General features: G+C 39.9%; 4 protein-coding genes across 11 annotated transcripts; 2 read left to right on the top strand and 2 right to left on the bottom strand.

Annotated features, from left to right (window-relative positions):
* The first annotated feature begins 48,612 nt into the window (after positions 1 to 48,612).
* Positions 48,613 to 158,176, top strand: SLC24A2 (solute carrier family 24 member 2). 4 transcript variants are annotated; one of them, XM_051643185.1, is made up of 11 exons: positions 48,613 to 48,671; positions 50,490 to 51,567; positions 110,419 to 110,448; positions 111,504 to 111,612; positions 125,756 to 125,806; positions 131,135 to 131,230; positions 132,890 to 132,978; positions 147,449 to 147,577; positions 152,997 to 153,086; positions 153,534 to 153,700; positions 155,552 to 158,176. In XM_051643185.1, the coding sequence occupies exons 2-11, from the start codon at positions 50,632 to 50,634 to the stop codon at positions 155,799 to 155,801; spliced, it is 1,947 nt and encodes a 648-aa protein (XP_051499145.1). In that variant the 5' UTR covers positions 48,613 to 48,671; positions 50,490 to 50,631; the 3' UTR covers positions 155,802 to 158,176. The 4 variants fall into 4 exon arrangements, with proteins under 4 accessions (XP_051499145.1, XP_051499147.1, XP_051499148.1 ...); XM_051643186.1 differs by lacking the exon at positions 48,613 to 48,671 and adding an exon at positions 48,863 to 48,899; XM_051643187.1 differs by lacking the exon at positions 110,419 to 110,448.
* A 13,636-nt stretch (positions 158,177 to 171,812) lies between these two features.
* Positions 171,813 to 197,042, bottom strand: ACER2 (alkaline ceramidase 2). Of its 2 annotated transcripts, none has more exons than XM_051643419.1 (6): positions 196,377 to 196,484; positions 186,550 to 186,664; positions 185,555 to 185,696; positions 183,276 to 183,413; positions 176,321 to 176,458; positions 171,813 to 175,628 (listed from the first exon to the last, which is right to left on the bottom strand). In XM_051643419.1, exons 1-6 carry the CDS (start codon positions 196,482 to 196,484, stop codon positions 175,442 to 175,444), a joined length of 828 nt encoding a protein of 275 aa, XP_051499379.1. In that variant the 3' UTR covers positions 171,813 to 175,441. The 2 variants fall into 2 exon arrangements, with proteins under 2 accessions (XP_051499379.1, XP_051499380.1); XM_051643420.1 differs by lacking the exon at positions 196,377 to 196,484 and adding an exon at positions 196,941 to 197,042 and having other exon boundaries at positions 171,814 to 175,628.
* A 130-nt stretch (positions 197,043 to 197,172) lies between these two features.
* On the top strand, positions 197,173 to 202,093 carry RPS6 (ribosomal protein S6). Its single transcript, XM_051643421.1, has 6 exons — positions 197,173 to 197,272; positions 198,072 to 198,203; positions 199,124 to 199,334; positions 199,683 to 199,829; positions 201,019 to 201,176; positions 201,957 to 202,093. The coding sequence occupies exons 1-6, from the start codon at positions 197,267 to 197,269 to the stop codon at positions 202,050 to 202,052; spliced, it is 750 nt and encodes a 249-aa protein (XP_051499381.1). The 5' UTR covers positions 197,173 to 197,266; the 3' UTR covers positions 202,053 to 202,093.
* Positions 202,094 to 210,933: 8,840 nt separating this feature from the next.
* On the bottom strand, positions 210,934 to 285,185 carry DENND4C (DENN domain containing 4C). Of its 4 annotated transcripts, none has more exons than XM_051643047.1 (34): positions 285,033 to 285,185; positions 271,750 to 271,890; positions 261,123 to 261,450; positions 255,838 to 256,090; positions 254,883 to 254,952; positions 253,549 to 253,718; positions 251,762 to 252,003; positions 250,868 to 250,934; positions 249,445 to 249,503; positions 247,898 to 248,042; positions 247,370 to 247,545; positions 243,967 to 244,067; positions 242,543 to 242,761; positions 241,417 to 241,562; positions 240,585 to 240,620; positions 240,326 to 240,456; positions 239,351 to 239,483; positions 238,685 to 238,891; positions 237,875 to 238,003; positions 236,971 to 237,115; positions 236,497 to 236,643; positions 234,140 to 234,265; positions 233,257 to 233,397; positions 231,050 to 232,191; positions 229,343 to 229,523; positions 227,597 to 227,706; positions 225,091 to 225,266; positions 223,881 to 224,063; positions 221,263 to 221,452; positions 220,183 to 220,428; positions 218,654 to 218,771; positions 217,382 to 217,535; positions 216,272 to 216,336; positions 210,934 to 215,629 (listed from the first exon to the last, which is right to left on the bottom strand). In XM_051643047.1, the coding sequence occupies exons 3-34, from the start codon at positions 261,431 to 261,433 to the stop codon at positions 215,493 to 215,495; spliced, it is 5,856 nt and encodes a 1,951-aa protein (XP_051499007.1). In that variant the 5' UTR covers positions 261,434 to 261,450; positions 271,750 to 271,890; positions 285,033 to 285,185; the 3' UTR covers positions 210,934 to 215,492. The 4 variants fall into 4 exon arrangements, with proteins under 4 accessions (XP_051499007.1, XP_051499009.1, XP_051499010.1 ...); XM_051643049.1 differs by having other exon boundaries at positions 236,596 to 236,643; XM_051643050.1 differs by lacking the exon at positions 236,497 to 236,643.
* Positions 285,186 to 288,358: the final 3,173 nt, after the last annotated feature.

The raw sequence follows: 288,358 nt of genomic DNA, 5'->3' as shown, positions 1-288,358 counted from the left end.
GGATTTTGTGGCCAGAGGATTTGCTGCCTGTGGACTTTGATTATGCAGCTTTGGAAGACCCTGGTGCCAGGGGAGGTGGCTGTTCCTGAAGCAGCCTGTGACTCTGTGGGAAGCCCAGGCTGGAGCAGCTCCAGACCTCGTGGGAAGGACTCATGAAGGAGAGGTTTCTGGAGGACTCTCTCCCATGGGAGGGACCCTGTGGGGAAGCAGGGAAGGACTGTAAGGAATCCTTCTTCCTGAGGAGGAAGGAGCAGCAGGAACCACCAGCCTGTGAACTGACTCTAAACCGAATCCCCTGTCCCCCTGTGCCACTGGGGGGAAGGAGGGAGAGAAACTGGGAACAAAGTGATTTGGGCCCGGGAAGAAGGGATGGGTGGGGTAACATATGCAAGCCCTGCTCTGTGTGCTGTCTGTGTCCTGTGTGTGTTTGATAAGTGTGAAATTAAATTATTATTTTTCCCCAAGTTGAGTCTGTTTTGCCCAGGACCTTAATCAGTGAAGAATCCTCCTTGTCCTTTGTCTCAGTCCATGAGCTTTGTCCTTCTCATCCCAGAGTGTGTGTGTGGGGGCTGGCAGAATTGAGTGAGCAGCCATGGGGCTGTTCCTTTGTTGTCATGTTGGGCTCAAACCATGACAGAAGTAAAGGACTAGGAGGAATAAAAAAACAGATTAGGGGAGGTGTGAGGAGTATGTTAGACACTGGTCTAGGTTATGTTTTTGCACATACTAGTCCCCTGATCTCTCCTTCCTGTGATTCCATGTGTAGCTGTGATCACCGGTTCTAGCTACATGTTGGCCCTGGTCCATGTTTTTTTCCTCTTGATAGACTTTTTAGAAACTGGTTAAGGCAATTACAAGGACTATACAATAATGTATGAAGATTTCCCTTGTAACAAAGATGATCAAAGCCACCTGACTGCGGTGCAGCTTTGCTGCAGTGGTAATCCAGGGCTGCCACAGCCTTTTGTGAGCACTTGTTCTTACTCAGTCTTTAATTAAGTGTATTATTGAAAAGCAAGGTGAGGCAAACAGAGTGGGAGCACGTATAACTTCAGGGCTGTTCTGTCCCCAGATCCACACTGTTGGAGGAATAGCTCTGATATTCCCATGCAGTGACTCCTCCAGTGATGCACTTAGCTAACTAAGGACCACCTCAAGGATGAAGGTCCCCTGGGCCTGTATTTGCATAAGGTTCCTCTGCACATGTTCTGTCTGACTGTTAATGTGAGACCAGATCAATTCCCATCTCCCCCAGCACAGACACTGGCTGTGATAGCATACAAGCAGTCCTTTAATTGTAGCAAATTATGTTTCTGCATTGATTCATCAGGATAATGCTGATTATATCTCAGACCTAAACAGGGTTTTCCACCTATGTGTTGCAAAGTACCTAACCACAAAAGACAGTGATCACCATCTGACAAAGAAAACTTAGGCAAAGAAGGATGACATGACCTATATCTCTGTCAGTGAAGGTGACCATATGTCATGCATCATAACTAGACTAAAGACATAGCACCCTGGTACAGCCCTGCTCACTTTGGATGGAGTTAGCTGCTCCAGTATGTGCTTGGGTGTAGTGCACATTGGACACTGCAGGTCCGATTACAAGTCAGCTGGAAACTGATGGAAAAACTTCCCGTTGATTTCCAGGGCTTTTGAACAAGCCATAGCAGGCAAGGGTGAGAATGAATTTTGTGCACGTGCAGCTCTAACTTGTTTCTTCAGGAAGGGCAGTATTGTATTAGAGAGTGTAGCTTGTCTCTGACAGATAGCATCAGCACTGCAGCAATGTTTATTTTTCTATGTCAATATAAATCTTATTGTCCCATTTAGAGAATTAAGTGGGCACTGCCTGATGACTGATTTAAATCCTACAATTTTCCATCACTTCTTTATCACATGGAGAACAGGAGTGAACACATTTTATTGCATTTCCCCATAGGGCCTGCTGAAAACAATCAGTTGATTTAAGCTTTGCCTTGAAATCTTTCTCCAGGGCTTATAGACATGAAATAACTCATCTTTGTGGGACATTTTCTCTTGAGAAAACACTTCTAATGCTCTCATTCAATGGTAACAAATGGCCACTGAATTTAACTAAAAAAAATAAATATGCATTTTCACTCTAGTCAATTGACCACCTACATCCGTCAAAGTGTGAGAGAGTTCCTGGGTGCTGTTAGACTGTTACAGTATTCCTGTTACACCTGTATGTGTACAAAACAGTAGCAGAGACAACTGAGAGCATAAAATGTCTGCTATTGCTTTTTCTGTGCTTGTGAAAGAGACAAGTAGCTGTGCAATGTCTGTACTTATAGCACAATTTAACGACTGAAAAAGGAGGGTTTTTTTTCCACTGTCACCGATAAGGTATAATTAACTTGTGTTACTCACTGCAGGAAGCTATGACACACTTTAGAGTACACACTTTAGTAGGATTGCAGAAGGATTAAAGGTTTCAATGAATAATGAGAAAGTCTCTAATTTCAGAAGATAGAATATGCATGCATATATGTGTTAAGAGAGGGAGAGAAATCCCCTTGATTTCATTGATAAAATTCAGGAGAAAGTGTTACGCATGAACAGGTTGTGTTCCAAAGGGATTTCTCTCTGCCTCCAGAACAGCCACTGCCACCTAAAAATAGTATACAGAAGATTGAACATATGTTGTAGTCCTCTGAATTACGTTTAACGTAAGAAATAAAAAAATTGTGGTCCTGATAAAACATATTTTTTTTAAAAAGGTGCCATGAATATTTCCTTATTTAACACTATAACTGTGCTAATTATGGGCTAAATTAAACAGGCTTAGCTTGCAGTTGACTCAGATAAGCTCCTTACAGAAAATCACAATGCAGATATGACAAGTGAGATAGAATCACAACCCAATCAACACAAGTCTCTAGAAAGAAGATGGCTTTGCATGCAGTGAAGGGGTAAGTGACATGCAGTTCCACAGACTGATATAGTTAAAGAAGAAATTGAGGCAGAGGAGACTGAAGAAGGAGAGGAAGGTATAGAATCATAGAATGGTTGGAGTTGGAAGGAACCTTGAAGATCATCTAGTTTCAACCCCCCTGTATGGGCAGGGACACCTCCCACTAGAATGGGCTGCTCAGAGCCCCATCCAACCTGCCCCTAAACATCTCCAGGGATGGACCCCCCACAACATCTCTGGGCAGCCTGCTCCAGGGTCTCACTACCTTCACACTGAAGAATTTCCTCCTGGTCTCTAACCTAAATCTCTCTTCTTTCAGTATAAAACTGTTACCCCTGGTCCTCTCACTACAAGTCCCTCCCCAGCTTTCCTGTAGGCCCCCTTCAGGTACCGGAAGGCCACTGTGAGGTCCCCCTGGAGCCTTCACTTTTTCAGACTGAACAACCCCAACTCCCTCAGCCTGTCCTCATAAGAGAGGTGCTCCAGCCCTTGGGTCATTTTCATGGCCCTTTTCTGGACATGTTCCAACAGGTCCACATCTGTCTTGTGCTGGGGGCACCAGAGCTGGATGCAGTATTCCAGGTAAGGTCTCACCAGGGCAGAGTAGAGGGGCAGAATCACCTCTCTCCCTCTGCTGGCTACACTTCTTTTGATACAGCCCAGGAGGGAGCTGGCCTTCTGGACTGCAACTACACCTTGGTAGCTCATGTCCAGCTTTTGATCCACTAGTACCCCCAGGTCCTTTTCCACAGGGCTGCTCTCAAGTGTGACCCCCCCAGCCTGTATTCGTACCTTGGGTTACCTCGGCCTTGTTGAACTTCATGAGGTCCACCTGGGCCCACTTCTCTAGCTTGTCCAGGTCCCTCTGGATGGCATCCCATCTTTCTGGCATATTTACTGCACCACCCAGCTTGGTGTCATCCACAAACTTGCTGAGGGTGCTCTCAATGCATTAATATAATTATCGATATAATTAATGAAGATATTAAACAACACTGGTCCCAGTGATCTTCCCAGAGGTGAGGATGGTGCAGGTGCCACTGCAACAAGAATAGCTTATAATGGTGTGTGCAATGAGGCAGAGAATGAGTGGATGTGTGATGATCCAAGCAAGGGACACCCAAGAGCTGTGTTGTACCTGAGTGTTATACAATGACCCAAAGGTCAAAGTTATGAAGAAGATTCTTTTCCAGCACCACTTCTTTCCCTTCACACCCACCATAATACTCTTGCCATTGCCATACCTGGGTGCCAGACATAAGGCTGTACTCATACATACTCCTCACTCACTTTAATTGTTTCTGAAACAAAAGCTTTTGGTAGCTTAGATTTCTCCCCTCCTCTTTCCTCCTTTCAAATCACAGCCTTTAGGTAGAGGTATAGTTCTGCAAAAATGCAAAAATGAGGAAATAGCCATACTCTCTGTACATAGTCTCTTTCATCTCAGTTTTACTCACTTCTATTTATCATTCTGGAGTTCAGAAGCTCCAGCTGGGGGTCTTATTTCTGATTCCTGTGAGCTTTACTTGGTATGTGGGGCTGTACATGAGTAATGTCTTCAGGATTAAACCTTTGAAGGTGAAGCTTCTTTGCCTCAGATGGCATAAACAAGACAAAACAAGCATACCAGAAGCATACCTAGATATTTTCATTTCCTCTTGTCATGTATAGGATATAAAGATATCCTGGCACCAGACCTAGAGCATCAGGCCTGTACCGTGGAAATGTCTGCCGGTGTACTTGGATCTACAAACAGATTTGTTAGAGACAGCTGTGTAATCCTTTGCTATTCAAGGTGGGACAAAGCTTTGCTCCTGTTTCAAAAGTCTCAGGAAAACATCTTGTAAGTGATCTCTACCAGTCAGGATAAAGTTTCTGGAGGAATTCTGTTCACCATTTCTTAGTTTTGAAGATTTATGGAGCGTACATGGGTTAGTCAATATTACTGCTTGTTTAAAATTGTGCCTAGGATGCAGTGACAGCTAAGAACCTTCCTGTTAGGAGGAATTGCCCAGACATACAAGCCTATTTAGAACACATCCTTCTCATATACCACCACCAATTGATTTAACCCTTTGTGCTTTGCTGCCAATGTAAAATGAAATATATATTTTACCCTCTCTAAAATATTTATTATCAAGCATCAGACACTGTGCGTTACTCCCTGTATATCAAATCATTACTACACAGCTTGCAAAGATAACATAATTATCTGGGCTTCCCGAAAGAGACACACAGATTTCCTAAGAATGTAATTACTACCAAATTCTCTTGTTTGTGTCTTTAATGTATTAAAAAAATCATCCCCAAGAAGATCATGGGCAGCCAGTCAACACATTGAAGATCAATAGTAGCACTTCACACGAAAATCATGAACTGATAAGGATGTTACAGCTTCAAGTTACAGCTGTCTCCATGTTAAAGTTTTTACTAAAAGCTCTGTGTCTGCAGTGAGCAGTGATGTTTATCTAAGGGTGGCTGAACATCTAAAGAGAGTGCGGGTGGCTTGATTTGGGACGAGAAGAAGGGTATATCGGTTCTTTTTTTTTTAATGGCTGTTTCCTTTTTTACCCTCAGCTCTTGTGAAGGAATACCTCTAGACACACTGTATTCCCTGTTGCAGTTAATTGAATCCCTTTGTTGCTGATGGTATATTACATGGCTGGCTATATGTTACAAATGTAATTTCTGAGGTCTTGGAAGAGCAGTGCCATTACTGCTAAACAGAAACTGTAGTCAATTACTATTTTCACACGTGTTTTCAGCTTGCCACTAACAAAGATCAAGAACACAAAATACAAATTCACAGTTGGACAGTAACTAGAAAACAGCTGGAGGGCTTTGGGGACTGTTCCTTCTGCCTTAAAATTAAGAGTGGAAGTGAGGAAAGAAGTGTAAATTGTCTTTTAAATAAAGCACAAATATTTCTAATCCTGTATTTATAGTATGGGCTGCATAACCAGATTTATTACAACTGGTCCTGCATGATGTATCTTGCTACATAATTTTCAAGACACCAGGAAAGTTGGTGCGTGATTAGGTAGTTTATAAATGACTTAATCTGTGCCAGTTTTGGGCTACCAGCTAAGCAGTTCAGTGCAATATTATCCACACAAGGCCCTAGCTAGGTAGGATATCTATCATGTACTGTGAACATCAACCCAAAAGCTGGATGGAGATGGAATGTAAAAATGCCATGTATTAGCCTGCACCCATTGAAGCTGACGGGCTTTTTGCCATAAGTTCAAGGGAACCAGAAAATGCCATTCAGTATAAGATTAATATCTCTCTCTTCAGTGCCTTTGAGAGTTAAGACAAGCACTTAGTGCAATTAGAAAACATAATCTCATTTTACATTCATACCAGGTTCCCCTAGTTATTATCTGCTGCCTTGGAAGCCGGATGTGTATTTCACAGCCGCCTGGAAATGTAGGCCTTTGCTAAACATCTTTTCAATGGGAAATTTGCAATGCAGAGGTTTAAACTTAGACCAGAAAACCAAGGCAAATTAATTGATTGGAAAACTATTTCTGGTCCCAGCAACTTTACTGAAATTAACTGTTTCCACATGGCTTTCCTAGGTGCAAGGCTCTCAGTCAGTAGCTGTGACCTGGAAGTGGTGAATAGACGCGACATCCCAGCTAGGTGTATTTGAGTTGCCTAGGAGCAGAGAAGGATGGTCAAGTGACTAGGGCATTAGTGAGGACTCTCCACCTGCTCTCTGCTTGGTCAAAACCTTACTTGCAAAAATTGTCACCAGAGCCCAGCTCTGCATTTCAGTGGGACACACAGGTCAAATTTCTCTGATCTGAGCTTCAGTACCTCCAGCTCCCTCATGTAACACAGGTTGGTATGGAGTTTTGCTGTTACTCTGCTTATGCACTGAACTTCAAGAGAGATTTTTGGATATTAGGATGAGGCACCAATGGCTGAATTCAGAGAATGCTAGGGAAAGTGCTGAAGTGCTAGTAACAAGGAACAGAGCAAAGGTCCCTCACCTTCAGACACACCAGTCATGATTTTGTTTCAGTATAGTCACAGCTGAAAAGTAATAATAAGAGAAAATGTTTCAGTTGTGTTTTACAATTTAGCCCAAACAGTGTCTTAGCTCCTTTTCCTTCAAAATATAGAAAATTTATATCTTTATTAAAATGTTCACATTTCATCTTTGAATGAGTCTGTGGGTAATCAAATGCCTTGATTTGATCAGCCAAGTGCCTATTTAACTGTCTTCAGATGTCTCAGTAAAACACTAATACATTTTCCCAGAGAATCATATAACAAGATTGGTTATTGCATTCCCATATTAATCAAAAACATTATCCTGAATCCCGCAAAAAGCTTTTCTTGGGAATGTTCATGGTAGCTGCTAGCCTTACATCCTTCTTTAAACTGCTCTCTTCCCCATCCATGCGATTACTGTTGAGTAAAATGTGGCCCACACCCAGCTTTGTATCTGGTATAATCTGGACTTTGGACTGCAGGGAAGCTGGGATATTCATTTGTTGCCTGCAATGACAATCAGGGCTTTCTGTAAATTATTATGAATGATGGTCAAAGTTTTGAAACCTTACCAGAGTTCAGGAGGTGTAGGGTCACCCTGGGAATTCAGCTGGGGCTCATATTGTGAGACGACTCAAGGCCTTTTAAATATCATCAAGGCCTTCTTCAGCCCATCCCTTAATCTTTACTCACTAAATGAGCAATTAAAAGCCTGTTACTGGGTGCTGCAGGGGACTGAACAAGAACTGAAGAGGAACTTAAAATTTAAATGAAAACAAACTGTCACTGGATTGTGGAGGAGTAGCAGGAGCTCAACATGGCCGAGAGTTATAGGGAGAAAGAGGGGAGGTCCAGCTCCACCTTGGAGACTGCTGAGAAAGAATATTTGTGTGTGTGTATGTGCTGATAATTGACTCTACTCTGCAGCTGCTGCAGACAGATTTTCAAGTTTGTGCAAGCTGGCGCCTCTGTCGGAAAACAGAAGCACTTTGGTAACAATTGTCTCAGCTTCTGCTGCTCCCAGGCTTTTTCTCTGAACCTGCTTATGCGGAGTTTGCAGAAGGCAATTATCTTGTTTGACTGTTCCCTCTTTGCACCTTAAAGGTCTGCACATTTGTTTTAGTACTTTTCAAATGAGATAACTAAATTTGGAAGAGACACGTCGATATCTGAGGAGAAAGAGGCTGAAATAAGGTTGACTGATATGTATGTACAGTTGATGTGTAAACATGATATGTGCCTAACAATGCTATGCGCCAAAGTTATTGGAGCTGTTGTGGTCCCATTCAAAAAGAGGAACACACTTAAAAAAACAGCAACAAAAAAAACCAAACAACAACAACGACAAAAACCCACAACCAAACAAAAAAACCCATCATACTGGGATTTCAATGGAATTTGTCAGACTAGAAAAACTGCTCAATGTCTTTCTTAAGGTCCGTACTAAATCACATTGAGGCACAGTAGAGAAAATAAATACTGACAGGTAGCTAACAAGAAGAAATTATTGTTTGGTGTTGGCTATACTATGAAAATCTCCTATCTGTTATTAAAAACACGTCATAGAACTTTTCAATATTATGCTGGAAAGAAAAATCCTACCTCTACTTGTGTAGTATCATTTCATGTTCCTATAACTGCAGCCCTCAGGTGCAGTTAGTAATTTTCTTCCAGAAGTGATCAAAGACTTTCACATAGAACACAATATTTTCCTTTTAGAATCAGAATCTTAGAATGGTTTGGGTTGGAAGGGACTTTAAGGATCATCTAGTACCAACCGCTCTTCCGTGAGAAGGAACACCTGCCACTAGACAAGGTTGCTCAAAGCCACATCCGACATTGAACGCTTTGAAGAAAGGGATATCCACAACTTCTCTGGACAAGCTGTGCTAATGTCTCACCACCCTCACAGTTTTTTTCAGTGGTGAGAAGTCACTGCAGGTTATGGAAAATTAACTACACTTTCAGAACTAACAACACTCCAGTTTAATTTTGCTGCAGAGATCTGTTTTTGAGCTTGAGTCTCCCTTTCTTCCACTTTTCTCAACTTCAAGAGTGTAAATTAAATGCAGATACCTATTCGTTTACGCAGTACTAAAGTTATCAAGTCAGAATGAGTGTAAAAATTATGCAAGCAGACTTCCTACTGCTGTATATCTGGTTTTGGAAGAAACATCTGTAAAACAGAGTGGTGTACAGTCAAGCAAGTTTGTACTTCTCAGTATACAATACATGTATTTGCTCTGTGGCAAGGCTTTACCAAACATTTTTATTTTGTTTGTATACTTTGTGCAAGGGCAGAAAGGTGTAGTGAATTTTGCTGCTATTAGCATGGATCAAAATATCCAGGAATGCTTTAATCACTTTTTTCTCTCTCAGACCTTACTTTGACCATGTCAGCTCTCTTTCTTCACCATCTCTCATATAACTTCCTATTCCCATGTGACTCTCCCTCCTTTGTCTAGTTCTCAGTCAAGCATAACATGGCCATCTGGTTTTATCTGTGCCATAAACAATGGTACCAGGCTCCGCTAAATGATGTTCTGCCAATGCCGGTCAGCATTCCCTGTGTCCTTAGTAGGTTTCAAGTTGTGGCCCACCTTTCTACCCATATTTCAATACTGTGTTTATTTGGGGTTAAAATCTGTGAATTAGTGGGAATGGGGGGGGGGGGGCAGGGGGGAGAGGAGGAGGTCATTCTATGTCCAAAGAGAATCAACACTGTCTCTGAAAATATCCATGTCTGTTTCCCAGACTGACTATCTAGGACATTGCACTAAATCATCTGCAATGACAAAAAAGGAAACAGGAAAAAGTAATTAAATCAGAAAAAGGAAACTTTTCTGGGAGCTGCTGTCCAATGAACCTAGCCAAAGAGAGAAAATGGTAAGCTTAAGTTTCAGGACAGTGAAAAAGGACAAAGCTAACAGAACTCCATTCCCTTCAGTAAACAAGTATTCCTTTAATGGTGAATGCACCTCATATTTCCTTTCTAAGTACTGCTCTATTTTGAAGCACTTCCAAATGTCCATGATGTCAAGAAGAAGAAGAATATGCCTACAAACACAGGAAGTAGTGGAAATACACTGGGTTCAATATTTCTTCCTCAGCTCCTAGCAAACCTTAATACTGAGATGTATTAGGTAGTTATTGAAGAACATGAGAATTTTCTGGTCTGGTGTTTATCATAGCTGTGAGTGTAATGACAGACTCACAGGATGGGTTGATTGAGACACTCAGGTTTCAATCCATGTGGAATTCTGGGTTCTGCCTTTGGATACCAGCTGGATGATATATTTGCTTCTGCAGGTGGCAATAAAATGCTTCAATTTCCAGCACTAAGCCAAGGGGATTTTCAAGAGCAACTTCTGAAGTTAAACAGTTCATGTCTGCAGGAGCTAACTGGTTTACTCCAATGAGTTCAAAGGAATTTTGCTGAGGAGCTGTTTAATCCACTGAAGGTACAATGTAATACATCTGCACTCATTAGGGAAGATTCAGAGAGTATGAGGGAAAAAAGCCAACGTTGCACTAGTATGCAAAACTGGTTTTAGAGTCTAGCATAAAATGATGAAAAATCTCAGGCAGGACTCTTGGCAATAATTAATTTCTATTTTGTGCAATTACTGAGGGCAATAACATGTTTTTACGGAAAGTAGGTATTATCTGGCAAACCTGAAAATCTGGATGAGAATGCACTCTTGGTTCCAAAAATAAGCCTGCTCTAATGCATACACAAGATCATGTAAACTTAAATAAAATTTACCAAAATAGAACTATGCCAAATTAATGCAGTATGTTACATAGATTTTTAAAAAATATATTAATATATTTTAAAAATATGTGCCAATGTTTTTTCATTTGTCATTCTTCTCATGGATAAGAATGCAAAAAGCATCACTTATAAATTTTGGATATCATACCAACATAAAGTTGGCTATCATTAAGCCAATTCCTTGCAACTGTTGTTTCTTACTCCTTCCTTTTTGCAGAAATACATCACTCTTCAGTTGTAGATTAGTTAGGTTTTTGGTCTCCACAGCTCTAACAGGAAGGCAGTTCCCAGAGATTTGTTTCTCTGATTATTAGCACTATTGTAATTCCCAGGGGACATGTGGGAAATGATGGGCTTACCGCATCTTTTTCCTCTGAGCGAAAATTATTCTTCGGAAAGAACTCTCCTGCTCTCTCTCAGATTATGTACAGACCAGCTACAGCCCTCTCAGTCTTGCTCTGATATGCGTGCCTTGCTCTGATGCTCTTGCTTAGAACTGTTTGAGCCCTCTTCTCTGAACCTTTCCCAATGTGAGTTCCCCTCAGCAGACCCAGATTGTGTACAGAATTCTAGATAAGGTTTGATCAATGCTTAACACTCTGAGGTATGTCTCATGGACAACAGATGCTGCAACAAAGCAAACACACAAAGGAGCAACATAATTTATTGTAGAAGTATGGAGTGAATGTCAGAGGACTTAAGGGGGTTTTGACAGGCAATGAAGTCATGCAGTGCTGAGGCTCAGGGAGCAGGCAGAGGCTCTAAATGCAGGAGCAGGAGGAGAGGCTAGTCTGGTGAGAGCAGAAGGTACCACCAGCTGGTGTAGCTCTTTTTTGGAATGCTTCAAGGGTAGATTTACCTTGACTAGGTTAGGGCTCAGGGCCTACAGATTATCATTGTCCTTGTCTTTACGTAGTACTACAGTCTTCATCTCAGATAAAAGTAAATTTGGAAAGCATAGTATGTGTGTGTGTGTATATATAGAGAGACAAAGAGAGTGGAAGGCTTTGCAATCCCCTTCTTTGCTCCCACCTTTTGCTTTCGACTCTATTGCACTGAGTTTTTTATCAACAGAGGTGATGGCTGCTTCATAGCATGGAGCAATATTGGTATAAGGCATATTGATAGTGGTAATAACAAGAGTGCTGCTTTAAGTGGGGGTTTCATTCATTCAGTATTGATGGAAAATCCCTCTCTGGGTATACCATATATGCTTAACATCAAAACCTGCCCCTGTCTCCATCCCTCTTCCAGCTTTCACAGTACCTTTCTTTTTTTTCACCCTGCCTGCTCTGTTTCATCCTAACTTTTCTTCCCTCTCTTCTTTACGGAAGATGGAGTCACATTCAAATGCTTCTGTGTTCCTCTGCTTGGAATGAATTGCAGTATCCTTTTTCATTGCAATTCATTCCAAGTAGAGGAGCACAGAAACATTTGATACTAATCTCCCAAATTCTTGATTTGTAAGAAGCTTTTCAAATTAGACAAAGCAAATTCATCTGTCCTCAGGTACAATTACCAGCTGCAGGAGTAAGACCAATTTTCATAAACTGTTGCAGCAGCAATGTGCCTTCAGGGTTTTGAAGAAAAGTGTTCTGCACATAAATTATTAGGTAAACAGGAAAGCTAGCTCACAGGTTTTTTGTGTCAGGCTGAGAGTACAGTCATGTTGCAGGGCACAGAGAGGAAAAGAAATGGCCTGGAGGTTAAAAGAGCCATCTTTGAGCCATCTTTTGAACTGATCTGTTTAGAAAACTCAGTCAGAGAAGAGACAGCTTACTTCTTCCCCTGCTCCATCAGTGTGTATCCCAAGCAGTTGCCAGGTATGGAGGGCAGGACAGATCATGACAGGCAAGCCAGCTGGTTGGTAAGCTAAACTGCCCAACAGACAAGTGCTGTACCCGTGCACCTGGATAACAGGAAAATATTGGCCAGTAGGAAAATAAAATAAGATTATTTCATGCATTAAGGGACTACACAATTTTTGAGGCTCTTGTTCCATTTTTTTCTAGCATTACTGTCACATCAACATGCTGACCAAAACTCCTTGCTAGATTTTGTCAGAAAGGTAATCTTGGTAAAAGCACAACTTCAGAATTTTTGGCTCATGTAGCTAACATTTCTTATGTCAGATTATCTGGTAAAACTCAGAATTTAACACATCATCCAGTGAAAAACTTCCCCACAAACAAATTATAAACCTATCTGTCCTTGCTGTTTAAAAAAAAAAAAAAAATTCTGGTTGTGTTGATTTTGATTTCCCAAATGATTTTTCAATGTATTAGCATGTTGTCCCCAGTGACTTCTTCCAATCAAGCACAGGAGACTTCGTCCTCACTCCTCGAAAATGCTGAAAAGAATTTAAATAGTTACACACTTTTAAAAAATATCTAAATGTCATCTGTTTGCTGATGGCATTCTTCCTCAGAAATTTAATTTTTAAAAAGAACCTTTGCTGAAAAAGAGAAAATTATGCAATATATGTCAAACTCAAATTCAGCTTTGGCTGGTATTTTTTCCTTTTGCTAGCACTATTAAGGAAATAAACACTTAACACTTCAGTACAATGATAGGTCTTCTTATGAGAATGCAACTTTCCAACATAGAACATGAACATAAATGGCTTGCTGGATCAGGCTGGAGAAGCTCAATTCTCATTTAGTTCTGAGCATTTCATAGCCCTTAGCTATCTATCCTGCCTTTTGAATGTCTACATGAATGTTGGAGTTGCCCTGTTATGAAATTGCAGATTGAGGAACCTGACATGAAACAGAAAAGGTCCAGTTAAGAAAAGCTACTGGATTTTTAGGAAAAACAATGTTAACTCAGCAAATGGCATCTTTGATCCTCAAGGTTAACAGAAAAAATTACTTCTTACCGGGCTTAGAGGCATTTCAGATGCATAAAATATACAGGTTCATGAGCTTTGTTTTTCATGAGGTGGTCATACACCCCCATTACTGCTAGATGGCCCAGGCTCCTTGAAAGAAAGCAATTACCAAAATGGCAAGACTTCGGAGGGATTATAAATATGATGGGTATTTCTAGATTTATTTGCTTTAGGTAATGCTCATCCCTCAGGACAGAACAGTGATAGGGATGCTGTCCAAAGCAATACACAACAATAGTTGTCTCTGCCTTATAACATTATGCTTCCCCAAGCACCAGGACTGTCATCCCTGCTTTTAAAGCTCTTACCTCTCCCTTTCCTCCTATGGCAGGAATGCTCCAGCTTTTCTTTCCAGAGCCAACAGGCTTCAACATTTCTCTTACTGCTAAGAAGCCTCAAGTGGCCTGATTTCTTAAGTGGTCTGATTTTCTACTACCCAGAGGTATATTTCTGTTAGAGGAGACAGTATCTTCAGTTTTTAATCAATCCTATAAATGTCTCCTTCACTTTCTAGTTTCCTCTATTAGTCACACTGAATACAGCTCACACTGTACCTTCCTCAGCAAATGCTAACTCAAATTCAAGGGGGAAAACCGTGTTTCAGAAGCACAGCTCAGGTATTACAGACAGCTCAGTCAGGGATGGAATAGTTTGGGGGTTTTTGTCTACAAATCTGTTTGAAAACTTCCAGCGTGATAAAATATGGAAATCTCTCAATCCGATTTCAAACAACAGTGACTGGTGAGGTGCCACAGCTCTCATTCTATCACTGTCAGTGAGGCGCATCACTACAGTGGAGTGTGGGAGAATCTGGACTTTTATTAGTTCTTACCATCAGCCTTCTGTTTTCCCAAGTTTTTGGTATGACTGTTCATCCTTACAATTTATCCATGGCTGGTTAGTTTTATTTTTTTTTATATTACAGAGAAGGATGCTATTCTAACATGTCCTTTTAGGTTTTACATTGAGGTTATTAAACAGCTCACAGAAACAATTCTGCTAATATATAGTCACTGAGCAATTTGCAATGTCATAGAATTTTAGGAAGAAACTGGTAAGTGTCTAGAAATATTATTTAGACTGTATTCATTAAAGTGGTTTCCATGTTTCACAATTGCAATGCTAGCTGTTAAATATCACACATTTTACAGCTTTTTTTTTGCTTTTTTTTTTCTTTCCCCCCTCCCCCTCCCAGTATATGGCAAAAATAAAAAACCCACAAAAAATTGTGACGGGGATTGAGATGAACTATGTTTTAGAAGGAAATGGCAAGCTAAGGAGATTGGCAACAGTGTCGTGCATCTTTTTGTTTCTAGATTTTAATCCACTCCATAGAAATTGCTGTGTTTTGATGCCTATAATATTATCTGTATGAAAGCTGTTTGAGCTCAGTCCCGTTCACAGTGGAAAAATATGTTCGTCATGAAACCCTAGTACAAGCTATTCTACTTGGCACCGTCTTTGCTAGTTTCAGGAGATTGAACAGACCTTGAATGGACTTAGTTATTCTCCCAACACCAGCACCAAAGTGAATTAAAACTGTGGAAACAAAGTCATTGTTCTATTTGCATTTTATGCATAAATTAAATGAAACTCTGTGCCTATAAATTCAGTAGCTTTTGTAAACACACTGAAAATACACACAAATGGGAAGAAAATGTGATTTTTATTTTATGCTTTTGCAGAGGCCCAATCTACATTCGTTATTCAGAAATAAGATTTAGTACTATCAATAGGAGTAATGGGAGAAGAATTTCGAGGAGCCCTGAGTTAATAAAATTATTTTCAATGTATCTGTTTCTGTAGCTTTCCTTCTACATGATTTATAATATATATAATAAATTAAAAAATATATAATAAATATAGAATATATATTATTATATATAATATATCATTTCACTTAATTGCCTAAGGCAACTTTTATGTACCAGATAATTAATAACGGAAGGTTTGGAATAACTCAGTGGTTAAGCCTCCAGTTTGGGAGTCAAGAAACCTAAGGCTGACTGTTTGTGGTATGACAAACTTCCTGTGAGATGCTGGACAAAGCAGTTATGGTAGGATTAATGCTGCACATTTTATGTGTTTGAAAGTTAAATGTCTATTAAGCTTGACTTCTCTTGACTCAATTTTAAATGGAGAGAGAGTGAAAAGCAGCTTCAGAGGGAAATCCCTTCTACAGTACAAATGCTTTCTATCATTAGGATGAATTGCCACCTGAAAATGCCAGTGTCACTTTTACTGAAGTAGGACAACCCTAATTTTTGAACAGCTGATACGAAGTGAATCCTACCTTTAGTTCTGCCTGAGACTGTCCCAGCTGAGAATAAGAGCACACTGATGGCATGCGTGTGTGCTAAGAAGCATGGCAAATACATACGAAGGGTAAATGTATGGCAGGCTGAGACTGATCACCTGAGTTCAAAAAGGCTGGACAAAGTGATGCATACATGGACAACAGAAAACGCTGTCCAATAACTATCTGTGGGATGTAATTATTCCTAATGCTGTCGAAATCCTAGCTTCCATGGTAGTGCATGCAAGTGCTTTCTCGAAACTGGACTCTAAACCACACGCTTTATGGTCCACGCCACTGCTTTTTTCAAACAGAAATCAGCATACACATGCTTAGTATGCCTTGATGAAGTAAATTAGTGAAGTAAAACCTTCCATGAAATAAATAAAACCCCTAAAATAAATAAGTGAAGTAACTAGGTAAGTTTATGGGACAAGATTATGTAACTGCACTGTGTGAGTTTTGGGAGCTTAAGGTATTGGAGGTGTTGTGCAGTCCAGCAGCTGCCTGACATCCACATTGTTTGCACGTTGAAAGCAGCAGAAGTGACACGAGATCTTGCTGCGTTTCTTGCTCCTGAACTTCTAGAAAGCAGAGCAAGTATCACTGGTTTTCAAAGGAAACCTTAGTGATTGCCACAGCAGCGAGTCTAGTTTACACAGATGAGGTACCGTCCTCTGCTGGTAAAAGGATGAAATATTTGCTTGGCTTTCATAAGACAGTGTAATGAAGAGACTGGAAACAGTGGGAACCTTGTCTCCCCCACTTCTGATTCTATATATACATAATCTCATGGCTGAGGTCAGTGAAAAGACTAGCTTTACACAGCTGATTTTAGAAAGAAAATGCAAGCCACAATGGATTGGGGGGAAAAGGTGAAATCCAAATGCAAGGATGCAGGAGAATGTAACAGTTTTCACAGTTTTAACTAATTTCAGTGCTGGTCTGGGAAGAGCATCTATGTCCGTTCGGGGTGTCTTTGGTAGCCAGAAACTAGCAACACCAATTAGTGAGAATTATATTGGAAGAACCTGATGTGCGTGAAGCTTGGACATCACAAATTATCTGGTTACTTTATGCAAGCAGACTTGCTCTAAAACAGCTTCAGGCCACCTTGGCACTGTACAAGGGTCCAAGAAGAAAAATGCAAGTGTCTTGAAGACAAAGAACTAAGAATCCTCTCAGAACACAATCCCTTTAACTGAAATGCATGCAAATATTTCAGCTATTTTAAGAGCAATATGAATAGATCATTCTTTATATTTTGACAACTCACCCTCACAGAAATACTGCTATTCCTTGCTCTCTACATTTTTATTTTTGAAGAAAAAGTTTCCTTCCTTATTTCTTTTTATAAAAGAAAAAATATTGTTATCCAGAGAAACTGGAAGCAAAATTTTTCTGACCTTGCTTTACAATTTACTGTCCCTCCTGCTTGTTCTGGCAAATGCATACTCTACTAAACAAAGTGTTTCTCTAGTGGTCTGATTCTTTAAGACAAAGAAAAATAGCTGGGAGAAAGGGCATTCAGCTATATGTCTCCCTTTCTTAAAAATGCAGTCCTTTTTTACATCCAAAATATTGATCTTAAATTCACATCTGTAAATGATACTGCAAAAGCTAAGGGAATGTGATGTGTCATTCTGTGTTTTCTCTGTGGTACAGGTATTTATGTCTAGAACATTTATCATGCTAAAATAGTTTATTCATAAGATGTAACAAATGTGAAGATCCATATGTCTATTTCTTACACTGCTGTTCCCTCTGATCCTGAATTTTTCCTCTTGATTCTAGCCCTTTGCTGATATTTCAAATGCATAATTGTCTGCCAATAGAAAGTGATACTCTGGATTGTTTACTCTAGATAGATATATATGTACATCAACAATTACTCCCCAGGATGGGAAAAAGAGGCCTTCTATAGGTCTCCATCCCTACTTTTGTCTCTATTTAAAATAAGGAAGTTTGACAAGGTAGCAAGTACTTTCAGTTTTGACATAGTTTCCTTCCATCAGTGTTCTGAAGGTTGTCTTAAAGTTGTTGGAGTGGTATCCAAACAGCTTCACCCTGTATGCTGTACACAGAGCCAGAGGGAAAAAACATTGACCACCTCCAAATCATACTAATTTTTCACAATAAGAAGTCTACAAGAACTGTCTTAACCTACAGCAGATGAGAACCAGGTGCCTACGCACTTCCCTTCTCCTTGAAACCTCAGCTATATCTCCCAGCAAGGGCCTGGAAACTCTGGATTTTTTAAAGCATGTGTCAGATTTTCCATCTGCCATTCTGTGGTTTGACCTTTCTTCCTTATCATTCCCTTGTTCTTGCTGCACCTCTGCAGCCCGTGCTTTACCTTGTCATAGAGCAATACTGAACATTTTTAAATGTCATGCAGCTCAACACAATGTACGTGTTGAGAAATAAACAAAAGAAAAGAGAAAAAAGGACAGGTCACTAGATTCTGGAAATATAAAATGCCTTGGCTGCTCCCTTGTAGGAACATGTTCCTCCTATTTCTGAAGATTATGGAAACTTCACGCTTACCAGCTCCCTGAAAAACCACAGAAAATAAAGATTGAAGTAGTGCATTTTATTGTAACATTGAGATTGGATCCTGGAAAGCAGGTCCCAGGATTTGCTGGATGCTTCTTTGAATGTTATTGATTATAAAGGGGCTTTTGGATAAGAGTGCAGGACTAGCTTATGAGCTGGTACTGACTTGATTTTTTTTAAGGAGATCATAAGTATCACAGGAAAATTGAAATTATCAAAATATGGGGCAATGTCTGGTGAGATTAAATTGTCTGGGAATCTGGAAACCTGAGTTCAAGTTCCTATTCTGTGTATTTCTCAAGTCAGTTTTTGTGAAATCTTGTCATTTTCTCTCAGACTCACTGTGGAAAATGGCAACAAAATTATTATAGTCGTTAATAACTTTGGAACATATATTGAAAAGTGGATTGGGCATGCTGCAAAGCACAGTAAAGTAAAAAAGAGGCTCTCTATCTCCTTGCATGCAAAGCATTTCTGTTTTTGTTGCACTGGTTCAGCGTATATATTACATATACATATATAAATATATTTTAAAGATCTAGTATTATTCCATATATGGGAAAAAGAGGGAAATTTTATTCCTTGAATATCCGGGTGAGTTATTCAGCATGTTTCATCGCCTGCCTTACTGTATTGCTTTAGAAGAGAGGCCCAAAGAGTTTTCTGACATGAAGTGTTTTTATGAAACATAGGGGATAAGCTAGATCAATAGCTCATAAAGTAGCTTTTCTATTCCTAAACACAGTGAAAATCTTAATATTTGTTTGTGCTGGACCAAATTTTATTTGGAAGGAGAAAGTGAGAAACATCTGGAAATGATGGATAGTGGGAGTTTTCATCACTGTGTCAGTGACAAACTGCTTCTTCTGAAGGTGTTGCATGAAAATAGGTGGTGACAAAAGTGGAATGGAGACAGAAGAGGAGGCTGAAATAAAGCTTTAGCTTTTGCCTTAGTGGATCAGTTGTGTTCTAAGCATTAATTTTGAGCTCCCTTTTATGTGTCCCTGCAGTAAAATAAAACCTGGGTGGGCAAAACTCTTCCCCCATTGAGGAGACTGTATAGCCTCTTAAGGTTTTATGGGACTTAATATTCTATTCCCCTTTTACAGAGTGGCATTTTAGCTCTCCTCCCACACAGGCAGAACACATTCAGTCTCTAAATCTTCCTCCCTCACCTTTGAAAATTTATAGGGGCTTTCAGGCAGGCTTGCCTGAATGCCATTGACCTCTGTGGCCTATGTTATTGACCAGAACAGAGAATCTTCTGCTCACGTAATATATGCCTCTTTATACCTCTGAAAGAGGAGGAAATTACTCTTAGAATAACCAGAACCACAATAAAACCTGAAGCTAGTTTCCCAGCTTCCCTTGCATTGCTGGGCTTTGCAAGAAAGTAACATAAGGGATCAACTCACTTACAAAGGACCTCTTTGAACTCCCTGATTAGACAGTCATTATTTTCCTGATTATCTGCTTAAATAATAACACTATGGTAGTGTGGGCTACTTGTGTATTACAAGTGAATAATGCTCTTGAAGATGAAGCAGTATCGTAAAAACCATTGTAGGCAGTAGTAAAGTGCAGATCAACAAAAAACATCTTTTGCGAGGTAAGATCTGCTGCAGAGGTTTTCTAGAAGAAGTTTGAGACAGATGAAGTCCTACATGTGCTAGTACCTCTTCAGAACCACCAGTTAAAATGCTACTTGATGGCTTCCATCTTGCCTTTCCCAAGAATTTGTGTACACCCCTCAGACCTGTCATCACCTGGTGTCTTCAAGAAGAAGCAACTCTCAATTGGCTTCAGTTTTCATTCCGGATGTCAGTACTGCTGAGAACAAAAGACAACACAGATATGCATAGTGAAATACAGTATGGGTGTTCTAAGCAATCAACATGAAAGGATGGACATAAGTTACCCAGAAATAGATTGCTCATAAGTCATTGTAGGAAAAAATTACTTTTAAGAATTTATTTGCTTGCATAAAAGAAAGCTTGTTAGATGAGTGCCTTGATACCAAAGTAAAATTTGAAAGAATGAGAATAATAATTAAAAGGTATGTAAAAGTGAAAAAAGAATATTGTACCACTGAAATCATGCAAAGGTTTGTACTGTCATATCAAAATAAAAAGGATGAAGGCCAAGAACTGTTTTAGAGTGAAGCTGCTGAATCATTATTATAATGGCAACAGTTTTCAAGTAATGTGAAATACAGATATTTTAATATCTTATTAACATGTAGGGTGTATTTGTGGGCAGAGATATGTGTACCTGTATTTCTGTACCTTTGTGTATGTACATAAATGTCTGCTACCATTTTCATTTAAATCCAAAATATATCTTAAATCTCTGGTTTTAGAATACCTTTAAACTGGTGGGAGAGAGTCAGGTCTTGTTTTTCAGTATCTTCAGGGATGCCTCAATTTAAGTATAGGTAGAGGAACCTTAATTTTTTCTCTTTATGTGTAAAATGTAGATACTGACAGAATGAAAATGGATATGGGAGAGAGTAGTGAAATTACTATTTAAGAAACAGTACTTATGTTTTAACAACATCAATTTTCAATTACTGTCAAGCTCCAGCTGACAGCAAAATGGGAAATTTCAATGAAAATTTACCATATTTTTGTTCTTTTTTTGAATTTCAAAATTGAAAGCAGTATTAGTAGCCATGTCAGCAATAAAGAAAATGTGGTGGTTTGGGTCCGGCTGCATGAACATCTTACTTGATATTCAGGAAATGACAGTGACAGACACAATGGGTGCAATGTGTTTTACGTCCTTCGTAGTTGTGGGCTTCTGGTTGTAATTGCATGAAGGGATTGTGCAGCGGCCTGCAACTTTTCTTCTGTCCCCTTCCTTTTCCCTGGAGAAGCCATTGCCCATCAGAGTTTATAACAGCCCTGTCTCCAGCCACCCTGACTGGCCCCTGCTGCTGAATCACACATCTCCTGTGAAAGCCCATTTTATGTGTATTTGTGTTAGCCTTGACACTTTCCCTGCAGACATCTGAAGAGAGTTATCTGAAGAGAGTTATCTGAAGGTGCTCTGGCAGATGGGGTCTGGTGGCCTTCTGACATTTGGATGGCTCACAACAGGAAGGTATTTTCAAGTGCTCTAAGGTAACAGAAGCTTTTTACCTTTTCTCAGGCAGAGATAAGGGGAGAGCCACACACAAAACTAACGGGTGATTCAAGACAAGCACAACCTTAAGTGAATAACAAGTGTGGCCCTTAACTTGATTACAGCTGCTCTAATCAGCAGAACTGTTAACCTTTGCACTTTAGTCTAGCTTGGTCTGCATACCTCTGGGCAGCGCAGACCTGCTTTATGAGACTTTCCAAAAGCAGCACCTTGTAATCAGTGTGCCAACACCTCTCTGGCTGCGTGGGAGGAGACAGCACAGCTGTGCCAGCAGCAGCTCCAGGCCTCAGCACCCAGACATTCTGGTGGCAGGCTGGCTGGAGGCTGGTACCTCTGCCTTGCTCAGTTCTCAGGCAGCAAGCATAGCACTGGAGAGTCTTAGCTGGCATTGACAGCTCAGCTTCATATCCTGCCTTCTCCTTTTGTCCAGAATAGCCTGCTCTGGTGTCAACTGTCTCGCAGAGCCAGTAAGAGCAATATGGGACTTCCATGTGATTTCTTACATCTTCCTTGTGCGACACAGTGCTTCCTGATGCACTGAGAAACATGAATAACACAGAGAACACACCTTTTTTGTCTTTAGTATGCCTCCTCTGTGCTATCCAGATCAAGGTTGATAACCACCTTGCACTGGGAAAGGAAGCCAGTAAAATTCTACCTTATCCCAAAGCTATTTGTGCTAGTGAGCAACTGGGCCTTACCTGTCTTTCAGTGATCACTGTGTATGTGTGCTACATGTTAGCGTCAGTCTTGGTGAAACAACAGCACCAACAAATCTGTAAGGCTAATTCCTTGGTTCACAGTGCAGCTAATTTCTTAAACCCCAGCCAGCAACTCTGAAGGTTCATCCTGCCATTCACAGACCCCTGGAGACTTTGTTTGTGTCTTAGACAAGCAGAATCACATTTCAAGAGCCTCTTGAAGACAAAGATAAGGGCTTTTATTATACAAAAGTCATAGAGGAAGACAGCATGGAGAGAGGAGGAGAGTTTTGAAGTGCTCATAATGAACTTTTTTCAATGTCTTACTCTGGTTATCTTTTGCCAGGTGCTGAGTGAAAAGTTCCAAACTGCATTGCCTTTTATATCAGTCAGGATGTACATTTATTTGGCTGTATACTCTCAGACAACATAAATGCTCCTTCTCCCTCCTTCCTCCTCCCCCCTTAAATGTGCTGAGTCTTCTGTAAACACTGGAGAAGAGATGAAGCAGGAAAGTCACACAGCACAATTGCACTGATACGTGGACTCCTTTTGACATTCCTTTTATCCAGAGCTTGAGGAATAAGTCTCTTAATGCCATTCACTATGAATCAAAAAGAGTGAAATATATGTCTAGCCTGTGCTGATAGTACCTTTATATGGAGTGGTCCTATATTCTTAAAATGTGGTGGTGCTATATTCTTAAAAATCACTGCTCTACACAGATAGCTACTGAATTAAACACACAAATCACAATACTGTATTACTTATCAGTTAGATTGAACATATTTATGTAGGTAATGGAATGAAGGCCAGAGTTCTCACACCTTGCAGGTTTGGCTGCCAATGTGTATTTTATTGTTGTATAAACATTACATGGTTTATTAATTCTACCATGTTTCTGTGTAATTAAGACAAATGCATTTTGGAGTTAGGAAATCTGATCCTGGACATAAAGGATTAACTTGCAGTTTCAAAGCTTCAACTGCATAATTTTTCCCTTTACCCGCACAGCTTGTAAAATTAATCTTTCCATTTCCAGGCCAGCAGCCAATCACAAATGTTACAAACACTGGCAGAAGTACCACCTTCTGTTTCTCCCCACACAGTGTGTGCTTTCTGTTACCTACTTGTGCTCCTCTGGCCACACTAGAGCTCACAGCTCTTTGGCAGCATGGTGTCCTTCAAATAAACATAAATCATTAAAGGGAATTCAGTGAAAAAGATTGTAAGACAAAGGTACAGAGGAATATCAGTTTTCCACTCACATTGCTGTTCTTTTTGATGCTGTATTTGCTTGGCTTGTCTAGTTTTTATCTGTATTCCCAGTGATGTTAGTTGCCTGTTTTCTTCCACACTGTCTCAAATCTTGTAGTTAAGAGTCAGGTCCACTCATTCAAGCCTTTAATGTCTTATTTCAAACACATGCTCTTACCAGCTCTCTGAGCTCAAATATTTCCTTTCTGAGTGGCAGCTCTTGGTGGAATGTTTTGCATAATCCTGCAGGGAACAGTTCAATAGGAAACTAGTATTGTCTAGTGTTGAATGTTTCTCAAGGGGGAGAAAAGAAGGAGAGTTTTGCTATTTGGATGTTTTTACAACAGCCTTCCTTAAAGTTCCCAGGTTTGCACATATGAATGTAGGAATGAGATCCTTCCCTTGCAGCAGGCAATGGGGCAGGGATGGCACTTAGCTATATAGTACAGCATTTGCACATTGACAATATTAAGCAGGTTCCTGAAGAGAAAAGTAAGATGTACAAAGTGCCTTGGGTTACAGTGCTGAACAATTACTCTTTTCCCTATATGGTAGAGATCTACTTTTCCAGAACAGACTATTGTTGGTTTAACTGATGCTTCTTTCACTAAATAAAAGAAAACAAATAAATAAATGTTAATGAAACTACTCCAGTAGTTTCAGTTTTCAAAATGTTACATTGCTAGGTGATTTGTTACTTCCCAAGAAGACAAAGAGCCATCTTTGCAAAGGACTTGCACTTACAGGGTAACGGTTTCAATCTGTGTACGGAGAAGCTTATCTCAGAACCATGGTGATCCATTTAAAGCTGAAAATGTGCTATGACAAGAAAGAAACTTTGAACTCAACTGTATATCAAATAAGTAACTTCTGTGTGCTTCACTGTGAGTAATAATCTTCTGTTGGATGTGGTGTGCCTATATGTATAAAGTATGTGCATAAAGTAGCTTTATAAGAGTGACAGCACCCCAAACAATAGTTTTCTTGTGTGTTTTAGCTTTATATTTCAGCATATAAATAATTGTAAGAATCCACCTGTATTCTGCGTTCCTCTTAGACTTATTCATGAATTGGAGGCTTTAAGACACTTTTGTATCTTTCACATTTTAACTTTCCTGAAGTTGTGGGTTAATATCTGGAGTATTGGATTGTCATGTTCCTTTTTTTTTTTTTTTTTTTTTTTTTTGTCCTTAGCCAACCAAGCCGCTCTATAGAGGAATGGGTTACATTTGTTTCATGCAGTTCATTCATTCAGTCACAATGCTGTTGAAATTTCTCATTTGGTCTAGTCCCCCAGCTCAAAAAAGGGTACAGAAGAGCTAGAAAAGTAAAACAAAGTGTAGCAAGGGTAGTCCTGGGTATTATGTTTTTCACATGTGGAAAATTATTTGCTCAGGTGCTTCACTCCATAAAGGGAATGAAAAGACAATATAAAAGAAAACTAACATCATGTGTGGATGAAGAAGGAGCTTGTTTAATGTAATTTCTAATAAAGCAACAGCAACATCAAATAGAAAGAGGAACTAAGGGCTTCAAAGTGAACAGGATAGAATCAGACTGGAACTCCTTGACTCAGACTACAATGGACATTAAAGCTGAAGTACAGAGGGCTACAAATTGCCAGTGCACCCCATCAAGTTCAGAGATCAGTAAGCCCCAAATCTGTGGAGTAGGAGTAACAATCAGGAAAAGCAGCAGGACATGCTTGCTTTGTTATAGTCTTCCTGAGACATCTGCTATTGGTTACACTTGGAAATAGAATCACAAATCAGATAGAGCTTTGATCTGATGCAATATGACCATTCTTACTTTCCTTATGGTCCCCACATGCTGCTAGAGCATCTGGCCAGCTTGATATCTGTTTGCTGCAACTTGACAAGCCAGGAGAAATCCAGCTAATACATTGTTTTCATTACTGGGGCTACCAGGCTTTACATACAGACCAATGCAATGCCTTTAGTGCAGACTACTGCAAGGCAGTATGTCTCTTGTTTTCAGAGAAGAAATGTTTAAGGGAAGGGACAGTGTTCTGTGCAGACTCTCATCTGTGCAGACATCACCATGCTGCCATTCTGCCATCAAAGGAGACAGGCACAGCTGGGCAGTCTGTACACATTGTGGGTGCTGTGTACAGGATGACCCAAGTTCATAATTGGTTTTCACTGTTAACTAAGGCAAATAAGCGACCCCCAAGCTGTTGGGAGTACCTTAAACAATAGAGAAGGATTGAAACCGCCGAGAAGATATGGTCCTGAGTTTGCATTTAATACACATTACTTCCACGTGGGACTATTGAGGTAGCTTTCTGTTTTTACATCTTAGCCCAAGCAGAGGGTAGATAATGAACAACCAGTAACAGAATTCACTGCTGAATAACTGGATTTTTCAAAAATCTGTCTCCAAGCCAATTCAGCATGTGAAACTTCAAAGGCCAGTTATATTTTCTATGAGTAAGTCCATTAAAAAAAACCCAACAACCAAAACTTGCATCATCAGCTACAGCATACACACACAAAAAGATATTTGTGAAACCGCTTTGAAGTATAAGCCCCATTTAAAATACGTTCTCTGAGTGCAAGTGTATATGCCCAGTTAATATTAGGGGGAGCCCCAGGTGAAAAAGCCCCTGGGGCTGTGGTGCGGGGACCTGGAGCGGGGATCCCTGCGGTCCCTGTTGGGTCTGTGCCTGCTCTGCCCACGGGGTGGTGGTAAAAGGCTGCGGAAAGGGCTGGACTCCGCTGCCTGCGGGCACCCGTGCCTCCGCACGAGAGGAGCTCACCAGGAGAAAACCTCTAAGGCTTTTTTTAAATCCTGAAGGGTCGGTACATCTTTCCAGCCTGCAGTAACACTCTTAATCTGCTTATCTCCCTGGTAACTGAAGGAGCTTGATGTCTACATTAGCGGTCTGCTCTGTGCTCCGTAAAAACCCTGTGGTGGACACTTTCCAGACACATCCACGCCTGTAGCAACCTTCTTCAACAAAGTGAAGCTACAAAATTGCCAGCACAGACGGCATTTCCAGCTCGGCATGGCCTTCATCCTCATGCTCTCTCCCAAAGCAGCAGCGCAGTCTTCCCTTCTTGTGAGAGGAAATAGACGGTTCTTTGGTCATGCCAGGGGCTGTGCAAGCTGCCATCCTGCTGTCACAGAAGACAGACACAGCTGGGTAGTCTGCACACATACAGAAAGCAGTGTTTGAAGTGCTGTCTGGCAGAGGAGCATACTGTCTCCCTTTTCTACAGTGTAAAGGATTAGATGAAGTATATTGTGGGATACATAATAAAAAAAATCATACAACTGAACAGTTTAGAGCTTCCAGGCCTAAAAAATGGAATATGAACAAAGGTTTCCTTGAAGTTTGAGAAGGTTAGAGGGAGAATTACCTACATCTAGCTCAGACTGCACAAAGATGATGTCACCTGTACTTCTCTTGTCATCATGGGAATTTCTCAGCAATATTAACCAAAACCTTAAGCTTTAAAGATGTATAACATATACTTCCACTTTCTCCTTCCTCACCTGTTTCCTGAATTTTCATCATCCTGGATTCTTCATATCTTCCTGGGAATATAAGCTTTCATACTACCCCAAGAAATACATTTGGTAGGAATGGAGTAGGAATAACATGTTGGCAATAGATGCACACAGCCTTATGCAAATGTGGCAAGCCAAAAAAAATGCACATCAACAATACTGCATTTCCCTCTAAAAGTTACTATTTATCCCAATAAGTAATGTTAGAAGCACTCAACATGTAAATGTACAAACCCAGCAAGAAAGGACAGTGAATGTGTGGTCAACATTTATGTCACAGCTATATTTTCTTATGAGACACAAAATACTTTCATTAAAGTTTCTGGGGAACCTACTGTGGACTTTGTGCCTGAAATTTTTCAGGTTTAGCTGAAGACTTTCACAAGGCCCCAGTTTAGTCACTGTCCCAAGATACAGGGTAGCTGAATGCTGATCACAATTTTTGTTAGCAGCCTGAATTTTTTTGCTGGCTTGTAGCTGGTAATTTATTTGACAAAGAACCACTTTTAAGTTACCACAACTATGAGTTCAGCTGAGCCCAGAGGTCAGATTTTTTTTTCTGCATTTACTCAAGGTATCTCAGTACTGTAACTTTATCAACTAAGGTGCATGTTTTCTAACAGCTACCTTGGTGCAAGACTGGCCATCACCCTGAGCAGGAGTACAAGGACAAAACTGAACCCTACAACTGCTAAATATCAGAAAACTGAAGAAGCAAGGCCGCTGTGAGCTGGACCAGATGTTAAAGTTCGTGAATAAGAAGTTGGTTCTAGACCAAGAGCACTCTCTTCCTTGTGTACTCAGATTGTTATTTATATCCCTGGGATAAAATGACTTCCCATGTGGTAACTGACACTTCCAGATCAATAGCACAGACTGAGTCACTGCCATCTGAAAGCGGTAGGGTCTGTGCTGTTGGAGAGAACAGGCTACGTCCTTGTTAACACCTCAGGAAGTGCAATCCCATCTGGTACTGTTTAGCTAAATCTTTATGGGAAAGAAGATGCCTTCTGGAGTTTGTCCTTTTGAAACAAGAGTGAGGAAACACTGAAAATAATTTGTCTAGCATTTTCAGTTTTATCTTCTTGTTGATTAAGGAGAATTTTTTCTTCTGTGAGGCTGTTGAAGGACTGAGGTATCTCCAGTGCTTCAGCCTGAAAAAGGTATGAGTGGGGACAGGGTGACAGAAACCACACCATTGTGGGTGATGTGAAATGCAGTATCTACATCTATCAAAAGAATCCATGAAACAGGAGGCATAAAACTGAAACCTCACTTTGCATCTTTTTCACCTGTCTTGTGAATAAAGCTGTGGAGGTCACAGCCACAAGATGTTCCTAATGGCCTTCAGGGGAGACTGCACAAGCACATTGAAAGCAAACTCCTCAAATGGGAAGGAAAAAGAAGGCATGTCTAGCTAAGCCCTTGAGCATGAAAACATTGCAGTCTGGGAGAGAATACTGGGAAAACTGCCTTGAGCTGATGCTTCCTTGGGCAGTCCCCTTCAGCTGCTGGACTCGATGAATCTCTGATGTTTCGTGTTGCAGTGAAACATGGTGGTTGTTTTGTTCCTGTGTCATGGGGGTATCCACTTTGGGCCATCTTTGGAGACTTCTCTGGCAATTTTGTTTTGCCTCTTAAGCAAATATGTGTGTTTATTAATCCTACTATATCCTATGAGCCACTTATATTTATTGCCATCAGTGAAGTGCAGGAGCATTTTGTAAGGTTTCTGAAGCTTGAATGAGTGACACAAAACTGAGATAAAATAGAATGATGATTCATCAGGCAAACCTAAGGTGCTGAATAAGATATAGGAGATGGAGTCTCTGTAGCATTCATAATAGTTTAAAAGCTTAGATGAGTGTGTGCCACCTGCAATCACATCTTTGCAGTATTACTTATTAACAATGTTCATTAAAAAGTAATTGTCAAAATTTAAAGCGTCATGTTACCTACTAGTGGAAGAGAATGAGGCCTTCTGAGTTCAGCTGATAAGCACTGCAAACTGCGCTTTCTGACAGTACTGAACTGGCAAACTTAGAAGAGGTACAGTCTGTGTAATTCAACTTTCCACCTGCAAATACTTTACCCACTTGTATTTCTACATGGAGTTTGTGAATCAGTTGAGGAGGAAATATGCTAAAAATTCACTGCATTTTCCTGCATATCTTTAACCTTATGATTTTGGAAGGTCTTTGTGTATTTTGGATTGCTACCTTGAACCTGTGTACAGCGATCACATTGCCAGATGTCATCCCGCTGTACTGCACCTGTTCTATTTCCTGCATAGTGCAAGGCTGTCTTTCTTAGTAAAAAATGTTGTAAATCTGTGTGCTGTTAGATATAAAGGCTTCAAGAGAGTTGAGCTGGTCTGACCTTGTTCTTTAGATAGCACTGGCATGAGTTCATTCTGCACTGAATATACAGGTCCTACAGGAGTCAGAATCTCAGAGTAATCTGTCGTGGGCTCCAATGCCTTACCATTTTCCTTTCAGTAACTGACTCATCTACTGGTTAAGTGTCTTTCTACAACTCAGTGTGGCTGTGTTGGAGAGCAGAGCTTCATTTTCTCTTGTCCTGGTGCTCAGAAGCAAGTGGCCCAGGCCTTGTTGAGAAAGTAGGATGCTTTTTCACAGACAGGGCTCACATCAGGTTAAACTCAGTCTTTTTCATCTATTTCATTGCATCAATTGCCTATAGCATCCTACATCTTCCACCTTGTTTGGTCTGCTAGGGGTATTTTGCTCTGTCATTTCCAGTGAGCCAGCCCATAGTAAGTTAGAGTAAAAAAATGGTGCCCAGGAGGCAAAAAATTATATAAGTCATGTATTGGTTTCGCAGGTGAGGTATTGACTGTATTATCACTGGAGAACTGATAAGCTAGAAGCAGCCTCTTGTCACAGTGCTTGTGCAATCTTCAGCCTGCACAGGTATGCTACTGAAACAAAGCAAATCATATAGCAGCTTCTGTTCCCTTCATAAAAATGAGCATGGTTTTAGCCTAATTCACTTTCATGCACACTGAGTAAAAAGAAGATGTATGGGCAGGACCACCATCAATTGATTAATTAGTTAACTTTTTAATCAAGACATGAGTAAACAGATGATGATATGTGTTGAAGGCTGATCACTTTTGTCAGAAATGGTCCACACAAAGAACTCATTGGCACAAAGGAGATGAGTTCTAGGCTGCTGTACTAATTGCCTCCCAGGACTCGCTGATACACTTAGGAGTTCCAGCTTCATCCATTACCTCAGCTATGTGAATGCAAGATGCTTCTTGAGTGAGAAAGTAAGCAGCTAAATATACAGCCCTGGCAAGAAATAATTGCTTCTCCAGTTCTCTCCTGCATATTCCCAGAGGCTATTCCAAGAAAGTAGATCAACCCCATTTTTAGCTCAGTCTTAAATTATTGAACATATCGTATACCAGGCCACCAAACTACAGAAAAAGTGGTTAAGAAACAGACTTGTGTATATAAAAGAACATGCTTTTATGAAAAGGAGAAAGTACTTTCTCTTTTCCATATGTGTGTAAGACAGGTATGTTATTACTTTAAAAATAAAAGCATTTTCATCTTATGAAGATACATTTCTGAGTAAGGGAAAAGTAATTAGAGGGATGGCAAATGCCATGAAAGTCAATTTCCTTTTTATAAGTTCTCTCTTTTTATCCTAAGAAGCTGTTCTAGAATGTAACATTAACACATGCAGTACATGAAAATGCTTACAACTCCAACTCTAATGCCTCTCACACTAGATTTATGCCTGCACTGCACCTCTAAGGTGTGATTGCTCTTCACAGAAATATCTGTCTGACTTGGAAAGCAGTAAACATATGGCAGAGCAAGATGAATTCAGTGGAGAATCTGGACTGGAGGACTGTGACAGATGGCTATAGGCTGTGTCGTGAAGACAGGCAGGGGAGAAGAGGTGGAGAAGTCACACTCTGTGTTAAGGAACATCTTGGATGTATAGAAACCAACTCTGGTAATTGTGCTAGCCCTATTGAATGCCTCTGGGTCAAAATGAGAGGGGTCGTCTCCAGGGGTGACCCTACCGTAGGCCTCTGTTACCAACCCCCAAACCAAGATGACGTGACCAATGAAGAAATACTTGGGTCACTCAGGCAGGCTTCAGGTCAACAAAACCTGGTCCTTGTGGGAGACTTTATCTACCCAGACATTTGCTGGAAGAACAACATTGCAGCTCACCTGACATCCATCGGGTTCCTGAAACATGTAGAAGACTGCTTCCTCACAAAAATGCTGGATGTGCCACCCAGGAATGAGGCACAGCTGGACTTACTACTCACTAACCAAGAAAACCAGTTCTGTAATATCTCAGTTAACGACAGACCTGGGCTAGCATGTTTTACTGAGGGTTTTCTGCTAATAAACAGCATGTAATTCTTGCAGTTCAGTGTGTGAACAATAATTTCTGTAGCTGGTCTTCTTTGCTTAGAGATAAACCTGCTCACACTGGCATCTTTGGGAATGGCATCTTATCTTAGAATCATAGAATCATTAAGGTTAGAACGGACCTTAAAGATCATCAAATTCCAACTCCCCTGCCATGAGCAGGGAACCCTACTACTAGACCAGATTGCACAGAACCTGGTCTGACTTGGTCTTAAAAACCTCCAGGGATGGGACATCAACAACCTCCATGGACAATTCATTCCAGTTCCTCACCACCCTTATAGTGAAGAATTCCTTCTTAATATTTAACCTACATCTTCCCTCTCTCAGTTTAAAACCATTACCCTTGTCCTATCACTGTCTTCTCTGATGAAAAGCCCCTCCCCAGCTTTCCTGTAGGCCCCTTTCAAGTACTGGAAGGTGCTATAAGGTCTCCCTGCAGCCTTCTCTTCTCTAGGCTGAACAGCCCCAACTCTCTCAGCCTGTCTTCATAGCAGAGGAGCTCCAGGCCTTTGATCATCTTGGTGGCCCTTCTCTGGACCCTCTCCAACAAGTCCACATCTTTCTTCTGCTAAGGGCACCAGAACTGTACACAGTACTCCATGTGGGATCTGACCAGAGCAGAGTAGAGGGGCAGAATCACCTCCCTGGCCCTGCTGGCCACACTTCTTTTGATGCAGCCCAGGATGTGGTTGGCTCCCTGGGCTGTGAGTGTACACTTCCACCACTTCTCCAAATATTAAGCAGAAGTCCCAGGAGAAGACTCCCAGTTCGTTGTCCATCCGTTCATAGCTTCTTAAAGCAGCTGGAAAAAAATATCTGTCTCTGCTGCTACCCATGAGCCTAGTATCAGCAGCTATTAGCAACTGCTCCATCAAGTGTGCACTGTGAAGTAGTCATTGAAATGCGCACTGCACTGGAGGTGCTTTTGTGTGCTTACAAGACATCCTGTGTCTGCAAGCCACTAGACAGATTTTGTTTCATTTATGAGTGCAGGAAGCTCTGTGGGCAACAGTACAGAAATGGTTCTCCTAAAGAGTATTTAACGCTCACAGTTCACCCTGGGTGAACTGTGTTGCAGAAAGACAAATACTGTCCCCTTCATCAGGATGAGGAGCCTTACATAACTTGTCCTTGGTCATTGCACAGATGCCTTCAAAAAAGCCCTAAATAATTCATTCATCCACTCATGTGAATAGCTTAGTACTGACATAACATGGCATTTTTGCAAGGGGTGTGGAAGTTACTGTGGGTTAATTGTCCTGGTGGTCAGGCTGGATTTTGAGCTGTCAGCAACCTTCACACTGTTTCAGACCAGCACAGCCAGCAATGAAGTAGCTGTGCTTTCTAAGATACCACTCCACTGCTTCATTGCTTTTTTTACTGCCATTGGCAGCCTAGTTCTTGGTGTTTCAATCTTTACTGGTTCCCTTCTCATAGAGGTACTACCCCCTGTGCCCCACCAGGTCCTTCCATTTTCCCCAGAGCTCCCAGAATTTTTCAAGGAATGACTTTCTTTCATTTACATATGTGTGTATGCACACTTTTTGTGATACTCATGTGGCAAAACAATGCCCAAAAATGTTCAAGGTACTAATTACAAGTTTCTTACACAAAACCCCGGTAGCTGCCACTGCTGTTCTCTCAACCTGACTCTTCATTCAAGCTGGTGAGAAATCAGATTACAGTGTTATTTACGTGCTATTTAAAAATAAGACATTCACTAGATTCATCTCTACTGCCTCATCTCGTTGAAGATGGACTCCAGCCACTGATCAGAACCTGATGGAGCAGAAGCACATACGGATTGTAATGCAGTCTATTAATGTATCATAACTAGGAAGATGCAGCAACAATAATAGCAGTAGCAATATCTAGTATGGACTAGAGTCCTATATAAAAAAAAAAAGAAAAAAATATTGAAAAAATTACCCCTGGTTCAGGCTACTATTTCTGTCTTGAATTCCTTGTTTCTTTTTGATATTTGTCGTATTAACTTAAGAATCATTATCACAATAGTATCAAACTGCAATAATAACCCCTCTTCACAGAGAGCAGTAAGAATCCAACCACTAGTAGGAGCTTTCCCAGCTGTTTTTTTGTATTTCTGAAACACTCTGGAAGGAAGACAAGCATCTCTGTGTGATGCTCCTTTTCCTCCTCATCTTTACTCTGCTGTCACTGACCCAGAGGATCCTGACCTGCAAAGCCTGCCTGTCCATTGCACTGGTGGTAGCCATACAGTCAGCAGAGCTGTTCCGAACAATAATAGAGTTAATGACTACAGACCAAAGAGCTTGTGCTGCATACCTCAGGAGAGGGGGATTCCATGTTCCTCCAGGGTAGGCACAAGGCTGAGTACCCAAGGCACTGATGGTGAAATACCATTCTAAAGAGGGCATCAAGAATAACAAGAAGCTCATTGTAATCTCTGAGGTGAAAGGCTCAGAGAAGAACCAGAAGATCTGGATCATAATCATAAGCTGTAGATAATACCCCACCACTCCAGAGCAGACATGCTGAGGTTGGGAAAGCTGCTAGCAGTTAAGCAGGAGATCACTGACATAAAATTTCAAGGCAGTGTGTGGCTACAATTGGTTAAGAGGTCAGACAAGTATGTAAGCAGACAAGTAGATGAGATGAAAAAATACTTTCTATCTTGGGCAGGTGTCTTCAGAGACAGGAGGATGAGAAAAATCTTTTAACATACTACACTGATGGGACTAAAGGGAAACCATATTCTGGTATCAAAGATATCAAAGTTAATTTTTTTTCCTGTCATTTTATTCACCTTTCTCCATCTGTCTCTGTATTGTTTTTTTGGTGGTAATAAGTCTCTCAAATCACTGTAAACAGTGGCTAATAAATTTGCATGTCCACATCCAGAGACAGTCTCAGTAAAAGTAGTGAAAGGGACTCGTTAGTGAAACCAGCAGTGCTGAAGAACTTATGCACAGAGCAAGCGTGACATTTCCTTATGCCTAAGCTCCTAGGAAAGGATTTCACTGGAAAGATAAACACATGGAAAAGTCTTTTAGAGTAACAGAGAACATATAGAAAGTGGAGAAGGACAAATGAGAGGGAAAGGACAAGGGAAAGAGAGAGGGAGAGGGCAAGGGCAAGGGAAAAGGAAAGGGACTTGTTGGCCAAGGAAATCATATCTGTTCAGGTAGGAATAAAATCAGATTGGCAAAATTCAAAGTAAATTTGAAATTTCGAAGGAAATTAAAGTTTGTAGTCATCATGCAGGAAGAAAATTACAACAAAAAAAGAGATGGGACAGCTCTCCACAATGCTGAAGTAAAGATTAAAGTGAATCTACATATGTTCCAAAATAAAAATTAGTATTTTTACTTCATTTTTTATTGAAGATGATGATGTTGAATCTGGAAACAGAACACTAATAAGGATGTGGAAAGGGAATTTATAGTCCAAGCAGCAAGTTTTGGGCTAAATACAGAGTATTTACAAAATAACTTATTGAGGTTGGTACCATGCAACAAGAAAATAGTATCAATAGTACCTGTATTTTACAAAAGGAAAATGCAGACAGAGCCACTAGGCTGTGGTTATATGATGATTAAGATAACAGTTGCACAATACCCATCAGAGGAAAGCTGAGTTGGACCAGAGGGAATGCAGGAATCCTTTTTGTTGATTAGCCAGCATATATGATTATTTTTTGTATGCCAATTTCATACTGTCTGTAGGAAGACAAAAAATAAAAAGTCTAGAATAAAACTTCAGTACAATTTAGCAGTGCAATGATTGCTATACTCCTCTCTCACTTTGTATTACAAGAAGTTATACTTTGTTCCTGCATTGCTACCCACAATGCATCACCAGGTGCCCTGGTTGGTGGTAATTTATGTACACCTGATTACTTAGCAAGACTGATCTATGTGAGGTCAAGGCTAATCTGTTCTAAAATCCAGACCTTCTGCTTTTGTTTAATATAGCCCACTGGGATTAAAATGGGATTAGGGCTCATCTGATCAGGAGAATAACCTCTGCAGATGAACTCTTCTCCAGTTCTTTTTCAAAAATCAGTAGAAGGAAACAGTGTCTTGCAGTGGCCATGAGTCCTATACATCAATATACAGAAGGCATTTATTGATTTTTTTTGTGTGTGTCCCTGTGACAGTTTTGAAACCAGATTTTGAGAATATTATTTCCTGGAGCCAGATCTAAATTTTGACTCTACGTATGGAATACATGAACACAGACTTCAGAATGGGTGGGGGGTTTCTAATCCATGTTCATGTATTTTCAATTTAATACAGAAATAAAACTAAAGTGAATTTAAATAACTGGAAACTGTCAAGATGCACATGTCACCTGTTTTATTTCCAATGCTTCTTTTAAAGCTTTTTCTTCTTTAAACACATGCAGGTGCTAATCATGCAAAACTAAGATATTTCCAGTTCATCTTGGTCTAACATCTACGTTACAGGTATCACAGAAACAAGAATGTCTTCATGATCCAAATTATATGCCCCAAACTTGAATTGTGATGAAGCCAAGCATAAAGATTGTCATAAAGACAGATTAAACTATTTAATAATACTTTTCTGTGGGTTTTTCCTAGTATTTTCAGTAAAGCCACTCTTCTGTAGTATTTTCAATCCCTAAATCATATTTTTATGTTTAAGAATAAGATAATGATGTGAGCCTAGAGAAAGATTATTTGGTCAATGTGTTCTCTTTAGCCAGATTCTATGAAATGCGAAAACAATCTAATTGTCAATTATGAGGATGATATAAAATATCACTGGTGGCACACACTGAAAAGCTCTACAGAGAGAGACTTCTGAAAGTGCTAATTTTGCACAGAGAAGCTGCTTGGCTGCTATCCTGGATTTCATCCTCCTCTAGGTAAGGTCATGCTGTGGCTAATGTAATTAGCAAGGTCAACCTCACCGGTATAAACCTGGAATGATTCTACTGAAGCACAGAACCAGAATGACTGAGAAGAAAACCTGGTAATTTGTCCTGGGCTGCAGTACTGCCCATGCTAGCAATGATACTAGGTTGTGCTGCAAGCAGACTTCAGGACTTCTCAGTTTTGGGATGAACCTTGGCCATTTCATTCCATTGATGCAGGGGATTGTGTTTTGGTTGATGTTACTTCCTAACAGCGATCTGATAATCATTCAACAACCAAGGGTAGATCCTTACCTTCTCTAGCAGTTAAGGTTTGTCTTCGGTCCTGCTTAGGTATAAGAGTGAAGAAAAACCCTCCTAAAAGACAAAAGTGTGTGCTACAGGAGTTGATTGAGTTCTTAAAAAATGTTCAGTGGAAGCAACAGAAGGTACTTTTAGTGACATGTGTAATTACATTTTCATAACCATATGGGATAAGCTCCCATATGCTTTTTACTTGAAGAGACAAAACATCAGTTGAAAATATCAAGTATCTCAATAAATGTGATATATCCCTAAATGTGTGATGATATCAGTATCAGTCCATAAAATTAAAGATTCTTAATTTTATCAGCAAGTTTGACGTTCGTATGCTTAGAGTATACAATTGTGTGAACACACGAAGATGAAAAAGCAACGTTATTGCAGTCATCAGCACATTATAATAACTTCTCATAACTCTATGAGAAGTTACTCTGCATTCTCACATTATCAGAAAGTCTGGGGTTTTTTAGGTTGGTTGGCTGGGGTTTTGTGCCTATAGTACATGCAGTGTTTTCCTTTAAGATTGCCTGTGTCACCCGTAACTATTCTGAAATTTTGGCATGGCAAATTATGTAGACATTTATTTTTCACTGGTTTTGAAAGGTCATAAGAACCTGCAAAGTTACTTTTTTCACCATGTCATTATAAAACATATTATCTACTACACAGAAATATTCACCTGCTCCATTAGACTGAATCATACAACTACTCTGGTTAGTGTGATAATGGAAAGTATAGTTACTGAAAAACAAACATGTTCACATCTTGGTGCCCAGCTATGCTTATTTTATAAAACATTATTTGCAGGCTACAGAGCTAACATATTCCAATTTCTGCCTGAATGTAATTTAATGCAATAATCCACTATTTTGAGTTCTAAGTTGCTTAGCAGAATGATTGGCTCTTGATTTATCTTAATGGCTGAAAATGGAGCTGTAATTGTTAAGGTAATTGTATTGTTCAACTTTCATAATGTCCAATCCATGCCACAGGTCCAATGGAATTTTTTGACAAATTTTCTGTTTTTTCCCTTTAAGTACATATGACTTTTTGAAGGGTTGGAAAACCCAGACTCACCTTCTTGTTATCTGTGATTCTTATGTAAGCCTAAATTTGCTTTCTTAGTCAGGAATCCAGAAAAGCATATGAGCATTGGACCTGCTTTTTAAAAGTTCAAAGCAGTAAAGACTTTAATAATCAGGAGCTGAAGATGCATTCTATGTTGAACCTTGTCTCTGAAATAATTTCCTAAATGTCATTTTCCTTTCTCTTTTCCTTCCTGTATGCTAAGTAAAACAATGCAGTTTTGTTGCTTAGAAGGAAAAAACAAACTTCTTGCTTTTCTAAGTTAGCAAATACTTTCTCCTTTTCATACTCAAATAAATAAACTTCTATTTGTAAAAGCAAGAGTTGGCACACAGCTGATATTACACAACTACTACTGAAGTGTTTCAGGTCTCATCCAACAATTCAGTTTCCAACAAAAATGTTAAAATTTGCCCTGTGTGTCAGAGATACAGGCCAAGCCAACATAAAAAATGCTGACAGTGAATATCAGGAAAAACTTGATCTCTTTACAGAACCTATGTTTTTTGACTGGGTATTGCATGATTATTCTAATATCTCAGAGAGTGCTTTACTAGAAAACAGATCATAGGCCACTACATGATTGTTTATCAAAGTTTTTCTTGCCAGATCCTATACAAGTGATGATGTCTGACAGTAGGATGCTGTATAATAGTCATAATTTCAGGTAAGTGTCAGAGAAGGTAAACTTTGTAACTGACAGACCCTGCTGAAACTAATTCAACAGGTTAGTGGAAAGTGACACAAAAATAATAAATTGACCACCTTAAGTGACGTTTCATGTTAGGCTTTGAAGATAGTTAAGAGTGTTAAATGGCAGATACCATCACGGAATCATGGTTTGTTACTACATAAGTTTTTTGTGACAGCAATTTGAAAATGGGAATATGTTAAATGGAATCTGCTTATTTGCAGTATTATGAAAATATGGGCAAAGATGCAGCCAAGAAAAAAAACTAATTTGGAGTTACATGAGCTCTCACGTTTATATTTTTATGATGGAAATTAGTGGTTGGAAACCGTAGAAGTGTCATACAGACTGACCAAAATAATCATAGACTCATAGAATGCTAGGGGTTGCAAGGCACCTCTAGAGATCTTTTGGTCCAACCCTCCCTGCCAGAGCAGGACCACCCAGGGCAGACCACACAGGAATGCATCCTAGTGGGATGCAGCCCCCCTCCTGACTTCACAGCAGCAGGATAGGTGGTGAAAGACAGGTCCCTCTGCATATGGTGGCCTCCAACATGCCACACTCCCAAGGGTCAGGCAGCTCCTTCAAACCTTCAATGAGCAACTGCACTCCTCTCTGTCTTGTACCTGTGGCCTGCACCAAGCCCTGGCTGTTTGACCTCCCCTTGATCCTCACAGCTGCCCCAGACACTGTTGATAAGGCTGTCCCAAACCTCATTAAGTACATGTAAGACGTGCTGTGCAAAACTGCCTAGCAGCGCAGCTGCAGTTTCATTAGGGAATTTCCTCCTTCCATTTCTATTTCATTCTTCATATGTGCCACAGAGCATGTGGTACTGCTGTGAACAGGGAAGCACCCTAGTAATTATCCCTCTCCAAGAACATCTGAGGTTTTTACTCCCTTCTGAGACTCATGGCACATGTGCCTTGCTTATTTTTGGGAAATGCAAATTTGCTGGAGGGCACAGAGAGACTGGCACTGAAGTATGTTCATTCATTAAGAGAAAGCATTAATTTCTGTTTCAAATAAAGTTTCAGAAAATGAACTGTAAAGAGGAGTGTAGCATGCCTACAAGAAGTGTTCCCTGTGTGCATATTTAAGCTAGGATTTTAAACTGTATTAATCAGCAGTTTAACAAAATTACTGACAGAATGTTTCTAATGTGAAAACAACTCCAATCAATAATTACACTTCCAATTTCTATTGCCAGTAAAGTCCCTTGTTCTGAAAATAACATCACAAACAGCTAACCTTTCCCTACCACTCCCTCTGGATAAAACATCAAGCTTGGATAAAACTGAATTGCATCTAGGTTGACAGGATTTCAGACACCACAGAAAACACTGGCAATTCAAGTAAATTCCATGACTGATTCATTCACTTTGAACTCTTGAACTAACTAGGCCACAGATTAAATAGAACAAAATCTATCTCCTGAGCCCTCTAGGAGGTGTTACAAATCACTCACAGAGGGAACAATTTTGCAAAAAAACCTACACAAGCCACTTCAAAGGAGCAGCCTCCATCCCGAAGGCAGCTTAAACTCAGATTTTTTTATTTGCTGTATAAACTACTACCTTGACCCAAGTGACTTTCAATCCCACATGTATACAGCATAAGCTTACTTCCCACACTTACCATTCTTCCCCAAAATATCATTTTAGTAAGGTACAGCCTTTGATAAACAATGTTTCCAGCAGTCCCAAACCTTTGCATTGGCGCATCTGTACATGGGTGCAACACAGTAAGCAGCCTGTATGCAAAGACGAAGTTTTGGAGATGTAAAACTCCATGCAAAGCCTGAAGAATCAATCGTCATCCTAACAAATGCCACACACATCTCTTATTCACCTGTTGGGCAGCTACAAGTAATGACAGACCAAGCGCTTTATGCCTAAATGCCTGTGATGAACTGCTTGATCCTGCAAGTTCTTGCTGTATATGAGTGAATGAGGTTGTGCCCTTAAAGAACAAAAGGAAGGACTTGGTCTGAAAATGTAGATTTGCAGTTTTTGACAGGAGGGATTGCCTGTCTTTCACTTCAGCTTAGACACCCAAAATCTCAGCATGCAGCCATAAGTTTCCTCAAATCGGGTAAAACTGCCACTTAACATGGTATTCTGTTTATTCACTGTTCTTCCAGGAAGGTCTGACAACAAACTAATTCCTGAAAAAAGTCATACTGCCATAGGCTGGCCTGCTTGATGTCTGCCCAGTGGACGCAAAACAACAAGCAACACTGTATTTAAACAGTTGTGTATCACCACGCTGATTTCCAGGCCTGCTCTTCTTAAAGAAATCAAAAAATTGTGTGCATAGTAAAAGACAAGAAAACTTCAAGAATGAAGTACAGCTTTAATTTCAAAATATCCTGCTGTAGAGCTGAACAAGTTCTTTCAGATTTTAGGTTGTTCGTTTCTTGCACTATGCCAGTAAGATAACCAGAACCATTTTCAGGCTAGCAAATTGTTGGCATTCACTTGCTCTGTATGTTCAGGGATAGCAGAAAAGTTGTAGCCACCCTCATTACCTGGGCCCTTCTGGAGGGCCACCACAGAAGTGGAGAGTACCACCACTTCCTTTCGTGCCTCTCTGTTGGCTCACAGGCACACTTGGCAGAGGCAGATTTCTTTCTCCTCATGCAAGCAGAGAGGTGCACTTAGCCCTGACCATTTGTGGCTCAAACTCTATATACAGCCCATATTAAGAAAAGCTTCTCTTTGTAACCTGAACAAGAGCTTGTGTGCCATAAGTCATCTGTTGGTTTTGTGAAAAGTATCACCTTTATCTTATTTTGTTGAAAGCTTGTACAGCTTGTATACAGCTTATAGGACCAGCTGTATTATCTTCACTCTCAAAAAATCTGTAAAGGTGTTCTTCTATTTTCCACTGTGATGTAGTCCCAGCTTGAACCCTCATAGGTTCCAGGGTTAGCATTGATTAGTCCCACATTCATCTCCTCAGAGTTTTTACAAGTTTAGCCAAAATGAAGGTTGTTACTTTCCAATATAAAGCTTGAAACTGTTCACTCACCTGAAGAAACATCACATAGCCAGTGTCATACCTGTTGCTGACTGATGTCATGCCTGTTTCTTAGAATTGTACTTCCACTTGCAGAAATGGTCATGGTTGTATCTGATAAAGACTTCATAAGCCACATTAATGTTCTTAGTTTTCTTTCTCTTGCTAGTGTTGAAAAACATAACTTTTGAGTACCAAGTTTGAAAGGGAACCAACCCATATTTTATACCATACTTACGGTGCTTGGTTTAGTTTTAAATGTGTGTGAGTGTGTGTTAAATCTTCTCTGATCCAGGGCATGGTGCATAACATTTACTACTAGACACAAGGAAATCATAAAAGGGCTGCTGATGTCCAGGAATTACAGTAAACAGGAAAGATCTTGACTCATTATTTACACTAAAATAAAGCTAAATGGAATATAATTTATCACAAACAATTTCAAATTATTATTTCTATTCACATGTAATTCCATGTGTCTTTAAACACAGGTAAAGAGAGAAAGAAAGTTGTAAAAGGTCAGTAACAGTCAATAAGGCAGTTCAAATCTGTCTGAAAGCAATGGAAAACCAGTTTTGAACAGCAGCTTCGCAGCTCTTTTGGCATCAAATACCCATCACTGGAGACTGCATTCAAGGTGACACTGGCCATTTGGTATTTGGAGAGAGACTTCCAAAATCTGCAGGAACTGATACTGGTGGTCCAGCTGGAGAAAGCTGCAAAAGTCAATGTCTTTTAGATCTGACAAAGAGCAGAGGTTCTCAGCTTTAAGGATCACATATCTGAAGGAAAAAAACCCAACAAAACCACAACAAAAAAAAAACCCCACACCCAGATCAAGTAATTGCATCTGTCTTCTTAAATTGGTCTTAATGTAATAAACATGTTACAGTGACCTTTAGAACAGCTACTGGCTGATGCATTTGTGTTTTTTTAATATTTAAGCCGCTTTTCAAATTACGCCTCATTTTTTTATTCCTATCTTAGCATGCACAGTAAACGACATCATAATCAAGATGGATTTTTTAAAAACCAACAACCTGGTATGGTTAATTCCTGGTCCCATTATTCTACTTTCTCTTAACCTCCACTGCAGAAATAATTCTTCATTCCTTCTTGCGAACTGCTGTGTTGGTCTGTTTTGTTCGTCTGATTTCTTTAAAAAGCTAGTGCAGCACACCAAAAAGACAGTTGCATTTAATGTGTGGTCAGAATTATCCTACAGAATACAAATTTGTTAAGCTTGGGAAATCTGGCTAGATTTTGGGATTCATTTCTGTAAAAAGTTCTTAATGAATGCAGGAAGATTACACATATTTGAATTATTTAGTTTGTGATAAGGAGTCTTCCATGTAAAAAACCTGGGTATCTTGTTTTCTGAAAGCTTCTTAAAACATCAATTTATTTTGGTTCCAGCTTTCCTTTTATGTTCTGATTCCAGAGTCTCTTATTAGTTTGAAAGGTCTGGGTTTTTTCACCTGATGGGACTAATTTTGTGGTGTTGCTTTAAACCACTCTTTTGATCTTACTCTAAAATTCAATACAGTATGACTCAGTGCTCTGACAGCTGCTAAATGCAAAGCCCAATATCTCAGCTGTTCTTTGAAAGATTTTTGTTTCTATTGCAACCACTGAAAATTTTGAAACTCCGCTGGAAGATGAAGCCTCTGGTTTATTGACCTGCGCATGACTTAGTGCATGTCATAAGCACTTTCAACAATGCTAATTGATACCACACACACAAGAACCTAGCAATGTAAAAGGGAAATTACTCCAAAGCTAGCTTCATTGGAAATGTCAAAGGGTTAACATTGGCTCCAGCCCTAAAATGTTTCTGTCATTTTTTTCCTCTTTAATTCTTCTTTCACTGCCCACAAGCTCTGTGCATAGTAGCAGACTGTAATGCTTACTTCATAAATTCTCTTTGTTTCACATCTCACTATTCGGGAAAAATTTTTACCTCATATATACATTCCATGAGTGTGGAAGAGATTATTTGAAAACTAGATTACTGCAGATATAAAGACAAATAGGTTGTAATTCATCAAGTGCAAGGAATACGAGAAGGCTGAATGTAAGGACAGATAAAGAGAAGAAAAAGTTAATTACTGTGTGACAGTATAGCAAGATAGTTTAATTAGTGAGAGAAGTATGGTCAGTGGGAAAAATTTCCTTCCAGCTCTGCCTGGGTAATGGCTTGTCAGAAACAAATTGTGTAAGAAATCTGAGTTGCAACTAATATCAAGTTTGACCTCTATCCCCAAGGCACTCATTAGTGTTGCAGGTCACAGGGAGCAGAGGGTTTCAAGCTGAGGCTCCAAGCAACATGATACCTGAAACTGCTGAGAAACTGGAAAGGATATTGGAGCTCATCCACCTTACCAACAATTGTTCCTGAGGCTGCTGACTTGCCATCTTGCATGTGTTCTTATAAATGAGGCTGGTAGGCCTCAGATTATAGCAAAATAAGCACTCCCATTGACTTCAGAGCAGCTCACTGGGGTTACATTACAGCACTCAGCTACAAGGAGCTTCAGAGGAGCAAATTATCACGTCTGAAAAAGAAAGTCGTCTGAAAGAGAAAGTCATGCTGCTTCATCCTGCTATTTTTAGGAAAGTGCAATTACCCTGTAAGTAAAAATAATCATCTGCATATAATATACCCAGATTTTAAAGTGGATTTCAATTACAATAACCCATACAGTATTTTTTCCTGTCACATCCCTGGATGTTAGGCTGTGGTGGCTCTACTCTGATAGGGACCTCTTAAGCCTAGATAAAGAGAAGGAAGATTTGTACTCTTATTGAAGAAGATTGTCATGCTGTGATGACATTCCCAGTTGCCATACGTCTAATTATTATTTGAAACATGACATTAAAAAAACCTTATCTAGTGTTCTGCAAATATGGCCAAAAAAGCCTTTGTCTTATAGAATCGTAGAGTTATTTTAGATGGAAAAGGCCCTTAAGATCATCAAGTCCAACGATTAACACAGCACTGCCAAGTCCACCACGAAGCCATGTCCCTAAGCACCTCATCTACACGTCTTTTAAACACCTTCAAGGATGGTGACTTAACCACTTCCCTCGGTAGCCTGTTCCAGTGCCTGACAACCCTGTCACTGAAGAAATTTTTCCTAACAGGCTAGGGGAAGTTCATCATTAAAGGTATACCCAATTCATATTTTCTTATCACTGTGTTCACTGGCAGCAACTGGAATCAAAAAAGCAGTTAGCTTTACCCTCCTTAATAAAGGTGCTTACAGTTTTTCTTGTAACTATGGAGAACAGAGGTAAAGACCACACATTTCTCATCTTGTATATTAAAAACCAAAACCCCCTTAAAAGCTCCCAAAGCTTTTCAAATCAAATTTGTTACAAAATGTAAGCCTGCGTTACAACTGGTCATGACATATAGTAATGGTATCAAGACTGTTTCCAAAGGCACGTGTTAGCAAGTAGAATTTAACCCAGTGCAATAGAAACGGAAATATCAGGTGCTCTTGGAGTCTTAATAGTAAGCCAATTCTCACAGCTGAAGGTAAAGCACATCTTCTGTATCTTTTACATCTGAAGCCTTAAGTCAGGTTAGCTGCTGGTGTGACAGCAAATTGCAGTAGTTACACAGTGATACTGGTCTATATGCCATTTTAATTTACAGTTTTGAGTCTAGGGAGGACTCTGTACCATTTGTATAGCTTCAGCTCTTATTTCCCAATACACAGAGTAGAGATAAGAAACATTCCTAACTACAGGCACTTGCAAGATTTACTTACCATTGAGAATTTAAAGTAGTTTCTTAATATTAAGTTTTAAGAACCTTCTTAGTGCAGGTTGCTGGAAACTTGTTACTGCAGTTAATTTAAATAAGCCTGTTTCTTTTTGCTCACTATATTCCTCAAGAATGTACTACTCAGGTAATATAAACAGTTTTTGCACCTCAGGCACTGTGATTTATATGCAGCATGTTTTCTTATTACAACAAACATGTAAATGATGTAACATAGTTTAGTGATAAAGACTGTATCAGTGTTTTAGTTTAACTCTGTGTTGTAATCTTTTTCATCCTCTTTCACTTGTTAGACATGGCAAACTGCTGAAATGATTTTTATATTTTTTTATATATGTCACCTGTTCCCAGCTGCAATTAGCATTTAAAAGCTTAACATCAATTTTGATTCAAATATGCCGCCTCTGTAGTCATGGTAACCTCCCCATCCACTTTATCTTCCAGCTTTAGAAAGCACTGCTGTGGTACTTAGAGATGTTGTCACTCAGGATTTTTCATTTGGCTCCCTTCTCCTTCCTCCTGCTGCACAGAAGACACACGCTTGATTCGACGAAGTCAAAGGTTTACAACACCGAGAGAAGAACCAAACAGAAATACTGTAAAAAACCAAAAAGTCGTACTTCATGGAGCTTCCTGGAAATAGGAAACACTGAAGAAGAGTGGCTTATGATTTCAGAGGTCTCCTCACACACAGAGCAGTAATCTACATACGAGCTATTAAAAACTACACATTCAGCATGCATAAAAATGAAGTCCTAGTCGTGTATACAGGTGTGTAAATGCAGAATCTAAGTACTTAGAAGATGTCTTTTCTCTCCTCACTTAAGAAGATAAACATTGAACCAGATGTAAACCTAAGACTGCGTCATTAAAATAATCTATTTTTTCTGTATTTAACCAGGATATGCTCTGACTTTTTGTTTTGTGAGAAAAATACGGAATTTATGTTACTGTTAGTTAGATCAATTTAAATATGCTTTTTGGTTTTTGTCATCATTATTATGCAGCATTTATGTGAGAATGTGTCGTCTGACTCAAAATGCTTAAATTACTGGTTGTGATGCCCCTCTGTGAGCCACATCATTCTCGTTACAGATTTTCTTGTCCTTTGCTTGCAATACATGTTTATTGTTGGAGAAAAACTCTTACAAGTACATATAAAGAGATGGATATTACAATTCAGATACATGGATTTTAGTTAGTAGATACTGTAATTATAGGGGATATTATAACATAACTATAGGGGATTTTCTACACATTCTCCCTGTGGTAAATTGCAAAACTCACCTGCTTCCACTTTAATTTCAGAAACCGATAAAAGTTAGGGAGCTACACACATATCCCAGCCTGCCACTGGCCATCTGTGAGGCTGTGAAAACATCCCTAGATGTCTCTTTTCAAGTGGCCACTTCTCAAAGACTGCAAGTCAACAACATAGTAGCCACAAGAAATCATATAGACATGCTTACCTTTAATCCCTGTCATCACTGTATAGCAAGCACAGGTTGGCTATCTGATGTAATCACTGTATCTGTGTCTTGCCTATGTGAATACAGACAGTACATCTGCATTTTAACTAATTCTTACCAATGTGGTAACTCTAAGGGGGGTTAGAACAATCCCCAAATATTTCTTTGCACCATCCTGAGCCTCAACAAGGCAAGTCTGGATAATCAGCAGGCACTCTCAATCAGCTGGCAGCCACTAATGAGAACCTCCCCGTGTGCAATGTGAAATGAACATAAGCCACCTGTGCAAATTCTGGCTTTGAAGGGCACTTTGTATCTGTGAGTCAGCAATGGTTCTCACTGCAAATTGTAGAAATTTTGGAAACATCTTCTGAACTTTGTATCTTTTGCATGTTTTGTTTTGGTGTATCTGGTTTTGCCATCTCATAACTCCTTAGAAGAACTTAAATGTCAAGGCAACCCAAACAGCTCAGGTGCTGCAAACTGCCCCTGTGGAGACACAAACTGACAATGCCCCCCAGGCCTACCCAGACAATCCTTAATTTTCATGTGGTACCCTAATAATAACAACTTTAGAAGATGTTTACAGTATTCACGTTTTATCGCTTTAAAAAGACTCTTAAATGTTTGTATTCTTCATGAAGCACTGAACAACAGTTCTTTTCTTTTTGCCATGTGATGAAATCAGAGTTCAAAATAAACAAGGTGGAAGTTGTAAAAATCAAAGTTATTCTTCAGCTCAAAGAGACTGAGAGTTCAGTCTTTACAGAAAACTCTGAATGTGAAAAGGTTGCCTTTGAAAGCAGAGCAGTGATACTGAGCTGTTTACTGACCTTTTTCCTAGATCACAACCCTTGTCCCACTCAACAGGTCTGAATCTCCCTCCTCCGACCTGGGCTCTGCATTTTTCAAGGTTTTCCAGACAGAGGTCTTTCCCAGCTGCCTGAGCCCATGGGGCCTATTCCTGGGGTGTTGGCCTGTCCACATTAGGTTACTTCAGTTTATCCAGGGGCTTCCCCAGGGGTTTTTCAAACAGTGGCATAGAGTCGGAGTGCAAGTCATGTTTCAAAAGGGCAGCACCTTCCTGCTGTAGTGGATCTACAGACTGTAGCACCAGGAATTAGCAATGATAGAGGTGCATTGTAACAGCTCCACTGTATTTGAATATTGAAGTAGTTCCTTAGTGCTTAAAGCACAATTTACTGGGGAAATATCTATGTTGAAATACGGAGACCAAACCAGAAAAGTTCTGGCTATGAAGTTCCTGTTTTCTAGGGTGTTCAGCACATCTTTGTTGCTCTCTGTGACAGCTTTGAAATACAGTTTGAAAAGACTTCTTTTCATGAGGAAATGATGAAGATTAGTAACTTTATAGTGGAGTCCTTACGATAAAATACAAAATGCAACATCCTGTTCTTTAACTTCCTGATTTCCCTTCAGAAAACACTTGGAATATAGGATACTTTGATCAGAAGACCACTCCTTTTCAAAATTGCCCTTCTTCTCCTCGAGGTTAGAAGCCTGGCTAGAAGAGCTGAACTTTCCCTCTGTTAATCCGCACCAGCTAAGGAAAAAACAAACAAACCAACCAAACCAAACCAAAAATCCGCGGCACCTTGGCTCTCCCACCAACCGAACCTCCCGTGCGGGCGGCAGGCGGGGACTGCAGCCGCACCAGTGACACCCTGGCTGGGCGGCCGCGGGCGGGGACGGGACGCCGCCTGCTCCGCCTGCGCGGGGCGGGGCGGGCCGGTGCGGTAAGGATCCGCGGCCGCCGCCTGCTGCAGACTGCGTGGTGCGGCGAGGCGAGGCGAGGCGAGGGGCCGTGGCGGTGCTTGTCCATGCCCGTTCCCGCAACCCTGCCGAGCGCCCGCGGGCCGGCGCGCAGCACAGCGCACCTCCGGGTGAGCGTCGCCGGGTTGCGCGGGCGGGGGTTGGTCTGCGGCGGTGCCTGGTCACCCCTCCCCGGATGCCCGCCCCTGGCAGCGGTACCCGGCTGCGGAGGGGTGCCCTGTGCCCCGAGCCTGCCAGCCGGAGCCTCCGCAGCTGGGGCTGGGGGAGTCTGCGAGGCTGCACCCGCTCCCCTCTCGGAGAGGAAGAAAAGTTTGTGCGGCGCGGAGGGGTGCGGAGCGGTGCGAACTTGGGCCGGGTTAGGCGAGGCTCTGCGGCATCTCCGCGGGGCGCTGGGGGAGATGGGGCTGCGCTCCGCGGAGGGCGTGTCGGGGGGCTGCGCTCCGCGGGAGGACGGGGTTGGCGGGGGATGCGGTGTCGGGGCGGCTCGGCTGGGCGATGCGGTGTGAGTTTCGGGGCAGACGCCGCGTCCCCCGTTTCCCATTCGCGTGATTTGTAGCGGTGAAGGGCGGTCTGCTCACCCGCGTAAACTGCGCGCAGCGGCGGTGTGCGGTCCCGCTAGCTATCCTGCTCGGTGTTGTTATAGCAGACCGGTAAGCGGGAACCCTAAGGTGGAAAATAAAATGCCTCCACTGCGGCGCCGTGTCTTGCAGATGGAGTGTGTGTCTATGACATCTTCGTAGTATGGAAGTTGTTCGTAAAAATCAGGAGAAACTGCACGTGACTTAGTAACTTTTATGTAGATAACTATGTATAATAGTTGTAAATCTGTGTTTGAGAAGACAAAGTCAATATTCTACTGATTAACAGACTGCTCAGTGTTCAGCTATTACTGCAAATGACTTGAATAAGGGGTGTAACAAAGTAATGTTGCTGTAGTAGGAGTACTAATCTTATTTAGAAAGAGTTTTATATTTTGTGTCATGTAAAATGCAACTTAAATTTATGAATACGTAACTAATTTTTACCTTGCCTAGATTCTTCAAGTTTAGTAACCAAAGTATGTGTTATTATGTAGTGGGTTTTTTTCCTCCCTTTTAGAAGTGCTGTTGGTCTAATGTGCTTAGCTCTGGCATACATGAATACCACTCATCTATTTCAGTTTCTCACAATTTCATTTGTTTCACGATCATCTCTTCTGTAAATTTAAGGATTTTTAAGACATGCATTTTTAAAATACACTTGCCACATAGGTATTTATGATGAATGAAAATTTGTCTTAGCTAGTCCAGGCTAGTGTCCTAGCTGTGTTCTCTGTGTAAACCTGAGTCAATTTTATGGGAGAATTAAAGAAAAGGTGGATGTGTTAGATCTTAATTTCAATCCTGTTCCAATGGTGTAGCGTATAACCTACACACCGATGACTCTTGTCTATGCATGCACAACATTTCAGTTAGTACCACCTTGGCTGCCTAAAGAAATGAAGAGATGTTTGTTAACACTTTTGATTGCTTTTATTCATACATTACTGCCCTTGGGATTTGGGCATTATGTGGAAAGTAATTACAGAAGGTAATAATATTTGGTGTGTCCATTAATATATTAGTCTATCCATTTTTGTACAAGATTTGGAGATAGGTTTTACCTTGCACTGGGATTTTTTTTTATTACGATTTTTTGTCAGCAGCTGAGCAGAGCAGTGGCCCAGGAATATGAGAGACATAAAGTGATCTGAGTATTATTGAAAGCTGTTACAGGGTTACTGCTGAAACAAACCAATCATTACTGTGTCTGATGGAATGTGATTGTATTACAGTTAGTAATATTCTGCTTTAAATTCTAAATTTAACCCAGTGTGCAAAATGCTTTTTAGAAGCTTCTAATGACATGCTATTTCACTGTTATTCATAATGCCTCTTTGTCCTTTTAAGATAAATGAAGAGAACACTTCCTAAGAAGAGTGAAAGTACTTGGTTCTGGGAAAGGGCTTAGGACAACTCTAACTTCAAAGCTGGAGAAAAGTATGAAGGAACAATCCATCTGACTCCCTCAGCATCTCATATAGAACACAAAATGGCTCTTCAGAAGAAAGCTGTTTCTGGGGTCTTGGAGAAGTGGTGTTTGGAGGAACTGCTGTTTAGTTGCAGACAGCAACACAATGTTAGGAAAAAACTGAGACTGATACGAATTATAGGGCTTCTTGTCAGTGTAGTGGCCATTAGTACTTTCTCTCTTTCAATTAGTGCCTTTTTCAAGATGGAACCACATAGCATGGCTTTGCCCAACAACCTAGTTAGCCAAAAGCTGGTGCATGGAAACCAAAGAACTCTGTTGGATATCACAGAACAGAATGAAAACGGCAGTCCAGACCTACACACTTACATGAAACAAGAAGCCCAGCACAACAATGCAACAGATGGTCATGCCAAAGGAGAGTACCCCGAGGACCTTTTCTCACTTGAGGAGAGAAGAAAAGGAGCAGTGATCCTCCATGTGATTGGAATGATTTACATGTTTGTAGCCTTAGCCATAGTCTGTGATGAGTTCTTTGTTCCTTCTTTGACTGTCATCACTGAAAAACTGGCCATATCTGATGATGTGGCAGGGGCGACCTTCATGGCTGCTGGTGGGTCAGCCCCAGAACTCTTCACTTCTTTAATAGGAGTGTTTATATCCCACAGCAATGTCGGCATTGGCACAATAGTAGGATCTGCTGTGTTCAATATCCTGTTTGTTATTGGAATGTGTGCTTTATTTTCTAAAGAGATCTTGAACCTTACTTGGTGGCCACTGTTTCGAGATGTGTCCTTTTACATCATTGACTTGATCTTGCTAATCATATTCTTTCTGGATAACTTCATCCTATGGTGGGAAAGCATAACGCTCCTGACAGCATATATTTGCTATGTGGCTTTCATGAAGTTCAATGTTCAAGTAGAAGAATGGGTGAAGACATTTTTAAACAGGAACAAGGTTGAGAAGGTAACAGCAGCCGATGCTGAAGAAAAGGTTGGTCATTTTTTAATTAGCATGTAATAATGTACTTTTAAGTGCTGAGCCCTTACATATCCATATTATAAGGACCCTAATATAGTATGATAAGCAATATAAAAAATTTCCATGTGTTGCTAAAAGGTCTTTCTGTTTAATCAATCCAGTAGGATTGAAAATATAAAATGTTAGGCAGCCTTCTAGTAAATCAATACCTTTTAACTCTAGGATGATTCTGATCACACAGAAAACAACAAAAAAATGCTAGCAAAAAGACACAAGCTTTTAGTCAGCATTTTGGCACAGTCGTGAGGTCTGAGATACAGCTACTATTTTTTATCCCTAAGCAGTAACAATATCCGGAGAGGATGTTGTGACAAAATTTGGCTTTATAAAGACTTCTAGTGTGCTTGCTTCCAAAAAGCAAATCACTCAGAATAGGATACATAGGTGTTTTTATACATGTTTTTCATCTATTGATTCTGATATATACAGTATTCATTTCCAATTGTAATTAGTGGCAAATACAGGAAAAAAAAAAAAATCTGGTGAAAAAAGTGACCCTACTGGCAAAGGCAAAGGTCCTCAGTTTAAATGGGGTGCTTACCCGTTCACATATTAATTTTTGGCCTAATATCTGGCCAGAAGTAGAGAAGGGAATTTATGCATGGATGGCTTGATGAGTCTTCAGGAATTACTGTCATCTTTTAAACAGCTCTCCACTTAAAGCAGGCTATGTTTAAGGGACTTACAAAGTTGAAACCATAAGTAATTAGGTATATAGCAGTATGTTAACTAGATGTTGAATACTGAAATTGAAGTGCCTAGTTTTCTATGAAAAAAGGATTGTTAATCAGTTAAGGGTTTATTATCCAGTAATTATTTGGAGTATCAGGGAACTGTTCGCTTTTTTGTTTCTTTTGCTTCATGTGAATGGTTCATAAGAGACATGATCTGCTGGTGCAAGTGTAGAGGCATACCACAGGAGGACAGAGAGATGAAGCAATAAAACTACAGAGAGGGGCTGCCTGCCTATGACTTACAGAAAACTGATGGTTCTGCCTATTTGCCGACTTTGAAGAAGAGGTTCATATTTTAGCAGCACAAACAGGTGCTTTCAGTTTTAGGACAAGCCAGAAGAGGGCCACCAAAAATAAAAACCAGAAAATTATGGGGTTTTATTTTCTAAGCAAGTTGAACACCTATACACTTGTAATCTTATGTTTTTCTTTCAGCATGCTCATCTACGTCTTTATCAAAATGCCTAACACTGATTTTATAAGAAAATGAAAAGGGTCAACGCCAACAAAGTATTTGCCACAACAAATGAAGGGCTTCTTTGACTGCATTAGTTGGTTGCTAAATAATGTAATGTTTCACAGTGCATTGTAGGTACTTTTGCAGTTTGTGGTAGAAATGTGTAATGATAGGAGGAGTCTATGGTATATGAAGCAACCTTTTAATGCACCTTCATCGGTCCATAAACTAGAGTTGTAGAAAATGTGAGACTATAACTGTTTGTTGAAAAGCAACTGCTCTGGGTTTTCATCGAGGCTATGGGGGGGGTAAAATAGCTGTGTACTGTGGTAAGGACTAAATTATTTTCAACTGAATAGAAGAACAAGTAATTTGTTAGCCACACTGAACATAGTAAGTTTAAAGTACTTTAGATGGACTTGTTTTTAAAAAGATACCTTTAGGAGCACTTATTTATTGTTTGGTGTATTAATTTTTCTTAGAGTTTTTTCATATTATACGTGCACAGAATTCAGATAGGGAATTAAAAACATTAGAAAACTGGCTATTTTCCCTACAAACACAAGCTTTGCATTGTGTGTTTCATGAAGATATTTGTCATGAATTAACTTGAAGTTAATTAAAAAGATAAAACAATGTATTAATGAATCATTGAAGAGTAGAAAGGGATGAAAGAGATGCTCTAATTTTGTTGCAATTTCACTGATATGTATTTTTTGTTTCCTGGTGAAAAATAGCTTCTGAAGGTGTCAGGATATCTATTTCTTCTAATGATCCATGCTGTAAAAACAGATTTTTGGATATTCAGATAACACATGGAAATTATCATGCATTATTAGTTATTTTACTATTCAGTTAAACAGCATTTAGCAGGATGAATGAACCGATTGTCTGATAGCAAGGCTGTTATAGATTGTTCTTTCCAAAGAACCTCACTGATTCACCCTCATTTATTTACTGTTATTAGAAAATTGTTTTGTTGCTTTTTAAATTAAAACAAACCCAAACCAACCAAAAAACAACAACAAAAAGCCAAAACAAACAAAAGACCCAACCCAGAAAAAAACACAAACAACAATCTGTGACATGTAGCCCAAGCCTTATAGAAATGCCTGAGGTTTTCAGCTTGAAAGTTAATGCCTAAATCAAAGGATTAAATGTTTTTGTAGCCTGAGTTCTGGTGCCTAGTAGGAAATGCAAAGCACATAGGTACTTATTTCCTAACCACCGAGGATTATAAATATTGCAGAAGTTAGATTCGTGGCTTTGGTGGGAAAGGATGCTTTGTTTCCACAGCATTGGATGTTAGCTTAGATTGCTTCTAGTCATTGAGTGCTATTGCACTTGTATAATACTATTGCTATATTGCACCTGTATAATGCTATATAGTGCTATTGCATCTTGTATAATCAAATTAGTAGATCAAATGCAGAATTTCTGATCTCAGTTGTTTCTGTTGGAAACTTTTTCACTTTTTTTCTTTCCATTAGGGTGGAGAATTGTTAGGCAGCTCTATGGAATCAGTGGGGTTTAGCTCCTCAATTTTATTTCAAGACTGTACCAAAAATTATTTTCTTTTCTCTAAGCTGTACTCCTGCCTATGTCTAGTTGATTCTGCTTTTGCCAGACTGGCAAGTGTTCTGCTAAAAAACACGCCTGCTGTATTTATCCTTAAGACTTTGTGTTGTAATCTGAAAGCAGCTCAACAGAGTTGAGAGCTCTAAATAAAGCATCTTAAATCTGGGTAGTCAAAGGGTTAGGTGGTTTATTAGCAAACAAGTATCAAAGATTAAAAATCTGCTAATTTTTAAACCCTCTGAGATACTAAAATATATTTTAATATTAATTTCAGTACTTTATTAGTCATCCTGAAAGGCTGAAGAGAGTTTTACAATTTTCAGGAAAGACAGTATTTCTCATGAGAAAAATGTCTCAGATACAAACTTATTTTTCTGCTTAGCTGTCATTTCATCTAGATGCATTTATTGGGTTGCTAGAATATGTATGTATCTCTAGATGACTTTTAGATTCCTTTCTTTCTTCTTCCTTCTTTCTTCTTTCTTTCTTTCTTCCCTGTTTTTGAGTAAAAGTGCTCTTTTGTACTAGAAAACTGAATATTCAAACTCAACTACTATCTCTTAAGATCTCAGTTGTTTGTATGAATGTACATGAAGACAGGGTACTCAATGTGAAATTAATTGTGCTTATAATTTTCTTTCAAAAGGTTTCAAACATACAGTCTGGGTTCCTAAAGGGTACAGACTGAGAAAATCTGTTAACTTGAATTTTGGCAGCAGTTTGGTCACACTGATGGGAATTGGCTGCAAGGTTTTGTTTGCATTTAGAGTTCAAAGGCCATTGTCAAGGTCCTGTTTGAACTGTGGGTAGTCTTGTGCCCTCTCTCACCCTCAAGGAAGCCTGATGGTAGCCTGATACTGATGAACTCCAGAGATAACTGTGACGAGGATGGAAAAAAGCAAGAGAGATGAAAAAGCAAGACAGCATGAAAAGACAGAATAAAAAGCAGATGGCCAACTTACACAATTTAGGGTGGCATATTAAATATGCTGACCAAGATGGATCTCTGACAAGTGACTCCTGTGGGCTGCCCTGAATGGGCCCTACAGTAGGTAGTGTCATCCCACCACCAGATAGGCTGGAAGGGACTTTTGGAGCTAACTTATTCAGTGCCATGAATTTTAGATTTTATGTGGTTACCCTGCAAAAAAATTATTTTTTTAGGATGTGGGAGGAAACTTTGGTATTAGCTCTGCATCTTCCTTAGCTGAGTGAACATGTTTAAAAACAAGATTAAAGTTGATTGTAAGGGCAGGAAGAGGAAGATAAAAGAAGCTGAAGTACAAAATTCTAAGAATAATACTTTTTTTGACCTTTTGCTAAGATTTCATATATTTTCTTGATAGTCTGTACTGGTGAAGGCATGTTGAATGTATTAGATCATGGTAAAATATAATGTGAAATTACATTTCAGTTTTTAAGTACTTTGTTTCTTTAATGTAGCATGGAGGTAATTGCAGAAACACTTGAATCTACTGCTCAGTAAGTAGCTGAAAACTGTTCTGTTTGGCAACTAGGACAACAGAATGTGGGTGGCACAGGGATATTGTGCAATGACATCTATTTCACTGACAGTACCATTTTAGATAAATAGCTTACGGTATATAGAAGACTTAGTTTTTCTACATTTACAGATAACTGCATTTGGAAAATCAGCTATCTTTACCAAGAGGGCATAGTTTGACATTATTGCATTTTGTTATCTTAAGAAACCTGAATAGCTTGTGTGTGATATTTTAAGATATATATTGATCTCAAGTGTTGCCACATTGTATTTCATGGAAGCATTTGCGTTCTAGACGAAAGGTTGTTAAAAGTATTTTTAGGTACTTCTCTACTTGGTGGCTGTATTAGACTGCACATGCACAGTCACTGTTTTAATGTATGATCTAATATGTGTTTTTTTAAGGAAAAACACAAATTACCTGCACATATACAGGAAAACCTGGAATCTGCTTAACGCCTGAGTTGGTAGTTGTTTTGAACTCCTGAACTGTTCCTTTTCTGGGCTCCTTGTTGATTCCACAGACATAGTAACTGCAACTCTATCTTTAGAATAGCCTGTCTTCCCTCACCACCACCAAAAGATATCTTAAAGTGTGTTTCATAGTTGAGAGGAAGGCCAGAGTCTTAACTCTACAGACATTTCACAGTTCGTCTACTTGCAAGTATGTGTGTGAATAGAGAGCTATGTATATCTGGATGTTGCACACCAGTGTATGCAGGATGGTTGCATTGTTCTAAGTACTTGTTTGTAATATGTGCATCATAACTGTCCTTGTACTATGTTTTGTTTTGATAAAAGCCTGGTTTTGTGTTCTATTTGTTTTTATAGTATCAAAAACTCTGTTACCTTAATGTTACTCAAGTAGCAGTAACTGTTAATTAATTAGCCTTGAGTATTTAGCATTGTTGATTCAGTTCAGGGCTATTAGTGACATACACAAAGGCTTATGTTTTATATATGCAACCATTAGTACAGTGAAATGGATCTGATTCTCATTTAGTGCCTCTCAGTAATTTATTGACTGCAAAACAATGAATATAATGGGTTTCACCACTGGAGTCTTTTGGTTTTGTGTGTGTATACTCTGGTAATGAGCAGAAAGTGATAGTATGGAAACAAAGTGTAGATTAAGTGCACTTAAATCATATCCGTTCACTAAGATTCATTTATTAACCCTTGGTAGTTATGCTGGGAAAAGGAAGATTAAAACTGCACCACCTTTAATTAACGGCAAGGGCACAACATACCCATGAATATGTTAAACATAAAAAGCACGTGTAATTATAAAGATACGTATTAGAAGCTGTACAAAATCAGCTGTGTTGGCAAACTTGCACCATGCAGTATTTCAGAAATGCTCCAGACAGGATTAAATTTGTTGTGCTAGGAGCTGTACACAGAGAGAAGTATGAAATCCCAAAGTCTGTAGAATTTATAAATGTTTTTCCTTCTGTAATCTCAGTCTTGGGTACTTTGGTCTGGATCCTCAACAGGATGTGGAAGCTACAGAAGACTGCAGGTACAATTTCAATCCCCAAATCAGTATACCAGTCCCCAACACAGTAGGTCTTTAGACAACTGTATGAAATCACAGTTCCTGTCCTTAGTAGCTCATGGAAGAAAAAGATAAATGCCCTTCAGAGTAGCTGGTAAGAAGAATATGATTAATCATGTATATAGTGTTATGGACACTGCAATATGCTTACTCATCTATATATAGTTGGCATACCATCAGTCTTTTCTTTCTTATCTGAGCTTTTACTGAGTTGCTGATTATTTGTTACACGTAAATGTCCAGGAGGTAATTTAAAGAAATAGTTTATTTCTCTATATGGTCTGGCAATAGATTTTTGCAGGTTTCAGTCAATGAATCCAGTAGAAGGCAGCACCTTTTATAAGAAGGCAGCATCTTTTATATAACAGGATGTAAGACAGAATAGTAGCGTTGGTGGTCTATTGTGCTTCTTGGGAAAACGGGCAGAACAGACAGTCTGGGTTTAGGTTGTTTTGTTGTCTATTTCTTGCAGTTGTATTGCTCAGTGCATGTCACTGTCACAGGCAAGCTGAAAATCGTTAAGTTAGAGCAAATGCCTTGGGGCATACTTTCGGCAAACCAATTATATCTGACAGAAAATACATTGTAATACATTACCACCTATTTCATTATTTTGCAGGCAATACCTGTAACTTAGAGGGAAATACAGTTGCTGTGTGCTGACACTGGTAGTTTGTGGGCTTACGTGTGCTCCTATCTTAAAAGAGGAAATGAAAAAATGCAATCTTGGAAAACATCCATTGCCTTGCTGGCTGTGGAGATCAGCCTTGGGGCTTGGGAGAGCAATGAGAGTTTTGAGTGTTGCTCATGTACTAGTTCTTACAGCAAGTGGAAGGTTCAGAGCTCATGTTGCCTCTGAAGCAGCTTTATCTAGTGGTCTAACTACTGCTGTGCCTCAGTCAGCAGTATCTCGCTTTGGGTAATTTTACTGCCCAGATACAATTTTATCAGGGCAGTTCAAAGAATAGTTTCTGTGTTTTGCAGTATTCCATTACTAGTCCACTGTCCTCTGCATTGTTGTAGTTGCGTTCATTTACATTAATATCCATAAATAGCAATGATCTTGGATGACTTCTTTTAAGGTGAGTGTGTGAGAACAGGCTTAAAAGTGCATGCATGATTATATTAACACTGCTATGATGTGCAACACTTAGGGGAAAAGTAGATTGGTGCAGAATAATTCCTTTTTCAAGGAAGCATAAAGATAGCAGAGAATTTGTACTGCATATTACAGAAAAAAAATAAAATAAAAAATTGAATAAATTAGGTTTTAATCCTGCTTTGACACCTCTTAACTGCTTACTGGTGAAAGTCTAGTCTAAAGTCAGTGGTAATACCAGTGACATCTATTGCATAATCAGCCTGTGTAAACTTTTCACCCTCTCACACTGCTGTAAAACAGCTCTATCGGATATACAGTTCTAGGGAAAAGACATGTCAGCTGTCACAGCCTGTGTCTGCTGACCTTCAGGGCATCGTTTGAGCCCTGTCTGGTTTTGAAGGCTTTGCCTGAGGAAGAAGGTTGAATTTTGCAAGGTTTGTAAGGCTAGAGGATGAGCACCTGTTCAGGGATTAATCAGGTGTTAATTTTATTGTTTAATTTGTGGTGCAAGCTTTTATCAAATGTTTAATTAAATCCCATTTGTTGCTACCAAGCACAATTGTCAGCTGATCGTTTAGCTAAAATTTCTGGCAATCATATATTTGAGTGGAAAAACTCCAGATTTTGGAACTCTAGAAATTGCTTTGTCCAGGGATGTGGGGGGAAAAGTTAGAAATAGTTAAAATGTGTAAGCAACTTAATAATATTTAAAGCAGTCATCTGAAGTAATCTAAAAGCATCATGCCATCCAGCAGCTATTTTTTTTCTGTATAATTTTACTGCTATTTAAATATTCCTGTTTTTCTGCTTTATTCTTAATATTCCTTGTATGTATTTGCTATACTTTGTTATAATTTAGAGTGTTTCTGAGCAGAAGCATATCCTGCTTGAAGGCTTCATCCTGGCAGGATTTTTAAATGCTGCAATGATACAAGTAATTATGAAATACTCTGTAAAGTTTGGGTTAAGAAGTGGTTATTATTTCCTTTTATACTGAAACCCATGAAAAACAGTTAAGTTCCCCAGTTCAGAATGCATTTTTGACCTATATGTATCTTTGAAGCAAGCACAGCAATGCTAGCTTCTCTCCAAAAGTCACTTGTTCTCTGCCTACTAATCCATTTCCGTAAGACTTATTAGAATATTTAAAATTTCTGAGCAGCACATTTCTTGAAGCTGTTCAGAGAAATATGTCTGTTTTCTCCTTAAATTTGGACTCCTTCCAAGCAGCAAAGCACTCCTGCTTGGGGCTGAGGACATGATGTACTGAGCTATTGGCATATTTTTTTGTACCTTAATATATCATGTTAGTAATTCCTGATATCCTGTGCCTCTGCAGGGATAGAAACAGGAGGTCTGCATCACTGGAGAGGGAGGATTTCTCACTTTCCAGTGAGGTAATCAGGACTTGAGTCTATCATGGGAATGTCCCAAGGCACTATACTACATGACATTTCATTTGGAGAAAAGGCCTTTTCTTATTCAGAGGAAAGGTCAACGCCTGGAATGCAGTAACTAAAATTCATCCCATAAGCAAGAAGCTGTGCAGTAAATTGGGACTTGAATTTAAAGTATTATTACTCTCTTAAACTTTCTACCCAGAAACCTAAGTCATCTTAAACAAAGGAGTAGAAAAGTAGGCAGACCCATTCCCTAATTATTTGCAAATATATTAGCACATACATTGGTGAATTTATTCATAATTATTTGCAAACATTAATATTCAAATTCAGTATTTTAAACTATATTAGTACTGAAATAACTTGCTGAATTATTTGGATAACTTCCTTTGTCCATTCTTTGCTTGCAAGCAATTGTATAACAGTGTTTAGAATATAATATATAGTCTATATATTCAGCCTCCAAAAAGCATGCAGTCTCTTCTGTCATATTGAGGGCCATGGGAAATAACTATTAATTTATAATCTCAGACATGAACACGTGTAAAGAAATGCAGACTCTCGAAATGTCACCGGTAGGCTCTGTAACAGGCATGGACCGAATTGCAAACTCATGCCTTAGTTTTGGATTTAAGGGTTGGGATGTGGTTCTCTCTTTCATTTAATCCTCTTAAAAACCCGTGGCTTTGAAGCCTTGAAGAGCATTTTACAGTGTGCTGTAGGAAGGTTTATTTCTGCTTACTTGATTGGATTACTGGGTGCAGGAAAAACATTGGCAGGTATATTGAAGACAAAATGGCCTTGAGGCAATGCAGAACACGTGGCATCTGAGAGAAAGGTGGTAGCTACAGCAGTGGTGAGGCTTGATGGAAACTAGCCAGCAACCAGGTACCTTGTATGAGGCTCTCATTTAGTGGCATGCTATTTTTGAAGCAACTTGGTAAGCAGTCTTGATAAGAGCCATTTTTGCCAAAGTTTTAGATGTTAGTAGATTTTCAGGTTAAGAATGCTTCCCGTAATTAACATTATTGTGCTGCCTTAAAAATATTAGGAGAAATAGTAGGGGGGAAAGGGAAATTGGACTTGAACAAACATGTAGGTGTAGATTTTTTTATAAATTCAATAATCTTTCTTTGTTTTGTTTTTTTGTGAGGGGAAGGTCTACACTGACTATAAGGTAGGAGTGAAGTTGACGGCATGTTTTGCAGTTGATTTTGATGAAAATGAAATTAAGCCTACAAGTCAGGACGTTGAGAATTATGATCTTGCTGCTTCTCTGGTCTCCCTGTGCCACTGCATTATGCCAAGCCTCTGACCTGCTCTCCTTAAGTATTAAATCACCCCTATCAAACAAACAAAATTTCTTTTGGGCTCAGAGCAAGCAAAACAGGCTTTATCAGCTTTCTGTGACCTTGGACTTACACTAGGAAAGGGCACTCAGTGTTTCAAGCCTGATCTGTCCTGTCATGTGGATAGTCTTGGATTATTGATAGATCTCAAAGCAATTGTTAGATGGTGGGCCCATAAAAGTCTAGTCTTTATGTGACAAAACCGCTTTTTTCTTCATCTCATTCTCCTGTGTCTATTTTGAAAGAAGAAAAACAACCCCACAGAAGAGCACAAAACAACAAAATTATAAAGCAGATGTATTAGCAGCCAAGAATGATATTTTGGGAAATGAAGATATATTCTGGGAAGCCAAATACTGTTAAGAGGAGTGTCCTGAGTTTGCCTTTCTAGTGATGCATAATTGAAACTAATAAAGTGAATGGGCTCATCGTCTTCTTACAGTGTAATGAAATAATAAATATATACATAAATTATATGGTTACATGGCTTTTTATAATAACAACAACATATAAAATAACATCCTAGATGTGTTTTAAATGTTGTCACTTGGACGTGAGGTATACTTTTTGTAGTCTTTCTGCCTTATTTCCTAGATGGCTGTGGTGAAGCTAAAGCTGTAAAATACTAAACAAAAATAAGTTTTTAATTGTATCTTTGGATATTATTTTGAATACTAGATTATGAGTATTATTATTATTTAAAATGTATGTGTTTGAGGTTGTTAGGATGTGAATGGCTATCTAGTGGTAGGTCTAAAAATGCAAGCTTGAATATGAAATCGGGTAACTATACTTGAAAATATGTAGAGTTTTTGATTCCTTGATTAATTCACATTGTTAGAAGGATTAACTTTTTTTATGTGAGCAGCTGAACAGAAAGTGGTTGACAGATTTCACCCCCACAAGGTTCTGTATCTGCGGCTTTCACAGTAGCTCAAATATTGCTACTTGCTTTCTTTTCTTATCCCTAGAAACCACTGCTGCCTGCATTATTTTTAAGTGTTCATCTCTTTAATGGGAAAACTGGTTATAGGTAAAGTCAGTTAATTACTTTGTGAAACACAGGAAAAAACATTGGTCTGCAATGAATTAATGCACATACAGGTACATTTTGTAATGCAATACAGTTGAAGAGTACCCTTCTTTGTAAATAAGCTGGCCTGCCTATGGAAAACTAGTGTGAAAAAAATAGACAGGCTAACTAATTTTCACATTTGGTTGATGTGATTGTTAGTGAGAAGTTCAAGACTTGGACAATTGCAGAATCCATCTCTTGGCCCCAGATTTATCCGGCTTAGCTGTGCTGCTCAACCTATGAATATAGTCTCCTCAAGTTACTTCTGTGATCAGTACAGAGAAACGGACATTTTAAAAGTGTGACGTGGATCCTTATTGTAAGGATTAATCCTCTCTTGACCAGAATTTGGGCAAAATTAATCTGCATCATCACCTACAGCAGTAGGTTGGTAAAATCTGAAAAGCCATCTCCTGGACTTTTATTGCAATAGCCTGAATATATATTGTAGTATGACCCCTTGTAACACTTGAAATGGCATCAGGTTGTGGTGAGGGTGACAACCTCATGTCATGTTGCACAGAGTCACCTTCAGGATAGGCATGATTTAAAAGAACTGTTTTTCTCTGCCATTAAGGAAAATAAAATGCTTATTTAGTGTTCATAGACTTGATGAACACCTTCATTTGCTCCTTTGGTGTTCAAGTCAGTATGTTGATATCACATGTAGTTCCAAAGAAGTGCATGTGGCAAATAAGCTATTAAGTGAGTCTTACAGTTATTTATAGAAAAGTCACTAGCACTGCAGCCACAGAAACTGTTAACATACCTGATTCCTAGCAGGTTTTTCTAGATTATCTTTCTTTATAGGATGAGGTATAATTTTAACTTTCAGAGGATTCCAGTATTGGTTAACTAATTAACCCATTCTTTAATTGTAGCCTTCAGTGTGGGTCATTGAGCATTTGCAATGAATTAATTAAATTGTATAGGGCTCATAAAATAATGAGGAAACCCTTGTTAGGATTCTGCAACTCCAACTTCCAAAGGAAAAAGAAGTGGCTAATTATGACAATTCAGATTACATTGTTCTTACTCATCTGTTTTTCACTGCCTTTGGAATTTCTTCTTCATAACTAAGGGCTAGCTGTTGTTTTCAAATATTTTACAATATAGTGAGGGAACAGAGCCTGCCGTGAGGAAGCATATGTGCACAGTCCCTTAACAAAAAGAAATCAGGTTGCAATCATGGCTCATTCAGACTTGTTGGTTGACTTTGGACAGCTAATTTCTTTCACTGTGTCTCAAACTTCTAAGATCATTAGCCTGCCTTATTCATTTGTGAAAAAAAAACAACAAACCACAAACAAACAAAACCCCCCAAAAAACTCCAAAAACACAACCCTGAATACCCTTGGATGTCACCCTAATCAAATAATTGATGCTACAACATTTGTATATAGCAAGAAGGCACTGGCATTTTACTCATGAAATGTAGAGCATGGGCTGTTTGCTCTTGCTGCAGTGTGTTCTAGCCACCACACTCTTCTGACATCTTCAATAATTTGTCAAAGAGATTTTAGCATTATCTCCTATCAGGATAAGGATAGGAGAGTAAGACATAAGGATAACAAATTGGTAATGAGAAACAGGTATGTCTTTAAAAGGCAAAATTCTTTCTGTTATTTTAAGAATTTGATGCATGTGTTATTTCATATTAACTACAGATTTTGTATTATAGATACCACTGTCCATTCACAGTGGAAAACCTGAAATCTGTTTTCTGTTTGCTGAGCACCCAAGTGAGACAGGAGTACATTATCCCAAAGTGTAGGGAGTGGGGTGCAGAGGACTGGGCAATGTCAAGCCTCAGCCAGTGCTTCCTGAACTCTTTGTGAGCCAACAGTGGTTGCAATTTATTTACCATGCCTCTTACCCCAAAGGGAGAATAAGGAAAACCAACGGATTTTGGGCAAAGAGCCATGGTTTACCCGTTTTCCTAATATCTTGGCAATTCTGTTCTGATGACTCAAGTTTGCCAGATGCTGTCAGGGGCTGAGATTTTTGGATCACTATTTTCTGAAGAGTGGGCCGAGAAACTCTGGCAATCTGTGAAAGACCACATAGCAAAGTACTTCCTGATGCTAAGAGCAGAAGAATCTGTTCTTTTGTCTCTGAACATCAGATAGGGATTGCATGTTGCAGAGAGCTAACCAGCTGTGTGGGACTGGCTTTTGGTTTTAATGGATAGATGTTTTGCATAGATTCAGAGTGGCAGAAGAACTTCATGCACTAACAGCATCCACTCTGCAGAAAATGATGACCATTAGAATGCTGCTTGGCAGCAAACATTGTGGAAAAGCGAAGAAAGATTTTCTAAATCTTTATGGCATCCTGTACTTTGCTGACTTCTTATACTGGAAGGAGATGTATTGCCCAATATAAACCTCCCTAACAAGGAAAACTTTGTGGGAAGTCTAGTGTTCCTAGGCCTGAGAAAAATGGAACTAATACCATAGGATGTGTGCTATGCTCCAAATGTAAAAAGCTTGCTTAAATTCATGAAGCTACATGGGGTGAAAATAAAGGTCAAGCAGAACAGCTTGTTTCTGTGAATGGAATTATATACAGAACACATCTGTTTATGAATTTTGCTTTTGGTCAAATGCATTTTCTGTGAAAAAATCTGCTGCTTTACTCATACTTCCAAAATATGGTGCTACTGTAAAGAAAGCTGTATGTCCACTATGTGAATTTATTCCTCATAAAATGCATAAAAGCATAACGAAGTGTTTTTCATGTGATTGAACTGTGCGGTGACTGCTGGCAGTACTTCCCTGGGCCTGTGGTGGCAGTTCTCTTGGTTTTGGCTAATTCCACTTGAGTACTGTATGTCCAAGCCAACATTAACCCTCTAAACTGCAATTTAGGGGAAAAAATTTAATTGAGATCAGAAACTAAGACTAGGTGCAATACTGTAGTTGGGCTCCTTATCGGCAGAAGCAGCTGGGATTCTGATGTTTTCCTATTTTTTCCATTAGCAAGGTTGCTAGCATCTGTTACAGCATGTATGCCAATGATACACTTAAAATGACGTAAATTTCTTTTATTATTCTGCTATCACATAAATCCCAGTCATGATATAGGAGGAGTGACTGCATTTTATCAGAGGCAGATCCAGTCAACCATCTGTGATTCAGGATTTTTTGTGACAGTCAGCCATTTCCATCACATACTTAAAAATTCATAACCTGTTGGGTTTGTTTGGTGGTTGTTTTTTCACTGTTTTACCAGTTGTTGAAGTAGAATATACAGTTCCCATATATATATATATATCTATATTTGTGATATGTAGAAAGCAAAATAGTAATTTAGTGAGTCTATTTCTTTGTCCTATGGGTCAGGAGAAAAACTGATATGCAGTTTAAGGTTTTAAGAAAACTATCTGAAGAGAGCTGAAATAACTCTACAACCTTAAAATGTTGGCAAGTCTAAGTTACTGTTAAAATTACTCTTTTAACACGCCATAGAATTAATAATGACTCCTATCTGTGGAATACAAATTAGTAGCCACAGAAGTGAGCAATGGTTTTCTATTATAGAATATACGTATTGAGAATTGCTCAGCTGTTTATAAGTAGCATGTAATTTGGGAGTCTTGAGGTTAATATTTCTGCTCTTGTTAAGAACAGAGGACAATCAAGAGAGAGGTTCTAATGTCAGCTTTCCCTCTCATGTAGGTGGTTTTGCTGAGAAGTGTGCAGATACATTTTAACTGGGTCCATGATGTGGCTTGGGTAGTCTGGCTGTTGGTCAGGATAATGGAGGAAAGTACATATTTACAGTATGCCTAGGGCATCTCTGTATAACAACAGCAGAGGGTTTCTGCTTACCAAACAGGAGAAACCAGCATAGCCAAATGTGTGTAGGTTCCTGCTGTGATGTGTTCCCATTACAGATACATTCTAGCCCTTGAGCAGAGAGATAAATACGTAAGAGAAGAACAGTCTCTTCCTCTTTTTTATGTCTGTATTTAAATCTACAGGAGAACATCTGTTTCTGAGAGGGCAGAACCGCAAAAGAATTTAAGGCTGAGAAGATTAAAACAGAGATGCTAGTCATCACACTTGCCCCAAAATAAATGTAGTGCTAAAGTAAGAGTGCTACCAGTTCTTCCACAATTTAAAACTATTTGTGTGTATTAAAGAGACACAAGAAAATCAGAAAGAGAATCTGTAGTAGTGCCATCCGGTCACCTTCTTTCTGATTGTGGAGTGAAAATGTGATTCAACATTTGATATTTGACTTAGAAACAAAAAGCATTTAAACTTAATTTTAGATTCAAATTCCCTCGAAGTTCAAATTATCAATAAAGGCTATTGTTTCAGCTCATTAGAGATAGCAGAGAGTATGCTATTTCAGCATGACTATAAAATGTGGGAGGGTGTGTTTTCCTCTAGTGATACTGACATTGAAAAAAGAGAACAATTTTATCTCTTGATAGCCGTATATGGCTTCTCACTTCAACTGAGAACTGCAGTACCCAGATGGTTTGATTAAATCAGATTTAGATTATTGTCAAAACAGTTTCTCCAGCAACTGGGATGACACTCCAGTAACAGGCCAGTCTCACTGTGGATTAGAGCTGATATGTTACAGTCTTTTTTTCCCGGGGCTTGATCTCCCCTGGGAGCAGAAGATTCTCTACAAGCGATGGCATGCATTCATATGCTTGATCCTTAGATAATGGGGCTTAAGATCCTATTCAACTTCTCAGCTGAAAAAAAAAAACCCAACAAAAAACAAACAACAAAAAAATTAATACAGGCTCTTAGCTTTTCAGGTGAATGGTTTGGAAGTCTTTTTTTTGTGTCCTGGCTGGACCTCTTTAGAGGAAGGGCAAGAAACATCCTAGTACATCTTGCTCAGTAGCAGTTGATAATGAGATAATGAAAGTTCATCTTAAGCATTTTTTTCTAGGTCTGCTTCCCATTTTCTCCACCTTGTTCGTAAAGAGGGAAGGAAAAGAAGATACGATTGTTTTTGTTTGAGACCTAAGTAGCCAAAAACTGGTGCATGTACACTGTAATTAAAATAAAGCATGGTATCACATTTCCTTCCCAGTAACTATAGTGTAAAAAGGAACATCCTTCACCTGACTACACAGATTATTAGTTATCCAGACTTTAGGCCAGGAAGTAATAAATGCTGGGAGAGATTAGTCACACACAAAAGAAGTTGATTTAAAGGCCCAGATGTATGGGCCAGATATATGTGGGATGATTTTCAGTGAATCATCGAAGTTGCAGATACAAACAAATACAGAAATCAATACATAGTTTTAACAGGCATACTACAGTCAGAAATAGCGTGGCTTTAATTTCTGGCAGTAGTAAAAAGAAATCTAGCAAGATGCACACCTGCAAAAGCATTTTACACTTACAGACCTTAAATTCTGAAAGTTAGATGCCTATGTTATATTATGTGAGCTTGAAAGACAGGACTATTATAATTTCAGGTTTTAGCTTTATTTTTTTGTTGAAGGAACTTGGTTGCATATCTTGCTTCTCTGAACTGAGAGACTGAAAGAAAGCTTTTTGAAATAAAAAGCTTTCATTAAAGTAACTCTAATTAGGTTCTGCATTTAGAATCATGCCAGGGCTGAGGCTGATGCTACCTCTGGAGATGATCTAGTCCCACCCCACCTCAGGTAGGCTTAGCTACTGCAGGTTGCTCAGGGCTATACCTGTTTGGATTTGGATGACTCTAAGGAGGGAGTCTCCACACTGCCCCTGGGAATCCTGTTCCACTCTTTGGCCACCCTCACAGGAAAAAAAAACAACCAAACAAAAGATACAAATTTCTTCCTAAGGTTAAGAAGAAATTACTGTATTTCAGTGTGTGCCATTGCTTCCTGTCCTTTCCCTGGGCCCCACTGTGAAGGGTCTTCCCCTTTACACCCTCCTAGCAGGTATTTGTATACATGTGTAAGCTTTCCCTGAGCCTTCTCTCCTACAGATTTCCCAGTCCCAACTTTCTCAGCCTCTCCTCCTGTGGCATGTTCTGGTCTGCATACTACCCTGAACACTTGGACTGGTGTCATGGTTTGACTTCAACAGGCAATTATTTTTATTTCCTATGGGCAAATTCAGGAATTGAGCTTCTTTCCTGAGGCTGGAAACTGTTGCTATTTTAGGTTATTATTTTCATATCTGTTTATTAATTTTCCCATGCGTTATCTGAGATCACCATCATCTTTATACAGGCTCCCCTCACATTTGTTTCGTATATGAAGTGAAAAGGCAGCAAGAAATTAAATCAAGCTGAGTCACATACACAGTCTCTGCATTGAGGTAGCTAATTGTTTATCAACCAAAATTTTTGTTAGTAATCTAAGTCTGGTTTTTAGCCACTTTGTAGTAAAAATGAGCAATGGGTATTTGTATGCTGTGTATGATGTCATAGATGCTCTTGTCCCAAGTCACTGTTTTAGAATTTGCAGGTTAAATTATTTCTGATGTATTTCAGCTTAAATAACTGTACAGAAAGGGAAATCTTACTCTGCACAGCACTAGGTTTGAGGGAATGACACAGAAAGTAGCTTTATCATTGGTCTCCTGTACTTCTGATGCGTATTCCAGATAACTTGGAGAAAACACGTCATAAAATGAGCATATGGAGAGGAGGTAAAAGAACTCATTAACTGATGTCCATGAGGAGCATGGTATAAGCCAAAGGAGACCATCCTGTTCTTCTGGTGCAGATGGAATGAGAATGGGAGAGAAACGGGACATTTTTCTTATGAGGCTACAAAGTAAAATATGTTTGTTGAAATCACTTTGAGATATGTCACTTTCTAGCATAAGCCCATTCCTACAGCTCAGTTTCGCTGTCTTGCACAGGACAGCCCTGTGACTTCCTCTTGCTGGAGAAATTCAGAGGAGTGCAGAGCTGCCAGAAAAGATTCAGTCTAGGAGAGCCAAAAGCAAGGTGTCCTAGAGCACCACTAATGCTAAATTCTGGAGAGTTGGTGTACTTTACAGAAATCCTTTAATCTCTCTGATATCTGTTGGTGCATGAGTCTGGCATGATGTGTCCTTGAGACTTTGAAGAAACAAGGTTAATGGGGAAAAAAACCCTACTTCTGTTTTATACATGATTATGTCTAAAACTAGGCAGCCTGATGTCAACATTTCAGAAATTTTTCTTTCTTAATTGTAGACTTAATTTTGGTAGCCATTGCTTAGCAGGGCAGATGGATTGATCGTCACAGTAGAAGCTTTGTGATCTGCCAGCAGAAACAGGCTGCAGTACTTGGTCATCTGTTTTCTGGTAAGAACTTGCCTTTTGCAGTAGACACATGTAGATTTGGCAGATTGTTTTTGTTCTTCCTTGGTTCCTCGGAATACTCTAATGTGCATGATAAAAGCAAAGCATGTAAGATTCATATATAATTATTCCAATGGAATGGAAGGAAATACGTTTTTTTTTGATAATGAATAAAGTATGAACCATGTGAAAAATATCTATACCAAATGCAAACAGTTAATATGTTGCTTCTGGAATTGTACCTTAGTACCTGGCCAGCTATAGGAGAAAACGGATGAAGAAATTTAACTGCATTCCAGGAATTACTTTAAGGAATTGCTTTTCTCACTCTAATATTTTATAGATAAGCATACCAATCTCTGCTGAACTTTTTTTCAGGCACAACATGAAGAAGAGTTGTTAGATTGCTTTAGACTGTCATTTTGAGCTGCCAACACTTACATGCTGCAGTGGAAGCCAAACACCTTCTCTATGAGCCGTCTCTGAAGTGTTAACTAGGACTAACTGAATTGATCTGTTTACCATAGTAGTGACACGTCATTGAAAACTTGGACTTCCAAGTAGCTCTCAGCAGAATTAAAATTCAGTTGTCTCCCCCATTTTTTGCTGAAGTTACTAGGAACAGACCCTGTTTCTGAACAAGTAATTTTTATTCCCCTCAGGAACAGAAAATGAGTTTATTTTCACCTTTATTTTGCCAACTGTTTCCTTCTCAACACATTTCTCCTGTGCTTCACAGATCTTTTATATTTTTCCTCTTAGAATGAAAAAACCTCACCCTTATATTTGCCTACAGTTATAGCAGCATTTTCAATTTAGAGGGCAATAAAAATGCATAAAAGGTCACGTCTGCTTACTTGCACTTAGAGTGAGGTGAGATTTGTCAAGTGTAAGACTTCTCCAGTATGGTTATTGTGATCCGACTCTATATCCCATGAAAAGAAGCAGATAGATATACAGTGGGTATCTAAGAGAGAAATTAGTGAATTGCACCCAGGAAATGCTTTTTTTCCTTTTATTATGTGCAGGAGGAAACTGTAGAACTAGATCACAGCTATACTGCTGTATTTACACAGATGGACCCTATGTCAACGACCTGAACAAAGTTGCTTTAAAATTCTTTACTCACTGTAAGGGATGAGCATTCAGTCAGTTTAAGGGCAATTTCAGAGCAAATTTGCTAGGAAAACATTTCTATTCAATTTTTTTTTTTGTTAGATTTGGTGGCTAAACAAAAATAATCAATTAATTAAACAGCCCTAGTGTCAGCAGCTCTCTTTTCACTTGCAGTCCCTTTCTTTCTAAAATAAACAAAAAGCTGAGCAGGTGTGTGAGGTGCAGCAGAGTGCTGCAGCCCACCTTTTTGAGGTCAGCTTTGTTCACTACCCCAGCAGGATTTTTTACATACAGCTGCACAAACAGTCCTCTGCAGAGTGACCAAGGTTACTAATACAGGATTGACCTCTGTTTGGGAGCCTTTGACTAGCAGCCGTGATGGGTAGGTAGGGCATGGTTTTCTCCGTAATGCGTGACAGGTATTAGGAGGGCATTGCCTTGAAGCCTTAAATCAGACTGAATTTCAGTTATTGCAAGAAACTGGTGAATATTTTCAGCATACAAATGACAGTCACAAGGATTTTAATTACCACCCCCTTCATTCTGCAGCAGAGTGCACACCACTACATCAGGAGAAGCAGAAAGGATTGAAACAATTTAATTTTAAAGAGTGACTGCCAAATGCACTGTAAATGATCAAGACGATGGAGGGGGAGTATTAAAATCAGCTGCCAGGCATGGTAGCATTGCTGTTTTCTATCTACCATTCACCAATGATGGAAAAATGTCATAAAGCTTTATAAAAGTAGAATTGGTTTCCTGGAATGTTAAACAGGATGAATGGCAGCTGCCAATTGCTCTTCTTGATCAGTTGCTTAGGAACAGGCAGTAGCTGCTCTGGTCTTCACTGAAGTAGACACAACAGTTAACTTATTTCAGGTTTTTCTACTCATAGCTTGATGCCCATGTTCTAAACATAGAAGTATTTATTATAAAACCTCTTAAGAGAGACCAACACCTAAACTTCCTTAGGAATCACAGCACACTCTCTCACCATTAGGATGTGGTACAGAGGGCAGTGAAAGCTGTGGTTTGCCAATTTCTGTTGCACCAATACTTAGTGTCCTGTAGTGGTTTCAGTTGTCTGCAGGAGCTGCTGTGGCATTGCAGTGTTCTTTGCATTCGGTAGTCAAGGGGCAATTTTAAAGCAATTGTCTAGTTCAAATGTGTGAAATTTAACTTTTTATTGCAAGGAGGTTTATCTGTGTAGGTGTCCTCACTGAATCACAATTATCTAGGCTCTCTGCATAAATTGTGATGGGTCTAAGTAGGACTGTGTGGTGGTGTTATTCAACAAGAGTGGCAGAAACATAGTGATTCTACCTGTGAAGCAGTCACACTTTGTGACTAGGCATACTTTTCTCTTTGTGAGACCAATCCCTTCTAGTGTGGTGGCTTGTACAGCCAAATGCATGTTGCTTGATGCTGACAGGCAGTGTAAAGTCATTCAGTTAATTGTGCTGTAGAAGCCTGCCCAAAAGCAGTATGGATGTTTTGTCTGTATCTCACCACAAGATAAATGTAATGGATTATGGTAATAGTGAGCTAAGACCATGTGATACCTGACTGAAAATGTTTGGGAAAAATTCATTCTTGGACAAGACCTAAATGTTGTTGGGTCATGTATTTATTTCTTTAGCAGAAGCACTCAAAATATCAGGGAATAAAGTTCTTATAAATCCAGCTGGCTATTTGATGATTCTCTGGGTAGAAGATAAAGTTTCTGTCCTCACAGCGGAGTGTTTTTTCATCCTGTATACAGTGAGGTGATGAGAAAACAGAGATTAAAAGCAATACTACAAAACCTTCGATTTGTGACCCTATCATGTATATGATAGCTCAGGCATAGAATGAAGAAATATGTATCAGCGAAGACAAGTTTATTTTGAAGGTCTGTGGGGTATCCTCCTCTCTTGGTACAAGAGAGTTTTATGTAGCAAAGGTATTTGAATCCTGAAAGCAAGAGTGAATAGACAGCGTGGGCATGGAGCCCATGCACTTCCTCAGAGTTGCATTCTGTGGAAAACAATGTGATAAATTAAGCAGAACATCCTTACATATTAACTAAATACAAATATTTCCTGGGATGCCAATTAATGTGTGGGACCGTGAATGGTTAATGTTTGCAGTTCTGAAAAGCGGGTGTTTAAGGCTGGGTGCTTAGAGAAGCAAGGCTAGACAGGGGAGCTGGGACCTCTGAGCTCACACGGACAGTCTGCAAATTGCTGTGGGAACAAATCAAAAAGACTATATTATATGCATTCCTTGGAGCAAGGAATAAATGGAGTAAAACTGTTTCTGAGTCAAAGGTACTATTTTGATCAAGTTTTACTGAAAGGTGTGCAGTCCTTCCACAGTGTCATTGCTCAAAGTCTGAGGATGCATCCCAGCCTCAGATATTTTAATCAGTACTTAAACCCAACATCATCTTATTCTAGGCAAAAAACTGTGAAACAGTGGTAAATAACAGACAGTTAATGTTAAGGAAGCTAGTCACCATAGATAATGCTTCCTCTGTCATATTAAAAGCTGAGAAAACTTAGTAATGACTTGAAGTGCCTACATGACAGCTCGAAATTCAGATCTGAATTGTTTTATTAAGCAGCAGGTATCCACATAGCTATCAGATACCTGCTGCTTAATAAAACAATTCAGCACTGTGAAGGCAGAGGAAATCACCTTTCACAGATTGTTCAATTTGGAGCAGGTCAGTGGATCTGGTGATTCAAAGCGAAGTTGTCTTTTAACAGTCATGCCCCTGTCTTTCTGTAAAAACACCATTTCTTCTAGCCATCCAGCACAAAGCAAAAACATTTGTTTTAGTATGCTTTTACTCTTTTCCTACTTTAGGCACCAGTCTTCATCTCACACAGACTTAGCATTCAGCAGCAATGTTACGTAAAAGTGATATACCCCATTTTGGAGTGGAGCTTAGTTGCACAGCTTGCAGCCACAGCTCCTGGTATCTGAAGGCTCACAAGGACAGAATTATGTAGGTTTAGCTTGGAATGGAGTTGTTACTGCCATGAGAGGTGGTTGCTTGGTCTTTAAATGGCAGACTCTATTTGGCAGCACTGTTGCCAAGAGCAGAGAGTTGTGGTCAATAGGACAGAATCTACTTGGAGGTCTGTAACTAGTGGAGTCCCTCACGGGTCGGTACTGGGACTGGTACTATTCAATATTTTCATCCATGACCTGGATGAGGGAACAGAATGTACCCTCAGCAAGTTTGCTGATGACACTAAACTGGGAGGAGTGGCTGACACACCAGAAGGCTGTGCTGCCATTCAGCGAGACCTAGACAGGCTGGAGAGCTGGGCAGGGAGAAACTTGATGAAATTCAACAAGGGCAAGTGTAGAGTCTTGCACCTGGGGAAGAACAACCCCACGTACCAGTACAGGTTGGGGGCTGACCTGCTGGAGAGCAGTGTAGGAGAAAGGGACCTGGGGGTCCTGGTAGACAGGAGGATGACCATGAGTCAGCAGTGTGCCCTTGTGGCTAAGAAGGCCAATGGCATCCTGGGCTGTATTAGAAGGCGTGTGGTTAGTAGGTCAAGGGCGGTTCTCCTCCCCCTCTATTCTGCCTTGGTGAGGCCACATCTGGAATATTGTGTCCAGTTCTGGGCCTCTCAGTTCCAGAAGGACAAGGAACTGCTTGAAAGAGTCCAGCTCTGAGCCACAAAGATGATGAAGGGAGTGGAACATCTCCCTTATGAGGAAAGGCTGAGGGAACTGGGTCTCTTTAGCTTGGAGGAGACTGAGGGGCAACCTCATTAATGTTTACAAATATGTTAAGGGTGAGGTCAGGAGGATGGAGCCAGGGTTTTTTTCAGTGATGTCCAGTGATAGGACAAGGGACAATGGGTGCAAACTGGAACATAGGAGGTTCCGTATAAACCTCAGAAAAAACTTCTTTACTGTGAGAGTGCCAGAGCACTGGAACAGGCTGCCCAGAGAGGTTGTGGAGTCTCCTTCTCTGGAGATATTCAAAACCCTCCTGGGCACATTCCTGTGTGATGTGCTCTGGGTGACCCTGCTCTGGCAAGGGGGTTGGACTAGATGATCTTTCGAGGTCCCTTCCAACCCTTAAGATTCTGTGACTCTGTAATTGGCAAGGGTGATACTTTGACAAAGTCAACCAACTGTTGAGTAACTACGAAGTCTCTCAATAGAGGAATTAAGTTTTTTATTACATTGCTGCATTAAAGTAGTTGTCACCTCATTTGGGCACTGTACTGATTTTAGGCATCAGAGAAGCCTATGATGCCTTTATATTAATGAGTTGATTTTTCTGAAGAACTTAATGTAATTCAGTCATTCTTAAGTAATATTAGCCAAGAGTGGATTTCTGAATTACAGTGTCCATTGTTAGGAAAGTTATTTAGGTAGAAATGGCTGCATCCCATCAGATGGGAATTAGGTACATAAGTTTGATTTTGAAAAGGTTTGCTGATCTTGGAAAGACCTAACATCAGTGTTCCTGAGCTCTGGGTCTACATGTGTATAAAACTCTTCTCTCTCAGTAGTGTTCAATGCTGAAGAGCTAGCTTGTTCATCAGCCTAGACATGATGTGGAAATTCAGCCATCTTCTGACATAGTGCCTGAGACACCTCCATATGGAAGACTTTCATGGGTCAACCAATAGAAACAAAAGAGGACTGGGCTTCTCACAAAATGCAATACCTCAAGGGGCTTGGAGTTCTAACTGGACACATCTTGAGCACCTGTGACTAAACTCAATGTTATGCTTGCTTCGATTATGAGTTTGATACAGAGACCTCCAGAGGCCCCTTCCAGCCCAAATGGCTCTATAACAACCTTGAAATTCAGTGTCTGCAACCAGCACGTTGGAGATCCAACTTCAGTTTGGTCTATGGGAGATGAATGCTCTCTCTCTTGACTCCCATAGAAGTATTTTAACCGCCAGGCTGCAGGCTCATACCACTGAAGGCACACTTCTGCTTCTTTGGGGAAGGTCTGCCATTGATTTGCCGCTGCCTGCTAGAGAGGACATAGATTGCACTTCATGGGCAAGGGAGAGGCAAAGGAGAGGGAAAACCAATGAGGTGAATACAAGATTGAGAGGCTAAACACATTTTTTTCCTGGGGACCCCAATGGCAGTAGCAGTGGTGGTAGAGTGGTGCCTGTAAGCTCTGAAGTGGCTTGGATACCATGGTGTGAGCACTTCTGCACTGAACTGTGGGCAGCAGCAATAGAGTGACCATTCAGCAGGCAGGAGCAATGCCTGCCCAGCTATCTCAGAGCAATATGCTGATTTTCAGGAGCCAGCCATGAGCCAGGGCACATAGAATAAAAGGTGTACCTTCTTGCCTCCTGTGGTGAGGTACCGAAACCTTCCATTGTCTGCATCCCCAGCCTCACCATACCTTCAGGTTTACATGCCTAGAATGTGCCTGCTGGCCTGAAGACTTTTCTTGCAGCTGTCCTCAAGTCTACACAGTCTCTGCTATATTTTTGCTCAGTGTATATTGGAATATAGCTCCTTAGTGTCCTGCTGAGCAAGAACTATTGAAATAATGGTAAGGAAAGATGTAGAAACTGAGGTTACTGAGAATGACATTACATTTAGTGACTGATAAGCCTGAAGAGGAAGAGCCAAACAAACAGGTTTTTTTTAAAATTCCTTTTAAATTTCAAATAGGAAGGCTCAAACAGACCTCAAACATTTCAAAATGATGTTTTCTGCTACACAGCTGCTAGCAAATTAGTTCTGTGCACGGTAATTCAGATTGATACTCCTGTATCCAGAAAAGAACAGGATGACATGTTTAACTCCAGAAGTTCATGGCTCACTTATGGGCTGTGTTTTTAACTGGTGATTTTTCAAATTAAAAAAAAAAAATTAAAAAAATCACTGTACAGATTTGTAAACAACTACTGTATGTCCAAAGTATAAGAACAATTCTTTATAAGATGGGAAAAAAAGCTGTGCTTGTATTGCATTTATTGTTATAAATTACCTAGTTTTATAATTATTACTTTTTTCCGGAGTCTTTAAATTGTCATCTGTAATTAATTAATTCAAAATTGCAAGTAAAACTTTTTCTGTTACCTGATCTTCCTGTGTACATACTTCTTATCTACAGAATATTGTAGGTGTTAGATAAAATTATTTATTCAAGGTGAAATCATTCTGCCATAATAAGACACAGAATGCTTCATGTGATTTTCCAGTTTATATTCATTGTGGTAGATTCATGCAAGTAATGAATTTGGTCCTACTGTTGAAACAATTGCCACAAAATATTCTTCTCTTAAAAAGATTATTATATTAGACAGTAGGCTGCAACAATACATCTGATTAGGTTTTGACTTATTTTATAAACAACATTCTAATTATGTATTTTAATATTGTTATGAAAAACTTGTTCTAAATGAGTCAGCTGCTCAAATTGTGTAAGCTATTTAATTTTTTAAAATTACTTTATGATTTTTTTTAAATTATGTGCTGTTTGGGACCTGGTTACCAAGGGGATTAGGTTTTAAAGAATTGAAATTAATAACATGACCTAAAAGTAAGAATTCATCAGACCCACAATAATCCATGTATTGCTAATCCACTCACAAACTGATAGTGTCTGCCCTCTTCTCAGGAAAGACTTAGTAGCCAGTCACTATAGCCAGGATTCCTAAGCCATCATTTTTTTACAGGGCCTGTTACGTACAGTCAGTGTATTCTGAGATAATATCCTGAATAATTAAAATTCTGCTGCAATTGTGAAGTCAGCAAAGTACCTTTTGATATGCTTTATTGCTCTGCATGCATTTAGCTTACGTATTAGGACTATTGAACAAAGAATCCTCTGCAGCTGCAGGGGCCCACTTGGCAGATGTGGTGGTACCATCCCATTGGGACAGGATTGCCTAGCAGCATGCAGCCCCTTGTGCCAGTGCTCCCTGTGGCACCACAGTGCACCTGCTAGATGTTGTGAGCTGCCAGGCAGGACAGAGCTCCCTGTTAACATCTCTGCTGATGCACCAAAGCAGTTTTTTCTCTAGAAATGTGAAATTCCATTTTTACCAACCACTGGAACGTGTTTTGCGTATCCTCATGGAGGGATCTCTCCCTTTTCTGCTCACTTTGCATATATTTTTAGAACTCAGGCAGTCATGCTGAAGATTACTTGAAGCCTTAGGCTTTGCTGCAGAATATTTTTGTGATCCATGTTATGACCACAGGAGTGGACGTTATTTCCTATGTGACTAAGCTGGATCTGTGCAGTGCCAGGTAGTGTTTGAAAGATCATTTTTTAAATTCAATTATTGTTTTCTTAAATTCAGATTCATCAATATGATGTTTTCATTAGTGCATTTTATATCCCTTTTGTGAAAAAGCACTAATGAACAATTTGTTCCAGTGAAGCAACATTATAGTGATTTCCATGGAATAGGAATATTAGGAGGTCACTACAGATGGGACTGAGTCAGCAAAATGTCTCTTTGCCTGATCTGGTGGGAGGTTATTAGGGAAGGAGGCAGAGCAGGCCTGATGAGAAAGCCATTGCACAATGACTGATGTAGTTGTACCTGAAGCCTATGGCAAAAGTAATGACATATGAAATCAGGATCTCTTTCTCTGCTCCTTGAAAAAGCATAATAGACATTCCACACCATTAGTTTCTACTTTGTTGGAGGTATGGACAGTGGGATTGAGTGTATCCTCAGCAAGTCTGCTGATGATACCAAGCTGTGTGGTGTGGTTGACACCCTAGAAGGAAGGGATGCCATCCAGAGGGACCTTGACAGGCTGGAGAGGTGGGCCAGTGCCAACTTCATGAAGTTCAACAAGGCCAAGTGCAGGGTCCTGCACCTGGGTTGGCACAACCCCAGGCACAAATACAGGCTGGGGGGAGAATGGCTGGAGAGCAGTCCTGAGGAGAAGGACTAGGGGGTGGTAGCTTGACATGAGCCATCAGCATGTGCTGGAGCCCAGAGAGCCAGCTGTGTCCTGGGCTGCATCAAAAGAAGTGTGGCCAGCACGGCCAGGGAGGTGATTCTGCCCCTCTACTCTGTTCTGGTCAGTTCCCACCTGGAGTACTGTGTACAGTTCTGGTGCCCTCAGCACAAGAATAATATAGACCTGTTGGAGAGGGTCCAGAGAAGGACCACCAAGATGATCAAAGGCCTGGAGCACCTCTGCTATGAAGACAGGCTGAGAGAGTGGGGGCTGTTCAGCCTAGTGAAGAGAAGGCTGCAGGGAGACCTTGTAGCACCTTCCAGTACTTGAAAGGGGCCTACAGAAAAGCTGGGGAGGGGCTTTTCATCAGAGAAGATAGTGATAGGACAAGGGTAATGGTTTTAAACTGAGAGAGGGGAGATTTAGGTTAGATATTAGGAAGAAATTATTCACTATAAGGGTGATGAGGAACTGGAATGGGTTGCCCAGGGAAGTTGTTGATGCCCCATCCCTGGAGGTCTTTAAGACCAGGTTGGACAAGGTTTTGTGCAGCCTGGTCTAGTGGTAGGGTTCCCTGCTCATGGCAGGGGATTTGGAACTTGATGATCTTTAAGGTCCCTTCTAACCTTAATGATTCTATGATTCTATTATTATTTTATTAAAGAAACATTCATGGGCCATAACTTCTGCCTGGGGCATTTAATTCCTTCTTTCTCTTTCTCTTGAGACAGGACTATTGACTGCTACAAGCTATTATAGCTTTTTTTGTTTAGATACCTATGTGGGTTTTTTGGCATTTTGAAGGATGAAAGTGGTAACCGTTTTCTTGAAGACTTTGTCTCAGGCTTAGCCAAAAGCTTCCTTACTTACATCATTCCATATCATCTCATTGTAGTGCGGCTGATGGCAAAAGAATCTAACTGCAGGAGTAGTGAAAGAAGTAAATTGGATATGTTTTATGTGTTTTGTTTTGTTTTTTCCCCTGAGACTATATATGTAAGTGTTAAGCAGAGATTTAGCTGCTATTCTTGCTTAAAGTAATTTTCACTCAGAGATTAAAAAGAAATTAATTATACATGGAAGTAACTCCATAGGAATGCTTTGAGCAAATTAGTAGATTCCATCATGAGAAAAGCTCTTCCACTAGCAAGTAAGCCTCCTTCAAAGAACAAACCAAACAAATTGGAAGAATGAGGATAGTCAGTGATACACAATGAAGCTTTGCCACACGTCGTACAATCATAGAATCATCCTGGTTGGACGGACCTTGAAGATCAAGTCCAACCATAACCTAAATCCACCAACCATAACCTAATTTACCCGTTCGGTGATGAAATCATGTCCCTAAGCACTACATCTACATTTCTTTTAAGTACTTCCAGGTGTGGTGACTCCATCACCTCCCTGGGAAGGCTGTTCCACTGTCCAACCACTCTTTTTGTAAAGAAATTATTTCTAATATCCAGTCTAAACCTCCCCTGGTGCAGCTTCAGGCCATTTCCTCTCATCCTGTCTTTATTAATTTAGGAGGAGAGGCCAGCTCCCACCTCCCTACAACCTCCTTTCAGGTAGTTGTAGAGAGCAATGAGGTCTCCCCTCAGCCTCCTCCTCTTCAAACTAAACAGTTCCAGTTTCCTCAGCCTCTCCTCATGGGACTTATTTTCCAGACTTTTCACCAGTTTGGTAGCTCTCCTCTGGACATGCTCCATCACCTCAATGTCCTTCTTGTAGTGAGGGGCCCAGAACTGAGCACAGTGTGCTCCCGGTGTGGCTTCACCAGTGCCGAGTACAGGGGCACAATCACCTCTCTACTTCTGCTGGCCACACTATTCCTGATGCAGGCCTGGATGCTGTTGGCCTTCTTGGCCACCTGGGCATACTGCTGGCTCATGTGAAGCTGGCTGTCAACCAGCACTCCCAGGTCCATCTCTACCAGGGAGCTTTCCAACCACTCATCCCCAAGCCTGTAGCTTTGCTTGGGTTTGTTGTGACCAAAGTGCAGGACCCATCACTTGGCCTTGCTCAACCCTGCACAACAGGGCTTGGCCCATTGAGACAGCCTGTCCAGGTCTCTCTGCAGAGCCCCACAGACTTTAAAGATGCTGCAGCAGGTCTCTGACTGCATCCTCATGGATTGGGAAGGGGGGGGCGGTGTTCTGCTCTCCATCCTTATATTCCATCTCTGGAGGTCGAATGCCCTGAGAGCAGCTGGTCTGACTCTTAAAGATGGAGGCAAAGAAGGCATTAAGTATCTCTGCCTTTTCTTCATTCTTGGTTGCCATGTTCCCCCCTCATCTCTGAGGTGCAGGGGTTGAACTTTTGCTCCCTTCTCGAGAGGAAAGAAGGAGGAAGAGAAGAGAAAAAAAAAAAAAAAAAGGGAAAATTATAGTCTTTTTACTGGTGAAACTCCACCCTTAATTTATTTGTCTGAGAGATAAGACCTGAGAGAATGGCCTCTGAAGAAGTGGACTGGGAAAAATGGGAGAGAAGAAATCTTGGCTAATGGAGCAAGGAATATTCTGTTTTGCAGTTTACTATTAGATGGGCAGTTCTTCCCAAAGCTACATCTGCTTGAACATTTGTAGATGCCACTTCTAAGGTTTAAACTTCTGCCTTAGCGGAAGTTTGATGGGAAAATGAATTAGGGGTTTTTGGGAGATAGGAAGGTTTCTGAGTCAGTTTCCTGGCCTGTCTACATCTTAAAACATGAGCATCCTTGGACTAAACTGCCTAAATGGCCATGGAAGAGTTTAAGATGTCTGCTGTGCAAGGCAAAATGCCAGGGTACAGATGGATTTAAGGTTTCTTTAGCCACCCAGACTCCTTAAGGAACCTGAGCTGTGTTTGAAGTTTAAAATATCATCTGGTTTCCACAGCTTGGTGCTTGCCAGACCCCAGTGGTGTGACTCAGAATGGTGCATAGAAATAGGAAATCCAGGTTAAGAAGTGGTGGTCTTTTTTTTTTTTTTTTTTTTTTTTCTAATGAAAAATTATTACATCACTATCTGTTAGTACTGTTTTAGGGTACTTTTTCTCAGTGTCACTCTGACTTATACCTAAGCACCTTATGTTTAGTTAAGCATAAGGAGGTCCTTGCATACTTTAGCATTACAGGTTTTGAGGGATATTTGATAAAATTAGGTAAAATTAACTAATTGGGACTAAATTATGTTTTATGGGTTGTTTTTTGTTTTATTTTGCTTTTCCTTTCTGTCTTTTTTCAAAGCCAGGAACAGCAGTGTGCACATGTGCGTATGTGCATATGCATGTGTGTTAGGCCGAGGGAGGAGTAATGGGTAGCTACATCAGACTTCCAGCTCTTAGAAGGGTTACCTAAATATTCTCATGTGCAAATATGGGTATTCAAGGCATTGTCCTCTCCTGTTGTTTTGTAAAATGTACTCATTTGTATTTGAAGGTCATTATTTCATATGACTGTTTTGCATCCAAATTAATATCTGCATTATTATTAGGTATTACAGGAGCTAAATTCCTTTATAAAATCCAAATTAGACTAATATTTATTTGGGCATTCTGTCACATAATTTTTAGTCTTTGCCCATGCAGAAGGTCACAACTAGATGATCGCTAAAATGCATAGGGAGGGAGGGAGAGAGAGAGAGAGAGATAAAAAAACCTGCTTAATTCTAATTTGGAGTATTTTTGGGGCTGGGAGGTGTATCTGTATTTGTTGAATTTATTACTATGAGCATCAGCAGTTTCCATTGTATAATTAAAGAGAATTTGGTAACTTGCACATAGTCACAAAGTGGATGAAATTACTTTTTGAGAAATCCTAGTAAAATTAGAATCTCCTCCTAGATTTTCGTCAGGATATGCTGTAGGTACTCATTGCAAAAGCTGACAACATAGCAGTGGGCTGGATTTCTGTGTCCTGTTGCTTGCAGTAAGAGCCGTTATGCTACAAGTGTGTACACTCATCAAAGTCCCAGGAAAGAGGCAGATAGAGGTGCTGGTGCTCAGAATTTCACCATCCCCACATGTAGAAAGTCTTCTCATTTCTAGACTAATTGTTTCTGTGGCCAATTTATGCCCTTTTGCTCTGCCCTTGTATCACTGATAAATTTTTTTAATTGCCTTTATGTCCTCCTGTTCTGCCTTTTTTCCTATGAAGAGGAATCAAGCTCTGAGGTCTCTTGTCTGCTGTTCACCTGTGTGTCCTTTCCAGCACCTGCCCTGGTCAGAACCTGTGTTTCCTCTTGGCATATCGCAGAATCACAGAATCTTAGGGATTGGAAGGGACCTCAAAAGATCATCTAGTCCAACCCCCCTGCCAGAGCCGGATCACCTAGAGCACATCACACAGGAACGCGTCCAGGTGGGTTTGAATGTCTCCAGAGAAGGAGATTCCACAACCTCTCTGGGCAGCCTGTTCCAGTGCTCTGTCACTCTCACAGTAAAGAAGTTTTTTCTGATGTTTATGTGGAACCTCCTATGCTCCAGTGTGCACCCATTGCCCCTTGTCCTATCACTGGACATCAATGAAAAAAGCCTGGCTCCATCCTCCAGACACTCACCCTTAACATATTTGTAAACATTTATATGACTAGAGCTGTTCACCATCTTGCAGTGGAGCCTTTGTCCATGCCTTTCCGAAGGGTTGCCAAGTGTCTGTTGCAAATAGTTTTCTTGACACATCCTAGCATTTAGGTTTTTCACACATACATGGCTCATCATAATCCTGTGACAGAATATGACCTTTCTCCTCTTCCATCATTTATTACTGATAAGCTCCTTGCTGATAGAAGAAACTAGGGAACAGTTATATTATTATTACTGTACTGTAGTGGTTTATGTTTTTACCAGTTCCATGTAATGGAGGTAGTGGAATGTCTTCATAAAATGCCTGTCTGTGTAGGGGCATAATTGTACAGACCTATTCAAAATATGCAAACTATTACCTACTGAGCAGTGTAATTTCAGGGATTTTTGCTGTTCTGTTACGGTAGGGGACTTCTAAAAGCAGATGGACACCCTTATTTTAACAGCAAGCTGGTGAAGCAATCAAGTTATTCCATGGACCAAAAACTCATAAAAAAGTAATGTGGAAGAATTCCATTATCATTTTGTTAAATTTGAACAAAGTTTTAATGAAAGAAGAACACTGAATTCACAGATTTGATTAACCATTGTGTTTGGCTTCATCAGTACTGAAGGGAGTAAAAATGCTTAGGAAGTGAGATAGGGACAATATACCTTTATTTGCAGCTTTCTGCCCCAAGAAGTGTCTAAGGGCAGGTGGAATGCATGGGATGGTAGATTTATTTTTTTATGTCATCTTCTCATATACTGTTGTTACTGATATGTATTTCTTAAAGACATGTACTTTTTGTAAGGCTGTAAATTAGGTCCTATGAAATACTTTGAAAGCTTCACAAATTATTAAAAAACGCTAAACTCATATTTTAATTTATTTATTCATTTACTCCCTTTTTCACATTAAGTCACAAAACAATTCAAATGAAAAATAAAATGATGTGGTGGTGTTAGGTCATAGGCGAGACTTGATGATCTCAGAGGTCTTTTCCAGCCTCAATAATTCTCTAATTCTGTGACACTAATACCTGAGTATGTCTCTTTTAAGGCAACATTCAGTTGCTTTCTTTGACCTTTTCATGTCTGATGAGGAACATCTGCAGTGTCACAACAGACTGCAGTCAGTGTTGTCAGCCTGGCTGCCTTGTCTGCACAGTTAGAGACACATTGTGACACACACAGAGAAGGACATGGAGTAATTTCCAGTGCCTCGTTAGTGCAAAGAGCTCTTCAGTCAAATGACTGATACTGCCAAATGCAATAGTTAAGCCTCAGTGTTCTTCATTAAGTCCTGCAAATCACATGATAAAAGGTGAAAAAAAGCTAAAAACCAGTCTGCCTTACACTGTTTCTGGAGAAAGCAGAAAATATATACTCAAAAAAACCAAACCAAAACAACCTACCATTTCATTGCAATTGATGCAGTGGAAGACATCGCATCAATTAAAATTCCACCAAGTGGGACTATAATCAAGAAAAAAGACAGTGGATGGGAAAACTATATAAAAATGCTAAGAAAATTACACAGTTGGACAAATTTTTCTCTTTAGATGTGAGAAGAAAAAAAAAAAGAAAATAAGAAAAAAGAAAGAAAGAAAGAAAGAAAGAAAGAAAGAAAGAAAGAAAGAAAGAAAGAAAGAAAGAAAGAAAGAAAGAAAGAAAGAAAGAAAGAAAGAAAGAAAGAAAGAAAGAAAGATTTTCACAGAGCACATCCATTAAAGCTTCGTTTTATCTTGCACCTTATTCTGAGCCTCCTTTACCTGAAATCAGTAAATAAAGTCAAGAACAAGTGGAAAAAATGGAAGATGCACTATGCATTCACCTGTAAGTATAGCCATTTTCTGCAGAGTAAGAAACAGCTGTGACAATGCACATGCATTTTAGTCACTGAACAGTAAACATAAAAACTGCTGGTAGAGCAACATCAAGTCTAGGAGAAAGATTTAACTAAAGCAAGAATAGAACAGATCTTGAACTGAGAGGGATAAAGCCTGCTATTTTAAAATTCTGGCCACATGTCTACAATAACTAAGAAAATTGAAGCTATCTGTGCCAAGGTGAATACAATGTCAACATAACTTCTTCATGTCTCGTAATTCCTTCAACCCCTGTGAAAAGATAGATCCTTACAAGAACTGCTTATGTGTTGATAATGATGTTGTTGTAATGACTAGAGGTACCTTAAAGCAGTGCATTTTTGGAACTCTGATATTGTCATGCAGTTTCAATGATTGCTGCAGTGAAACTTTGGTAGCTGAATTAAACCTGGGTATTTACTGTGGCTTCATCTTCATGATTATTATTAACTGCATAAGTAACAAAGGCTGATTTCTAAAGGAATTTATGTATGACTTGTACTAAATCTGAGATTTACAAAACTTTAAAAATGCCATCTTTGCCTTCTGAGGCTGTTGAATGTCAGAACTCCCTTCTTGTAGTTTGTCCACAAGCTTTGATTTGGAATTTATTCTTGTTTCATTCCAAGATTTCAGATGCAGCACCAACAAATGCACACCCAAGGACATGATCCTTCTCCTCTGCAGAATGCTCAAAAGGGTTTGGAGCTCTAGCTCTAGGAGTGTGTCCCTGTTGCAATCAGTAGACATTTACTGCTGATAACAGACAAAACATGTAGATGTGGTGCTTAGAAATATGGCTTAGCACTGAACTCAGTATGAGTTAGGTTAATGGTTGGACTAGGTGATCTTAAAGGTCCTTCCAACCAGAATGATTCTGTGATTCTGTGTAAACAAGTTCATATCTTCATTTTCACTGGAAGGGCTCACTCATTTCTTCAGAGCTTTTGCCATTATTTGTGTAACACTTTTCTGGTCAAAGACAGAATAAGAAAGTGTAGGAGCTAAGGACTGTTGTGTAAGCAGCATGAAGTGCCTGGGCTGGGTAACTGACAGAGCCTTGCTGACACAAGCACCCTTCTAGATCAGTGGAAAAAAAACACCAGAAAAGAGTTTTCAGTTTACCTGGTCCAGCTCATCATCAGGCTTCCCTTTTGCTCTGCTCAGAAGAGTCATGCCTCTTAGAGAATTAACAAAAAAGTTTATCCGTTCTAGCAGCAGAACTCTGGAAGATATGAAAGTTTTGCACATTTAATTTACCACTCTGCTGATGATTCTTCTTGCATCAGTTTGGTCCCTGCTTATAACAGGTTAACATATTGGTACATGCTTACTGCTACACAGACTTTCAAGAGTGTTGAAATGATGTTTTGTTTTGCAAATTCTATAAAATCAAAAGTACATCTTTCTGTTATGTAGGATTTAGGGTTAGACTGAGGCATCCTTTGAATCTCTTGTTCAAATTTATCTGTGCATTTCAACACTGAAAAGCATTCTGAACATCAGCCAGAAAGAGTAAGTCTTCCAATGTTTGTTTTCATCACCAAACAAAAACATTGCCAATGATACACAGTATTTAACTAGAAGCAGATGGAAATAGAAGTATCAATTGACAATGCAATAGTAAAGGTACCGGATGATTGAAGCTATCATTGAATTTTTCCTGTGTGACTCACAGGCACTTCACAAAAAGGTCCATATTATTAACTTAATTCTGCAGATGGGGAAACAAACACCAGTACAGCACATCAAAGGGGGAATCAAATATACCTCTTAATCTTTTCGCTGCTCAGTGTAAGTAAATGGTACTTATTTGTAAAAATTTAAAACTCTGTTCTCAATGTACAGTGGTGGTACAGACTTTGCTAGAAAGAAGATCATCATGGTAAAGAAATTTATGTCTTGGTAGGTTGCTTTCTTTTCATATTTTCTGTGGCTAATCAAAAAGCCACAGTATTCACTTTGGATCTACATCACAAAAATACTTAAGCACACATTTTTGTGGGGTCAAAGATACATTTAATAAGGTTTTCAATTTCAGAACAAACCCTGCTTTTTTATGCATCTGAAGAAATGTAAGCATTCCACATGGCTGCAGAACTTGCACAGGGATAAAGGAGTATGCCAGTAGCAGGCAGAAAGTGGATTTTGTTCTTAGCTTCAATTCAGATTATGAGTATTAACTCAATGTTTTACAGGCTTTTGCTAGATATATCATAAGAAGCATCTGTAAGCATCTCTGTACTCTTTCCTCCTCCAGCTCCGCTAGGACTGCCAAGGTCATCCAGGTCTTACCTGTCTTAGTAAACAATAAAGCTCTCAATAAAGCTGAGATCCTCCTACTTTAAGTCACCCTTATCCATGCAAGGACTAGAAACAGTGGCTTGAAAACATGTTTAAACCAGCCATTTATTGTCAAATAAAGAAGTTTAGATTAGCTCATGTTTTACAGGAATATAAATATTGCTACACGTAATAATATTCACAATTGGATTGATAATATTTTATTATTTTTATTTTAAATAATTAAATAAACACATATACAAATTCTACATAGGTGTCTGCTTAGCTATTTCTGAACTGAAATATGAGTGCTTTGAGTAGCTTGTAGGACCATTTCCTGTCCTCAGGTTTGTAGGAGAAGTTCTGTCCCTGCCTTTTGTCATTAAGGTTGAGAAGTGGTAGAATGTATGTGGTTTAGCAGCTCTAGGTGATGCCATGCAGATTGTACCAGCATTTAAAGCAAGAATTCAGGAGCAGTATGAAGAATGCAATTCCGTTTTCTGTTTGGAAATGGGAAAACTGGAGTTAAATCTGGCTTAATAAATTGTTGCCATCTTTGTTAGGACTTATATTTATTTCTAGTTCTTCTTTATAGTGCATAACTGAGACCACTTACCAATCTAAAAAGGAGAAAAAGCTAAAACTTTCGAAGATTGTGTCAGATCCTCTAGATCTATTTGTGTCCTATAAAGCACTGGTATGAAGTGCTTCTTGCTGTACTTGGTGCAGCCCTCCTAGGGCTTTGTGTGGGCACTTCCTTAGGTGGTAAATCCAGGACTCAGTCTGCACTTAAAAACAATTCTGACTGAAAATACATTGATAGGTAAGTAACCCCTCTGTGATGAAAATGTTAAAAAGATGTAGCATACTAAGCCAAATTCGGGAACTATCACATGGGAAATCTGGAGCTGCTTTACTGAGGTGAATGGAGTTCCTCTGGTGGTCAATTTTCTGACATCTAGGCAATCTTGGTAATTAAGATTGTTTAAATAAAAACGTGGGTGCTTTGAGGCGAAGAGACCTTCCTTATTACAGAGCTAGAATGAAACTCCCTTCCAGCAAAGTGAAAATCTAAATCCCTAAGATTGTAAAAAATTTATATCCTCACACTTGGTGTGGGAATAGCTTTTCCTCTTGAAAAGGTATGTGAATAAATCTGAGGCTTTTAAGAGAAAAATTCTGAAACACCCAGAGGGCTACATTAGTGCAAGCAAGAAGTGTCCCAGGATAAATTAAATGCTTGTTCTTCAGAAGCAAGTCTTTGTTCCCTCTTTCCTGTCAGGGAAAGTTATGTCCCAGCTGTGTCTCAACAGCTCACAGGGAGGAATAAGATGTCACAATTTTGTCTGATTAAATGCTAGATCCCGCTTATCCATTTGTATAGGGGACAGCACAGCTGATCTAAGCTGACTGTAAAGCACCTCTGTTAAGAGTGATTTGGATAGCCTAATGATCTTATATTTAAATGCTGCTTACGTCTGCTACTATTTTTATTCCATTTGAAGCACAGATATTTGTGCAAAATTACTTAGAACTTATTTGTCTAACTTGTCTGACACAGCAAATTCCAGATGCAGATGGAAGGGAAATTTTACCAGTGTTTCTGTGCATCCTTTAGTGGATTGCAGGGACAGCTTGTAGCCTTCCCCAATAACTCTGCTGTTCCCCTTCCCTGCTTATCAGCTCTAAGGAAGAAGCAGTAAATTGGGGTTTAGCCCAAATCCCGGAGTAGTCTACAGGCTTGTTCTCACTTCAGTGGTTTGTAGTCAACTACAGTACAAGTGCCTAAGCAAAATTTTTGATACATTAATCTAATCTGCTGATTTGTTTAAGCATTGATTGTATTAAGATGTAGGACAGAAAACAGTAATGAGAAGTCCCCAGGAATGAGGGAACTCCTTCCCTTGGGCATCTGTAGCTGTACCAGGGATGCTATGACGAACAGTGCACAGCAAGGGAAGAAACCTGTCTAAACACAACATGGAAGTGTTGGCCTCCATTGAGGTTTGGATTAGCCTTTTGGGATTTATATAAAAAGTCTTTTAATAATAAAACATTGGAAGGAGCATCAACTGTTACATGTTATCCATAAAAAGATTCTGGATGAGGAATACTGTAAAATGCATGCTGAGTACTTCACTAGCCACTTGAACATGAGAAAGAGAATATTATGTTCTCTCAGTTTATCCTCCAAGGAAACTTTTTACCACTTTTTGCCTTCCAAGACTTTCTTACACATACCTTAATTTGACATGGTGTGTGGTAGTTAAATATCACCTGGCATGAAAAAATAAAGGGGAAAAATTATAAAATCAGCTTTACTTGAGAAGATCAACTCTGGCTGGTTGTTGGGCTCAGGCAGATGTCTTCTTTGCCAGTTCTGTTTATTGCTGAATTGCTACTAGTATAGTAGTTAAGTTTTACCATGGAAACTCATATTTTGTTTCCTATCATAATCAGTATTGTTTGGTTGCCTTACCTCTAAAGCCTTTCTAGTATTTGCTTACAGATTAAGGTTGCCTATAGTCTTGGAAGTAAAACTGTTTGAGGACTGGAAAAGGAAGTAAAGTTAAGATTAAAGAAAATTAAATAGTTTTCTAAAATGGGGACTTTTCAGTAAAGTAAGAAACCATGCATTATCTTACTGAATGACTTCCATTTAACCACATTTCCTAGAAAAACAAAAAAATGTAATTTCTGTGACTCTAAAATAGTAAAGTTTGGAGATGAGAAATGCCGAACATATTTCTGCAACTAATATTGGATGAATTGGTGTATACTGGTGCAGAGTGTGATGAATGTATTACTTTCTTTTTCTGTCAAATGAGTATGATTATTTAAAGATATGTGTATGAAATCTCAAGACTGAGAGTACAGTTTCACAATTATAAAACCCATGTTAGAGGGTTTTACAAACCCAAGACTGTAAACCATTTTAATTCAGAAGGGTGAAAGCTTGTTTTACAAGCTCAATTAAATAGACTGCTGCTGAGGGCATCTATTTGCTTATAGCAGAAAAGCTAGGGTTGTCACTTGTGATGTTAGCACATAATACACAATTTTTATTTTTTTTTTTATATTTTGTAAGCTAGTTGTATTGCTGTGTTTGGCCATAGCTTGTTGTACCAAAAGAATATGAAGACCCTACAACTTCATAGAGTTAAAGCCAAAATAGTTAGGCTGCAAAATGGCAACCTCCAAATAATTTAGCTAAAACCTTCCATTTAATTTAGTTTATTTGAGTCATGAACTTGCCTGTTACGATCAGCACAGAAATTTGTTTTTAAGCAAATTCTGAATAAAAGTGGAAAGAATGAAGAAGAAACAAATAGTGTGGAGCAGTAGTAACAAGTAGTCAGTAGAGATGACCATGGAAGTAGTATGGCTGACAGATCTCACAGCAGGTAAAACAATGCAAAGGTGTGAAGTTTTTAATAACCTAGAGGAACTGTTTTGTTTCATCCTTTGTCTTAAGGAGTCTTTTAACAGAGAAGACATTTTAAAATATTGAAAGCTAAGACTGATATAAGATGCTGCGTAAGTGGAAGAAGTTTCTGGGATTTATATTTTTTTCTGACAGAAGCTGCAGCATAGAGAACTGCCTTATGGAGAATGATTTCTTCAGCTTTCTTTCTACCACTAAGAAAGCTTCATGCTGAGCATTTAGATTGGAGACAGATCAAAATGCACATGCTTTATTTGGTTACCTTAATAGCTTAATAGGCTTTACGGATTATTACTGTCACAGGCCTTATTGAGCTTATAAAATTGTAATGTATTTGCTCTTAGATCTAAATTATGAGCTCAGTCCCAAACTTACTTGCATGACCCCCTCAGCAAGTTGCCTGATATAGTGCCATTAATCTTCAAGGGTCTGCATGGTCACCATCCTTTGCTTTAAAAAATACAATAGAAGACAAGAAAGTGCAAGAAGTTCCCAGGGAGCCAGTTACACCATAAAACAATGATGTTGCACTCCCCTTGACCCCTTCCCAAGGATTTTTGGCCCATTTACATTCATTCTTTAGCTAAACAGAAAGCAAATGGATTGTGTGTGGTAGATAATAACTGAAACACTATTCACTGAAGAACTGTGGGCTTGGGTGACATGGACGATAAGTGGAGTTCTCAGCTAGAGCAGGCACAGCACAGGAGTTTGTGCACCTATATGAGTGTTGTGCTACCATGTCTCTTCAGCTGCATCTGAATTCAGAAAACCAGCCCCACACAAGCAGGCATGGATCTACTCAAAGATAAATCTCCTCTAGTTTGTATGGCTTTCCCAGATTAAGTTACACTTTATCTCCTAAACTGCTGGGTGCCCATCCCGTTGGTTATCACAAGATTTTCAAGCTTTGCTTTTTGCTTTTCCTTCTGATGTTGATCTTTTAATACTAGACCAAGTCTTCTTGACCATTAAGCTGACATTAATTCTGTCTCTATACTGTCATCCATGGTCCAAAATTGATGCTGGTGGGAGTTTTGCTATATGACTACATTTCTGGCTACTATAATTGTAGCCCTGAGAACATCTGTGGGTTTACTTGAAAGGGTGTAATGAGTTACTCATGGAAACTATGTAAAGCCTGATGATTCCTCAGTGGCAGGCTGAATTGCTATTTTTGACATTGACAATGGTCTGTCATCTAGCTATTTCTATAGCCTTTTCCTCCAGATGTTTCTTGCCTTCAGTGATGTAGTTCAGGGGAGAGATAATGACCAACTACTGTGAGCATTTCTGGCCCAAGTAGCATAAATGTGTACTTTTGGAAAGAACAGACAGGAGTCATAATTGCTTCTCACCATGACACCTACTCAAAACTGAGCCTGTTTCATCTGCAGCAGACAAATGCAATGCTATACAAGTTTTTTTGAGTAGTTCTGTTATTCTCTTGCAGAGAAATGACATTTGTACTGCATGCCATTTTCCATTTCTGGTATTAAAATTTCTGTCAGATATTTCTAACCACAGCAAAGGTAATATATAACTTTTAGTCCTGAGGTCAGTGACAGACCTTACAGAAAACCTGGCAGTTTTAAAGCAAAATCCAAGACAAGACAGTAAATATTTTAGTGGTATAGACCTTATAAAGAGAAAAAGAAATGGAAAGCAAGACTGGTTAAGAAAGTGTAGAGAAAAAGCAAACTCAATCAAATGGTCCTTCTTCTGAGAATATCTGACAAGCAGACTGGAACAAGACTAAGAATTCTGAATCAAATCTTTAATGAAGGAGATTCTGAAACCTTGTTCATTAAGTATGTGGAATGGGATTATTCCTGTTTAGCATCCCAAAATTGTGATTATCTTTAAAGGACTTGAAAATGGCATAGAAAAAGTTCATTTTTTGTTGATTTGCAAGAATGAGTCACCTAGTACTTAAAACTGAAGTTTCAGTAACAGGAATGTAAGAAGCAGCAGCTATCAGGAAGCAAATACCTTCTACCCTTTACTTTTTAAAGGAATCCTTAATCTTGCTGCAGTCATATTTTTGCTGATAGCTTGGGGAAGATAGATACAAGAATATGGGATATACTGTATAAGATGAAGATTTGCTTCTCACTGTGTGCTAGACTAGCTCTTACGTGGAACCACACCACTACTATCAGCCTTTCGGTGCAGCAGTGAAACTTGCTTGCTTTAATTTGTTTAATCCTAGTGAATGGTTTATGTCAATCTGTGTTTACTAGGTTGTCTTCACAAGGATAAAGCAGCAAAAAATATATATTTGTAAATTAAAATGAGATTTGTCTTCATGGTTTAGTTTTCTCCAGAAATCGGAAGAAAATGTAGATACTATACACTAGGCATTAGTTTGCAAAAGATACAAATTGGGCAAACACAGAGGAGATAAATGACATAGCAGATGAAATACTTTCTGTCGTCAGAAAAAAGTGACTTGTAAAATTTATATCTCAGAGCCATATTTCTCTTCAACTAATGAAAGAAAGGAGTGCATGAACTTAGAAAAAGAAAAAGTACTTTTCAAAAGAAGTCAGGGACACATACATCAAAATAAACTCTGAGGTTCCTTAAGGACAGAAAACAAAGTGCAGAAATTATTCTAATTCTCCTTTCTCAATAGGAGTTCACATTGCAAGAGATAAAATGCCTGAAATAACTACAAAAAATAGTGCTCTGGTTCCCAGTAGGAGGAAATAAATGAAAAATCGATAATGAAAGATCTGCTGCAAAGACTTTAAATCACTCTGTTTCGATTCAATAGCAAGTAGTGTATTGCAGTAGGGAATTCCTAATGTAGTGATGACAGTGAAGAAATTTCTCTTTTGGAATAAAATTTTTATAAGCAGAATCCAAATTGCCACATCAGACTTTCACAACTGTGTGTGGAACCTGACTTCTTTTTGCAGAACTTGTGATGGAAGTGACTTACTTTTGTTTGTTTGGGACATTGCGAGTTACATGTCTTCGTTATTCTCATTTATTTAATTGTCATTAGGTCTAAGAGATTGATTGTCTTTCTATTACTGCCTTTTTCTCTGTACTTAGGTCACCCGAGTCGGTTTGTTGGCTGTTCTTTCATCATCCAGGAGGGCATAGTTAACTTGCTCCACAAACGTTTCATATACATATATGATTTTCATATAAAAAGATACAAGATTAGATCTCAGGATTAATTTTCCATGTCAAGTCATAGTTGAAATATTTAACCAATGGGTCTAAATTTCCCTGGAAGATTTCTGTCCCAGGTTTCCAAGAACTAAATAACATAAATTCAGCACCTTCTCCCAAAAATCAATGGTCAGAATTCAGTCTGTCTCTGGCTGCTTTTGGGGCACAAGAGAAGGGCTTTGTAAGACAGAATTTTCAGGCTGTCAGTATAACAAGATAGATAAGAGAAAAGCACCCCCACTTTCTTCATGCTCACAGAAATTGGTACTTGCTATGTTTCAGCACCATTTTTGTCTTATTTAGTTTTGAATCTCTTGACTTCTTTTCATCTGAAATATTTCATTTCCTGTGATCTAAAGCAAAGGGTGAGGAATGAATATATGTAGTTCCTCCACAGGACACGGACGAGCCTGGAGAGAGATTTTTCCAAAGGCCATACAAAAACCTTGTCTCTGTGCTGGCTTTCAGGTCCAAAGTCTTTGGTGAAATTACCGTTCTGTCCTCATCCACATCTGTTCTTTGCTTTTCTCCTACTTTGCCCAGAAGATTGCTATGCATTAGCAGTGCTGCAACATGTTCTGTTAGTTCACCAAAATCTAGTATCACCTGGGACAATTTGGCAGTTCCTTGTTTCACAGATGGCACTATTAATCCAGCAGAAAGGAGCAGCTCTTTTTTATTCCCAACCTGACCAAGCTTTCAGATAGAAATGAGGTGTGAAAGGGTTTTCACCCCCTTACAGTTCCTACTTTGCCATCCTTCATCGAGCTCAGTGATTAGTTGATAGCTTTGCCCTTAGTTGCCTGTGGCTCTGAGCATGGTGAGGGCCCAGAGTGAAAGCAGTGACAGCTGTGTAGGGCGGTTGAGCCACAGAGTGACTGCTCTGCTGCTGTGTAAAGCTGCTCTGGGTGCTGCTAATGAGTGGTCAGGCAGTCCTTTATCTATAAGAAGCAGTGGCACAACTTGCTGTAATGTGCCATAGCATTAAGAAAGCTATTTAAAACATTTGTGGCTTGTTTCTTTTTGTTGTTAATGGCTATCACAGTGAGAGCTAACATAGGTGGGACATGAAATTGCTTAAATGCTTTTTCTAAAAATATTCTGGCAACTGGTATTTTTGGAGGAGTCGAACTCTCCAAATCCCCAACCCAGTCTGATCTTGCTTGTAAGCATAAGCAACTGGATCTAGACCCAGCAGTCTTTCCAGCTCTGGTCACTGCAGTGTTGTATGGCAGGGATATGTGACTTTAAACTACACCAAGGTCTCAAAATTTTTGCATCTGGCTGTGTGCTGGATGAGTCTCCAAGCTGAACTGGCAAAGTCCTGGCAATCCACAGGATGGAAGAAGAGCCTGAATGTGTGACTGAAAAAGCCCTTGTCAGGCAAGGTGTGGGAGAAAGTGTGAAATAGGACCACCTCCTAAGGATGAACATAGATAAAACCTCAGCTTAAAAAACAGGCAGTGACATCCAGAGAGGAAGAGACTTTTTATTTAGTAGCATGTGATATCTAGTGGTTTAGTAATTCTCATAGCTGCCAATTCAGGGGGATCTGGTAGCCAGAAGACCCTGAGGGTAGAAAACATTCATATTGCAAAATACAGCTTGTATTTTCACTGTATTTTGCTTTATATGTAACAAATTAAGAGACTGGCACCTTGCTTCAGTTGTGGTGTGAAATGAATACCACATCTCTTCCTGCATGGTCAACCAGATCCTGCTTTCAATTAATTTACTTTTATGCTAATCCCATGGAATTAATACACAGTGGTGTGAAATCAGCTTTGAGCCAGTTCTTTTCTTTTCTTTTGATCTGCTGGAGGTTTTCCATGCCAGTGTCCTTTGTACTTGTTATTTCTTTACTTATGCTAAGGTTGTAATTTTATCTGACCTTCTTTATTTTTGTTGTGTGACTGCTAAATCTCTATGAACCAGAAAAAAAAAATAATAAAAAAAAATATGTATGTTATAATTCAGATTTAACTAGAATACTGAAAAATATGAATGGTTTGAGAGGATATTTCTGTGATTGGATATAAGGGAGTTCAGTTTGAAAATGGAACAGTTATCAGGAACTGGACAGTGACAGTCCTAATGATTCTTTCCCATTCAAAAAGCACAGTTTTGAAAATAATAATAATAATAATAATAATATTATTAATAATAATAATAATAATAATAATAATAATAATAATAATAGAAAACCACTCTTCAGATACTGCCATAGACATCCACAGCAGGACTACAGAAATACAATTTATGAAGCATATTAAAAATGTATCTGCACAGAGATAGCGTTAGGAAAATTGCCACTGAAACAAACATGAGGCAGACAGACAAAGGCAGTTTTTAATGTGTTTCTTCTCATTCTGGCCACACAGCGTTTTGCTAATGGAAAGATGATATTTCAATAATCTACTACAGTTCTCTCTGACTGCTGTGGTCAGCATTGTAAGCAGAAAATCTGGTTAACAGAAAAGATCATGTATAGAACACAGTATAATAAAAAGTGGCTTAAAATAATAAAATCCTGATGGGAGCCTCAAAACTCCCACGAGAGAACCATTTTTGCTGACAGTTTAGCTTGATAGAGACAGCAGTTTCCTGAAGTTCAAGTGAATATTGTGACAAGAATAATGTATACATTGTTTACTGAAGTTTTTCCATGTTTGCAGAATGATTGAAGTGTCGTGACAAAACAGAAACGTGTGGATTCATAGCAATGGGAATTTTCTATAGAACCAAAAATTAGTTTAGGGATTACTTCCAGACAGCTTAAGACTGCAAAGCACATGATGATTTCTGGCCTACCTTACCTTAAGGTTTTACTTATATGATTAATTTAGTTGTATTAAAATTTTATCATAGGGAGCTAGGTTGTTCCTTCTTGAAGCAACCGGATTTTTGTAGATCTGCCAGTATGTGCATTACCTGAAAATGGGTATTTACATCGGGATGTCATTAAACTAGAATGTAGCCACAGGAACTGTAATTTCGCTATTAAATAGTAAGCAAGTGTTTATACTGAAGCTCAGAAAGTATTCCTGTTTGTTTTAAAGGAAATCACACCCAGCATGTTTAATTATGAGGGCCTGGCATTGCTATGGAAGTCCAAGCCTTGTTTTCATATCCCTTCTGTCATGATGACATTCTTTTACCTTTTAGACTGAAGAAAGACCGGGTGGAGCTGTACAACGTTGAAACCAGTGGGGTGTAACAGCCCTCTCATTGTTAAATGCAGGTTGTTATGATCACACTTCTTAATGAAGCAGGTAGCTAAAAACTGTAGGAGCATCCATCTCAGATAAAAATGTATGCCAGTCCCTGTAACAGAAGCATTCATGGTGGACTGGGTTTCTGTGGGTGTTGTGTAGCGTGCCTGCCAAAGAGATAGAAGGAAAAAAGGCAGCAGGGAGGTCCAAAACATGATAAAAGAAGCACAGGTTCTGGGAGAAAACCTGTAAGAGGAAAAGATAGGGGCAGACTGAGCACTTGAGGAGCAACTGTTGGGAGAACATAGGCTTACAGCTGCGGGTTAATGGCATGTGGAGTTGCTCTTTATGTGAGAGAGCAGCTAGAATGTATCGAGTTTTGTGCAGGGGCTGATGAGGGGCAAGTTGAAAGTCTGTGGGTAAGAATTAAAGGGCAGGGTGGTATGGGTGATAGAGTTGTGGGGGTCTACTACAGACCTCCTGATCAAGATGAGGAAGTTGATGAGGCTTTCTACAGGCAGCTGAAAGCAGCCTCACAATTACAGTCCTTGGTCCTCATGGGAGATTTTAACTACCCCGATATCTGCTGGAAGACTTATACAGCCAGCCTTTCACAGTCTAGGAGGTTCCTCCAGTGCATTGATGACAACTTAATGCAAATGGTGGATAAGCCGACTAGAAGAGGAGCGCTGCTGGATCTTGTGCTCACCAACAAGGAGGGCCTTATTGAAGCAGTGGTGGTCAATGGCAGCCTTGGCTGCAGTGACCACGAGATGGTGGAGTTCAGGATCCTGTGTGGGAGGAACAGAATACCCAGCAGGACCAGAACCCTGGACTTCCACAGAGCAAACTTCGGCCTCCTCAATCAATTGTTAAGGGAAGTCCCATGGGACAGAGTGCTAGAAGGTAAAGGGGCTCAAGATAGCTGGACAACATTCAAGGATCACTTCATGCAAGCACAGGATCAGTGTGTCCCAATGGGTAGAAAATCTAGTAAGGGAGCTAGGAGACCAGCGTGGTTAAAAAAGGAACTGCTGGGCAAACTCAAATGGAAAAGGAAAATCTACAGATCGTGGAAGGAGGGGCTGGTTACTTGGGAGGAGTATAGGACTGTTGTCAGAGAATGTAGGGAGGCGACTAGGAAAGCTAAGGCCTCCTTGGAAGTTACCTTTGCAAGTCGGGTTAAGGACAATAGAAAGGGCTTTTTCAAATACATAGCCAACAAAACTAATACCAGAGGCAATATAGGCCCACTGCTGAATGAGGCGGGTGCCCTGGTGACAGAGGATTTAAAGAAGGCAGAGGTGCTGAATGCCTTCTTTGCCTCTGTCTTTACTCCTGCAGGCTTTCCCCATGAGCCCCAGTTTCATATAGCCCCAGTAGAAGTCAAGATAAAGGAGGAGTTTGCCCAGGTAGATGAGGATTGGGTTAGGGATCAGCTGCGTAATCTGGACATCCATAAATCGATGGGTCCGGATGAAATGCATCCAAGGGTGCTGAGGGAGCTGGCGGAGGTCATTGCTAGGCCACTCTCCATCATCTTCGGTAAGTCATGGGTAACTGGAGAGGTGCCTGAGGACTGGAGGATAGCAAATGTCACTCCAGTCTACAAGAAGGGCAAGAAGGTGGACCCGGGTAACTATAGACCGGTCAGCCTCACCTCCATCCCTGGAAAGGTGATGGAACAACTTGTCCTTGGCACTATTTCTAGACATATCAAGGAGATGGGGGTCATCAAGAGCAGTCAACATGGTTTTACCAAGGGTAAGTCATGTTTGACCAACCTCATAGCCTTCTATGAGGAAATTACTAGGTGGATAGATGATGGTAGAGCGGTGGATATGGTCTATCTTGATTTCAGTAAAACATTTGACACCATCTCCCACAGCATCCTTGTAGATAAGTTGATCAAGTATGGGTTTGATGATCAGGCAGTGAGGTGGATCAAGAACTGGTTGAAAGGAAGAAGTCAGAGAGTTGTAGTCAATGGGGCAGAATCTAGTTGGAGGCCTGTGACTAGTGGAGTCCCTCAGGGGTCGGTACTGGGACCGGTGTTGTTCAACATCTTCATCAACGACCTGGGTGAGGGTACAGAATGTACCCTCAGCAAGTTTGCTGATGACACCAAGCTGGGAGGAGTGGCTGACACACCAGAAGGCTGTGCTGCCATTCAGAGAGACCTAGACAGGCTGGAGACTTGGGCAGGGAAAAACCTGATGAAGTTCAACAAGGGGAAGTGTAGAGTTTTGCATTTGGGGAAGAAAAATGTCATGCACCAGTACAGGCTGGGGGCTGACCTGCTGGAGAGCAGTGTAGGTGAAAGGGATCTGGGGGTCCTGGTAGACAGGAGGATGACCATGAGCCAGCAATGTGCCCTTGTGGCTAAGAAGGCCAATGGCATCCTGGGGTGCATTAGAAAGGGTGTGGTTAGTAGGTCAAGAGAGGTTCTCCTCCCCCTCTATTCTGCATTGGTGAGGCCGCATCTGGAGTATTGTGTCCAGTTCTGGGCCCCTCAGTTCAAGAAGGACAGGGAACTGCTTGAAAGAGTCCAGCACAGAGCCACAAAGATGATGAAGGGAGTGGAACATCTCCCTTATGAGGAAAGGCTGAGGGAGCTGGGTCTCTTTAGTTTGGAGAAAAGGAGACTGAGGGGTGACCTCATCAATGTTTACAAATACATAAAGGGTGAGTGTCAAGAAGATGGAGTTAAGCTTTTTTCAGTGATGACCAGTGATAGGACAAGGAGTAATGGATACAAATTGGAGCATAGGAGGTTTAAGGTGAATATCAGAAAATTTTTTTTTACTGTGAGAGTGACAGAGCACTGGAACAGGCTGCCCAGAGAGGTTGTGGAGTCTCCTTCTCTGGAGACATTCAAAACCCACCTGGATGCGTTCCTGTGTGATGTGCTCTAGGTGACCCTGCTCTGGCGGGGGGGTTGGACTAGATGATCTTTCGAGGTCCCTTCCAACCCCTATGATTCTATGATTCTGTGTTCTCTACTTGTAACCTCCGTGGTGCTTAATAAACCACACTTCAGGTTTTTCTGCAGTGGAATGGTTTTACATAAAAGATGGATTGAGGTACACTTTCTAATGAAAGACCTTGCAGATTGTGATTTTGAATGGTGTCCAAAATAACATATTTCAGCAACAGTCTCTGGGAAATCTCATGACTTGCAATGAAGTTCACTTGGCAGCTTGGAGGTAAAAAAATGCTTTTGTCCTGGTCTGTAAAAGAGAAACAAAGGTGGAAGGAATATATGACCCTAAGCTAGCTGCCTAGGTTACCATCCTCAGTACTTGACTATAAACTCCTTCAGGCTTTCTTGTAGCTATTGTCTCCTACTATGTCCTTCCATGATTCAGTCCTCCCTAACTCCACAATATCTGTTTTGCATAATGACTTATTGTCTTTGATCACAGTGGGAACTGCCCTTGGAGCTGTCAGCTTACCTTCATTTTGGCAAGCTGTTCTGGGAGGACCAGGTTTTGCAGAGGAAAGCAACTTAGCCACTGCTTCTGCATTATGTGTGGCAACGGGTTGCCTGCCAGCATCTGGTTTGTAGCCGAAGAGACAAAACAATGGTATGAAAGGCAGTGTAAAATAGCAGACTGATGAGGGAAGGTGAGCACAAAGATTTTTGGTCTATCCTTTACTGTGCCATGTAGGACATAATCACCAAATTAGGTGTCCAAACACTGAGTGCCGAAATGGGAGAGATCTGATTTAAATTCTTAGTGTTGTAACACTGCATTTAGAAACAATGCCATTCAGGCCTTTCTGCATCAGTTTCAACTCTTGCATCTAAAGAATTTAGGAGTAACCTGGCATATGCGTGCTGCAGCTTTTTCAGAATACATGCCTGGTTGTCTCCAGAAAACCAGCATACAGGGAATCTCTTGACTTCAGAGCCACAGATCTTTTCTCGCATCTTAATGCAAAGCAGAATATTGTAGAAAAATTGTTAAAAGGTAGGAGGAATCAGAGCAAGACAGAAGCTAATGTAGTCCTTTTTTTCTTCACCTAATATGAAGAAAACAAGTTGTTTTGCTTTATGATTGTAGATTAAATTTGAAATTTGGGCTTGCTTTTCTGTTCACAGCTCTATCACACTTCCTGGCAGTACGGTGCTGGTGTCCTACCTGCAGGCTGTTCTGTAAAATTTCTATTTCTTCTGGATACTTTTTCTCCCTATCAATTCTTACACCCTAACCAGGTTTAAGACAAACCCTTAGATGGCATTTGCATGTTTCAGGTGATCAGAAATTCTAGAAATCAGTGATGAAAATAGCTGAAAATGGTTATATGAAGGATGAATAGGAGGCATATGATATTCAATGTCAGTTATAAAGCCACTGAGCCTGAAATACTGTTGAGTCAAATATGCAAAATTAAGGTGTTCGCTTTTAGCAGTGCTTCATTTTGCCTCCGACTTAGTGTCTAGTTTTCCATTTTAAAACTGAGAAAGCTTAATATATTCCAGTTAGTAAGTGAATGAAAAACTAAAGATATCTTTTAATTCATTTTTCTTTTACAATGCTGAAGAATCAGCCTAACATTCTATTTGATGTAAAAAATGCCAGTGTTTTGCGTGCTTTGTTTGTCTTGTAATCTTGTAAACCCATAGTCTCACTCATGTTAGATAAATAAATAGTCCAAAAATTAATTTTAAAAATGTTTTTTTACCTGACAAAACATTGCAAGAGTTACATTTTGATCTTTTACCTGTACTATAGTTCCATGAGATGCTGCTCTTAGAGAGTTCTACTTCGTAGAATGCAATGAACATGTATGTTGTGCTCATACGTGCAAAACCCAAAGATCAAAGTTAATTGCTGAAGAGAAGGCAGTCTTACCCAGTATCCTGCCCCTAAAGCAATCAGCCCCCTTCATCAGAACAAAGTTGTTTACAAATAGTGTCTCTATTCCTAGTTTACAGATCGGGAAACGGAGGAAAAGAAGCCATCTGCTAGATTTTGGATTATCCCAGTAGAAGAGCATTTTGTTTTTTGAAGCACAGTTATTTGAAATGTTTGAACCTTACACATCATCCTAATTGGTTTGGTGATGCTTTCCTTTCTTCCTGATCCCTATTCTGTAAAATATATTAGGTAGACCCCTTTAAGACTTAGTAGTCTTTCATTGAAAAGGTAGTCCCACAGGATAGCTACGGCATGCCAAGGGTTTCCCGTTGTCTCATATAGGGGCCAGTGTTTTATGTTCTATGATCAGTACTCTTCTGACACTGTTGGAAGCATCAACTATTAGCAATCCTCAGCTAGCTTTCCCAATATCATTCATTATTTTATGTGCCGCTCTCCCAAATTTGGTTACATTCTTCTTGCAGTCCCTCTCCTGAGAGCTAGATCTGACATGAGTTTCCGCCAGCTGACAGTCAAGTTGGCAGACATCCTGGTGACCTGAAGGGGAAAAGCAGCTGTGAAATAAGACAGAGAACTGAGCAGAGCTTGGTGGAACAGGGACCTGACCAGAGCAGCTGATGATGCACCGAAGCAGCATTTCCTCTCTACAGGCTCTGCAGGGGGGGTTGTTCTGTGCAGCTGTAGCTGCCTAAGTCCTTCAAAATCTCCAGGATGCTGGAGGACAGAAGGCAGTGAAACTGCAGCATTTTGCCCTTGTAAAGCCTCTGCAATGTACAGACAACTTACTGCAATGAGATTTACTGGGCAGTTGCAAATCAGCATAGCATCAGCAAGCCCTAAGATTTGTCCAACACTTTACTGCTGGGAATTATTTTTACTATCTTCAAGGCAAACTCTAAAACCTCTGTAATCTGTAGCAGATCCTATGTGTATTTAGGTAAGGAGAAGTCCTAGAAAGTACTTTTTTGCTGACTTCTTAATAAGCCGTTCAGGTTTGACTGAGCTGTAAGAAATGAAGGGCAGTCATCTCCTGTCAATAGTCTCTATGGTGTACATGGACTTCAGCTGAAAACATTCCCAGCTGCCCACCCAGTATTTGCAGTTTGTTTCATGGGTGATTTTAATTCATATTTCAACTTTTGAGAACTTAATATTGGAGCACTCACTACTTCTTTCCCATGTAACACTGTTGATGAAATAGCAACATATTAAACACTTTAAATCCAGATATTTTAAACGTAGTCACATAAATCCGTACTGACATACTTAAAATGTTACTTTTGAACAAATGGTTTGTGTATGTGAGTACCTGATGACCTGACTGCTCTAAGTACCTAAATATAGGTTTGGGGTTTGTGGGTTTTTTTTAAAGATTCTTTTGTCCCCCTCAAATTTACATAGACACACAGAGCTATGGTGCTAATATTTATAATTTTTAAAAAATAGCAAAAGGTGACTTCATTGACAAGTCTTGAAATGCGGATAAGAGGACAACTTAAAACTGTATAATTACTTCTGACACTAAAGTGATTAAAAACTCATCAAGTCTTAAAGCTTGAGCTATTACATTGCCATTCTAAGCCAAAGATTTCTGACTTTAAGCAAGTTCAGGGAAGGTAAGAGACATGTGGGTGGACTCTGACTTTCTTACACATGTCAAGTAACTAAATATCATCCTACAGCCTGGCTGGAAGAGTCCTATTTCCTGTAATAGTACACATAAAAATCTGTAATTAAATCGGTTGACCTAACACTATAATGTGATTTAGCAACTGATACCTGAAACAATCCATTTGTCATTGCTTGAATTAGCTATGCTGCACCTCTTATGAATATTTGTGAGGACGTGTATGCACATTGGGTAATTGCATGAACAAACTGGCATAAATGAGGCAGCTGATCTGAATGAACCCAGTTGTAGCCCAGGACTACAACTTTCACAGTGGATCCTTGTAAACAAGCAATTGTAAATGCAGCCAGGTATCCCAGTTTGGTGGTCCAGCTTTGAAAGTTTAAGATTAATTTAATAAATCCTTAATTTTGATGACTAGAACAAGCTTACAATCTTAATTTAATTTTGTATATGGTTCTTGTGAATAATTTATTTTCTTCAACAATACACAAGTCTTCTTCCTTAGGTAGAACTCCCTGTTTTACTTCTAGGAAAGGGAAAAGTGAAAGGAAGGAAGAAGGCAGGCAAAAGGAAAGGGAATTTTAGTTTATTTTTCTTCCATGGTCTTGCTAAAGATTTTTCCTCCTCTGTTTTAAATAAGATCCAAGGTTCTGTATTCAGTGTTAGTTCACAGTCTGGATTCAGGTAATGATCTAGTAAACAGCAATATGTAAGTTTAAATCCTCACTTCTATAAGTTTACTATAACTTAAGTACATAAATATGCCTCTATAGCCACTTGCAGCCTTTCTCCATAATGAGTCTGGAGAGTGGGGTAATGAGATGCATCACTTTAGGTTAGTAAGCTGTACTGGCCCCATTGCAGCACCTTCTGTAGACTGTGGTGGTGATGCTCAGCTTTTATTTCCATTGATATCTACATGAATTTTAATTTAAGTGTATTGAGACCTTGCACTTTTCAGCTTCCTGACAACCATATAAGCCCTACCCATCTAGGGTTACAATATGGGATTGATTTGGGATGTTCATAGAAAGGAGGTCTAAGGGGTTCTAATTTGGTAAAATCCGAAGAGAGACATATTAAGAGAACTAGATAAAGTAATACCTTTGGGTTTTTTGTTCCTTCACTGAACTCATTAGGCTTATTTCTGAAATCAGTCTAGCTGAGTTTATTGCTTTGGATTTTGGTTAAGCATTAACCTCACTCATCATATAATTTCAAATAAATGCAGAACAGTTCTATTCCAAGGACATTACTGGACTCCTTAGTGTACTAATTTTTATAAATTATCTAGAACATTTTGAGTTAACTAGATTGATTTCACTGGCTGCTTTGATGTTAATTTCCTTTTCCTGAAGTTCAGCTTAATAAAAAAGTGCAGACCTTAAGTGTCTTGCAAAGATTAGAGACCCCTGTGCATCAAGTATTTCCTGTAATTTACTTCAGGACTGACAAGCAGGGACTCACTAGTAGAATCATAGAATCACAGAATCCTAGGGGTTCGAAGGGACCTCGAAAGATCATCTAGTCCAACCCCCCTGCCAGAGCAGGGTCACCTAGAGCACATCACACAGGAAGGCGTCCAGGTGGGTTTTGAATGTCTCCAGTGAAGGAGACTCCACAACCTCTCTGGGCAGCCTGTTCCAGTGCTCTGTCACTCTCACAGTAAAAAAAAAATTTCTGATATTCACCTTAAACCTCCTATGCTCCAATTTGTATCCATTATTCCTTGTCCTATCACTGGTCATCACTGAAAAAAGCTTAACTCCATCTTCTTGACACTCACCCTTTATGTATTTGTAAACATTGATGAGGTCACCCCTCAGTCTCCTTTTCTCCAAACTAAAGAGACCCAGCTCCCTCAGCCTTTCCTCATAAGGGAGATGTTCCAATCCCTTCATCATCTTTGTGGCTCTGTGCTGGACTCTTTCAAGCAGTTCCCTGTCCTTCTTGAACTGAGGGGCCCAGAACTGGACACAATACTCCAGATGCGGCCTCACCAATGCAGAATAGAGGGGGAGGAGAACCTCTCTTGACCTACTAACCACACCCTTTCTAATGCACCCCAGGATGCCATTGGCCTTCTTAGCCACAAGGGCACATTGCTGGCTCATGGTCATCCTCCTGTCTACCAGGACCCCCAGATCCCTTTCACCTACACTGCTTTCCAGCAGGTCAGCCCCCAGCCTGTACTGGTGCATGACATTTTTCTTCCCCAAATGCAAAACTCTACACTTCCCCTTGTTGAACTTCATCAGGTTTTTCCCCGCCCAAGTCTCCAGCCTGTCTTGGTCTCTCTGAATGGCAGCACAGCCTTCTGGTGTGTCAGCCACTCCTCCCAGCTTGGTGTCATCAGCAAACTTGCTGAGGGTACATTCTGTACCCTCACCCAGGTCGTTGATGAAGATGTTGAACAACACCGGTCCCAGTACCGACCCCTGAGGGACTCCACTAGTCACAGGCCTCCAACTAGATTCTGCCCCATTGACTACAACTCTCTGACTTCTTCCTTTCAACCAGTTCTTGATCCACCTCACTGCCTGATCATCAAACCCATACTTGATCAACTTATCTACAAGGATGCTGTGGGAGATGGTGTCAAATGCTTTACTGAAATCAAGATAGACCATATCCACCACTCTACCATCATCTATCCACCTAGTAATTTCCTAATAGAAGGCTGTGAGGTTGGTCAAACATGACTTACCCTTGGTAAAACCATGTTGACTGCTCTTGATGACCCCCATCTCCTTGATATGTCTAGAAATAGTGCCAAGGACAAGTTGTTCCATCACCTTTCCAGGGATGGAGGTGAGGCTGACCGGTCTATAGTTACCCGGGTCCACCTTCTTGCCCTTCTTGTAGACTGGAGTGACATTTGCTATCCTCCAGTCCTCAGGCACCTCTCCAGTTACCCATGACTTACCGAAGATGATGGAGAGTGGCCTAGCAATGACCTCCGCCAGCTCCCTCAGCACCCTTGGATGCATTTCATCCGGACCCATCGATTTATGGATGTCCAGATTACTCAGCTGATCCCTAACCCAATCCTCATCTACCTGGGCAAACTCCTCCTTTATCTTGACTTCTACTGGGGCTATATGAAACTGGGGCTCATGGGGAACGCCTGCAGGAGTAAAGACAGAGGCAAAGAAGGCATTCAGTTTTGTCAGCTATGTATTTGAAAAAGCCCTTTCTATTATGCTTAACCCGACTTGCAAGGTTAAGTTCCAAGGAGGCCTTAGCTTTCCTAGTTGCCTCCCTACATTCTCTGACAACATTCCTATATTCCTCCCAAGTAACCAGCCCCTCCTTCCACGATCTGTAGATTTTCCTTTTCCACTTGAGTTTGCCCAGCAGTTCCTTTTTTAACCACGCTGGTCTCCTAGCTCCCTTACTAGATTTTCTACCCATTGGGACACACTGATCCTGTGCTTGCAAGAAGTGGTCCTTGAATGTTGACCAGCTGTCTTGAGCCTCTTTACCTTCTAGCACCTTGTCCCATGGGACTTCCCTTAACAATTGATTGAAGAGGCCGAAGTTTGCTCTGTGGAAGTCCAGGGTTCTGGTCCTGCTGGGTATTCTGTTCCTCCCACACAGGATCCTGAACTCCACCATCTCGTGGTCACTGCAGCCAAGGCTGCCATTGACCACCACTGCTTCAACGAGGCCCTCCTTGTTGGTGAGCACAAGTAGGTATAACATTGCAGAGTCCAAATGCCACTTTTGAAAAATGGTGTAAGAGAGTAGCAGAAGTCCTTTCCTATAAAATATCTTGAGATAATTTAGCAAAACCCTATCTGGATTCATATTCTACAATTGTTAGAGATGCCATTTTGCATTCAGCTCCACACAGCCAGCCACCAAACATGATGAACTTCCATTATTCTCATAAAAGCTGATTATGATTAATTATTATAGTTGCAAAAGAATTAGCAAGCAGGAAAGAGATGTGAACCTATACTGTACAGAGGGTGTTGAAATCGAGTTATGCTTCTTCTACCTGTTCGGCAGCCTGCTTTTCTCATGTTAGAAGAAAGGGTGGACAGTCTGGTTTGCTCATTTTTTCAGGCAGTTGAACCTGTAACATGGAAACTTCAACTAAAGCAGGAACTCCTAGAGCTGCAGGCAGTCCGCTCTCTGATCCTGGGTTTGGAATAGAGAGTCTAGTTTGTATTATCTAGGTTATTCGAACTACTAGCCATCTTTTATTAACAAGGATAGTCTGTAACAAATGCTTCAAGCTTTTTCTAGATTCTGCTCCTCATTTGACTGTCATGATGCTTTTATTTTAAAGGAAAGCATGAGGGATTCACCACGTAGTTAATGAGGCATGAACTACTTTAGGAGCCTGTTTCACAAGAATGTGCCTTCCTAAACAAGTCAGGGAACATGTCAGGCTTAATCACTGATGGACTTGGAAAAGGACACATGTGAAAAGGATACCAAAGACCATTCAGTAGCAAGTAGATGTTTTCTTTTATTCTTCCCGAAACAAAATGTTTTAAGACTTCTAGCACAAGTGGAGCAAACTTAATATACAATCACTGATACAGGTAGGAGGATGGACAAACTCTTATGTACTGCCATGGCATACATGAGAGCCCACAAATAATGTGGTGAATTCTCAAAAAAAAATAGTGAATTGTCTCATGATTAATCTTTTTGTAATTCTAATGAAAACATAAAAAGGGAATGTAATGCACAAATGGCATAGAATTTCCATTCTTTCTGATCCTGAGGGAACTAATATGAAACAGTTGCCATCATTTAAGAGCAAACAGCTTTACAGAAAATATGTCTTTTCTTTGAAGAGATCACAGTTGGGTATTTAAAAAAATAAAGTACTTATTCCCAGTGCAAAGATACACATGCATTTTAACCTTGGACCAGTTTTTAAGTGTTGTCTTAAATGAAAAATTTTATAAAGTGTCTGAATACTAAATGTTTCTACAAGGGAAAAATTATGTTTTGCCATGCAATGTGTGATGCCCAAATTACACAGCAGCGAACATGCAAATGCAAAACTCACTGTAACCAATATGAAAATAATTTAATTTGCCATCCTAGTAGGGAAAAAAACAGAAACTTAATATTTCACTGCCAAGTATTTTAAGGTGTTATTGTTAATCCAGGCGATAACACAGACATTAGAAGTATTTAGTATCATCGAATTGTCAAACCATTGTTTATATTCCTGTTATTAAAACTGTGTAGACATTTCTGCCTTGAAATTCTATTTATATCCCAGTCTTAAACAATTCTTCTAGAATGTAATTTGACTGGCAAGTGAAGCACAGAAACAACTGCTCTACTAATCATGTGTGGAAAAAACAGTTTTAAAAATCTCTTTCACTGTGTTATATTCCATTCTCTAATTACACAGAATTAAATTATTTCAGATGTGGTTTTCTCTTTTATTTCCTTAACATATGTACAAAATGCATTTTGTTATTCTTTCTTCTTATAACATGATTACCCTCTGCAAATTAAATTATAGGGTACAAATTATCATCTAGTTGTGCTTATACATTTGTAGAACTTCATCCCATTCAATTTCAAACAAATAACAGTATTTCCTTCAGGATTAATTTTTTTTTCTGTAGGAATGCCCTCATATTAAGCCTAGAGTATGCTCAGTATTTTTGAGGCATGCAACATACTCTTTACTCCACTCTCCACTTGGGCATAAGAAAAGTCACATTCTCACAAACTTTACTTCTGTAAGTATAACCACTCATCTTTGGGTCTACATTGTCCTATATTACTTCTCTACAGACAAAAAGAACTTTGCCTGGTTTGTCCTCATTGCTTTTTTGAAAATTCTACTGCAAAATAAATTTTCCCTCTCATGAAGGTCCCTCAAACCATGCACAAATAAAGCATGGATTTGCAAGTGTGTGTAGGGATTTGTAGCTGAAAGAGCATGTGTATGTATACTATATTTAAATATACACATTATGCAAAAATTTTCCAAGATTCACACAATATTTTATTGACATTATAGAGCACAGATTTTTAATTTTTCCCCCTTTTCTTTCTACTCCATTAAAAGTTCTTTCTGTGATGGTTGTCTTCAATAGAGGTGTAAAACTGTTTTTTTCTGACTAATTTTCACATCAGAGCAGTCCAGTTCAGGTAGCTCCTTTATCAGAAAATCCATGCAGAATCTCACAGTATTTGCCATGTTGCCTGCCTTGACCAAGGCTGCCAGTTTGGGCTAAATGGCCATATGCTCTGAGTGGTTAAATTGAAACTTGTTTCTTTTTTCTTTTTTCTTTTTTTTTTACGCTTTTCATTGGGCAGTTGGTCACTCCTGAATTTTTTATTGCTTCTTCTTTTTCAGCCCTCACTCTCTTAAACTGGTTGAGAGCACAGGGTTTACTCCCTGCATAATTTGTGTGAAGCAAACATCATTATCTGCAGCGCAGCTGCAGGGTGCCTGAACTGACAACAGGACAACAGTTCCTGTCCGACAAACTGACAAGAATAAAGGACTCTTTCAACATTGCAATGTGAATGTACTTTTATTTACTTGATCACTAGGATGCTCTCATTTGAGTGGTTCAAGAACCTATTACAACAGCATTCATAGGATCAGACATCTGTGGTGGTTTACTGCCTTTCCATTCTATGCATGCTCCATCTGACACTTCTTTTTGTTCTTCTTCCCATTCATGCAGTCTGGCGACAAGGATGACCAAACACTGACGGTAGGCAGCAACTAGTATGTACCTAAGCATTCATTTCTCAGGAGGGTGGTGAGACAAGCCTTACTTTGGTTTGGTGTACATCAGCATATTTTGTAAATTACTGGGATTTCCCTCCCCCACACCCACTCCTATGCTGCTATAGAATTTAATTCCTTTATTTCCAGTGATAAAGCAATGAATTAATTTTCTTGTTCAGTTTCTATAGTTTTATATTTAGTACTTGTATAACACCAAAGTTCAATCCATATGCCATGATTATTGCAAAATACTATTTTCTTCAGGGTATTTTTTTCTTTATAGTTGTTTCAGGGTCTTACTAGTCAGCAATCTGTTGGCTTTGATTATCCTTTTTATGGAAAAAAGCAGACAGCCATCCACAAGCAGTCTTACTCTATGGGGATATGTGAAATGCACCTGTTACTGCATTAAACAATGTCATGGGGCAAAGAACCTCAGAATATGTTTTCAGTTTCTTTCAAAGCATGTAAAAGATGCTTGTATGTTAGCTCCATTGCTGTAGGTGTCTGCACTGTCAAACCACTCTCACAATCTGTTTTTGTTATCAGTACTTAGTGGATTGAACCAAAGCAAGGTGCATGCTTCATTCTGACTGTGCTTTAGGATTTTGCCATTAGAGAAGGGGGCTCTCTGCCTTCTCCATAATTTTGATAATCTGCATATTTTCAGTGTACTGAGGCAATAAAAATTAGAAGTTACTTCGGGGGTTAACCACAAGACTCTACAAAGAAACAAATTACAAATTCTTCCTGATGCAAGTATGAGGTTTTTATTTTCTTAACATTTTAAGAATTTATGCAGACAAGGATTATTTTTCACTGCTCTTTCCATGAGCACTTGGATCATCCATCCCCTTCAGAGAAATTGTCTGTACATATGGCAATGTTTAATACAGTGTGTAGTTTAATACAGTCTGCTGTAGGTGATGGTTGAAGATGTTTCACTGTGTAGTGAGATGTGAGATTAGTTCATAGTGTTTCAGACCTTTTTCCACACAACTAAAATTGCTAAATTCTTTTCCTTATTTTTCCACCTAGACGAAGCCACGGCTCCAGCGGGGAGGAAGCTCTGCATCTCTCCACAATAGTCTCATGAGGAACAGCATCTTCCAGCTCATGATTCACACACTTGACCCACTCGCTGAAGGTAATCCTATTAATTTTTTGTTTTGCAAAAGCAAACAAATGCTTTTGTTTTCAGTTTTCACCATAAAATTATTTTTTTGTACTAATGTTGCTTTTTTCAGTCTCTTCTGTGTGTGTCTGAATTTTCTGAGGAAGTTTTTCTCTCTTATGGCATGGTACACGTGCTCCCACCAAGCCTCGGAATTTAGGAAATGTGCTTATTGTGGTGCTAACTAAAACTGATCATTTGGTCGATGAGTATCATAACTACTGTTTCACCTCACCTATGGCTTCAGCAGCAATTTAAAAGTTACAGAAATTCTATGCTTTTTTACTTTGTAAAGGCTCTTTTTTTTTCCTTTTTTTCCTGGTTTTGATTTTAGTATATACAGGACAAAGTGGTGGGTAATTTGTTGAATGGAATATAAAAAAGAAGGAGACACTGTTGGTTTGACTTTGGGTGGTTTTAATGTAGACATTAGAAAAAAATCCATCTGTGTTATATGCATGTTAACAGTTTGGTTGCTTTATCTAAATGTGGTGTAATATTTTATTTTCTTTGATAAATCAGCAAGGAGACCTTGATTGGTTTGATCTGAGAAGCTGGCCAGAAAACCAGAATTTCTTTGGAGTTATGGGGTGATTTGAATGTCAGCTTCTGGTATACTTCCAAAAAAAATTAAGGCCAGGTGTTAATTTGGTGAATGTGTATGTCTGAAGGAATCTTCTTGCTGCAGTAATAAATGTCTTGAAAAATAGCACTTGTAAAGAAGTGAGAGGGACTTAAGAGACCTACAGTGTTACTGACAGAACTTCCAAACTTCAATGGTGATAAAGTGCATGTAGCACTTCCTTGCATTTAAATTCCTTTATGTTTCTTACTGCAACGTGCACAGCTTTTTAAGTTGCTCTGTGTCTGTTGGACAAGGCAAATCTACTTTTACATTTCCCTCTTCAAAAGCTGAATGTGACATTAATTTTGTCAACACAATGGGCATTTTAGGCCTCGCATTCTCCACACCATTATTTATTTCTACTCTCTCTGGTTAATGCTACACTTTCACTGCCAAAGTCTGTTGCCTGTTAGAGTGGAGTTATCAGCAGACTGTGCCCAATCTATTCCCATTCAATACTGAAAAAGGGCGTAAGAAATTTCTTGCAGTTATATGTTTGGCTTCCTTTATTTGCATCACTACAGCAGGTGAACAGGCTTTCTAACTGCTGCACCCAGCAAATCTCATATTTTACCTATCTGGTAGCCAAGCATTCCACTCTACTAGAAGAAAAAAAGACTTCCAGTCTCAATTTTTCATTTTTTAATGAAAAGTTGCTATTTTTCATTACAATCATTTGCAGTCCTCCTTTCAGGTAAAGCAAAGCTCATGGGCTGTAGATCATTCTGTGGTATCTCAACTAGTGCTAACACAAACAAAAATAACAATAAGCTGAAGAAACAGATATACTCCAACAAACAGTTCTTTAAAAAAAGAGAGAAGAATTTCAGGTTGGAAAGAGCCTGTTAGGAGGAACAGAACCTTTATGATGAATTGAACACCACAGTAAAGCTGGAAGTGTTGATTGGAGTTCAAAGTGGACCTAACAAAGATTCAGAAATAACAGCAGCTCTCAGGTATTTTTCCATTGCCCAAACTTATTTCTCTTGTTTTCCAGACACAGCTTGTTCAGTGTTCAGACCTTTTGTCACTGCTTTTTCCCTGTAGCAAGGTTTCCTCCTTTTCTGACAGCATAGGGAAAAAAAAAGTTTTTTAAATCTGAAATCCACTTTGGGAGTTGCAGAAGCACCCTGCACTTGCAAATTATATATTATAATTAAGTTTATCAGTAACTCAGTGCTGTTCTTCATTATGCCAGTAAAACACTTGAGATCAGTGTGAATTGATAGAGATGGCTGCAACCGATAAATCTTACTTACATGAGGACTGTAAAATTTTCTTCAGCGTTTCTTTACTCATAATACTTTAGTGTTTGTTTGGGTTTTTTTCCTCTCCAAACTCTCACATTTGCCCTGGAATTAATATTCTCAAAAAAAAATTAATTGTAAAGGTCTTGTGGCCTTTAATCAAGTGCAAGGCAGTAACCACCTCTACGTTTCATTGAAACTGACACAATTAGTTAAAATTTACAAATGGACCAAAAAAATCAATCTACATCTACATTAAATATTGTATTTTAATGCACAAATTTGATGAAGAAATGGCCAAGAAAAAACTGTAAAATAGCCTATATATGCACTAACATCAAAATTGTTGTTAATATCAAAGGAGCTATTTTTTCCAATTTCCATAGACTTCACAAAATTCACATTTTAATTAATGAGAATATGGAAGTGCCAATATAGGAGTGCAACTCATTAAATATTTTTGTGTATGGGAGTCTAGTTTTGGTTTTTACAAATACACCCAGATGTGTAGGAGAAATGTGAAAAAAATTCACCCGCTTCCCTGTCATACATTATGGTGTGAGGCATCACATCATTTGTGAGCAGTCTTAGCTCTCAAGATCTTTTGCACTGCTGACAGTTGGGAAGGCAGATGGGAAGACTGTTGGATATCTCCACAGCAAATGCATAATGTTTCCTGAGTTTTTGAGCTTTCAAAGGTCCACATCATTAATCTGTATTCAGATAATTCTGCAAACCTTCATAAAAGAAAAGATATTTTAATTTTATGTAAATACTGTGGCTGGCCAAGGTAGGTAATGCTAGTTAACAAATTTAGATGGCATTTTTGCTTGTGTGATAACAGATACAAGTACCTGCTGTATACAATATGAATTACCTGTTTGGCTTGATATGAATTTTACCTACCAAACTCTCACCATGTACTTGTGTTTTTATCTTCCTGTGTATAACGTACATTAAAAAATCAACTGGTGCATCATGTTTAACAGACCTTTACCATTCTACCCAAATAATTTTTTAAGCTGTTTAAGTTAAGAATTAAAGTAAGGGGTAGTATTTACCAGAACCATCTGAGAAGTGCAGACCATTGCTCTATAAACCAATCATCTGGGGGGGATGTAGATATGTAAAGGATTACCTGGTCTTCTAAAGCCCACATGGCTTTCTCCACTTCACACATGCTTTCCTACTACAAAAATAAAAATAAAAAATAGACACTATAAAGAAATAAATGAGTGATTCATGTTAGTTTTGTGTAAGCAAAGGAAATTAGCTCAGTTGAATACATGTAAGGAAAAATGATGGTCCTGGTGCATGACCTGTGAGGTTAAAGGATTTCAATTATTTAATGCAAGTGTGAATCAGGCTCAAAGCAGTATCAAAAAGAGGTTCTGAGCATTTTTCTACCCCATTTTAGTCAGCTTAGATAACCTCAATATTTCTGCCAGATCTGCCAGTGACTTAGATCAGTAGGTCATAAACATTGCACCAAGTGTTCTGTTTACAGCAAAACAGTATACAAGAATATTACAAAGTGTTGATCTCAAAGGAAAAAAAGCAAGAAAGCTGTACATCAAAACTGACATATACCCAGTACTCCTGCACAACTTACACATGGGCATACTCCTGTCCTCCTCCTTCTTGCATTTCCTCTTTCTCCATTTGCTACTCTTTCTTTTCCTCATACTGCCTCTCATTCATCATGCAGATGCCTTCTTTCACCCTCTTCCCTTAGGATGGCTTCCTCAGTACTTGCTCTCTTTCTGGACTGCTGGGTCCATCAGTCAAAGCATTTCCCAATCAGATGGCAATAGCCCTGCAGCTGACGCAGCCAAGTAAACTGTGTTTTCTGTCTCCAGAAAAGGAGTTGTGAAGTCTGGGAGTGTTATACTTGACATCTTGCAGGTCACATGTTGCCATTGGAAGTAAAATTTCTAGTTGTTGCACTGCTGCTGGAAGATACATCTTTTCTTTCCCGTATGTCAATAATAAAGTTCATGGTTATATTTTCTTGAATAAATGCAAGGAAAAGAGGGGCATGAAAAGGCACAGTGCTCTGTCATATGGACTTGTGTGGGCTTTGTAAGGCTAGCAGCAAAGAAGTCACATCTAAGTCCTCTTGATAGCATATGCAGTAGAGAGTATATAAACAGGCCGTATGACTATTAAAGGTGAGCATGACCTACACAGTGTTAGTGTTACATTAATATGCAATGTATTTATAGAAAACCAGCTCATCATATTTACTCCTGAATAATTCATTTGCGAAGTCAGAACTAACCTCTGCTTTAGTTGAGATCCTCTTAAAAATGCACTTTACTGTTAGTACGAAAATATGAGAGAGAAATGACCTTAAGGAGTTTTTACTTCCTAAAAAATGTAGGTAAACAGAGCGATTCTGATATATGATTATACGTTTGTGAACCTGTCCTTCCTTTTCCCTTTCCATACAAAAGTGTTTTTTCCATGGCTTGTGCCATGTCTTGTGAAAGCCAGGTTGTAATCACTTTGCAATCAGTGGGCTTGCAAAGTCTTCAGCCCACTTCTGATAGATGAGTAACATCTGAGATCAGTGGGAGCTGCTGGACATTTGGTACTTTGCATTCAGGCAGATGCACAGTCACACTGTGGATTTAACAGTCTAAAACAAGGAAGGCTTCTCCTCTTCAAAATCTTGGTCTCAGCATAAAGCTTCTAAGAATATAAGAGTTCGGTCACTCCTAATAGGCAAGTGTGTAGGGCATTCTTTAATGAGGCATGACCTTTACAGTTGAAACCTCATCATTCATTAAAAATACTAATATCTGTGTGACATTAGGGGGTTTGTTTGCTTTTATCTTATTACAGAAATGATGACCTTGGTACAGATAATTTCCTGAGGATTTAGATTAATGACTGCCTCTGCCAAGGCTATCAACAACTCCCAGCCAGTCATTAATCCCTGGGAAATCCTGTGCCATATTTGCTTCTGCTTAAGTGCTGGTCTGGCAATCCTTTATTCAGCAAGTATTGAGCTGGACTGTTCATAACAGCATTACCTGTATGAATAAGGATGGCGTAATCAGATCTGCTGTATTGGTCAGGCCTAAATAAAAAATCCAAGCAATTAGAACATAAATTATGGCAATCACTGGTCGTTTGTGGCTGTGCCTCCAGTACCTTTGTCTTGGTTTTGAAACAGACATTCCTGGGTTATGAAAGGGTAGGATTTACAAAGATCTCTTTACACTTTCTAATAGAAGAGGGCTGTTGTTTTGCACTGGGAGAAGAGGAAGGAAAAGCATGGAAATAATTTGATATGAAAGTGTCTGCCATTAGTAGTAAGCCTGCCTTAGCTCTCCAAGTTGTAAGTTACTTTAAAGAGTGATTCCTTCATGACCATGAGGGGAGGTTTTCCAATCTGTGGGAGGAAACCTATGGATACCTGTGCGTGCTCTGTTGAGTAGGGAAGATAAATGTGGTGAAGGGAGGATTCAGAGCGCCACTGTGACCTGAGGCTACCTTGCCTTTCTCACACAGTTTTAGTAGGTTCCAGGAAGAGTGAGATCTCTTCCTTATCACACCACCACTTTTCTGTCTGCTGATAAGCTGCCACAGGCCAACAAAATGCCTTCCCCAAGGCAGGATTTAGCTAGATGCTGACTCACTTGCTCCCGTGTGGCCAGGATATAACTCAAATGCAAATGCCATCCTCTGCATGAAAATGAGCGTGAGGTAAATCTCTGTCATGGCTCAGTCCCCAGTCAGAAGTGGTATCTTTGGCAATTCTCTCCTATTCCCATCTCTAGTCCTACTTCCAAAATGGAAAAATACAGGATCTACTTCTGCAGAAAAGCTGTTGTTTATCTTAAATGCTTTATTATTTTTTTTAACATAAGTATGGTGCATGTTAGTGGAGAGAGAAGTAACCTTCTGTTATATAAAGCTGGACTGACAATTCTGTCACTTCCTTCACTGAATGCAGAAAAGTATGGTACTGTCACCGTCTGCTCTGACAAAAGAACAGAAATCTGCATTCATACTTTTCAGGACAAAAAAAGAATTATGAGATCATCAAAGTTTTTAACATAGTAGTGAATTATTTATAATTACACGGTAGATCCTGTTGTGTTCCTAGATACTGATCTTAAGATTTTCCCAGCTTTTCCGTTCACCTATTTTTCTCAATTTGCTGCTGCTACTGATGCTCTTTTCTGAGATATCATGAAAAATGTTAGCTTACCTCAAAGACAGCAGACAAAAGTTGGGTAACTCTCACCTGACTGGTCACTCTGCAGGGTCCCAGATTTGGTCTCATTTTGCAGAACCCTAGGGCTCTTGTTTTTCCCTTGGCCTACATAAGCTGTGCTGTCATGTCTATGCTCGCTCCCATTGGGAACCTTTTTTGGCTGTAGCTGTTTATTTGTCATATCCTTGAAGAAGTAAGGCCAGGCAGCTCAGCTTACACCAACTTGTGGGTGATGCTGAGCTCCTGCATTGCTAAAGTAGTCTGAGCACTTCCACTTCCCTCAGTTCCGGAGTTGTTATTTCCCAAGTGCAGGACTCTACACTTACTCTTGTAACTCATTAGGTTCCTCTTTGCTGAGCTCTTGAGTCTGCTCAGGTGTCACTGAATAGCTGCACAGGCTTCTGGTGAATCAGCCAACCCTCCCAGCTTCATATTATCAGCAAACTTGCTGAGGACACACTTTGTCCCTTCATCCAGCTCTTTGATGAAGATGTTGAACAGGACTGGAGCCAATACTGACTCCAGGTGAGCTCCAGTAGTTAGTTGCAGCTCTCCAGCTGGACTCTGCATGATTGATCACCACCCTCTGGGCTCTGTTGCTTAGCCAGTTCTTAATCCATCTCACTGTCCACTCTTTCACTCCACACTTCCTGAGCTTGCTCACAAGGATGTTATGGGGCAGAGTGTCAAAAGCCCTGCTAAGGTCAGGGTAGACTACATCCACTGCTGTCCCTGCATCTACTCATTCAGTCACATCATCACAGAAGGCTATCAGATTAGTCAAGCATGATTTCCCCTTGATGCATCCATGCTGGCTACTCTTGATGACCTTCTCTTCTTCCATGTGCTTCGAGATGACCTCCAGAAAGAGCTTCTCCAGCGTTTTTCCAGGGATGGAAGTGAGGTTGACTGGTCTGTGGTTTCCTATGTCTTCCTTCTTGCCCTTTTTGAAGCCTGGAGTGACATTGGCTTTCCTCCAGTCCTCAGGCATCTCTCCTGTTCTCCATGACATTTCAAAAATTATGGAGGGTGGTAGGGCAGCAGCATGAACCATTTCTCTCAGCACTTGTTGGTGCATCCCATTGGGGCACATGAATTTGTGTATATTCAGTTTACCTAACTGATCTCTAACCTGGGAAGGAAGAACAACATGCACCAGTACAGATTAGGAACCTATCTGCTAGAAGGTGGCTCTGTGGAGAAGGCCTTAGAGTCCTGGTGGACAACAAGTTATCCATGGGACAGCAGCATGCCCTTGTGGCCAAGAAGGCCAATGGTATCCTGGGGTGCATTAGGAAGAGTCTGTCAAGCAGGTTGAGGGAGTTCACCCCTCCCCCTCTACTCTGCCCTGGTGAGACCCCACCTGGAATATTGTGTCCAGTTCTGGGCTTCCTAGTTCAAGAGGGACAGGGATTTACTTCAAAGAGTCCAACAGAGGGCTACAGGCATGATTAAGGGACTGGAATATCCATCTTATGAGGAAAGGCTGAGAGCCCTGGGACTGTTTCGTCTGGAGAAGAGAAGACTTAGAGGGAATCTTACTAATGTATAGAAATATCCGAAGGCTGGATGTCAAGAAGGAGGGGCCAATCTCTTTTAATTCATGCCCTTTGATAGGACGAGGGGCAGTAGATGCCAGCTAGATCACAGGAAGTTCCACCTCAACATGAGGAACAACTTCTTTATTGTAAGAGTTTTTGTATGTCCAGGTGGAATTTTCTAGTTTTCAGTTTGTTCCCTTGGACTGTCCCCTTGTCAATGGGCACTTCTGAGAGCAGTGTCATTCCCTTTTTCTTTCTCTCCTATCAGATAATTATACATGTAGTCAAGATGTCCCTGAGCCTTCCCTCCTCCAGGCTGAAAAGTCCCAGCTCTCCCAGCCTTTCCTCTTATGAGGGACTTCGTGGCTGAGCACTGGATTTGCTCTGGTATGTCCATGACTCTCCTGTTCTGGTGAACCCAGGTCTGGACCCGGCACCCAGATATGTCTCACCAGCACTTTGTGGTGGGAACATATCACCTCCCTCGACCTGCTGGCAATGGTTTGCCTGAGGATGCCTAATGGACCTAAGGATGCTGTTGGCCGCCTTTGCTGGAATGGCTCATTGCTAGCTCACCTTTCAGTGGCATGGTTCTCTGCACGGTCATTAGCAAGAAAGAAGCTTTTTCCCAGGGAAGATTTTAAACAGCTAAATGAGACTGGTGAAGTGATGAAGCACATGACTTTCCAGTGAGGCCACCTTTGCCCTTTCTTTACCTTTAAACTGTAGTAAAGACCACAGAAATTTTGCTCCTAATTAGGTATCTGAGATTGCATGGTTAATGTAGACAAGATAAGTACTTTTACAGATATCTCCAGCATCAAATTAAACTCAGAAACTGTAGATAGAACTTCCTGCACTGCCAGAGTGAGCAACAGCATAGGTAGGGTAGAAATTGTGGGTTATGTACAGCTCAGGATAAGTCTATTTAAATAGGCAGAGATGGTATTTTAGATATCCCTGTTAATATCTGTCAGAAAGGGGAGTGAAGGAAGTTAAGTAGCTGCTTGCCCCAGTGTTACTTAAGATTTCAAAGCAAAAAATGGATAGCAGTTGAGTTTACAAAGTTCCACGTAGCACACATAAAGTATAAATGTCACTGTAACAGCTGTGGAACCAGAGCTGTCTACAAAGGTGTATGCTTTTGGCATAGAAAAAATGGTATCTTAGGCTAAAAAAGAGAATTTTATTAATTAATTTTGGTTCAGCTGATTTATGTGAATGTCAATCACAAGTGTATATGTACAACCAAATTAGACTTTTCGTGTCTGAATTATTTTACTGGGTTTGTTTATTTAGTGTACATGCAGGGACCACATAATTCTTGAAGTATTTTAGGGATGTTGGTCTTGTTTTTTCAAAAGCATCAAAAATTTGGTATGTTTTTATTATGCATAACTTGAGGTGGAAAGAAACCCTTGTAGATTCCTTTCAGAATGGGCAGTCTAGTAGCAAAATGTAGCTCTTTGTTGTGATGCTCTCAAGCTCTGCAACAATAAATGTCAGATCTGCTTAACTTCAGCTAGTTCCAAAATAGAGAGAGAAGACAGCATTCTGCAGTAATTTCACTGACAGAATTTCTAAAATTTAAGAACAAGTCTCCCTTTAAAATCGGTGTCGCCCCTTGCAGGTAGCAAATCTTACATAATGGAAGTTTTCCAAAGCCCTTTTAAAATTTAATTTTGAAACTCTGGCATTTAATACTTTTGTTTGTTTTGCAGCAAACTTTACTTTCCACAACAATTTATTTCTGCATGTCATGTTTTATTCTTTTAACAAGACTCTGCTCAAGCTGCTCTTTGCAGGCGAAATTCTTGTCTCTCATCTCCATGATATTTTCCAGTCACGCCCTGCTCTTCATATACTTCTTGAGATTTGCTGCAGAATGTGCAGGAAAGACATGAATATTTAAATGAAAGCATGATTCCAGAGTAGGGTACAGCTGTCCTGGCTATGTACTTTCATGCTTAAACCAAATCAAGCTTTGATTCTAATTTTTTTTGGATAGCCACTGCAGCTTATCTGGCAAGACTTTTGAAGTGGCATCCTTTTTTTGTTTCTGGATGAGTCTCTGATCATCTAATTGCATTTTCTCAAGACCATGACAGATAGAAAAAAATGACAGTAAATACTAAGGAAAGACAACCTAGCCCTTCTTGATGGTAAGGATGAGTTCCTGCAAGTCCCTTAGTCTAACAGGAGTTAGCTTTCTTAAAAAAAAAAAAAAAAGATCCTGTAAAGAATGGTGACAACAATAAGTACAAATAAGTACAAATCAGGAGTCATATCAGAAAGATATAAAGGGGAAGAGTAGAAGAGTAGAATACCAAATCAATGTTTCTGTCTGTCAGGAACTTGCTGACTTTCCGAAGTATGTTCAACCTCTCACACAAAAATTCTCTACTGTATCCAATGCCTGGTTAGGCTTCGTGTTTACAAATTTTTTAATGATAATTTGCTTGATTCTAAGTTGCTGTTCTTGGCTTCATGCTCGTTCTCAAATTCGTTATCAGTTTTGAGCCCTTACTCTCTCGTTTTTTGTTTCTTCCTTGTCTTACATACTCAGCCTTTTGGTAGGTTGAATTGTTGGGTATGAAAACTCAGGAAAAATATATGCTCTCCATCTGCTTGTTTTACAATGTCTCACAATTCCTTTTTAGCCAGGCTCCCCCTGATACTGATAAAGGATTATTCCTTGACGTCTTCATGACTGTGGAAGTCCAACACAGGGAAAGTCAAGTAAATGCAATGGTGGAATTGCCCTAAAAATTCAGGGATTACCTTCAGTGATTTCTCTTTACCATTTCTGTTTTGGATAAAACATATGTCAACTGTGAAGCTGTTTAATTACCTTAGAGAAGTGTGACACGAATTTTCGTACAAATATGACTTTTATGCAAAGTGAAAATCATGTGCTTGTCAAAGAAACCCGCAGTGCTTTGCTTTGTTTTGAGAGGCTGAGTTCACACTTTTAGCAATGCAGGTTGCTGTCTTTAAAACAGCTGTTTGTCTTATGAGTATTTTGAGAAACTCTGAGCCAGGCTTCTTTCTGACATAACTAGGGACAACTGCAGTCTGTATCTCAAATCTTTGTGGTAGGAGACCAAAGAGAAATACTGGCTATGCTTTCTTTCTTGTGGCAGCTTGGGGCACTACCCTTAAAAAGCAGGAATGAATATTTAATTACAGACTGAACCTACAATACTTAGTGAGTGAACACTGAAAATAAGCTGAGTAATTAGATATATTATTTGAAATTACAAGTAATGCAGCAGTTTTGACTAATAACATTATTTATTCTGGTGTGGCACTTCTATACATAGTAGGAAACAGTAGGTAATAAGGCAAATGTTGTTGTAATCCTTCAGGAATGTCAAACAGGATTACCAGGAACCCTCTGTTCTCTTCTGCTGTAAAAATATGCAGAATGGTACAAATTAATTCAATTACTCTGTCACTATTGAGGATCAGCTGTTAAGCTGCATCTTTGCATCCTCTTTGTTTCATACAACCATCCGGGGTGCAGGTCGTGGCTGTCAGCCAGTTTGTCTGCTATGACCTTCCTGTGGGAACAGCAAGGCATGTTCATGGAACTGGAATTACCAAATTTTAATAGTGTTGGATTTGGGAGTATTTTTCCAAGCACCCTTTATCACGGTATTTCAGATTTCCAGTTCCAATCTATTTTTAAAACTGAGAACTTTTTCCAATACAATATTTTTTTCAAAAAGTAGTTCAATTCAGTTTGAGTTTGAGTCATATTGAACAGAATCTTATTGTATCAGGAAAATTCACAAAATGAGTACCAAAGAGCAGATTTGGTCCAAATTTCACAGTGCCAGCCAGTGCAATATATTGGAGGCAGACTGTACAGAGGTAGACCTTCTGTGTTGCTGAACAGCACTCACCCAAGTAATCTTGAAATCAACAAAATAATTCATGTGAATGTGTGCAGCTGACGTTATCTGGCGTCATCATTGTGCATTGTAGTCGGTGGGTTGCTGATCATACAAAATGTCCTATTATGGGTATAGGACTGTAAAAGCTTTCAGGACTGTAATCTCACCAGGAAGATTAATGTTTTCCTGGAAAAAATGTTGCTAGCTGCCAGAATTAACCTAGTTTAATCCTTGAAGCGTTGAATTGCTGAAGTGCCCAGAACATTATAATCGTCAGCATGATGCACTCTCATTCATCTTCTTTCTTCTCTCTTCAGTCTCTGTAGGGTCAGTCTCCTTCTTTCTATGCTGTTTGTCTTGTATCTCTCACTTCAGATGGGAAGAAAATAGATCTAAACCACATTGCCAGTATGTCTAATGTCTTGCTTTTCTGCTGCCGCTTTTACTTCTGGAGATTTAGAGTAATTCACCATTGCTGTTGGCTTCCTCTGGAGCCTCTTCTGTTTCATCCATTAAGTCAGACGCCTCATGCTATCATCTCAACTTTGTCCTTCTGCTCCCCTCCCATCCTTACTCTTTCTGCTCCACAGGTTTTTACAGCCCCTCTCTTGCAGTATTGTCTCCTCCATTAAATTTCATTTCTCTGATTACTCTTAGACTCCTTTTGACACGTTTTCCAATCCTGTCCTCATCCTCCAGTGAACGCCTCATCCCAGGTTCTAACAAAGCAGACCCTAGACACATCGAGGCAGAGATCAGTGAGAGTAAGTTTAAGTGAACATGCTGGCCGTAGTCAGCAGATACTGAGCCCTAATTAAACAGCACGTGGTCCTAAATGCTCTATACAGGGAAGTCCATATTGAAATTGTTGTGAGCTCTTGCCAGATGAGGAATTCAGATCTTTAAGACTGAAATCAAGATGGTATGACAATACCATTACAAAGATTACATTGGAACACTAAGAATTTTTTTACAAAACAATAAATACATTGTATATAATTGTAAAACCATATATTGAGTTCTATCTTTAAATTATGTCTTTCTTTGCTTTTAGAGAGTAATGTCATATTCTATTGGGCATACTTACGTGCAAGTAAGACAATGCATTGTACAAGCAAAAGTATGTCAATATTTGTACCTGGTTTTAATAAAGTATGTCTGTGAACCGATCATTAAAATCCAATCATGACTAATAAAAAAATTAACAGTGATAATATCCTGTAGTTTTTAGTTGCGTAGGATAAAGCTTTCTCTGTCTCTGCAAAAGATTTAAGAAACATTCATTTGGTAGACTCGGGTGTTGGCAAATAGATCTTAAAAAAAAAAAAAAGTCTTTCAAGAATTAGATTTGTGTATCCTCACAGTATTTTACAGTTAAAATAGCCAGAAATCTATTGAAATTCACCTGTGTGGGAAAATACTGAAAGATCATGAGGTGCATCAGCTAAAACCAAAATAATTGAACAGCATTTGGGCATTCAATTGCTTAAGCTCTTTCATAAGCATGAAGAGATAATATTTCCAAAGAAAAAACGGCACTACCAAACTGTTACATATCTGGTTTCTAGTGATTACACTCTATTGGAGTTTGGAATCTCAGAAGCTCAGTTGTAAAACTTTACATAAAAATGATGAGTGAAATAATCCACAAATTCCTCTGGCAGATCATTTACAAATTCTTCCTTGTGCTTGTTTTTTCTCTGTCTTGTTTTGTAGACCTACTTTAATTATTGTGTTTATATATATATTTACATATATGCCAAACTTTAAGAAAAAAAAAAACCAAAACCACAAAAAAACCCCCAACACTTTAAGAAATTAAGAGTAAAGCAATATCTGGAGGGAAAAAGTGATTTCACTCAAGATTGTATCACACAGAAAAAAAAAAAAACAGTAGCCCTATAGATCTGGAGATATCTGCATGCAATTGTTTTCTGTGCCCTGCTGGAATATAGTAATGCAATATATTCAGATTTATTTAATGATGTAATTAATTTAGGTCTCATAGCATCTAATAAAGTGAGTAAATACATTTTTTTCTCATTTCAGAAGTGATGAGAGAATAGTTGTATTAAGTAATCCCTCTAAAGCAAGTCACCGTCAGCACTGATATGAAATAATGTTTCTGGAACAGCATTATGAACAATTTCTTATATTACATGTTGAGATTATTATTTTTTTTTAACTTGGATGCATATTTATTTGAATGTCTGACCTATGGAATGTTTAAATGTGTTAGTTTCCAAAGCCTCAGCTTATTAGAAACTGTCAAGGTTTATTATATTTTCCCAAATGTAGAGGCACCAAGCTGTCAATCACCTTGAAAAGACTGAATTTTAGGTTTCAGTGCTCTCCTACATCTCATTTTAACAAGGTAACTTATTCAAAGCTTGTGAGTTGTGAAATTTAGGGGTGGGGGGAAGGCACTGCCATTTCTGTAATCTGTGTTTTGGTGTCCTGCAGATCTTTTTTTCACATAATCACTGTTCAAGTTTATGAAGCACATGCAAAAACATGTACATTTCTTGAATGTCTGCTGGTTCCTTATCTTTATGTCTTTTACTGTGATGTTGTAGAGCTTGGATCATATGGAAACCTAAAATATTATGACACAATGACTGAAGAAGGTAAGAAATATTTTAGAAATTTTTGTATCAGCTTTTTTGGAAGCCTTCTACCCCTTTTTTTGTGTTTACTTTTTCCTTAATTTTTCTTAGTCCTATTTTCAGTTTCTCCATTTTTGAATAACGCCTTTTTGCATGTCTTCGTTGACAGGGCAATCAATTGTGGCTCTTTTTTCAGGTTTTTGTGTTCAGCATCTCAGTTTTGCAATTTCAGATAAGGAAATACCACGGAATGCTTTTTGGTAAAGAACATATATGCAAAACCTCTCTCACAAATTATATAGCACAGTATAGTGCAGTACAGATTGTAGATGCATATTATGTGCCATGTTTTTCTATGCATTCAAGAAGATTAATTAATTTATGGATGCTCAAATCACTCATTAATAATTGAGGACAATTATTAAGTTGCTTTATTTATTATTCAAAAGTAATTAATAAACTTAAAAAACTAGGCATGACTACTCCTACAGTATTAATTGTATGCTTAATTGCAATGCAAAAATAATACCATTTAAAATCCTGATTCTAGCAATACAAGAAGGAAGTAATTAGGACTTGAATGAGGGCTCAGTGACATCTTGGGATATTTTTGTGCTGATTGAAAAGCATTTCAGTTTATTACACTAATTCAGGAAAGTAGTTAACTGTGCACTAAATTTCCAGCACGTTTTCAATCCTAGTGGGATCAGCATCACTATGATTTGGAAGTTTCTCTGGACTGAAACCTGGTTGTCTGAAGGATCAAGGCCTCGTGTCCAGCTGTCTGATTAAAATGCCAGACAGTTGCTTTCAGGAATGTTCTGTTTAGTAATTAGTGGCATGTTTGAGGATGAAGATAAGGTTGTGGTCTGTAAAAAAGTTAGCCACCTATTCCTACATATTTTTAATGTTGGAAATATAAGGCGAATAGCTTCATTCTGTTTTTAAAAACATGGTTATTTTCTACTTCAGATTAATCCTGAAGTTTAAAGGTCTTAAGAAAACCTTCTTTACATGTCTTCACTCATTATCATTTCTCCAGGGGGAAAAAAACAAAAACGTGGTAACTTCTGACTATTTCCCGTTTTCTGTATCTGCTGCTGCTAATCAAATATAAGAGTACTATTCTGGGGCTGGCTGTAGGAGGCTGTTCCTTTCATCTTTGTCCCCAGTGTTGAAAGATGCTGATCTCTTCTGTAGCAGGCATGAGCACTAGCTCCCAGGGCAGTCTTGCCACACCACTCTCCAGTGTCTCCCCCTCCCCCCATCACCATCTGATTCACAAGAGTGGCACCAATATAAGAAAAGATGTCTAAAAGCTAAAGCTTTTGCAGTATGTCTCATCTCAGTCTTCGTGACAATAAAGATGTGAAGGTTGTTTCTCATTGTAGCCTCCAAGTTGTTTGTGTTTGGGTTTTTTTTCCTAAGGTATTAAATCTACTATTTCAAAAGTAGCCAGTATATTAGTAGCCTTCCGATATTTGTCATTACTCTACTGACAGTTAAATGTAGCTGTTTGTGGATGCAAATAAGATACATACCATTTATGTATATTAATACCGTGCCTATGCTGAAGTAATGCTGTTGATATTCAGTGTCATCTCAGAAAACACTCCTCATGAATAAATAATCCAAAACCATAATGTAGCAATAGCGAAAATCTTCCAGTAGCAAAAATAAGAAAGGAAACTCCTTGTCTTTAGGAGGATTAACACTAACAAAAGTCTGTGATACAGTTCACCTTCTCAAATACAGCTGTCATAATTTTCATGTCTTTCAAAAAACAAGTAATGAATAGTGTACCCCAGAAGCAGTATTTAGGTCAAAATGTGATGTATTTTAAACTTTCTGTTTGGATATTAAAACGTATACACACTATCAGTCTGTATCACACTTAGCTGCATTATCTGTTTTCTTCCTTCCTTTTTTGATACTGTTTTTATACATTTTTTAACAGAAAGTTAAGTCACAGGAACATGTAAACCCAGCTACAAATCAATGGATTTTTTTTTCCAATGTATTATCAGGCACTCAAACCCTTAGTGGAAATACGTAGCATATTTTCATTCCTCTGGTGGAGAAGCCAAGGCACATCTATTCTTGCTGCTGTGTCAGAGCAGAGACAAAAAGTGATGGTTGGGTCGCAATACACAATCAAAGATAGCATAATGGCCAGAGGGCCATTGTGCCTTAGGTCTTAGAAACTGATCTCCATTGTTTTCTTTGCTCCTTTTTGATCTGAAAATTACTTTACATTAATTGTAGATTAATCAGGCTTGACTGGGACAGAGAATGTACTCGACCAGAGGGGAAGAGACCCTCACAGTAATCTTTTGCTCTCAAATAACTTGCACCAACAGCCTACAACATGACAAAACTGTATATATTTTCATTTGATGCTTCTGCAGAATTTTAAAATTAAAGGAGAAAGACATGAAGTGGAATTCTGGACTTGACCAGTTCCACAACTGGCCACAAGCAGGACTGGTAGGTACAGTTCAGACTGTTCAACAGCCAGAAATTTGGCATCTTCAGATTCAGAAAAGCTTGGCTGTTGCTGCATAGATGTAGTAATTTGCATTTGATCAGAGACTGAAAACTAGACAAATGATAGAGTCTTGAATTTTTTAAATGAGTGAATTTCTGAAGAGAAACTGTTTTCCTATGAAATCAAAGGCTTTCCTGACCCAGGTAATCTGTAGTCTGCAACTGAAATCATGGTCAAAGGATTGGCTTTTTAATATATCTTTGATGAGGAGGAGAATCTCTGCCAGCTGGAGTTAGTCACACAGATCAAAGCATATCTATTTTATACAATACTGATTTGCTTGCATATATGAAAATAGTTCCAATTTTGTTTTAAGCTGCCCTCTTTGCTAGTCACCTGGCCTTGATCTCCCATTCCTTGTATTCCATCCTTTGTAAACTAAAATGGGCTGCAATTCTGTCTGAGTTTGGCGAATCTAGATTAATTAAGAATTTTCTATAGCAATCTATCCTATTTTGGGTCTGTGCAATCAAGCGTTTTAATTCACCAAACTCTCATGGTACCAGCTGATGTGAAAATCACTCTTAGGTAGTCAAAACTACAGTACATAGTTCCTCCGTTAGATGGAAATATATGCTCCTATCTTCTCATTGAAATAAGAACAGTAACATAAAATTTCTATGGATTATTTTAGTAACCCCACCTAAAGATGAGAAAAAAAGCATCAGAGAGGATCTTCACCTAAAATGAAACCCTTGGAGCTTTCTGTAAATTTGAAATTACATAGGAATATCCTGAGCTGGTTCTTTTTCCTGATGACTCTGTGCTTCACCTTCACTGAAAAAAAATTTGATTTGGTTTGAAGGAGGAAATGGCAGCAAAAGGGAGTGAGGAAGCACAGCTCTGATGCGTATTTACATCCCACTGTCTTCATGCAGGCTGGAACTGGTGCTTTCCTCATGTTTCATGTTTCTCGGAAAATGTCTCACTTGCATCATTTGCATTGCTTGCAAAAATGCATTTGTATATTTGGGGCTTCACAAGCCAGATTCTCAAACATATGAAGCTGAGTTGAACCCTGAAGCAATCCTTTAGCAAACTGACATACACCTTTCCATATCTACAAATACTTCTGGATAAGCACTTTTAAAATGCCCCTAGTGTTTAAAAAAAGTTAGGAACAGACTTGATTCTTAGCATGCCAGCTTAAAATACATGGAAATACAATTTGCATTTTTTCCCTCCATTTTTTCTTTCTCTGATATCCCAGGCAATTCTTTCTTTTTCTCTCTTTTTCTTTCTTTAACTCTTTGTTTCTTCTTCACCTTCTAACTAAAATCTCTGCCACTCGTCCTGTGCATTGAAATAATGGGGTGACTTGCTATTTATAATTGTGTTCTACTCTTAAATACTGTTCTGCAGGCAACTTTACTCTAGGTACCGTGTACCAAAAAAGACAACCTTTACAATGTATTGTGAATTGCTAATTTTTTATTTATTTTTTTTTGGAGCATGATGTGTTTGTGAAAAGACAGGGGCTGCTGAATATTTCCATGTGATTTGCTGTTGACAAATTAACTCTACTTCCAGCAAATGATAGCTGCTACTTTGTGTGGACTGTGCATATGCTTCTTCCCATACTAAAGTGTTGGTACAAGGATTTAAAGCTTCCATTTGTGAGAAGGGAAGAGATTTCTGTCTTGACTGATGTATTCTCATGTGTTTGTTAGATAGGAAACAGTGACACTGTTATCCAACTGAGTTCATTTGTGGCTTCTCATTGTTACTTCCTGCTATTAACCAGTTGTGTGAATTCACTGAAATATCTTTTGGTCTTAACACTGTTTTTGCTGCAGGGACAACAGAAGTTTTCAATGGATTTTTTTAAATGGAAATGAAGAATTAAAAGTGTCGCAGACCCTATATGGTAATAGTGTTAGTTAGAAGTGTCCTGTACCAGTTTTACTTTTTAAATTATTTTAAAATATTAAAGGGCAATAGCAATGAGGATAACAATAAAGAAAGGCAGAGACATCATCTTTCAACACAACAGATTGTTATAAGCTGTCCAAAGAGTCCTTACCTAGGAAGATCAACAACTGTAGAGGACGGATTAAATTAATTTCACTATTTGCCATCTTTGACAGTGCCTAGTTTGAATGTGTCAATTTGGACTCAGTGGTCACTAAAGAGTTATAGAACCTGTGACCTCTCTTAGGATGGAATGAGTTGCCCAGGAGACAGTCTAGATGATTAACTGCATGGTTCACCTCATGGGAGACAAAGCCATCTGCCAGGCTGAGAAGAAAATTTACCTTTGAAAAGGTGGTATAGAAATAATGTATTCTGGAGATTTCTTCTTCCTTTCTGAAGTATCTGTAGAAGTCACAGACACATAGCTGAGTGCAAAGTGATAAAGCTGACCACAGTCACCATGGTGCAATACATGGCTTAATCTGAAACTCTGTGTTTCTATACTACTAACTGAGACCTGAAAATGTTTGTGGTTTTGTTATCTTTATTCATTAGCATTCATTTTCTGTTTAAGCTGAAATCATAAGCACTTTCATAGGTGAAACTTTACTGACTACTTCTGAAGAAAAATAATATCTTTTGTTTTCAATTTCTTGTTCAATTTGCTACTGAGTTCTCAGAATAGGAAAAAAAAATTACATTTTTGTTTCCACTAAAAAGAAAAATTAGTATATTTGAGAATATCAGATACTGTTTAATAGCATGTCTGCTGTTAGAGGAGGGATGCAAATGGACTATCGGCACTTATTTGTGGAACCTAAGCTATGGCAAATAAACTTTGCATCTCAAAATGGCTGCATTTTAATAACAACATTTCTTTCTTTTAGGAAAGTTCAAGGAAAGAGCCTCAATTCTGCATAAGATCGCAAAAAAGAAGTGCCAGGTGGAAGACAGTGAAAGGCAAAATGGAGCTGCTAATCATGGTGAGCACAGCAGCACAGATTTATCACCTGTTGCTAAGTGCCTTTTTCACTGCTTTATTTTTTAAAAAATCCTTAGAGATTAATTTACCCTTCTACTTCATTTATGCTGTCTTAATAAAAATACTCTGATTCCGTATACAAAAAGAGCATGAAGCTTATCAATAGGACAGGAGTTAAGCTGCAAGAAGAGAAAGTCAGTTAAGGAATCTAGAAAGCCTCCCAGCAGGTTTGAAGAGAGAATAACAGTCCTGATTTTGGGTATGTGCTGAAGTGACAGAAGCAGACACACAAAATTTACTCACAGTTTGTATGTGAAAATTTGATTAATTAATCAAGCTGCTCTAGGATAATATGTGTTTTATGTGGTATCACTCTTGTCACAAAAAGAATCAACCTTCATATTTAACATTTTATTTATCTATATGCTATTTGCTGAGAGTTGTTTTGGCCCATGTATGCTAATTGTGCAAAATTAGCTTATGTTTTTCCATTAAAGGTAAGAATTTGTATTTTAGTTCATAAGTTCATATACTAAAAGAAAATCCACACTATGTCCTGTTACTTTATCTTGGCATGTTTCTGCATTGGAAAATAAGATGCAAATGTGTCTGATAAAAGATTAGATGTTTAATCAGTTGACACTTTTTTTGACCTTCTGCTATGCTGAGTTACTGTTTGCTTCCAGAATCAAACAGTTGGGTGTTAATAAACCATCATGCTGGGTGTGAGGTTAAGAGACAGCACATATGCACTGAAATAATTACAGATAGTATGGCACCTTATGGCTGTCATCTCCGTTTTTTTAATCTAGAAGAGTCTTAAGATAGCAATAGTGTAACTAGACAGCTATATTTACTTTTGTGTACAACAACATACTGTAAGGCATATTGAACTTGAGTTAGACATTTCATGTTGCTATTTCCCATGACTTTATATTGTCCATGGGGTTTTTGGCCACTGACATTTTTATCTAGTACATACTTAAAGACATAATTAGTGGTTGGAGAATTCCAAAATAGTTAAAATAAGACTAAATTTGAATAAATTTCACATCAGAAACCAAAGGCCTGATTTAATCCCTTTAATTCCTGTAAGAGTTTATTGAAAGGACTACACAATTCTGTTTTAAAGATCTTTCTCTCTTATTGGATGTTTTTAGACCACCCATTTATTCTCTTTCCACATTTTTGCATGAGACAGAGCATAATTACAGCTTGGAAGTAACTTTACGAATGGCAGGGGTTAATGTGTAATAGGAGTTATATATTATTGAATATGTCCCCTCAGCTGTTAATGCAACATGTTGCACTCTTTAATGTCTGGGGAGGATGCTATATGTCTCTTAGGCTCAGTGCATTTAGCATAAAAGAAAGACTACTGAATATTGCCAAGAGTGTAAATTTTTCTAGAGTACAAGTAGTATGAGTACCAGTAGATCAGTTTCTTCAAATGCGAGCTCACCACTCAGGAGAATTTATTCAAAATGTGCACTGGTCAAATGGAAGACAGAATTTTTGTCTTTCTCTCTTTAAGGCAAATGTTGGTTCACCATCAGTATTTCATGATTTACACAGTCTGAGTAGGTGACAGCAGTTTCACTGACCGACTTGTTATTTAACATTCTGTTCTGTTGTTTTCCTGCTCTTGATGATGCCACAGAAAAAAGTGCAAAAGTGGAAGTTGCAGTAACACCACCAGCTGATTCAGGACCAGTGCAGAATGGAGTCGCCCATAACATTGATGAAGAGGTTAATATATTTTTTATTGTGTTTATTTTTATACTGGTAATTGTAATACATGCTTAATTGTGCTTTTCACTGAAAGTATACATCTTAATAGCAAGAAGCTGTTAATATGAACTATCTACAATATATTTACTCTTCATTTACAACTGAACCCAATGTATGGATACCGTATAAAAGCTCTTCTCTTGTACCCATGTCCTTCAGTGTAAGGTAAGATGGTAGTCTGAAATGTATTATTTTAGAAAATATATTTCTGCTTATCAGATAAGATGTTCACAGTCCTAAATATAGCTAATGGAAACTGTCTGATTATCATCACATAGCACTCAACCAGTTCTCTTGAGAGGATAGCCTTTTACGTTGTGCTTCATGGAGCTATACACAAACTTATCTCTTTTTAAGTTGTAATTCTCAAGATTAGTTGACTGCAAAATTTGATGCTGCCAGGTCCTTTTTTTTTAATTCTGTAAATACCACCTGCATCCCAAATAGACTAAGAATTGAAATAAGCTGGTGAATCAATTTTGCTAAACCTGGGCATTGCTTTTTTAAACTGAGACAACAAAACCAGCAGAAAAGGAGAAAAGGCTTGTTAAAAGTAATCCCTGACACAGAAGCTTTTGTAAGGGTTTTGTTTGTACAATTTACTTCTCTGCATTCTCCTTGGGTTATACATCGGGTAACATAGGAAAGGTACTGCAAGATACAGCTGAGCATTTGGTCTATACCATAACATGAGCTTCCCTTATTAAAGGTTTTACGAACAATGTTGCATTTTGATACAGCAAAATCATGAAAAAAAAAAAAAAGGCAATGACCATGTTTTGTTTTGAACTGCCCAAGGTTTAAGTTTTGATATCTAAGTTGCTTTCACTTATTTATCATTTAACAATATTATTAGTCTGAATCAGTCATCTTGCCACCCTCACCACCTGAGCAAATACCACCATTGCTGCAATGCTTTCTTTGAAAAGTTCTGCAAGCTACAGAAAAAGATTAGGTGTGTGAGTAATGGAATATGTTTATGTCTTTTGGCTGCTTCCTAAACATAATTATCCTTCACAAGGAGCATAATTTATACTGAAATATGCTTATATTAGGGAGAGGTTATCCAATTTTTATGCAAGACTGAGAGAAAACACTGTGATGTGTAGTAGGGTGAATCTTTGGGAAAAGACTCTATTTGCTTTACATTGCTGGAGGTGGAGAAATGACAAGGTGGTTCTGGCCGACTGGTTTGTTAGTGCACCAGATATTGGCAGATAGCTTAAGTTCTTCACTGCAGATAATTTTGGTGTCTGGGAATAGAAATTGGGAATAAGAATCAAAGATCTAAAAGAGAAAGATAGTTTTTGATATAATGAAGTATCAGTAATTATAATGAATGTTCTGTGGAGAGGAAAGCATAGTGGAATATTAAATTAGCTATTCTGTTAATCTAAGTTGTGCAGACTGACATGCCACTTAACGAACCTTGTCAGCCCAGCAAAACATTACTCTTACATAAATGAGATGAGTGAAATCTATGTAATAAAAATTCTCAGGACAACACTTAAACACTCAACATTTTAGGGTAAGCAAACATCAATTTTCAGGACCATTTATATCCTGTTCTGGGAGTCCAACCTCACCACTGCAGTGAAACACATCTTTTGACTATTTTTTAACTTCAGGAAAAAAAAAAAAAAAAAAAAATCTGAAGCAGAGTGAGTTGTAGACTCCTGTTTTCAAAGGTCAGTAAGGTATGACATAGCCTGGTATAACCTGTTAGGATGTATGTAAATCAGTTGTATAAAAACTCTTAATAGACTCTAATACAGTTCAGTACCTTAAGAAGGGAACTGATCTTGCTTTGTAAGATCTTGAGATTGTTCAGTGAAAACAATGAAGGAAAAGCAATCTTAAGCAATCACATCTCACAACAATGTCCATATGCTATCATTTTGCATTACAGTGAAGTAATTTCTAAGCTTGTTCATAAATGTGCAAGGTCAAGCAGCCTCATCACTTAAGAAAATTGTTTCAATTTCAAGCAACTGCAGGGTAAGGAGGGAAAATCATTGCAAGAGTACATTACTCAGCAGTGCCTTCCTCTCATCTCCCAGACATTTTAAACTTCTAGCAAGGACAAGTGTAGAACTTTTATGTTAATTTCAGCAAGTATTGGACATTCTGAAGAATTATTGTGCTGTATCAGAGGTGGGATACATAATTTATCCTTATCAAAGTGACCAGATGGAGCAAACAGAGAAGTTTGTAACTGATGGAGCAGTGATTCTACTGATTTAGCTCCATTCATCTCAAAGAAAGGAGTTAAAGTGTCTGCTCTCACAATAAAAAATAGCAATCCCCTAATAACTTTTTTAAATGATCCAGTGGGTTTTCTGGTTTTTTCTTCTCCAGTGATAACGTAAGAGCTGCTGCTATCTCAGGCTGCTTTCATTATGGTTATGCTGGAACCTATTTTCTAATTTTAAAAGTATATATTAGAATTTTTTAGAAGTCGTAATATAAATAGTCTACTCATCCATGTAATAAATAAATAGGTTTCTATAATACTTAGGACTCTACTGCCCTGCGAGGTTCTCTGCCTGTTCTGTACTGTGCTGGGACCCTTCCTCACCATGTTGCCTAGCTTTTTGTGCACAGCTTCTGATACACCTTCCCAAGCTGTGGCATCAAGCAGAAGCTGACACTGGGCTATTCAGCTTCCTTCTGCTTTGAACACTGACTTCATGGACAATTATTATTCCTGATTTATAGAAGTGTAGGCAACAACAGAACCACATATGCAGCATTCATGTGACCTTTTCCTGTGATGAAGATTAGAATTTGAGGGAGGGAAATTGGTCATCACCTTCCCAAGCCTTCTTCCTAGCTTTTCCAAACTTCATGCAGGCACTACATAACCCTATGAAATAGTATCTCTTCAAAGGCAATACTGTCAGTTCCAAGAACAGCTCTATTCAGTTAAGTAATACTGAAGGTACAGAATAGTATGCAAGCCAGGCCTCATCAGTAGTTTCTCCTTCTCTTTTAAAAAAATTGCCCATTAAAGCTGAGTGACAAGAACAAATTCCTTACAGCTCTGTCTTGACCTACAAATTCTCTTGAATTTGGCTATTTTTATGAACAATTATTCTCCATTTTACACTGAGAACATTATTTGCTTCTGTTCCATTAATAGAATTCAATCTGATGGCTTGATTTTTTATTTTTCCTTAGTCCAATGGAAGAGAAAGTGCTGTAGTTTCAGCATTTAGCAATATATTATAAAGTTGCTTCTCTCCAATTTCCTGCTTGTATATGTCCAAATATATGGTTTCGTGATATATAACTGTGATTTAGAAAATCCCTTAAGAAAATTTACCATTAGTGCCTCCGTGTCCCAGTTATGATCATTTATAACTGAGAAAATTAGAGACACTGTCTGTCTTGACGAACCAAGCTCCAAATAAGACTTTTGGGGAAAATATGTTGTCCAGAGAACTGTGGGCTGTGAAATAAGTGTATTCACATAGCAAGTCATCAAGTATTCTTGAAACGTGTTTGCAGTGAGAATGTAGAAGATAAGCATAGGGATTTGATTCTTTCTCCTCTGTTGTCAAGTTGCACTATGATTTTCCCTCTCGAAAGACAAGCATAGTCATATTTGTGTTTTTTGTTACTTTCCACTGGTGAAGATCATGGTGCCTGGGCCTATATCCCTAGACACAAGCATTTCAGTAATGTCAAGTTCTTTATTGGACACTGTCAGTTAATGACTTACACGTGCTTTAAGTGAATTTAATTTTATTTCCTTTTCCTTTTTTTTTTTTTTTTCATTCTAATTTTTTCATTTGGCTCTTCCAAACTCCACTGTTTTGCTTTTCCCTTTTTCCTCAGGCTCTTAACTCCATTCTTATCCTACTCTCCTCAAGGAAACCTCAGCTGCCCTCTTGCTAGCCCAAGCCCTTGAACAACAAAAAAAACTGTGTTCTGATGCTGCTTGCAGAAATTCAAAAAGGCTTTCCAGAAAATATCCCCAACAAGTCAGTTGTCCCAGACAGTAAGACCTCTCATAATCCCACTCCCACTGTAAGCAGCAGCAAATCTACGCTTGGATAAAACCAGGATCCTCTGCTGAGGACAGACAGGTCTCCTTCCCAGCCCCTAAACAGCACAGCAGGTAACAATACCTCCTACCACCAGATGCTCTGTAAGATATTGCTGTTTCATTTGCTGCCCAAAATTGCCTTCCCTCCTGATGAATATTGCATCTTCCTCAGGGATTTTGTTCTACTTTCAGCATTCTGTCTCTTAACCTTTAGCTGGTTGCCACAAAGGAGAAGACTGTTATATAAAACTTGATAGTGTTGTTGAGCTTGTATGAGAAAATGAAAGAAAACTAAAAGGATGCTGATGATATCTCATTAAATGTTTTATAGGGTGCCCTTCAGAGCAATGATCTTTCTGAGAAGTTCAGTTGTCTCCCCTCTCCCCCGCCACCTTCTTAACAAGCATTCAATTAAGTGTGTTCAGTCATAGTCATTTTAACCTGTGCCTTTCCCAAAAATAGCTTCCAATCTGAAGATAACACCTTTTCCTCCCACCTACACACACACATGCACAAACATGCACGCGCATACACACATGCGCACACTTTCACCTGTTTCCATGGAAACCCCACTGTAAAACATTTTCATGCCAACTGTGTTAGGAGGTAACTTTTCCATTAGAATAGAAGGCAACTTGTATGTCTTAGGAAGATGCCACTAATGCCTTAGTGTTGTCATTGGATCTAAACTGCTTACCTGAGCAACAGTGTGGTAAGGCATGTTTTGCCTTCCCCATCACAGAAGAGCAGCATGGTGTGCTAGATGTCAGGACAGAGGCCCTGGTGGGGACAGACTGACAGATCTCACCTTCCTTAGAGTAGTCATTGCCTTTCCATCAAATTAGTATGATGTGAAGCTGAGTAGCATTGTGTTCTCTGTCTCAGGCTACTATTCTGGGCTATATTAGACATTTCTATTTTGTGGAGAGAGGCTAGAGGAGATTAGGACAGCCTTTGTTTTAAGGCCGTGGTATTTCAGCATGCCTGGTATTTGTGTGATTGATCATTACAAATTAGGCTTTTCGAAAGCCTAATTTTCTTTTCAATTGCCACACTCACCCTAAAGTAAATGCCTGCTTCCTGTTTGCTCTTCGTAACTTAATGCGAATGACAGTGCCATCAAAAGGGAGTAATCTCTATTTTCTCAAGGCTGCTTAGTTGCCTAGTCGACATTTGGTTCTGCTTTACTCTAGCTTGACTTACTTGAAAACTAGGACAGTGAAAAATGGCGTGAAGACAAAGGCTTATTCTTCAGATGTGTCTCCATCACATCATAGCTGTTGCTTCTCCTGGTGGGCTGACTGCAGTTTTGACTATTACAGTTTTAGTATTTCTTCTGAAATTCCCAAAAGAGTGCTGGCAGTAGCATGGACGTAAAAAGGGGCATATAAGCTCCAGGAGCTGTGTTTTCAGGTGTTTGTGCAAGAGCCTGAGAGGACACAAGCAACAACAGCAGAATCTTCAGCAAATACCTGTCTCTGCCCCTCCAATAGGCTCCACTCAAAAGGTAGCTCTTTTGAATGACTTCACGGTGCAGAGACAATGCAAATTATCTGCCCTAGGAAGAATATCCATACATACAGAATGCATTCTGAAGCTCAGGGGTTTACTCCCTGCTTGAATTTTACTCAATAATTCATGAGGAAGGACATTCTTTTCTCTCTGTTAGGCCATAGAAATTGCATACTACCGTACTAGTGTAGTATCTCACCTTCTTTCAGATATTTTTTTTTTTTCAAATGACAGGTAGGAGAAGATAAGTGACCAATCCAAGTTACACACAAGAAATTAAAAGTAGACACTTGAGGCTCTTCTAGAAGTCACAACAGGGCTTCAATTGCCTTTATCCTCTGCCTTGCTAGTGAAATGAATTGATGTGGGATTTGGTATTCAAGAGGAAAAAAAAATAATTTCAATTTTGAAAATCAGTGCTTACCCCTGAGACAGTTACCATTTTGAGACATCATAATTTTTCTTGATTCGATCATTCTGAGAAGTTGGGTTGTACAGAGCTCTTCACTTCCAAGAAAAAAACAAAACAAAATGAAACAAACAAACAAAAAACACAAAAAAACCCAGCTCAACAATCTTTTGAAGCACTATCAAGCAAAGAAAGAAATTGCCTGTTTATGGGTTGTAAAATGTCTGTACATAAGCAAATTGAATTGCAAATAGTTCTTGTCTGAAGTTTCCTTTCTGCTGGAATCCTAGTGCTAATTTTGTATTGATTAATGATATCAGAAGTCAAAATGCCCAAGAAATGTAGAAGCATGAGAATGTAGAGTTCAACTCTCCAGCTTAGATGGGCTAATAAAATAATCCTCAGAATATATTTATAATTAATATGCTGTAGCTGTTTTACCATACAGACAAGCTAGTTAATAGTGGCAGATTCAGAATTTCAGGTAAGTTTGAGGTGGTTCATATTACTTGGTTTACATTTTGTCCTACTGTTAGGTAAAAAGTGTAGTAATGCAGTTTGATATTGTTCCAGGAAAGCAACTGTTTTTCCTCAGATAATATGAGTGTAAGCATCCACGGAGAAAATGATTTTATGATGTTTGCTAGGAGCAACGACTGCATTATGACTTTGGCACATGGGAGTTTGTTGTTTATAAACAGAATGGTTGCTGACGAAATGTCATCATATGTTTCTATTGTTTATATAATATGAAACAACATCATTTTCTCTGGAAAAATTTTCTTGGGAGACTGGGAAAAGTTGTCAGATTGTTCCTGCAAACCAGTGAGGCGTATCTTCTGTGGTATTACAGGCAAGTATTATGTAGATGCTCTTGGATGACAAACTTGTGAAAGATGGGGGTCTGGTGATTTGGTACCCTTTTCATTGTTTGTAATTAGTTGCATAGAAGAAGATCTGAAGTAGCAAGAAGAGGATTGTGAATGTACACAGATTGATTTAAAAGACAATAATATTTGTTACAGAGGTATGAAAGAGCACACAGTTCCAAACAACAATTCTAATCTAATTTCTTCAAATAATGAATATATCTTTACTATATTTTTTGTTGTTTAAAGATGTACCATACTAACCCCAGTAGAATATGCAAGGGGAACCTTCTATTAGAGAATTAATTTGGTTATCATTATTGATTAATCTTGCGCTAGGACACCATGTCCATGCCATCTAGGCATGAGTATACTTACTGCAAATGTACATGTAACAAAAAGACAGTACCAAAGACAAGAGGGAAAAAATGAGACTGCCATAATACAGAGACAGCTAATGAAAATTTTATAGAAACATATTAATGACTGTCAACAAGGCCAAGTTCAAGATCCTGCACCTGGTTTGGGGCAACTCCAAGCACAAATACAGGCTGGGCAGAGAATGGATTGAGAACAGCTTTGAGGAGAAGGATCTCAGGGTGTCAGTAGATGATAACTCAGCATGAGCCGGCAATGTGTACTTGTGTCACTGGCTCAGGTTTGACAACAATGCTCTCAATCCCTCCTACCCAGGTAGGGAAGGAGAGAGAGAAAAAGAGAGATACTTGGCTGGATTGAAAACTAAACTACACAGCTTTAATTAAACACTAATGATATAAGAAAATATATACAATTATATACAAATGTGTTCAGGAAATGTACAAAGCCCCTATTGCCTCCCTCCACCCCCAGCAACTCCCACAGCATCTCCTGAGCTGCGAACAGTCCTGAAAAATCCCAGAGCTGCTGCTGGAGAGAGACCAGAGTGATGAGGGTCAGGAGACCTCAAGCCTGGGGGTCGATGGTGATGGATGGATGGAGTCCTCCCCGGACGCCGGCCATGGAGGGAAGAAAAGGGAAGAAAAAGCAGGAAGGAAGTTGTCTTCTGTGATCTCTGATCTTCCTCTGAGCTTATGTAGATATATGGAATGGAATATCTCTGGCCAGTTTTGCTGTCTGTCTTAATTCAGCCTCCCACAGGGAGGTCATGGATCTCACCATAGTGTCTGAGCCAGCAGAGTGAAGATGTGACCTTGAAGACCCAGCAGTTAGAAAAACATTCCACTGTTATCAGTGTCACTTGGAACACTCTGGTACTAGTTAAAAAAATACTTACTGAAGAGGAAATAAAAAAAAATAATAAAAAATAATTGGCTTCCTCCTGGCTCAAACCAGGACAGCTTGCAGCCCAGAAATCCAACCACATCCTAGGCTGCATCAAAAGAAGTGTAGCCAGCAGGTTGAGGGAGATGGTCCTGCCACTCCACACTCATGAGACCCCACCTGGCTTACTGTGTCCAGTTCTGGAGTTCTTAACACAGGAAGGACATAGGGCTCTTGGAGAAAGTCCAGAGGAGGGTCATGAAGATGATCCAAGGGCTGGAGCACCTCTGCTGCGAAGACAGGCTGAGAGAGTTGGGGCTGTTTAGCCTGGAGAAGAGAAGGCTCCAAGGAGACCTTACAATGGCCTTCCAGTACTTGAAGGGAGCCTACAGAAAAGCTGAGGAGGGACTTTTTACTGGGGTGTGTACTGATAGGACAAAGGGTAATGGTTTTAAACTGGAAGAGGGGAGATTTAGGTCAGATGTTAGGAAGAAATTCTTTACTGTTAGGGTGGTGAGGCATTGAACAGGTTGCCCATGGAGGCTGTGGATGCCCCCTCCCTGGAGGTGTTCAAGGCCAGGTTGGACAGGGCTTTGTGCAACCTGGTCTTGTGGAAGGTGTCTCCGGCTTTTCAGGGGGGTTGGAACTAGATGATCTTATAGATCCCTTCCAACCCAAACCATTCTGTTATTCTACAATTCTATGATTAATATGAAGATCTAAAAGCAGCTTCTGTCTGAATGTTTAATTTGTGGAAGATGAAAATACATGCCACATTCCAGTATTTCGTCCCTGAGTGTCCATGTCTGAGCATTCCTAGAAGCAAGATGCTGGTGTAAGTGGGCCCTTATACTTAATACAGCTGTTTCTTTTTTCTTATTCCACTCAATCTTAACATACTATAAAAAACTGTAGCAATTTTATACTACTATATCCTCTCCCACCTTCCCCAAATCACATATTGCCTACCAAGCATCAGCCTTTAAGTGCAGCCTGGGAAGAAGTCTTCAAATGATCATGTTGGCTAAGAGAAAGTGATGCTGGTGCCAGTGATTTCTGCCAGGAATGGTACTGATGTGTTTGATGGCTATCTAGAATACTGAGCATTTCTATTTCATTTGTATTCATATAAATAGATTCTTAAGCTACATGTTCATTACCGTATTCTGAACAATCCTTTCAGATGAAGTCACCAAAAAGGACTTGGAAGTGTAGAAGAGATGTGTTTTGCATGTACAGCTTCAGGTTTTATTTGACTATAATATGATCTCTGTTTCTGTAACAGCAGTTAAATTTAGGCTTACATTGAACTTCATGTAGATACTGGGTGTATCATCAGAGTTCATGTCAACTAATGCAGCTTTTCCGTATGTTCACTACAGTATCTTTACAGCTAATTAGCGTCAGAGTCATAGCAGGGAATGAGGTTTGGGGTAGGACTTGCTTGCGAGTGGTTGGGTACCTCTAGAGCTGGCCTAGAAATGGAGATCTTTGCATAGTGGTGGCAGGTATGTCATAAACAAGCAGAATATTCCTCTGCTTCTGATGAAGCATCTGGAGGTCAAGTGAGATACCAGAAACTACATAAAATATCATCAAATATATGTGTTTAAGAAACTGAATTCCATTGTGTATGTTGTGTAATCACCCTGTTTTTCTTCTTAGCATTGCAGGAGATAGTTATACTGAGCATTGCAAGTGTTGCGTTTTCATCATACAGGCTAAAAAAAATAAGAAAACTATAGTTTCAATGTTTCTACAGACTAGGAGAATGCATATTCAGTATGTACCATGCAAATAGGCTGGAACCACAAGCAGTGCATGTAATCTGTGCCATAAATCTATGCTGAGTCATTTTATATCACAGCTGCTAACTCCAGAGCATGACAATTGCATTTGTATGGTTTTATAGCTGCCAAAATTGCCTTCTTTTCATGTCTTCAACCTCAGCGGATAGTTCAGCATTGCTTTGAAATTCATGAAAACTAGGTGTACCAATATGTTAAACTCCCTCGGCTGGTGCCGTCAGATGAACTTTGGGTTTTTCAATCATGGAGATGTTTACAGGGCACCAGGTGTGCTAGCAAACAATGGCATAGAGCTATCAACAAGGGGGAAAAGGATTCTTGGCCAGGAGTTAGCGGGGCTCATTGAGTGAGCTTTAAACTAGCCTTGAAGGGGGTAGGGGACAAAACTCCTGGATGGTTTGATTTCCAGAACACCAGGCTTGCTGGCACTGGATGGGAAGACCCTGTCCTGCAGGGGACAAAGGGTCCTAGGGCAGGAGTTAGCAGGGTTCATTCACAGAGCTTTAAACTAGATTGGAAGTGGGAGGGGGTTGTAGCTGGGTTTGAACTAGTGGGGCATTGTTCTACTATTAATGAAGACCAGAAGGCCTCCTGTCTCCCAAGGATGCCACCAGCGTGCTCAGCTCGCTCCCTGAAATGCCTGCACACCAGTGCAGGCAGCATGAGGAATAAACAGGAGGAGTTAGAGGTCTGTGTGCAGTCTAAGGGTTATGATCTGGTGGCAATTACAGAGACATGGTGGGACAGCTCACATGACTGGAATTTGGTCACGGATGGCTATGTCCTATTTAGGCAAGACAGGTCAGCAAAGCGAGGTGGTGGAGTTGCTCTTTATGTGAGAGAGCAACTAGGATGTATTGAGTTCTGTCCGGGGGCCGATGAGAATCAAGTGGAAAGTCTGTGGGTACGAATTAAGGGGCAGGCTGGCATGGGAGATACAGTTGTGGGGCTCTATTACAGACCTCCTGATCAGGACAAGGGAGTTGATGAGGCTTTCTACAGGCAACTGAAAACAGCCTCACAACAACAGGCCTTAGTTCTCATGGGGGAGTTTAACTATCCAGATATTTGCTGCAAGGCCTACACAGAGGATATAAAGAAGGTAGAGGTACTGAATGCCTTCTTTGCCTCTGTCTTTACTGCTGCAGATTCTCCCCAGAAGAAGTCAGGATAAAAGAGGAGTTTGCTTTGGTAGATGAGGATTGGGTTAGGGATCAGTTGAGCAACCTGGACATCCATAAATTGATGGGTCTGGATGGAATACACCCATGGGTGCTGAGGGAACTGGCAGAGGTCATTGCTAGGCCACTCGCCATCATCTTTGGTAAGTCGTGGGCAACAGGAGAGGTGCCTGAGGACTGGAGAATAGCAAATGTCACTCCAGTCTACAAGAAGGGCAAGAAGGAGGACCTGGGTGACTATAGACTGGTCAGCTTCACCTCCATCCCTGGAAAGGTGAGGGAACAACTTGTTCTTGGCACTATCTCTAGGCATATCCAGGATGAGGGGGTCATTAAGAGTAGTCAACATGGTTTAACCAAGGGTAAGTCAAGTTTGACCAACCCTATAGCCTTCTATGAGGAAGTAACTAGGTGGATAGATGATGGTAGGGCAGTAGATGTGGTTTATCTTGATTTGAGTAAAGCATTTGACACTGTCTCCCACAGCATCGTCATAGATAAGCTAGGGAAGTATGGTCTTGATGATCAGGTAGTGAGGTGGATCATGAACTGGTTGAAAGGAAGAAGTCAGAGAGTTGTGGTCAGTGGGACGGGATCTAGTTGGAGGTCTGTGACTAGTGGAGTCCCTCAGGGGTTGGTACTGGGATTGGTACTATTCAATATTTTCATCCATGACCTGGATGAGGGAACAGAATGTACCCTCAGCAAGTTTGCTGATGACACTAAACTGGGAGGAGTGGCTGACACACCAGAAGTCTGTGCTGCCATTCAGCGAGACCTAGACAGGCTGGAGAGTTGGGCAGGGAGAAACTTGATGAAATTCAACAAGGGCAAGTGTAGAGTCTTGCATCTGGGGAAGAACAACCCCATGTACCGGTACAGGTTGGGGGCTGACCTGCTGGAGAGCAGTGTAGGTGAAAGGGACCTGGGGGTCCTGGTGGACAGGAGGATGACCATGAGCCAGCAATGTGCCCTTGTAGTCAAGAAGGCCAATGGCATTCTGGGGTGCATTAGAAGGGGTGTGGTTAGTAGGTCAAGAGAGGTTCTTCTTCCCCTCTATTCTGTCTTGGTGAGGCCACATCTGGAATATTGTGTCCAGTTCTGGGCCCCTCAGTTCAAGAAGGACAGGGAACTGCTTGAAAGAGTCCAGCTCTGAGCCACAGAGATGATGAAGGGAGTGGAACATCTCCCTTATGAGGAAAGGCTGAGAGAGCTGGGTCCCTTTAGCTTGGAGAAGAGGAGACTGAGGGGCAACCTCATAAATGTTTACAAATATGTTAAGGGAGAGTGTCTGGAGGACAGAGCCAGGCTTTTTTCAGTGATGTCCAGTGATAGGACAATAGGCAGTGTGTACAAACGTGAGCATAGGAGGTTCCATGTAAACATCAGAAAAAACTTATTTCCTGTGAGGGTGAGAGAGCACTGGGACAGGCTGTCCAGAGAGGCTGTGGAGTCTCCTTCACTGGAGACATTCAAAACTTGCCTGGACACTCTCCTGTGTGATGTGCTCTAGGTGATCCTGCTCTGGTAGGGGGGGTTGGACTAGATGATCTTTCGAGGTCCCTTCCAACCCCCAAGATTCTGTGATTCTGTGGTTCCTTACTTCCACTGATTTTTGGAAGGTCAGCATTTGAAAATCAGATGCTGATTCCAGGTTATGAAATAGGAAGTGGAGATCCCAGTCTGTAGCATTGGTAATGCATCCTGGAGTTAAAATAGTGAGAAACAGGGATTTTGCCCTTCCACACTGTAAGCTCAAGTGTGGCCTTTCATTTTGGGGATAGCTGTCTTGGGGAGAGGGATGAAGCAGTACAACCTGAAAGTGAAAACATCTCAAACAGGTAGAGCAAGGTTTCTCAAGAGACATCTGGAAGTTCTTCATATGTAATTCTTTGTGCTCCTTTGCTGCAACCAAGTTCATTGCCTGCCTCATGGTAGCTTGTTTGGCTTAGACACGAGACTAGAATGAGACCCAGTAGTGAAGTACAGTGTATGCTGGTACAGTTCTGCATGAACCAACTTCAGTCTTGATTTCCATACATTTTGCAGACTCACGTGCAAACTCAGACTAAGGTAAAGCTTTTGTTTTGATTAAATGCAGTTGTTAACCATGGCTAATCTCTGAAGATAGCAATTCAGGAAATACTTTGTAACTCAGTGCTGTTTATGAAGCAGTCATTTTTGGATCTTTATTCCAGCTGACTCCACTGCTTGGATTATACAGAGGCCATTCAGAAAGAGTTACCTAGGCAACCCTTCAATTGATTCTTTTGTGCTCAGATTTTACTTCAGTCATCATATTTCAAAGCTGAGCATCCATCTCCATTTGTTTTTGCAACCAGAATGGGAGAGAAATTGATTTGGTTTTAGGAAGCTGCCCCACAAACTCCTGTGCCAGCCCAGTCCCCCAAAGTCAGGCTTCAATAGATTGCAACAGTGAAGTGCAGATACCATCTGCCCCTTCTGATGAAAAGCTGGAAACTAGAGGAAAAGCTAGCCTCTTAAGCAGCTCAGGAGCCTCTGAAGTAGTCTGTGGAGTGTGACAAATTGGGCTTATGTACCTTCAAAAATCTTTTAATGACGATGTCTTCACTTTATTGTCACTTTACAATCATGCAACTTGGGAGTTTTACGAAGTGTAGGGGTTAACAAAATACTGTCTTCTGTTGACATCAACACATAACTGTCAAAGTAGCTGCAGCCTGACAATGTGTCAAGATGTAAATAGGGGTTTGCTTCCAGTCCATCAGTGGTGGGTGATACAGTCATAATGGAAGAGCCTGAGCTAAAAGTTGGGCTTGCTTCTGTAGGTACTGATCAGTTCAGGTACCTGGGTAGTTGAACAATTCAGGAGTTTATTATAGTGGAATAATAAAGAGTCATTCTTCAATCAGAATCAGCAAAAAGTAGAAAAATATATTACCAATACCAACATATGATGACTTCATCAATAACTCCATCCAGACCTGTTTTGATCCCTGACTAGACTAGCCTACATCCCAAGGGAGAGCCTGTGAGAAGACATTTGAGGCACAAGGTTCCCCTCCAGGGTGAAGGCATGACACTGCTCTGTGAATTCCAAGGGACCAGCATCACTGGCAGCATAGCTGTAAAGGGACATCCTCAGACAGCTGAACTCCAAAGTTACGTCATAATCTGGCCAAAACCTTTTTACTGTGTCCTAACTAATCTTGTGAGGTAGGTGTGGTATTAATGCAACGTTTTCAGACCCCAGGGCTTCTCACTGAAACACAGCAGTCCTCAGGACTTCTTTTTAAAGATTCACTAACTTCATTCATCCATCAATATTCTGCTCAGTGTGGCTTTTCTTACAGAATGAAGAAGATGAAGACCAGCCTCTCAGCCTGGCCTGGCCTGACACTCCACGCAAGCAGCTCACTTACCTTATTGTGTTACCCATTGTCTTTCCTCTGTGGGTTTCTCTCCCAGATGTCAGAAATCCTGTAAGTAACTGTTGTTAGAAGTTGGTATGTTCTGCACAGCAGAATGGCTCTATAGCAGAATGCCAAAAAGGGAATGTAGTGGATTTACATAGAAATAGAGCTAAGATTTTTTTTTTTTTTTTTTTTTTTTTTTTCTCTGAAGAGGTTACCATCAGTCTTCAAATCTTCAAATGGGTACTTATGGGCAACTGGTTGGTAATAGCTATATGAAGATTGCCGTCCATATTCACTAATACATCATAACACAAACTAAAAGCTCTTAAAACTTATGCATTCTTAAAACTTCTACACATCTGCATTCCTAGATCTCCATTGAATTGTAAGAGTCAAGGAAGTCTGTACATCTGCAGTACCCGAAAGGGTATGACTGGAAAGATTTTAGACTAAATTTTCTCTGCGGTTCAGAAAGAATGATACATGTTATTACTCTTATATGCTTGTTTCACTATATATCTGCCTCCTACTCATAATTTTTAATTTCTATACTAGAATGAGGTCCAGAAATTCTCCCATGTGTGTCAGAAAACAACGTGCCATGAAATCTGTGATGCAGAAGTTAAACCTAAAATAATACTTAAATAGATGACTGACATCGATTATTAACAGATATGTAAAAAGTTAGGCCTACCACTGCAGGCTTGATTTGCAAGTCGGAAACCCAAATTCTGTATCAGATTAGTCAGATTAATGTGTAAATATGTAAAATGAACACTTGAGTACTATATACAGATTTAAGGAACCACATGAAACCTTTGACAGCCTCTGCAGATGTTCACTTTTCAAAAATTACTTCTTCTATCCTCCTAGAGTCTCTTTTCTAAAGTATATGTTTATCTCCACATAATGGAGATAGTTTAATGGCATTCACTTGTTCTATACCAAGATATATTTAGCTCCATGAGACCTAGAAGCACTAGGAAAATTATTTCATGTACAAGGTCTCTGATTATAAAGTTAGAAAAATCCTCACTGGCTTATTATGCTGCGGTGTACAGACATGCAGAATTTTATTTACTTAGAGTAGATTACGCATTAGTTCAGCTGATTCAATAGCTGACATGTTCTAATGTGTGTTTAGTGCCTTAGTAATACCTGCTCACATTAAACAAGGATATATGAAAGTCCTTACTATAACATTGATAATGTTACTGGCAGTACACCAGAGGTATCCGTGCCAGTGGGGTACTTTGCACCTGACTTTCTGTTCAGGTGTTTTGAACAATAATGGGTACTTTCCCTATACTAATAGCTCATTTCCTCTTTGGCCCTGTGTGGGCCACAAATGTGACTGCCCACCCCTAATAGTAAGGAATATTGAAAGGTTGAAAGGAAAATTATGTGACCCAGGTAGGCCACTGGGCCAGTGGCAGAGACTGAACATCATCTCTTCATTATAGCCGTACTGCACTGTTCATCCATTTGTCTTACAGGCCAGAAAAATTACTATCAGGTCTCCATTCCTGCTGTCACTGGACCCATATGGGGCAGTGCATTGTATCTCTGCACCTTCCCTTTGCCAACAAAGAGGTACAGCTTACATCAACTCTTGTTGCCATACAGAGGTGCACTGTTACCAAGGGGAAAAGGACAAGATGTTCCTGCACAGATCCAGTTACAGGAACAGGTTCTGAGTAATTAGATTTAAGCACCATCAAGTACGAAAGGAAAATCGAAGCTTGCAATGTAGATATTTTTATGTGTGAGACAAACACATGGTTATTTCAAGTCAAAAGTAAAGAAAAGATGCTGGTAATAATACTGGCTAAAATTAACACAGTTACTTTGCAAATCATTAAATCACTCACTGTCTTTTGGGATCAGGCTTTTGGAAGAAAAATCTTCATACTTGGATCCTCCTTGCTTCTGAAAGTCCTGTTTTTCATACACGGGCATGAAAGCAATATAGAAATGTACCAAGAAAAACGTCCTTAAGATTGCTAGTAGACAGGAACAGTACCAATCCAACCAATCTACAGTGAAACTATAAAATCCTTTCTCTTTTGCTAAAAGAAAAAAACATACAAGCTGAATGAGCCATGGCTCTTGTCATTTGTCTGTTACCATGACCACAACAGAACCAACTGGTACTAAACTGGGCTCTCGGTCTTTACAAGGCACCATCACAACAGCTACCAGAAAAGCTGGGGAGAAGTAGTGCTGTCTGCTGTCTCTGAGTAATTCTTTTGGGAAAATGCTTGGAATTGGCAGCTCTCTATATTTCCAAGAGCTAGTGACTTGCAATGAGATGAATCTCAAAAGACTGCTGTGATTGGTTACAAAATAAGCATGGTTATTATTGTACTCTGGAAAGAAAAACGAGAATCCAAAAAAAGAATCAGCACTCTCATTACTGCTTTTTAAAAATTTAATCTATGTGCAAATGATATAGAAATGGGGTCCATTTTTGGTCTCATTGTCTGTAATATGTACAGGATTTAAATTCTGCCCTGTTTGAGTCTAGATGTTCCCCTTTTATAATAGGTGATTAAGCCATTAAGCCTATTTAAATACTCTTAATCCTGAGCTTCTGCTTATCAGTTAATTTTACTGGGAGATGATTGTCTGACAGAGTCTAGGAACACACACGCTGCAAAGTTACTGACTTGTAATTCTTAGCCATCCAAATTCTGTGGGTGTCTGACTCAGATAGGCAATGTCTCATTATTCTGCAAGAACTGTTTGGTATGTATGATTGCATTGACAGAGAGCTATTACTGGCCAGTACAGCTCTTGCTTTATTGGTTTTGCATAAGTCAATGTATGCTTGTATCTTGAGTGTTGTATAGTGATGATCCAAATTGCACTGCTCTGAGCTGGTCTATATAGATTTTGTGACCAACTGCAACAAGCTTATCACTTCATCATCATATTCACTGTATTTGGCATTGCATTTTGCCAGAAAATCCCAGTTTTTACAAGGACATAAAAAAATTTTGAAAATCAAAAGAGTTGGCTACTAAGAATGGTGAAAAAGAAGTGCTAGCTATTTAGTTTAAAGAAAAGGAATTGCTCTTTGCATTCATTTATCCATTCCAGACCCAGTTCTGCTCCCAGTGGTGTCAGATTACTATTTTACCAGCAAACTTTCAAATTCAAGTTCCTTTCAAATTGTGTTTCTTTTTCAGACTGAGGTCTTCTGTCTCCAAATGCATTTTAAGTTTTTAGTCTGAAATTAAAAGTCTGTCTGAGTGGGTTTAAATATCAGAAGCTCATAATCAGATTTTCTGGTCTGATAAAAATGTAAACTCTTTTGAAAAAGTAACTCTGCTCTGTAAAGAGTTAAGAAGCAGATCGAGCAAAATAGCTTGGGCAGTTCTAGAAACAGTGCTTGTGACAGTAATAGAGTTTACATGAAAAGTAAATTTGCAGGTGCCAATGTGGCTGTTTATGCCTATATTTAAAGATCATTGATTTAAAACACCTACTGGAATGATTTGCTTACTCCAACATAAGTCGGAGTATTTTTTATATGATATATGAGGGGGTTGGAAGGGTTGTTAAATCTGTACCATCTTCAGTGCGTGTTTCTATGTATCTTAGATTGTAGAGTTTTATAGGTTGTGTTAGTCAATGTTTACGAGTTCAGTTTTCAGGAGGGCATTTAGCACTATGCAGAGCACCCCCGGAGTGTGAGTAGGTGTTCTGTAGCACAGCCTACAGCTGCACCTGCTGCTAGAGCAGATATGGACCTTTTAAGTGTCGCATCCTGTAGATGAGTGTGTACAATTGCCATTGCTGACTTTTCCTTTTTCCCATCAGTAATTACCTGATCTCATTCCATTGACATCAGCAGAAAGTCAACACCATTTCAATGAGCTGCCGATCAGCCCTGCTTTTTCCCAATTCAGCAGACAAAGGACAGTGTCATTCCCACATGACTCGTTCTTATGCCAGCCTAGTTCACTAAGCACGTCTTAGTCCACAGCCACCCATGCTGATTAGTTACTAAACATAAGGCTGTCCCATATAAATGCCTCTTGTGTCTGTTACACGGGAAAAGCTATCTGTGCCATTCTGTAAACTCTCTAAAAAAGAGGGCTTTATCATGACCTGAACAAGCTGAATTGGCAAAATACAATAATTATTTTATCTCTCGAAGTCATATTCAGGGAAAGCTCTGCTGTCCTGTCTGCTCCCATGCCACCTAGGAAGGACCCACAGGCTTAGGCACTTTCTGGTGCAACAGTGGCGGATCTTGCAGTGGAGAGGGGAGCAGAATAGGTGCGTGGCCCAAAAAGTCTGGAGACCCATGCAATGCAAAAAGTGGAAGCAGCTTTAGCGAGGACTTAACTGGAGGAGGTAGTGCAGGATGGACCAGCGGGAGCAAGTTACTCAACATGGTATTTCCACAAAGAGTCCTACTGGTTATCCATGAAAACGTGTAGGATTCTGCTGGTGGTACATTGGAAGTCATCTAGGGTGAGGGTCTGTGTTCAGAAGGTCAATGCCCATAAAGAATGTGGTTTCATTCAAGACTGTTAGCATTCACTCACAATCCAAATTCCATTTTAAACACTAATTTAATTTAGACAACAATTGCCTGGTACAGTACTGCAGTCATGTTTCCTTCCTTTAGTGGTTAACTTGATCTCTTTTTGTTACAGAGATCCAGCTAGCCAATAGGAAATATGCATGATGCAAGAGACTGGAAAGAATAGAAACCAAAATAAATCGTTAATCTGAATATAACCCATTCATTGGCCAGAAAAATTCTATCTGTTCAAAGCTGGACATTAGTAAGGGAGACACTGAAAACTATAATGAAGTTATACAGATTTTTTAATTCATTGAAGGGCCTCAGAGTGTGTTCTACATTTTTTGTAACAAACTTTTCTACAAAACAAAGCATAGCAAATATGTGCTTAATCTATCTTCTGTTCTAATTGAGAAAATGGGTTGTTTTCCCAAGAAAAGTAAACACCTTCATAAGTTTTAGATGTGTATTTGTTTAGCTCTGTCATATGGCAGCCTTTGTTGTAGTATTTGTGAAAGGTGTTGCACATAGTTATTGATGTGTATCTGTTTGAGCAATTTGAAAACATTCTTTCTGAATAAGCAGAAGCTATTAATAAATTTAGAAGCCAAACCACCATTCAGCTAAACACACATGCACACTGTGGCATAACAAAATATGATACAAATGACAACCCAATACTTGCCAATCATCATCTGAGTTGCCAGGAGGAGTTACTTTACAGCTGAAGTAGTTGGAAGAACAGGTAAGCATATAGCAGTGTGGGGAGTCAGTTTCATGACATTTTTTGAATTTATTTTTTATCATCATCTGATGATGATCAGAAGAGTTTGTCAGAACAGCTGATGGGAAGAAATGAGAGGCTGCTCTTTGAGAAACGAGTAAGAGTACAGCACATCAGCCTTCGGCGTAGGTGTTCACTGTTTCTCTCTGTTTGTATTTCAGGGATCAAGAAAATTTTTTCCTATCACATTTTTTGGCTCAATCAGCTGGATCGCATTTTTTTCTTACTTAATGGTCTGGTGGGCACATCAGGTAAGGAGGTGGTGCTGGTACAAAATACTAGCCCTACATTGTGCTTTGCACTGTGAAAGATCATTAGAGTCCATCATCTACCTCATGCTAAGTAGCACTTTATGTTAGGACCTGCAACCGTGGCTTAAGTAAATCACTACTCAGTAAATGGAAAGTAGTTCAGAAAGCTGTCGTTGTCCTGATCGCAGGACTTGATCATTCTTATAACATCAGAGCCGACAGCAACCACTTATCAACACCTGCTGGTTCTATTTGACAGTCTTACCTTTCTCCTGAACCACGGAAATCTGTGAAAACAAGTAGTTGTTCAGTCTTGCCTGTATTCTCCAAGCTAGTTGGCAAGTTCCAAGATGATATTCCTGGCTACACAGGTTTGCAGCAGAAAGTATTTCTTCACCTCAGGATGCTGGTGGATTTTTTTTCTGTTTTTGCTTTAACCTTTTTTAGGTTGGAGAGACCATTGGTATTAGTGAAGAAATCATGGGATTGACTATTCTAGCTGCTGGCACATCCATTCCTGACCTTATTACCAGTGTTATTGTAGCACGCAAAGGTCTGGGGGACATGGCTGTATCCAGTTCTGTTGGAAGCAACATATTTGACATCACAGTGGGGTAAGTCCTACAGCAAGAAAATTGCGTCTGTTTTAACGAGACCTGTTCTTCCCATGTTGCTGTAGTTTTTCCAAGGTGTTGCCCACAACAATTTCCTGCCATTGATACTGAAAAAGGAGAAGGATGCAAATAAGCAGTAGATGTTACTATTTTAAGTGCTCAGGAATCTTTAGATGTTCATATGACAGAATTGTCAGAAATTTGTTGCCTAATTTGTTGCAAGTGAATTGCACTTCAAAAAGTATGTAAGAGTAGTGTTCCAAGAAGGAATTTCTGAAGCTTTTTATTATTTTGTCAGATTGCTTTTGTTGACATGTGACTTCTTTATATACCCAGCAAGTCCCAAATTACAAACCAATTTGCTAGTAACACAAAGGACCCATTGTATAGCTCTGACAATGTGAAGCAAGGTAAGATTGTGCAGAAATGTGCTATTTACACTTTACTGCTTCATGACAGCTCTGGGATAATGATGTGTGGCATGTAGTTGCAATTCAAATTCCTTTGCAACCTTCTGAGGCCAAGCTAGACCAGGTTCAGAAATGTTGTAACTTACACCTCAGCATTTAAAAAATGTGCAGTAAATATACAAACTCTCTTTATGCTCACGTTCCTGTCTTCCACACAGGACAGAGGCACTGAGAACCATGTCCATACTCTCAGTTTACCTGTCTTTGACAGCTTCTTGCAATCACACATGCAGAAGAGCAGGTCCAATCATAGTTGTAGTCTTATGCAACCTAGTCATAGAACTGATCATGGTTTTATTCACAGGTACAAAAAGGGAGCCTAAAGTTAGAGTAGAAAGTAAATGGCTTTTTTAATCCATCCATTAGCTAATGGCAGGACCTTTTTGCACAGCAGCAAAACTGGGCCACTTTTTTCTATTAATCCAGAAGCATAAAGTTTTTACCTTAGAATCTATAAGCAGCAGGCCTGCAAGAAATGCCATTACCATGCACTTCAACTTAGAGTGCATAGGGATGCATTACAAAACTTTTTGCTTTTTCAATGCTTTCTTACTTTTCTTAAAAATTGCTAGTCTTCCTGGCAATGGGGGTGTTGTTTTCTTGTACCAATCTGCTAGATCTTATGTATTTACAACAGCAGTGGTACAATTGAGCTGTAGGCTGGTTTAGTTAGTACTGAGGCTGTAATAAATTATTCTTTCTTGAGCTGCTTATTCAAAGTTTGAATGTTGTGAGCTTCTGACAGCTCTCTTCATGCTTTTTAAGCCTGCTAAGCTCCACTCAATGGCTTAAGTATTAATTTTGGCTTCACATCTTCCAGAGGGATTTTGCCTCATTCTGTGGCATCAGAGATGAGAAATGCAATGGCAGCAAATACAGAAATAGAAATTAAGCTGGAGTTCAGTTGAAGTGCACATTTTAACATAGGTTTATACTGTAAATATGGATCAAAGCTTTTAAGGGCTAAGCTTTTGGGGGAGTGCCTTGCAGGGTGTTGATTCTTCATGTCAAGGACATGTCTTCAGGTGACCCATTCTGCTGTAATGCAGGCTTTTGGAAAGAGATTTGAAGGAGATTCTTCCACAGATGGTTTGAAATTCAGAAACAAATGAGAGGTGCCTCCCAGCTCACAGGCATGCCAGGTGATTTGTCAGGCAAGGGAAATATAATTCACCAACATAACTAGTGGAATAGGGAGAAGCTTAAATCCCATTTCTTCTCCCCAAGAACCACAAGCAAGCAGACAAGTTAGATTTATGTTCATATTAAATGCTTTATGCAGGAAGCCTCTAGTTGTATTTTGAAGTGCCTCCAGAAACTTTCTGGTGCCCCTTTCTGCACCTCTGCAATGTTTCTGATCTATTTTTCTGTTTCTTAACAGCCTTCCTCTTCCATGGCTCCTGTATGCTGTGATTAATAACATGGCCCCAGTGCAGGTCAGCAGCAATGGTCTGTTCTGTGCAATTGTCCTCCTCTTCATCATGCTGCTTTTTGTCATCCTCTCCATCGCTTTCTGCAAGTGGAAGATGAATAAATTCCTGGGTTTTCTCATGTTTGGGCTTTATTTTGTGTTCCTGGTTGTCAGCGTCCTCCTGGAGGACAAAATAATCCAGTGTCCTGTCTCCATCTAATGGAAAGTGCTGTTTCTCAAGAAAAAAAACAAACAAGCAAACATAGATATTTATTTTAAAAAATAATTAAAAAAAAGTAAAAATGAAACCATGAAAAACCACACCAAAAGTTGTCTATGAGAATAACCCATGGATTTGTAAATTTCCTCTCTCTCAATTTTAAAAAAGAGAAAGAAATAAATAAAGAAATAGAGAAAGAGAGAAAGAGAGAGAGGAAGAGAAAAAGAGAGAGAGGAAGAGAGGAAGACAGAGGAAAACAGAGGAAAACAGGAAGAGAGGAAGAGAGGAAGAGAAGAGTCCAGCTGCACTGGACTTTGTCTGCTGTAGAACATCCTCACCGCTCAGTGCTGGACCTGCTGTGCACACACGGAAGCAGTGACAGCTACTGCTTCTCCTGTGCCCATGGCACATAGTCTGCAGGCTTCTTATTCTCTGTAGTAGTATACACAGACACACAGCATGCTCAGTTGTTAAAGCTCTCATCTTCTAAGGGGAATGCTAATGCTAACTTTGTGGGGGCACCAGCCCCCATTCATCCTGGTACGGGATTTTTTCTGGTGAAACTCCTGAGTGGAAAGCATCCACAGAGTGCATGAGTCACAGCAAAGAGCTTGGACATCTCTTCATGTAAATGGATGAATATGATGTGATTTCAGCAAAGCCAGCGAGTTCCTCAGTGTTTTGACCCTCTGTATCACAGGCAAGTAAAGACAATCAGCAGAATGTAAATAGTGGTTAATTTCATCTTGCAAAACTCTTCAGATACCTGGCACTGAAGGGGCAACGCTGCCTGGCCATTTTGTAACTGGTGCAGATTTTCATTGCATTCACATGCAAAGACCAAAATGGGGATACTCTTTCTTATCTAATAGCAACACAGCATGCAGAGAGATCATACAACTACTGTGTGAACACACCATTCTTATTAATGCAGCAATACCAACAGTACCAATGGCTTTCAGATGCTGTTATCATAATGAGTTTGCCTTTTCATGCCAGAAGAAAAAAGGCTAATTTGCTTATGCATAGTATTTCATACAGAAAATACAAGTAATTGTTAAGTGACAGCCTAATTGCTGAAGTGGATATATATTTTACAGTCTAACTTTCACTATTACTTAGTGTGTAAGAACCTTCACAGCTACAGATAGCCATTGCTGGAAGAGATCTCCAGCTGGTGTACAAAGCTGGGGCAGTTCATATTTGCTGTTATAAATCTTGAAACTAGGTAAGAGAAACTTAACATTTTTAATATAGTGGAGCTTCAGGAGACCTACGTGAAAAATTTTCAGTATTGCTGGAAGTGTGAATGCCTAAAGAAGCCCAGGAAGGAGTGAAAATGCAGTATTATTTTCCTGAAATTGTAAAGGAAGGAGAAAATCCAAACCTAGAACACAAATACAAGGGGGAAGTAAGCAACAAAGTGTTAATCTTTCCTATAGTTTGGATTATTAAAAAAAGAAAAAGAAAAAAAAAAGGGAGGACTCAAATGTGCATTAAGTAATTATTTCAGATAATTGTTGTTTGTTTATTCAAATATTTTGTGTGGTTAGAGTTCATGAAATTTCAGCACATTTCTGTGACCTGTTCCGGCATTGTTTTGTATTCATATTGCACTCACAATGGCAAGGCCATGCTTACAGCTGTGTAAGAGAAGGTTCAGCACATTTTGTCTTGTCTGTTTCTCTGTGTTCCATGCTGTTTGTATCTCACTCATCACCTTTGTCCTTTACTATTTTCCTATTATATGTGTTTGTATATAACAGAATCTGTTTAGAGACTAAGGACTTGACAATATAATGGTAGAGAAAACAGTAAAAAATACATATTAAAAATTGCTAAAATGTTAATATTATATGATCTCGTGAAGAAAAAAGTGAGATACTAATGAACAAAAGCAAGAAAACTAGGAGTTACAATGTGTGCTACTCATGTCTTCTCCTAAAGTATTAAGTCCTAGCTACATTCAGAATCAGTATTTGATCTTAACCATACATTTGCAACATCTCTTGCTGCTTAGTGCTTTGTAATGTGAGCTTCTGTCATTGTGAGCAAAAATTTATGTATTTGAGATCCTTCATTGCTCCAAAATCCTGACCCATCTTCACGATAGTGCTGCTACCTCTTAGCATTTGTTTCTGCAGGCATGCAAGACAGAAGGATTGGTGTTTATGTACCTGCTGTGCCCTCTGCTGACAGGAGCAGCAATCTTGGGAAAGCAAATCAGTAAACCAAATTCTGAGCTCAAACGAAACAGGTGTCCCAAAATACAGAGCTGACTCCACATTATAATCTGTCCCCGAGGAGTTACCAAATGCTTTTTATTTCTGATGATGGTGCTCAAAACAGGTTTTTTGCATGACCCACGCAAACCTTTCCCAAGTGAGCAGAATAAGAGCAATCTGAAGAGCCTGTGCAGGAAGGATCATGATAGGTGCCTGTATATGGGCACTTACATTACTCCTTTTTTTTTTTTTTTCTTTTTTTTTTCCCCATTTATTATTTCATGGCCACTGTGGTGTGCAACTCCCACACAAGAAACTCCTATGCTCTAGTGCTCTCTGCAGCGTGAGGGCAGCAGCAGAGGCTACTGCCCTGCTGAAGACAGGCAGGGAGAACAGAGTAACTGATGAAAAGCCCTGCATTGTTCAAATGTTTCAGACGAATATTGCTGTCATTAACAGCTTGAAGGAAAACTTCTATGTGTAGGGCTAAGGGCTGGTATCCCGTAATGGTATTTGTATACTGTCCTAGGATGTATCTGACTTGTTTCTTTCCTGTATCTGCTTGCCCCTATCTACATATTTATCTTGGAAGGTATTAAAAATAATTGTTTCCTCTCAGGAGTGAGATACCACATGGCTTCCACTGCCTTGTGTCTGCTGGGTAGATCGTTACTCAAGTCACCAAACAGCAGTGTGGTCAATGGCAGCTCAGCTCCAGAGGTAACAGGAGAGATTCCAGTTGTGTGTTGTTTTCTCTGGAGGCTGGTTGTGAAAACTGGTTATACTTCCCAAGGCAGCTTTCTGCAAAACTGCTAGGATAAATTTTTTCATGATATTTGCATGCTGATGTGCTCTTTGATTATAAGGCAACATAAGAGAAGACAGAGATCTGGCTGGAGTGAGAAGCATGGTCCCTTATCCCATGCAGGAGAAGTTTGAAAAGAGAACAGCTGAGAGCTGCTGTCACCCAGTGACTGGATGTCCATAAACTGTCCACCAAAAATGCATACCACTTTCTAGGACACTCTTATTTTACAGTGACAGTAAATTTCCCAGCATGAAGTGTTTCTCATTGTTCGTAACTGTTTCAGTATGTGTTTCATTAGTATTTCTCAACATTTTATACCTAGAAGTAAAATTTCTGTTTTCTTCAAAGTTCTAAATTACTTCAGTAGGGATCTGGTCCTGCAACCTACCTGAATTTCTAAAGCAAGATGGTCAGCCTCCTATACCTGATTGTATACCTATAATAATTTATTCAATTGATGCTGCACTCTGGATAAACCTTTTGAAACACAAATGAATCATTAACACAGAAATTGGTGTTACAGTTGAGATCCTGTTCTGGCTTAGTGTTTTCAGGACAACATGAGGCTGGTAATACAGTAAGATAAGAATGCAACTTCAGGTTAAATAGCCAGCTCTCTGTGGCACCATTAAACCTGAACAGAACTGGTGTTGGAAATGATTTTTGGAAGGGAATTCCAGTAGCATCTCAGTAGCATTATGGATCAGACTGTAACCTGTGTTAAAGATTTTCTGCACTGACTTCACTGAAATTAAAGCAGGAGTGGGTACAAAATACCATTGGAGTCCTAGAAGTATTTGCTGTTTTCTGCTAAAAAAACCCAACAAACAACAACAAAACCAACCAAACACACACAAAAAAACCAACCAAAAAACCCCCCAACAAACAAAACGCCACACACACAAAAACCAAACCAGAAAACCTCAAATGAAACATTCTTTCTGCAAAAGCCACCATGGTTGAATCTGTAGGATAAATGCTATAAAAGCATGATAAAATAGTGAAATGAGGATGAGCTCCTCAAGAGCTACATGTAGACATGGAAAAAGCTTTCAGCAAAATTCTTTGTATTTTAAATTAACTACTTTACTGAAAGCTAGTGCTTTCTTGTAGTGCAGACAGGCTGTGCTTATGTACTCAACTGATGTGGCTGTCTGCATAATCTTCATAAAGCATAAGGCACAGTGGGTGACAAGCTTGTTTAGATGTCATTTGATGTTTGTAATGGCAATGAACCTACCATGTAATTTCCATGTACGCTACTCTGAAGTAGTTTATGGTCACTATCACTCATGGTACTGTTGTGTGTGGATATGAAGGTCCACAAAGCAGTAGATTAAACATGTGGTTAAACCAAGTACTGTAAAAAATAGATGCTTAGAAATACTCTTAATGTTTGGGTGTTTTTAAGGGATTATTTCTCTGGTTTTCTTTTACTTCATTACATATTTTTTAAAAAAAATAATATATCTATATTAAAAAAAAAAAAGGGGATATGCAATGTTTTTTAATTATTCTTCTTTCAGCAGTAATTCCTTAAAATAGAATCTTGTGGTCCATATAACTTGTATTCTAAATCGAACATGAGTCTGTATCAGATGGATCTATTTTATTATAACAAAGAAATAATCCCTTATCCAACAACTGACTCACTGAAATCCAGAAGATTTCTGCCACTAACTTGGGCAATATACAGATTTTTAACTTGGGATCCCATATTTCATAAATGCATTTGCGTAACAAATATAATTGCCCTGGGAGTTATGTGCAAAGAGAAAGATTGCATTCACTTCTAATCTTGGAAACTATTTTACCTCTTGTAACTAACAATAACACAACTAACAGAGATTGGCATGGTGAGTTCCTTTGAGCAGGTGATTCGTGTTTTCTTGCTGTTCCTGAGAAGTTTGGTGCAGGAATTTTCAGCTGGACACATCTGCAGAACGTGATTTTGAGATTAGTAAGTGAGGTGGTTTGTACTCAACAATATGGAGAAGAGTCCTACTCCAGTCCTCCAACAGATGTCAGTTTCACTGCTGTTTGATGTTAAAATGGTCCTTCTCTTGACATCAGTTACAGGTATATCAGTATTTAGATATCTGTCATTTTCTTTGGGACTGGGGAGAGTAACTTCCAGGTTGAAGTTATGCAATTCAGCACACCCATCCAGCACAGAAGTTGTAGCTGGATCACAGCCCTGTAGTCCAGACAAGTTATCCTATAGCTCTACTGCATGTCACTAGTGTTGTCAGTGTATGGCATCTCAGGACTTATCTGCGTGGATGGATGCAGGTAGTTTCTGTGTGCCCCTGCCTGTGCTCCTGCCTGGCTGGATGTAAGCCATGACTTCTCCAGAAGCCATGTAGTCACCTTGGTGTGGCACTGAGTCCTTGCTGCCAGCCAGCCAGGCAGATGCAGGTCAGCCCCAGCCTAGAAGCCATGTAACCACTTGGGACATGGGTAGACCAGACACACGCCTGGCCACATTGTTCCTACATGAGCCATAAGTGGTTCAGGACAGGATTGAGTAAGAAATAATGTAATTCAGGATTGCTAAATGAACTGTACATTCATGTAGATTTATTGTAAATTCACTTCTCATTAAACACAAAACTAATCCAAACAAATTTGTTTGTGTTTTTAAAGATCTTGCACTTTACTATTTTTTTTTTTTACTTTTATTTTATGTCACATAGTTGTCTTAATGCAAAAATGAAGCCATAAAAAAACCCAGAAGACTAGTATGGGGTTTCTAAATAAGGGGATCATTAATTTAAAAGTAAAGAATCCATTTCATGTCTCTGTTTTAAGGTGTAATGTAAAATACTGTCAAATAAATGTACAGTAAAGCAGGATCTGGTTTTGCCTTAGTGAAACTGTAAGTCGGGGGAGTTTGCTCATTCTCTTGAACTTCCCTGTGGGATGCTACAAAATGCTACACACTGTTTTTGCAACAGGGGCTCAATCCTGACATCCTTGTTCACCCCAGAAGGAACACAGGGCTTGCAGAGTCAGGCCCAGTGAAGCAATTAAATCATCCTGTTACTCTAATGCTTTCTCCCACTGAGATCACAGTAAAGTAAGCTCCTCATACTTTTTTAAGTTTGGAAGATAAGTTTCCAGGGTCAGGCTATCCAATAGAAATCAACAATTTCTTCTAATTTCCCATCAAAATTAATGCCAAAGGAATTTTGCTTGGTTTTGTGTTCATTTCCATTATCAAGATCTCTATTACATAGTTTTAATTTTGCAATCATGACTCTGGGGAATTGACTTACACAAGTAGAAGTCATTTCAGTCACTTAAGATGGCAAGATCAGACTACTGCATTATCATGCAAAAATAATAGTAGCATGTTATACTTGAGAATCAGATGCTATTTTTGTAATAAAGCTTTTTTAGCTTGTTTGTTTCACTTTGTAGTTTTCATACTCTTTCATCTCTCATTTTCAACTTACTGTAAGAAAAATCTGAAGAAGTCCCCCATTTTACACTTTCTAACTTAAAAATATATTGCCATGGAAACCAGTCCATGCAACCCCCTGAAAATTCCAAGTTTTCTCATGTGTTTATGTGTATGGATCATTACTCATTAGATTAAACCCTTGTATCTCTTAATCAGTAAATTATCTGTGAATATAAGTTTGTATGTAGTATGAAAGTTACCTTTATTTGTACATAGGTTCTTGGAAATAATCCCTTCTATCAAAGCTCCTACTTCACTATATCTACAGAATGTTTCACTGTGGCATGTACACTTTCTCACCTTATGATATCAATACAGAGCTCCTCATATAAATCACTTCATGTAATTGAGTTGTCTAAGTGTGAATAACAATAACAACAATAAATACTAATCAAAAGGCTAAATGGTGTGTCATTTTTCTCAGTATCTTCTGTTCTAATTATCTTGGGCTTCTTATGGCTCTGAAAATAGTATTTTAACTACCAGCTCTGGGTTGAATGATGATCTACAATGCTACTTTTCATCATAAATGTTCAAGAGGCAGTTCACTAACTGTCTCTTGCAGCATCACTGTGCTACCTACTGTGCATACACAGAGTAAGGAAAACATCCATGTTCCAGTGACCTTAAACTTCAGTTAAAGAAGGATTTTTCATCTACAGTCCTGTGTGAATCCACCAGAAGATAACTTCCTGGAGCAGTGTGTATCTGGAATCCTGTGGTCCCTGCTTGGGCCAAGTTCCTCTTACATTTATTTAATGACACGTTTGCTCACAGGTTGATTTGAATGCCGTTCTTCAGTGTGACGCATTCTCTAATCTTCAAGCTGTACAGTCTGTTGTTCTTGCCAGCCAGGATGTTTGGGTTTTTTCAGTCTGTCATTATATGAATACTACTTATAAACAAACAAACAAAATAAATAAATAAATAAATATAGCAGCAAAATAAAATTGATAGTGTTAAAAATACCCATAATCAGCGAAACTTTCCAACTTATAAAAGGTTGCAATAGGTGTTATTATGTCCCGAGAAGGCAAAAAACCTTGCAAAAGTGGCAAAGTAGTTAGATATAAACATAAGGTAATTTATTAAGATGACAGATGCAAGTTCAAGATTGCAGTTGATAAATGTATTGACAAAAATAGTGCTATGAATAGATGTTTATATTGCTAGCAATAATAACAATTTAAAACTATACAATACACAGTACACCCGGGGATGCTTTTACCCCTACCCAAAAGGTGAAAGTCACGATATCTCACCCAAGGAGGCGTCCCTGCCTTCGGGGGAAGAAGAGAGGATCATGCCCATTGACCTGTTCCAGGGGAGGTGCTTTTCTTGTGCCAAACGGGATTCAAGAACTAATTTACTACCTTTTGATGAGGTGGGATTTAGGTCATAACCAGTGTATTGATGGATTCTTAACAAACTAATAATGCTTATTAATTAAGAAAAGGTAAGGGAGATGCCCAGTGCCTGCTTTGTATGTAAATTCAAGATTTGTTAATGCCCAGGGCTGGCTCACTTCATATGCAAGTCACCACATGAAGTCAGACAGGCTTGGATCCAGGCCTGTACTGCACAACCTCTGACTGTGGAGCCTCACTTCACAAGTCATGCCCAGTCTGGCCATGCAGCCATTAGGCAGCTGGGTTTGAGGACAGGCAGACAAGGACAGCAGTGCATTCCTTCCTGCCAGCGAGCTGGGCCTTTCCCCCCCCACTGGACATTAATTTGCCTGCTTGTCAGGTCCAAGGCCAAATACCCAGTTAAGCACTGCTCATCTTGAGCTCCTCTGCACAGCTGCTTCCAAGAAAGTTAAACAAAGCAGAATCCAAGTTCTGTTTTCCCACATTACTGTTTCTCCTATAGTGCCCCCAGGAAGTAATTCTCCACAGTGAGTCAAGACAGTTTTATATACATTGTGCCAACCCTAAGGATGTGAGCTAAGGGCAGAGATTTTTCATTCATCTTCAACCATACAACAGCTTTACAATTTTAGATGTAAACAACAACAAAAATTTGCAAATAGACTGAGAGTTGAGAATGGTGATTGTCCCAAGATGTTCATGCCTGCCTAATGGGAAAAACAAGGTCAATCACATCATACAAAAAGTAAAGGTGTATGGAGCAGGTCACAGAGGCACATGTGCGATTCTTTGAAATTTAAGTTAAAGATGGAGAATTTGAAAGAAAGACTGTGTTAGTCTTTCTGTGAGCAGTGAATACTCACAGACACGCACAAACATACACACACAGAGGTGTTCACAGCTGTGCTCCGTGGTGGTGTGTTGTCTTACCCCACTGCTTGGTAACATTTGATCCCTGCCTCAACTTCAGCCACTTTTGAAAAGATGCAGAGGATTTAACGTCCTGGATTATCATAGCAGACCTTGATGGCATATGACTGATGTGAGCAGGGGACGAATAAAAATAGATTGCACATCCTCCTCAGTCCCGCCTGGGGGAATGATGGCAAGTTTTCTTGGTATTAATTTCCTCTTCCATGAGCAAGTACTTCACTGCCTCATCCGTAGGGCCATAAAAAAACCACAAAACAAACACCTCTGTTCATTCATATTTTAATTTACAAGTAGTCATATTTGGAGTGTTTGTTGACAAGAAGAAAAGTGATTTGTATTGATAAAACTGAGTATTGGATCACTCTCTTAGAAAGACTTCAGAGCTTCCCTCTAAAACAGGGAATTCCTGTCCTGTCAACACATCTCAAAGAAATAAGTATATGCACCACATACTTGCAAAGAATATGGAGAGATGGACTACTGATTTTAGCACTAAAGAGATGTTTTAATAATCCCTTCATCTCCTATTTAGGCAAATTTCCTCATCATATTTTGGATAACAGACATTGGTTTGGACAAGGGTTTTTTGGGTAGGGTGATGAGGTACCACTGATTAGTCCATAAATTTACAGTATTGCCTCTGAGGCTTTAAACTCAAAGTGAACCATTTCTTGCATGCCAAATAGGAGAGTCATAGGCAGAGAAGTTACCAGCATCCCCTAAGTTAATGAGCACCTTCATTAAGCAACAGATGGACACGGATCTTTGAGTGAACAAGGTGTCCCACAAAGTGTTGTGTTACCTGTAGCTACTTTTCACCTTCCACCAGCAGTGATGAGTAAATACCAGCCCTCCACTGCAACATTCCCCTATACTGGGGATAAATGTGTGAAACTGGATGTGCTGATTCTTCTGTAGTGCAGGACCGCCTGCAGCAGGGCTGGGTATGTTTGTGTGTCCTGTCTTTCTAGGGAAAATATGCCACTTCATTGGACCTTGAGACCGATGCTATATTCCAGAGAGCAGGGCAGGAGGGAAAGACTGTGGAAAACTGGTAAGAAAACTATCAGTTACAATTTATGTTTAAAAAGACACTTAAAAGATCACCTTCCTTCCTGTCTCTCTGCAGCCCAGTTTAATTGCATTGTAAAATGAAGGAATGGCTTTGAGACAGTATAAAAACCCTTCCTCCCTACCACTTATTTCCTATTTTTGGTTGCTAACTAGGATGAAGGAAAAGGGGTAACTACTTCCAGAACTTTCTAAGCCCCTGTGCAGATCTAGACCTACTCTTGTCACCATGTACTGCCTGCCTGCCTTGAATCCATGCCATATTGCTGGTCAGAATTTGCCTCCCACAGCAATGACCAACTCTTGTTAACTTGGTATCCGTATTTTCTTGATTAAAGGAGGGTAGCCTGATCATTTATAGTTGTAGAATTCTGCTAGCTAAAACTAGCCCTAAAGAGCTTGAATTAACGTATCTCACACCATCCAAGACTATAAAACAAAAACTAGTTTGCATATTGGAAACCTTAGCTCCTTCCAGAGTAACATGCTGTATTGTTCAGCATTTGTCCCTCTACTGAAAATGTCAGTTATAGTTCTGTTATATTTTATAGCCTATTTGATATATATAAATATATATTATATATATATATATATAAAAAAAATATATATATAAAATAAAATCCCTAAAATCCAAATTAGTCCCCACTCAGAACAATTATTTTCAGCAAAGCTCTCACCAGAAACTCACTGGAAAGCAGAATTTCCGTACAATTCATTATTGCTAACATATAATTTTTCCCCAGAAAAGAAGTTTCATGGACAATCTCTCCACCACCACTGTCACCACCACCTGTCCTGCTAAAAACTTGTTTAAAACCTGCCTGGATGTTGTTCTGAGAAGGGCAAGTACAAACGTGGTGGAGCCAAACCTGCCCTGACCTCAGCCCTGTTTTCACTTCCCTGGGTCCCTCCACACTGCTGTCCTCTCTGCTCCCTACATGACCCAGCATCCAAGATAAGGGCTGTCACAAGCAGTGCCCCAGCAAGTGGAGGCTCAGAGCTTGAAGGGCTCAGTCCTTTTTTACTGCTCATGAGTCTTGGACAGTAGGGAGTACCCCCATGTAGAAGTAGATTCACAGCCCTGGCTTAAATGGTCATGAAACAGTCTTGGTGCAACTCAGATTCTCTGCTTCAAAATTTGTTTCATTTGTATCTAGGATTTTCATGCTTTTTCATCTTAATCAGTACCTCAGTAGACCACTGGTGCTTTCATAATCTATCACATGCCTGAGAGAATTGTGGTCTTTGTTTAAAGAGAGAAGCAGCATAAGACTGATGCCAATGCCATGCTCTTTCAGGTAGGTTGCAGGCACTGTCCATCCTCCTGGAGAGGCCAGTTTGGCCCCACTGGCAGCATAACTGACACTATTTTTAGCTGGCTTTGGTATCACTTGGCAGCTAAAAGCATGGTATCTGCAGAGACCACCAGGCATCATGGAAGGAGCAGAGAGCAACCTTCATAAACAGGCCATCTTCAGTCATTTCAGTGGTTTTGTGCCAAAGTCCTGATAGCAACAGAAAGGTGACACCGTGTACATGAGCTCTACCACTCCTGTCTTACAGAAAGAAAACAGAAAAAATTTACTGGTGTAATGATGCTTTAGCATCTGCTTCAGCTTGTCCAGACCAGCTAAAGTCACAGACCCTACATGCAGGACTTTTGAGCAGACACTCTGAGAGGAAAAAAAAATTACAATCTGCCAGCCACTAGCTCTGCCACAAATTGCATTATGAAGTTGCTCAAAGCCCCATGCAATCTGGCCTTGAACACTTCCAGGAAAGGGGGCATCCACAGCTTCCCTGGGCAACCTGTGCCAGTGTCTCTGCACCCTCACACTAAAGAATTTATTACTAATCTCTAAACTAAATCTACCCTCTTCCAGTCTGAAACCATGCACCCCTTGTCCTATCACTACAAGAAATAAAAAGCCCCTTCCCAGCTTTCCTGTAGCCCCTTCAGGTACTGGAAGGCCACTATAAAGTCTCCCCAGAGCCTTCTCTTCTCCAGGCTGAACAGCCCCAACTCTCTCAGTCTTCTACACTATATTACATTTGGCATTGTCCTGCTGTACTGTAGCTTTGATTGCTGCAGTGACCAGTGAGATTCACAATGAATTGTATTACAAATGCCATATATAAGCTTCACAAATGGAAGCATCAGTATTAACAGATAATACACTTCACAAGTGGTAAATAACCAAGAAATAAGCTGTGGTTAATTAAAATTCTAAGAACTATTTGCTTCTCTAAATGTTCAGCTTTATTAGAAAAAAGCTATACAGCCTTACAGCAAAACCTTACATCTAATTACTGACCAGGAGAAAACATACACTGTTCAGTTATCTTAATTATTTTTAATTGTTATAGAAAATTATCAGCTATAGTTACAGTCTGAGGATTGAGAGATCTTGAGTTGTACACAAAATTTTGCTCCCAGCATAAAAATAATTAATCAAAATATTTAGCACTTGTGAAAAGGAACAAACCTTCACACTTTACAATTAAACTTCTGGTGCTCATAACTACAAGTTCTATTTGATGCCAGGCATGCATCACCATTCAGTGGAGTCTGGTCCTTTGTATAAAAGACAGCAGTGTGCATTAGGACAACATAGTTCTTAAGCAGAAGCTGATCCTTCTTGAAAGAGATACATCTTTCTCTTTAGGCACAAGCAGAGCACTCCTTGTGCATAGGTCTTTGTATCATGAGATAAGAGTAAAATTTCTTATGCTTTGTATACTAAGGTCCAATGTATGCTAGTGTGTATAGGCATTTCTATGCTGCTTTCACTGTGGCTACAAACTCAAACCAATATCAGCAGATGCAGGAAACTGTTATTTTCTTCCCCATATAAGTCTAAACCCTCAGTACCGGCTTGCGACAGCAGGTTAGAAGGTATCATTTAGCTCTCCTGTCTGTATTAGTTTTCAGTGCTACAATCACCAGCAGTGGTTGGACAGACAGAGAATTAAAGGTTCACTAACTGCTAATGCAGGTACTAGCTCAAAAGCCAGGACACAGCAGCTTTATTTGCTGCAGAGAGCAAGAGAGAGAGGAAAAGATGAGAAATTCAAATAAATGCCAAATTGGACAAACACACATCAAGGTAACAAGCAAAGCAAATGACCAGCATGGAAAGATTTGAGGAAAAAGAACTGAGCAGTGAGGCAAAAGGACAACGCACTTGGGTCACATGTTCTCTGACTGCAAAACACCACAGGTGCTCTCACCAACATCAGTTATGATATGTTGGGTTTTTTTCCTTTCCTATGTATTTTTCTCCTTGCAGAACTTCTCCCTTTCTGCAAACAATCTAAGACTGGTATTGGCAACATATATCATAGCTCTTTTCTGGCATACTAGGCCTCTCCCGGCACCAAGCTAATTACCCCTTTCCATCAGTGGAAATACATAGTGCTGTCCATCACAGTTTGGGAAGTGACACGGATCAAACACAGAGCATGAAGTAAGAATTGAGTATTTGTTAGACAGACAGCAGATGTAGCCTCCCCTTCGCTGGGTGCCTCATGTTGTGCTCTATGAGCCATTGCTTTGTGTCATTAACTCTCTCTCCTTTGTGTCTGTGGAAGAAGAAATGTGGCACTTACTCTGTTCTCACTATCTCAGCTGACCTGTGGTGGAAACCTGGTGGAAAGCTCTTAACATCTTGAAATATTTTATAAATGCACCTTATTTTGGCATGGGCACAGCTCTACATATTGAAAAAAAACATGCATTCTCTAGGAATTGGCATATGCTGCACTTCAAAAACCAGGAGACCCAAGCCAGAGAGCACTTCATTCTCCAGAATGGACAAAGGACAAGTCACTCAGACTTCTTGATGATCTGTCTCAGTTCCACGTATGGATTGTAACATCTGATTCCATAGAAATAACATAGACTGTTGACTTTTAGCTCAAAGGCATAGCTTGTATTTCAAAAGAAGGAATGGAGGCATTGTATGTGTGTGTGAGCTAATGCCAGAATGTAGTCTCACTTTCAATACAGTTTAAAATGGTATATAGTGATTTGACACAAACTTTTCCACAATCTTGGAGAAAGACTCACAACAACATACCTGGAGCCTGTGAGACTTACCTTCATACCTGGTCCTCAGATTTCTAGCACACAGGACTGCATCACTGAATTTTATGGGGATTTCTCCAATCATATGTGAGCAGAGAGCCAGACATTTACTTGAGGGTAGCATATCAGCAAGACCCTGCAGGTATGGCATATAATCACAGTGGCGTTTCAGGGGATTCACACAAACACATACAGAAATATGCCAGAGCAGTCACATTGGTGGCATGCTTTGAAAGGTATCGGAGCCTGATTACATGTCACCAGAGGCAGAATTTACATTAACTTTCAAAGGTGGGACAGCACCAAACACAGCCACAAAAATCAGTCCAGCTCTTCATAAGTTTGCAGCTTCATGAATACCAGGAAAACCATAGGTTAAGGCATTTGGAGATGGATAGCTTGGGGCACAGTGTACTAACATCACAAGTTACAATGCTAAAGATTTCTGAAAAAAATCAGAAGTATTAAATCCAGAGTATACATATACTGAGGGGCAAAGAGCAGGTCAGGGTGCATTATGATCCTGCTTGTGCTTTTAACCTTTCACTCTTCCAGTGGCAGTAGTAACAGCAAAGACTTTACAGAAACCAAGACAAAACATTACATTTTCTAAAACCAACTGCCTCAGTCCAAGCTTTGAATTAATCTACTCTTTTACATCACTACCTCTTCTTTTACTTCAGATACCATAATGAGACTTAAAAGACAGCTGCCGTTATGTCAAACCTTTTCCTGGATCAACGCTTGTTCAGATTACAGAAGTACATTAGTAAAAGTCATGTTGTGACTGCATCTATCTGTTTTAACAGGAAGATTTAAAAGACATCACTCATTTAATGAGTCCCTTCTGCCATGTTTTTTGTTTTGCTTTGGTTTTTTTCTGGGTTTTTTTGATGGCTTCATTCAGAAGTTATAATCTTCCCAACCTTTGCCTGACCTATCCTTTTCACTGCCATTCACAGAGGTGGCAGAAGTTCCATCTGGGCACTGCAGAACAATTAAACAGGTGATAAAGACAGACTCCCTGCTGAACTCCACTTGACACCTTCTTCTGGTTTTATAATGGACCACCTAGAACAGCCCAGAAGCAGCCATCCAAACAATCTCACACTAATCCACAGAATTTTCCAGGTTTGCAGGGGAAATCCCAGGATTTCCAGCAATTTTATAATAATGTCCTGTCAGGCAGTGCTAGGAATCTTCTAAGTGTCAAAATCTAACTCTATACTGCTTCTTCCATAGCCACAGGGACAGGAAATACCCCACTGCAGAAGAAAACAAAATTAGGTAGACATGATTTGCTCTTGACAAACTCCTGCTCACCTCCTCCTTATACACTGGGAGTTTCCAAACAGGTTTTGTGGTTCCTGAATTTGTGAGTGCAGAAGTCATCTCTTTCAAACTTCAGTCTTTCTCAGCTTGCACTGCATTTAACTGACAGCCAGATGGGTGTATGATTATATGGGTTTTCCAGCTGCCCTCCTTTGGGAAGGTTCTCCCTCGTAAGCTGGGAGAAAAAAAGCAGGTTTGTGTGTGTTACATACAAATGATTCCTCTCTCTCTGGAAATGAAGCCTGTGAAATTCCTTCTGTGTGTGACTGGTCCCTGATGGTGTAGCTGGTATGAACCACAATCAAAGCCCAACCAGAATTTGAGCACTGCTTTGCTTTCCTTCCTGGGTAAGTTCTTGTTATTTTTACAAGACAGCTCTTGAGACATCTTTTATCAGCCTGGCTTCTCTACCTCACCATCTGCCTTGCACTGCTTGTAGGAAATTAACTCTAAGGTTCCTGCCTCTCTCAGATTTGATCAAAATGTGCCAGGAGCTCTGAAGCTTTCAGAAAAATGTAGTGGTAGGATGATGTTCCCCTTGCTTCCATGGGAAACATCTGAATAATCTCCAGAGACAGCAGGCTAGTGACAGGATGATGTATGAGCCAATCCACCAGCTTTTTTTGACATCTTGCCAACTACAGACATTAACTCTGAGTAATATTATTGAATTATAGCTGTGCTTTCACACAACAGTTATTTCATGCCCAATCACATCTGGTGTATGGGAATCCAGAAGGGTCTCAAAGAAGGTCTTTCATATGGAATTGTGAGGAACTGTGGTAAAAGGGACACAGGAGGGGAGGGGTAGGTGCAGGGCTAGTATACAGCCATTATCTCTCTACTAGAGATTCACACTTTGTTCTCCCAGACATACTCAGTCTGACCCAGTTTCCTGGATTTGTAGAAATACAGGCCATTTATTTTTAGCTGTTTCTTCCTACTTGTCTCTGTCGATTCGTGGGCTTGCAGTTTTCCAAGTATTTGCTTTACTTGCAAAAAATCAGCAAAGTAGTCTCTACCTCATGAATTAATGGCTTTCTCTCGAATGTAGTCTCCCTCCTCATCTAAGAGTCAGAACTGCTGTAACCTGTGTGAGGGAAAACTTACTTTAATATAGACTGTGCTGCTGCAAGGCATTATATTGGAAGCTGCACTCTTCTCCACAAACACAATGTATGCAAAGGCAAACAGTATTTTTTGCAAATGTCATTTAATGTTGCAAAGTATTACATGCTTTCCAGAAACATTCAGTATAGACTGACATACAGACTTCAACAGAGATGGAAAAAAAACAGAACAACCCCAACACCACTCCTTATGTACTGTTCATTGAGTTTTTATTGACTATGATTTCGGCAAGTGTTTTTCATTACTGAGAATTAAACATCCCCTCTTAAATAAACTAAAGCTTAACATTTGAGGAATGATAGATAGCACTTGTCAATATACAGAATCTACATTACACCTAACACACTTTTGCATCCCACTAATAAAACTAAAATACTTTTTGAACCTAAGGACTAGGAACCCAATCACTTCCTGTGAGCAAGGGAATAAAGCATTCTGGAACTTTAAAACCTGAGGGTGAATATATGTCACTTTATATTCCAACATAATATGGTTATTTGTGCATATGTCTGTTCATCTGTATGATCAGGGCTGTGCACAAACCCGTCTATCTGCCAGTCACATACTTCTTCAGGTACTAATGTTATTGTGAAACAGAGCCTTAGTCTAAAATGAAAACTGTAAAGCTGTGCATTTAATAAAAAAATGCACGTTTTTTTCTTTTTTTGAAATAAATGTAGCTTTCCCCAGAACATATAAATTAATATTAATTTAATGTAACATGTAGTAGGTACACCTGAAAGTAGTGGGCTTCTGTTACAATGGTGTAGTGCCAAACATTTATACAGTGAAGTTTCCGATATGAGATAGTTATCATAGTTCACCAAATCTCCTATGAAGAGTATGAAGACTACAGGTTAGTTAATAAAAATACAGGAAATAATTCTTGGCTTTACATGCATTCACTCACCTCTGCAACAGCTGGATGCCACTACTGCCATTTTTTAAATTATAAAAATACTTTTTTAAGAGCAGTCAGTCTCTGCACAGCAGACGACAGCAGCTTGATTACAGCCCTTTCAGTCTGAGAGGTTGTTTACAAACAAAATATTAAGTAGGAAGGCTACTTACATTTTAAACAGCACCCTGTATCTGCAGTTACTAATTTCCCAAGCAATACTGAAAATAACTTATTTACCATAACATAATAATTTAGCAAACAATATAAAAAAGTCTTACTCAAAGTAGGGCTATGTCAGGTGTCAGCCATCTTAGCTGGGTTCCAGCCTGCAAGCCTGTCTGTCTAAGAATCTAATAATAAAACTTAGAATACCTGAGAAGTGTTTGAAACTGAGCATTTCATAATTAGAGAGAGAGGAAGGGGGGGGAAAAAAAAAAAAGCAAGCAGCTGTGTTTCAAAGAGTAACAAACATAATTGTATGAATTTTTACAAACAATTTTCATACAAAAACTGTATGATCGTGTGTTCAAAAACCACATTCCTCTCAGACAAATCTACTAGCAAGCAGTATAAATTTTAATTACTCCACTGGACAGACTTTGCTGCTTTTATGATCTGTTAGTCAATTTGACAGTAGGCTACTTACCCACTTATAAGTTCTCAAGAAGACAGTCATACCTCCCAGTAAAATCTTTGCTTTAAGTGAACAGCATATACATTAGCTCTTGTTTTCTAAGCATAAATTTGAATATTAAAGTTATCTTAAAGGTATGACAATGCTTGAATGTTAATTCACCCCAAAGGTCTTGTTAAAAAACACTCTCCTAAATATGATACTGTATAGAATACACCCTCACATTGATAAAAATCAAGTACAATATGAAACTTCTCAGCAAAGACAGAGTAAATGGTATCTCGTGGTCTAACAATCAAAAAGGAAAGATCACCTATTAATAAAAATGTACATCCAAAGCCTTAACCAGCTTACAGTTCTGCTGTTAGGTGGAATGTAAACAGAGTCCATTGTCTCCAACACTGCAGCTATTAGCAGCTACAATTGCTAATATTTTAAAAACATGTCTGCACTTTGCATAATTTTTAAAAAAGACCTAGCATAAACTGCTTGAAAGAATCACAGCCATTCCTGAACCTCAACCCTAATGTACAACCTTAAAACTAACTGGATCTAGCCATCCCTTATCTTTACAAAACAGGCTGAACACAAACAGAAAAACTGAATCTACTGTTATTTTGTAAGAATGTAAGACTCAATGATACCTTCCACTGCTCACCAAAATCTAAGTCTTCAGCTTGGTTTTTAACCACTTAACCTACCTTTTTTTTTCCAAAGTGCAACTAGCAGAGCACTGGATTATTGTTCACATCACTTTGCAATGCACTGGTGAGAAGTTAACTCTCAAATTAGATGTACAGCTAAGTACCTACGCTGTCCACCTATGCTGACCTGAGTGCTTACTGAAGTTAATGTTCACACTTCCGTGTGAGCTTCATGGTCAAATTCAAGACTAAACATGACTGCAGAGGCAGTGAGAGATTTCTGCAACATTTCTGTAAGAGGGAAATATGCAGCATACAAATATATCCACAGGACAGTGGAAACACAGAAAAATAAAAACCCCTTGAACTCCTATTTAGTTTTAGAGCCTTAATCTTCTGTCTGCTGTTCCTGCATTTACACTGCCTTACTGCACTGACCCAGTTATCCAATTGCAAACACTTTGCACCGGTCTCCTGTTGTACCTGGGGAAGCAACCATACACTCTGTGATCTGATGTGATGCACAGGTAGCCTCCTTTGTAACCAGCAGGGCTGGGAGGAGCATGTGCTTCGAGCACACTCTTGTGGCCATGTGAAACCAACATAAAAATCAGAGTTGAGGACACAGGATGGCATATTGGCATCTTGGACTTTCTTTTTTACAAAGAAGGCCTTAAGCCATAATTTACAAAAGAAGTGAATTAAGCATCAGAGCTGACCTACTACAGAAACATCATTCATTGACCTTGGTATTAGGAAAGAGCTTTTATCAAGTGAAATGCTGCATAGTGCAACACAGTGCAAAACAGCCACCCAGAGAAGAAGTCAGTGGTTACTTCAGTGTTCAAGAGTCTCCACCTTCTTGCTCCTCTCTCCTCTCCAGAGAGAGAAAACACACTAGTGTCCTCTTTCTATGGCACCTGAAGCGTTGCATATTTTAAGGAGAAGATAAAATACAATCTTATTAATTTATCATTATGTAAATACTGTCTCTGCTGGAATGTAAGTTGAAACTCCACCCCCATTCCATGGCAAACTTCATGTGATCTTCACAGGTGATTTCTTCTGTGCACAGAGGAGGGTGACATAAGGAACCCCAATGAATGCCCATCTTTCACTGGGCCAGAACTTTATGACAGGGCCCTGCTCAGGAATCTCAGAGGCGGCATCGAAGTAAGCAAAGCAGACACATCCCAGGTACGCCGCAAGGCAAATCAAAATGTGCCTGAGAATAGACACCCACACACACCCCCCAAGGAAAAAAAGAAAAAAAGAAAAAAAGAAGATAAATAAGTAATGTGACTCCAGTAAAGCAATCAAATATATCACCATAATTTAAAATCAGTCTGTTCTCACCTTCTACCCCTGAGTCCCGTGTAGGGTTACTGTCTGCCCTTTGCACACAGGCAAAGAATGGAGAGAATAAGGAAAACAACAAACTGTAGCTTAGGCTTGGTCTAAACTAGCTGCAGCTTTTTGGTCTCTCTGCACCAGACAGGTTTGTGTAGAAATGCTGAGATATGGCACCCTGGATAAAAGAGTACAGATTGCTGGGTGGTAAAAGAGAAACAGCATCAAAGCCCTTCACTGCTCCCTAACTTCATCCTCAGTTGTTCACACTGGAAGTTTTAAGTTTTCAGTCACTGCTTCAGCTGAGCAGCACTATGGGATTTTTGTAGCCACCAGAGCAAGGAATTCAGAGCAATTAACCAACTTAAGTGTCTGAAAAATGTGATCAGGGGAAGAGCCTTCTAAACCTCCCACCTTGGATAGCATGAGACTTGCTTTGGGCTTATAATCTTACCAGTAATTCTATCTAGTGCTAACCAGAATTCACACCATGCAGCACTGAAGGATCACATGGTCAGGGTGTTACCACATTTGAATCAAACTGTGGAGTTTGTATACAACACTTACCATACACAGTGCAAATAAGGGAAGTTAAATGAAGACCAGATCTCACAAAACGCTTTGTCACTGATCCAGCAGAAAAGTGCTAGCATCCACCAAAGACCTGAAAAGAGACCCAGTTTGTACACACGCAGGTTTTCACACCTGAGGAGAAAAACATGAAGAAGTTATTATAAAACACAACAAAATTTTCTTTGTGGTACCAGCTTGATGCTTTTTGGATGTAGGCATTTTAGGGTAGGATTCACAGTGCCAGGCACAAATCTTTAAAATAGCTCCAACATAAATGTCCCTAACAGAGGAACTTTACTTACACTAAGTATGGCTTTGATGCAAGGCAGTAGTGAGGTGACAAAACAAATTTTCCAATCAGTAGCTGTGTTTTGGGTATTGTTTTACATACCAATACACAAATGGTGGGCAAACATCAAAGCATTCCCATATCTAGGGAAGGGTATCTAGGACAACTATTGATTAGTTACACATGTTCTCTAGTAACAACCAGCCAAGCAGCAAGTACTCAGATTTGTTCATATTTATCACTATACAAAGATTTCTAAAATAAGGAACTGGATGAGGGTTGGGTTTTTTTAATTGGTTAGTTGATTTTTCCCTCTACAAGTTAGTACTGTACAATGTAACAATTTCAGAGAACTTCTAAGGTAGGAGCGTCTACCCAAAGGGCCCAAAGAAGCATGATTTAGTAGATGGCTTGCAGACATCCACATCTCAGGCAATATTCCTCATGTTGACTAAGCTGCAGTTCTCTCCCTGCACAAGAAACCTGACTTGTTCATATAGAGGCACATCAGAAAGACAGCATGAAACATTTGCTGTTGTCACATGTAGCACAGTCTGCAGTTGCCCATCACTGAATACCACAGCAGATGCCAAGATACTTGCATAGCATTATCTGTGTTGCAGATGTACTCAAAAGCTCACAATTTTATGTCCCTTTATGATGCTTTGCTCTTTTCCACATCTTGAAACTATTCTAAAAACTGTGCAGCTTTGCTCAAGAGAGTAGAATCAGGAAAAAGGAGGCATAAATATAATCTTCAGGTCCCAAAATGCTATTAAAGACAATGACTTGCTGTCTTCATACATCTGCTATTTCAGGGTAGGCCTCTTGGTGCCAGTAGATACACCTCTGCTCTTACTGATTATCTATAAAGCATAGCTAGGCTGGGACATGAGGAGACCTGTGAGGCCAAGGGCTCAGCTCCCCTGCCTCCTGCAAGAACAAAGCTATGATGTGGGATTTCCCTCCCTGCCTTTTTTTTGTTCTTGCTGTTTCCCAGAGATCTAAGAACCATTCAGTGCTCTTGTACAATTCCTGCTTCAGTTACTAATTCTTCCCAAGTCACTTATATGACCTCGCAAAGCACTCCCAAACCTACTATTCAGATGACAGAATAATTTGTTTAAAGTGACTTGTTAGAGCTACATCTCAAAATCAAACCAAAATGCCCAATCTCTAGCCAATCTTAATGAGGTGCTCCTGTAATCTACGTCTTACACCTCTGCCAAAAGTTACTGGGAATGTCTCTATGCCTCTTCCTCCCCAGTAGGTCATCAGTCAGCCTTTCTCTCCGCTCCAATCCAGTTCCCCCAGTACACTTGACACTGAATCACCAGTCTTCTTCGACACAGTTCTAGGTCTCATTCATAGCATCTGGAAGGTGAGCAATGCCTGGCAAATAGGTTCTTTAAACAGATTCTTCATTTTGTGACACTCAGAAGTAATTAAAATGTGCATCCCCGGCGCAGGGAGCTAGAATAGGCAAGCAGTTCTTTACTGTGTGCACTGCAGTAGTATTTATGGTCCTTTCTCTACAGATCTTCTCTATACATTCCTGTCTCTGACAACTGACTAACACAGTGCAGCACAGATCAGAAAGCTCTGTGATCCTCTGTCTTTCACACAGAGTACTTGTCGGCCTAAAACCTACTGTTCTCATTTGATACATTTACAGAGTTCTACTTTTTCCAACATTTACCGCTAATTGTCTGCACAGAGCCTGTAAGTCACAGACTAACCTGCATTCACTGCCAGGGAAGTAGTAATGCCAGCTCTGTCCCCAGGTGTCGCTACAGCCTTCCGCATGTGGGAGATGATCCCCAACCACCCACTCGGAGGAGGATGGGGCACAGAATAACTCCTGCCTCCCTTTGGTGGAAAAGCAAAACTGCCGCGGGTACTGCAGCTTTGCTAAGGGAGCTCTAGCTAAGCATTCAGAAAAATTAAACACACAGTGTTCTGCGCAGGAACACTTTTCTGAATGTATTGCAGGAGCAGCAGTATACCTGGCTCTGGTGTATTTCAAGCTAAAGAATTAGTACAGTGTTTTTCTGTAGAATACTTCTTTCACTCCTGAAACGCTTTTTCAGTTGACATTTTAATAGATGTTTGGGATTAACGAAGTCCTAAAGCTAAGCAGAAGGCACCTTTACAGCTACTGGATTAATGGCAGAAAAGCTACCAACTGTCTAATCCTGTTGACAGAGGATTTTCTCCAATGTCCTTTGCATAAATTCGTTTTAGGATCTGGCATTTCTTTTTTAAGCCATCTATAAATAATGTCATGTTCAACATCATCACATTTATCTTTATTTTTCAAAAAAGTGCTTGAACTACCAGGTAAACTGTAATATCCCCCACAAGAATGATATCACAAAAATAGTTTTCATAACAAAAATATATACATGACTGTCACAAAAATTAATACTCCACACATAAATCAAAATGTCTTTTTTCTAAGGCCTGAATTCTCCAATCCATTTGGTAAATCACCAAGGCAGTCAAGAGGACACAAGGCTTGCCTAAAATGGCTTCAGAATTGTCTGTGCTGTATACGTTAAAAAGGCTTGCTTTGCTGAAATAGTGTCTTTACTTCTACAAAGGCAACAAGGAGCATGAGAAAGGGGAAGGATATTTCTGAGTTGCCTCTTAAGCTCCAAAGCACAACTACAAAAATTCTTCCTCACACTCTCTTACAAGACACCCCAGTAAGAAATACATCCAAGGTTTGGCAGTTTTATCAGCAGAACTATACTGGTAAATACTCCTCATTTTGCAGGATTCATCCTTCTACCAAATGCCTAGAAAGCATGGACCCCTTCATAAAAGAAGAGGGAAAATTGTCACTGATCAAAAAAAACCTGCTGTACTAATCATACCAGGCCTAATTCTCGCCCATTAATGCTAAGGCAGGTTTACAGTCTTCAGTGAGACATACAACTATTCATAAAAACAAAGACACTCAACCACGTTCCACAGTGGATACATGCATGGATCAATTTTGTACATTTGACAGGTGAAACTAGACTGCTGCAATGGGTACTCATGCATTCTGGCAGAGCGAAGTGTGTGTGCACTGAGCACACAGAAACTTTTCTGGACGTGTCTGAAGGAGGAGTGGCTGACACACTGGAGGGCTGTGCTGCCATTCAGAGGGACTTGGACAGGCTGGAGAGTTGGGCGGGGAGAAATCTGATGAAGTTCAACAAGGGGAAGTGTAGAGTTTTGCATTTGGGGAAGAGAAACCCCATGTACCAGTACAGGTTGGGGGCTGACCTGCTGGAGAGCAGTGTAGGAGAAAGGGACCTGGGGGTCCTGGTAGACAGGAGGATGACCATGAGCCAGCAATGTGCCCTTGTGGCTAAGAAGGCCAAGGGCATCCTGGGGTGCATTAGAAAGGGTGTGGTTAGTCGGTCAAGAGAGCTTCTCCTCCCCCTCTATTGTGCATTGGTGAGGCCGCATCTGGAGTATTGTGTCCAGTTCTGGGCCTCTCAGTTCAAGAAGGACAGGGAAGTGCTTGAAAGAGTCCAGCGCAGAGCTACAAAGATGATTAAGGGAGTAGATCATCTCCCTTATGAGGAAAGGCTGAGGAAGCTGGGTCTCTTTAGCTTGGAGAAAAGGAGACTGAAGGGTGACCTCATCAATGTTTACAAATATGTAAGGGGTGAGTGTCAGGGAGATGGAGTTAGGCTTTTCTCAGTGTTGACCAGTGATAGGACAAGGAGTAATGGATACAAATTGGAGCATAGGAGGTTTAAGGTGAATATTCTAAAAAATTTTTTTACTGTGAGAGTGACAGAGCACTGGAACAGGCTGCCCAGGGAGGTTGTGGAGTCTCCTTCTCTGGAGACATTCAAAACCCACCTGGATGCGTTCCTGTGTGATGTGCTCTAGATGACCCTGCTCTGGCAGGGGGGTTGGACTAGATGATCTTTTGAAGTCCCTTCCAATCCCTAGGATTCTATGATTCTATGATAAGGACATACACAAACACATGCAACTGCATCCAATTTAAGATAAGAGGCTTGGCCTCAAACATCCAGCTGTTTTAGTCTGTGACCATGTGTGTCAATCTGACTAGTCTGAATACCAAGAGGAGAGGACAATTAAACTGCATGGTTCAAGGAGTTCAAGACTGCAAAGCAAAACTGAAAGCTCACTTGAAGAAACTCTTAATGCAAAATCAGCCACAGAAATAGTGGCTACTCTATTCTAGCCTGAAAGAAACCGTACCCCACAAAGCCTACATTTCCATCTGCACCTATTGCCTGTATCTGTCTGCAAGCTCCCTCACAGACAGATTTCTAATAGAAGAGTAAACTATGGACAGACCTGAAGCTAGGGGTAAACCTTTCCTGCTCAAGGCTGAAATGTCACGTAAGCAACAATGTTCTAGAATCTGTCTGCACCTGGAGATAGACGTAAGCCTGACAATCACTAAATCATACTAATTTGATGATACTATTATCTTGATGGGTATTTCGCTTGGACGAGCAAACGAAAGGATCCACATCTACTTCCTCTCTGATACCATTCCTAGGAAAGCTTTTTTAAATTTTATTTTTATTAAACACTTGAAGGGGTTTGTTTGGACAGAAATGAGAATCAAGTTTTATAATTTCTTTTTCTTTCAAGGACAAGTATGCACTTAACTACCTGTTGCTCTTTTGGTATCTTCCACACACGACAGTTCCTATCATACACTCTACCCTACCAGTTCCATATTTAAGAACATAATGCTCTTTTGTGACAGTATTACCTCCTCATCAAGAGCAAACAAAAGGCAGAAAATTCTAATTTGAAAACAAAGTGGTTCTAATTCATCAGAATTCTGTACAAGATTGACACCAACCTACAACAGGACTAACAACAGGGAGCTTTGGTCTAATGCATCACAAATTTAAGCCCAGAATAGAAGCAAACTACTATAAGGCCTTTCTCCTTCCTTCTCCAAATACTTGTTTTACAGATAAATTTCTGCTTCAGAATGCCAGGATCTGGCCCTGCAGCCCTTTACTAATTGTAGTAGTAGGGAATGGGAGAATTGCAGGCATTTTAAATTATGTTTAGATTATTTTTTCTCCTGCAAAAAAGGATGAAATGACTCCTCTGAGTTTACAAGAATATCTCCCATCTAAATCTCCTAGGAATCAGCATAGCTTAAAATAAAACCTTTAATTATTTGCCTTTACACTTAGGAATTCATCACGAAATAACACAGGTATTACATCATGCCAATGTGCAATTAAGAAGGCCATGTATCATTTCAGGTCTCTCTTTAATCACCAATTCAAAAGAAGGTTTATCTGTGTTCTGAATTAAAAAAAACAGACAGGGAAACTTCATGTATTTTAATAAGCTATGACCTTTCAGAAAGAGTTTTAAAAAGTAAATATCTGTAGGCATACCAATTGCTAGATTTGATGTGGCAGCACTCAGACTTATGAGACACTAACTCTTCATCCTTTTAAGTTTCTCAGGAGTTCATTCCTGGAGAACTGATATGTAGAGAGTTTATTCAGAGATATGTAGAGAATTATTCAGAGCCACAACCAGATCTCCATTTGCCCTGTCAGTAGCTCTTTGGTGCTTTCACCAGAATGAGACACCTCCACCAACATTCTTCAAATAGTGACTTTCCTACAACCAACTTGTAAACATTTCTCAAGTTTCTTTGACCACAGAAATAAAAACTGCTCAGCAGGATATCTAATGAGAAAAGCAAACACCTTAACAAAAAACAGAGTCTCCCACTGCATGAAGAAACAGCAGCAAAATAGGGTAAGGTAGCAAAGGGGAGAATCTCTCTGTTGTAACAGATGTCAGAATGCAGACATTTGGTCCTACTCTTGTTTCTTTTGATGGACATCTGTATGTGCAGTATGTAACAGCCAAGATAAGTTGTAAAATCCTTCTCAGACACTAAAGAAGAGAGGCAAATGACAAGTTCCTATATTTCTACTTGTCTTGTCCTTCTGCAGCAAGTGAAAAGATGCAAAAAGATGAAAAAAAAAAAAAAAAGCCTCTGAACAGCAGCTGTTATTCCTATCCTGGCAAGGCTGTTTAAAATGTGAAGATCAGTCTCAGATTCTTCTCTGTGTGCATTCTGTTTGCATCCTGACTGACAGCTATCCTTTACAATCTAGTACAACTTAGTGATTAACCTCATCTGTCAGTCTGACTCCATTTATACCACTCATGTCAGATGACAAAGTGGTGTAAGAGTCACTGTAATCTTGAGAGCTGGGACATCTTCCACACATGCTTGGGCCTTGCTTCACATTCCTAGTACCCAGACTGTGATCATGCAATCACCTCACCCTCATGCAGACTATCCAGCAGGAATGCTGTCAGTAGCATGAAATCCTTGTCCTGATTCCACAATAAACAAATAAACTGAAGTTACATCAGGTTGCAGCAAGAGATACGTTGCAAGAAGACAGACAATATCTGACCAAGTACACAAGCCTAAGAAAAAAAAAAAATCCTTGTCAAAAATTACTAAACTGGCAAAACAAGTTTGTATCAGATCTGTGCTTGCATGTGGGAGAAGTATTTCCGATGTGCTACCACAAGCGCTGAAGCCAGATCTAGTGTATCAGCACACAGTGGGCTGAGGATCTCAGAAAGCAATGCTGCATTCAGGAGAAATGTACTCACCTCTTCAACTCTGCAACGAGCAAAGCTGTGCAGGGAACACCCAGAGTCATCAGTGAGATGTTGTTGATGGCAGGCTTAACGAAGGCAAGGCAAGTAGTAACTCCAGAAAGGACAGCCACGGCAGCTTTAAACCGGCTCCTGAAGAGGATTTTTTGGGGGAGAAAAACTACTTTTAATTCAAAACATTGAACTACTAAAGCCAGAAATAATTGAAATTATTTTAATAGTGTAACAAAACTTAGGTCTCTCTAGGTCTGTTCAGGAAGTGCAATGAAAATGTGCATTAAATGGATGTGGATCTTGCACAGATTTGCATGTGCGTGCAAAGTTAATTGTATATCCAAATAGTTGCTGGACTGTGGTCTTCCGGGTACACATACATATGTGCACACAGCCACTAATCACTGGTTTCAAAATCCAAAGGCCACCCTCTGATCTTCCTCCTCCCACAAGAAGTCAAGCCCATCTCTGCACATAGCACTCTACTTCAAAGCAGTGTTAAATCATTGTTCTTCATGCTTTTTTAACATAGATTTTTAGGAAATCTTGTTACTGTTAATGCCCCAAGTTCTACAGTTATGTTACAGTCTGTTCTATTTTCTCTCATCTCTTTTAAGCCTTAAAGATACTGAGAACTTCAAGGTAAGTAAAACATTTCTTTTAACCAAATTCAACAGTAGGTGAGGGATTCCATCACTTTTTAAAGATTACAGTTTGGTATATTCTTAGCATAAATGAAATCACAATTGGGCCCTTTATAGATAGCCTGCCAACTTTTTGAGTATCTGTTAACTGTTGTTTAAACTTTTAAGTTTGGACTTGAAACAACCCATTTCCAGTCTGTGGCAGGACTAGACTAGACAGAGGATCATTGCGTTGCCCTTCAACTAGGGGGCCACAGCTTTAAAAAACAGTTGCTCTCCAAGGACAAGTCTTGTGTCCTTAATTTTATGTCTGAAGTAGGGTCTCAGTATCCTTGTGCGACACTATTCCCTGGCCACAAGTGTCACCGCTTTCACCTAGCTCACTCCCTCTGCCTTTTGCTTTTAAGTTTTTCTTCCTGCTGGAAGACAAGAAGTTACTTAAGTAGGAAGTTCTGCTCTGACATGAATGCGATAATGCCTAAAGACACTAAGAATGGGTCATGGTAGATAATAACATTGACAGCATTGGAAATCCAGAGTGGGATGAGGATGAAGATGAAAGCAGTGAGCACAGGACAGATGGAATATTAGAAGTTTAGCTAGGCAAAGCAAAAAAATATAACGCTTTCCCGGGTTAAGAGTTTATTGCCTGGTATGTCTTTCCTCTGTACACTTCAGAAAGGAATCAAGACCTTAATATGTAACTGCCTTAACAGACTCTCAGGAAAAAGTGTTCAAGAAATTTAGGGTAGGGGACATCCTTCACCTCATCTCAGTATTTTCATGATTCATTTATAACCTGGGAGATTATTATTTACAGTTTTAACAACAAGTTCAATAAAAACAGGATTTCACCCAAAAAGTGTTACTATTCCTTTTAAAGAGGATATAGTTTAACCTGCTGGCCCATACTGTGCAGCTACCCAGATTCACTTGAAGACAGTGCTAGATAACACATAATGATCCCCCTAGGATTTTGAGGAATAATTTACATGGAGTCACAGAAATTCTCCAAGACTCGGAACTCTAATTTATTTGTCCAATGTCTAAAAATCATGCCATCAACCAAAACACTTCAGTAAAAACTCTGTCTCCTTGTTAACTTGATGATTTCCTGTAATAGCACTATTGCAACATACAGAACTACTAAATACACACTGATGTGACAAAGCCATTAGACTGCATACACTGTACACTGTAATGCAAGATACACTTTTCCCAATGCAAGCTATTTTGAGGAATGGTCAATCTAGGCACCAACCTTCTCTCCCCTTCCCCCACCTTTAGGATATAAAAAAGGAAGAGGGAAAGAGGGTTTCTCTTACTTTACTTTAGCTGCTACTAATATAAACTACCCATGTAAAGATCTCCCTAGAATCAACAAGAACAGGTGCTTCCAGAGGCAAGTCACCCCATCCCACCATCTTAAATTACAGTGTGTAAACCCCACCATCAGCTACTTCAGACTTGGGAATTCTGAACAAAATGGGCTCTGATACAAGTGACAGGAAGAGAGTGAAGTGAGAAAATATAGCAGTTGTAAGGTTGGATGATCCCTCAGTGCCACCACATGCAGGTTTAGGTGCTACCATAAAATGTTTTAAGAAATACGAAAGTGTATGATTGTGTCATCACCTGTCATTTCGAAAAACTCTAGGCAGGTATCTCCTAGGGAACCACATGGCAAGAGCACACATCAGGACCCAGAGAATAGCCAGCTCATCCAGCATCTGGCCCAGGAAACTGAGGGTGGCGTGAAAGTAAACAGATCCGATTCCTGGAAGAATTAACCAAAAGGCAGTATGAATAGTTGCAGTACTGTATAGACTAAAACACACTGTTCATGTTCAGAACTTCACAGCTAATGTTAGGTACTGTTTGGTCTAGAAAAGGTTAAGAAAAATAAAAAATTAAAAAACAAACAGCAGCTTTCCTAAGAAGATAATCCAAAATGTCAGCACCTGATTTATAAAAGCAGCAGTTAAAGATGCCAGCTCCCACCAGAAAAGTAGATGTATGTAAAAAACCATCTAGTTAAACCAATTGAAATGCAAAAGAAATAAAAGTCAAATGCTACTTCTGAGTTTTCTCAACAGCACAAGAGTGCGTAAGACAAAGATGAAAAGCAGCATCTGATGACTACTCCATGATAAGGGTTTACAGGTCGAAAGTGTCACATTGTCCCATAAGGGCTCTGATCACCCATTTAAAAGTTCCCAGTCCTCACAGAAATGAAAAAGCTGAAGAATCACAAATCTAAAAATGGCTACTCCCTCGGGCTTCCCCACTACAATGCAAAACATGTTATCCTTATCCTGTTCAGCTGTGCTGTGCACTCTCAGCTCTCATTTCAGTAGCAACAATAGAGGAAGGAGGGTCAGCCCTGCTGTAGAGTAAGCCCAGACATAAACAAAAGACCTTATGTAAAGGAAGGATAGGAAGGGAACAGAACTAAGGCTAAAGTTTCCACCAATCACAAAAGCCATTTTCCTTTCAGAAACTGTGTCTGCTTCAGTTTAAAGCAAGTACAAGCAAATGTGTTTTACAAAACAACCAAAGGGCTAGCAGGAAAATCTTATTTCCTCTGCCAATTCATGCATGAGCAGGCAAATAGAGACTAACAAACTTACCAACCACAACCAGCAAAGTCCATATTAAATATATTCCACTGTTGAAGCAGGTTGCATATTGACGGAATAAGCACATACATATGGGTGGTAAAACAAAAAACAAGACGTTGCTTATCTAGGGAAAAGAAAAACAAAAAACAGTATCACAAAGAGAGAAAATAAAAAAAACCTTAGATATTCATAGGCTGCCTAAGGCGTCTATAAATACATTATGTCATACAGTGAAGCCCCAGCTCCACAAATTGTGGCCTTCAGTTTCTGCCAAAGCCGAGCTGTTTTTCCAAAATATCAACCTTTGTTTAGAATCATAGAATCAAAGAATGGTAGAGGTTGGAAGGGATCCCTGGAGATCATTAAGTCCAATGCCCCTGCCAGACTAGAGGAGGTCACACAGAAACACACACAGATGGGTCTTGAAAGCATCTAGAGGAGACTCCACAACCTCTCTGGGCAGCCTGTTCCAGTGCTCTATAACCCTTAAAGTTTTATCTCATCTTGAGGTACAACTTCCTCCGTTACAGTTTGTGTCTGCTGCCTCTTGTCCTATCACAGGGCACCATTGAAAAGAGCCTGGCGCCTTCTTCTTGACACTCACCCTTCAGGTATTTGTAAACATTAACAAGATTCCCTCTAAGTCTTTCTCCAGACTAAACAGCCCCAGGTCTCTCAGCCCTTCCTCATGAGACAGGTGTTCCAGTCCCTTAATCATCCTAGTAGCCTGCCATTGCACTCTCTCAAGTAAATCCTTCTCCCTCTTGAACTGGGAAGCTCAGAACTGGACAGAGTACTCCAGGTGGGGTCTCACTAGGGCAGAGAAGAGGGGGAGAACCTCCCTCGACCTGCTGGACAGACTCTTCTTACTGCACCCCAGGATACCATTGGCGTTCTTTGCCACAAGGGCACACTGCTTGTCCACTGGGACGCCCAGATCTTTCTCCATGTAGCTGCATTCTAGCAGGTCAACCCCTAATCTATTCTGGTGCGTGGTGTTACTCCTTTCCAGGTGCAGTTACTGAATACCTTCTTTGCCTCTGTAGTCACTGCTAAGGCTGACCCTCAGGAATCCCACGTCACCAAGACCAAAGAGGAAGTCCAGCAAAAGGAAGATTTTTGGCTCGGTTGCAGAGGATTGGGTTAGGGATCAATTAAGTAAACCAAACATTCACAAATCCATGGACCCTGATGGAATGCCACCTGCAGGTGCTCAGGGAGCTGGCAGAAGTCATTGCTAGGCCACTCTCCCATCACCCTTGAAAAGCCCTAGAGAACAGAAGTGCCTGAGGACAGGAGGAAAGCCAGTGAAACCCCAGTCTTCAAAAAAGGCAAGAAAGAGGAGCCAGATAACTACAGGCTGGTCAGTCTTACCTCCATTCCTGGAAAGGTGATGGAACAGCTTATTCTCCACACCATCCAAAGCATGTTTAGGAGAGCAGGGTTATCAGGAGCAGTCAGCATGGACTCACCAAGGGGAAGTCAAGCTTGACCAATCTGATAGCCTTTTATGATGGCATAACTACATGGACAGACAAGGGGAGGGCAGCTGACATCGTCTACCATGACCTCAACAAGGCTTTCAACAGTCTCCCATGGAATCCTCACAACCAAACTTGAGAAGTGTGGACTGGACAATTGGGTAGACATGGACTGGGAACTTGCTGAAGGACAGAGCTCAGAGAGGTGTGGTCAGCAGGGCTGAGTCCAGCTGGAGGCCTGTGACTAGTGGTGTCCCTCAGGGGTCAGTACTGGGTCCAGTCCTGTTTAATATATTCATTGATGACCTAGATGAAGGGATAGAATGTACCGTCAGCAAATTTGCTGATGATACAAAACCAGGTGGATTGGCTGACCAGCCAGAAGGCTGTGCAGCCATCCAGTGTGACTTGAACAGGCTGGAGGGCTAGGCAGGGAGAAACCTAATGAAGTTCAATAAGGGCAAGTGTAGAGTACTCCATGTGGGGAAGAATAACCCCATGCACTACTACAGGTTAGGAGTTGACCTGCTCAAGAGCCGCTCTGGGGAAAAGGACCTCAGGGTCCTGGTGGACAACAGGCTGACCATGAGCCAACAATGTGCCCTTGCAGCCAAGAAGACCAATGGCATCTTGAAGTGCAACAGGAAGAGTGTGCCCAGCAGGTTAAGGGAAGTTATCCTCCCCCTCTACGCTGTTCTGGTGAGACCTCACCTGGAATACTGTATCTGGTTCTGGGCTCCCCAGTTCAAGAAGGACAAGGAACTACTGTACAGAGTCCAGCACAGGGCCACTAAAATGATTAAGAGACTGGAGCATCTACAGCATGAAGAAAGACCCGGAGCTGGGTCTTTTTAGCTTAGAGAAAAGGAGGCTGAGGGGGATCTCATTAATGCTTATAAATAACTAAAGGGCAGGTGACAGGAGGATGGGGTCAGACTCTTCTCAGTGGTGTCCAGTGACAGAACAAGGGGCAATGGTCACAAACTGGTAAACAGGAGATTTAACCTAAGAAAATACTTCTTTACTTTGAGGATAACAGAGCACTGGAACAAGCTGCCCAGGGAGGTTATGCAATCTCCATCCCTGGAGAAATTAAAAACCCATCTAAACATGTTCCTGTGTAATCTGCTCTAGGGGATCTTGCTCGAGCAGGGTGGTTGGACTAGATGATCTCCAGAGGTCCCTTCCAACCCCTACAATTCTATGATTCTGTGCTTCTTTTCTCCCATGTGCTTGGAGATGACCTCCAGAATGAGCCGCTCCAGCACTTTTCCAGGGATGGAAGTGAGGCTTACTGGTCTACAGTTTCCTGGGTCTTCCTTCTTGTCCTTTTTGAAGACTGGAGTGACACTGGCTTTCCTCCAGTCCTCAGGCATCTCTCCCGTTCTCCATGATCTTTCAAAAATGATGGAGAGTGGTAGAGCAACATCAGCCAGCTCTCTCAGCACTCATGGGTGCATCCTATTTGGGTCCATGGATTTGTGCCTGTTCAGTTTACCCAACTGATCACTAACCCAATCCTCATTGACTAGTGGAGAGTTTTCCCTCCTCCAGGCCTTCTCTCTTATTTCCAGGGTCTAGAATTCCTGAGGGCTGGTCTTATGAGTAAAGAATGAAGCAAAGAAGGTATTCAGAAACTTTGCCTTTTCTGCATCCTCTGTTACCAGGGCTCCCACCTCATTCAGCAGTGGGCCCACATTTTCCCTAGTCTGAACATTGACGTATTTGAAGAAGCCCTTCTTGTTCTCTCTTACTTCCTTTGCCAGATTTAATTCTAAGAGGGCTTTGACCTTCCTTGTTCCATTCCTACACACTCTGACAAGGTTCCTGTAGTTGTCCCAAGTGACCAGTCCCTTTTTCCACATCCTGTGACTTTTGTTCATCCATGCGGGTCTCCTTCCTCCTCTATCTGATTTTTTTACCCAAAGGAATGCACCTATCTTGAGCTTGGAGGAAGCAATGGTTGAATACTAACCAGTTCTCTTGGGTGCCCCTACCTTCTAGAGTCTTAGCCCACTGGATTCCTCCAAGATCTCTGAAGAGGACCAAGTTAGCCCTCCTGAAGTCTAGGGCTGCAATCCTACTTATTGCCCTGCTTTTTCCTCCTGACTCTTCCATGTTGTGATCATTGTCACCAAGGCTGCCCTCAACCCTCACGTGCCCACACAGATCCTCTTTGTTTGTTAATACAAGGTACAGCAGTCTCCTCGATGGCTCTCCCACCAGGAGTCATTACTCATACACTGCAAGACCCTTCTGGACTGAATACGCCTGGTTGTGTGGGCTTTCCAACATGTATCAGGGTAACTGATGTTACCCATGAGCACTAGGGCATGTGATCTAGAGGCTACTTCCAGCTGTCCAGGCCTCATTAACCTCTTATTTCTGGCTTTTTGGTCTGTAGTAGACACCCAAACCAGTTTCTCCCATACTTGTGTGCCCCTTAATTCTTACCCAGAAGCTTTCAACATATTCTTCATCCCTCCCTGGGTAGAGCTCAATGCATTACAGTTGCTCTTGCATGTAAAGAGCAACTCCACTGCCTTGCGTTGTTGGTCTATCTTCCTTAAAGTGTACATAGCCATCCATGACAACATTCCAGTCATGGAAGCTATCCCACCATGTCTCAGTAATTGCAATGATATTATGGCCCTGTGACTGAACACATATCTCCAACTCCTCCTACTTATTCCCCACACTGCGTGCACTGGTGTAAAAGCATTTCAGAGTGGGAGTTGAGCACTTAAGTTTTCGCTCTTGAGGGGTGGCAGGCCTTCTGATTCTCAAAAATGCTAGCACACTGCCCCACAAATGCTGGGCCCCTACACCCAGGGGACTCACTAGCAAGCCCATCATTAAACATTAACATAATTAAACTCACCACAGTATAAAAACTTAAAGCAACGTAACATGTGACTAGTTATATCTTTGAATTACCTTGCAAGTCTATTCCAAATGGAATACTATGTAAAGTCTACAAATAGTCATGACTGTTGCAGTGCAGGAAGCGTACAAGGGTAAGCAAACAAGGAACAGGACATCCTGGCAAGTCATCTGTCCTCCCAATGACTGTCAAGCCTAGCATGGTACAAGCACTACAAGTACTGAAATAGACAGGGCTAATCAAGCTTTGTGGAAGTCAAGTCAGTGACCAATAGCTCATGTCTGGAAGGTCTGAAATACAGAGCTAAGCTAAAAGAGTAGGAACCTTTTTTGTACAGAGAGCCTGGAGCTGTGAAACCTTTTGCCCTTCAGTTTTTCTCTTGGTTCTTTGACTGAAAACTAGTTACAGAAAGGTGAGAAGGCTAGTAATTAAAACAATTTTATTTAATATTTTTTAATAATTATTTTTTTAATTTAATTTAGAAATTTGCCCCAAACCAGGTAGGACGCACACACAGTGACTGGTAGCTGAGGCAATGGAATATGAACAAGTCCTCTGGGGACCAGGAAGTGCTCTACACATTTTAGGTTTTTCACCACAGTTGGATCAAAGGGAGGTCTCGAGGAGGAAAAACAAAAAAAGTGGCACAAAAGAAAACCTTTCCACCTCTACAGCTAGAACTGACCAATGAAGAAAATCAAATCAGGTAGTTGCAGGCTACAAAAATTTGTCTAGAAAGTCCTTATTCTGCCTAGATACAAGATGACAAAGGAAATAACACCTACCTACCATACCTGTAGAAATATAGGCCTATACTAGTGATTAGACAACCATGGAGAAGTTCTGTGCTACACCAGCGCTCTTCTAGCACTGAACTCCTGTTTGTGCTAAAGTTCTGCCTGCAGATGCAAGAAAACCCTTGCAACCCAGTGCTTGGCGATGACTTGTGCTCTTTGCAATAGCCACCAGAAGGATTTCCTAGCATTGTTGAAATACCTTTAGTACTGAAATTCTTTTCCACCGAATTTACAAAAAATGTGATCCTCATGTATCTCTTTCAGTCAATAGCTTAGTTCTGTTTCTTATATTCCACAAATAGTATTTTCTGGAAGTTATATTCAAATCCGAACTCTGGAATATTTTCTGAAACACATTGCTTTAGTTCTCTTAGTCTCAAGTTCAATGTCAACTAGATCAACACTAGAACTGACCTGCTGGTTTTTACTCTCCAATATCACCCTGGCTCCCCATAAGGATCAGACCCTCAGATAAACTGCAGCTATTAATACCACTCTTCACAAGTAAGTGAGGCACATCTCCACTTGGCTCTGGTTTCAAAGAGTGTGTTGTGTGTGCATTTTTTTTACATAATACACAATTGGCCTGCATATTTTGATAAGATACTATGCCAATGCTGATGTAGTGAAGATTAGTGCAAAAATTAGTAACAGGAGCACACAGAACTTCCTTTGGGATCTGCAAAAAGCAATGATTAAGTTACAATTCTGGAGAAAAGGGAATCAGCCCATCAATAAGAGTCCATCCTCTGCCTGAACACAATGCTGGACCTTTAGTTTAATTTCCAACTACTTAATTAAAGGAATATAGGACATGGGCCACAGGGAACAACAGAGGCTTGTTCAGATCATGGCCACATAACTTCACTCACATCTGGCCACAATCTAGACCCAGGATGTTTCCAGCAGTCCTACCAAAGCTCAAGTATTCTTTACTATCTGGTACATCTCCCAGAGAGCAGCTGTAGCATTCCACCACCATGCCGACACTTAATGCACTACCTCTTAGTGAAAACAACGCAAAAATGGACCAAGTAGCTCTCCTGAGTTCAGAGGGTTTGTATCTTATACATCCTGACCCATAAGCATGCTGCTCACATGGACTGGAAGACTTTTGTAGTAAAAAACATGATGTAGTTATCAGCATTCTCTCACACTCTGTCCTGGCTTGGACCAGGACAGAACCAATTTTGGTTTTAGTAATTTTATTTTACAGTTAAATGTCTCCTAAGTGTCTGCATATTCTGAAATTAACAGGATAATCTTCAGCCAGTAGCTGCTTATAGGACTGACAGCACTTAATGTTTGTTGTTAATTGTATAGAGTGGTATGCAGAAGGGCTCTTGCTTTTACTTATTCCTGTAGAAACCAAGGTCTCTGGTTCTGCTAAACTTCTTGTGCACTGTAACAAGGGGTGGCACCTGTGGAGGATAACAGACCAGACAGGTGACCAAAACTGACCAAAGTATTCCTTCCCACATGCGTCACAGTCAGTATAAATTTCAGGGATGACAGTGCTCAAGCTCTCTTTATCCGTGGCTAGCACCTTGGGAGGACTCTGTCCATTCTTCTGCCTTTGATCCTGATCAGTGCATTCCCTAATCCATGATTTCCTGTATCCAGCTCCCATCTGCTGCTGACTCCAGAAGCCCGAGCTGGGACCTTCCACAGGGCCAGCCCTGCAGTCTCGGTGGTAACATGTATTATTGCAGGTGGGGCAATATTTGATTTGTATATAATTCTACATATTACATTATTTTATTTGTCACCCTTATTGTTTCATTAAGGCTGTTTAGTTTAGTTTCAGACCTGTAAGTCTCTCTCCCCTACTCTCTTTTCTCTTCCTACAGGGGGAGAGAAATTCATTTAATTGTCAGCACAGCGTTAAACTTTGACATGCTCTCAAGACTATTTGATAGATTTCAAAAACTTTTATCTCTGTATCACTAGGGAACAAAGGAAGAGGAATAAAAACAACTGCAATTCCACTTTTACATGGTAATTTGGCAAGAAATATGTCCACAAATGAATGCAACACACTGAACTGCAAAGCACTGACTTTATTAGCAACAGAAAAAAGATGTTTCCAGCTGTTTAAAACACAATTTTTTTTGCAAATACCTCTGCACTGAGTAAATTATTGTGACCATGTATGTGTAGGTCGGACTTGATGATCTTGAAGGTCTCTTCCAGCCTTAATGATTCTATGATTCTCTGTTCTGGAGCTGGGTTACATTGCACCAGGACACATTACTTCATTCACTTAAAAAAACAACAACAAACAAACCCCAAAACAAGCAAACAAACAAACAAAAGAACAACCCCCCCACCGCCACAAAAAAACCCAAACCCAACACAATAAAACCAAACCAAACCAACAAAAAAACCCAACCAAAAAGCAGAACAGCAAGTTACAAAGTGTTTTCTGGCCTCTTTACTGAAAGGGTGCAAGATTTGAACACAAAATCACTAACTCATGTTTGTTTCAAAAAATTAGTCTGATCAGTTTGTACAAGACCTCTGACAAGATATGCTCCTACTTCAATTTAATCCTGTTGACCACTTTGTGGGTTTTTTTAAACTAAATAAAGCTAAATTTATTCATAACAGATTGAGTTCCACCAGAAAAGAGAAATTATTTTTTTAAAATACATTTCAGATAAGCTGTTCCACCTTTCTGCCTACACGAATACTGAGCAAGACCTCACCTCTAACTCTGACCTCAACTGTGACAGTTTAAAATGCACATTAACAAGGTTTTAATCTACAGCTTAAAGACCCAGATGCCAGATTCAGGTCTGCTGCAGAGTCCTTCTTGGAAATTCAGCAAAGTCTGAGTCAGAATCTTAGATGAAATAAAATTCAGACTCTGCTTAAGGTGTATGTTAGAATAGGGCCAAAACTACCCAATTTCCTTGTGATCATCTGGCTTTTTGGGACAGTCACACGATCCCATCAATCTACTGTGTTTCACTGGCTTGATCTTCAGAAGCTGCAAACACTGAATTCAGGCCCCTATGATGACCTGTTACTACCAAAGAGAGGCTGAACTGACTACCTTCAACATAGTCTCCTTTTCCCTCCCCTTTCAGTGTACAGCTCCATTATTTGTACACAGCTGCCACAACACAGCAGTATTCAGGTAAACTTTTTGTTGTGTTTCTCTGTTAATCTGTCTGGAACCTCAGTTAGTCACCCGGACATAGCTACTGGTCCTGCCATTTTGCAAGCTTCTATACCACAGTTAATCAACTCAGTACAGTAAGGACACTCATCCCCTTGCACAGTTGGCTCTGAAACATACTTGCTGTCTTCAGGAAACTTGTTTATCCTGACCTTTTCCTCCCTTTGTTTTTGGTTCGTGCAGTGACATCACACAACAAAGAAAGCAGTTTCCCTCACACACCCTCCAAGTTCTCCAGTGGCACAGACCAGTCACCAGACAGGACCCTAGCAGCAAACTACAAGAAAAAACGAGTTTAGCCACATACACTGTGCACTGTTGAATTACTTGCTCCAAATGTGCAGCACCCCCCCACAATACACATTTCAGTGAGTGAAACCAGATACCTACTTCTTTCTTCCACTGGATGTTAGCAGTCAAAGAAACAGCTTAAAAAGGAAAGACAGCTCAGAGGAGGATGGAGTTTGAGAGAAAAAAACCCAAATACACCCTGTTAAAGAGGCAAAGCAGAAGCCCTTCCCTTCACTCATGCACACACCAGCCCCTGCAGAACAGAAAATAGACGGCATTTGCTGGGTTTGCTCCTGGACATGGAAAGGCAAACTACCAGAAAGCCTGACACATGATTTCACTCCGGTGGTATGTCACTGCAATTCCTGACACAAACAGGATGCAAGGAGCATTGCTCCCCTTTCGAGATGCATGGTACACGACAGTCTGGCACTGTCGCTGAGGCTATGTTTTCACAAGATCTCTCCAGCAGCTGAGAGGTATTCGGATGGCACACGAGGACACAGGAAGGAACCAACCACGGCTTACTGGAAAGAAGCATTAATTGCATTAACCCTCTCCCCTCTTCTTCAGCTACTTTCTTAAACATTATCTCTCTTCTCTCAAAAGTACACTGCCGAATTCAGCCTTCAACCTCAGAGGCAAACTGCTCTTGAAAGCTTAGCTTTGCTTTGCTCCAAAAGGAGCCAAAGCTACCTGGACAAAACCAATTTCTATCTGCAAACACTCCGGCGGCTTTTTTTCTCCATCCATCACCGCCTTGCACGCCGTCAAGCGGCTGACACCTGTGCAAACGGGGCTGGTCTGCAGAAAACCCAGCACACAAAGTTCTGCACCCGCCGCCACACGGCTCAACGCAGACGCTCGTTACCGAACCGAGGTTACGAGCCCTCTCTAAACCTCCCCATTTTACGCCTAAAACACGAAACCGCCCAACTTTCTTCAATTTGCGGCGAGTCAGAGAGCTGGGAAGGGAAGCAGGAGGCAGAGACAGGACACGCTACAACCCCATGAAAACGCGGTGCGAGACAGACACGGCAGGAATCAGCTTCCCCGGCGGCTCCAGCAGGACCTGCCGCCCCGCAAGGACGCGCTCTCCTCCCGGGGCTGCCGCTCAGCACGGCCGGCCCCGGCCCCCGCGCCCCGGCAGCGCCCGCCGGCCGCCCCGCCCCGCCCCGCCAGCTGCGGCCGCCACGCACCGTGTTGTAAAACTCGGCGATGCTGGGCACGATGGTGTAGTTGTCCTCGCACCAGTCCACCTCCGAGCTGCCGGCGCGCAGCTGGTCCCACCACAGCAGCGCGCCCATGGCTCCCGCCCGCCCGCCCGCCGCTGCCGGAGGGGCCGGCGCCGCGCCCGCCTCCCGGGGCCGCGCGAGGGGCGGGGCGGCCTCCCCGCGGCTGCCGAGCGGCCCCGCCAGGCCCGCCCCGGGTGCCGCCCGGCGGCGAGCGGAGCGCCGGGGCCGCGCCGGCCCACGCGACCCATCCTCCTTTTCTCGGCGGCTTCCAGCAGCCGGCTGCCCCGCGCAGCCGTCCCCTGCCTGCCTGCCTGCCTGCCTGCCTGCCTGCCTGCCTGCCTGCCTGCCGTGTACGCCACAAGAGCACTGGGCCCAACACCTGGCCGGGCGGCCCCGGCGGGGCCCGGGCTTCTCCTGCGCGTCCCCAGCAGCAGAGCGGGCCCCGCCACCGCCCCGCGGCCGCTGTCCTGCCGGCGGGGAACGGATGTGGCGGCGAGCGGGGCAGCGAGGGGAGCGGTCCCCGCTTACCCTTCAGCCTCAGGCCCTGCCGGGCTGGCTCGGAGGCCCCGGCCGCCCCCACCGCCGCCGCGGGAACTCTTTTCTCGGTCTTAGCACCTGCGGCGAGGGACGTGCCCTGCCGCCAGCCCGCGGGAGCCGCAGCACGGCGGAGCGCTCCGCCGCCGGCGAGCAGAGCCGGCCCCTCCCCGCCCCTCGGCCGGCAAACCCTCGCCCGCCATTGGGTAGCCCCGGTCACGCGGGACGCGGGAGGCACAGATCTCGCGAGAGCCGCCGGATATATGTAAGGCTGCGGGCGGAAGCGCGATCTTTTCCCGTGGCGGCGCCGCCGAGCGAGGATGAAGGTGAGGCCGCGCCCGGGACGGATCCGCGTCCTGCCCCCGCGACAAATGGCTCCGGCGCTGCCTGCGGGGCCGCTGGCGGGGGGCGATGGTCCCCGCTGGCGGCGCTGGAGCGCCGCTGTAGGGCGGATTGGAGCGGATTGGTGGCGGGGCAACATGGCGGCCGCGCGGGGCCCTGTCCCTCGGACACTGGGCCGCGGAGGTTCGCGTTGCGGTGGCGGTCTCCCCCCAGTTAGAAGGCCTTTCGTGAGTGGGAGGCCGGCGCTGTCGGTAGCGGGGCCCGGTAGGCAGGCACCGTGCGCGCTAGGGATGGGCCTGCGTCCAAACCGGGCCGTGGTCACGGGGGAAGCGCCGGGACGCGTTAGGGCGGCCCAGGGCCTTGAACCGGACCCCAAAAACAGTAATCAGCAACGGTGAGCGTCGCTCCCCTTAGCTTGTTTGTGCAGTTTTCTAATACGGCGTGTGTTGCGAAGGGCTTGTGTAAGAAAAGGGAGCAGGTTGCAGCCCTCACCTTGGCTTGCTTGTTTGCGGCCTGTTTTAAGGTGATCGGGCTCGAGCCACATTCCGAGTGACTGAATGAATAAGCCTGTGCAGTGTGGCCAAGGACAGCTGTCTGGCTTTCTTGAGTATGACAGAGACAAGTTATGGCCAGTAAGCATTCATGTAAACAGATGAGGAATTCAAACTTCAAAATGCTAAAATGGAACCAGCAGTTAAATGCTAGTTTTCTGTTAGAATATCTCATTCAAAGTTTACACCAGATCTTTTTGTGTGTTCGGTTTTTTTTTTTCCCTGCTGTCAGCTGAACATCTCCTTCCCAGCCACTGGCTGCCAGAAAGTCATTGAAGTGGATGATGAGCGCAAGCTGAGAACATTCTATGAAAAACGGATGGCCACGGAGGTTGCAGCTGATTCTCTTGGTGAGGAGTGGAAGGTAAGAAGTATGGAAGGGTGTGTCAGAGCTGAATTTGAGGAGCTGAAATTACAGAAATTCTCCAGCATCACAGTTGAGTCCTTGTATGGTGTATTATTCGGCAGGTACGTTCAAAGCTTCTCATGCTATATATGCTGGATTTAGTCATGAAGCTAGTGTGTTCTGCAACTCAAGTGCTTTTTTTTAAGCCTTGTGGTTTAGATGTTCTTGATGCTCTTTCCACTAGTTCTTTGTTACTCATCTGAGTGCTGTCCTGGTATTTAGAGCAAATTAAGTCTGTACTGTAAAACTGCAGATCCCTTCACTCAACAAGTTCAAAATTGCATTCATTGTGTTTAAAATACTGCTAGTGCATAGGAAGAAGGATGGTGGGCCTGGTAGATGTGTTTGGAATAGATGAGTGTTAATGCAGACGGTCCAGCTGAATTTGTGTAAGTTGATTTATTTATTTTTCTCCTGTTGCCACCTCCACAAGGAATGCAAACAAAGCTTCACTTTTTAGCCCCGTATCCTTATGCCATATGCTCCTGTGTTGTATGCAGATTTCCAGTTAGTGATGATAATAGGCTTTGGTTAGGATTGCTGGCAAGCTAGACAGTAATGGACTAAATTCAGTCTGGTGTAGCTTAAGGAAAACTTAATAAATGGGTGTTTAGGATTTGGGTTTATCCTTAAAGATAAGTGGAACCAATGTAAATTCTGAGATACAGAGGGACTTCTCGCTTCTGGAAAGTATGTTTCCTGAACCGTTGGCCTGGTGTTGGTTTAAGAACTTGTTTGCATTGACAGCAGTGGTGACTTCCTGAATCATAGGCACAGTGCCCCATTATTTTGAGCTGTATCTTGTGAGATCCACCACTTGTCCTGGAAGTAACAGAGATGTGTGAGCAACTAGTAAGTGTATTTCTGTGTTTCCATAGGGCTATGTTGTCCGCATCAGTGGTGGCAATGACAAGCAAGGCTTCCCCATGAAGCAGGGTGTCCTGACCCACGGACGTGTCCGCCTTCTGCTGAGCAAGGGCCACTCCTGCTATCGCCCCAGGAGGACCGGAGAGAGGAAGCGCAAATCTGTTCGAGGCTGCATTGTTGATGCCAACTTGAGTGTTCTGAACTTGGTCATAGTGAAAAAGGGTAAGAGGCTGGATGGATCAGGTACCAGGTGGAAGTGGGCATCTGAAAGGAGCCTGCTGTAGTGGCTGAGTAGTCCTGTAGAATGCAAATGCAGTCTTAACTTCAGAGTGTGAATGTGTTTTTACATTCCCTCTGAATATTACAATCCCGTAATTTTCAATCTGGCTGCTGAAAGATGTAGTCACGGTAAATCAGCAAGGTGTGTTAACGGGTGGCATTATTGGCAGGGAAAGCCCAAGGATTATCTAGTATAATCTCAAGTTTCTATGCATTTTAAAACTCAACCGATGAAGCAGATGTTCGTTAGATGCGGGATTAATTGGCATGTTTAAACTTACATTCTTAAAGGTGAAAAGGATATTCCTGGGCTGACAGACACAACTGTGCCCCGTCGTCTTGGTCCTAAGAGAGCTAGCAGAATTCGCAAGCTCTTCAACCTGTCTAAGGAAGATGATGTGCGCCAGTACGTTGTGAGGAAGCCTCTGAACAAAGAGGGTAAGCGTTCAAACTTAGCTTGTCTGTTTCATGTAATGTATCACCAAAGAGGCACTCCAGCCAGTGAATGAAGCACACTATATATAGTAATAGATCCAGGAGCTCATTGTTAGGGTATTTAAGCTTGTTCACCTGTAACTTCTGGATTATACATGTTTTCTTAGTTGCCCCATTTTTGCCTCTCCCTTCTCTGTTTATTTTGGCACAGTTTGTTCTTAAACGTTTGATGGAATCTGGAGCAGTACTTCACTAGTGGTTCTAAGAATAATCCTAAAATCATTGTTAATAAGAGAAGGTTAAGTATGAGGTGGAATGTTTTTGAAACATTTTTATGAGGTGGAGAGGAAAAAGCAGTATAGAGAGAAGATAGTAAGATTTTTCCCTATTGCTTATGGCAGTTTCTAAAATGATCTTTTATTGGAGGGCAGAGGGGAGGAGCTGTTTTGCTTATCACCTGTTCTAGCAGTGCAAGATTTTAATTTGGGTTGGTTGTTTTTTTTTTTCCATCTGACAAGGAAACAGGGTGAAGATTTTTAGCAGAAAGGTCATGATAAAGCTTGAGAACTGTAAAAGCTTTTTGGGTTGAAGACCACTGTTACCTACATAACAGCTATTCTGTCCATTAAAGAATGTGTTCCTTATGGACATGAGACTGTTTGTGACTGCTGAAGTGGGGCAGGAGGGGGTACTGCTGTTTTACAGATGCGTGTGGTGGTGGTTGGTTTGCTCATTACAGGGTCCATAGGTCTGCTTTTTGGAGATACCTGTCAAGCCTCTGCAGAATTGTAGAGAGCTTTTTACCCATGAAAACATGACCTGTTCTGAAAGCTAGGTGATTATTTTCCATATTCTTTAAACATTTTAAGTCTAGGGACAAAGCCAGGCCTGATGAGAAGCTAGGAATTTCCACAAAAATGCAGTGAGTTAAGAGGTACATTACTCATGCTTAGTTGTTGATAACAAACCATGAGCATTAAGAGTGTATTTTATGAGTGCTACATCTTGACTGTAACTGATAATTTTTCCTGCAAAGTTTGTAAGAGGTTGGCATCTATTTAAGTTGCTGTGGTGTGTGGCACGCTAAATGGCATTAATCATAACAGGAAATGGAATGTAATCTCGAGTTTGCTAGATGTGGCCTCTTTGGAAGGTAGTGGACCACTTCTGCTGATTTGTAATGGCTTTTTAGGCAAGAAACCGAGAACCAAGGCTCCTAAGATTCAGCGACTAGTGACTCCTCGAGTCCTGCAACACAAGCGCAGGCGTATTGCTCTGAAAAAGCAGCGCACTCAGAAGAACAAGGAGGAAGCAGCAGAATATGCGAAGCTCTTGGCCAAGAGGATGAAGGTACGTTTGCATTTGTGACTCAGCTGTATGGAGTACCTCATACCCCAGAATCAAGGGAGCTGGTAAACTTGGAACTTTGGGATGCTTTGTGCCTAGCTCATGTTGAATAGGAAAGCTTGAATGTTAGTATAAACGTGGCTGGTTAAATGTTTCTCTGAGCATTTCTATCAATTTTTGCCTGTCCTAGAACAGTAGAAATTAACCAGACCAATTAATTTAACCAAGACCTGGTTTTGAAGAAAACTTAGGTCTGTGAATGGAAGTTTTGCAATAGTAATTTTATTTCAGATGAATTCTAGTTTTAAGTCAGATGCCTAAGCATTTGAATGATTCTGTGGAGGAACAGGATCCCACAGTTGACCTGGATAAAAGATAACTTGTCAAGCAGTTACTTGTTTGGCTGAGTTTGCTCTTGTATCTGAAACAGCAGTGACTGATGAAGCAATATTGTTCTAATATTTGGCGTGGTACTGGGGTGTTCAATGATTTCCAGACAGAAACTGAGGAAAGATAGACTTCCATTATGTTGTGCACTCTAATTTTTGGACAGTAGTTCAAATTGGTTGAAGACCTGGGTCTGTACAGGTTTGGATACTAGTATAATTCTCCTGATCTGTGAACAAGGGAAACCGTTTTGCTTTATTGACGTTAGGAATCCATTTTTTCTGGTAGCTTCCTTCAAGTTGCAAGTTTTCCTAGTGTGTTTTCCTGTGTAGATATTTTGAAGTGCTGGAATATGTATAACGCTTCAGTACTCACTTCATCCTGTTTGCTTTTCAGGAAGCCAAGGAGAAGCGCCAGGAGCAGATTGCGAAGAGGCGCCGGCTTTCTTCTTTAAGAGCTTCTACATCTAAGTCTGAGTCAAGTCAGAAGTAAAAGATGGATATGATACTAAAATAAACCCTTTTTGTGGTTAACTTTCAGTATGAGGCTTCCAGTGCATATCGTTACAGGCCATCTCTTAAATAGTATTCTAGACTGACTAAACGGGAGCCACAAGCCTTGGTCTCCAGTTCTCTTTTGAGAACTTGAGAACATTTTTCATGTCTTTAGTGAGAAATTACAGTTCATAATAATTTTTCTACAAGCAGGATTTAGCTGTAACATCACAATCATATGATGGTTCAACTGTGTCCCCAGGAACTAAACTTAGGCTGATCTTCAGAAGTTGTGGGTAGAACTCAGTCACTGGAACAGGCTCCCTAGGGAAGGAGTCACAGAACCAAGCCTGTCACAAGTTCAGGGAATATCTGCATGATGCTCTTAGTTGTATAGTTTAGATACTCTGAGGAGCAGGTGAATGGACTTGAGGGTCCTTATGGGTCCTTTCCAACTGAAAATGTACTATGATTCTTTAAAGTGTTTCAGCATTCTGCTCTTTAAATTAGTACTGAATATTGAATGTAGAAGTAAGCCATCCATTAAAAGGTCTGACTGAGGAGTTTCACTCAAGGATTAAAAGCTTCACAGTAGCCTTTATGTACTCAGTTTGTGCAGGTAGGAGTGATGGGAATTCTGCTCTGACTTACAAATGTATGTGAAGTGTTAAATATTAGAATGGTCTGTGGCCAAATAGATTGTCTTAATTCTTCCTAGCATAGCACTTGGGGTCCACCTCCCATTTTTTGTGGGGGATAGTTGTTTCTATTTCCAGTATGAAGACTGCAATCTCACAGCCTTAAGTTTAGTTTTGTGTGTGTTTTTTCCTTTCTGTGTGGAGTGGCAAGTCAGGGCCGCACCTCACTGCCTAGAATCAGTTTTTTAATACGTGGAATGTAGAATCTGTACTTGAAATTGAGAGTTCCAGAACATGTGACTTGCTGGCAGTAGGTTGTGAGCACAGAAGGATCAAATTGCAGTTGTTGAACTTTTCTCTTGTATTAGGGTGAAGGGATACTGGTGGCTGCTGGGTAGAATTTGGCATGAAGCATGTGTGTGCAGTAGAAGCCACAGACCAGGAGAATTGGCAAAACAGTTACTCCAAGCTTCCATTTAAATTGTCTTTTAACTGAATAACTCTTGAGGTAGAAGAGTAATAGACTATTTTTGAATGACAAATCGCTACATAATCAGCAGGAAGAGGTACCTTTCACAAATCCACTTAAAATTGAATGTTAGTCCCTCAGCTGCAAAAATTGATATGGAGAAAATGGACACATCTGTTTATGGTCTGGCAGTCAAATATGCTTCAAAGTACATTCTTAATCTGCTTACTGAAACAACCTGTGCAGATACCAGCAGGCACTGTCAAGCAAAAAGGGGGTCTCGTCGTTAGATACGGTATCAGCATTTAATTCAAAATGCTGAGAATTTTACTTGCATGCAGAAGAGAAACGTGGTTAATATCTTGATGCTGTCTAGCCTTCTCTTCTGCATCCTAGTAACTGGTACTTGCATGTGATTAAGAGGCACTTGACTCTAGTTAGGGTCACAAAGCACTGAGTTTAGTGTGTCCTGAAGAGACCTGTGTTATCACAAGGATGGCCTGCTCACAAAGGCTGCTAGTAGGTCTTTCTGTGAAGTGGTGCAATTAGTACCCAGCTGTATTAATAGGTGAAAAAAGTGGATTGGGGTGATGGTTATTTTTGTCTTAACTGTCAGTGCACGGCATTGAGAGATGCATAGTCTAATCTCCAATGAGAGAAAGACTTCCCTGCAGTGCTTTCCATCACTTATTTCTTTGAGTCTTTGGTTGTGGTTCTGCTGCTTCCTCCTCCAGTCCTGGCTTTGTAAGTGCAAATCAGGCATACCATGCCTTGGAATCAGAATTGTAGAACAACCCAGGTTGGAAGGGACCTTGACAGATCATCTGGTCCAACCTTATGAGTATGGGAACCTAGGTGAGGTTTATCTTGCACCTGTCTTGAAAACCTCCAGTGAAAGGTACTCTACCATGACCCTAGATAGATTGTTCTGGTAATTGATTGTTGTCAAGATAAAAAAAAATAATTCTTGTACTGAAGTGAAGCTCTCCTGGTAGAACTTCTATCTGTTGCCCTATGTGGCTCCTTGAGAAGCTGTGCCGTAAGTATGTGGCAAAGTCTCCAAAGTTGTCTTCAGGGTGAGAAGAGCAAAGTCATAGAATCATAGGAGTTGGAAGGGATCTCTGAAGATCAAGTCCAACCCTCCTGCTGCAGCAGGAACACGTAGGGAAGGTCATACTGGAACATGTCCAGATGGGTCTTGAAAGTCTCCAGAGAAGGAGACTCCACAGCCTCTCTGGGCAGCCTGTTCCAGTGCTCTGTAACCCTCACAGTAAAGAAGTTTTTCCACTTGTTGAGGTGGAACTTCCTGTATTGCAACTTGGTGCCATTTCCCCTCGTCCTATCACAGGCCACCACTGAAAAGACTGGTACATTCTTGACATCCACCCTTCAGATATTTGTAGATATTAATAAGGTCCCCTCTTAGTCTTCTGAAGACTAAATATCCCCAGGTCTCTGCCTTTCCTTCAGTCTTTCCTCACTGTGCAGTAGTCTGCATTTTCCTTGAACTGTGGACACTAGATCTGAACCCAGTACTCCAGCTGTGGTCCAACAGGTGCTGAGTAAAGTGAGATGATCAAGTCTCTTATCTCTGCTAGTTGTCTTCTTATCTCTGCTAGTTGTGCCCCTACAGATGCAGCTCAGGATTCGATTTGCGTTGGTTGCCACAGTGGCTGACACATGTTCAGCTTGTTCACCAGGACCCACAAGTCCCTATCAGCAAGATTGCTCCCCAGCCACACAGATCATGGCCTGCACTGGGCTCTTGGTTATGTCATCCCAGATGCAGGACTTCACACTTTGTTAAACTTCACCCAGTCCTTGCCAGCCCACTCTTACAGCTTGTCCAGGTTGCTCTGGAAGATGGCTGATGTGTCCACCTCACCACCCAGTTTAATGTCATCAGCAGACATGAGGAGGGTGCTTTCAGTCCCATTGTCCGTATTGTTAAGATGTTGAACAGTATGGGGCCTGGTATTGATCCCTGAGGAGCCCTGCTTGTGACAGGCTGCCAGCCTGAGTAAAAAACATTGATCACCATCCTCTGAATGTGGTGGCTGTGACAATTTTCTGTCCATCTTGCAGACCACCCATCTGTGAGGGACCAGCCCTCAGAACCTATGAATAGGTGTCAAAACACCATTGTAAACCCTAAACAAAGTCTCATTTGCATCCCAAAAGGCCTGCCTGAGAGGATGGAGACCATGCTGATGGCTGCATGTACAGCGACTGGGATAAGGGTGGAGGGGGCAGAGGTCCTCTCCAGCTGCTGAGCCTTATTACTCAGTCACACTTGCTCATCCTTGCAAAACAAGGAAACTAGGCCTATAAAACAGGGCTGCAGTGGTGGGCTTTGGGAGCCTCACTGACACCAACTCTGCTGTTGGCTGATCCAACACTGGATCCAGGACTGATGATTTTCTATCTCTAAATTCTTCTTCACCTACTCCCTCTTCCCTCCTAACATCATTAAGTAATGCAAGGCCTAACCACGGGTTTTTTTCTCAGGTTGCGCAGCATAAACATACATGTGTTGTACTCTTGTGATCTAAATGTTAGCCTTTATGATCATGCAGCCTAAGATAATAATTGAAGTATCCATATTCCTTCTATAGCTGTAAGTAAACCTAATATTCAAATACAGACCTTGAGTGTCCTTTCACCTCAATCTGATTAAGCGGTATCAGCAGTCGAGCATTTCCTCAGACCATGACATTTTTATTACTCTCCCTCAAAGGGCCAGGTCTGAGACCAAGGTCGGATCCAGTTGCACTGAGGCTCCTCTCAGAAGGAGTCTAGAAAGCAAGGGGCTCCAATCTGAATCTCCCTGCGTTGCCCTACTCATGTTGTGACACCATCCAATCTGCATCTTGACAGTTTGTCCAGGAGGAGGCTGTAGGAAATGATGTTGAACGCTTTGCTGAAGCCCAGGTATGCAACATCTACTGTGCTCTGCATATTGACAGAAGATGTTACTTTGTTGTAGTGGGTAAGTAAGTTAGTCTGACATGATTTGCCTTTGGTAAATCCATACTGGATTTTCCCAGTCACCTGCTTTCACCATGGCTTCAGGTCATGGGTGAATCAAATCCCCAGCTCAGAAGTGCATAATGCTGTAGCTCACCCTCTGCCCTTGAGCACTTTGTGACTTTGCTACAGAAGGGTCTGCAATAAAACCTTGCGATGGCAGCAGCTGCAGAAGTCTCTTTAACACCTCAAAAGCTCTTCAATACCTATGATATAAAACAATGGCGAACAAGAAGTGCTACCCGGGAGCAGCAGCTTCCTCTTGATTTAACAGGCATTTTATGCAGAATTTCTGTTCTTCAAGGGCAACATTTTTTAGCAAGCCTGAAGCTCATTTGCAAACTCAGAGACACCTCAGAAGTTTCTGCATGAGTAGCAGACACTGGTTACAGAAGGAGAGAGGTTGCTATTGACCTCACCTCAACCCAATGGAACAGACCACATGTAACTTTAATATTAAGGAATCAGTTTTAACAGGCAAAGTATGAATTCAGAGAGTACAACACTAGAGGAAAAAAAGGGAAAAAATGCCAGATGAAAATACCTTGAGGAAAACTAAACAAGGAAGAAATGCCAGCACCAAGACTAGATCTGAAGGAGTGGAAAGAAAATGTGCTAGATCGCAGCAGCTAATGAATCTTGAGTCCTCTAACACCTGAATGAGGGGGAATAAGTCCCAGCAAGACCAGACAACCTGACTGAATGGCACTGCCATCAGTGCAGAGGTCCCTCTGGTCCATAAGGCCAGGCCCCATGGTGCTAGAATTAGGGGAAAAGGCCATAGCATCTTGGCTCAAGGGAAAGAGACAGAGCCAAGACATCTGTTGCTGCACTCTGGGGAAAAATGCACTCTGAGAGTGCTGAGGGCACAGGTCTATAGCCATGACAGTCAAAGCAGGGCAATAAGGCTGTGCATGACCAGTGTGATGGGAGGCCCCAGGGCACTCTGCAATGGGTAATAAGGGGAAAATGTGGGCATAGCCCAAGGAAAATGGGGAGAAAGCATCATGTGTGGGGATAGCATGCCCCTTGTTATTAACACCAAGACTTTTACCGCATTTTTGAGGACTTTATTTTCTTTTACTGCCTGATAAAGACACTTCAGAGGGCTGGGAGCACTTCCAGGTCTGGGGCATGCCCCATCTGCTGGCTCAGCTCTGGTTTCAGCATCCTCTGGGGTGCTCTTTCAGTGCTTCCAGTGGTGTGACCCCTTCTCCACTGGAGAAGAGGGCTCAGGGCTGCTGGCCCTCCTCTTCAAGGGTTGCTGTGGCCCCGCAGGGGAGCATTCTCTGCCCCAGCTGAAAGCAGATGGTTGTGCCGCGGTAGCCTGGGGCTACACCTGGAGCCCCTCCCGAGGCTCCTCCCAGGGCTCTTCTTGCTCCCCGCACAGAGGAAGATGGGCAGAGGGAAGGGGACCCCCAGAAAATGCAGCTGCTGAGGACCTGGAGAGGTGGTCTGCACTGGTTGTGTCAGGGCTGCCGGAGGTGGCCAGGCCAGGTGTGGGAGACCCTCCTCAGAAGACAGCAGGGCCAGCAGCCCCGGGGCTGCCCTCCCTCCCCTGGGCAGAGTTTTTTGAGGGAAGCCCCCATCAACGCAACCAGCAGATCTTCATCCAGGCCAAAGAGCACCAGGAGGGGCACGATGAGGTTCTCCCCTAGGGCTGCCCGTGAATGCCGGTTTCCAAACACCAGTCTCAGCTCCTGACACAGCCAAGGCAGAAGGAGCTGGAGGAGAGCAGGGTGGTTCTGGAAAAGGGATGCCCAGGTTTTGGGCTGGAGGCCAGCCAGAGAAGCCCTGGGCACCATCCCTGCAGACTGTGGTGGGGGTGATGCAGGGCTGTGGGCAGCGGGATGGCCAGGAGCTCCTCCTGCCTGCTGGCCAATGACTGATGATGCCGCAGATGGTGGGACAACATGCTCCTTAAAGTCATCATCTGTGCACCAAGTATTAGCCCCATTTTTCCTTTAGACCTCCTCTTGATATTAACATACTTTAAAAATCCAGTCCAATTTTGCTTTGAGCTTTGGCCTTTCATGACACTGGGTCCTTCTTTGGGACCCAGCAGCAGCTCTTTGTGCCAAACCTAGCAGCCACCTTCTGTCCCTCTCCTGACCTTGCATGGCCAGGTTTGCTGCAGAAGGGGTCACAGAGCAGTGAGGTAGAGGATGAGCAGCCCTGGGGAGCACAGGGAAGATACTCTACCTCAGAGGGGTTCACGTGCAGCAGAGAGGAGCTGTGCCAGGGCAAGTCCTGCAGAGAATATGCGATGGGGGACAGGGGTGAGGTGGTGATGAGGGGTGCCAAGGAGCTGGTGGCTGCCAGATGACACAGAAAGGTCCTTTCCAAGTGGAGGAAAATAAAAATTGTGGAACAGCCCTGTAAACTCCTCTGGTATCGAGACAAAAACAGTCTCTGCTCCTTCCAGCAGTTTCTGGCTGCCACCCATCCCCACAGAGCCACTGAAACTGGTAGGCAACCCTGGCAGTCTCTAGTGCAAAGTCCTGTTGAAGCTGGGGGGTCAGTCAGGTCTGAGCCTTTTTTAAAGGATGGAGACTCCACAATCTCCCAGGTAACCTATTGCAGTGTTTCATGATGCACACAGTTAAAACATTTAATCAGATTTTCCTCTAGCTGAAGTTTGTGCTGCCTCTTCTGGCATAGGGCACCACTGGGAAAAGTCTAGCTTTGTCTTCTCTACTCCCCACCCACTCCTTCAGGTATTTAAACCCATGGATGAGATTTTTCCATGCCCGTCTTTCCCCATGCTGAACAGTGCCAGCTTCCCCTTGTATGACAGATGCTTCAACCCATTTCTCACCTTTGTGGCCCTTCACTGGAGTCATTCCATGATGTTTAAGTCTGTCTTGCACTGGGCAGACCAGATTTGGACATATACCCAGACATGTCCCAGCACCGAGTAGAGGACAAAGATGACCTCCCTCCAGCTGCTGGCAATGCTCTGCCTATCTCACCCCTGGACACTGCTTTGCTCTGAGTGCACTCTGCTGTCAGATTGTAGTCCCTCCTAGATCTTTCCCCACCCAGATGATCTCCAGTTGCTCTGCTCCCAGCAGGCATCACTGTGTGAGATTTTTCCTACATAGACTCAGGACCTTTATGGCTTTTTTTGGACCCCATCAGATTTTCTCCAGCTTGGCAAGTTAGTGACTTTTAACTCCTATCCGTAGACAGAAGTTTGTCTCTACAGATCTAGGGAGAACTACCACTAATGAGTATTCTGATGTAGTTCTGAATACATGAAGGATCAGAGCTTCCTCAATGCAACTCCTTCTGTTCTCTCCTACCATTACATTCCCTCAAGTTTCCCATCTGATTCTGTCAAAGGATACAGCAGGTTCATTCTCCCTACAGCTTCAATCCCAAATCCTGTGCTCAGACTTCTTGTGGCATTCTGTAAATGCAAGCTTTTGTTCTCCTCTGTTACACCCACCCTCTGTCCCTCATCCTCCTCTCTCAATAGGGCACTTAAGGGTAGCATATGAGGAAGGCAGTGTAATATTTTTAGCAGGCAGGATTATTAAGACAGGAATGATGAAAGCAGAGCAAAATCATTGTGATGCTGACAAGACTATAATTCCAAAAGAGTAACTCTTCCTGAGCTCCCTACCTAAAAACAGGCCTGAAAAGATGAGTTTATTATTAATCTTGTCCACAAGCTACCAGTTTGTGCTATGCATGACAGCTTTGTCAGAGAGGTCTTTAGGATCTAGTATTCTTATTTTTACTAACACAGTAATGAACTGACTGCCATACAACAGGGAGTTTGAAAGATACTCAGTTGTGAAGGCCTGAAGCATTTAACAATAACTGACACACTCTGCTGCTTAAATTTCATTTCAGCCTCACTTGCCTCTCCCTGCCTGCCCAATTTTAATAGAAAATAATCTGGAAACTGCATGTAAACCTGTAAGTATAGGCAGAAGGGCCATCAGTGGCTCCTGCAAGCTTGGATGCATCACTGGAAGCATCAGTGTGCCACCATTACAAATCCACTGACAAACAAGAACTCCTGGGAAATGTTCAACCAAGTACAACCACCAGCCTCTTTCCACCCACTGATTCGTGATGCTTTTCCTGGTCAGCAGAGAGCAGCAGCTCTATCATCAGGATGTTATTACTTCAAGTCTGTGATTCCCTTCAACAGTATCTTCCTCAGCCTGTTTTTCAATTCTTCTTACCTCTGCTGGTCCCCATGGTTTGCTGAAAGTGCCACAGAACCATCCTCTTTCATGAACCAAATCTCCACAAGTAAAACCCACCTTTTCTCTTCCTCTTCCCCTGTTCCAACCATTCCTGCTCTTTTCCACTATTTAGAAGTCACTGAGCTGGTATGAAACAATTTCCCAAAAAGGCTTTTACCAAACTGCTGGCTGAATTTCTATTTAAGAGTAGGTTCTGCCAAGCAGGTAAGTTCCAAAGGCAAAAATCCTGAACAACTGGTGGTTTTTTTGTTTTGTTTTGTTTGTTTGTTTTTTTACATGGGATGCGTACATATTTTATTTTGGGAAATACATTATTTTTTTTTTCTTAGTGTAGGATATCTATACAGAATTCAGAATATGCAGAGTGCCCTTTTAAACTCAAGAAACATCTGTCAAATGTACAAAACCATTCCAGAGAAACACTTGTTAATCAAAGCACAGTAAATAGATGCCATCTTTCAACAGTTCGAAACAGTCTCTAAACCAGTGCAAATTATATTGCATTAAAGAAAACTTCCCAGCTCACTTATTAAATTCATAATTTATTCATACTACATCCTTTCATCCTCATTACAATACAATTTATTTTAAGCTCCTAAAAGGAGTTTAATGTGCTTCTAAAAACAGCAAACAATCCCTTTTATTTGCACCATTGATTGATGCAGACTGAAAGAACAAATAAAACCCCAACCATTTATCTCTCTGTATGCATCACAATATACAGCACAGTAGAATATAGAGCTAGAGTCCAATTTAACCATTCAGTTTCAAGACTTAACAGTTACAACAATGGTTTTTTTAAAAAGGTCCATAATGAAAAGCTGATATGCAGAAGGCATCTCAAGGTTTTTATTAGTTAAAAGAAAAAAAACTCTGTTGAAAATGTACAGTTATGTGAATAAGACAACTTGCTTACCATTTAATGGAATAAAGTTATCTGCATTGAAATAATTGTTGAATTAAGAGTTTTTAAAAGAGAAGACTACTGAGTGGATTCTTCAGTTACTTACATTTTAACAATTTGTTTTAAATATATAATTTCTATGGTCTAATTTAATAGACATTTTGAAAATATCCCCTATGTTGCAGTTATTCAAGGAAAGCAGTAAACTCAATTAAAGGTATATTCTCTAGATGCAACAAAAAAAGCCATTAATTCACAGTTAGAATGGAATAAAATTATTCATTTATAAGTGCAATGTAGCTTGAGCTTAACAAATGTGAAATTCCACTAGGAACAAGACATAGTTACTTGCAAAATGAATTTAGTTTGAAACATGTATACTAAATAAAATATTTTTCATTAAAACTGTATTGTCTAATCTTGAGTTATATAAAATGTGAAGACAGCATGACTATAAATAAAACACAAATTATTTTAGTAACATGTAAAAGCTGGTATTACTGTGCCAATACTTGAGCCACATCAGTCTTCTAATACCTACGACTTCTTTTTATGAATAGGTAATATGCCAGAATATATTTATAATTCATAAAGAAAAACTTTGTCACTTTAGAATCCTGATTCTAAACCTTTAAGACCCCAACTGTTGTTTTAATTCTACAAAAAATAGCTATTTTTGATATAAGCACACAAGCTATATGTGACTGTGTTATAGCCAGGTGAAAAGGTGCAAGACGGTATCTTCTCAGTATAACTGACTGCAGTTCAACATCCTTAGGGATATGATCATTTTTATTACCACACAAACTTCGTAAATCCTTGGTCTTACCTGAAATTCATTATCAATTTGCAACAATACATGTAATCAGTTTGGTTTACACCCTCACTTTGTGCAGAAACTGCAGGTTTTGAAGTGAATACTGATCTGCAACTGTTTTCTTCATGTTAACATGGGAGAACTCCAAAATACAGGGAGCCGTCTCCTCCTGAACATTGGGTGTTGAGCTACTATTTGGATGCTACTTCTTTTCCTTACACTGAGAGGAAAACAGAACTGAGATCAAGCTTATCCACACCCTTCCTTCATAATACTTTGTCCAGCTCATTCCTGCATTATGGATTCAGATGAATTTGGATTACTAGGAATGGAGTCAATCAAATTGGAGGCAATTGTAGGTTAAGTAAGTCATTCTTACGCGGCCCAAAAGTTAGTGCTGTCAATGACTTGCGGAGAGTAACTTAAGCCTTTAGTGTCCAATTTTCATAAAGACAGAAGAGTTTGCAATCAACTCACAAAAAACTTTTGAAGACTTTTCCCCGTTTATTTTTGGCCAGATTTTCAAAACACGAGTACTGAGTTATGCTATACTATTTTATGCCATGACATTTTCTTATGTGTGTTCACACTTTCTTCAGCACACAAATTAGGGAAGACTACATCTCAAAGTTTGTGTAGGAAAACCTGCAGTCTCTACTTGTTTGTAAGAGACCTAAAAGTCAAAGGAAGAACAGGAAGTGCATAATGCACTGGAAAGGAGAAAGCAACTATGAAAACAACACTCAGTTCTTAATTCCTTTCAAATTTTTGCGAACTTATTTTTTTCCCAAAAAAAGCATCTCCTTAGACGAAAACTTAATACACAAATTGCTTTCAGAGATGTCCCTTTTCATTTGAACTATGGATTTGATTCATCAATCAGTTGATTAGTTAGCTATTAAAACCTAGGCATTAAGAAAAATCCAAATTAAAAAGAGTAAGTGCTTGATTTTGTTGTTCTACATTAAATAATTAATTTCAATAGGCAGATTCAAGATTTCAAGTTATTACATGCTGGTCTTCTACCACTCTGAAATCCAGGTACATAAAACAGGAATAGAAGTTAATTTGTAGTGTACAGAAACGCTAATATGCAGGAGTAAATCAAAGCAAGTTCAATACTGCAGCTGTCCTTTCCCTCAGGCTTTAGGTTCTTTTTTTTAGTGTTGATACCCAGGGAAAGTCTAATACTTAGCACTAGAAATGGTGACACTATCTGCTTTGCTGTTTCTATAGTACTGCTGCCTGATTAATTTATATTTTCTGCAACAGATGGGAAGGTTGTTTTGAAATGAAGGTGATCTGCTTACCTAATTTAGTTCAAAATAATATTATTTACAATGGTTTAAAATAATTTGGATGTCACTGGTTATCTAAAACAGCACTCACTCAACAGATTTTCTTTGTAATTTAATAAACTGGGAGAATTTAAGGATAACCTAAACTTGATTCCTTGCAAGTTGCATCACATAAACATATGGTTTGACAATTTAACACTCAAAGTTTGTCTTTTTATAGCTGTATGTTTAAGATCAGCACAAGTTTGCCATTTTGATTTGTAGCAGTATTGAGTTGTTTGGACGAATGCTTCAGACAGACTTTAAAAGGATGGAACCACATGTGTCAATTATATAATAAGAGAGGAAAACAGGAAGAATGAAGCTCTGCTCTTCCATTGTGTAGGTCAGATATCTGCAAGCAACTATGCATAAAACCAAAGAATAAAGAATGGAAAAAAAAATCAGTGAGCGCTTTCCTGCTTTTAATTGTTGAGAAAGCACAGTATTTTCCTCAGGAGTGAATCTGTCCAGGCAATATCCCCATTTTAACATTGGATCAGCACTTTTAGACAAAATACAAGTAATCAGTCTGTGATATCAATGCATTTTGTCAGAAATAATGCAAATCCTTTGTTTCAGCTTAATGAAAAAACAAAAGTTTGTTTTGTTGTTTCATGTAGAAGCTGTTCCAGACAGATTGTCATCCCTCATCATTTTCAAGAATGAAAATTTTTAAGAAAGAGAGTAGTATGAAGTAAATACATTCATACTCACATCTGATTAGTTTTATCTATGCTCCTTTAACATGCTACAACTCTTACATTGTTGTTTTTTTTTTCTCTAGAAATAGTTCCATCAGAAAACATTATGTTTCAGCAAAAAACTTGGAATATATCTTATCACATTCCTCAAGTAACAGAAACATTTAAGCTGTAGACCAGTATCCAAGCTCTTCCTGCCAAGACTATGACTACTGCAGTCAATCAGATATGTGAGGTGAGGAAGTGTCTTATCTCCTAGAAGCAATCCAAAAGATAGATTAATCTTTTCAGATCATACACTCAAGCACTTCTTTTGTGCTAATACACACCTTGAAGACCACACTCATAAATACATTTTAATTGAAATATTGAATTTAGACTATCAGTGCAAAATGATTAACCCACAGGCTAGTGTGAAACCATGGGAGAGGGCGGTAAAGAATTAAAGGAAAATATACTTTTTAGGCATAAATGCATACAGTATAAGGCATATTTTTTTCAGACAGTATCCCTTTGACAAAGCTTGTATGTATTCTAATGCTATTTAAGCTTCCTATCTAGTTTTTAGAAAGCCATCTATTTCCAAGCTGCTTAGAGTAGAAGCATACCACTCTTCTGGAGAAAGCAGCCATACCTTCATAGGATCTTTCGTTTTTCAGATAGAGAACACAGGAAAAACTGAGTGTAAGTTTCTGGGTTTTTACAGATGTAGACATACATTAGGAAAAGATAATTTAGGATACTGGTGAGTCAAGAAAAGGACAATAATTTTAGGTTCTGTGATCTGACAAAAGCAACTGCATTGCAACTTCCAATCCAAGGACTAAAATATTTACATTCATACATACATACCGCACACCAATGAAAAGATCCCTCTTCAGGTAAAGGTAATGTTAAAGGAGCAATGAAGAATAAGTATTCTGTGGCAGGATATATTTCAATAAAAGACACAAATATTGGTGTTCCTTAAGAAAGTCACCAATTGTAGGCTGCTGTTCAATCATCACCTTTTTGAACAACTTAATGTTGTGGGGAAAAGGTTTGAGGAAGGAAAAGGAGATGTATATACAGGGGGAAAAAACCAGATCAATCACTAAAACAAATTAATCCTATTAATATAGTTTTTAAGCATTTTAACATACTTTGCACTGTGTCTCATGAGATGAAAGACAAGAATGTATGTTGTAGCTCAAATAAATTGTTTTGACACATTGCTTATTTACAAACTTTTAGGATTCAAAGTGTATATATCACCATGCTCCTGGTTTGTTCACGTCTACTTTTGCCTCACTGAAGCGTAGCGTGCGTCTTCTTCATTTTTATATTAAAGGTGCTCCAAAGTACTTCCTACAACACTCAACTCTGCTGCTTGGTGGAGCATCTATTTTCTGCATCTTTCCAAGAACATCCTTTGGTAGATTTTTATGTGCAATTCTGTATTCACTATCAAAGACCTCTGAAATAGAAAAAGTTGGATTTATATAAGAAACCCTGTACAGTGCACACTACTTTTCCTGTAAAATACTTCTGGTGATTTTTATATGGTAACAAAATAATTATCTTAGCTGCTGATTTTTAATTTTTTTTTTCAAAATGCATCCTCTCAGAGAACCTGAAAAGCATCTTCACACTGGAGCATCACAACACATCACAGTGGATGCCCATCACTTTGGCCACAGTTCAGCTTGGCAGTTACCAGGGTATTTCCCCTTTAACATCCTGCAAGGGAGTCCCCTTGTTTGCTCAGCACCAAAAACAAGACAAGGTAGAGGAGATCAGGAAGGGGTAGGCAGTGAGGTCTAATATCTGAGTCAGAGAAAGATGGACAAGACTGGAAACAAATTTTCAGACAGGAGGAATTAGAGTTTCAAGCTAACTAATTTTGTTTAAAATAACTGATTACTGGTTTCAAACAAAGTTAAAATTAATGTCCCCATCTGAATTATATTTCCATAAAAATAACACCTACTTGAAAAGAGAAAGCACAGTACTTTTTACTAAAACACAGTAATTAAAAAGTTACTTAGAAACTCATGGATGTTGTCATACAGAGTATTCATACACCTAACACACAGGCACCATACATATTTTTCCTTACCAATGTCGATGTTCTCTCTTCCAAGAGACACCAGAGAAAGGAAAAGAATTTCTCTGTAAAAACTCCTAGGAAATAATTTGAAAGGCAAGTCAATGAAAGCACCAACTATCCTAAGTTTAGAAAGTCTATGTTCTTGCTTGTGAAGAAAGTGACTGATCTATGTGTTTACTAGCTTGAAGTCTTCTCATGCCTGAATACTTCCTGAAAGCACAAAGTTGTAGTGCCACCATATTCTAGTAGTTATATTTTCTGTGAAAAATGCCTCTGACAAACGTGCCATAAAAACTGCAGAAAAACAAGAAATATAAAGTTAAGCACCTCTAATTTATTAAGTCACTCCTGCCCAAGGGTGTAGTACAGGGAGCAGGCTTATTTCAGACCATCCATACTTTGGTTTTTGACTTCAGAATGTCCCTATGTATCTCAGAAATGGTTATCACTAAACAATTTGATATTTTTTTTCTTTGTGAAACTCAAAGATTCTTCTCTAGGCACATTAGTGCTTGTTTCTTTTTATATCTGCAAACCACAGAAGCAAAGGTGACTTAGCATGGTAAGACTTCAAACGTGTCTTATGACTGCTGTAATTTAGAGGCTGTGTTTTTGTATGAAGCCCTCACTGAACTGTAGTGCAGGTGGAAAAATGTACTGCACTGGTGTTATTTACACTTCTGTGTTTGTGGATCATGCTGTGTCCACTTTTCGTAGTCAGCACTCCAGGTTGGTAGAATTTCAATAGGTATAACAAGGTAGTGTGGGGAATATTCCAGACACTGCAACAGGATGGTGTACACTTGTTCTTACCAATTTGCTGGAACTGAATCAACATTAAAATCTGCACAGGCAATATCTGCATCTTCCTCATTCATTAGTACAATGTGCATTTTGATTAAATAATTAATTTTATTCATTTGATTTGGATTAACTATGCATCTGGTTACAGAATGCATCTGTTTGTAAACACAGGCATAAACAAATATACACAGTGCTTGGTGGACACAAATGAAACTGAGTATTCCTGGGAAGTCCTCATGGAATTATCATTATGAAGTGTATATGGTCTGATGTTGTTTAACTTTGAGTGGGGAGAAAGTAACATTACCCCTTTACCTCTGTCGTTTCACATCTGGCTTAACTTTCTGCAGAAGGAGGTTGATTGGTTTAACAACATTATTGTGTTGAATGCTTAGTTTGATGTTCTCTAACAAAGTGTTTATTGCCTGCTGATCTTCTGCAGCTGTGGAGGGTCTCTTTTCAGAAGAATCTGGGAAATGCAACAGTAAAGATTATTACAACAGTGAAGATTTGGTTTCACTTTAATAAGCAGAAGTTATTTCAGAAAGTCAGATGTATATACAGAAACTCTATGCAATCTACAGAAATCTGCTACAGTGGAAAGGCTTTGCCTGCTTCTAGCCTTTACTCCAACATGATAGGATGCATTAAGTAACCATGTGCAAGAGCTCCTACATGACAGAGAAATACATGAGACTGAAGAGTATCCATCATCAAATGTTGCCTGTGACAGTTTGTTAGCTCAGATTTATTGCTGTACTTAAGTTTCAAAAACTAAGTTAACTCCAGGGAGGTTATTTTTGCACAAAGGAAAATTATTAAAACAAAATAAAACACTGTCACATTCTTATCACAGAAACTTTTCTTATCAATGCTCTTCTTAAGAGCCACCAACAATTAATTGATAACTTTGAGCCACATATTCAAATCCATAATGCACAGCTGCATCAAACAGGAAAGAATTTTCTGATCAGTCTGTTTATTTTTAGGACACTTTCCAATAAACCATTTTTGCTTCCTGAGAACCAGAATCAGCATGGTTGCATAGGTTTTGAAGAAGTAAGGAAATCCCAAAGTTCTCATAACCTCCCTCCCTCTCTCCCTTTCTTTTCAAGTTATGGTAGACAAGGGCTTCCTTGGATCTTTTTGACAGTCAAAAAGGCTGTCAAATATACATACGAAAGGGACTTGTGACCTTTCATTCCTTTATAGAAACACAAGATACATTACGTAATACAGTTCTCCTTTTCATGCCTGCATAGATACAATCAGTAATGCCATGAAGCATTCAAGGTGAATCTTATTTCACACAATACCTAGAGCAAATCTAGTTTGCTAGATTTTCTGGTTTTAAGTGTATGACATATAAAGAAAAGATAACATACCTTTTCACACAGATCAGTAATATATTTTCACAAATAATTTGACACAGAGAGTATATTAAGTACCTAAGGGATTGCAGAAGCTTCACACACTGAAAAAGCTTTCCAACTTGATGGGCTGTGCACACTTCAGAACAAACAACACACAACAAAATACCTGTTGTTTTCTACAGCCTCTGCTTTCTGCAACATTCATTTTACTTACTGAGATTCCTCCAAGCTACATACAGGGGCTCCCCTGGCTCCTGGTGGAGGTTGATATTGTCCCACAGAAGCTGGATGTACACTAGCTTGCTATCTTGAGCAAGAGATGTCAAAGGAAGCTAAAAACACAAGTGAAAAAGGTTTTTAAAGATAGTACAGTCTTACTATTTAAAAATTTACTCTTACTCATTTTGCAAGAAGAAAAAAAAAAAAGGTTTATTTTATTTATCTTGAATCCAAAAAAAGAATGGTTGACATCTTCTAGAGGAAACTGCACTCAATCACAGCAAAGTCACAAGTACAGCAACATTTAATTGCTATTTCCAGTTCAGCCTAATCTATGAGGACCATTCAGTTTTCCACAGATATCTGAAGAAAAGACTCATGAGTATGTCTCCAAAAAGATTTTTTGTGCACCAAACATGTTATTTAATTTGCAATACTAACCATGCTATACCATAGTATTTTCAGACCTTATTAAGACTTGGTATGAATGTCTATGCATTGGTCTTACCAACAAGCAGGAATCTGTTATTTCCATACAAATTATTTCCATATATTTATTTCCATTAAAAAAATATGGCACTCAAAAACTAGTTCCATAATTGTTTTCTACATAAAGTGCCTCTGGAATCGCTAATACAGTAAGAATTAGTGGGCAAGAAAAATATGCCACTAGTGCATCAACTTAAAATATAGTAATTACAAGATACTATGTCCTATCTTGTGGTTTTCCTGGCCAATGCACTGTATTGTCCCATTATGCTTCAGATTTTATTAGTATTGGTCTTCATCTACGTTTCTTGGCAAAAGGTTCTTGGTTCTAGTTGGGTTGTTGTTTTTTTTTAAATGGAGGGATATAAATTTAAAATTAAAGTGCATGCAGTAGATAGGAAGATACTACTTTTCTGAGTATATGATACACAAATACCTATTGAATTTGCTACTTATATATATACACCTCATATAGGTTTCAGAAAAACATCTGCTCCTTAAAATGGGAAAAGCAAAACACTTGAAGGATGGCATGCATTCTGTATTCTTTTGTTCTACTCATTTATTAATGAGTAGTATTAATGAGTTCTATTCATTTATTAATGAAACTCAGAGGAGTTTGTGTAACAAAAACTATTGATGGAAAATAAAAAAATGTTGACCAGTAACTTAAAAGGTTTATATGCTCAAGTATGTAACCCACATTATGTGGATCACAACATATTGCAGGTTTGTAGGTTCTCTACAGACACTTGTTTCCTTCCTTGTACCAGCCTTCTCTTTAATTAATCTTACTCTCTAGCTTTTAAAAGAGAACAGGTTGACTAGAATTTTAATGTTGTTTTCACTCATCTTCCTTCAAGATTCCTTGTGGAAAACAAGCCTATCTACTTTTACACTAAAAACTAGGAGCCTAGATCAGAAATTACCTATTTTTACCTACTCAGAAATTACCTATTTTTTTTTTTTTTGTACCAAACTCTCAAATTTAGCTTACTCCAGTATCTGTGGTTAAAATATGAGCAAGCCACTTACCTGCACTCCATCATTACAGTGTTCAGATGTTAGAATGAGCCCAGGTAAGTTGCTAGGTAGATCCAGCCGTCGGAAATACCAAACTAGGTTCCAGAAAATTATGGGGTGTTGATTGATGAATTTGGATGTATGAATTACTTGCTCTCCCTCATTTTCCAACAGTGATTCAAGCTCCTTACGCAGCACCAAAGGGCTCAAATAGGGCACAGATACAGGGAGAGGGTTGGCTCTTTTTATTAGGGGATCCTAAAACAAAACAACACACACAAAAGAAAAGCTGGTCTTTTTATAAAATCAAAGATTTTCTTACAGAAATACTCTTCAGGATTTCTTGCCCTGAAAATTCCCCGTTGCACAGTTTCTTTTGATATTTGGAAGCCTCTGGAAGTACTAACACACAATAACTTTAAAAGCATCAGCAGTTTTGACTGTTGAGGTATTTCTTAACAATCACCCAAGCTCCCCTTATTATGTGAAAAGAGAAGATGCTAATTTGTAATAACTTGTTTTTACTTGTGCAGTTTTAAGCCAGTGGCAATGGAGACTGCAGAAAAAAAACAGAAATTCCATCATGTGTGGAGCTGATTCATGAGTTCACAAATTAAGATGGCTTCTTGCCAATAAAATGCACCAGTAGAAGATAAACACTTTGTTTCACATGCAAGAATAATGTAATAGTCTCAATACTGCCTCTTACCTTCTCCCACCACTCAAAAGGTAAGCCTAACAGAATATAGAGGAGGACTGTAAGTAAATATGTGGAAAAGGAACAGACTTTCACTCTTGCAGCAGTGTGTTGTTTGTACTACTATGTTTAGCCCACTGTAGAAGCTGGATTATTTTTAATACAAACTTCATTCTGCTAGAGAGAACATTTCAAATCAAGCAGCCTAATTTTCACAATGTACTGAAAAAGCAATATTAGATTAACCGAGCCAAGATTTTTTTGTCATATGAACATGAAAATATGCTTGGCAATTCCCATTCCCCATATGGACAAAAATGCTACCAGTAGAATATTATTCATTTTAAGTTCATTGCATCCAATGTTTTGCTGTAAATTCAAGCTTCTAGACTTACCACAACTTCTTGCAAACTATTTGGAAGACTAACTGTTGAAATTCCATGAGAGGGTCTCTGGGAAAGATCAATGTTTTGCAGTGGACCTCCAACACTATGGCTCCGAGTCAAGGACACTCCCCTTTTTGGTGGATTATTGGCAGATGTCTTCATGGTTCTGGGCTCTTTACTCTGTTCTTCAGCCAAATCACTGTTTGGATTTTAGAAGAGAATATGCTAATGTGAAACTACACAGCATTCCAACAGCAACAGAAAGGAAGCAGAGAGAGGCTGCCAAGTAAGTATCCCAGACCAACTTTCTGTGTTAATAAGGAAACATATTTGCCCAGTTAGCACCACAATTTAGGGAAACAAAATGAGCAATGAGGTCTCCTCTCAGCCTCCTCTTCTTCAAACTAAGCAATTCCAGTTCCCTCAGCCACTCCTTATAGGGCTTATTCTCCAGACCTTTCACCAGCTTTGTAGCTCTAATGAATAGAATCATAGAATATGCTAAGTTGGAAAGGACCCATCAGGATCAAGTCCAACTCCTGTCCCTGTGTAGGCCCTTGTTAAACTTCATGTGGTTGGTGGCTGCCCATCCCCCTAACTTGTCAAGGTCTCTCTGCAAGGCCTATCTGCTCTCGAGGGAGCTGACAGTTCCTCCCAGTTTTGTATTATCTGCAAACTTACTACTTGTATGCTGGACATTTTGTCCAAGAGAATACTGTGAGACACAGTATCAAAAGCCTTGCTGAAGTCCAGAAATATTACATCCACTGGCTTCCCTTGATCAACTAGGTGAGTTACCTTGTCATAAAAAGAAATTAAGTTTGACAAGCTGGACTTTCCCCTCAAGAAGCTGTGCTGGCTGTGACTGATGACTGCTTTGTCCTCCAGGTGTTTTTCAATACCTCCCAGAATATTTTTTTCCATAATTCTACCAGGCACTGAAGTTAAGACTGACTGCTCTGTAGTTTCCAGGGTCCTCCTTCTTGCCCTTCTTGAATACTAGATTATTAGCCAGTTTCCAGTTAACTGGGATCTCTTCAGATTCCCAGGACCTCCCAAAAATCATTGATAGAGGCCTGGTGATGACATCAGCCAGCTCTTTGAGGATTCTCAGATGGATTCCATCAGGCCCCATGGACTTGTAGGGATCTAACTGTAGCAGCAGATCCCACACAAGTTCAGAGTCAGCTAAGAGTTGATCCTTGTTGCAGTCATGGTCCTCCAGTTTTGGGCATTGAGGCCCCATCGGTCCACCATCAGTGTTGAAGACAGAGGTAAAGAATGTATTAAATATCTCTGCTTTGTCTATATCCCTTTTGGTGAGGTGACCATCCTTATCCTGAAAAGGACCCATGTTGTTTCTACACTGCCTCATGCCGTCAATGTATTTGAAAAAACTCCTTTTATTGTCCCCCACAGTTCTGGCCAATTTCAGCTCCAGTTGAGTTTTGGCCTCTCGAATTTTCTCCCTGCAGTGGTTAGCAGCATCCTTGTATTCTTCCCATGTCACCTGACCTAGCTTCCACTGGGCATACACCTTTTTTTGCATAATCTGCAAGAACAGATCCCTGTTCAGCCAAGCCAGTCTTTTGCATCATCTGCTTGACTTCCAACATTTTGGGATTGCCTGCTTCTGCACCCTTAGGAGGTGACGCTTAAGGAGTGAGCAGCACTTATGAACCCCAGCATCTGCAAAAATATTTTATCAGGGGACTTGACTCAGAAGCTCCCTGAGTAACCTAAAGTCTGCTCTGCTCATGTCCAGTGATGAAGTTTTGCTGGCAGTTTTTTTCTAGTCAACACAGATTTTAAACTCAACCGTTTTCTGGTCACTGCACCTGAGACAACCTCCAATCTCCACTTCACTCATGAGATCCTCTCTGTTGATGTGCAGCAGATCAAGGAGGGCATTCTTCTGAGTTGGCTCCCTTATGACCTGTTCCATAAAGCTGCCATACAGGTGGCTTAGAAATATTCTGGCCGGGGTTATGCTAGCTGTAAGCTGCTCCCAGTTGATTTCTGGCAAGTTGATGTCCCCCATAAGGACAAGGGTGATTGACTTGGAAGCATCTCTTAGTTCTTCAAAGAACAGATCATCTGCATCCTCATCCAGACCAGGAGGTCTATAGTATATTCCCACAATGACATCCACATTATTTGTTTGTCCCTTGATTCTCACCCAAAGACTCTCAACTGTGCCATTACCAGCTGTGGGCTCCATACACTCCAGCCCTCCCATTACGTACAAAGCCACTTCCCCGCCTCTTCTGCCCTGCTTGTCTCTCCTGAAGAGTCTCTACCCATCCAACAAGGTGCTTCAATCACAAGATTCATCCCACCAGGTTTCACTTATGCCAATAACTCCAAATCTTTGGGACTGTGCCAAGGCTTCAAGCTCATCTTGTTTATTCTTGAAGCTGCACGCATTAGTGTAGAAACACTTCAGGTGTGGTACTTTGAATTGACAAAAGCACACTCAAAACATGCAAAAAGAATGAGAGGAAATAGACGATCATCAAGTTACAATACTTCTGCAACATATTTGGCACATAAATCAACCTTCACTTTAGAAGTAGAGGAGAATTACTCTACTATTGATAGATTTCTGGCACCCTGCTTTTACCTACCTCTGCTCAGCTGAAGAGCTAGTTTCTTCAGCTATAATGTGGCTGGACTGTGGGTGATCTGAAAAACTGATCAGGTCAGAAACAGCTGGACTGGACAACAGCTTCTGTTCCAGGGGATCTGTTGTTACTGGAAGAGTACCACTCTGTAAACTATCGCCTGACGTACTTTGCTTGAGGAAAAAGCTAAGTTACAACATGAATGGGGGAGGAGAGAAATACAAAGGTTAGGATGTGCACATAAAGTAATTTAAAGTTATTTTCTACACTTACTTTCAAAAAGTAGCAAAAATAAGGAAACAAAATAAAAAAGCTTAACAACAGGATACAAACTTCATCCTGCTCTCTCCACTGTTAACTTATATAGGCAAAGCAATCAAACATTCAGAGATTTGACCTGCAAAATAAGAAATTCTATGCTGGACATAAGTCATTACAAGTGGCGTTAGTTTGCCATGGTTCCCAATCAGCCACAATATATCAGCAGCTGACACATCACTGAAAATGAGTGTTTCTATAATGTGACATTACAGACTAGAAGACCATACACCATTATAGGTGTAAGAAAACAGGAATGTGTGTTGCTTTGCTAAGGTTTTTAAGTACACATTCTACAGACTTTGTTTCACCATTACAGAATACTAATGGAAGCTGTGTTTCACAGCAATAAGCACCACAGTGAGAATCCATTTTAAATTACCTTAAAATAAGTTCAAGCCTTCACAGTGCAATTAAAAGAGGTAAAAATAGTAAGTGGAGAAGCTTAAACTGGACAACTAGTGGAGAATCAATAAGCCGGAGCATCTCTAACTAAATGCTGTTAGCAAATTTAATTTGGGATAAATTCTTTGCTGACATTTAGAAATTGTTTTGTATGCTTTTGAAAAGTTTGTGATCTATTAGCTTTGTTTGAAAAGCTAAACAAAATGTAAACAGACTTAGGCCTTCTGTAGTTACGCTCACAAAGAAAATATGAAAAGAAAAAGTGGTAGAAAGGCAACACATTCTTTGCCTTTTAGCTGTTCAACAATGAAACTCGATAGTTTACATGACTTAAAATTTTCTTCTGTATAATAACTGTCAAACAGGCAGTGACATTCTTGTGAACACCTAGACGAAAATACTGGGAGCTTTAACTAAAATCCTTTTGGGGAAAAATGTAACTATGTAGAAGTGCAAATGAAGAATGAGAGTATCTATAAAACCCACTAACCTTGCAGAGCCACGTAGGTCTTTAAATTCAACATTAAGTAAAGGCAGGAAGGTACTTTTGCAGAAAGGACAGGTAGTGTTCAAGTTTGAATCATCTGCTGTCCATCCAGCCATAATTTCTTCATCATAAACCAAAGCACCACAAGCCCTACATTGAGAGCAGCTTGACATCAATACCTAGAATAGCAAAGAATAAATATAACGTCATGTTTCAGGGTTCTTTATAACTGGCTTTAAAGGGTTAGTATCCACAGGACTGTAACAGGTATCAGAATGCCAGTTGGTAGGCATGAGTTTATTACTACTTACCACATTCTATCACTGCCCATCCTCAACTGGACAGAGGGAGAAAAATAAGACAAAAGGCTCATGGGTTAAGATAGGGACAGGGAGGGGTCAAGATAAAGTCAGGGAGATAACTCAACAATAACCACCATGGGCAGAACAGACTCAAGTAGGGGAAAGTAGTTTAATTTCTTGCCAATCAAAAGTCAGAGTAGGGTAATGAGAAATAAAACCCAAATCTTAAAACACCTTGCCCCACCTCTCCCTTCTTCTCAGGCTTAACTTCGCTCTTGATTTCTCTATCTCCTCCCCCTAAGTGGTGTCGGGGGACAGGGAATGGATGTTGTCAGTTTGTCACATGGTGTCTCTGCCACTCCCTCCTCTCTTTCCCAGCTGCAGCAAGGGATCCCACCCACAGGAGAGAGTCCTACATGAACTCCTCCGAAGTGGGACCCTCCTGCAGTTCTTCACCAACTGCTTCAACATGGGTCCTTTAGACATGGTGCAGTCCTTCCGGACAGACTGCTCCTGTGTGGGTCAATTGCAGGTCACAAGTCCTGCCAGAAAACCTGCTCCATTGTGGGCTCCTCTCCATGGGATCACAGCTTCCTCTGGGAGCATCCATCTGCTCTGGTCTGGTGCCCTCCATGGGCTGCAGGTCAATATCTGCTCCACTATGGGCTTCCATGGGCTGCAGGGGGACAACCTGCTTCACCGTGGACTTCACCAGGGGCTGCAGGGGAATTTCTGCTCCAGCAGATGGAGCACCTCCTCCCCCTTCTCCACTGACCATACTGCGGAGCAACTGTTTCTCTCTAGGACTCTCAACTCCTCCCCGCAAGCTGCTCCTGCTGCACAGTTTGTCGCCTCTTCTTAAATATGTTACCACAGAGACGCTACCACTGTTGCTGATGGGCTCAGATTTGACCAGTGGCGGGTTCATCTTCAAGCCAGCTAGAACTGGGTCTATCAGTCATGGGGGGAGCTTCTGGCATCTTCTCCCACAAGGCAGCCCTGTAGCCCCCCCACTACCAAAACTGGCACATAAACCCAATACAAGTAGAAAACACAGAAAGTTTTTTTACCTAATGTAAGTCTCATCACTAAACCAGATTGAGAACTGGAGAAAACATGGTAAAGAATAATCCTGCACTAGCTGCAGAATGGTCTATCATCCTTGTTTCACACTCACAGGAAACAAAAGGAAAAACTGTCACTAAACACTGCATATGATGGATTTTAGACCAACTGTATTTAAATATCTGCCCAAATTTTACTATTCTATGCCTCTTGCCTCTTCTGTAATAGAGTGTAGATGTTTGACGAGCCTAGATCACAAGATCAAACAGAAGACCTAGCAAAATAACACTACCGCTGGAAGAAAAGTGATCAAGACAATGTTTCAGCTATTGCTGAAGAGTGTCTCCTTACATACAGCACCATGGCCTTTTATTTCTTATTGTGCCCCCAACCCAGCAAGGAGGCTGGGGGTGGAGAAGAGCTGGGCATGGAATACAGCCAGGACAGGTGACCTTGGCTGACCAAAGAGACACTGTGTAGTGTCCTGCTCAGCAATAAAATTGGATGTGTCAGGAGTTTTTCCAAGGTACCTGTTGCTTGGAGTTTTATGGTGCTGAGAGATTGCCTTTGCATCATATTTTTTGTTCTTCTCCCACCTGCTGTTTTGTTCTTGTTTTTTTTCCCAATTCACTTATTAAATTGTCTTTATCTTTACCTCCAAGCTTTTTTTTTCCTCACTTCTACTTTTCTGATTCTCTCCCTCATCCTGATGAGGAGGAAGGAAGCAAATGCCTGGGTGAAGGCTTAGCTTGTGCCTGTGGTCAACCTACCATAATCATTTAGTAATAACATGTAATTTTCCTAAAGGGGAAAAAAAAAGAAAACACAGAAGAAAAAAAAACACAACTTGAAAGGAAAAAAACAACAACATCTTGCTTCCTCTCTAATTTCTGTCTCACTTCAAGTTTTTAACCTTCCCTCAGTTGTCTCTTCTCTCTACATTTGAGATACAAAAAAGCATTTAATACACTTTTTTTAAAGCTACTGTCATGCCCTGGGCTAAAAGTATCAAACATATTTGCAGGTAGAAACATTGAAAAAATTGTTTTGAAAAATCTAACCACAATCCAACTAAACAGGTAACTAATGCATAGAATAATATTGAAAATTATATCTTTCACCTCTGAGTTTATTACTCTTACCTCCATTGCATAGTTCTGGAAAATGCTGGATAAACTAGTATTATGAGAAGAACTGTGCTCTGACTTCTCAGAATCTAGAACTTTCATACTTCTTGGGAATGCAACTTCACCTGTGCAGAAAGAGTCATTTGGGTCTTGTATCCAAGGAAAGAGCAATTAATTGATTCCCAAAGAAAATAACTTCCGCTTGGATCAAGACAGAAAACTGTACCAGAAGATCTTCAAAGATACATGCAGCTCTGTAAATTTACTGATAACATAATCACAATATATATATATAAATATAATTTTTGTGATTAACACTTCAAAGTCATTTTTTGTCTAAAAACATATTACAGGCTGGTAAAAGAATAAAAGCATCAATAAATAAAATCTGAAGAAACTAAGAATAAAGAATGGCAAAGAGCAGTAAGATTGCTCAATACTCTAAAAAGTTCTTGAAGATTTCTTGAATGATACATGCATATGTAAAGAACAAACAGAAGGACAGTACCAAGTGAGACACAAGGTACCAAAAATGTCATTACTCATAAGTTTTCCCTGGCTAACATTGCAGTAAAAAAATAATATTTCTTTGGTAAGGCTAGCTTTTAGGGTTACGAACTTTGCCAAGGAGAAGGGAAAATGGAGTTAGAGCATTTTACCAGAAGAAAATGGTGGGAATCAGTTTCAGGAATCACTTTCCTATTCAAAAAAAGCACTACCAGAGTCTGCTCATCACAAAGAAGGCTCCTCTGCTTCTTTAGCTAAACTATGTTTTTTAACAAATGTTACGTATTTTGTTGATAACTGCCACTCTTACAGTTAGTTCTTATAACCCTCCTAACTAACTGGAACTAGAAAATATCTCTTCAAGTTTTCACTAGACAGGGCCAACTTATGTCCTGTCCTCAAGATAGTTCTTCCTTACTTAAGGCAGATCTCTGTATGATACGTGCATCATTAAGTACTTAAAAGAGAGCTAAACCAACACAACAGCTGGCTCAGCTACACATCTTTTTTGTCAAAATAAGAATAAAATCTGAAATGAAAATTATGAGAATTACTTCATCCAGTTTTAGAACTGGGAGGGGGAGGTTAGGAAAAAAAAAAAAGGAAAATTTAGCAATAGACATATATTAATCAATTATTTAATTGATTATTTAATTGATTAATTAATTGATACAACTTCAACTCAAGTATGCTTCCAGTATCTCCTACTCCACAGTAAAGCTGATACTTTTTTTTTTGTTCGTTGCTTTGGTTTTTTTTGTGACTGGGGCTGTGGATTGTTTTTTTTGTTTTCAGTTTGGTTGTGGGGTTTCTTCCCCTCTCAAAAGATCTGCCTCTGTTAGTTATGCAGCTATTAGCATAGTGTTCCTGAACATTCCTCTGCTTTTCTGTACAAATACATCAAGAACTTTCAGAGTATTACAACTTTGCGTGAATGAGTAGGAGTTCCTGGCTATAACTAGTTAAGAATCTTCCTATTACATACACAGAGGAAGTATTTATACAGTTAAATCCATGTATCGTGTATCAGCTTCTCATATGTTCAACAAAGATAAAATCATTCGCTATTTGCTAAACCAAGGTAACAGTATAGAATGTATGTATTTGTATACATACAAATTTGAGTGAACTTAAGGGCTTGAAATAACTTTAGATTATCGTAGCTTCTACTGTTATGATTTCACTTCTAATAGTTTTCCCTGTTCGTTATATTATAAACAAGTTTTGAGGGGGAAACAACAAAAAATATCTCACCTGTACTATACTGTTGTCTTCCTGCATCTCCACTGCTACTGCTACTGCCAAGACTAGTAGTGCTTTGTGCAAGCTCACTCGTGATCAGCCCTGGGACTCCTGTTCTTGATGACAGATTATCTCCTAAAATATTATCTTCAAAACCAGCAGGGAAGTTAAACTCTGGCTGATTGGTTTCATCCTTTAATACAAGAAGAAAATCAGCAGTTTTTAGTACTTCCAGATCCATTATTTGACTTCCATCTTTATCATACTAAATAAATAATTACCGTAGCAGATTAAGATGGAATCCTGATGAAAAAATAATTATTAGATACAACAAAAGTCTATGCAATCCCACAAAGATCCGATATTGGACAAATCAGAAAGATACTGGAAAAATGAAAGGCTTTAGCAGTGAAAATACTTAGCTGAGGTTCAAAATAAGTGACAAGGTGACAGATATAATTACAGCAGAAACAAGAAAAATTATGCAGAAATTGTGATTTGGCAGACAGTACACAAAATGAAGGAATCATCAGAAAAAAGGTCTGAGTTGAAGTAGTATTTTCAGAATTGAAGACAGGAATGAAGATACCAGCTGAAACTATGTAGCAATAACACAGTCACAAAGACACGAGATGTGACGAAGTACAATAATAAAGATACTAAAATAGAGAAACTGAAGAGAGAATGAAAAGATTCTTGAAGGAAATAAAAATAAGTTACATTAAGGCTATTATGACATGCCATTAAACAAAACTCTATGAAATAGGTCCGTATAATAGAAAGGCACATCAGAAAACCTAGGTCACAAGTGAAAACTCAGGAAAGAAAACAAACCAGTGAATTTTCATTGTCACTGGCAAAATCTGATTGAAAAGAAATAATTTCTTTTTTTTTTTGCTTTAATGGAAAGGGCCCTATTAGTAACACCAATTAAATTTGTTTTGTATAGAAATGAAACGACACAGCTATCTTCCCTTTCTCACCTCTTACGGTAGCGGGGGAAAGGAGGGATCATTTGAAAAAGGAAACCAGAAGATAACAGCCTGAAGAGGGGAGACAAAAGATCCTGAAAGCCAAACACCGGATTGAGGGGGTAAATTGGATCAGGCAGATGCCTTTTTAAGAGAAAAAACTATGTTTGGAGGCACAATAACAACATGTATGTGGAAAAGAGGAAGTTATATTCATCCCTCCATCTCCACTTTCATTCGTGTCACATTCTGAAATGCTTTACTTCGAAAAGATTTTTCTCGAAAGTATGCTCACACAAAAAACATCACATTTAGTTGCCAAATTCCTGATTAACTGACTAGATCCCAGGCTGTCCTTTACTACTTTCAACCTTAATCCTCACCAACCTGAGGTGTGCAATTTGTTTCTGCAAATTTGTTTAATTTTTTCAAAATAAGACAGGCAGTATGGTATAATTTAAGATACTGCTTCTTTACACAATTTCTAAAAATACGAATAATAAGATAAATAAATATATGGGGGGAATGCTGAGAACAAAAGGCCGAAGTTTACTGCATCAAAAACATTTAATCTGCTTTTGTTTGAAAAGTAGTTTTTAATGCATAATTGCATAAAATGCAATTTTTGTTAGCTAACAAAAGTAAGTACTTAATTAAAAAAATGCCATCTCATGAAGCAGTCTTCTGAGCATAGAAGATAACCCTTTAACTTAGTCTCCCCAAATTTTTCATATTGAAAACCACTTGCCTCATCATCTGAGTAACTGTATGCTGAAGTTACAACTCCCCACATCTTACTGGCCACATTTGCAGCCTGCTTCATGCTGGATTTCAGAACATCCATTTTTGGTCCAGACAGTATATTGTCTAACTTCAGATTGGAGAAAGTTGTTACAACAGATCCTAAGGAACCATGTGGAGAAGAACGACCCAGTCCAGTCAAAGATGAAGACCGCTCCTTTTGGACTCGTGGATGGGTTTGTTGCTTTGGCCTCCCAGTGAATGTTTTGGATCTGGAGACAGATGGACTTCTCCGATTTTCGTAAGACTTGGGGGATGGCAGGACAGGATCCAAAGGCAGGCTTGACCTCCTTTCTTGGGAGTGACCAAGTGTACCAGAGGCTTCTGCTTCCTTATCTGGCTTGTGCAGTTCCATGCTGGGAAACTTACTACCCAATGGGTTCTTCAGATTCATGTAACTCTCTATTTCATCTGCCAAATTACGTGCTGCAACTGGTGACATCAACTTTTCCTCAGGTTCTGAATGCCTTGATTGTGTGCTGTCAGTAGCTAGCAAAGATAATGGGTCCAAGCCTACTTCAACATCTTCCCTTTCAACAGGCTTAACCACTGCATAAAAGCTATTCCTTTTAGTAGCTGTATCTTTGGATTCTGGTTTCTGGATTTTAGACTCAACTGACTGTTCAACATTCATGTCTTTCACTGTGGTCATGTGTTCATCTTTCCCATTCTCAAGATGTTCCTGCCCTTCCCCAGGTTCTTCCAGCACTGGTGAAGACCTATGCTCTGATTCCCAGTCACTCTCAATAACACAAGTGCCACTTATGCCAGAAACCTGCTGGTCAACAATACTTTCAAAGCTGTAAGATTTATTGATACGACAGGTTGAAGTTCCGGCCCCAGATAAAGCTGCTGTTAGGATCTTGGCATCTGCTCCCATCATTATTGCCATTTCTTTAGAATGCAAGTCCAAGCTGCCTTTCTTCAGCAGCATGCCTGCTCTGCTTTCACTGCTGAAACTGCAGCTTCTCTCTGAGAACAGTTTTTGCCTCTTCTGTCCTTTTTCACTTTTTTTCCGAGGAGAAACGTCACCAAAGACTACATTTTCAACTGAATCCTGAGGTACAAACAGTGGACTAGAACCAGTTTCTGAAAGAGAAAAGGCATTAATATGGTACCCATAGCCACCAAAAATACTTATATTCTGAAATAATGTTAAATCTCCTTATCTCCTTACTGGTGAGAAGACTGGAGGCACAACAATCTCAAGCTACCCCCCAAGAAGTTACACTAGTATTAATAAGTTACTTTACTGGCTGTAGAGGGAACCTGCAGATCAAAAGTCATCTGCTCTTTGACTCCTTGAAGTCAAAGCCTTTTATGGCTTCTAACTCCTTTCTCCATGCCAACACCTAGCAGAGAGAAGGTACTACATCCATGAACTAAAGGAACATACAATTGTAAGTAAAGATGGCTCTTTTTTTTGTTTCTAGAACTATAATCACAGATCTATAAATCAAACTCTGCAGTTCATTCTGGTTCTGGAAAAGAAATACTGTGTGCATCTGTACAACACAGAAGCATTACTTAGTTTATAACACAGCAATATTTAGAATAAGCTAATTAAATTTAGCATGTGGAGCATATAAACTAATTTAATAAATATTCCCCTTTCCTCACAGGAATTGGACATTTTTATTGCCTAGAAAGTTGTGTGAGCTAGGCAAAAACCTCCATAAGTATGGGAATTCTCCTATGTTAGGATCCCAACAGAGGACTCAAAGTACCATACTCACCTCTGCAGGATATGTAAATAAATGTTATATGTCGTAAAGACAATACGCACTGTTTGCAGGTTATACATTGGCAATGTAAGCCACAGGAATAAAGAGACTTGTCCAAGGTCAGTGAGGTTTAGGTGACAAAATTGAGAGTAAAGACTCTAATTCTCTCGATTTTCCAGTACATTACTGAAACAGCCTCAGAGCCTGAGAGGGAAAATCTTAATTTCAATCTATCCAACAGTGATTTTTAACCTTAGAATCCACAAGTTACTTCTAAGTCACCTGCAAAGGATAATGGTGGAAAGCAAATATTATGCACGATATCTGCACTTCTAATAGAATAGTTTCTTTTCATAGCACGAAAAAGATTGCAAAACACTATAGCACAAGACGAGGACTTCAGCAAACCCTACTTCAGTCAGTGACTCACCACTACTGATTTTCCGTCCACTGCTATCAAAAATGCCTGATGGAACTTTCACAATACTGTTACCCCAAGCAGGTGGGTCTACTGAACTATGAGTTCCTGTGTTCAGTGGTTGTTTTTCCTCAGATTTCTCTGTACAAACCTCTACAAGAAAAAGAATGTAAACTTTAGTTAATTTAACTCAGTAATTCATTTGTACTGTTACGGAAAATACAAACTCTAACACTGTTCCCTTATGCAGTTACAACCTAGAAGATCAGTCCTACTAGGTACTGTGCATTTCCGGGAAAAAATACCCAGACAGGCAACACTAGACAGTATCATGCAGTGAGTGCTTTCCTGTTCACAAGGTTAGAGCATATGCCAATTTCTTTCCTTGGTATTTTTTCAAATAATTAAAGTAAAGCACCAGTAGCAGTTCTCAGATTTTCATGCAAAAGCCATGTTCAGTAATGAGAAAAACAAAATACAGAAACACAAAAGGCAAGATATGGATATAAGAAACAAGTTGACATTATTTTCTACAGCTGGGAACAGCTTTTTTGTAGGAAAAAGTAGCACCTTTTATTAGGTCAACTGGTAGAACTAAAAAAGCGGTCAAGTTTCCAAAAAAACAAATGACAAGAATGGAATACAAAATATTGTATGACAAAGCACTTGTTCAGTTTTTCCATCTGTATTAAATTAGCCTAACAAAACTCAAGTTTTACCTATACATATTCCACTGCTATTATCTGAGTACAGAAGCAGCCCATCAGATTTCATACAGTCATATTTTGATATTGGCAACATAATGTATTCGATACATTAAGTATTTGGGGTAGTCTAACACATGCAGCAGATTCCTTATAAAAAGCTCTCATCAATGTAAACAGGCATACTTAACCTCCTATTATGTCTTCAGCGGTAGAAGAAATATCTTTCTCTAATTGTGTTTCAGTTGCAAGAAGACTATCCCCATAATCTCTTAGAAGTTCATCCTTGGATCCATAGCCCCGGTCTGACTGACCACCTGTTCGAAAGAATACACATGCCTTGGATTTGTTCTTCTTGACTAAATTTGTTTTTCAATAAGAACACAAACAAACTGAAAATAACTTGTTTCACATTTTGTTTCACCAGGAAAGTTCATAGTAAGATCACAAATCTGTGATCACAAATGTGTGTACAGATCTACTTGGTGATGGTGACAGCAGAGATCATTAGGCTATACAATCCAAAATTACTTCTCTAATTATTATATTAAATACAAGTTATTCCCCCAGGAACACTATAGTGACTAAGTATTTCTGAGATATAGTATCTCCTTTCATTCCTTTCTCTTCTCATTAGCACAAAATACTTCATTGCTGGGCAAGCTAAATTCTCAAATGCATCTACAAAAGAAATTGACAGAAGCACATCAGTAACTGAGCAAGCTTTCAACAGTTAATACATTCCTGAAAAGAACTGTACCATCGAGTGTGCTACATCTTTCTGCTTTAGTGCAAAGTATAAAATGAAATACAAAAATGTAAAAATCTAAACATTTTTAAAAGTCTGTTCCTCCGTGATACCAATTAAACTTCATAGCTGTAATACATCCCTAAAAACAACAACAAAAGTTTAAAGTAGTCTAAAAGAGTCTACCATAGGAAACAATCCAGAAAGACACTCTTGTCTTTGTTATTTTATCTGAAGTGCTGGTGCATATAAAAAAATACAAAACTACTATATGGGACATATCCCATAACAACATGTTAAGCAGGATTATTTATATGTATAAGAGTACAAGAGTATCTATTAGAATACATTACAGTATTTAAAAGGATTAAAGTGTAGGTAAGTTATTGAGTGTGAAAGGTATTAAGGAAGCTCCATAAAACTTGAGTGACAGACATAATTTATCTACAATACATATTACTGCTTTTTATTTTACCAACAAAGAGTAAACATAAAAAATAATTACATTTAAAACTTTGAAGAGCCATCAATTATTACATTTGGCTACTACATTAGAAGCCTTTTATATAGAAAAGTAAGTTCTGACATACTTTGGTCCTTATTTTGTCTCTATCATCATTTCAATAATGTTAGTATCCCTGCTTTGCACAAGAAGTGAAAACACCCTATCAATAAATGGTGAATTACCTGCAGAAGTAACATTCAAGGGTAGAAACAATGCACACGTGCATCCAAGGCTTCACACCATGTAAGTCTGCACCCCACACCGTGATAGCCAAGGACAAATGCGGCACCCAAGAGACAGCAAAGAGCAAAAAGCAGAGCAACAAAGAGCAGAGAAAAGGGAAGTTCAGTAATCTAGGCAGGCATATCAGATGAAGCACAGGAATTGGACTCAAAGGTCTCTTTACAGAAGGGCTCAAGATATTAAAAACATGAAGTGTGTGCAAGAACCATTTGAACATTAATTTTTGAAGTACACACAGAAAGGAAGTTTAGTTGATAGACTATGCACAGGTAGGATGTAATCAGTACTAGAGCAGATACAAAAAGCCATTAATTTTGTCTTGCCATCTCAAGTTATTAGCTCCCTGTGCACTCCTTTTACCCCAGTTAGTCTGGAAAAGCGCACATCAGAGTTTTAAGGCAGAGTTTATTCCTGCTTATTGCCTGTCTTTCCATTCCTGGAGTGCCTCATAAAGACTGTGTATGACACGGTTCTGATCATTTCTGTATATACTTCCAAGTTTAGCAACTACTGTTAGGAAGCTTGAATATGGCCTTTAAAAGCATAGTTTACTATAGCCAAACATAACATCCTAATTCCAGGAATGCTAATTAGGCCCTTCTGGACTAACATCAAGGAGAACCATTTTAAAGCGTTAGCTTATCATCACCTTTGCAACTTTCACTCCTTTCCTTTAATGCAGAGAAGGGTTTTACTTACACAGATTATAATTTCTATGAATAAATGACAATATGCAAAAATGGAATAGACATATGTCAGAGGCTTCTTATCTTTTCTGAAGATTAGCAGAAAAAAAAGACCACAGCAAGTCATTTATTTTAACAAAGCAGTATTTCTACTACAGTTCACTCTAAACTAATGAAGCATTATCTGTGGTAAATAACTAATATCCAAAACCAGTGCTTTTATGTAGTTTTATGTAGTTTAACTCCATGCTTCATTTTCTGCCCCATGAGGGGAAGGTGGTGGCTATGGAGGGGAAATCAACAGAAGACTAGAAACTTCAGCCTTTTGGGGGACTGTTAGTAGTGAAACCCAGCAGAATCTAGTACCTGTGCTAGAGTGATTATCAATGGAATCAAGCCTGACTAAGTCACTGACGAAGAGAGTGTGCTCCCCACTGTTAGCATCATTAGAACTATCCACGCTACCATGGCTCACCATGTCCCCATCACTTCCACCCGTGGTACTCCGCAGAGCTAAAGACAGGAACGAGAGCTGGTTAGTAAGAAAAGATTTAACTTTTTAGGTTTTTAAACAAATCTAACCTCTATAGACAACAGTAAATACTTTTGCTTGCACATATAAAATAAGAATATGAAATTCTAGCAACAAAATTCAGACAATTAATTCTTCAGTGTGTAAAAGACATTCTGTTTCAAGCATCCAGCTGCCAATCATCAACTTTTACACACGTAAGAAAAGCTTTTCCAGCTGTAAAAGTCCCAGTGTTAGCTGCCAATCCCTCAGAAAGCATGTCATGCCCTTGTTCAGCAGAAATAAATCCATTTCAACTAACTTATTACCTGATATCACAGGGACTTGTGGGCTCTGCGCTGATTTCTTTAAGCACTGCCTAAATTGTGCTGTGCCACGAACTACATTTCGTACCTTTGTCCACAGGAATATGCCACTGCGGCTACTGCTAGGCCAAGGAGATTCTAAAACTGCCTATAGAATCAGACATTGCAAAAACAAAAGCATTAAGAAAGTTACACTAAGAAACACAGTACAGTAAGAAGCTTTTATTTCCATACTCAAAAAAGGTATTTTCTGTCAAGCATGTGAAGGACAAATACTTGTGTTTTTACAAGATGTTCCCTTTTATGAGCTCTTTCCTTTTATTCCACAGCTCTCGATACAACAGCTGACTAGCAACAATGGATCAGGATTTCTTTAACATACAAGGTGGGTTTTATTCTTATTTATTTACTTCAGTAGCAACAAAAGACCCTAGTAGCACCCCTTTTCCTGTTACTTTACATAGTTTACTTTACTAAGAAGTTTCACCTGCTTATTTCAAGAACCTGGAAGCAAGGAAAGGCGGGGGAGGCTACTTCAACTAGCCTAACTCCAGCTTTCATCCATCTTTGATCCTGGTACCTTAAAAGATACACCTAGGAACAGATGGTTTAGATATGGAAATACTAGACATGTTCCAAAATTTGGAAGAGGGAACACTATAAATGTGTATTTCAACAGCATTTTTAGCTAGCCAAACAGACAGGAATGTAAACTTAAGACTGTGAAACCATATAGTGTAGATCTAGTGAGATGTAAGCCTGTCCAAAATTATTGCTTCCCCAACAGAACCAGCAAATCCAAGTGAAGAGATGCAGGAAACAATGTTCAAAACATGCTGCAGGACAAGAAGACTGACAACAGCAAGAACAATATTGGCCCAGTATCCCCTGTCAAGACTTCTTTTACCTTATTGTAATAACCATAGGTGATGGCGTTTGGCTGTATTCCAGCATTCTTCATTTCAAAGAGGACTCTCACGGCCTGAACAGGCTGACCCCACAGTCCACAGAGCTGCATTACAACTCTGTAGCAGACCTGAGAAGATACAGAAATGCATAAATGGACTAATGTAAAGGATTTTCAAAGAGCTTAAGCTCTTCCTTGATCTTCCCTTCCAACTTAAACATATGTAAAAGGCAGTCATGTGAGAGCAGTTACACTCAACAGCCAGAAGAGGGAGCAAAAATTAGCCAGGAAGCGACACGAGCTGAAATAACATCAGTAGCCACATTGTTGAGGATGCTAAATTTTCTTCCACTAAGCTCTTCTGTTTGCGAAATAAAGGAAGGAAGGAAGTGCCCACGCAACAAGCAGGATAACCTGCTGCTGTGTGCCTGTGGATACTACTGAAAAATGGTATGCTGCTCACAAACTCATTATTCCTTCAGTTCTCTCAAGGCTACAAAGCCTTGAATTAAGCATTTAAAGCATTTTAAAAATACTAATATTACAAACTTCCCTCTTGATGAAGTCCAGGAGAAGACTAGGATGGCAAAATCGGTGCCCTTGAGCCAGCTGACACCAAGCTGGCAATGAAAAAGGAAATTAATCGACAATGGTGCTAGTTAAGTAGACTACTTTGAAATAATTTCAAGGTAGCTTTAAAACAGGTCAAACTCTATGCATGCTTAACCTGGTGGTGGTCATGAAACACATGGTATTTGCACCTCAGCTCCTATTCCATGGTTACGGTAAGGTTTTTTCAGTTGCACTTGCCTCATCTAGTGGTTCCACATCAGTTTTCCTCATTTTAATTAGAACATCATATGCCTGCTGCAGTGCTTTGGCCTTGGGATGGGCAACTCTGATATAGGCTGGCAGACAAATAAACCATAGGCTATAACTATGACTGAAGAGACACTTAGCCCACTGCGGGGGGCTTACATAATACTTCTTGGCTAATTTGTGGGCGGTTTTTATCTCCTGTAAGGGTGAAACAATGAAAAAAAAAAATCAGACAAAAGATAAAACATCCTGCACCTACAAGCCATTACTAATTCAGACACTGGCTTCTTAAAAGTAAGATTTTGATAATAATCGACAAGTATTCAACTGAAGCTCCCATGTTACCAGTCTCTCACAAGTCTCACTGCAAGCAAAAACTAGCATCAGAATTAATTTTTTTCTTTGTCATTCAAGTATTAATTTTCATTTCCTTTTTATTTATGTTACAGCCTGAAGCTTAAAAATGGGTTTGACAATGAACTGCAATCTCAAACACTAATTTGTTTATTAGTTTCCTTGTGTTTCTTTCAAGTATTGATCCCAAATAGTTACAAAGACTTAACCTGATTTATAGTATAAATAGGTAGTGGCAATTTTAGGAAAAAAAATCTTATATATCAGTGTTCACACAGTTGATTACAGTAAGACTCATCTGACCTGTTTTGTCCTCTTTGCCATGAGTGCTGGACTATTTGAAATGCTGCTTCCAGCTGGGTGTCTGCTGAAGGAGAGCTTGAGCTCCTGAGGCCTGTCAAAGAGCTTGAAATCTAGTCGTGGGAAGTTTTTATAGCTACACAGAGGATATAAAAAACAAAACAAAAAAAACCAACCAAACAAAAAACAGAAAATAAAAGCTTTTCAAATACCTGCAGACAGCAGGAAAGCCATACAAAGACAACTTGTGTGCAAAGAACTGACAAACAGGAGAATAAAGAACCAGGGGGAAAAGAGAAGGAAAGAAGACAGCAAGATGCTCTTAGTCTTATTCACAAAGGTATCACAAGAAGACACCTTGGACATTAAGTCGTCACAGACAATGGAAACAAGAACCAGACTGCTGTCCATATCACAAACGTCAGGGAAGCACTGATGATGATTAACAAGGACAACAGTTTGAAATAGAACCTTTGTGACCTCCAAGAGAGACAGGAAGAAAAACATCACACCCAGAGTGTCTGAAATGCCACATTTTCTGCACAGGGCTGAAAAACACTGAATGAAAGAAGTCTGAAAAGCGGAGTTAGTGTTCTGGTCTTTTTATTCATCAGCTGCAGATCAACAGCACAGGGCAGATCCATTAACCAGCCCCTGTGATTCCCACTGGGAAACAAAGTGCACTGCAGTTGCTACAAAATACAGATAAATGGCTCAAGCACGAAGAAAGACAGTGAATACACCTAGAGAATTACTCTATTCTGTAAAACTGGCAAGAAGTTACTACAAAATTAAAACCAAAATCCACATGCCCTCAAACATACACACACATAAAACTGACTTCTAGCATTTCAGAAACTTACCAGTCTCTGGGCAGCTACATTACATGAAGGCAGGTCCTGCACCAAGATGAAACATCTGCCCTGCTTAACATCATAAACATTATAGTTTCACAACAAGCTGCTGTTTAACTTGTACCTGTATTTTGGCACTCGATCCTGTGCATCATCAGCAGGAGGTTCTGGTGGCGTTATGAACACTGTGTGTTCACTTTTTTGTGACTCATCAAGCTCAATCAACCGTGCATCTTCGACAGAATCTACATCAACCTGAAAACAGGTTGATATATAAAATAAATTATATTTGCTCTAATTACTAAAATATCAAGTTCACAGCCTTATCTTTCCATTTTTATTTCATGATCAGATATTCCTAAACCTTTTGAAGGACGAAGTACCTTCTCGCCTTTTTCCGTTCCTTTATCTGGAAAGAGCTGCAAAAAGAGAGAAAATAATTAATTTCTCATCAACTAAAAAAAAAAATCCAAAATAACGGTATTACAGCTGTGTCATTTACTGAAATATTAAGTAAGAAAGACTAAGTTTTCATATTACTCTAGGCGCAATTAAACTCTTCTCCAAATAGTTCCTTTGCTGAAAGTGCAGTAATCAGAATGCTTTCAATGTGTTGACAATAACTACTAAACACAAAATGCTAAATCTATCAAAGGAAAGCTATAAGCTATAAACTCAATATCCCATAATAACAGACTAGAACCATGCATTGTGACTTTGTTTAAAAAAACAAGAATGGTTTACAATAATATTTCCCATACAAGATACGGTCAACAAGAGTGGATCTTATCTACATAAACCAGTTTTGATCGAAGTGGAGCACTAGGCATGTTTTTCTGTTTTAAGTTTAAATTGCATGGAAAAGAGCAACAACACAGGTGACTACTAGTAGATAATTGCATGGTTGAGGACGCATGATTATTTACAGGGACGACATGGATGGCGTTATATTAAAGTGTCAGCTATCGGTATTTCACATACTATCTTGCAGCCTGAAAACCTACAGGGCTTTAATGAAAGCTTTCTGCATCAACACAGAAAATTATGACCATGCAAGAAGATGAACAAAGAAAACGACTCAGCAATAAACACTAAGAATTCCAACCCATCAAAACACTTGCTGCAGGTAGTATCTACCTTTGCAACCAAAAACAGGACAATAACACAAAATGAACAATAGCATATCATTCAACAGTGTTGCCAACTGTTCTTCACCTTTTCTATGCAGTCATCAAAAAATGCCAAGCCAGTATCCTTGTCACTCACAAAGCTGCACTCTTCAATGAAGCGGCTGAATATCTGCGTTTTGGTGAGATGCATGTAGAACTTTGTATAGGCACGATCTCTGCTTTTCAAAAATCCTGGTTATAAAAAGAAACACAAAACTAAACACCAGTTATGGATTCCATAAAAAAAACACATCTAAAATGTCAACATAAAATATTTAAAGTGCTAATATATAAATTATTTGCTTTATCCGTAAAAACAGCTACTTACCACTACTTGCATTTAGAAATAAAAGATTTTTTTTAAAATAATTATTTTTCACAATAGTTAACATCACTTTGTAAGCAATCACCCCAATGTCATTTGCTCGCAGTGTTTGTGGACTTGTGTAAGAAATAGGAAAATATGATCTTGTACAAAAGCAGAAGAATCTAACAGTTAAAACAATACTAAAATAAGAACTATGTTATCCTAAGAGGTGACAGGCCTGAAAATATTTACGACTTTCCAAACCTCTGACTAAAAATCTCTTCCCAAATCTCTCTCCCAGTAATTGAAAAAAAAAAACCACAAGAAATCACCCTATCCCCCAAAAAACAAAACAAACCAAAAACCAAAAGAAAAAACAAGCCCAGAACACCACCACTACATACAAAACAAAGCACCTGTGACATCTTATGTAGCATTCAACTCATGAACAGATCTGAAAAGTTAACATGATGAGGAAAAGAAGATTACTTTTGCTGAGTACTGGTTCTACATTTTTCTGATCACTGCCCTGTTCTCCATTATCTTCTAATATATATCCAGAACATTACTGGCTTCTGGCATTTTTCCTCTGTACAAATTGAAAGATATTATTTCATTCTCAAGAGAGCTACCCTTAGGGAATGTGCTACACACATTATGCTTCTGAAAGACAGCTTTTCTAGGCAGTTCCATGTGCATATATTCATGTTCTAATCAAATGAACAGTTCAATTTCCTACACTTGCAATTTAAAGTATTGCCAAGAACTGTACAATCAAAGGGAACACTAACCCTTAAGCAGTTCCTCAACCCTAAAGCTGCAACACTGCCTCTGTGATCAGCAGCTGGTCTGCCTCATCCCTCACCTTGGTGATCAAACAAGGAATCAGCAGCAGTTGCTTTATTTGAAGGTGCCTGTGTGATTGGCTTGAGGAATGTTCTGTAACCCTTTAAAATAGATGCCATGAAACGCAGAAAAGCTTCCTGGATCTCCATCTCAAGTTCTGTCATCTTCTTCTGCCAGGAGAAATCTGCCTCAATAGGAGTCATCTCCACTGCAGAGCCTTCTTGAGTTTTCCTGTGAACTAGCAATGAACAACACGTACAATCCTGTATTAAAGTTCAGTGCATTTCTACTTGACCATATTCAGAAGTGATACACACTAGAAATCCTGTGATTATTTCCCAGTTGATCTGGCACATATAAATGGCAGGTTGATTATATGTTTTCCTAACTCATCCAGCCTTCTGGGAAATGAAATTATGATCTCAGCTGAGTAATGTTACCCCATACCCAGGTGAATGTAGTAATATAACAACACAAACAAAAAGGAACATGTTTTCCCTGCTCTGAAGATTGTACAGTTATCATAATATAAATATTTATTAACGGATCTATTATAATATTGTCAAAATAGAAAAACTAGCTATCTAAAAAAGACCACTGGTTCTGCTTAAGGTAAAATCAGGAAGCAGTTCTGTACTAGGTAGATTGCCTAACACATCCTGATGATAAAACCAAAAGAAAAGCTGAGGTTTTCTAACAGATGAAGTAAAGGCTATATGCAAATAAATAAATAAATAAATAAATAAATTTAAAAATTTAAAAAATTTACAGAAAACTGAGGCAAGAACACCTACCTCTTAATTAACGCACTTCTGTGCTTCTGTCATTTACAACTTTTGTAATAGAGGCTATAATTGCCTCCTTCTCCATCACAATGCAACCTAACACTCTGAACCAGCTCACCTTAAAGAGCCTATCAACAGCCAGAAAGAAGCAATAAAAAAACTGCAAAGTTTTAGGTCAGCTACTATTTTGCTCTTATCTGAGTCATTAGGCTGAAGATAGCAAGTTGTTGTTTTTGCTTTGATAACTTTGTCAAAATTTAGCTACTCAGTTGTTTTTGTAGAAAAACCACTATCTGAGATACTGAGTAGTATCTGCACAGCAGCTGAGACATTCAACATTATTTTACTCATATCCCCATTTCCTCTATTATTTTTGATCCAAATGTGTTTCAGCTGAATCTTTGTTTAAATATAATTTAATAATGAATAAAGGCTAAAAAAGCTCAAATTTTAAGAAGTCACAGAGAAGAAAATAAAAGCCTAAAAAATAATTCACACCACATATGACATAAGGAAGTCCTCACACGTATATACTAATTATATTGTAAGACTTGTAGGTGTCTAACAGAGAATTTAGTAGTTTTCTTTGAACATTTATTTCCCCTGCTTTAGACATATTCTGTTCCTGTCCCTTCCTATTTTATTTTATATATTTTACCTGCTGCCAGCTGTGGGTGTAATTTTCTTAAGGTGCTGAGCAGACTTTTACATGGCTTCTTAGGAAACTGCTTCCAGTTGGTGCTCTTCTTATCATCCGATCTAAAACCCAGGGAAAAGAAAAGAAAAAAAAATATATATATTAAAAAAATAATAAAATATATATATAAAAAATACAGACCATATAAAAAAAGAATAGCCTCCACAGCCCTGAACTGCTTCATGTTCATAAAATTTTAACTAAGCTAAAGGAATTATTTTGAGAAGAAATCCTGTCAGTGTCCCCATTTGTCAAAAATACAAAAATGGTAGTGACATAACTCAGAATCTCATTTCCTCAGATACAGAATTGTATAAATCATGAGAAAGAGTTTTATTCAGTCTGTAAGGAGAATCTAGATTAAGATTTCATTTAGAATTTTTAGATGAAGTTGCACTTAGCTGATTTCCCTTTCAGAATTTGTATCAGTCTTGCTAATGTAACTTAAGCACACTAATCTGTATGTGATTATCATGCAAAGTATACACTACCATAATCCTGTCATACTACTACAGACACAAAATAAAAGTTGTTTGGAATACAATACAAACTTGTTACTGCAAAATGCTGGTAGATCAGTCTTTAGGGTCATATGGTACACTCTTAACATGTCTATGGCAACTCAGTTCCAACTTCAACCACAAGCTAGCAGGGACTTAGGAAGATTGGGAATTCAGTTCACAGTTTGAAAACTATGTGGTTGATTAAGCAATGGAGTAAACTGGCCTAAAGAGATGCTTATCTTTGTTATAAGGACAATGGGTACAAAGCCAGACCTTGTTTAAGCAGCTCGATATAAAGACAGAAAGAGTAGGGAGTAAATTCTGAGAACTGTGCCTCTTTCTGAAAGGCAGGAGGTGTGGGAGGCATTGCTGTAACAGGGAGTGCAACAAATCTTGTGGCCAGACCTAATCACTTACTACTATCTAATCTGATACTGTCACTGCTTGTTTTGCACTTTGCATCCATGAAATGTTTTTGCCGTTGTTATTTGTTCCACTGGCATCAACACAGTACTGGCTTAGGAAGGAAGCCAAAGTTTCAGGAGTTAAAAAGAAAATGCATGCTTATGGATGCCTTTGCCCATTTTTTCCTCCCCTCCATAATGGCATGCCTATAAACAATGTAAGTGGTACTGTTCCAAAAATGCAAGGAAAAAAATCCTGCTATAAAAATAAAACAAACTCTTGAGTCTTTGCCCTAAAAAGGCTACTTTACAGCTTTCACTGTTACTTTCATGGAGATAGTTGGAAACATCTAAAAAAGGCATTAAGGAAGATAGTGAATTAATAAAAAGCCTTCCATATTTTTTGCCAGTAAATAAAGCTTCAGTCTATCATAAGGAAGATCACAGCAAACTTGCTCTAAAAAGACACTAGACTCACAAACTGATGTACTAAAAGATACCGAATTTTTCAATTGTTTTTCTTCTATTATGCAGTCTTTCAGAGTCAGCAATGATGCTACTAAATGTTTTTACAAAAAAACCTAACCAACAAAAAAACCCAAGCAGCACCATTGCCATAGAAATAAGGAGGAAAAGAAGATACAATAGAAGGAACATTAATCTCTACTCTCTAATAATGCCACATTTGAGAATTCTGTATGATCTTCAACACAGAATGCTTTATGGAAATTTGCTTTAGCCTAAGTACCTCCAAAACTGAAAAATACCCTAATTCCCAAGTTTAAAAAGTTTCATAATGCTGATAGCAACGTCTCACATTTACCTAGGTAAAATGTTACAGATGTCAAATTACTCTGGAAGTCAAATAAATGGTATACATGAGATACACACAAAACAAGCAACAAAAAATTAAAAATTTAGTTGACTATTGAAAGAGATATTAATTTATAAAGATAGTAGAAGAAAAGGTGCAAAAATCTTTCCAGTTGAGTGCTCCCTAAGAGTTCAGCTGCTGGTACATTTTGGTTCAGTAACCAATCCAAATAAGGTTGGTACTTGGTCTTTCTAGCAGTCATTTCAACAGAATCTTGACATTCTTAACCCCCTGATAAATTCCCTGTTTCTATCTCCTACATTTTTCTGCAGCCCAGCCACTTCCATTCTACTTATGAACAAAATAATTCAGGTATTTTTCTCTGCAAGTATCTTCATATAAACAAATTATCTTCCTTGACTTTCTTCAGTATGTTCTTCTTTCACAACACCTATTATAATTACTCTTTTAGTGACAGAGTACTTTGATACACAGTGATGCAAATGCTTTTTGCAGTGGTTTTAATGGGGACCTAGGGGAAGGAGAAAAAAATGAATCAAAATAAACATAAACTGCTCCATTGTTTACTATTTCCTTTGATGCTGCTAATAAAACAAAGCATTTCAGTAATGTAAAGGAAACATTTGCTTCAGTAGAGGAAAGGTCCTTTTGACACAATGAAAATTAAGAAAGCATTCAACTGACCCATAGATCAAATTACTAATTCTAATGCAAGTTCATAAAAACAAGTTTCAAGTGTTAAAAAATGACATGGATGAAGTAAAAATATATTTTCACAGAGAAAAGATGTGCACTTTATTTAGTGATGTTCACTCTCATCTTGATCTAGCTTGGCTGGCTCTTTTTATTTATTTTAATATTTCTATTTAGAAATTAATTAATAAAATTTCTAATTTAAACACCTGAAAACTGAATTTTCAAGTCAGTTACTTGTACTCTCATTTAGATGTACTACAGAAAAACCGAGGTTATTCCGAATAAGACTCTTACCAAGAATGTGTGAAGAAACTGTTCATTCAACACCTTCACTTTTAGAAAAGCGTTAAAAACATAATAATTAAGAATATTTTAGATCTAATGTAGTCAAGACACCAAATTTTGCTTGATAGTTCTCACAAAAAATTTGGCTCTTGCAAATTGATAAAAACGTCTAAGTGCAGCAAACGCAAGACAGAATCAAAAGCTGTCCTGAAGCACACATGTTCATCCCAATAGTCACAATCCAAATTCAGCAGTGGTAGATCAAGGTGAAAATGTAATCAATGGTGGGGAATTAAAAAAATAAAATTTAAAAAAAGGCAAAATAATTCCTCTTCCTCTTTTCTAGCTTTTGACCCATTTTCCTAATAAGCAGTACTAGACATGGAAAAACAAACAGAACATATTACCATTGTTACTAAATTTATAGCAACATCTACATCACGACTTACAGGCAGCGCCAAGTGTTGACCCTTGGCTTAACAATTTTTTATTTGCTATGAAGCATTAGAAATGTGAAAAAGAACACAGGACAGTAAGAAATGAACCATAGTGGATAAAACAGTGTTTTAACAGTTCTATCTCCCGAGCATTTCAGCAATCTTTCCATCTACAGATAAATGTAAAAACTCCACAGAACTTACATGTACACCATGTTTGTGTCTAAGTCAATGCACACAATATCCTGTGGTGGATCATACAGATCAAAGTATCGTGAATCAACTCCAACAATAAATGGAAGAGGTGCACTGAGTACGGTGGCCAGAGACAAAGGACAGAGGGGGATATATGGACATTGCCACTGAAATGGAAATATCATCTGAAGGAAAAATGAAATTAAATCAACACATTAAAACAACAGATACTGTACTATAAAACCCAAGAAGTTACATGCAACAAGTTGAAATGAAATTGCTAAAAGCTCTGTAAAATTGCCAGAAATCTTCCAGTTTGACCATTTATTTACAGCATATCTCTTAGTTATCTATACAAAAATGGTAAACATCTAATAGTAACAGTAATAAGACATGCTAGGGCACTTTAACTAAATCCTGTTGCTAGGAAAAATTATAATTTAGTGCATCAATAATTTTAACTTAAAAAAAGGCTTGTAACAACTGTGAAATTTGAACTGATTTCTCTCACTACTGTACAGAACGCTTTGTACTCACAGCTACCACAGCTTCAGCAACTCCTGTCAACACAGCTGGTCTAAGAGAATGGAGCAGGATCTTGCCTTCTAGTAACACAAAGAGTAACAGAGTGGCACAGTTTTCCGGTCCAAGATTCATGAGCAGAGTGCTAAAGTTTGCTCCACTAGGGGGTGGGTGGGGAGGGGGAAGAGAATAAGAATGTTACTGTATTGATTTTAAAACAACAACAACAAACCAACAACAACAAAAAAAACCACAGTCATTACTATCAAACTTCTGACAGCTGTTAAGGACCAACTAGTTGAATTGTGCTAGTATCACCCATCAAGTGTCTACCTATCTATTGAAGAGCTATCACCTCAGTATTGGACTTGTACTGCCACCAAGAAACCTAAATTCAAATTCTGTTGCTAAAGTTAATAGATGCTATATCACAGTTTCTGAGTTTGTGCTGTTTATGGCATGCTCCCTCATACAGACACAGGCATCTGGCCTTCATAGCAGTAAAACATAGCATAAAAGTAAAGTTAGCTAACAACTAATCCAAGCACAAGTAACACCAGGCTTACTTCAGGCAAAAATAATGAACCAGAGTATCCATTTGATCTTACAATCACACTGTCAAAATCTAGTACTAGTAAAATCAGTCCATCATTCTGATAGCAACATGCCTTTATTTTCTACAGTTCAGATGCCATCCCACTTGTTCAGACTGTAGGAATTGGTGGACATTTAGGAATTGTAATGACATCTGCAAGAGGTCAGGGTTGTAATGTAGTATCTGTCCTCCAATAAGTGCTTATATATTACTTTCCAGTTTGGTGTCTGGGAATTTTTTCACTTAAGAGACTGTATAACAGATGTGATTAAACACAGGCTTCTTCTGCATACAGAATATTGCGTTATAGTGTTCAAAAGTGAGGGGAAAGGAAGAATATTTTGGTTTTTAACTTAAAAACAACCCAAATATCAATAAAAACATTTAAACAAAATCCCATGTTACAATCATAGGGAGCTCTAGCCCAGAAGATGCAGGCAGTATCCACAGAGATGGCATCAGCCTTCAAGTACAAAGATCAATTTTTTGGTATAATTGTGAAATTCCAAAATGTTTGCACATTTGTGCATTGACTGATTTTACCCAGCTGCTTTAAGTAAATGTTTCTCTTGGATCCGAGAAGATAAAAAAACCCACGATAACAGTTTATCTATGCAATTAAAAAAAATAAATTGCTTATTACACAGGTTTTGAAAAGATACTTAAATACATGGTTTTTTTCCTCACAGCCTGTTTCTTCTTTCGTCTGAGTTCCTACAATAATCTAGCAATTCATCATTATTTCAGGATGATTAGTGATACTATTCTTCCACAAGGGACAGGTCTACGTCAAAAAGAAAACACTGTCTAATCTTATGGTCAAGGTTTAATATAATAACTAAATGTGTATTGAGCCTTCTTCTTCTAAGATCTAGTAACATTGCAGTAATGTTTGTCTTCTTTCTATGACTCTTATTTGCCTCTGAATTTTTCAAGTAGCATAAATTTAAAGCATTAATAAAGATACCTTAATGGCAATGGTGTAGAAACTGGCTGAGACAATATTAATGCATCATGAGCAGAAAGCTGAAACACATAAAACAGTATGTGACTGATACAGACAACTCCAAAGTTAATACAGTGTAATATTCCAACATAAATGTATATCCATAGTCTCACAAACTGCCTGGCAGACAGAATCACAATGTCACGCAAGAGAAACAAATCGGAGACAATCTTTGGGGCTTGCGTTGACTAGGTCAACAGAGCTTGTATTAGTCACCGAAACAATTCTCAGAAGTCACAAGAACTGAGTCTGTGACTCAGTGTTGAATAGGTAACTGCTGCTAGGTGATTAAACAGAGCACAAGAGAGAGTGCCGCAGGGGACTAACCTTTGACCCACAGTAGAGCGCTCAAAAGTGAGACAAAGAAAACAAACAACCCTCTCGATGAGGTAATGAAAGTGGTGCCCATAAAATGAAAGGCTAATATAAGGCAGAAATTTTAAAAGTGCAAGTACGGTGCTGCTCCCATTTGCACCACCTGAAGTCTGAAATAGTTTCCTTTGCCAAGTCACCCCGTTTATAGCAATGAAAGAGAAAGCCGATCCATCAACCTCCTCCCTTCTCCCTTCCAGCAGATGGGTATTCAATGCTGATAAAATGCCTGCAGGAAGTCTCCTGGTTTGAGCCAGGAGAAGCCAGTTTTCCTTTACTGATTTTGTTTTTCCTTCAGTAAGTTTTCTTTTAACTAGTAGCAGAGTGTTCCAACTAAGACTGATAACGATGGAATATTTTTCTAACTGCTGGGTCTTCAAGGTCATATCTTTGCTCTGCCAGCTCAGACACTACGGGGAGATCTGTGACCCCCCCATAGGAGGCTGAGTTAGACAGACAGGAAAGCTGGCCAGAGATATTCCATTCCATATATCTATGTAAGGTCAGAGGAAGGTCAGAGATCACAGAAGACAACTTCCTTCCTGCTGCTTCTTCCCTTCTCTTTCACCCATGGCTGGTGTCCAGGGAGGACTCCGTCCATCCATCACCATTGACCCCCAGGCTTGAGCTCTCCTGACCCTCATCACTCTCTGCTTTCTCCAGCAGCTCTGGGATTTTTTGGGACTGTTCACAGCTCAGGAGATGCTGTGGGATTTGCTGGGGGTGGGGGAAGGCAAGAGTCTTTTGCATATACCTGAACATATTTGTATATAATTGTATATATTTTTATATCATTAGTGTTTAATTAAAGCTGTGTAGTTTAGTTTTCAATCCAGCCAAGTCTCTCTCTTTTTCTCTCTCTCTTTCCCTATCTGGGAGAGAGCGGGAGGAGATCAAGAGCATTGTTGTCGAACCTGAATCAAACGGTGACAGGAAGGAACCATGCTTTCTAAAGCAAGAAAAAGGGTTTGCTGATACTCTAAGTAAAAATGGAAGTAAATGTTCTGCTTACCTGCACAAGAATTCTTGGCCTTTGTGGTGAAGGGAAAGGTATATTGTGCATAAAATGGGATATGTGCCTGAAATGAAGACAAGGTATTAAGAGAACCAGCACTGGGGACTGTTCAGGGACTGAAAACAATGTTAATGACATTTTGAAATTATTGTGGTACCATGTTTTAGAAAAGCAGATAATATTTATTTACTGTTTTGATATGTTTCAGAGTCTGCTTATGCAAACTAAGACAAAGAAGCTCCATTCACTCACACTTCATATGTGAAAATTAATACTGGCAGTTTCAATTATATATGCAAAAGATAAACACACTGTCATTTAGACAAACCACTTAAAATCCCAGGCAGCCTAACCCCCTTCTACAGAATTTCTACTGAGTCTTAGCTAAGAGAAACTATATACTTCACTGCCAGATGTCTAATACAGTTTCAAAAGTAATATATTTCAGCAAACTCTTAGGACCACAAAAAGCATCCTCTAGAGAGGTCACACACAATCTGCATTAGTTGCAGTGCTTGGAAACACACACAGATATTCATTGCTAACACACTGAGTCCCTGAACTTAAATTTCTTAACATAAGATGCAGGACCACAAATGTTAGTATGCATGTTACAGCTCAGCCCTCTTCTGTGTTTGACATAGCGACGAGAAAGGTAAACAGGCTTGACATATTTTAACAAAAAAGCCACAGTAAAATCCAGTTCACTATTCAGTTCACTACAAGAGCCAGTACTGTTAAACAGAACCAGAAAAAATTTCTACCAGTACTATAAAATCTGTAAGAGGATGGAGCAAATACACCAAGTAAGTGAATAACTGCATAAATCACGTGACTGCTTGAGCTGATATAACAGCCTGCCCACATTAACTTGAAAAATGTTTTACATACTTTTCAATGGGAAGAGGATGAGGTCCAGAGACAGAGAGTTTGTAGATGAACATAAGAAATTTTCGAAATGCTTCAAAGAAAGGCCAATGTGAGAGAAGGCAGATGCATTTGTTGGAATTGATGGACTTGGAAGTAACCACTTTCCTTTCTACAGCTGTCAGAAGACCCAGCTGCAATTGTTGTTTTTCTGTTAGCAGCTCCCGGGGATAAGGCTCGTAAAACTGAATAGCAGCACCATAAACCTAAAAGATGAAGAAAAGCAGCTGAGCAGACCCAGTATTTAACAAGAGATTGGGTTAGAGCTTTTGAAACATCTCTAAGTCTTTCATGTTTGCACATATACTATGCTTTTGCTGGTAGGTTACTAAATGACTTGAGGTTCATTTATGCAACACACATGAAGTATGCAAAGTATGCTTTGGACTCCTGTGCCGCTCCTCCTCTTTTTCACTGCACTTTCCTCAACAAAGTATTCACACTCAGTAATTTGAAAGGGAAGGAACAAAACTGTATGCTTTGAGAAAACCCTATCCATTGACCACTACAGTAAAAAAAAGCCAACCACCCTCAATATATGCTTTGTTCAGTTAACTCTCCTATCATTACCACATTAAACAGTACAATTATTTTGGCTTTGACTTCACTTGTTTCATCAAGCTAAATAGCTATCTTTCCTAGTATTCTTTCCCTACTTGTCAGTTTCATAATTAACTGAATTATTCTGGCAAGCTCAGCAAAAGAACAGGGAAAGATGGATACCACAGTATACATTCTCTCTGAGAAAAACACTGGCAGCTACTGCACTCCTTCTTGCAAAAGAAGTATTAATATACTGGAGAAATACTTTTTTGTTGTTGCTTGGAAATGGAGAAGTATATAAATTTCCCTCATAGGGGACTGAGGCAGAGTAGAAGTAGAGAGAGCTGTTACTACTGAGAGCCAAACTGCTGTTTTATTAGTCAGAGAGAGCTAATCACACATTACAGTAACTTATTCCCTCATGCAGATAACACACACACAGATACAATGGGCAAGATGAAGCAACAGCTGGGATACCAAGCACAAACAAGGGCTCCCTTGCTTCAACAGATGTACCTGTGATCCTTAAGTCTCTGTGCATAGCAGACACTGCCTTCTGACACGTGGGCTGAGTCATGCAACACATTTTTCGTGCCCACATGTGTTGGTTTCCTTACACAGATTTGGCAGACTGTTGGTGTTCTGAATATATCACTTCATGTGCATTCAACAGGATCACTGGTCTTAGAAGGTCAAACTTCAAGTCTTCACATGCTGCCTTTTAGCACACCCTTTTCCTCTCCTTGCCCTGTAGTTTTCTGGTAACTATTTTCCTATTTGTGTACATAGATACCTATGGAACCCAATTACACATACTCACACAGAAGTCACTTTTAAGGTAACCACAGGAAAACCCTAACAACTTAACTGTTGCTAATACATGTGGTAAGTGAACATCTCTTTAACATGTATGCTACATCTTTAGTTCCAGAAACTTCTAACTTGAAAGAACAGGGAAATCCATATGCTGTGAATTTTGTTTTCAGTTAGGTGTATGGTTCAGCTTACCTGGGACTGAAGAGCACATGCTCTTCCAGCTATTTCCTGTTTTGGTTTACTTCCATTTTACATAAAGGCTTAAGAAAGACTATAAGTATTTAACAACTTATTTTGTAGTATTTCTCAAATACAGAAGAAACAATGCCTATTTATCTACATAGCAGCCATTTGAACTGAAAGCAATAACTAGTCAAAGTATGGAGTCATACCTTTTCTGCAGAAGAGCAGGTCAGCACAAATGTTGAGAACACTGGTAGTGGATATTTGGTTTGAGAGTCCCAGCACTCAATAGTAGCTCCCATTGGAAGGCAGAAAAGAGGTACAGAGTCTGACAGTGGGAATGACTCATAGTTCTCTTGAGGATATCTAAAAATTAAGCCTTCAGAATGGGAGAAGGAAAAGTAAGCACATTTGCTCTACAGGCTCTAAATAACATAAGCAACATATTTTCACAATGTACAGCAACGTCTGTTGGTTATCTGGACTTTATAACTGAAAATCACACCTGCAGAAGGAAGTCTCTCATTTTAAAGTGAGACTAAGTCATCCAAGTAACAGCCACTTGAAAACTGTATTAAAGTACTCCTTTTGGTAACTGCTCAAAGACCAGTACACAGAAAAAACCTTATTTTGAAGATTTTCCCTTTAAACCAGTTAGGAATTACCTGTGCTATTTAAATGTGCCATTGGAATGATTTTTACTACAAAGAACTTCCTACGAAGTGATAATTTATCTTCTGTAAAAACAGCAGTAATACCTCAATTGAAAATAGGATTAAGTAGCTGACTGTTCACATTTTCTGCCACTCAGTCAACAAGTTCAGTTTAAACAAATTGTTTCTTCATTTTTCAGAAATAAATCTAACTCTTACTGGTGGAAAATAGGAACACAAGCATTGGTTCACTTTTGATTTAGCTTACTGTATGGTACACTGAGTTAATTATCTACAGCTTCTGCTTCTGCTTGGCAGTTTGCTCCTTTCAAATTAATTTGGTGCACTTAGTGCTCAGTACAAACTCTTTAGGAAGTTTTTATGGACTTCTACAGTAAAAAAAAAATCCATAGCAATGCATTTAAGTCAGTCTTTTATGAGCTTCTTAAATAAAATACTTTATCTCATTAATTTTTCATAATATTTTAATAATATTTTTCACTGAAATAATAGTGAATAGTTGTGGAACTGAGAGAAGAAACACATTTAACTTTCAAACTGGACAGAAGATGTTGCATTATCTACAAGATATTAAAAAGAAATATGAGTAAGGTTGAATGGAATTTTTAATCATTCCTTCTCCATCACCACCAACACAAGAAATACTAAGTCTTGGTTACAACTGAAATGCTTGCTAAGCCTTCTGAAAAAGCTTCTCAGCTACCAAATCTGTCATGATAAGAACTAAATTAATACAGAACAACCCTAATCCTATTAAGGATTTTTTTTCCTTTCCCCTCCTTTTTTTTTTTTTTTTTTTTTACATTTCAACATGGCATTCAAATCCTTCTTTTACAATGTTGAGACAGACTGCTTCTAAAATTACTTACCAGCTTTATATGCTAAAGAGTTAGAAGCTGGCACAGACTTCTTGTAACAAAGGTACACACTGGAACCCCACTGCAAAACACAAGTTTCATTTTAGAATGAGAAAAGGTGACAATAGGCAGCAAAGAAATCAAGAATAAGCATTTGAATATACTCCCACTTACAAACAAAGCAGACATTAAAATGACTGGTTGTCTGCTGAGCGTGTGTAAATAATGAAATTGCAAATTTCACCCCCTCTCATAATTTTTTGAGATTACAGGATTTACATAAAATAATTACACCACATTACTGTTTGACTTATTCCAACAGAGGAATGAAAAGTGAAGCAGATAATTTGCTGCTTCACATGTTCTTCCTTCTTTAAAAGGAGACTCATACAGGAATCTCATCAGCGGAAGCGAAATTCTAATCATGATCAATTGAACCTTTTATTGCACTTCCATAAACTGATTATTTATATAATGATTTTGCATTTTCTTTAAATATACTCTACTATTAAAAAAAAAAAACAACAATAAACTTACTTCAGCCAGAGTAAACTAAATGCAAAATAGACTAAATAAAAGTAAATTGATTGAAACACAAGTATGCCAAGAAACTAGAAGTAGTAATTATCATTCTTACATGCCTTAGTAACACAGGCACTATTAATAAAAAAGAAAAAAGTATTTGTGATTCATCCTGAGTTTCAGCATCTTCAAGGGGCAGGGGGGGGAGGAGAAGCATAATAAAAATAAAAATAAAAATCCATCACACTACTCCCAAAGAGCACCTAGACGTGAATATGCAAACTGAATAATCAGTATGAAGAAGCAATTCCTAGGACCAATTGAAATCAGAGCAACAAAGCCTACAAAAAACGAAGTCTCACACATGTTATATAGTATGAAAGAATTATGACATGGTGTTATAACAGTCCTAAGAAAAAAGAGACTCAAGCTTTTAAATACTCACCATACCACAATTTAAATTTTTATCGACTTTACAGAATGTATGAGGAGGGGTTTCTCCTTTGCTGGTAACAATAACACAAATATCTGTCACTGCCAATGAATTTTGGGGTCGTATTGGAGGAGCCCTTCGATACGTGATAAAGATCCGTTGAGAAGAAGCTGAACTGTTGTTAACATTAGCACAACGACCATAAGGAGTAGCTTGAATCACCTCACAGCCTGAAATGATGCGTTCCTTCCCTTCATATAGAACTCTGCAGACAGGAAGGAAATAAAATTCTATGTGCATTCAAATATATATGAGGTTACTTGGACACACTCACAGAAATTGTCAACCCATTAGCACCTTAAGTCATCACTGCAGTGTTCCAACATGAATTTTATTTATTTTTATATATGCATGATCCAAAGCAAATAAATTGTTCTGCAATATTCATATATTACTAGAAATCTCTGTGGGAACAAATCAGAGTTATGGAAAAATAAAATTGAGCCACACTGAAAAGGATTTAGGTATAGAATTACTAGGAATTCTGCACTATCAATTAAATTAAGCACAGAGGAGATTTAAAATTCATTGCAAACATAATACCTGATAATTTCTTAGAAATTATTTCCATCGTTAGAATATCTGGAAAGTTATTTCAAAATTGCCTGGTTTGTTGTGTTTTTTTTTTTAATTTTTAAGTTATGTTGTTGGAAAAAAAAAACAAACTCAGAAGACAGAAGTCTGCTTCATAGATTATTTTTTACAGAAAAAAACACAACCCACTCAAACTCAGTAATGACTTATACTCATAGCTTGAATAATATTCCTTAAGGGGGGGGAGCTCAATTCCACAGAACAGTAAGAAATAATACATACAGTTGACTCTACTCATAGAAAGCAGAATATATCTTCCATGGCAGTGCAGTAACATTTGTATCATACCTGAATTTTTTACCCAGATCACTATTTCAGATCACCATATTCTTAGAAAAAAAATAAAGATCCTTCACAACAGCTAAATGAGCCAAAACTTAACACTCTGCTCTTTCTCAAATGCAAAGCTATTAGAAAAAGATCATGAGAAGAAACGCAGAAGTCAAAGCATTCATCACTACATATTTTTAATGCACAGACAGTATGATGGAGACAGCTTTATCTCCCATTCCACACCCAAGTAAGCAATGGTTCAATTTACCTGGTTCTCTGCAGTATGTACAGAAAATATGCCACTTTCAACAGTTTTCATCTCTACAATACATGGCAAGATTTAGGATAAGGGTAACACATCAAAACTTTGTATTTTGTGACCTGCAGCTTCCCACGTCTATTCCATCACAACTTTGCATTAAAATAAAAAAATCAACAGGCAATATATCTACTACTGTCCTGAAATATCTTCGGTTATATGTTTGACAGACTACTAGTAAGTATGTATTTGAAAACTTCAAAAAGTCAGGTGTATAAGCTAAAGAAAAACCACAGAAGTATTTTTTCCAGACTTCCCAAACTACTTTTCATCTTTAAACTGGAATATGCAAATTTTACCACTTGTTCTGATTGCACAGAACAAATGTGCATCTTGTTGTAGTACTGTGGATACACATGAACTAGAGTCCTAGAATACTCTCATAAAGCAAAGAAGGGAGTATATTGATGTAGCTCTCAGACTGCCATACAGCTAGTTAGTGGAGGACAATATTCTTGGTTGTAAAGACTGGGATCACCACACTTTGGCTACATTTAAAACAATGTGTAATCTCTGGTTCAAAACCAGCCCAGCACAGGTACTTCCCATCAGAAGCAAAAAGAAAATGAAAGCACCTCTCACCCCTACCATATCCTGACCTCATACATAGCGTTGAACTCAGGAAAACAAGCGAACAGAAGAAAACCACCATCCATGGATCACTCAAATTCACAATTAGTTTAATGATTCAGACAAAAAACATTCAGAAGTGATGCATGGAATATTTAATATAATACCCTGTACATACAAAGTCCGCCCTGAGAGAAGTTTACTCCTGCTTGTTTCCACTTCCCAGTACGTGCGTGCCCTTGATTAATTAGTTGTGATCAAGATAAGACTTGTTTCCTGCTTCTATGAGTTTATACTTTGGCCTTTATCCTAGGTACACATTTTTTGCTAGATTATTCTATCAATTTCAATAAAGTTTTACTTCAAGCAAAATGTAACCTACAGGTTCCTCTAGATCTTAGGTCCAAGAACAAAAACTCTTGTTACCTCTTCCTAAGGCTGTTCCCATTGTAAACGGAAGGGCCCTCATGACTAGTTTTACTCATTTAAAGATAGGCTTCAATACATTAGATTACACAGTTTAGAAAAAAGAAATACTAAGGTCCCTTCTCATAGCTGTTGAGGTAAAAACCTTAAACCACAGAAAACTTGGCTTCTGGAAAACTATTTTCAAGTAGGTGGACTGTTGCAAATATTGTGTGGGGCTTCTCTCCAGCTTGACTTTTCCTCTAGGTCTAGTCATATTTCTGCCTCTTACAGTTCTCAAGCAAAATAACTCTCTATAACAATTCTTCCCATCTCATTTAAGAGAAGGCATTATGTAAGGACTGAATAATAAAGGAACTAAAATAAATATACTAGGCAGAGGGAGGGTCAAAGAAGACATGTCGGGTCAAGAAGGAAAAGATTGACTTAACCTTTATTTCTACTGCTGCCACTATTATTATTTGTCTAAACATATAAGTGATTAATTTAATCATTATTATCCTAAACTGTTCCAAACACCCGACTGCCATAGCAAACTTCCAATACTTGAAAAGGGCCTAGAAGAAGGCTGCGGAAGACCTGTTCACAAGGGCATGTAATGACAGCACAAGGGGTAATGGTTTCAAGCTAGAAAAGGGTAGATTTAGGTTGGACTTTAGGAACAAGTTCTTTATTATGAGGATGGGGGATCACTGGAACAGGTTGCCTAGAGAGGTGGTGGAGGCCCCATCCCTTGACACATGCAAGGTCAAGCTTGATGGGGCTCTGAGCAATATGTTCTAGTGTGAGATGTCCCTGCTTATTGTAGGGGGGCAGGACTAGATGACCTTTAGAGGTCCCTTCCAACCCAATACATTCTATGATTCTATTCTATGATTGTCACACTGGTGGGGTTTAAGAAACAATGGAAGCTGCTGGCTGTTAAGAACATCCATCAGTTTCTATTATGCTTGAAATTTGAGTTGATTTTCATTTTTTAAATACATCTGTAGTAAAGAAAAACATTTGTTCAATTGATACTCCTGCAGATATTTTCACAAACCAGAATGCACAGTGAGATGGGTCCTTGGCACAGAACCACTACTCGGACCAAAGCTTCCCATACCAGTTTAAAAAAAGCCCAGTATTTCTCTACTTACACAATGCAAATCACTTAAGTTTTGCACTACTTAATAATACAAGAACCTTTGCTTCACACAAGAAGTCTGATATTCTTTCCTTGGTCCTTTCGGCAGTAGTGTTACAAATTTCAAAACCACTTACACTTAAAAACATTTTTTTCTGTCAGGTTTTCTTCCAACCAAGAAACAAGTGCTAGAGCTCTCTCATTTTCCTAACTCATGGGTAAAACAAAGAGACACAAGATCTTGTTTCAAAGTCTCACTGCACCTAAACCAAAACAAAACTCAAATCTCAGTTCTTGTCTAATTCTGGAACATCGGCAAACATATTGGTTATGAGGGCAACAGAATGACTAATAGCTGAGTTATTCATAGACACATAAGATGTGGATACTGTATTTTACAGCTCTGTGTAGGAATAGGACCTTAGAGATCTCTTGTTCTAGGATCAAACCATTATTCTTCCAACTACACAAAGCCACAGCAAAAGTAACATCCAGAGGCACAGCACACAGCCTAACTCTATGCAACTGAACACCTGCACGAGGAAGTCATTCTGTCAGCTTACTGACATTTCAACTTAAAAGCAGTAGAATACAAAGGAAAGAAGACAGAGTGCAAAGAAATACAAAATACAAGGACAATGGCAGGGAATCAGTAGAGTACCCCGCAATTCCCTCATCTCCAAGCAGCATTTGTTTAATTAGGTTCCCTAAAAATAGCCCTGAAAGAAGACACACACACAAACATTTATCATTAATTATCTGAATGTCGAACTGCAAGATAACTCAACTTAATAAAAGAATATATATGTATATACACAACACTATGGATTTGACCCTTTCAAGGGATATACTCTTCCCCTAAGTACTAAATCCACTCTGCATGTTAGCTGACTTAATGAATATTTAAGGTTCAAAGATAAAATATTCCTTCATACGTGGTTCTTTAATTAAAAGAAAACAGCATAAATTAGCCTTCAGACTGTACACACATCTCCTGCCCAAACTCCATTTTCTTTCATTTGAACATATTGAAATTCACACAAAAAACCCAAACAATTTGCTCTAATCGTCTCTTGCACATAGTTGCAATACAGCAAGAACAGCAGGGGAAAACGATTAATAAGCATCATTGCTCACAGAGAAAAGCCTGCCATGATTTGTTAGGTGTGACACCCTAACTAGATCTGTGTAAAACAAAATATAGAATAAACACTGCTTGCCAAATAGCACTGTTTTCCACCAACAGCTTTAAAAAACAACTCTGTTAGGAAACCCTGAATCAGCCCACTATTTGCCTATTTTGCTTATCAGGTATTCTCTATGAAATCTCCCCAGGCATTCAAGTTTCAAAAGTTGTGGGAGACAAGAAAATAAATGTGTGCTAGCAGAGTCACTTCCATAGAGTTACTAAGCACACAACTTAAAACACTGACAATATCTGAGATTTTCAAACACAGCACTAGTAACTCTTTAGGAACTTACGCCTCAGGTACAAAAAGGCATCAAAGTGGTAACTTTTGTTTTCTGAAGTAATCACTTGCATATTAAGCATGTTATAATTTTGGATTAGCACGACTGCATTTCTGTAGATTAATTTTGTACTGTTCTCTCACCTCTCATAAAACTGTGGCAGAGAACTGAACTTCTTATCATTTATTTGCTCCATCTATCTCTATATATATGTGTGTATCTATCAAATAGTTTAAAGTTAAAACATTATCATTCATTTGAAAGTCAAGTTCCCTAGGAGACTGACACTTTTTTTCACCTGATTTCAGTAAGAAAACATTACCCAGATACACACAATAAGAAATACATACTCAAAGACACTATGTCATTTAAAGTTTTCTCATGTCTGTTTTTATTCACCCATGAAAAGCAAGAATTGATCATTATTGAAGTGGGACTGATTTGTTATAAAAATCTTACCCGATGTCAGTAAGAGGTGGTTTGTCCCGGCCTCTCTTGTAGCAAAGAAATAGTTCAGGACTCTTCAGACTTCCATAGTTTAAGTTGGCTTGAAGGGCTGTAGGGGTGGCTTCAACACAGGTGTAACCCTCTGGGACAGTTTCACCAGCTGATTTAATTATCACAGCAATGTCAGTAATTGGAGCCTTTGGACCAGTTGACTTGGTTTCATGTCGGTTTATTTCTTGGTCCAGAAGAGTTGTAGTATCTGTATCAGTGAGCCCTGCCACTACAAAATAGTCAGCCACTCGTGGACCTTTGTCTTCTATCATGATTATGTCAGTACTTCCTGTGGAAAATAAAGACAGGGAAATCATTCACTTTGCTTTCAAGCTAAACCCCTTCACTCAAAAAGTATGAGGATCTGTAACTTTTAAAGAAATTCTTGCAAATTAATAAAAATTCCTACATAGACATTTCTTGACAATTCTAGGGAAATTCCAACACAAACTTTGATTTCTGTTGCTCAGAAATATAGCACTGTTGGCAACTGGATTTCAGTTCTAACACCGTAATCTAGCCATATTTTAACAAAAGGAAGTTTAAGTGAGATAAGGAAGAGCTCAAAGCTCCTAATACAGCAGCTGTACATAAAATTGCTTGGCTTTACCTATTAGATATCTAAGGCTTTTCACAGGCTATAAATTAATGCAAGTAACCCTAACTAAAAGCATTTATTTTTCTGCCATTGCTTAATGAGTATTTTGACTTCAGAATCGTGCCTTTTTTTTTGTTTGTTTGTTTTTTGAGAACAATGCCAAGTATAGGCTCACTGGTTTATCTTCTGCATATTTCATCCATCTTGTTTCATAATCAAGACCTAACAGCACAGCCTTGAGACATTCAGCTGGCAAGTGTAACATCTGGAAATTGTTTACAAAAATCACACATCCAAACCCATATTTCATCAGCTGATCGGGCAGTACACATCACTGCTCAGCTGCACATTCCAGATCTGGAAAGAATTGCCAGTGATGTTCCCTAAACATATGATTTTTAAATGGTGAAACACAAATTTGTATTAAAAGCAAACTAGGTGACAGACTCTGCCCAGATATAAAAAGTACAATTTTAACTTCCTGATCTCATGGACTACCTGTCTCTTTAGAAGCTGAGTAAGAAATATTTAAACAGTAGTTGCCAAGCAATAAACCCAAGTACTTTTATATCCCTTCAGAAAGCTAGGGACCACGTTCTTGTAGATCTCCATGTTTCTATCACCAGATTTCTGGGCATCTCATCCAGAAAGCTAACCAAGAATGGAAGTCTGGTTACAATCCTTGAAAACTAGATTGCCACAGCTTCTAAGGTCCCATATACCAAGTAGTGGTGGTCCACTCATATTTGCAAATAATAACTGCACCAAAACTGAAAAGTTTCTTCTATTTAGAATGTCCTAGTTTGATAACTGCAGAAACACTGGCCTCTGCTAACAGAAAGGTGGTTTGGCAGAGATATTATAATCCTGTTCCCTGAACCTGGTTTCTCCTCCCATTCTTATCCTTCTCTTTCTTACTGAAACTATAATGAAAGGTATTTCCCATCCTTACACAAGACTTCTAAAATTTTTTATTAAAATGTTCTGAGTATTCAGCCAAAGGAAAAATCAGCTATTCATCCTGCACGCCTTATTAAGAAATCTTAGCATCAGATTACATGATTTGCGCACCAACAACTATATTGCAAGGTGGTGTAGTACGAGATATAAGTAGGGAGGGGAAGGGAAATAACTTCATGCAAATTTGTAGTACCTCCGTACTCCTACCAACTCAATTTTTTATTTTCTAACACTAAAAAGACAACTTTTTAAATCCTTTCAAACCTGAAAGAAGAGCACCTACGTGATTCAAATTACTTTTCTGCAATATCTTCCCACAATGCTCACCACAAACACTTTGGCTAACAGCTTCTATGGGGCAATCTAAAAACAGAGATCCAGGGAAAAGACACAGAAGTGTTTGGCTCCTCTGAAAAGGGGAAAGCCATGTGACAACTACTCACCTGAGTTTGCTATACTGCTAAACTATACTGATGCTGCAGCAATAAAACAATAAATGGTTTATTCAATTTGTCAGGTGTTCAGTGCCTAGGTCTCCTGAAGAGCAAGCAAATCACTCCAAAGTCAAAGCTACTTGTGAAGCTTTGGAATCAATTTCAGCTATAGGAATTGCAGTAATTTACTCTTTTTACTGTGATAAACAACACGAAATCAGTGATGAAGTCCTTTACAGGTAAGCAAGTCAGCATGAAATGCAGGGGCAATGGCTTCACCTTAATCTCATATAAACTGGTGCTTCCATTAAAAGGTCCCTCCTCATACTGCCACTGCTCATTCCCACCTTCACTTTTGTCCAGAACTATAGTTTGTGCAACCGTGTAATTAAGTGGAACAAGGAATTGCTCTGGATGAATGCTAACCTGGCAGAGACTGTTTAGAGTTCAACCAGTGCAGTCCTCTGCCACTGCAGTATGCCCCTTTCAGCAGCAGCACTGACGTGCACTGGATTAATCATAAAACTACGAAGTTTAAGATGTTTCAGTTTGCCTCTTAGATGCTTGCAGAAGGGAAGGGGAAGGGAAAGGGGGCAATAAACAAACAAATCTCTCCCTACTCTCCTTAAAAGAAAGCCACAAGTCAGAATATCTTGTAACCTCGAAAGTACTGCTTGCACTTGATACACGTGAAACCAAATTACTGAAACAAGCTGCTAAAAATAGCAAAAATAGTTGGCATCATCTAAATGTGTTTTTTTTAAAAAAACAAAACCTTTGTTAAATGATCCACCCTTTTATTATTGGCTACATGTTCACACAGTTCAATATCATGTTCTCTCAAAGTAACATTAAAATCATTGCCCACATTTACTTTAAGCACACAGAGTAGAAAATAAAACAGTAATGATAACAGCATATGACATCAAAAATCTCACACCAGTTTGCATTTTTAATCACAGCTGTCATTCCTGGAATTGTGCTAATGCTGTCCTTGAATATTTTTAAAGTGAAAATTTAGCTTCCCAGGGTAAATGGAGGGAGAAAAATTTAAAGGGACTTAGAAAAATAAATACTAACATTTAGAAGGTTAGAAAGCAAATGAAGAGTCTATTCCCAAATTTTTACCAGTAAGGAGCAATGACACTGTAGCAATGGTAACTAAGCATCATACACTTACTTCTGTGATTTTGTGTTTTTATCTTAGCCATGGCTGGTTTAGTTCACAGAAAACCTGTGCAATATGTAGCAGGCAAAAGTTAGAGTCACCAGACAATTCAGCTGAAAAACCTGGTACAGAAGCCTCATATGTCAGCACAACATTTAGTGAGCTTTTAAAAATGGAAATCTCTCAAAAAAGTTCCTTTCCATCTCCACAAAGATAAAAGAAGTAAAGGTTCAGATAAGCACTACAACTCAGCTCTTCAAGTATTTATCCTCCAATTTAGAAAGATTTAAAACAACAGGATATCTCTCAAAAAAGACCTTACAGCAACAGCTCTTAATTAAGCTGCATTTATCTTCTTTAATGCAATAGCTTTATAAATATAAAGACACTAAACTCTAAGTTAGCAACCATTTAGTACCACTAATCTTTAACCAGAAAAATCAAGCTCGTCTTAAAAGCCTCTTATTTCCTCATCCCTGAGCACTCTACTCCTTGCAAAGAAAACTTGCTACATACTTACTGTACACAAACCAAATGTAAAGTTTTTCACAAGTTTATTTTTTACCCAGGAAAGTCTATCATATAGAGTTGAACTGTGTTTATAAAAATCTCACTAGTTTCAAAATCCAGCTCTAAGCACGTGTCCACTACAGAGAAATGAAATCAGATCAGTAAAAGAATAACAGTTTTATAGTCAAAACACAACCTTCTTGCAACTGCAGAAACATACACTGCAGTAAGTAGCAGTGAATAAAAAGCATTAAGCAGATGGTTTTTTAATGATGCTTTATAAGAAAGAACAACTCTTTCTTACAGTGACCATTTTCTTCACTAATCACATGAAGATGCAGAACTGAGATAACCTTGATCATAAATCATAAAGGAAAATAAAGCCATAAAGAGCTTTTCCAGCCTCTTTTCAGTACAAAGTCCAGAAATCTATTTAACTGAAAATGCTGGTGATCCCACGGTCAAAGAACTGCAGTTATAAAGGTGTGTGATTAATAACTAACATGGCTTTGCAATTTAGTCAACTCACTTGCATCTTCCTTTGGAGACTGACAGTACCCAAAAACTACAATGTGTGAAAACTACTGCTTGCTGTGTGGAAGCCTACAGTATGCGTACACAGATGACTGAAAAACTTAGATAAGATAGGGTATTTCCTCATAACTGAAAATATTTTTGTTACCAGATTGCACAGAAAAGTAAGTTTTATTTCAGATTGAAGAATAACTTCAACACTTCTTGTGGCTGAAACATCATTTTGTAAACAGCCTGCATGGTTAAGATTTTTAAGCAATGTAGATGTTAAACACAACTCAGGACTCTATACAAATACTTATGTTTTGCAAGTGAATAATATCACGGAATCACAGAATTGTAAGAGCTGGAAGGGACCTCTAGAGATCATCTAGTCCAACTAAGGCAGGATCCCCTAGAGCACATCACTCAGGACTGCATCCAGGTCGGTCTTGAATATCTGCAGAGAAGGGAACTCCACAACCCCCCTTGGGAGCCTATGCCAGTGCTCTGTCACCCTCACCATAAAGAAGTTTTCCTCATTATTTAAATGGAACTTCCTGTGTTCCATATTGTGCCCACTGGCCCTTGTCCTGTCACTGGGAACTACTGAGAGGAGTCTGGCTCAATCCTCCTTTCACCCACCCTTAAGATACTCATAGGCATTACTAAGATCTCCCCTCAGCCTTCTCTTCTCCAGGCTAAAGAGTCCCAGCTCCCTCAGCCTTTCCTCATAAGGAAGATGCTCCAACCCCCAAGTCATCTTAGTTGCCCTCCACTGGACTCTCTCCAGTAGTTCCCTGTCTCTCTTGAACTGGGGAGCCCAGAACTAGACACAGTATTCCAGATGTGGCCCCACCAGGGCAGAGTAGAGGGAGAGCATGACCTCTCTTGACCTACTGGCCACACTCTTCCTTATGTACCCCAGGATTCCACCGGCCTTCTTGGCAATACGAGCACATTGCTGGCTTATGGATAATTTACTGTCTACCAGGACTCCCAAATCTTTCTCCATGGAACTGCTTTCCAGCAGGTCCACCCCTAATCTGTATTGGTGCTTGGGGTTCTTCCTCCCCAGGTGCAGGACTCTACTCTTACTCTTGTTGAACCTCATTAGGTTCCTCTCTGCCCAGATCTCCAGCCTGTCCAGGTCACACTGGATGACAGCACAGCCCTCTGGAGTGTCAGCCCCTCATCCCAGTTTGGTATCATCAGCAAACCTGCTGAGGACACACTATGTCCCCTCATTCAGGTCATTAATGAATATGTTGAACAAGACCAGACCGAGTGCTGACCCCTGGGGGACACCACTGGCCTCCAACTTGACCCTGCTCCATTAATCACAACCCTCTGAGTTCTGTCACACAGCCTCAATCCACCTCACTGTCCACTCCCTCAGTTTCCTCATGAGGATGTTATAGGAGACAGTGTCAAAAAGCCTTGCTGAAGTCAAGGGAGATGACATCTGCTGCTCTCCCATCATCCAGCCAACCAGTTATGTCATCATAGAAGGCTAGCATATTGGTGAAGCATGATTTACCCTTGACAAAGCCATGTTGACCATTCCAAATAACTTCCTGTTCTTCAACATGTTTAGAGATGACATCCAGAATGAGCCACTCCATCACCTCCCAAGGGTAAGATGTGAGACTAACTGGCCTATAGTTCCCTGGGTCCTCCTTCTTGCCTTTTTTGAAGACTGGAGTGATACTGGCCTTCCTCCAGTCCTCAGGCATCTCTCCTGTCCTCCATGACCTTTCAAAGATGATGGAGAGTGGCCCAGCAATAACAGCTGCCATTTCTATCAGTGCTTGCAGGTGCATCTCATCTAGACCCATGGATTTATGAATGTCCAGTCTGGCCAAGTGATCTCTAAACCAATCTTCCTCTACTGAGTGAGTGTCACCACTTAACCTGTCTTTACAGGCCTTGGTAAGAAAAAAAAAATTATGTAGTATTTCGCAACAGTGGTAAAGATAAAGGCATGACAAAGTTCATGTGAAGAAATTGATTACACTGATTTAAAAGGACAGTTTTTTCCAGAAATAGGTGATCTTAAATAAGAACAATGAAGTTCAGTCACTTGTAGCTGGAGAAGGCAGAATCTGAAGGCGTGAACTCAGCCAGTTGGACCAGCAGTGAAGATTTGGACACTTCAGAGTTTTGTCTCTAGGACTGTTTATAAAAATCAAAGCTAAACACAAATTCTGAAGGACTAAAACTATTATTGGATATGTTTAGTACGAACACTATGAATACTATTTTTTATAACTTCACATAGTTGAGAACGCACCAACAATACTGCTTTCTTCAGCTTTTTTGTTTTTTAAACTATTACCTAGATGTACTCCATAGCAACAGAAAAAATACAGGTGAAGGTGGTTCTCAATGTTAACTGTATTCAGTAAATCAGAATAATCGCTTTTGTTCTAATTGCCTCAAATTTTGTCTCGTTTAAATAGATTTCCAGACATGGAAGCTAATACTTGAAGTCACTCTGAAAAGCAATGCAATCACAGGCTATACTTAGCAATCAAAAATTTAGACTCTTTTTTAACAAAAACACAAAATACAGTTAAGATTTACAATTCTAGCACACTTACATACCCACAGAGGCCTAAATTTAAGCAGTCTATGCAAAGACAGTCACCAATAATGCCATCTAATAACCAGAAAGCACTGAAGTATACACAAAGGTTTCCCAGTGAGTTTGCACTCCAGTTGCTTGACCACTTCAGCACATCCACACTATTACTGTTCACAGCAGTATGCCTCTTTGAGCCATCATCACTTTTAAGCAGAATCACAGAATCACAGAATATTAGGGGTTAGAAGGGACCTCCAAAGATAATTGAGTCCAACCCCCCTGCCAGAGCAGGACTAAAAAAACCTAGGGCAGATCACTCAGAAAGGCATCCAGACCAGTCTTAAAAGTCTCCAGAGAAGGAGAATCCACAATCTGTCTGGGCATCCTGTCCCAGTGCTCTGTAACCCTCACAGTAAAGAAGTCCTTCCTCATGTTCAGATGAAGCTTCCTGTGCTCGAGTTTGAATCCATTGCACCTCCTCCTCTCACAGCACACAAGTGAAAAGAGCTTGTGCTTGCCTTCTTGATGCCCAGCCATCATGTATTTATAGACATTAATTTGATCCCCCCCTCAGTCTTCTGCTCTCCAAACTGAAAAGCCCCAGGTCTCTTAGCCTTTCCTCATAAGGCAGGTGTTCCTGTCCCTTAACCATACCCTTAATCATTGTAGCCCTCTGTTGGACTCTATCAGGTAGATCCCCATCCCTCTTGAACTGAGAAGCCCAGAACTGGACACAATACTCCAAGTGAGGTCTCACCAGGGCCAAGAGGAGGGGGGGGAAGAACCTCCCTCAATCTGCTGGACACACTCCTCCTAATGCACTCCAAGATATCACTGGCTTTCTTGGCCACAAGGGCACGTTGTTGTCCCATGAATAACTCGTTGTCTACCAGGACTTCAAGGTCCTTCTCCATGGAGCTGCTCACTAGCAGATCACCTCCCAGCCCTCTACTGGTGCATGTTGTTCCTTCCCAGATGCAGGACTCTGCACTTGCCCTTGTTGAACCTCATTATGTTCCTCTTTGCCCAGCTCTCCAGCCTGTCCAAATCTTGCTGAATGGCTGCACAGACTTCAGGTGAATCAGCCAATCCTCACAGCTTTGTGTCATCAGCAAACTTGCTGAGGAGACACTCTGTCCTGTCAGCAAGGTCATTGATAAAGATGTTGAACAGGACTGGACCCAGCAATGATCCCTGGGGGACTCCACTAGTTACAGGTCTCCAGGTGGACCCGGCACCATTGACCACCACTCTTTGGGCTCTATTGTGTTGCCAGTTCCTAATCCATCCCACTACCCATTCTTTTATCCCACATATTCTGAACTTGCTCACAAGGATGTTATGGGAGACTGTGTCAAAAGCCTTGCTAAGGTCAAGGTACACTACATCCACTGCTGTCCCTGCATCTATCCATTCAGTCACAACATCATGGAATGCTACTGGATTAGTCAAACATGATTTCCCCTTGGTAAACCCATGCTGGCTACTCCTGACAAGCTGCTTCTTTTCCATATGCTTAGAAATGACCTTCAGAGTGAGCCACTCCATCATTTTTTCCAGGAATGGAGGTGAGGCTGACTGGTCTGTAGTTTCCTGGATCTTCCTTCTCGCCCTTTTTGAAGACTGGAGCGACACTGGCTTTCCTTCAGTCCTCAGGCACCTCTCCTGTTTGCCATGCTCTTTCAAAAACAATGGAGAGTGGTAGAGCAATAACATCAGCCAGCTGTCTCAGCACTCTTGGGTGCACCTCATCAGGCCCCACAGTCTTGTCCACATTCAATTTACATAACTGATCTCTGACCCACTCTTCATTGACTGGTGGAGAGTTTTCCCTCCTCCAGGCTTCTGCTCTTATATCCAGGGTCTGGAGCTCATAAGGGCTGGTCTTAGTAAAGACTGAAGCGAAGAAGGCATTCAGCAACTATGCCTTCTCTGCACCCTCTGTTACCAGGGCTCCCACCTCATTCAACAGTGGGCCCATATTTTCCCTTTTCTTCCTTTTACTACTTACACATTTGAAAAAGCTCTTTTTGTTCTCCTTTACTTCCTTTGCCAATTTAATTTCTAAGAAAGCCCATTTCAACCTAGACCAGCATGCAACTCCAGCTTAGGCAGTTCAGTTTGATGTGTTTGAGACATCAGAAATCAGACCTTGTGTGTGCATCACAGATTATTTAAAATTACTACAAAATGGAACACTACAATCTAGACTCTTCAACAAATAAGTTCAAATGAACAAATGAGGTTATTAAACACTTAAGATGTCATTAGCAAGACCTGAGGAAGTTACATGTCCATACACACACACACATATATATACACACCACAACAAAAGACAAGGTAAGGCAACATTATTTCAAGCATACCATTAGAACCGAACAGGATTAAAACAGAAAAAAATGTAGTCCACAGATTATTAGCCACATACAGGAACACAAGAAAAATAATCCCTATACTGCATTTAGAGACTATTTTTTTTTGTATGCATATCAACATCACAAATGACGAAATTAAATTACAGTTTGACTAAATCACAGGAGTATTAGAAAAATTAGAGTCACAAAAATAACTTCACAGACATGCAATTCCAAACCATGGGCTGTGGAATGATGTAACAGCGTGCTTCATATGAAGTAGGGGTGGTGAAGAATGAAGTGACTTTTGCAAATCCAGTATCAGACTGAGTAATAATTACTTAGCAATAATTCTCAAGTTTTATAAGCATACAAAGTTTGCCAGTAAGCATCAGTTTTGCTACTGAGGAGTCTTACAGCTTTTCAGTCACATTTGAGAAACAAATGGAGAACATTGTAAAATAATTTTGCCCTTAAACAACATTTTTAAATTATTATTATTATTATTTATTGTTATTGTTATTGTTATTGTTATTTTACCCTGAACTTTATTTGCATTCGCTATGTTTTCCTATCCTGTATGCAATTCCTTGGATTGCTGGAGCAAAAATTATCAGAGGAAGAGAGGAAACCAGCCACAAATTTTCAGCTTTATATTTAATAAGTTGGAATTATTTGGAAAACAAACAAAAGCCAACAACTACCAACTCAAGATTCCATTTAAGGAAGAAGAACTGTGCTTTTAGTCTGGTCTTTCCTGATTGTCAGCAAAACCAGTTACCATTGCCCCCAACAGTAGACAATGATGTTATGATACAAATGCTTGTATCAAACATAGCAAAACTTCCAGAAACAAAGTTTTGTGATAGCAATTTGAACAGCTACTTATGAATTATAAATAACTGCAAATATTGTTAGGATGCTCAGGAGTCTAAAAATGCTCATAAGATAAATCCTAAATGAAGAAAAAAAAGAAAAACAAAAACAAAACCAAAAACCAACTCCAGACTATCTCCTACCATAATCAGCAGCTCAAGTTTTCCTGTTGTACAGTAATTTCAAGTTGTCCAATAGTACAAAAATTGGAGCAGTTACAGATATGTGAGGCCAAAAACCAAATTCTGAAGTGACCTACAGAGTCTAGAGGAGAAGCAGCTGGGAACAATGAAAGCAAGTTTGGTACCAGTAAATTAAGCTCTATTGCCAAAGACAGAAAACAGAAATGGAAAAGATATGAGAACGGAAGAACGATAATCATCAAGCAGCCCAGCTACAGTCATTTAGTAAACCAGTTTAATCTTGTTTCATCGGTGTTGTACTCAAACTGTTCCTTCACATAAGAAAAGATGATAACTACCTTAGAGATTGCAAAGATCTCCAAGAAAAGAAATACTATAACAAAAGAAATAATAATTATCATAATAATTCTCAGAGCAAAGGAAGTACTTCATAAAACGCACTTACTGCCCCAGTTGCAAGCTTTAAAGGTTAGCCATGCTCAGTATTATGCAATGAGTGAAACATCTGCCGCGATGGAAACATTCTTTGTGAGACAACTCTTTCTGTAATTGGAAACTCCGTTGGAATAAAGCCAAATATAGTAGCCTGAAACAAAAACAAAACAGTGAAGAAAAAGTCAAGAGACAATAGCCCAGTAGTTAAGTGCCTTCTGGAACCTGCAGTCTGCTAGACTGCTTTTCCTAAGTTTTTTTAGTGCCTTTTTTTGTCTGGGTTGAGCCAGACTAGGTTTTCATTTTGAGAGGTAAAAGGAGAAAAAAAAAAAATGTTCTGCTTCCAAACCACCTGAGAGGTTACTCAAAGTAAGCTGTAAGAGTTTGAGGTATTTTCTTTCTTGTTGCTTTCTCTACTAAGCAGTGAAATAGTTAAGAATTAGTGTTGAAATTATTTTGCCAGAATCTCCAGTGACAGAGATTTTTTTGCCAGATCACAGAATCATGCTTTGATTTCATTTTTGTTAGCTCTCTACATTACAGCCGGCCATATGCTGCTTGAAATCATCTCCTAAGGGCTCTACAAATCCAGAGTGGTAAGCCCATACACTGGTTTGAGGAACACGATTTTTCTCAATTTAATCTTTTGGGAAAAACAAACACTGCAGGAAGATGTCATTCTTCTCTGTAGGTCACTCCATTGACAGCTTTATCACATCAAACACAGGCTGCCCCATCAACACTTTCTGAGCCTCTGAGTCTGTCCCCACCACACTGAACACCTTTCTCGACTATCAAGAAGATGAGTTCCATTTCTGGTTGGCCTGTGACACCAGCCTCAAATCACTTAAGTTTCCTGCCAGCATTTTCATTTTTTTTCAGCTGCTTTTCAAGCTTGGAGGAGCTTATTAACACTTCAGAAGTCTGTCTTTTAATCCTCTTGCCAACTCCCCATTAAGAAATTCTTTTGCCCAGATAGCTTTGAAAAGTCCAAACCATATGCTTGACAGAAGTTAGAATATCCATGCTGTTAGTCTTATGCTGCAGCAGTGAGAATCTTACAGGAGGGACTGTCCTTTTGCTCTTTATGCTGCAGCAAGTATACCATGATCTTGATCTGCAGTATGATTTTTGCAGTGACGGTTTAAGACGCATAAGTGCATCTGCAGCATTTGTGGAACGAGTGAGTGGGGGTCAAGCCTCCAACCCCTCCACATTACTCACTTTGCAGGTCACCTTGCAACAAAATTACTACAAACACAAATCACTGATAAAAAAGTCTGGGAAGGAGCATGTTCTCTGTATTGTCAAACACGTCAGCAAAACTTTCTAAAGAAAAGCTCTTTGCTTAGTACCTATACTACTCTTCCCATTCCTAGATAAAGCCTATTATAGTAACGGATCAGAAAAATCTAAGGAAGTGCAGTAACTATCAACAAGTGCCTCCCATGTGTCTTCTGATTTATTTTAAAGAGTAGTCACAACAGGACCCATGCAACGACACTGCAGCTCAGTCACAACTCCAACAGCTGAAACAAAATGGACCAAAGCCACCTAAGAAATAGTAAAGCTACTTAATATAAAAGTACAGAAATGGAAAAGCACTTGTAAATAAAAGTCTTCAAGTGGACAGGGGGTCTGTGAACGCATACACATACAGTGATTCAAACTCTTCATTATGCCTACAACTCTTGCTCCAGAATAAACTGAAAAATATTGCTTAAGTTTGTACCAACAAAGTTCATATTAATCACAGCGAAGAAAGTTTTGGCATTCTGTGGAAAATCTGACTTGTATTTTCTTGGGTTTTTTTTCTGTTCTGGGTTTTTTGTTGTTGTTTTTGTTTGTTTGCTTTTTTACTTGACACAACCAGAGCATCTGAGTTTTACAAAGAAACTCATCACAAAACCAAGAAAACTTTTTGTATACTTTGTATTCTGCAACATGTCTAAATAAACTTACATTTTACCCCTTAAAAGCCACTGGTTATCAACCCTTGCTTCCTGCAGTACTCATTTATATTCCTGAATACATATACATTCAGGAGTACTGAACATCTGAATCCAGTAAAGTCTGTATGTCAGTCTTCCGAGTGAACGTCAAACGTGCGATCATCAGAGTATTAAAATGATGTTATGCATTATATGAATTTCTGAAAAAAATAATCACTAAATATAACAATATATTAGTAAGGTACTACTCACACAGACAAATGTATCATTAAGTATTCTCCTCAAACACTAATAAAGCTGTCAAAATACAGAAGCCTGGGATTCTCCATTATGAAGCCTTATCACTCACCAGATGGCAAGATGTGAAGCTTGGCATCCCACATATTCTGATCCTTCTCCTAATATAATCTAATACTCAAAATATTGATACATTATTATTATTCGGCACACTGGTAGAGTTCTCAGACAAAATACGTGCAGGAAACTTTATTTTCTGGGATGAACCATACAGATATTAAACAGCAAAAGAAGTGCTTAAGTCAGATTATTGCTAAGAGCATACCAGTCTAGTTACAATACAAAGAGGAGGGAAAACTGTTTTTTTGGGTTTTTTTGTTGTTGTTTTGTTTGTTTGTTTGTTTTGTTTTGTTTTTTAATTTCATTGAATCCTAGGGGTTGGAAGGGACCTCAAAAGATCATCTAGTCCAACCCCCCTGCCAGAGCAGGGTCATCTAGAGCACATCACACAGGAACGCATCCAGGCGGGTTTTGAATGTCTCCAGAGAAGGAGACTCCACAACCTCCCTGGGCAGCCTGTTCCAGTGCTCTGTCACTCTCACAGTAAAAAAATTTTTTCGAATATTCACCTTAAACCTCCTATGCTTCAATTTGATCCCATTACCCCTTGTCCGATCAATGGTCAACACTGAGAAAAGCCTAACTCCATCTCCCTGACACTCACCCCTTACATATTTCTAAACATTGATGAGGTCACCCCTCAGTCTCCTTTTCTCCAAGCTAAAGAGACCCAGCTCCCTCAGCCTTTCCTCATAAGGGAGATGATCCACTCCCTTAATCATCTTTGTAGCTCTGCGCTGGACTCTTTCAAGCAGTTCCCTGTCCTTCTTGAACTGAGGGACCCAGAACTGGTCACCATACTCCAGATGTGGCCTCACCAATGCACAATAGAGGGGGAGGAGAACCTCTCTTGACCTACTAACCACACCCTTTCTAATGCACCCCAGGATGCCCTTGGCCTTCTTAGCCACAAGGGCACATTGCTGGCTCATGGTCATCTTCCTGTCTACCAGGATTCCCAGGTCCCTTTCCCCTACACTGCTCTCCAGCAGGTCAGCCCCCAACCTGTACTGGTACATGGGGTTTCTCTTCCCCAAATGCAAAACTCTACACTTGCCCTTGTTGAACTTCATCAGATTTCTCCCCGCCCAACTCTCCAGCCTGTCCAAGTCCCTCTGAATGGCAGCACAGCCCTCCAGTGTGTCAGACACTCCTCCCAGCTTGGTGTCATCAGCAAACTTGCTGAGGGTACATTCTGTACCCTCATCCAGGTCGTTGATGAAGATGCTGAACAACACCGGTCCCAGTACCGACCCCTGAGGGACTCCACTAGTCACACACCTCCAACCAGATTCCACCCCATTGACTACAACTCTCTGCCTCCTTCCTTTCAACCAGCTGATCCACCTCACTACCTGATCACCAAACCCATTCTTGATCAACTTATCTACAAGGATGCTGTGGGAGACGGTGTCAAATGCTTTACTGAAATCAAGATATACCACATCTACCGCTCTACCATCATCCATCCACCTAGTAATTTCCTCATAGAAGGCTATGAGGTTAGTCAAACATGATTTACCCTTGATAAAACCATGCTGACTGCTCCTGATGACCCCCATGTCCTTGATATGCCTAGAGATAGTGACAAGAACAAGTTGTTCCATCACTTTTCCAGGGATGGAGGTGAGGCTGACCGGTCTATAGTTACCCGGGTCCACCTTCTTGCCCTCCTTGTAGACTGGTGTGACATTTGCTATCCTCCAGTCCTCAGGCACCTCTCCTGTTACCCATGACTTACCGAAGATGATGGAGAGTGGCCTAGCAATGACCTCTGCCAGCTCTCTCAGCACCCTTGGATGCATTCCATCCGGACCCATCGATTTATGGATGTCCAGATTACTCAACTGATCCCTAACCCAATCCTCATCTACCATGTCAAACTCCTTCTCTATCTTGACTTCTTCTGGGGCTATATGAATCTGGGACTCATGGGGAAATCCTGCAGGAGTAAAGACAGAGGCAAAGAAGGCGTTCAGCATCTCTGCCTTCTTTATATCCTCTGTCACCAGGGCACCCACCTCATTCAACAGTGGGCCAATATTGCCTCTAGTGTTAGTTTTGTTAGCTAGGTATTTGAAAAAGCTCTTTCTATTATCCTTAACCTGGCTTGCAAGGTTAAGTTCCAAGGAGGCCTTAGCTTTCCTAATTGCCTCCCTACATTCTCTCATTTCAGCCAACATTACTAGCAGCCCCCAGCGTACCTGCCTATTTCTGGAGAAATACCCCTTCAGAAAGCCTAAAACTTACCTATGGTAGGATTCTTAAAGTAAATATAAGTATTAAGTTATACTCCCTCTTATGCAAAGAGAAAGCAATGTAAAAAGAAATGCTGATTTATTGTTTTAAATTGTGCCCTTCAAGCCATGGTCATTGCCTTCTGTTATTTACAACACCTATTTCTGTCATCATTTAACATGTGCGCTTGTCCTCCTATTTAAAATACTCTTAATGCATGCTTAATGTACTTTTTGAAACATAATGTTTTTGTTACATAGTGGGTTTTATTATTTTAATAATACATTAGAATTAAAAAACTGATTTCCTAAAGCAGGCTATCACTATAGTGGACATAATTCACAACTGTTAGCATTCCCAATTCCAATTTAACCATCTAGGAATGAATTAATTCAATTTACATAGAAGACTGATCTCATATTTTTTCAAAGTGCCTGAAAATTCAAACAGTTCCCAAAGTTTGTTCCCAAATGCCTTACACACCAGCACAGTCCTGATCCTGTCACCCTACCCAATGCTTAGTTGCTGAGGCACGCACAAAACATTTGAGACCCCTACATTCACTTCTCTGCACAAGGTGAAGTGGAATTCATAATTTCTCCCTTCGGGGAAAAAAAAAAAAAAAAAAAAGGCATGTAATGGCTGGGAAAAGGCACATGGGACAACACTAATGCAGTCAGAGGATTTACTGGAGACATGGGCTTTTTTGTAGATAAGTTGATCACGTATGGGTTTGGTGATCAGGTAGTGAGATGGATCAAGAACTGGTTGAAAGGAAGAAGTCAGAGAGTTGTAGTCAATGGGGCAGAATCTGGTTGGAGGTGTGTGACCAGTGGAGTCCCTCAGGGGTCGGTACTGGGACCGGTGTTGTTCAACATCTTCATCAACAACCTGGATGAGGGTATAGAATGTACCCTCAGCAAGTTTGCTGATGACACTAAGCTGGGAGGAGTGGCTGACACACCAGAAGGCTGTGCTGCCATTCAGAGGGACTTAGACAGGCTGGAGAGTTGGGCGGGGAGAAACATGATGAAGTTCAACAAGGGCAAGTGTAGAGTTCTGCATTTGGGGAAGAAAAACACCATGCACCAGTACAGGTTGGGGGCTGACCTGCTGGAGAGCAGTGTAGGGGAAAGGGACCTGGGAATCCTGGTAGACAGGAGGATGACCATGAGCCAGCAATGTGCCCTTGTGGCCAAGAAGGCCAACGGCATCCTGGGGTGCATTAGAAAGGGTGTGGTTAGTAGGTCAAGAGAGGTTCTCCTACCTCTTTATTCTGCATTGGTGAGGCCGCATCTGGAGTATGGTGACCAGTTCTGGGCCCCTCAGTTCAAGAAGGACAGGGAAGTGCTTGAAAGAGTCCAGCGCAGAGCTACAAAGATGATTAAGGGAGTAGAACATCTCCCTTATGAGGAGAGGCTGAGGGAGCTGGGTCTCTTTAGCTTGGAGAAAAGGAGACTGAGGGGTGACCTCATTAATGTTTACAAATACGTAAAGGGTGAGTGTCAGGGAGATGGAGTTAGGCTTTTCTCAGTGATGACCAGTGATAGGACAAGGGGTAATGGGTGGAAATTGGAGCATAGGAGGTTCAAGGTGAATATTCGAAAAAATTTTTTTACTGTGAGAGTGACAGAGCACTGGAACAGGCTGCCCAGGGAGGTTGTGGAGTCTCCTTCACTGGAGTCATTCAAAACCCACCTGGATGCGTTCTTGTGTGATGTGCTCTAGGTGACCCTGCTCTAGCAGGGGCGGTTGGACTAGATGATCTTTGAGGTCCCTTCCAACCCCTAAGATTCTATGATTCTATGATTCTATGATTTTTTCCTTTTTCCTGTATAATTTTTAACAGGTCTAGCACAGCATCAATACTCCATATAGACAAAAAAAGTAGGCATAAAAATGTAGTGATGTAATTTTGCACTTACCAACCTGGACAACTCAAATGCAAAGTATTTAAACTAAGATGTTCAGTACAGCAAACATACTAGTTAAGGATGAGATTTTAAAAGACACAATTAGGCACCTGAGGCTCAAAGCAGTTTCATGTCTCAGATTTGTGCATCATCTGGCTGTTAATATAGCTAGGAAAACAGTTTAAAATTAGAGGAGTGACTTATTTAATAAGATTTTCTTTTCCCTAGCAGAATCGGATTAAATAGACTATGGAGAGGTTTTGAAATTAACAGTGCAGACACTGCACATCTGAAGCTCACAGAAGAAAAGCTATAAATGTCTTTGTGCAGGATTTGTTCCATTTTCTTTAAAATAAGCTGAAATTCACATTAGTAGCAACATTCATAGTGAATGAGTCATAACCCAAAGGAATTTAAGGCTTTCACATGTAATTATCTTAAAAGACTGAAAAAGTTCAAAGCAGAAATGCAATAAAGTATACACATAAGAGTTTACAATGACACTGCCTTTTTAAGAAAGTATGAGTCACATACTGTGCCTTTTTTCAAAGCTAAACTTTCTGCTTGGTCTATCCAACCCTGAACAACATGCTCCTTCTTTATTATGCATAATGTAGGTTTGGTTTATTCCTAGAAGAACTGTACCAGCATAGCCAGCAGTGCACAAAAGAACTGTGCTCTTAAGAGACATAAAGGCATTCTGGTATAAGCCCCTGTGTAAGTACACCACTACCAGCAAAACCACTGTTTTGGTTTTTGAAAAGTCTGTGGCTTGTGATTTTCTTCTACCAGTACAACTTCAAGTTTGCCTACATGGTTTATCATTATTGGAAAACTTTACTGATATGATGATACTTTATCCACATCACAAAACATAAACAGATTTCCCATACAAGGACAATTGCTACTTAACACCTAAGGTATAACTAAAAGAAAAAAGAAAACAAAAGAAAAAACGCTAAGTAAGGATGCATCCCCAAGGTTATGCAAGAACTTAAGGTCAGAAGCAATTCATGTATTTCAGTAATGATGCAGTGACGCAAAAATTCACTTTAAGTCAAGTAAACACTGTAGGGGAGACATGTAGACTTGGCTTTTTCTGGTTGCATCACAACTTTGAGAAAACAGTAACATGTTTATGCAGTTAGGAAGTTTTCTGGTTTATGTCATGCTTATCCTTTAATATTCATGCATAGTGCTCCAATTTATTAACAATCCACTATACGTCACAGCAGTTCACGACTTAGATAGTTTACAAAATCTACTTGTATTCTTCCTCCTCCTGTCAATTTGAAATTTTATTCACTAGTGTTTGTGGGATCTGTTCAGAAGACTAAACTTAACCTCACATGGTTAGCTTTTCTAGGTTCCTTCTACCAGAAGTGGAAGAGGAGGAGCTTCAAATGACAACTGAGAGCAACTAACGTAAGGTTTTCATTGGAAATTACCCCCTAAGAAGTAAATGGTGGCTAACAGGGTAAGAAGCATACCCAGACTAAAATCAACTTCTGTCAATATCTTTCTTCAGTCACACCATTGGTAGTTTCAGAAGCTTAGCAGGTACAACACACATATTTCACACACATTAATAATTCCTCCAGCTATCCCTATCCTTGAAAGCATTTCCTCTAGCAAACACACAGCTTATTTATTATTATTTGTTTTAAGGAAACCTGCAAAAGATACTGTCTATGCCCTCAAAAAAACCCCACTCAGTGTGCTCTTCTGCCACTTACACCTGGATACCCAGCAGTTTATATTCTCATTACTTCATTCATTACTTCAAATGTTACTGGCAGAACTGAAGTGTCAAGAAAACAATGAAGGCAGAGTCACAAATCACTCCCTAGTCTAGATGAGCTGCTGCTGTTACTTCCAAGGACAACTGGCTGATCAACTAGTGAGAACTGGCCACACTGGTTTTCATATTTTGCAATAGTCCCATTCAATGATTAAAGTTAACCTGCTGCTGTGACTCAGCAGTTTACCTTCTTTTCCCTTTTTATAACTTTCTCTTAGACCGAGATGATTACCCTGTAGAAGTTTCAGGGTCTGCATTGATTTCTTGCTTTTTAGAAAAATTAATTAAATGCTTGAACTTATTTTTCTTCTTATGCTGCCCGCCAGTAGCTACTCTCTAGTTGTGGTTCTCTTTCTCCCAACTTGAACCACACTTTTTATCTCTTCTAAAGCAGAAAGATGTATTTTACACATTATACAGATGTGGCTGGAGAATATCTTACTCACAAGACTTCTACCTATGTCAGGTTTCTTATCTGGGTGAGAGTATAGTTTCCTCCCCAGAGAATAACAAAGAGGCCTGGAGCCATGTTATGTGACACCAAGAATAGCAGTACTGGGTTGCCAAACAGGGGAAGTGTAAAAAAAAAAGTCTTGCTTTCAGAAGACACACAATGCCTCAATATGAAAGGCTTACAAAGTGAAAGAAGAGTATTGAAGAATGCATCAGTGGCTAGACTTCAGTATAAGTATTACTGATGAAAGGCCATAATTCATTATAAAGGCAAAAGCTATCACCGAAATGTGCAGGTTTGGAGAAAAAGCAAATCCATGGGGTTCTTTGCCTCCCTGGTGAAAAATGGCTGAGTTTTGCAGTAGAGCTGCAATTCATTCACAAGTGGAAAACACTTTCATTTCAAGAGGAAGAAAGCTTTGGAGACCTGTAATTGTATCTCAGCTTTTGCTGCCAGAAGTGAAGAACTTAATTTGCAAGTCAATTCCTGATTTACACTATTTTAAACATCTTTTAGACAGAAAAACACAGGCTCTCGGTTGATGCTTGAAAAGCATCAAGTCTCTTTAGAGAGGTTTCTGAGAGTAAAGCAAAGGAACTGTAGTGTCACAAAATGTGAAGATGAAAGCAGTGTAAGGCAAAAACTGGCTCACTGCATTTAACTGAAACAAAGCAAATTGAATGTTTAACAACATCCAAGCAAACCTTTAGGCAAGAAATCATGAGTACATTTTTATCGTTCTCTTTATCAACAACCTTGAGTTTTCTGCTCTTGAAAAAAAAAAAAAGTTAAATCAAAGAGTGACACTGAAACAGAGAACATTATTATAATCTCTGCTACTCCAAAAACTGTTTTCAAATTTTCTGTCTGCCAAAGCGAACAGTAAACATCAAGACTACATCTATATCCTTCAAGTGCCTGTAAGCAGAAACAAAGGACTAAGGTGAGATACTAAGCAAAACAAATATTTCTGCTCTATTCCAGTTTCAAACGCAAACATTAGAATGAGTAAGCCTGTATATGCACATTTTGTGACAGATGTAGTCACAAGAATAACTAGACACAAAACAGTCACACTCCAACAGAATCTATGTTGCAGTCCAGAAAACATCTTCAAATAACTCACCTCATTTCTAACAACCATTTGCACAGAGGTCAGAGTTGTGGGCTTTTATGTCCACAAATTTGCATAAAGAACTCACATTATCATCAAGGGTATGGTGTATTTCCTACACTACTTTTTTATCCAACAGGAATACAGAATACAATATCAAAAAAATTGATACAGCATCAATTTTTGCATAACTGAGGGCAACCATTTTGACAGAGGGGTGATTTTCGTAGCAAGTCAGAAGCTCAAGACTAGATGAAAAATACAAAGATGTTAGTTTACAGTCCAAAGCACTACAGGAGTCAAGCAGATCTCATGCTGCCACAGTGCAACAAACTGATTTTCATTTTACAGATTTGAACAAGCAGTAATGGACAACCATCTGGCATGTTGCATGGGAAGAAATTTAATAACTATGACTATGATCCCAAGAATCTATTTTAGAGGTCACCTAGAGCAAGATATGCAGTATCTTGAATGCTATTCCAAGAAAGCAGTGTGCTGAAGGTGTAATCGATGCCTTGGGAAGACCAGCAAGCACAGCACAAAAAAAAGTTCTATCAGAGAGATTTCTATAGTGCAAGCTACCTTTAAGCAAGAGGATGGCAGATTTAGAGGTTACAGGTGCTTTTTGATGTTATTTTCATCAGAAAGCTAAGTTAACCAGAAAAGGAAATACTGCTACATAAAACCAGTAAGAACATGGAACATCCTAGTCTTTATGCATGCTGCTCTGTGCCTATGGCTACCACTGAAATTTATCTGAAGACTGAACAAATAAAACATCTGATCTTACATAACAGTCAGAAGTCTAACTTACCTTCCACTTGTAACTGTGGCAATATACATTTCCTACCTCATTCTACCAAGACTTTTTTTTCCTATTGTATTTTTAAGCAAACTCAGACACTTACCAAGGCTAACACTGGAACTTATTTGTCACTAAAGTGTATGGAGATTGATTCCAAATGAAGTTCCCCATTGGCCAATGGCAGACCTCAGAAGGAACAAAACTTAAAAAGATACTGTTTCAAGCTCTGTATTTCAACAATATGTAGCACTGCTACTCCAAATGATAATTCACACATGTTCAGTCTGAAGGATGTTATCCACACTGTCACTTGGATATCCCAGTTCTACCTCAAGTCAGATCATTTTCATAAAAAAAAATATAAAAGCTGATCAGAAGGAAATCCCACACACAATCTTCAAACAAGATAACAAAGATTTAAGACATGATCCAAGAAGATTCCATTAATTTAATTTGGGCCTCAGTGAGCCCAACATTAATCTAAGAAGAAACAGCCAAAATAAACATTAAAACATTAAACTTATGGATAAGTATTGAAAAAAATGCCCATCTTAATTTATAAGATTTTTTTTTCAATCCAATTTTTGAAATTTTAGCAGTAATAAGTGTCTATGTGGGCCAGTAGCCATTTTAACATATAAGTCTGAAGTCATGTAGGCAAGCCAGTATTTACATTTCTGGTTTCTACTGAACTCTTTAATTGCACCATTCAAGACAGGATGCATCATTAGCATTTCATGTCCACTGGAATGCTAAAAAGCAGCCTGTCAGCCAATTATTTTAAAAAAAACCAACAACCAAACAAAAAAACAAACCTTAAAAAGAATTACATTCACATTTAAAATAAAACCATTATCAAGCTATCTAGCAGGTTAGGGTTTGTTTTTTTTCAGTCTGTGTCCTGTGGCTAAGCATTTGAAAAATACATGCTAGCCTGGTTAGGAGTCTGGTCAGTCAGTTAAGCTTGATTGTGACTGTTTTTCACAAAAAATTACAAATAGAAATTATTTCATTTTCCAAACAGGTATTAAGTAATTTTTATTCCATCATTATTTTTTCCCTGAAAACACAGAGGATATTTATCTGCCTTAACTTATAATATATTAGCCTAAAAAGAGTGATATAAAAACTTGCTACCTTTGTGTTTAGTCTACACAAGAACATAGTCAACAAAAATAACTAAAACTAAATAATTTTCCATCTACAGGCTCAAATTTAGCTTGGTTAAAAAAATTATAGTAAGTCAAGAAACTACTACAGAAGTTACACTAACACAGTTTACAAAGAAAAGGAAGGAAAATTAAATGTCCTGTTTGTTTACAAGCTAAGCCCTCATGCAGATCTAAAGTTTAGCCACAGGCTTTAAGTTTGAAATCAGCACAACTGACCATGTTAGCAACAGGCTTGATCTTAATAGCAAAAGAGAAAATTGCATTAAAAAGATTGGTGTATAATAGGCATTTAATACATTTTTGTTTGTTTTTTGCATCCTTTCTGAGATTGCAGCAGCAATAATAGGTTAAGTTGTGCTCAGAGTCTTTGGAAGATCCTGTCTGGCACTGACAGCACAGCTAATCAGCTTAAATCACATCCAAAGTTTCTGCAATTATTTTTCCCTGATTTGACATACGAAGCCCCTAGCACATCGTCAGATCCTGATGCTACACAGATTACCTTATCACGCAGCAAAGACAGATCAGGCATCCCCTGATGATAGCACAGGTTGATTAAAGTTATAGCTCCCGGTTTTTTGTTTTTGTTTGTTTGTTTGTTTGTTTTGTTGTTTGTTTGGTTGGTTTTTTTCCTTTTTTTTAAATCTGCAGAACTAACAGATGTTTTGTAGCATCTTACTGACACGATCAGCTCCCAAAACACAGCATGACTATTAGTAACGGTGCCTTTATCAGGGGGTTGCGGGGTGGGGGGAGGAGGGACCACCCCCTCTGCCAGCCAGGGCACCGCTGCTGAGCATCGCCCCTCCGGAGGCAGCCCCGGCAGCCCAGCAGCTCGCCTCCCCTCCGCTCCTCGCAAGGGTTAAACGCACTGACGCCGGAGCCTAGGGGAGGAGCCGGGGCACGAAACGGGAGAGAAAAAATGGAGAAAAAAAAAAAAAAACCAACAAGCAGCAGCCAGCAGGAGGGAGCTGCCCCGGGACTCACCTGCGGCGCCTGCCACCTGCGGCGCCCCCCATGGCGGCCGCGCCGGGCCGAGCCGCCCGGGCAGCCTTCTGCTTCCCCAGAAACGGCCGCGGCGGGCGGGAGCAGGGCACCCAGCAGGAATCATGCTCATAATTAACATTTAAAAGCCCAGAAAGCGCCTCGGTCCCGGCCGACCCCGGCTCTGCGAGGAAGGGATGGAAGGAACAGAGGAGTCCTTCCCAGGGGCTGACTCGGCGCCAGGGGAGCACCCCAAACCTCCTTCCCTCTCTAGTGAGGAGGGAAGTTTCCTCCGGAGGTGGAAAAGGAGAGGGAAGGGGCTGCGGACCCGGGAGGAGGAGGAGAGGGGGTGCCTCGCCGCGGCGCCAGCTTCGGGCCGGGCCGCGCCCCGAGGAGCGGGCGCTGGAAGGCGGGCGAGGCGGCCGGTCGGATCGCGCCTGTCAGGCCCCCTCCCTCCTGCCTCCCTCCTTCCCTGCCGCCTCCCCCTTCCCGCGGCCGCTCACCTGCCCGCCGACAGCCCTTTCCCCGCGCCCCTCGTTGGCCCCAGAGCTCACAGCGCTCCCGGCACGGAGCTTCTTCCCGAGCCCGCCGCCTCCTTACGAGCCGCCTGACCCGCAGCCGCTCCTGTTTGGGGAGGAAGCGGCCACCATGTTACTTTCTCCCCCGCAAACGCCTACAGGCGCGTCCAGGGCCCGCCCCGAAAGGAGGCGGCGGCGGCGGCCCGGGAGCGGAGCGGGGAAGCGGCGGGCTCGGAGGCGCCGCTGCGGCCAGGGGGAGCCCGCGGGCGGCTGCCGGGCTGCGGCGGGGGGCGCCGGGCGCCCCGTAACCTTCAGCGGCCCGGCCCGCGGCCCGGCTGCCTGGGCTCGGCGGCGGGGGGTGCGTGAGAGAGGCGAGGGGCCCGGGGGGAGCCCGAGGCCGGCGGCGGGGTGAGGGGTGACAGACTGTGCGGTGCCGTCCCCGGCGGGTGCAGGCCTGTGGCCCGGCCCGGCCTTCTGTGAGGTGCTGGGTTTGTAGCAGAGTAAGTAAAGACATAAATAGGAGCCAGAAAGGGAGCTCGGCAGGTCGCTTCAGCCGTCTGCCCAGATAAGGCTGATGGCTTCGTAGGTGCTTCTCGGCACCCCAGTAGTGCTCGGCTGATTTTCTGTAGGGAGGAAATCTGCAGGGGTATAGGCGGGCTCAGAGGGCTGTGCCCTTGGAAGGCCCGTTCTGCTGAACTCGTGAGGGAGCGGTTGTGTCAGCTGTGTCTGAGCCAGTTCTGTTCAGGATCTTTATCGATAATCTGGAGGCAGGCGTTGAATGCACCATTAGAAGGTTTGCTGACGATACTGAGCTGAGAGATGCTGTTGACTCTCTTGAGGATCAAAAGGGCTTCCAGAGGCATCTGGAGAGATTGGAGCATGGAGCAAACATTAATGGCATGAAATTTAACAAGAACAAATACCAAGATTCCGCACTTGGGGGAGCAGAACACTGGACACAAGTACAGGCTAGGAGAGAAGTGGCTGGAGGGCAGCCCTGCAGGAAGGGCCCTGGGGGTGGCTTGTGTTCACCACAGGCTCAGTGTGAGTCAGCCCTGTGTCCTGCCACCCACCAGGGCAACCCACATCCTGGGGTGCATCACAACACAGCGTGACCAGCCTGTCAGGAGAGGGGATTGTCCTGCTGAATTCAGTGTTGGTGCAGCCTCACCTCCAGCACTGTGTGCAGCTCTGGGCCCCACAAAATTAAGAAGGATGTTCAGGTACGTGAATGTGTCCACAGGAGAGCAACAAAGCTGGTAGAAGAGAGGGATGCTCATCTGGCAAATAGGGATCCAGAAAAAGTGGAGGCATTTAATGGGGTTTTTTTGCCTTAGTTTTTAATCCTAATGATAGATCTCGGGCTGCCTGATCCTCTTGATTCCTGGGAAGACCCAGGAAACTACAGACCTGTTAGTCTAACCTTAATATGTGGAGAAATTATGGAGAAGATTCTGGGTTTGCCTGGTTTGGAGATAGGGAGGTTGAGGAGTGACCTCATGGCTCTCTGCAGCTTCCTAAGGAGGGGAAATGGAGAGGGAGGTGCTGAGCTCTTCGTACTGATAACGAGTGACAGGATCCATGGGAATGGTTCAGTGTAGTGCTTGGGGAGTTGTTCATGGCAGCTCTCAGTGTCTGACCCCAGAGCTGCTGGAGGATTTTAACCCAGCCCTGCCAGCTGCTGGCAGCTGGGGCACCCAGGGGGCATTGTCAAAGGAGCCGAGGTGAGCTGGGAGGGCACACCTCACCTTGGGCAGCTGGGAGGGTTTCCTTCTTAAGCAACCTGGGCATTTCTTCCACCCCTCCCTGGGCCAGCCCATGACCATGACCTCTATTTCCTTTCTTTTGTGACACTCCTTGCTGCAGTGCCAGTGAGTGTGAAAGGCTTGACATCCCCAGCTGCCCCCAGCCCATGGTAGCACGTGGAGAGCATGGCCATGGAGCTGGAGGACTGCTGTCTACTATGCCTGGACAGCTGGGATGAGGTCAGGCATGTGATGCCATGCCTCCACAAATTCTGCTACCCATGTGTCATGTGGTGGTCCAAGATGAAACCCGAGTGTCCTCTCTGTGTTTCTCTCCATTGGTGTGCACACCTCACTCGATGTGCACAGACGATGACTTTAAGGAGCATGTTGTCCCACCATCTGCGGCATCATCAGTCATTGGCCAGCAGGCAGGAGGAGCTCCTGGCCATCCCGCTGCCCACAGCCCTGCATCACCCCCACCACAGTCTGCAGGGATGGTGCCCAGGGCTTCTCTGGCTGGCCTCCAGCCCAAAACCTGGGCATCCCTTTTCCAGAACCACCCTGCTCTCCTCCAGCTCCTTCTGCCTTGGCTGTGTCAGGAGCTGAGACTGGTGTTTGGAAACCGGCATTCACGGGCAGCCCTAGGGGAGAACCTCATCGTGCCCCTCCTGGTGCTCTTTGGCCTGGATGAAGATCTGCTGGTTGTGTTGATGGGGGCTTCCCTCAAAAAACTCTGCCCAGGGGAGGGAGGGCAGCCCCGGGGCTGCTGGCCCTGCTGTCTTCTGAGGAGGGTCTCCCACACCTGGCCTGGCCACCTCCGGCAGCCCTGACACAACCAGTGCAGACCACCTCTCCAGGTCCTAAGCAGCTGCTTTTCCTGGGGGTCCCGCTCCCCCTCCCTCTGCCCATCTTCCTCTGTGCGGGGAGCAAGAGCCCTGGGAGGAGCCTCGGGAGGGGCTCCAGGTGTAGCCCCAGGCTACCGCGGCACAACCATCTGCTTTCAGCTGGGGCAGAGAATGCTCCCCTGCGGGGCCACAGCAACCCTTGAAGAGGAGGGCCAGCAGCCCTGAGCCCTCTTCTCCAGTGGAGAAGGGGTCACACCACTGGAAGCACTGAAAGAGCACCCCAGAGGATGCTGAAACCAGGGCTGAGCCAGCAGATGGTGTTTTGGCCCTGTCCACAGAGGGCGTCTGTGATAAGCTTTCTTTAAGCCCATGGGAATAAAAATGCCTTCCCTTTACAGATTGATGACTGAGCACTTGCTAGTTTCTTCATAGCTGCTGGAGGGTTTCATTCCTTAATCCTATAGTTTGTTCCACAGTCATCTGAATTTTGGGCATGCCATCAGAGACCACTTCATCTTCTCTGGCTTTTGGAATTGACATACGGAGTAGGAGTTTTGTCCAGAAAGTGGGTGATGAAAGTTAACAAAGGGATTGTTGTCTGATGTCAAGAGGAGTTCTGCTAATCATGATCTATTAAAAAATTTCTTGAAGTAATGCTGTCAATGCAACATGTGGAAGATCCTGATAATTGTTTACTTTTGAATAGCTGTATAAGACA

This window comes from Apus apus, chromosome Z (assembly GCF_020740795.1).
Source record: "Apus apus isolate bApuApu2 chromosome Z, bApuApu2.pri.cur, whole genome shotgun sequence".
In the NCBI taxonomy this organism is placed as follows: domain Eukaryota; kingdom Metazoa; phylum Chordata; class Aves; order Apodiformes; family Apodidae; genus Apus; species Apus apus.
This window is presented reverse-complemented; position numbering and strand designations above follow the sequence as displayed.

Excerpts from the sequence above, each read along its gene's own strand:
- RPS6 (XM_051643421.1), top strand. Across the intron at positions 199,335-199,682 it reads CTTGGTCATAGTGAAAAAGG|GTGAAAAGGATATTCCTGGG; the intron begins GTAAGAGGCTGG and ends ACATTCTTAAAG. Across the intron at positions 201,177-201,956 it reads TCTTGGCCAAGAGGATGAAG|GAAGCCAAGGAGAAGCGCCA; the intron begins GTACGTTTGCAT and ends TTTGCTTTTCAG.
- ACER2 (XM_051643419.1), bottom strand. The coding sequence starts at position 196,484 with ATGGGCGCGCTGCTGTGGTGGGACCAGCTGCGCGCCGGCAGCTCGGAG. Across the intron at positions 186,665-196,376 it reads TCGCCGAGTTTTACAACACG|ATAAGCAACGTCTTGTTTTT; the intron begins GTGCGTGGCGGC and ends TCTTTTCCCTAG. Across the intron at positions 176,459-183,275 it reads CTCGTTGCAGAGTTGAAGAG|GTGTGAAAACCTGCGTGTGT; the intron begins GTGAGTACATTT and ends TTTTCTCCTCAG.
- DENND4C (XM_051643047.1), bottom strand. The coding sequence starts at position 261,433 with ATGATAGAAGACAAAGGTCCACGAGTGGCTGACTATTTTGTAGTGGCA. Across the intron at positions 244,068-247,369 it reads GACACAAACATGGTGTACAT|ATCGGATGATAAGAAGAGCA; the intron begins GTAAGTTCTGTG and ends CCTGGGTTTTAG. Across the intron at positions 241,563-242,542 it reads TTCCTTGTTTGATCACCAAG|GATTTTTGAAAAGCAGAGAT; the intron begins GTGAGGGATGAG and ends TTTTATAACCAG.
- SLC24A2 (XM_051643185.1), top strand. The coding sequence starts at position 50,632 with ATGGCTCTTCAGAAGAAAGCTGTTTCTGGGGTCTTGGAGAAGTGGTGT. Across the intron at positions 51,568-110,418 it reads CAGCCGATGCTGAAGAAAAG|TCTGGCGACAAGGATGACCA; the intron begins GTTGGTCATTTT and ends CCATTCATGCAG. Across the intron at positions 147,578-152,996 it reads TCCCAGATGTCAGAAATCCT|GGATCAAGAAAATTTTTTCC; the intron begins GTAAGTAACTGT and ends TTTGTATTTCAG.